Here is a 277,179-nt window from a genome sequence, read left to right as displayed (position 1 = left end):
CTCTCTCCTAATTAAAATTACTACTAGTGGGAGTCGTGGTAGGGTTTTCAAATTTCAAATCTTTATTGTGTTGCTTCTCTTCTTCTCCCTTTTTGTCGCCCCTTCCTGCAACCCTATCTACCGATTTAATCAATTTCAGTTTCCTGATTGTATTTGCTGGCTCTTTGTTTTTTGAATTTAATTTTGGGCGGTTGAGTAGGATTGGCGGGAAATGGCGGCAGCGGAGGGGGAGAATAAGGTGGTGGAGGAGGCGGTGAAGGGAGGGGAGCTGCTCTTTTGCGGAACCACGTCATGGGAGGCAATGGGCCGCCGCAGGACCACGCCGGAGGAGAATTTGGCCTCCCCGACGAGGCTGCGCCCGCTTATGGGGGTGGATATTCGATTTGTTGCCTCTGGCTGCGGTAAATACATATCTATTTAGTGCTTTGGTTGGTTCAGTTTCTGAAATTTCCAGTTTGCGGTTGTGAATTTTGTTATTGATTCATGTTTTTTTGTGTAATGTAGTATCTTGCCACTGTGTGGCGCTGGATGTGAATGGGCGCTGTTACACTTGGGGTCGCAATGAGGCATGTTTGTTGTGTTATCTCGAGTTTTAGTTTTTTGATGATTTTTTTTTATGTTTTCTCATGTGCTTCTCTGTTATGTTTTGCTAAGTGTGCAGAAAGGGCAGCTTGGTCATGGTGATTACATTCAGCGAGATAGGCCGACAATTGTTTCGCAATTGTCCAAGTCTGTTACTTTCTTTTACCTCATGGTCAATTGATTTTTTATTCCTTTGGAATTGTCTACTTATGTTCAAAATGTACCACTAAAAGAACAGATGTATTAGAGTTATTTCTTCATCAGTGCAAGAAAACAGACCGTGTTCATGTTTAGTTCAATCCCGTTTTTTTCCAGTTGTTACATAGTGACTTGTTTATCGCAAGCCAGACTATAACTGTTTAACATATGTTCACAATTTTCAGGCATAACATTGTTAGAGCAGGGGCTGGTAGGAGTCATTCCGTGGTAGTGACTGAAGATGGTCTCTCATTTGCATTTGGTTGGAATAAGCATGGACAACTTGGTTCAGGTTCCACTAAAAATGGTGAGCATAATGGATAAAAACATCCTAAATTTACTACCCTATCCTCCTATATAATTGTTAGTCAATTTTAATATTTTATTATGCTGTTTATAGTCTCTGGTGTATGTTTTTATCCATTGATTGTCACGGTATAGTTCCCAAATACTAATTAAAGCAGTTCAAATATGTTAGAAACTTAAAGTAGAATGTATTCACATATTTATCTTGCAGATCTATGTTTAATATTTTTGATCTTATTGGTGTTAACTGTGATCATGCACTACATAATTGCAAAAGAACTGTATACTACCATGGGAAAATTTTTAACTTGTGATATGATTTCCATTACCACTTGCTTTAGTTGTTAGTCAATACCCTGACCATTAACATCCTTGCTGTTTGACCTCCCTTTTGAATTCTACAAGCAAATTTGCTTTCCGCATATATTTGATAAGAGTAAGAGAGTTTTGTTGGATTGGATTTACTGCATATTGCTAATACTTATTCTTTCTTTGCAGAGTCTGAGATACTTCCGGTTCGTTGTCAAGTAACTGAAGTCAAAAGTGCTGTTTGTGGGGGTGAATTCACAGTGTGGCTCACTTCCGTTGAAGGATCTTCTATTATGTATGGTTTATGTACCTTATCTTTTTTTGCATATCTAGAATTGCTGTTCGATTTCTGTCTGTTCAACTGCTGATTTTTTATTGTTTTTGATCTACAAGGACTGTTGGTCTTCCACAATATGGACAGTTAGGGCATGGTTCAAACAATGAGGTAAGCCCAGTGGAAGAGTTGTAACGTGTTATTTATTTTTGTACTCATGTCAATTGATGTTCCATTTATCCAAGTACTAACAAGACAAGCTTTGCATTGACAGTATAATACCAAGGACAGCTCTGTGAGGCTTGCTTATGAAGCTCAACCCAGGCCTAGAGCTATAGCCTCTCTTTCTGGAGAGACTATTGTAAAAGCTGCTTGTGGAACTAATCATACAGGTATTCAAACCGTTAACTGCCTAACGTATGTATTGTTCTAGTCCACTATATTTCTTACAATGTTCTGGTATTTAAGTCCTGTTTGTTTATTTTATCTCAGTGGCCGTTACTAAGGATGGTCATGTTTACACGTAAGTTAGCATTATTGCATGGTAAAGATTATTCTAAAAACTTTAACTGATCATCATTTAATCGAGAACACTTGATTTACTTTGTGTTTCTTTGATTTTCCTATTGTGGCAAATGATTAGGTGGGGCTTTGGTGGTTATGGAAGGTAATGTAATTGTTTTGGCTCATTGGTTATGTTCTCTGCTGTTACCTTCTTCATCATTATGGGCTGAGTTTTATTCCTGCCAATGACAGACTTGGGCATAGAGAGCAGAAGGATGAATGGGCTCCACGTATTGTTGATGTTTTCACAAGGCATAATATTTTACCTCCAAATGCAATTGTTTCAGCAGGTTCTGCCAACTCTGCATGTACAGCCGGTAGGATTTACCACCTTCTAGCTGCAGCTTTCACCATTGTATTCTGGGTTTGCTGCTTATCTTTATTTGCATTCTTTTAAGTATGTTTCTGATTGATATGAATTGGGACATAATATTGTTAGTAGAGTTGGAAGGTATATTGTCTTTTTGGGGTACATATGTAAGCTTTACTTGGCTATTGGATCTTCACTTCATTGATTGGTATTGCTAATAATATCAACAATTGTTATTGAACTTTTATGCTGCTTCCCTTTATCAGTTTTGATGAGTATGTTGTGATGCTGTTAAAGTAGCAAGGGGCTAGACACTAGAGTAGCTTAGCACTTGGATAGACTGTCTGGCTGCTGGTGATGTTGAACTTGACTTGAACCTTGTACAAAGAAAACCTTTTAGCCTTAGTCTCAACTCTCAAGTGCCTTGGTTGTTAAAATATTAACACTAAGTGCCAGATGTGAGGGTCTAAATTCATGCTGGACTGTGGTATGAATATTCCAGAGTTCTCTCAAGTTTGTCTGCTGTGGATTTGTTGTCTCGTACCCGAATTAGAATTTACTCTTATTGATTTATAGCCTGTGTAAGTTGATCTTCTGAGATGTAAACTAATTTTGACAGAAGAAAGAAATTTGAGAAAAATACTATATTTGCAGGAGGTGGGCAGCTTTACATGTGGGGCAAGATCAAGAACAGTGGGGATGACTGGATGTACCCAAAGCCTCTCATGGATTTGAGGTCTATATATGATCTCTTTTCTGACTATTGAGTAAAAAACAAGGAAATAGTTTAACTAATCTCCCAAACCAAGCAAGGGACCTTGCTTGCTCATTACTGATGTTCTTGTAACTGATGCGAACATAAATGTCACAAATCCTGCACTAAACAGATTATATTCTTACTCTATATGCCAATTGATTGAGTATTGACCAGCTAACTTCTTTCTCAGTGGCTGGAACCTGCGCTGCATGGATTCAGGCAATATGCACCACTTTGTTGGGGCTGATTCTTCATGTATTAGCTGGGGTCATGCGCAATCTGGAGAACTGGGATATGGACCTAATGGCCAAAAGTACTTGGTTTTTTAAAGTTTAAAGTTTGCATACCACATTTGCACATGCACATTGATTTCAATAACTTCATAGTTCATACATATTCTTTTGAGAAACCCATAACTTCATACCTGGGTCTATGATTATGTAGACAAATACAAAATTTTGAGGATATGTGTTTCTTTTGCTCTTTGCAGATCATCAGCGATTCCAAAGAAAGTGGACATCCTAGAGGGAATGCATGTTATTAGGTTAGTAGTGCCAATATTATGAATTCAGACTTGGTATCTATCTCTGTATAGACACTGATTTTGTGCATAATTCTCTGTAGTGTTGCCTGTGGATTTGCCCTTTCTCTGGTGGTGGTTGATAGAACTAAAGATGCTGCAAGAATTGAAGAGGTATTAATTTTTGAGATACTCACCTGCTAAAGTTATTTGAACTGTTGAAGGTTATCTGATTTTTCTTTCATGTTTCTCGATAGCTTGAAGTGCATGATGGTAAAGCTGCAGAAGGTATAGTTCAAAACACTTACTAAAAATTAATTCAAAACCTATGAACCATTTTCAGAATTTCCATGAGCACCGATTCAAAAATGAGATGCGCAGTGCTCTAGCTTATGTTTTCAGTATGTTTTTTTGCCCGGCGAAAACTGTTTTGACTTGCTTTGACCATGCACAACTTTCTAAATGCTCTGCAGTAATTGAACCAACTGATAATGGAGCCGACGTGGTTGAGAAAGCTTCAAAGAAGAGTACTGCAAAAAAGCCTCCAAATTCGAAAAAGAGGAAGAATGAAAGTTCTTCTGAGGATGAGGATAACAGTGAGTACGAGAGCGATGACAGTGATTCACTAAACGGTGAAGCAGAACATGGACGTGGGAAGAGCTCAGCCAGAGGGAGGGGCAGATCTGCTTCGGCGAAGAGAGGCAGGGGTCGCGGGAGGGGCCGTGCTGCATCTGAGACTGCAAGTGCTGGAGGAAGAGGTTCGGGTAGGAGAGGGAGACCTAAGAAGTCATGAGCATGTCTTGAATTGATACATCTTTATTTATATATTTTTTTCTTAGATTTACCAAGTGTGCCTTTCTCTTACAATTATCTGGGATGCATTCAATTTTGAACATGTTCCGAGTAGAATGTCATCCTAGAACAGGTATCCAACCTCTTTTTATTTGGTAGAAGGGAAGACATTCGAGGACTCTGTATCTGACTATTTCTTCTGACCAGAGAAAAAGGAAATTATGTAACCATTTTGTTACTTTGTATCAAGTAGAACATTGTCATATAGTGGCGAAGCTAGACATTTTACGGCTTAGTGACAACTGAGACATTCTCTATGTTTTTACAAGAGTAAGGAAAAGTGTCATTGTCCAAGATATGGACTCACCATTTCACATATTTGCAGTGAACATGAGTGAGAAGAATGTTTCACAATTCACTCTGTGTTTTACAATAATTGGAAATCTTTTTTTCCATGTGAAGAAAGGCTCCCACCATTCGTCCTTCTCTTTAGAAAAAGGCTTCATTCCGATTGGACAAACGGCTCGTGCCTAATTTATACGTCACGGTCCAAATCATTGCTAAGCAAAATCGACAGGGTTCTGCACTTGGGAAGCAACGGCGACCAGAGTCCGTTAGCCCGTAACAGTCCAACAAGTGAGATGTGGCATCTAAATTGTGTTTTCTTATTTTTACTTCCTTTTTCTTGTATTATTGCAAGTTCTTTTTATCACACTTTTAATTGGCATGGCAATGTACCATAGACCTTTATGACTAAAAAGATAAAGAGGTAGTTAAAGGTAGGTTTATACTATGATGACTCATTAAGCAAAAGGAGACAAGAGTCATACAACTATAATTGATGGAATCACACTTCACCATTATATTATCTATAAGTTGTACAACCGTTATCATCATAATTTGGTTACCTAATACTGTTTGATGAAATGAAACTATCAACCACATGATGAACTCATTTTATCAACTAGATAAAACATTATGTAAAATATGCAAATAATAGCTGTATTTACCATGATATCAACTGTATAAATCGTGTAACGATTTAATTAAATATCATGTGTCTTATTTATAGCTATTAGATCTTTAAATTCAATATGGTTATTCGTTTTTTTATTGTGTATCAATCAAATACTCCATCATTATATTTTTATATATATGATGCCCGGAATGTAAATTCGTACTTTTGAATTCGAAATGTCAACAAAATTTCAAAATACGCTCAAATTCAGAAAAAAAGCAAATTAAAAGATAAAGATAAATTCAATATTGCCGGGAGATAACACACTAAATTATCCAATTCTAGTATGTCATGTAGCGGATCATGCCTGTACATTATACAATAGAAAAGTTTAATTAATGATTGTTACTTATTTAATCCCCAATCATTAAAAGAGGATTACCTGTCTTCCTATGCATTATTGGCATATGGTAATACAAAATTCTAACCACTATCGAGTCGCGTTCCGATGGACAATCAGTCTCATTGAATATTGAATGATTAAGTCACAACAATATTATTTGAACATTAGATGGTCTCATCAAAAAATTGAATCACGATAACGCCTTTTGTCAAATAAAACTGTACGCATAGCCTAGTCATGCCAACTACTGTAAGTCAGTCGGAACTGACTGAACAACAGTTCCGACTGACGTAACCTAATTGATTTTGAATGACACAAAGCGGAATCCAAAAGCAAAGTTAATTAGATCTGAGGGAGATGGTGACGTCCGCGTTCCCAAAAATAAACATAGTAATTTCCATCAAAATACATTTCGAAATTTTATAAAAAAATTAGTTGCTAAAGTTAGCATCTTCTATGTTGCTCTAGTCTAGACTGGTTCAAGTAGAGCACACCATTTCTAGTGAGAGAGAAGGAATCCGCGCTATGGGAAAATCAACGCCGGCATGTTTCAGGATCATCGGCTGCGGGGGTGATTCTGTCGAGCATGACGATCTCCAAACTCCCGAAGTATATGCAATTTTTCAATTTTTATTGTTTTGTAGCTGCTTCCAATTTCATGTCCTCTTTTGTTTGTTTATGAATTTGATTTGGAGTTTGAAGAATTTGCGGTTCTGTAGAGAAGCTTTGTTTACGGTTGTGTCCGAATCTGAAACATTTCCCTTTTGTTTTGAAACTTGTTTTTTTTCCGTATCATATAAATTATAAATTGTATCTGGTTTAGTGGCTCACATTTTGAATTCATTGGATTTGGCGTGGATTAGCGCGGTTAGTGATAAACCATGCTTTATTTTCTGTGATCTTTTGTTGATTTGCTGCTTAATATGTAACAGAGGACAAGGTGGATTTGAAATCCCTTGAAGCTGTAGTTGCTTTTTTGGGTGTTAAATTATGAAAAATGTGATCTTGAAGTAGATCTCTTTGTGATTAGGGAGTAGTTGTTTTGAGTGAACTCAGCAATATTCCTTTATACATTATTGATCAGGTCCATTTACTGGTGTATCCTTGGAAATGGAATTTTCTATGGGTGTTTTACTTATCTTTCTGTCCACTCTTGTCCCAATTGTGTAAATAATGATCAGTTCAATGCCATTGTAACATTACGCATGTGGCATGACTATCAATGGCTGTGATTTATTGCGTTGTGGTTGTTATTGTCAGTTTGATGATGCTTGTTGGTTCACTTGTTTCAAGTCATGCAAATTCAATTGTGCTGTCTTAGCCATGTGTCACTTTTTTCGACGTCTGACATTATGCTTCTGACATTTTTAAATATTCACTATTAAGATAGACAAGGATGTTTTGGTAAGCAGGGTTTAAGCTCGTGTCATGTGTTCGTAATGCTAAAGTTAATTTTTTTGTGCTTTCTATCATTCAGAGAGTTGCATAGGAATTTTCAATGAATATCTTTAAGCTCTTGTTATTTCTTGGCCTACATTCTGCTGATTTTCTTAGTCCAATCCCTGGCATTTAATGGTGAAATTCTCTTGAGGAATACTGGAAATGTTATCTTTCCATATAAATCTGAACCCTTAGGCATTTGGCATGCACATTCTGCATAATGGGAGCAGAAAATATAAATTCTAAAAGGAACCATCTCAAAATTTTGTTTTAATAGTAATTAATAAAGATACTAGAAGAAAATGTTTAAAAATGTCGTGCATGTGCCTTTAAGATATTTGATGCAGAAGCCTAAGAATAAACTAAGTTAAAGAACTATAGGATTACCTAATAGATGATCCCAAAATGGCTGCTGTCTTCTCCAATCAATCATCAAACTGAATATAACCAAACAAGACACACTCTGAGTATATATACTGTAATAATAGTGGATGTGCTTTTTTGTTTATTTAGAAACGCTTCTTCGTTCTACTCTTACTTTGTCAAGACTTGTTATGTTCTGTGATATTCGTTGAAAACTTGAAATCTATCTACTCCTTAGAGGTAGATGTAAGCTCAAGAAATCTACTCTCCCTTATTTCTTCCGTACTTAAAATATGTAATGCCGTATTGTGAAAAGACGTGCAAACCTGCAACTCAATCTTAATTTTGGCTATCGTAGGATTTTATTGTTGTTGCTTCAGTAAAAATGCAGATGCAAAATTTAACAGACACGCCAACAAGGCTAGCGACTTTGTGAAGTTTAATGATACTACCTTATCATGTTTATTCATATATTTGTTAGAAATGGAAACTATGAACTTATTAAATATGGAGAGTAAAGTAGTTACAATGGGGATACTCTACTTCATAATGCACTCATTAATCTATTAATTTATCTATTACTTCGAACTCTTCTAATGATTCCTAATATCATGAAAATTTTCATTTTGTTCGCATACATCAATCACCGAGATTAAATATGTTAGAAGCATGTGTACGGTTACTACACGCTACATCCATTAAAACTACGTAACAGGGACTTATTTCCTAAGATGCATAACCTTAACAGGATGTACAATGATATGCTTTACTTAGTTGATGCTTAGAAGCGTGTTGCTTTGTGCACCTTGCTGAATGCATAAGCTTGCTTTGCTATTTAAATAGTCTAGTAGGCTTATGAATATATCAGTGGCAAATAATTAACATTTTATGTCCCTCTTATGTAGTTTAAATGAGTGTAACGTGTAGTAACCGTAACATACTCAGGCATATTTAATCATGGTGATGTATGGTTTGGCCGTGTAGTCCTCTCTGTACAGTGTTTGTCCTCTCTGTCATCCCCACGTAGTTTTATTCTAAGACAAGTATAGGCAGATGATTTTTTAGTTGAAATGATAGAGACCGACCACCCCTACTAATAACCTCCCTCAACCGACCTGAGTCCATGTGTTATTTATGATATTGAATACCATAATTGTGCTTTCACAGCTGTGGTTAATTAATTCTTGTACATAACATTACTCAGGCATAAATGAAATGGTATTGTGTTTTTTTCTGCGGTGCTATCTTCGGTGTTGCTATCATAATTTTGCCCGAGCATTCATTATTATGGTTAATTATACGAGTTCCCTTGCTGACTAGATATGATTTTCTGAAGCTTTGACTGATTTGGGTTTGGGGGTCAAGGGCACTGACATTAAGTTTTGAGAAATTATATATTTTGTTTCATTTCTCTTAATGTTATTTTAATTTATTTACAGAGCAAGGCCTCTAGTGATCGGCGTGGGTGGAGTTTTCGGAAGAGATCTGCTAGACATCGCGTACTGAGTAACAGTGTTACTTCAGAATCACCTGCATCCGCCAGCAAGGAAAGTCTAGAATCTATTTCTGTCAACTGCCAAGTGCAGCCTGATCCGACTATTACAGAGAAGACCACGGAAGTTCTTCAGAAAGAAGAAAAAACCACGGTGGTTCAGCAGAAAGAAGAGAAGACTAAGGAAGTTCAGCAGAAAGAAGAGAAGTCCACAAAAATTTTGCAGAAAGAAGAGAAGACCATAGAAATTCCGCAGAAAGATGAGCAGGTAGAAATTCAGCAGAAAGAAAAAAAGTGTGAGTTGTCTTCTCTTCTCGACTCAAAGTTGCAGGACACTCAACCGTCCAAAGAGGATGACTTGGGAGCAGATGCACCTCCTGATGAGCAGAGTATTATTTTAATCCAGGCTGCTGCTAGAGGCCTGCTGGTATGCCACTGTTTTCTTGTATTACATTCAAAGTTAATGAGCCATAGTTAAGAACCATTCTTGTTATATCTCACCAGGCTCGACGAGTTCTGCTGAAGCAAAAAAGTGCAACGAAGTTGCAAGCTGTTGTCAGAGGACACATAGTTCGAAGCCATGCAGAGGGAACTCTCCGGTGTTTACAAGCCATCATTAAAATGCAAGCTCTTGTTCGAGCACGCCAAACCCGTCTACAGGTTAAAAAGATTGTACTCGATTGTAACAATTTATTTAGCTTTCCATAATCAAGTGCCCCCCTTGTTTCCTTTGTGATTAGCCTGCTCATCAAAGACAACCTAAAAACCCGCAACGGTTTCAATTTCAACAAATCTGTAGTTGGAATAGAGGCTGTGTACTTAATACTGCAAGTGTAGAATTGGAACATGTCTTCCTCTATCTATAGGCGGAGTCTTATGATCTATCTATATGTAGAACATGGACTGAATATTTCAATGTTCATCCCCATTCTTCGGCTACAATATTTTATTTTAACTTGAGATCATTCCTTCATTTTCAGAATAAGAAAGAAGCCAAAGCAAACCAGCCACACACTTATGTTTCCATTGAGAAGCTACTTAGCAATGCCTTTGCTCGTCAGGTGAATGAATATTGCTGATACACTGCTTGTTAAAATTGAAGTACTAGTTTTTTTGCTTTCATTACTTTGAACAGGACTAATTTATTCAGACCTTGACTTACTTCCTGAATTTTGTTTCAAGCTCATGGAAGCTTCACCAAGGACTAAACCATTGAACATCAAGTGTGACCCCTCAAAATCTGACTCAGCTTGGACATGGTTGGGGAGATGGATGGCTGTTTCATCGGTGAGCAATGAAGGGCCACATGAGACTGAAGTAGCAGTGGAGAAGCATAAGGATAATCTTGGACATTCTGGTCACAATGAAGAGGACCACCCTTCAGTTCAAACAATTTCCAAGTCAATAGATTCTGAATCTGGTTTTGATGCATCAGATGATGTTTTCAATGATAAAAATATGATAAAATATGATGCAATTGCCTCGGATGTCCATCTGCATGATACTGATCAATCAGTTAAAAAATGTGAGGTAAAAGAATCTTCTCCCACTGAGATAAAAAGTACATATTTGGTCGATGTAATGGAAGAGGAATATCTTCCTAAAAAAGAAGAATCACAAAATGCGGAAGTACTAAATGAGGTGGTGGAAGTGGAATGTTTTCTCAAAAAAGAGGAAAAAGGAAATGTTCAGGAAGCACCTGATTCGGAAAAGTTTTCCGGCGTGCAAATTGAAACAGAGGTGAAACATATTTCAAGAAAGGCAAGTAATCCTGCTTTCATTGCCGCCCAGTCAAAATTTGAAGAACTGAGCTTGGCTTCTCGATCTGCTCACGATCCTGGAGTTGAATCTAGTTTGGACAAGGTTTCTTCTGCTAATCAAGATCAATCATTCAGGTCCGAGGACAAACACAGTGGATTAGTTGGCTACCCCACTTCCAATGCTTCCGCAGTTCAACTAGGTAGCTCTGAGTGTGGGACTGAACTTTCCACGTATTCAACTCTAGATTCACCAGATAGGTCAGAAGAGGCTAGAGTCAGGGACAGTGAAGCGAAAACAAACGTTTCAGATGAGACTGATGCCTCTAGAAATGGAAAGAATTTAAAACTTGAGGCTAAATCTGTTGTGCTGGAAACTGATCCTTCATCCAATAACACTACTAAGTTGGAGAGAAATGGAAGTGTTGACTCAGTTTCTGAAGAATCTCTTAATTCTTGCGTACCAGCAAATACACCACAGCTGGAAAAGCCAGAAGATCTGAAACAATCTGAAACAAGCCACCGGGTAAACAAATTATCACCTGAAGCTTCTCCCAGAAACAATGAAGCTACCCCTGAACTTCTAGCAACTCCTTCCAGCCAAGGTTCTATTAAACGGAAGAAAAGTAAAGGTGAAAAAAGTCAGTCCAATCGCAAGAGTAAGCCTTTATCAGATGATAAAAATCCCTCAAATCATACTCCAGACTCTGCTTCTAGAAGTAGCTTGGATCAGTTGCAGGAACATAAATCTGGGAAGAGGCGAAGCTCCATTGGTTCAGCAAAACTTGATCATAAGGAGCAGGAACCAAAAGATAGTGGCAGCAGCAATTCTCTACCAAGCTACATGCAAGCGACTGAATCTGCAAGAGCCAAGACTATAGCTAATGGCTCTCCAAGATCAAGTCCTGATGTCCATGACAAGGAGATCTTCATAAAGAAGAGACATTCACTACCTGGTACAAATGAAAGGCAAGGATCTCCTCGTATTCATCGCTCACTATCTCAGGCACAACAGAACACAAAGGGAAATGCAAGCCATTCTCCTCAAGGTATTTTGTTGACTTTCTCTTGATTTTTTCCATATATATCGTCTTTTTAATATCCATGCCAGTTGCCATAGTACTAGTTTTCCTCAGGCTGGAAAGCATTCTCAGTTCTCATTAGATTGCTCATATTTTAAGTTTCTAGTTATGCCAACAACCTAGAGCCAGATCTTAATTTTGCCTTTTCTTAATTTATTGCTGATACGATCCATACACAAGTTTGGTACAATCTAGTATCCTCTTATAGATTAAAATTACTGGTTTCTCTATTCCTTGGCAGGAAAGAACGCACATTATTATTGATAAGATTCTTTAAACATTAAACATTTAATATCGGCAACGTTTCCCGCATGCAAGTTAGTGATAACTTTTCACTCGTGGATGCTGATCCCTAGTTGGTTATAATTGGAAATGATATTGGATTACTAATTGTATTGCCATACACCATTCTTTATATGGTAATGGGGTTGATTGCTGAAACACAGTACCTCACATGACTCGGTTATTACACGAGCTGGAGCTGGAGCTGGGGCCTTAGTGCACACACATATGCAGAGAAAGGTCTTGGGTAGTCATACTGTACCATAGATTAGTTTCTCGCTTCCTAGTCGCATTTTGTTACATTCTTAGCATATTTTGTGCGATATAAGATCATTTTTAGAAGTTGTTTATATCACATCTAACCAATTTTAGAATTCCATGTGCTTATAATTCTGAAACATTTTCTTTTTACCTCAGATCGGAAGTGGCGCCGGTGAATAGATATTTTGGATTATGAGGATACACCTGACCCGTCAATGAGTATCTTTAACTTGGATGGATTGCTCTGAAAGAACTGTTACTTTTACATTGTGAAGAATATATAGGTATTGGGTGTTATTCCAAATGGAGAGAGACACTGAGGTTGTGCATTGACATTTCCAGAATGCTGTTTCTCTTTCCTTGGTTTGCCTTTGTCTGATATTCTTTTTTCCCATTTTTTCTCTGTTTTTTTATCTTACCAAAAAGTGTTTGGTTTATATATTAACTTGTATTGGATTTGGGCGAATGCTATTTTCATCTTTGGCTTGAATTTCATCAATATATTTTTCATTCCGAGAAATGTCTTACCAATTAAATTGCACTTTATTGTCTTGCTTATGTTGCTATTTTACTTTTCGATGAATGGACGAACTGCAATGATTTTTATTCATTGGATTAGCATCTTCATTTGCAATGATTTTACAAATCTACTACTAAAAATTTTGCCTGAGTTCTCACTTTTTCTTATTTTTCAACCAATGAACATTTTGAATGTTAATGATGTCATTTATTTTATACTCGTAACTGAAATTATCCTGAAGTTGAAGGATTAAAATTCCAAGTTTTTTCTCAAGAGATTAAAATTATAGTACTCCACATGCCATCCCGTGTATGAAAAATAATCTCATGTTTTCATTTCACCCCGTCCCACTAAAATTAATCTCATTTCTATCTATAGAAACTTCAACGGCTATTTTTCGTTTTTTTAATTAAAATCTGTGCTATCCATAAATATGACATAGTATCAACAAAATTTAAAAATGATTTTTTAAATGAAAATGTTAGTTGGGAAAAAGCATTTATAACCTATAGATTAATATTAAAATAAAATGAGATGAGATAAATTAAAGTGATATTTGGGGTGTATTTAGTAGGCCTGAAAACTAAAAATGAAAAAGCAGAGGATCTAGGGTTCTTGAATTCTCTCGGACTTATCCTCACTGTCACTCCCTCTCCCTTCTGCTTTCCTCTTCCATTTTTCTCCCTCTTATCAGTCAAGCTCAATGAAGGGACAATCAACTAAAACTTAATTGTCAATTAGGGCTTTTATATAAGGATTGTGCGGCAAAGGAAATTGGGCGATTGGAGTTATAAGATACATCAATCTATTTATTTGGGAATAGAAACGAATCGAATCGAATCGAACTTATTTGATTTGTTAATATGAGAGGATTGCAGAAATCAAAAAGGGTTTCATGGGCTACTGAAGTTAATCTATGTCAGGTAATCTTCTATAAAAAAATCAGTTCTTGTTGTTGACTCTTTCTTAGTACGCAATCATATTGTTTGCATTTAGAGAGATCGAATTGTTGCGGTGACTGATTGATTGGAAGTGTTAAATGTGAATTTGATAATCTGAAGAATTTGAATTCAAATGAAGGCAGAAAGTAACCGGAAAACTGCACTTCATTCTCCATTCTTTTGGGATGATAAACCAACCGGAAAACGAGCAATGATTTTTCAGTGGGTGAACTTTGAATTTTTTTTTATTATTGCTTAAAATATTATACTACTACTAATAACATTTGAAAAGTTACTACTTTGGGAAGATAGGTTGTTGAATCAATTAAGTGAGACAACTTTGGAATTTCAGAGGACTTCACAAATGAAGTTTAGTTTAAGAGGATCAGAAGCAAGTAGAATTCGTTGTTACAACCTTTTTTATCTGCATCAGTAAACCAAGTTTGAGTTGTATGCACATTTTGGTTTCTGATCGTACTGAATTACGTGGTCTCGTAATGGTTGTACTCAACTATCATTCTTTTGATTTTGAGTAGTGAAAGCAATACTCAGTCAATAACATTTCCATCTTCCAATTCTTCGCTGCTTCTGACTTTCAGGATTGATTTTTTGTTCATTCACTTAATACAATTAAGTCATACCACCTCCCAATACCTAGCGATGAACCAGACCATACATCTGTAGTTTGCTTGCCGTGCATATATCATTTTGTCAATATGTTATGTTTTTGAAGTATTAGATTCTGGTAAATACTGTATGCACTGTCGACCTTGCTTTTGCAGTGGCAGTTGGGATAAACTAACTTCACACTGAATGGAGTGTGTGATTCAGGTGATTCCAGCCTCGTAATTTGTGCTCAACTGAGATGGGAGACGGAGGATGGGGCATTGGTATTGCTATCTATTAGTTCCTCACTGATAGCATGAGTTTGCACACTCCGTGAAGTGATAAACTAATTTAGCTTCCCTATTGGAGTGTTTCTTTTTGGTGGTGATGTCCTCTTTGTAATAGTTGTTGGTTCACCACTTATTTTGTGAAGTGAGGAAGTGAGGCATTCCAAATGCTACCTTTGTTTTCTTACCGAGTGACTATAGATCATGTCTTCTTTCATTGAGCATTATGTATTGTCGTGTTTTCGTTATGACAGTGATATAGAGAATATGAATGTGAGTAAAGACTTTCTTTTTGGGTATTCTCTTTCCCTAACTAATTGAATTTGATGTGTAAAAAATAGAGAAATATTTTCCTTCCTCAGAGTTATTCAAATTGGAATATAAGATAAACTGGGAGACCAAATTATGAAGGGCCTCTTAATTTACGATAAGCTCACACTCCTTTTCCCAGCCCTTGTAATTTTGGTACTCCTTTAGTCAATCACACCTAAGCCTACTTCCTTTAAGTAGAATTTGTCCTTATTCTCAGCACAGGAGAATTAAAAATCTAAGATTTGCTCTTTTCAAGTTTTTGAGTTCCATATGGCAGCTTTCCTGCCATTATATATTGATAAATTCCTAAGTATTGATTATTGAAAATTCTTTCCTGAAATATAAAGTATGTTAATCTTAATTTGGGTTATGTGTTTTGTGCATGTGAGTGCTTTTTGGTAGTAGTTGAGAGTGCTGTGTGTAGTGAGTGGTGTATTGGATGACTGTTCCGTGGTGCGCAGGGGTTGGGGGTGCTGTTAAAAAACTTAAGATGGAAACAATAGAGAATAGAACAGTAGAAAGTGCAAAATGTATGTTTTGATTGTTCAATGCTCTATAAAAAAATTTTGTATTGCACTTTTAAGTTAATTAATCTATAATGTTAACTATTAATAACTCAATTTAATAGCATTTGTCATCCCATCCTGAAGTATATAAACATGCTATGATTTTGCTGGCCCTAGAAAACCGTGTATAGCTTGGTCATTTTTTGATGATACTGTTTTATTTTGTTTAGGATAAATCGACTATACTTGGCCATGCAACTCCTATATAACTTCCCTGACGATCAGTACTCTTGAGAGTAGATGTTAAAAGTACCAGATAATATTACCATAGCTGTACCTTAATTATTACTATTTTCCCCCTTTTTTTGGGGGTGGGGGGGGGGGGGTACTTTTCTAATTTTAAGAATGGGATGATGTGACCATGAAGGTTTGGGATGTAAATGTGAGTATAATCATATACCTCACGCCTTTTTGTTTGGCTTCATTGTTTATGTTAATGACTTTAACCTTCTGTTTCTATGCATCATCCTGCTCCTACAGTTCTACTTTCAATTTGTTTAGTTTTAAAAAGAGTGATGACTCATAGGTCTTACATTTGTTAATGTGTTACTTTCTGGAGAAGCATATCTTAGCCCTGGATGAAGGAGATTGATATACAATACAATCTCCATATTTGATGGCCTTTTAAATTTTAGCCAGGCTGATATGCGGGATTTTAATAAATTTATGGATCCTTAGAGATGTTTTCTTTTCCCTCTTCGATTATTTTGGTATTTCAGTAGATCAGTAGTGAATCAAGTGATGGGTTGTATGTTTGTTAATGCCACATTTTGTTTTCCTTTATTTTCGTATTTCAGAAAGAAGTTAACTTGTTGAATTGTTGCTCCAAAGTGGACTTGGGTCACTGGTGTAATAATGGTTATTTGATGCTCTGGTTTTAATTGCATATTTTAATCTTTCCATGTCATTCTGGGCATTTAACTGCGCGTTGTAAATGTAGTCACGAGCATTATCCTGTTTGTTAATGTTAGCTGTTCCATTGCTACTTCTTGTGCTTATCAGAAACCATCATTTGGTTACTTTGGTGAATATATGATTTATTTATTCTTGTAGCACTGATTTCATATGGAATGTATCTCTGATCATGATTTATATGAATCAACTGTTGATTAACATTTCCAATGTTTAAATCTCTAGATGAAGTCTTGATTATGAATGAGTGAACCTGAATTGCTTTCTTTGTACTAATATATTTGTTTCAATAGGTAAGGATGTTTTTGTCGGAAGACGCTCCTTCACAGGTTGGAATGGGAGCCCAAGAACATCTCCAGGCAAAGGCATGGCCGTTACATGCAGGTGGCATGGGGTCCGAAAACAACTTGCCCCCAGGCTTTGAGTTAAGCCAACCTGCAAATCATTGGGCAGTGAAGCTATCTCATATATCTCTAGTGAAATGGAAGCGTCCTCCAAGGGTATGTCTGATTACATCTGATGTGTCTTTTTAAAAGTTGTCGAAGTTATGAAATAGAGGTATATTCTTGTTAGAATTAAAGTTTCACCTCGGGTTGCAAAAGGCTGGGAATCTCTTACCTGCAAATCATGGAGATCTTGTTTTTATTTTATCTATGGTCGTCTGGTATTTCATATTTTCATTGGGAGAGGATGGAAGGAATAAGGGACACTCTGATGTGGAGGGCTTGCTCTAATAATTTTCAGCATATCCTTGTGTTGCAGATTGGTGTAGATAGCTCTTGGCAGGTTGTTGCTGGGGAGGAAAGCAGAGAAATAGAAACCCAGAATCAACGAGAAATGAGAGTGCTAGAAGCAATATATCCACGCCCGTCAGCCATTCCTTTAAAGTACGATGCAAACCTCACTCACTCTTGATGTATTCTCTTTCCTGTTTATCTTTGATGGTGATTATGCTTTATGTTCCCTTGCTTGTTTCTGTTTGTCGTCCTCTCTGTATTGAATATTTTGCTTTATACTTGTGCAGCCCTTCTGCATTAGTCGGTGCAGAAGACTCAACTAACAACGACCAATGCACTCCTGTGGTTCCCATCACAACAATTGAAGACGAGGATGCTTCCGTGGATACATCGTATGACTCCATGAGATCAAACGGAACTCCCATGATCGCCCAGCAACAGCAATCGCCTCATGGGGCATTTTTATCCCAGGCCAATGCTACTTCAAAACCTCCAGATATTATCGCAGCTGCACAAGCTGCCCTGTCATCAGTCATGCCGAATAGTGATCAGGGGAACCTGATAGACCGTGAACTGCTCATGAAACTTCTCAGTGAGCCGAAAATGATCGAGCAACTGATTGCAAACCATGCTGCATCTTCCAGTGGACAAAATGTTGCATCATTTAGCGTGCAGAGCATGCCATCCTCATCCACCTACCAAGGTATGCCAACTATTGGAACCAAAAGTGTTGCATCGTGTAGTTCGCCTGGAATGCCGTCAACAAGTGCACAGTATATCCCCAATTTGGTTTCGACTCCTAAGAGTTCTTTTGATTCAGCTAATATGGCTGTCCATCGGAGAGAGCCACTCTCTGGCCGTATTACAAGACCAGAAATGGCTGTTCACTCGTCTATTTCTGCAGCATCCGGACCTTATCATCATCCAAGTAGGACAGGATCCATCCCCCATCTACGACCATCAGTACCCGATGTCGTATCCACGCCCCCTCCATCAGTAGCGGCTCCTGTAGCAAAGGATATCAACTATTATAAGAGCCTCATTCAGCAACATGGAGGGGAGAGAAGAGAGACTATGCCCCAGTTTTCTCATCAAAGCAACCAAGGGCCGGGGATGGGTCAAGAACCTCTGAGTAACACGATGATGAGACCAAGGGACACGAAGCCAAGGATAATGAAGCCTTGTCTCTATTTCAACAGTCCGAGGGGTTGCAGGAACGGGGTGAACTGCGCCTTTCAGCACGATGTAGCATCACAGCCGAAAGGCAATAGTATTCCAGATGTTCAAGGTACTAAGAGAACGAAACTGGACAGGGAAATTACTGGTGCATGATTTTGTGTAAATCTTTGTTACTGTGATGGTTAGTTTCCCAGCTCTCTGTGTTCTTTTTTGCTGAGGGCCAATTGATATTTGTGATATTTTGTCCCCAATTTTGAAGTTTTGGATAAGAAGCTGCATTTCTTTCTCCAATAGTTTTTTACCTGATTGAACTCTTTTGATGATTCAATGTGAATGTTCTTACAGTGATAGCATATAAACTGCCCCCCAATGTTAATTTAGGGTGCATTTTGTACTTATATTTTGGGTTTGATATTTTTATTTGTAGGGCTCTTAGATTTATTTCATGAACCTAAACGGTGTCTTGAATTTTGAGTTTTATATTGATCTACAAGTAATTTATTTATGCAAAAAAGAAAAGAGATAATCGATGGTATCCAATTTTTATTTACAATATTATATTACAATCACACCCTTATTTTCAGAAAATTAAAATACAAGTTGCAACTTGTAGAAACAATCATAAATGCCAATCGTTACATCCATTACTTCAATTCTTCAGTCCATAATGTTGTCTGAACAAAATAATTTCTAAACTAATGTGCATGAGTTGTTAGAGAATATTACTAAATTAAGTATTTAATTAATTATAATCGAAATTAAAAACTTGGATTTTGTTATGAGGATTGGGGCAAAACTGCACAATCAGTCAAGCTCGGTGTTAGCCGAGCTTAATCGTGCTCGGCAGGGACTGATATACTGTTAGGTGATTGATTGCAGCTCGGTGTTAGCCGAGCTTAGTCGAGTTCGGTGTTGGCCGTTGTTATTAACTGATGCATAGACAAACGTGAGCCGTCGGATGCGATTAGTTAGTTAGCTTAAATGACAGCCGTTGGATTTGTTTTGGTTGTTAGATTAGTGTTAGTCAAATAGAGTGAATAACCGAGCTGTGCAAGCGGAGTGAGAAAAAGATTTTTCATCCATCAGTTTGTAATCTTCCACAAGAAATTGAATACAAGATTTCCATTAATTCTCCGAGAGTTGTTCTTAGCTTTATTCATTTTCATATCGAGTGTTTGTTCTTCTTGTTCCGGAATCGATCTTGTTGTGATAGCAAGATTGAGTCGCGTATTTGATACCATTATAAATTGGCGCCGTCTGTGGGAAAACGAAGAAGGACGACGCATTCAACAATGTCTACCACGAAGTTCGACGTTGAGCGGTTCACCGGCGAAAATGATTTCGGCCTGTGGAGATTGAAAATGAAAGCTGTTCTTATGCAGCAAGGAGTCTGGGATTATGTCAAATCCAAGGCGGATGAGGAGGAGATTCAAGGAATGGATGCGGCGAAATCTCAAGAACTGGAATACAAGGCGTATAGCTCGATTGTCTAGTGCCTCAGCGATAGAGTCTTGAGGGAGGTTCAAAAGGAAGATGATGCCGCAGGAGTTTGGGAGAAGTTAGAGAAAATCTATATGGAGAAGTCGATCTCAAATAGATTGCATCTCAAACAAAGGTTATTCAATTTCAAGTTTTCTGACTCCAAGAACTTAGCAGATCAATTAGAAGATTTTCGCAAGTGCATAGATGATCTTGAGAGTGTGGATGATGCCATGAAAGATGAGGATAAAGCTTTGATGTTATTGAATGCTCTGCCTCAGAGTTTTGAGCAATTCAAAGACTCAATACTTCTTGGAAGGGATTCGAAGGTGACTTTAGAGGAGGTATATTCTGCATTAAAGCTGAAGGGAATGCAGAAATCTGTCAGCAAGCAAATCGATCAAGCTGCTGAAAGCCTTAATGTGAAGACTGCATCAAAGAAACAATTCAAATTCAAGAAACCCTCATCTGATAAATGGAGACCACGGGGTGCGAAGGAAGGTGATCAGAAGGAGTCAAGAAGTTGTTTTTGGTGTAAGAAACCAGGACACATCAAGCAAAATTGCTTTGCTTGGAAGAAAAGACAAGCTGAAAATCACAAAGAAGATGGTACAGCAGCTATCACTGAGGAAATTGAAGAGGCAAGAGCTCTCAATGTGTTGGAGGATAGTCCATTATCAAGGCTGTGGATCATGGATTCAGGTTGCAGTTTCCATATGTCCTCCAACCTTGACTGGTTCCAAGATTTAAAGGAATATGAAGGCTCGGTGTTGCTAGGAGATGATCATGTGTGTGATGTAAGGGGTGTTGGGAACATATGCTTGAGGATGGAAGATGGATCACTGCGAAAGCTTACTGATGTAAGGTACATCCCATCCATCAAGAGAAATTTGATCTCATTGGGACTTCTTGAGAAGATGGGTTATAGATTGACCCTTTATGGTGGAGAAATGCTTGTTACAAAGGATGGCCAGATGATTATGAGAGCTATCAGAAGTAATGTACTCTATTATCTACAAGCTGAGCCTATTGATGGTTCTGCAAATTCAACTCAACAAACCATCAATTGGCATACAAGGCTCGGGCATGTAGGAGTTGCTGGGATGATGCAGTTGGTGAAACAAGGCATAATTCAGATGTCTGAGTCTGATGTACAAAGACACATTGGATCTTGTGAGGAGTGCATACTTGGTAAGAGCAAAAAACTGCCATATGGAGTGGGCAAGCACACATCGAAAGAGCCTCTCCAATATGTTCACAGTGACATATGGGGACCTGCACCAGTGAATAGCCTTGGAGGAGGCAGGTATTTCTTATCCTTTGTTGATGATTTTTCAAGGAAGGTTTGGATAGTAATAATGAAAGACAAGTCAGAAACATTCCAGAGGTTTCAAGAATGGTGTGTAGGTGTTGAGTTGGAGAAAGGAAAGCCATTGAGGTGTCTTAGGACTGACAACGGGCTTGAGTTCTTGTCCCATGAATTTGATGGATTCTGTAAAGATAAGGGGATAAAGAGGCACAGAACAGTCCCTCACAACCCACAACAAAATGGAGTTGCTGAGAGGATCAATAGAACCATTCTTGAAAGGGTGAGGTGCATGTTAATAGCGTCTGGAATGTCTAAACCATTTTGGGGTGAAGCAGCCTCTACTGCTGTTGTTTTGATCAATAAATGTCCTTCAGCTGCCATTGAAAATCAGACCCCAGACAGCAAATGGTATAGATCTTATGGGGATTATTCAAAACTGAGGCCATTTGGGTGTAGAGCTTATGCTCACATAAAGCAAGGTAAATTGGAACCTAGAGCTCTCAGGTGTGTAATGATTGGGTATCAGATGGGAGTCAGTGGGTACAGGCTGTGGTGCTGTGAGGAAGGGAACAAGAAAGTGGTGGTTAGCAGAGATGTGATCTTCAAAGAATCTGAAATGCCTTTCCTCAACAAGGATAATCAGAAAGTTCATTTTGAGGTGGAGAACCAGAGAGTAACTACAGATGTAACTCAGACTGATCTAAATGCTACATCTGATGTCAGTGGTGGTGGAGCTTCTGGAATGCAAGCTGAAATCAGAACACCAGAGAGAGTGATTGCTAGAAACAGAGCAAAGAGGAATATTAAGCTCCCTTCTAGATTTAATGATTATGACATGATGCACTATGCACTGGCAGTGGCTGAACAGATGGATTACCATGAACCTTCATCTTATAAAGAAGCAATCAGAAGCCCTGAAAAGGATCAGTGGTTGTTAGCTATGCAAGAGGAGATTGATAGCTTGTATAAAAACCACACATGGATCTTGGTACTGAGGCCTACTGATCAGAAAACAGTAGGGTGCAAATGGATTTACAAAAAGAAGGTTGAGGCCTTCAACAACAACCATATCAGGTTCAAAGCAAGGTTGGTGGCTAAGGGGTTCACACAGAGGGAGGGTGTGGATTACAATGAAATTTTCTCACCTGTTGTCAAACACAGCTCCATCAGGCTATTACTTGCTATAGTTGCTCAAAGAGATTGGGAATTGCAACAACTTGATGTTAAAACTGCTTTTCTCCATGGTGAACTTGAAGAAAAAATATACATGGAGCAACCACCTGGTTTTGTGAAGCCAGGAGATGAAAAGAAAGTGTGTTTGCTAAAAAGAAGTCTCTATGGTCTCAAACAAAGCTCAAGGCAGTGGTACCTGAGGTTCAATGTGTTCATGCAGAAGATTGGGTTTGAAAAATCTTTGTATGATCACTGTGTGTTCATCAAGAGAAGAGGTGGAGTTGCTGTAGCATATCTACTGTTATATGTAGATGATATGCTGATCTCTGCAGAGCATAAGGAAGAGGTGGAGTTAGTGAAGGCTGATCTGAAATCTGAATTCGATATGAAAGATCTTGGTGATGCCAAGAAGATTCTTGGGATGGAAATTATCAGAGATAGAGATCACAAGCAGATATGGCTGACTCAAAGGGATTATATCAGTAGTGTGATCAAGAAATTCCAGATGGATCATAGCAAACCAGTGAGCATGCCCCTGAGTTCACAGTTCAAGCTCAGCAGCAATCAAAGCCCTAAAGATGATGAACAGAGAAGAGAAATGGATAAGGTCCCATATGCAAACATAGTGGGGAGTATCATGTACACCATGGTGTGTACAAGGCCAGATATCAGCCAGGCAATAAGTGTTGTGAGCAGGTACATGGCTGATCCGGGTATACAGCATTGGCAAGCTTTAAAATGGATATTAAGGTATCTCAATGGCACTCGGGATTATGGCATACTGTTTGATGGAAGTAAGAATTTTGATACACAGCCTCTATTGGGATATTGTGATTCTGATTTTGCAACTAACATTGACACAAGGAAGTCCCAATCCGGCTATGTTTTCTGCATGTATGGAGCTGCTGTAAGTTGGAGATCGAGTTTGCAATCTGTGGTGACACTCTCAACAACTGAGGCAGAATATATTTCCATGGCTGAGGCTGTAAAGGAGAGCATGTGGCTGAAAGGAATCTGCTCGGATTTTGGAGTCGATCAAGAAGCTGTGACTGTATTATGTGATTCAAATAGTGCCATATGTCTATCAAAACATCAGACATTCCATGAGAGGAGCAAGCATGTGGATGTTAAGCTTCATTTTGTGAGGGATGAAGTTGAAATGGGCTCAGTAAAGATTGAGAAAGTAGCTACTGAGCACAATGCTGCTGATATGCTAACAAAGGTGTTACCCGGACTTAAGTTGAAGTATTGCATGGATTTGGTGAATCTGATTCAGCTGGAGTGATTGTGGAAGATGGATATGCTCTGTGGATTGTCCAGTTGTGTCCCAAGGTGGAGATTTGTTATGAGGATTGGGGCAAAACTGCACAATCAGTCAAGCTCGGTGTTAGCCGAGCTTAATCGTGCTCGGCAGGGACTGATATACTGTTAGGTGATTGATTGCAGCTCGGTGTTAGCCGAGCTTAATCGTGCTCGGTGATTAGCCAATAATGGCGGCTGAATTAAATAAGCTAATGTACATGTCATCAACCAAATCGTATTAATAAACTGAGTGAATTATGAATTATCTATCGTTTTTTAAGAGATTGATTGAATTGAAGTAGACTTTTTTCAAAGAATAAATTAATAGAGGAAATGATTTCCTATAGATTGTACCAACCACATATGCATTTAACTTTGAATTATGATTCGAGGGTTATATTAAGAATCACACTATTATTTGCCCTATTTTCTTGCAATTATACCAAATTCAAAAATTTAAAAATCGAAAATTAGACTAACAAAGTTTCTAAAGTATTTTTAGATACAAATAAGCTCTTAATGTTGCAATTAGTGTCATGTATATCCCCTCTATTTACTTTTCCCACTCCAACATAGCTTTGTGGTCATTGTTCTTTAATTAACTTAATTTTGAAGCATGTTAAGTTCTAATTTCTCTCTACTTTTTATGTAAAGATAATATAATATATTATGAGAATGTACACATTTGAATATTTTGAGAAAAAATAATACTAGTAATTTTATATATTTTTATCTTAAATATTACTACTATTCTGACTACTAAACAGATTCTACCATTAATTTCTTACTTAATGCACATGCCCATATATAAAGTAGTACTAACATATAGTTTGAAAGATAATTTGACTAATGCCTCTAAATAATTGAATGTTGAAATTGATTTTGACATACATACAACAACACAAGTCTTGTACATATATAAGTACTTAATGAAATATAATAACCCAACATGTAGGGTTGTACTTGTACACATGCACATATGCTCTTAATGGAATGAGCTGACACCTAATTTGTAGCAATGAATGCCAAAAACTAAAGTTAATACTCACGACTTTTCTTCGAATCCTCATTTAAGAAAAAACATAAATAAATTCCAAACCTTGAGTAGACCAATCAATCCTAAATGACCTTGTATACACACTATGTGGACCCATCAGCCATATATTTTGCAATGGACCTAAAAACTAGGGCTGGCAATTTTTGACCCGACACGTTAATCCGACACGAATCCGCACGAAAATAATGGGTTTGGATCAAGTCTTACTAGGTTCGTGTTCTTATTGGGTTGACCCATTAAGAACCCGAAATTTCGGGTTGGGTTCGGGTTGGATGCGGGTAACCCATTAAGAAATAATATTATGATTTTCATTATTTTTATCATTTATAAAAAAAATAATGCTTTACAAATTTCTTGTAAATCAAGATTAAATCGTGGAAAATGGCTTTTTATCATATAAATCAAGTTTAAAATTAGGTTATATTGTGTAATATCAAGTTTTAATCGTGTAATATCGGGTTCATGTCGTTATCGTGTCGTGTCAACCCATATTATATCGTGTCGTTAATGGGTTCGTGTTGGGTTCAGATCGTGTTCGGGTTTGAGGGTAGCAGGTCGGGTTCATGTTCGGATGACAGTTTCCTTAACATGTCGGATTCGGGTTAGATCTTATTGGGTTGAGTCGTTATCAAGTTGACCCGATAACGACCCAATCCGCACGATTTGCCACCCCTACTAAAAACACATTTCATAGCGTTTCTCTATCAAAATTTCTTTAGAAATATAGTTTTAAAACAAAAGGGAGTAACATAAAGCAATTAGCCATAAGATTAAAGATTTGGCATGGTACAAATTCACTATAATCAGAATCGCTGTGCGAAATGACTCTATCATTACAATGAAACACAATAAAATTATTATCTCGAAATTTCAAACTCAAAATTTAGATCAGACTATGCTAAAACGAATACTTCCTCCATCCGTTACTACGATTCATTTTTAATATACTCCCTCCGTTTTTTAAAATTAGAAACATTTGAAACGGTATGAGTTTTAATGCACAATTTGATAAAGTAAGGGAGAGAGAGAAAAACTGGCAAAGTAATAGAGAGGGAGAGAAAAAAGTAAGTGAAATTAATGTTAGTGGATTATGTGGCCCACTTTATTGATGGTATAAGAGTGTCCACAATAGTTAAGCCCATGGCCTTAGGCCAAGCCACAAAACTTGGCCTAGGCCACAAAACTTGGTCGGGCCACTAAAAATACTTGTTCACACTATAGTGGACAAGCCCAAGCCACCAAATATTAATTTTTTTTTCATTTTTTGAGGTATTTTAATTTAACTACAATAAAAATTATCGGACTATAATAATTATAAAAATGCATAATTTAATAAAAATAAAAATTAAAACCAAACCTTTGTTGTATTATAGAAAAAGGGTAAAATTATACAACGAAAATTGTCGACATCATCTTGACAAACACGGGCCAACGAGGGTATATCCCATCGGCCAAATAGTATACCATGTTGTACTGCGTGCCGTTGGCCATGAATCTGACCGTCGGACCCTCACCCCGACACTCGTCATTGAAGAGATGAGATGATTGTAGAACGTTGATGTCGATGTTCGACCCTGCAACACCAAAATACGCATGCCAGATTCGCAAACGGTAGTCAGCAACGACTTTCAGTATCATCGTGGGATGTCTCCCTTTGAATCTAGATGTGAACTGCCCCTTCCAAGCCACCGGGCAGTTCCTGCACTCCCAGTGCATGCAATCGATACTGCCCAACATCCCGGGAAAATGGTGTCTATCAATCTGTGACATTCATCGGCATTTGGCTTCCGTAGATACTCCTGACCGAAGATATCCTGGATGCCATTACAAAACTGTTTAAGCGTCGTTAGGGAAGTTGTTTCACCCATCTGTAGGTATTCGTCGAACATGTCAGCGGGACCGGCATAGGCAAGCTGCCTAATTGCAGCGGTACACTTCTGATATGTCGACAATCCGTGTCGACCGCTAGCATCACGTCGCAGTGTGAAGCACCTGTACCACTGCGCCAATGTCGTCGCTATATGGATGAAGAGCAGTTGCGACATTCTGAATCTGCGACCGAAAATCTCTAGCGGATAACGGGGGTTATAGCCAAAGTAGTCTTCCACCAACCGTTGGTCGACCCCGACATGGTCACGGCAGATTGTCCGCCGATGATGGAACGGCCGAAGGACCGCCGCCTCCTCCTCCTCGTTAGCTTCACGTTGCACCTCTTCAACCAGTTCATCGAACTCCCTATCGACCAATTGTTGAAACTCATCGTCGGAACTCATTTTTCCAAAGTAGAATTGAGATAAATTGAAAAGAGTGGAGATTGGAATGGGGTAAAAATGAGAAAAATGGGTAGATTTATAGAATTAAGAAAATAAAAAAAATGAAAAAGAGGGGAGCCGCGGCTTCGGCCGCTGCAATAGGGGAGCCGCGGCCCCTGCCCAAGCGCCGCGGCTCTTGGGCACTCCCCCTGCCGTGGAATTTGGTGGCTCTCACTATAGGGAGCCGCGGCCTAGCCATGAGCCGCGACTCCCTCCTATAGTGGACGCTCTAAGTGGTAAATAAATTGATGTATAGAGGTGTAAAGATTTCCTAAAATAGAAAGTTTGAAAGTTGCTATTTTTAAATAACAGACTAAAATGAAAAAAGTTACTATTTTTAAAAAGTGGAGGGAGTATATGATAAATATATCTCACATTCCATTAATTTATTCTGGGTATATAAAAATGGATCTCGTGCTGTTTACCCCCACCCCACCTCGTAGCTCCGCCACCGTGTATATATATATATATATATATATATATATATATATATATATATATATATATATATATATATATATATATATATATATATATATATATATATATATATATATATATATATATGGATGTATTCATTTCCTTTTCCTATATTTCCTTCTTTTTCCTTCTTAATATCAGCCATTAGATTAGAGAAATGGGCGGTCAAGATCAACATTGGGTAATTAATCCCGTGTTGCATTTTTTGTCCTATTTTGTGCATTATGAGGGTACAATAGTAATCTAATCTAGGCTGGAAACCGCTACGAATAATGCACCACATGGTCACGAGTAATGCATATAATTGCCTATATAATGCACAATATGTGAACTGCAATGCATACGAACAAGATGTGCTGTGTTATGATGTTTGACACACGTTTCTTGTTTCCCCTAAGGGTTTAATAAGCTTAGGGGCTAGGGTATAGTACGTAGACATGTATGTAATCTTCACATGGTAACGAGTAATGCATATAATTGACACGTTTCTTGTTTCCCCTAAGGGTTTAATAAGCTTAGGGGCTAGGGTATAGTACGTACGCATTAATAACAAATTATAAAACGATACGAATAATTCACCAAATTGTCACGAGTAATGGATATTATTAACTATATAATGCACAATATGTGAACTGCAATGCATACGAATAAGATGTACCATGTTATGATGTTTGACACACGTTTCTTGTTTCCCCTAAGGGTTTAATAAGCTTAGGGGCTAGGGTATAGTACGTAGACATTACTAAATACACGTATGTAATCTTCAATCCGTTGATTAACCCATATACACAATACCTCTAATAATGCATAATATACTGAGATAATGACAATTAACAGCTACATAATGCACTACCTAAACCAAATAATGCACATACGTATATTCCAATAACAACAATTTGTTAGTAATGTCTACGTAATATACCCTAGCCCCTAAGCTTATTAAACCCTTAGGGAAACAACAAACGTGTGTCAAATATCATAACATGGTACATCTTATTCGTATGCATTGCAGTTCACATATTGTGCATTATATAGTTAATAACATCCATTACTCGTGACAATTTGGTGAATTATTCGTATCGTTTTATAATTTGTTATTAATGCGTACGTACTATACCCTAGCCCCTAAGCTTATTAAACCCTTAGGGGAAACAAGAAACGTGTGTCAAACATCATAACACAGCACATCTTGTTCGTATGCATTGCAGTTCACAAATTGTGCATTATATAGTCAATTATATCCATTACTCGTTACCATGTGAAGATTACATACGTGTCTACGTACTATACCCTAGCCCCTAAGCTTATTAAACCCTTAGGGGAAACAAGAAACGTGTGTCCAAACATCATAACATGGTACATCTTATTCGTATGCATTGCAGTTCACATATTGTGCATTATATAGTCAATTATATGCATTACTCGTGACCATGTGGTGCATTATTCGCAGATACCAAAATGTGGCAGTTACTTTTCCGTCAAATGTCAATAATAACCCTGTAATGCAGACAACCACCTTCTATAATGCAACACGGAACCAGTTTTATAGAATAAATCTGATCTGTTGATGCCTTAGATCTTACGCGTAATATTAAGAAGGAAAAAGGATCTAAGATGTGAAAAGGAGAATAACGCTCCCCTATATATATATACATATATATATATATACGGTCTTAATCTATCAAAATACGCCCTTAAGTACAAAAATACAGACCAAATCTTGAACGGAGGATCTGATTATGAACGGCCACGATTTAGTCTTGTCAACCATTTTGTTAGGTCATAATAATAACGAATTGAGGCATAAAAGGGTAATATGGGAACTAAAAAAATATAAACTGACGTTCCGTTTTTTCTTCGCGGAAATCATGAGATCATTACTCAAAAATATAAACTGACGTTCCGTTTTTACTCATGGCATAACCATACTAAAAACGCCTTTACAATTCAAGCACGACAAAAAAAATTACCCAAAAATATACATATCTTTGGGTCATACTAATTTATGTTATATGTCATAATAAAAAATATGGTAAAATAGGGTCAAAATATAATTACATTCAAGTCATAACACATGGATTATATGGCATAAACATACTAAAAACGCCTTTACAATTCAAGCACGACAAAAAAAAATTACCCAAAAATATAGACATATCTTTGGGTCATACTAATTAATGTTATGTGTCATAATAAAAAAATATGGTAAAATAGGGTCAAAATATAATTACATTCAAGTCATAACACAGGGATTATATGGCATAACCATACTAAAAACGCGTTTACAATTCAAGCACGACAAAAAAAATTACCCAAAAATATAGACATATCTTTGGGTCATACTAATTAATGTTATATGTCATAATAAAAAACATGGTAAAATAGGGTCAAAATATAATTACATTCAAGTCATAACACAGGGATTATATGGCATAACCATACTAAAAACGCCTTTACAATTCAAGCACGATAAAAAAAATTACCCAAAAATATAGACATATCTTTGGGTCATACTAATTAATGTTATGTGTCATAATAAAAAAAACATGGTAAAATAGGGTCAAAATATAATTACATTCAAGTCATAACACAGGGATTATGTTTTATACAACAAAAATTTAATTTATTCTAATATGTCATAATAGATGAAAATATAGGTCATGATCATATAAAAGGAACATTAGATGACGGAGCAAAATTATAGGAAATACTATAACTAACGACATAATGCAATTTACATAATTAACCTTTTAAGATTATAAGTAATTAAAATATTAATATCTACCCAATAAATCTAGCCGTTAATTAATGTAATCTTAAGATTAGATTGGCTAATCCAATGGACAGAAAACCGTATGCATTTCTTGGTTTAAGCCAATACTTGTTTTGATCAAATACCTAGGGTCTTAATCTATCAAAATACGCCCTTAAGTACAAAAATACAGACCAAATCTGGAACGGAGGATCTGATTATGAACGGCCACGATTTAGTCTTGTCAACTATTTTGTTAGGTCATAATAATAACGAATTGAGGCATAAAAGGGTAATATGAGAACTAAAAAAATATAAACTGACGTTCCGTTTTTACTCATGGCATAACCATACTAAAAACGCCTTTACAATTCAAGCACGACAAAAAAAAATTACCCAAAAATATAGACATATCTTTGGGTCATACTAATTTATGTTATGTGTCATAGTAAAAAATATGGTAAAATAGGGTCAAAATATAATTACATTCAAGTCATAACACATGGATTATATGGCATAATCATACTAAAAACGCCTTTACAATTCAAGCACGACAAAAAAAAATTACCCAAAAATATAGACATATCTTTGGGTCATACTAATTAATGTTATGTGTCATAATAAAAAATATGGTAAATAGGGTCAAAATATAATTACATTCAAGTCATAACACATGGATTATATAGCATAACCATACTAAAAACGCCTTTACAATTCAAGCACGACAAAAAAAATTACCCAAAAATATGGACATATCTTTGGGTCATACTAATTAATGTTATGTGTCATAATAAAAAACATAGTAAAATAGGGTCAAAATATAATTACATTCAAGTCATAACAGGGATTATGTTTTATACCACAAAAATTTAATTTATTCTAATATGTCATAATAAATGAAAATATAGGTCATGATCATATAAAAGGAACATTAGATGACGGAGCAAAATTATAGGAAATACTATAACTAACGACATAATGCAATTTACATAATTAACCTTTTAAGATTATAAGTAATTAAAATATTAATATCTACCCAATAAATCTAGCCGTTAATTAATGTAATCTTAAGATTAGATTGGCAAAATCTAGCCGTTAATTAATGCACACACTCTCATTTGCACATTTAAAAACGCATCATAAAGAAAAACCCCCGAGTCAAACTGCGTTGATTTCAGTAAAAAAACAACAAAAACATTACACTACTTTTTCCTATGGTCGGGATTTCGAACATAAGACTATTAGTAGTGAACGTAAACGAAATTGTTACGATTCCGCTAAGCCTCAGGCATGACCTCCTCCTCCTCCTCTTCCACGACCACGAGCGCAAGAAAAGCCGTAACCGCGTAAACCAAGAGACCGCACCCCACCAAGACCACGAGCACCACCACCGAGGTAACCGGCTTCCCGCCACAAGACAACGACCCCAATTTAACCCTAATAAAATCGACAATCGACAGCATCAAGAACACGCACCCGACTACCGACCCAGCCGCGGCGGCGGTGAGGCAGTACTTGAGGTGGCGGACGTTCATCCTGGCCTGGCTGGGATCCTTCATGTTGTTGCGGAGATTGATCTGAAGCTTGAGGGACTGCGCGAGGAGGGATGAGAAGAGGAAGCAGCTGAAGGAGAGGACTTCGTAGACGATGAGCTGCCTCACCGTCTCCGGCTTCGCCGTGCACACGGCGACAAGCACCGTTGTGGCTTTCTCGGGCGCGGTCATGGAGAGACCGATGAACATGGTGATGGTGAAGAGGGAGTTCATCGTTACTATGCCGTCGAGGGCGGTCACGTGGATGCTCGTCTGCTTCGCCGCCGCAGCTCTCTTCTCCTCTGCCATTTTTTTTATTATTGGAGTGAGATCAAATTTTATGGTTGGTTGTATGATGTGTATTTGTTAAGTGTATTTTTGAATGTGTATTGAGTGTGGGACAATGGATGCATATATATATATATATATATATATATATATATATATATAGGGTTTTGATCTATGCAAAACTAGATTTAAATACAGAAACGCAGAACAATATCATAATTAGGGCACTTTTAGGTCATAATTAGGTAATTTTTAGGTCATGCTAACAAAGCATGACCTAAAACGATCTTAGCATGACATTAAACCCAAATATTATAATATGACCTAAAATTGTTTAATTATGACCTTCCGTGTTTTTGGTTAATTATTGACCATTAGATCATCTAATCCTAGGGCCAAGATTTGGTCTGCATTTCTGGATTTAAACACATACTTATTTTGATCATCTCCCTATATATATATATATATATATATATATATAGGGTCATGATCTATGGAAAACACTCCTTAACCAAATAACTAGAGAACAAATCATAGCCACAAGATCAAGAAAATCAAGGGCTAGTATCAAAACATGTAATTTTCTAATTTAAGGAGAAATTAGTTCCCTCAATCATAAATTTACTCCATAATAACAAGGCGGGGGTATTATGGTAATTTTGTAAAAGCTTATCTTTTTGCTGACTTCCTTCGGCTTCAAAACCTTGTCTTCTCTCTGGTTTCCAAGGTCATTGATGCGAAATTGAAGCGAAAATCAAATGGAAAGCATGCCTCTGTATTGGAGGAGGCGAAATTGCGATTCAGAGGTGTCGGCATTAAGGAAATTGGTGAAGATGGAGCGGCGGAAAGCGGATGTGGCTCTCGCGGAGATGGAGCGAGAGAGAGGGCAGCCTCTGCCACGGCGGCGGAGAAGCGATGGCGATGATTCAGCGGCTGCAGCGCGAGAAGAACTCGATCGAGACAGCAGCCAATCAGTAGTGAAAAAGTTAACAACACTGAAGAGCGATGCGTAGCTTTCTTTAGAAGATCAATGTTATTGTGAATCTTATCGTATTGTGATAGTTGTTTAAATCATGTTTTGAATATTTGTGTATGCTCACATCATATATTTGTATGTCATTTTTCAGGAAAATAAGAGAGCAGAAGGGGTCAGAATGTTGATTTGTTGTTAGATTTTGTTGAGGATTATGAAACCATAATATTGAATTAAGGTTGTAACAAAAAACCGTTGTCACCATTCAAAATTGAAGCAAGAGTGATGTGTTTTGTAAACAAGAGTGAAGTAAAATCATGCTAAGAGTGATGTGTTTTGTAAACAAGAGTGAAGTAAAATCACAATAAGAGTGATGTGTTTTGTAAACAAGAGTGAAGTAAAGTCATGCTACGAGTGATGTGTTTTGTGAATAAGAGTGAAGTAAAATCTGAGTAAGAGTGATGTGTTTTGTAAACAAGAGTGAAGTAAAATCTGAGTAAGAGTGATGTGTTTTGTGAATAAGAGTGAAGTAAAATCTGAGTAAGAGTGATGTGTTTTGTAAACAAGAGTGAAGTAAAATCTGAGTAAGAGTGATGTGTTTTGTGAACAAGAGTGAAGTAAAATCTGAGTAAGAGTGATGTGTTTTGTGAACAAGAGTGAAGTAAAATCTGAGTAAGAGTGATGTGTTTTGTGAACAAGAGTGAAGTAAAATCTGAGTAAGAGTGAAGTAAAACCTGAGTAAGAGTGATGTGTTTTATGAACAAGAGTGAAGTAAAACCTGAGTAAGAGTGATGTGTTTTGTGAACAAGAGTGAAGTAAAACCTGAGTAAGAGTGATGTGTTTTGTGAACAAGAGTGAAGTAAAATCTGAGTAAGAGTGATGTGTTTCGTGAACAAGAGTGAAGTAAAATCTGAGTAAGAGTGATGTGTTTTGTGAACAAGAGTGAAGTAAAATCTGAGTAGATTTCTCTTCAACAGGTCCGAAAAGAAAAACTTGGGGACAGAATCACCGCCCTACAGCAGTTGGTTTCACCTTTCGGAAATGTCAATTTTTAAATAAATTTGATTCTTTTATACAAAAAAAATCAGTTCATGAATACTAAATAAGCTTTGTGATAAATTGCATTTTCAGACTGACACTGCATCCGTGCTCCACGAAGCTATCGAGTACATCAAGTTTCTCCATGATCAAGTCAATGTATGTTTCACTAGTGATTCAATTTTAAGTTCATAAGAAAATTATCAGAATTAATTATGAATCCGTGATTTAATTTTAGTCATTAAGCACGCCATACTTGAAATATGGATCTCCATCGATGCAGGTACGACTAATTAATTCGATTATGTTGTGTAAAATAATTAGTTAGTGCCAAACTTTTTTGTCATATCATGGTTTGGTGTTATTGAACAATGTAGTCCATATTTGAACGCAGGCAGGAGAGAAAGCCAAGGATGAAGAAGGGGTAACAAAGGTCCTCAAAACTCAAGGGCTGTGCCTCGTCATAATATCAATGAATGAGTGCGGCGTTGATATGGTGGAGGCGGATGATGAGCTCGGCGGCGGAGCCTACATCGTCGCCGCCTTCATCGGTGAAGAACAGCGAGTCGCCGGAGGAGAAGGCCGAGAAAGGTGGCGCTGTGGTTTCGAGCTATTGGGGAATTTCGAGACTTAAGATTACGAGGGAGATTTGGAAGGAGATTTGAAAATCTGGAAGGAAATCTGGAAGGAAATGAAACGTGATTTTGAATTTCATAATGTATTTTCCAAAAATACCCTTGGCCTATTTTGTATTATTAAAATAAATAATATTTGTTCCATTAAGATGTGTGGCTGAGATTTGTTCTCTAGTTATACACTTAAGATTAGTTATATCTTGATCACTCCCCTATATATATATATACACTTGGCCGGAAGCATAAATTCGTTTTGCGAGTGGGTACGTACGTATTCTAAATTTTAATTTTGAAAATTCGAGACAATAATTCTACTAGTTTTCGTTGCAATGGTATAACGTTTGCACAATAATACTGATTAAACAAAATATCAAAAATTCGATGATGTCATATGAATAACAAAATAATTAGTTCGGTTAGGGCTTGAGCCCCTCGTTGCTTCTATGTGCGTATACAAGTGGCATTCCCAGGTAGATTTGTAATTTTCTAGGATCACTTAGTAATTTTATGTTAAATTAGTAAAATATTAATTAGGTTAAATTTTAGAATTAGTAAATCTTTTTGTCAAAGCTTTAATTTTATAGCTAATTAATCATTTCTCTATTTTTGTTATTTCCTTTTATTTCTGTTGTATATTTGCGTGATTTGTTGATTTTATGTGAATGAATTTTTTCGATCTCAACATAGAAATGTTGGTGGGAGTGAATTTAGTGTGAAATGTCTTTAAACAACGAACGTGAAATGTTTGGCTCCGCCATTATATAATGATTATTTAGGGTTACCGTACTTAACATTTGGAATTTGTCAACTTTTCCTATTTGGGGCTTCAAAGAAAAGTTGCAAGTTGAACTCTAGTTTTTGGCACTATATTAAACATATTATATTATATTATTAGTTGCACATTTCATATAGATTAGGTACAGGTTTAGGTTCATTGCATAATTCTTACATGTTGAATGATACTAGTATATATATTACAAAACTTGAGTTGTTGTAGGTCAAAGTGGATTTCAACTTTCAAATTATAAGGGCATAATTTCCTTTCAAACTTCTATGTTAAATATATTTATGAAGTTTCCTATAGAAGAGTATAATGAGCATGTTGCATTAGTTAAGAAATTAATGTGTAATGTGTCTTTTGGAAAATAATTCTCTTTTTTATTAAACCATCTATATCCCGAAAACCTCACGTGAACTATACTTATTTCAGTAATTTCTCGATCAAAAAGCATATTTTATCAACTTATAAAAGATATATAGATATTTTATAAATTTAAACATAATTAGTATATGAATTTGTGATAGATATATAAAATAAAATAAAAAAAAATAAAATAGTTGAAGGATAACACCTGGTGTTGTGGCTCAAAATCTTCTTCCAATATCAGACCACAAATTTTGGAGAAAAACTGGCGAAACAGAGTCATTGGATTGCCCTATCCACCCTATGGAAAGCTTAATTCTTCCCTGCAAAACCATTACTCCCTCAAAAATAGCAGAAATCCCACCAAAACCTGAAATTCAATCGAGGAACACTTCGCCTAAGCTCATAAACGACGCCTACTTAAAGCGGCTATGCAAACTCGGCCGCTTGAGCGAGGCCATCTCCGCCTTGGACTCCTGCAGCTCCACGGTAAAACACAGCACCCTCTCCCACCTGATTGAGTCATGCGTCGGCTCCAATTCACTCGATTTATGCCACAAGATCCACTCCCGCGCCAAGAAATGGATGCACGAACCCGACCCCTTCCTCGAGACCAAATTAGTCGGTATGTTCGCGAAATGCGGCTCCTTGGATGGCGCATTCAAGGTGTTCGACGAAATGCGCGAGAGGAATTTGTACGCTTGGTCGGCTCTGATTGGCGCTTTCTCGAGGGAGAAGAAGTGGGGCGATGTCGTGGCACTGTTTTATTGGATGATGGCGGATGGTGACGTGGTTCCTGATGATTACATGTTGCCCAAGATTTTGCAGGCTTGTGGGAACTGTGGGGATGTGGAGACTGGGGAGTTGATTCATGGGATGGTGATCAAGCGAGGATTGAGTGGCGACCTTCGCGTGAACAACTCGATTCTCTCTGTTTATGCGAAATGTGGGCGTTTGAGCTCTGCGGAGAAGTTTTTTCATGGGATGGTGGGGAGGGACAGGGTATCTTGGAATACGCTGATTACGGGTTACTGTCATGCTGGGAATGTAGCTGAGGCGCGGAGATTGTTCGAGTCTATGCAGGAGAAAGGTCTAGAGCCGGATGTTATCACTTGGAATGTGTTGATCTCGAGCTATAGTCAGTTGGGGAAGTGTGATGTTGCAAGGAAGTTGATGACGGAGATGGAGATTCGTGGAGTGAGACCTGATGTGTGTACATGGACTAGTGCAATTTTGGGTTTCGCACAAAATAATCAGAGGTTTGAGGCATTGAGCTTGTTCCGGGAGATGTTCCTTGCTGGGGTTGAACCAAATGGTATAACGCTTATGAGCGCTATCTTGTCTTGTTCCCTCGAGAAGGATATTACGAAAGGGAGGGAAGTTCATCTGGTTGCCATAAAGCTTGGCTATGGTGAAGATGTGCTTGTGGGGAATTCACTTGTTGATATGTATTCCAAGTGTGGGAAGCTTGATGCTGCAAGACAGGTTTTTGATATGATCTCGGAGAAAGATGTCTATACTTGGAACTCGATGATTGCAGGCTATTGCCAAGCTGGATATTGTGGGATTGCAGATGACCTCTTTAAACATATGCAGGAGTCAGGTGTCTTGCCAAATGTGGTCACATGGAATGTAATGATCTCGGGGTACATTCAAAATGGAGACGAGGATCAGGCTACGGATCTTTTCTACATGATGGAGACGAATGGGGGTGTCAAGCGAGACACTGCCTCGTGGAATGCTCTCATTGCAGGGTTCTTGCATCATGGGCAGAAGGATAAAGCATTGAGGGTCTTCAGAAAAATGCAATTCTATGGTGTCAAACCGAATGCAATCACAGTCTTGAGCATCTTACCTGCGTGTGCAGATTTGATCGCTATGAGGAAGCTGAAAGAGATCCACTGCTGTGTCCTTCGCAGCAATTTGGAGTTAGAGGTTTCAGTTGCGAATTCTCTGATCGACACATATGCAAAGTGCGGGAGCATAGCGTACTCAAAATCCATTTTTGATGCAATGCCATCCATGGATATCATCACTTGGAACACATTAGCAACTAGCTATGTGTTACATGGATTTTCAAGCAAGGCGATTGAGCTTTTCGAACGGATGAGGAAACTAGGGTATAAACCAAACAAAAGCACATTTGCTAGTATAATCTCTGCCTATGGTCTAGCTAAGAATGTCGATGAAGGTAAGCGTGTTTTCTCCCTGATGATCGAAGAATACCATATCTTACCAACTGTAGACCATTATGTTGCAATGGTGAATTTGTACGGTCGTTCAGGGAAGCTTGATGAAGCATTTGAGTTCATCAGAGATCTACCCATAGATCTCGGCGTCTCTATCTGGTCTGCTGTGCTAACCGCTTGTCGTAGGCAGGGGAACATTAGGTTGGCAATCGAAGCAGGGGAAAGGCTGCTTGAACTCGAACCAGATAATGCTTCCACACAAAGGATGGTTTTACAGCTACGCGGCTTGTCATATAAGTCTTCAAAGATGAAACGGCCCCAAGCAAGAAAACTCCCTGCTGGACCTATCGGGTGTAGTTGGATCGAAGGGGAAAATGCAGTGCATGCTTTTGTCAGCGGTGACTTCTCCCAGCTTGACGGTACATGTCTGCGTTCTTGGATAGAAAGCATCGAAGCGAACACGAAGGAATCAAAGCATCAAGAAATGGTTAGCATCCAAGAGGAGGAGAACAGAGGAATCCATAGTGAAAAGCTAGCTTTAGCTTATGCTGTCATCAAATGTGGTCAGCAAAGTATTAGGGTGGTGAAGAATCTGAGAATGTGTGATGACTGCCACAGGTTTGCTAAGTTGGTTTCGAGTAAATATGGGTGTGAAATATATGTATATGATTCCATATGCTTACACCATTTCAAGAAGGGGGTGTGTTCTTGTGGTGACTATTGGTAGGAATGGCAACAGCATTGATCCATTTTGTAGAAAGTGTAGACACCATTTTTGTAGGGGAGCTAAGTGCTGTCTTTGCTCATGGAAATAATGAGATAGGAAACCACAAAGTGATCTTTGATTGATTATTTTGTATTAGTTGTGATGTCTGCAGCTTCGGAGGCAGATTGTTCAAAAGTTTTGAAATCTATTTTGTCAAATTGTATTTATTTTCCACCAATCTATTCTGTTATATTTCAGCTCTTAATTTGCTAGTAGTATTTTGAAGTTGGACTACACTCGGTATTTCCAATTTGAGAATAAAACGTTGTCACCCCTGTGAGTAGGAGTGAGCAAAATATCCGATATCTGAAAATTTGATTCGAATTAAATCAAAAGTCAAAGTTTGATTTGGATTTTCTGGATATCGATTTGGATCAGATTTTTTGAAAAATTCAGATGTTCAAATCAGATCAATTGAATATTTTAAAATTCAAAGTAATCTGAAATATATATTTACATTATATAAGTAAAAAATGTTTTATAATATAAAATCTTTGTTTTGAACAATTGTAATGGTATTTGGGTATTAGATTTTTAGAATTTGGTATTGAATTTTGAATTTTTGATATTGAGTTTTCAGATTTTTTATATAATTTCAGATTTTGGATCAGATCGGATTTCATAGTTTGGATTTATGATTTTAAGATTAGGATTTTGGAACAATCTGGATTAGATTAGTTTTTAATAAAATTTTGGACTTTTTGCATACAAAACTGATCTGAAAAAAAGTGATTAGTAAAACCTTAACCACCGACAAGTAATACACAATTTAGGACATTAGTTAAAAATTTAAATTTAATGTTTACTTTCTTTAATCCCTTCTTCTCCACTTGCTCTCACTTCACTGAACCTGCTGCCCCTCTTTCTCTCTCTACCCCCATTCCCACCTCTCCTTCACGATTTACAGCGAAGGCAGAATGGGTTCAGTTTCTCTGAAAATTGGTGATGGGACTGCAAGATTCAAGAGGGCATCCGTTTGCTCCTCCGCAGTAAATCTCCTCATGCTTTTCTCAGTCATCACCACAAATCTATTCGCTCTCTACGCTTTCACATACCACCCCACCTCTCTCCACCATCACCACTACCCCAAGAATATCTCTCTGATCTCAGAGAAAGTGAGCCTAATTCTCAGGGAGATCGAGTCCTCGCAGAAGAAGCTGGCCCAGATGGAGAAAGATCTCTTGGGCTACGAAAGCATCGATCTTTCGAAACCCAACATCGCGAAAGAGCTCAAAGAGTTCCTCACCCGCCACCAGCTGCCGCTGGGGAAAGATTCGAGAACTGGGATCACCGAGATGGTGGCATCTGTGGGCCATTCTTGCGAGAAATCCACCGATTTGCTGTCTCAATTCATGAGTTACAAAGTCAATGGGCTCTGCCCCGACGACTGGAGCCTTGGCCAGAAGTTAATTCTTCAAGGGTGTGAGCCTTTGCCGAGGAGGAGATGCTTTGCTAAGACAATCCCTAAGGTGGGTTTGCAGCCGTTTCCTATTTCCCTTTGGAATAATGTTAGTGAGAAGTCACTTAGTTGGAGTGGTATCGGTTGCAAGAATCTTACTTGTTTGAATAGTAAGAAATTGAACAGGGATTGTGCTGGTTGTTTTGATATAACTCATGGTTATGAGACACAGAGGTATGTGAAGCCTAGAAGTAAGAATGATTTCCACATTGATGATGTGTTGGCTATGAGTAGCGGTGGGGTTAGGACAAGTTTCGATCTTGGTGGTGGTTCAGGGACTTTTGCTGCTAGAATGGCTGAGAGGAATCTGACTGTGGTGACTGCCACGTTAAACGTGGATGCCCCATTTAATGAGTTCATTGCTGCTAGGGGGCTTTTCCCCTTGTATATTAGCTTGGACTCTAGGTTCCCATTTTATGACAATGTGTTTGATTTAGTTCATGTAGCTAATGGATTAGATGTGGGGAGTCGGCCGGAGAAGCTGGAGTTTCTGATGTTTGATATTGATCGTGTGGTGAGGGCAGGGGGGCTGTTCTGGTTAGACAACTATTATTGCTCCAGTGAGGATAAGAGAAAGGCTCTCACGCGGTTGATTGAACGATTTGGTTACAAGAAGTTGAAGTGGGTTGTGGGAGAGAAGGTCAATGGTGCAGGAAACTCTGAAGTTTACTTGTCAGCTGTGCTGCAGAAACCGGTGAGGTCATAGGAGTTAGTGAATGATAATTGATTTGCAGCTTCTGCAATGTACAATCAAGCCAAATACACTATTTTACGTGCTCGTGATTTCTTGAAGATGTCAAATAAGTGAATGGAGTGGCCGGCAGTTGTGGATGCTCGCAACTGGAGAAGGTACATTTTCTGCAGTAAGTTATATAGCATTTTCCTATGCAATATTTGCATCAGTTGGATAAATAGATAGCAATTTGAAGAAATTTTATGGTTCAATTTTTGTTTGATGTAGCAAGTTGAATTTGTTGGCACTGAGTTCATAAAACTATCTGCATAAGTCTTGATCTGGAACTGGAGAAATGTCTCTCATATTAATCAGATAATATATATCCCTTTGAAGACTATTCTTATGTGTACATTTTCTGTCTTTCCTATAAATTTATGTAATTTAATTGCATTGTTAAATTCTTTCGCGGAAATCAGTTTCCCAAACAAAAACTAAGTACAGTTAGGAGCATATTCCTTTTTAAGTTTTACCGAAGTTGATTCAGATACTTGTGGTAGCTTGATATGCTACGATATTCAGAACATACGATAAGAGAATTGGATGACTGCAGAAACAGGGACATGCACGAATTGAAGAGCCGAATGAGTGATTACATAGGTAGACAACTTTGTAGTATTTTAGGTGTTTCATTATTAGAAAACATAACTGTATGATCAAAATCAGTACCAGCCTGAATTTCTATTTACTCGGCTATATCTAGATTGTCGATCTTTAGAAAACATAACTGTATGGGAAAAACAGACGATGACAGAACCCAAAGTGCATATTCTTTTGGGACGGGGGGAGTAGTATTTTAGTTGATTCTCTTATTACTTCACATAATCAACATGAGACAACTTACATGTAAATATCTCCACACAACAGAGTTCACTAGTACAGAGCAAATAATGATTTACGAGAAGTTTTAAGTTACTGCGTTCATTAATGGATGCGCATCTGAGGACGAAGCAGAGGGACTCTTGTAACCGGCTCTCCATGTGTATTCAATATCTGAAAATGAAAAACTGTCTCATCCTCAAATTCTTCTTTCACAATGGAGCAAGACATTTGGGATATCCTATAACTTTCCAATTCTGTTGAAACTTCTTTCATTGTTGGTCTCCTTTTCCCTTTCAGATTCAAACACCTTTGTGCAAGCTTCGCAAATAAAAGCACCTCTTCCATCCTACCTTGCTCTAAAACTTGAGGGTCTAAAATTTTGTCTAGGCATTTTTCTTCCATGCATGTAAGAAATCGTGTTGCTAGGCTTCTGTCATCGTCTGTTTTCCCCATACATATCGCCCTTTGCCCGGTTAGGAGCTCAACAATAACTACTCCAAAACTATAAACATCACTTTTTTCAGTGAACTGATTCGACTGAAAATACTCTGGATCTAGATATCCGAACGTCCCTTTAACCAGAGTAGTCAAATGAGTCTGATCAGCATTAACTGTCCGTGAAGTTCTGAAATCCGACACCTTGACAACATATTTTTCATCTAGAAGGATGTTACTAGACTTGATATCTCGATGATAGATAGACATAGAGGATGCATAATGTAAGTAGGCCAGTGCGCCCGCTATATCTGATGCGATCTTCAAACGCATGCTCCAAGAGATAGGGAATTCATTATTTGGATCGTGAATGAGCTCAAAAAGAGTCCCATTTGGCATGAATTCGTAAACCAGCAGAGGAACCTCAGTCTCTAAGCAACATCCCAACAATTTGACCACATTTCTGTGATTGATTTGCGACAGTATCACCACCTCATTGATAAACTGTTCAAGTTGATTCTCCTCGACCAACTTTGATTTCTTGACCGCCACAATCTTTCCGTCGGATAACATTCCTTTATAGACCGTGCCTTGCCCTCCGCGTCCGAGAATCCGACTTTCATTAAAGTAATCAGTAGCAACCTCCAGCTCTTGTGAGGGGAAAACTTTTGTTTTTCCGAGTGCACCTTCATGGTTTGCTGTTGTAGGAGAAGACCACCATTTCGCTTAAAGAACTTCTCTTTAACCATTTTTTCCTTTTTCTTTTTGAGCATCTTATACAACCCAAAGCCCATAAGGAGGACTAGTAGAAATCCTAATGCAGATCCCATACCTAAATGTAAAATTTACTCTCATCAGAACATCCTTATTGAATTTTTTGTAATAAATGATGATATGCATATAATAGATTGTAATATGTATTTTAAGGTTGTAATGTTACCTGTCAAGATTATGGTCTTGGTATTGGATTGTTTGAGCTTAATACAGCCACTTCCCTCTTTCTTTCCATCACCATAACAGAACCAGGAGCATTGGTGCAACTTGAAATTGAATTGCATGGATTTGTTTTATCATCACCACATTCATCAATATCTACTAGGCCCAATAGCATCACAAGAAAATCATCATTTTGCATTACTTATCATTATCTATATAATTCTACACGGAAAGTTGCACACTTGTTTAAGTATAAATACTCTGTAAGAGTCCATTATCTTAAATAGGCTCATATTCTAACATTATTTATTATTATTATTATTATTATTATTATTATTATTATTATTATTATTATTATAAAAAAGTCGGCTAGTAATCTTAAAATATTTTTTTCAACTTCCCTGAAGTTAAGCATTAAAAGAACTCCACCATGGATTCATTAGTTCAATATGCATGCCTTGTAGTATGTTTTAGTGTATCAAGATTGGAAAATTAAGTAATCAAGTTATATGCAAACTCATTACAATTTCAGAAATAGAACGAGTTATAAAGGCTTGTCCAAATCAAATTACACGAATAAACAATTCATAATTATAATTTCAAAAAATAGAAAGTATTGATGTGATATTATTTTATTACTACTATTTTTTTCCATTTTTCTTATTTCTCATTTTATCAACCAAAGAGGAGTGACAATGAATAGCATATAGCCATATATACTAGTATATGATAAGATTAACTCCATTTGTCCCAACCTTGGAGCATCAGTTTGTTTTTACACGGGTTTTAAGAAATTGGTTGGATAACTCGAATGTGTAATGAGCGGAAACTAATCTAGTTAAAATCTTACTCCTAATAAGTTTTGAAGCAAAAGAAAGGGGAGAGTACTAACCTTGGCATCCCTGTCCGAGGTAAGCCTCCAACATTTCCATCAAAATCAACACACCTAGAGTTGGCCTTACAACCAAAAGCATCACCTCTTGTTTTTGCAACATTGCAACTCTCTTTCCCAATCCTCCAATCCAACACCAACACAGGCAGAATGAAATCTTCCTCTATGAATGGTGCAGTTGAAGTACTAAGATATCGAAACGGGTAAGAAAGATATGAAGTTTTCTCTGCGATGAAAGCGTAGCTGCAAGGGAACAGCTTCTTACGTTGCCATTTCCCACTTAAGTCTGTCAAATTTGCTTCCAGGTAAGTTATCCCTGCATGCCATGGCGAGTGAGCATCGTTTTTTTTATCCGATTAATTTATTGTTTAAAACTATTTCCCAAAACATGACCTTTTTTCAAACATTTGTATTTATGTTTTAACCCTGGTTCATCCAAATCATCTATAAATACCCTCATTCGTCTTTAATTTTTAGGATTTAAATTATGCAATTTTAAATTGGGATATTGACATCTAATATCATGGAACTTTAAAGAAGTTGGGTTTTTCCCACGAACTTTGAAATTGACAAATAATATCACGAACTTTACTCTGAGTTTGTTATTTCTCACCAATGAAAAAATTCCAACTATATTAATAGATTGAATAACAATTTTGGAGGGTGTGCTTCAAGAAAAACTATTCTCAAAGATTGAAAAACTTGAAGCTCTCAAAAAATTGTATCATGATATTATTTGCCGGAATTTTTTCATTGGTAGGAAATAACAAACTCGGGTAAAGTTCGTGATATTATTTGCCAATTTCAAAGTTCATGGGAAAACCCAACTTTTTGAAAGTTCTATGATATTAGGTATCTATATCCCTTCTAAATTATGTAAGTTTTAATTTTTTTAGGATTTGTAATGTCATTTTCAAAAATTTTAATGAAGATTTATTATTAATGAAATGTTAAGAGTAATTGTAGTTTTTATATTGAATAAGTAGAATAGTGAAATCCATAAAAAAGTTAAGAACGTGCTCTTGGGGAAGAGTATTGTAATGTGTGTTGTGTCTTAATTAGTTAAGAGCATAAAATAAAATATGGATAAAAGTGAGGCCATATCCACATGAATAGTGAAAAGCATGCTCGTGCTGTTACGAGAACATGTACTTAATAGTCGATTATGTTAGTGAGACATCCACATATATGAAATGCACTGGATATTTTTTAATCTCAGTGGAGCGGGTGCACCGTGCACAAGGCGGCGCAGCTGCCGCCTACAAAGCTCCTTGTGTTTTTGGATTTTCCGTATGCTACCGCCATGTCGTCGCAGCCGAGGGCGGTGAGCACGTTCTGCGTCGACAGTGTGAACTGAGTTGCAGACAAATCAATGATCAAGCTTCGGCTCTCTGACAAATTGTAGCAGGCGAAAGCTAATTTGGGGTACAAAACCCTAATTTGGGTTAGGTTAAGGTCGTAGATTTCAGCGTTGAGAGCGGAGAGGTACGCTTTGGGAGGATTCGTGGAGACATTGCAACTGATCTCGAACGATGGATCCATGTAGCAATTTGAGCCAATTCCGAATGGAAATGGAATCGATAAATTCCCACATTGATCCAAGCATCCAGGTTTAGCAACTGGTATGGAATATGCTGATGGATGATGAAGAAGAAAGAAGGTTAATTTTAGGGTGAACCTATCCTAATTATACATTCTTATTGTGATTAATGACTATAATTTGGAACAATTGAATTTTTTTGTGAAGAATCATGAAGTTTGGATTTATTCAACAATATCGGAAAAAAATGAAGTTTGAATCACTTCTGTATAGGTATAATTTTGATGCTTTTCATTTTCCATCTTATTTACCAACGATGGCGCCTACGTATGATTTTCCGACTGCCGTATCAAATAAAATTTCACCAAAAAACCATTGTGGGACAACTGAAAATAAATCCAAAATTCATGTTTTTCCGATAATTTGAATGAGTATAATCATGGTATGTAATAGTATACCTTGGCATCCTCCGGGGAGGTAGGCATTGCCCTTGTATCCTTGAAAGCAGCTGCAAGAGTATCCATCAACTTCATACATATCACCACAAATACTCCTATCTTACATGCATGCATAACTAGGATCATTGGGTATCTGCTGACTGCAATTCTTATTCCCAATCCGCCAATCCAGACGCACCACCGGTGCCATTGTCGTCTCCATACACTCATCGGAGAATGACTTTGAGTTATTCTCTAGAAACTCCAAGTTATACGAAAATACCGATTGATTTCTACTTCCTAATCTCATCTCCTGGATAAAGGCGTAGCTGCATGGGGAAAACCCTACCTCGTACCAATGCTCCACTTAGGTCAGTTAATTGTGCTCTTAGGAAACTGCTGCCTGCAAGAAAAAGTTCATTTAGTCTATAAATCTCGTATCATGTGTAAAAGTTACACGGCCGATGTAGAACAAGTTTTTCTACACTAGAGTCAGTAATTTCCATTTGTATGTTTTAATTAATTCACTTATATATTTATCTCGTTTATCAATTTGGGTAAAGTTGTATCTAATGTAATATTTGAAAAAATCAACTAGGGCAACAACACACGTGAATTTTATCATTTTTCTTAAAGTGTCACTTTGTAGATAACTCACCTATGTCATCAATTTTAAAACACGTGTGTGCTTCAAATCAACTACAGCATATTACAAATACGAAATCAAAATTTTGGTCATGGAAAAATTAGAAAATTGTAAAAATCCATGCTTTGTAGATTGATTTTAAAACGAACAAAATTGTATGGTTTTTCAGACAATTTGCCCAAATATAAAATTAACGATTACCTCCGGTAACGGGAGCACGGCAACAGCCATTACCGAGCACCGACCAAAACCCGTTATCCGGGCAATACCCAACGCCGCCGGTGTGATTCCTCTCGCCGCAAAGCGAGGCGCAGCTGCTCCCCACCAAGCTCCCATTCGCCGCAAAGTGATGTACGCTTTTGGAGGATCCGTGGAAGTGGAAGTTATGCAGCTAATGTTGAAAGACGGGTCGAGGGAGCAATCCGACCCGATTCCGAATGGATATGGGATGGGTAACTTCCCACACCGGTTCGGACATCCGGGTCTGGCGACTAGGCCGGTCGAAATGGATGACGGAAGAAGAAGGAAAATCGAGATGATCATGGAGATTGAAAATAGTTGGAAAGCCATAATTGGGAAAATTGAATTATGGAAGTAGAATAAGGAAATATGTATGTATATATAGAAAGTAAGAATTATTTAAAGAATATGTTTTTTTAAATCAATAGCAAAATGATGAAAGAAAATTATTTAAAGAATATGTTGTCATAAGTAACGTGTTAACAATGATTTGGAATTCGATAATATACGAAGTTTTTTTTTTTATCAAAAATAGTAAAAATTCAATGAGATATTTGATTAGTATTTACATTGAATTTTTACAATTCAATACAAGAAGCGCATTCATCAGTAAGATAAAAAAAAAAGAAGATTTTTACGATACTAAATTCTTAGGTTAACAGATATCGGTTCAAACTTGCAGTTATATACATACTCTTTAATCTTATGTCCCTTATAAAAATGCTTATTATGTCATTTTAGCATGTCCATAAATTATTCAACTTTTAAAATTAAAATATTTTACATTTAGTCATCATCATCATGAGTTTATTTATACAAAAATAAGCATGATTCACACATATTCCAACATTTACAATTAAGTGGAGTACAATATATCTACAACAATTGAATCTAACATTTACTATTATATGGAGTATTATATATACGTGGTGAAAACTATGATCAAACTGCCAAAGGGAGAATAAATTTCAAATATACTTTGATATAAGCCGAGAATGATTTTATATTCAAAATTGTGACGAAATCTACCTATTTTTTGCTTGTAATTCTTATTCTTCATGTCCAATAATTTTATACTAGCTTATTGGTTTCTTAAAAAGTCATCCACATTTCTTGAATAGTATAATGACACTTGCACTTAATTTGGTGCCTAGTAAAGAAAAAACAAATTGATTAGAATGAAATAAATATTACTCCAATATACTAATATGAATGCGTGACCACTCATCATTTCCCTCGTAGTATTGTAGAATTTTTAATACAACTAGTAAACGATTATACTAACAAAAAAAACCGACAAACCATATTTTATTTAATAGCTAGTTTGTAACTGATTCGTGATATGGATTTCTATGTTAGACCTCTTAATTCTATATTATTTTTTATTAATAAATTAATAGAAATATAAAACTTGTATCAGACTTTTCAAGTCAACTTGTTTTTCATATCATATATGTCAATGTAATTAATAATAACTTTTCTATCGCTTAGTCGATCAACAACTCAGCTCTATTAGAAGATTGGTAGAGACTGAAATTAGAAAAATAAACGAACAAAAATTATTGCAAAAGGTTTGTTTAAGAAAAAAATCGTCAAAATGGGGAATAGAAAATGGAAAAAATTAAAAACGACTTACATAACATAGTTTTAAGTTAGACTAAAAACGAGTTACACAACATCGTTACGTATTTTAATTTAGTCTATCAATGATTTGATACCAGTGAGAATCTAGTTACTTATTTTAATCATAGTTTCGTTAATAAATTCAACAGGAGACACTATATATAGATTACTTAAAAAGCTATAAAATTTAACATTATTTACAATTATTTCACGTGCTTTGATTTGGTAAAATCGTATTTAATGTAAGCTGAAATTGAATTAATATCTTCATCTAAATTTTCATATTCACACTGTTCATCAATTTAAGTATTTAACAAATAACAACGCACTTAATAACAATTAATGTTAAAATTCATAATTTTTGTTGACTTATTTTTAAATTTGAGGGGCATATACTAAGAATTACTGATTTTTTTCATTAATTTGACGAAATAGTAGCAGTAAATTTTTATTCAAATTCTCACACAAAAGTAGACTATTTTCTGTTCGACAGTATGCGTAAAAGAAAGCAATCCTCCGCCGAATCACCCAAAACAACCGTGAACAGTAGCGGCGGCGCCGGAAAGAGTCCATTTCCGGATCATTCTCGGCCGACCCATGAAGAATGCTTGTCGGTAAGAGATGAGCTCTTGTCCCTCCACGGATTCCCCCCAGAATTCTTGAAATATCGCAATCAAAGATTGGAAGCAAAATCCCAACTCAAAAAGGCCAAGCCTTTGGAAGATGAGGGAGAAAAGGATGGAATTGAGAGTGTTTTGGATGGTTTAGTGAAAACCATACTGTCTCAAAACACCACTGAGCTTAATTCTGATAGGGCTTTTGCTTCACTCAGGAAAGCTTTCCCCACTTGGCAACATGTATGTTATATTTTTGTATTCAGCTTTTGTCTCAATTTCAACAATTTGTGATGATGAAGTTTCTGGTTTGGATTCAGAAGTTTCAGTTATGTTCTTGATTTTGATTTAATTGGCTTGTGCTGCTATGATAATATGAATGAATTTATCTGCACCTTTTGATTCTAGGGGATTTATTTCATCCATTCTCTTTTTGAAGCTTTGAACTTTTATTCATGGGATTCTATTTTAATGAATTCAATAGACACACTGCTTTAAAATTTAGAATATCCATTAGCAGAAATGCAGTTTTTTTGTGGCTATGTATTAGAAGGACTTCACTAGTTAAGGCACTTTTTTAGATGTGTTTGTACCTTTTTTCCTTGTGTGTTTGTATCTGCTGGTTCGTTCCACTTATTGCTACTGTTTTTCTCAGTGCATTTTGCCTGCTTATGTTTTAGGTTCTTGAGGCGGAGTCCAAACATGTCGAGGATGCAATAAGATGTGGAGGTCTTGCTCCAACAAAGTCTTCATGTATAAAGAACTTGTTGAGTGTGTTGCTTGAGAAAAGAGGGAAATTGTGCATGGAGTATTTGCGAGAGATGTCCGTCGAGGAGGTCAAGAAAGAGCTTTCTCTTTTGAAAGGAATTGGTCCCAAAACCGTAAGTATTTCCTTTTCCATATTACATGATTTAGATGCACGTACGGAACATATGACCGCATTAGGTGTTGATTGTAGAAAGTTGTGACCATCCTTCTAGAAACAATGTCCTTCACTCCACCTTCATTTGATAATTGATATAGATCCATGATATGTGTCAAGTCTTATTGAATTATATACTTCTTGATAAGATTTGCTTATGTTAACCAAGCAACAAATGTGCCTTTGTTAACTTCATTAAAGCCACATTCAAACCTGTTCATGTATTCCCAGAATATCATTTTGCATGTTTATTTATGCTGGTACTCGACTTACTATCAAGTGGTTTGTATGTTTAAAAGACCATCATGATGCAAAAATCTATTATACAGGGAATGAATGATGTGTAATGAATAAGATATAGTCACATCACATGGTTAAATTAAGAGGGTGTGTTGGTAAGCTTAATTTAGACAACTTATAAGCTCTCATGTGGTAAAAGATGATTCAAGAGTTTATCTGTTTAGGCGTTTATAAGTTGTTGCAGCTGATTTACACAGCTCTTTAGGATCTTGTTTTTCCAAACACTTCTCACGAGCTTATAAGTTATAAACCAAACACGTTCTAAATAACATATACTACGGTACTAATTAATTGGTTATGTTGCTAATTTTACTCTTGGAATCTCAAATTGTAGATTGTAATACAATTATCTGAAATTTTTGGCAGGTGTCATGTGTCCTGCTGTTTAATTTACAACACGACGATTTCCCTGTGGACACACATGTGAGTACTTCATTTATATGCCTTTTGCTTCTTCTTTTTTAATAGCTAAGCTAAGATAACGCTAAAGAGGTGCTGCTACAGATTTTCCAAATAGCTAAGAGAATGGGTTGGGTACCTGGTGTTGCCGATGTCAAGACCACATATCTCCATCTCAATCAGCGGATTCCACCCGAACTGAAATTTGATCTTAACTGTCTTCTGTATACTCATGGTAAGGCTTGTCGGAGATGCTCTTATAGGAAAGTAGGCAAGAAAAATAAGGAAGCTGAAAACGGAGACTGTCCTTTATTAGCTTACTCTGAAGAATGTAAAATTGAAAATGAAAGTTCTAATTTGATTTAGTCCATGTTTTCTTTGTTCATCAACTGCTAGTTAACCTGAAGTTATTTTGTCAAGTAATAGTCTTTATTAACTAGTTGTCGACCTTGATTGAAGGGTTAATATCCTGCTGTTTGTTTGTATGTTGGATATGAGAATTTCATAGCAGATGCTGATAACATGCCTCTCTCTCTCTCTCTCACGCACACACACACACATTTTGGATAAGGTCAAGTGAAAAATTCTGTATTCCTACTGGTATCGTAGGATACTGGATACCTTGGCCTACTGTTTTGACACCGTATGAACAGGCCTGAGAAAACCCCTGTATGGCTTCTTCAATTTCTCGATAAAGAGAAATATGACCAACAGTGGTTCGAATGTATAGAAAAAGCATTTCTTTTTACCAAACATATGGGAGTTTCTCTCGAAGAAAGAAGGTGTTGATCTAGTCGCCACTGAAGCTGCAAATGGCTATTCTCTTACTAAACATATGCGGATCCAATCACGATCTTATAATAAGAACAAGAGAGCTTTCTCGATCAATCCACTTTGCCCTCATTCTACGAGAATCGGAAATTTTTAAGTTTGAATTTGTTCATCTGAAATCTCGGTTCTGCTTTCTTTTTCCATATGTTTGATCCTGTAGAATTTGACCATTGAATTAGAATTCGAAAACTGTAATAAAATATTTAATTAGGGAAGTGTCCTTGTTGTGAAAAGTACTTATATTCTTATCTTTTCTCAATTATTGAGAATTAGTTATCCAGTTTTACAACTAGCATTACATTTTTTAATGAAGTTGTGGGATTTCTGAAGTAACTGCTTTATGACTTTTTCTTATGCTCATTGACTCAACCAGCACTTGTTTGAAAGTCCTACAAGTCAAAATCATGTCAATTTTCATACATTTATAATGATTATGATGTTACATGTGCCAAATAACCTTTGTGATTTGAATGAGAAAATCCCAGAAAAAAAAAACAGTAAGAAATGGCTGCCTATGGAGCTCTAGTTTCTGTAATGCAAATTATTGATCAGATTCACAGTCATCCCCATCCTCCTATTCCCCTCCACCAAAGACAGGTTGAATCTCTCACTGCAACAATTCATTCCCTGCAAGATTTTCTTGAAGGCTATTCTTGCCGTGGTGGCTACACCCAAGAAGAAGACTTATGGGAGAGTCGCATAGCAGAAGCAGCTTACGCTGCTGAAGATGTGATCGAGTCCTATATCGTGGATCAAATTCTTGCTCGATCTACAAAACATAGCTCCCATGAATTCTATCAAGGTCTTGTTGAATTTTCAAACAAGAACTTTACTTTAGTGGACTATATCTCTGTCTTGTTCAACACACACACACACACAAGTTAGGCTGAACTGAAGTGACTAATTATCATCTATAGCAATCTCAGTCACTTTTGCTTGTTTCTTTTTGAATTGATAACAGGTCTGCAAAGTGTGATAGAAGAAATGGATTCGATCAAGATGGAGGTAACGGAGATTAAAAAGATGGGAGTTAAAGATCAGCTCCACTCCATAAAGTCTCCGGCTAATGTTAGCTTGCCTAGATCTACGCTGAAGGTCACCATGGTTGGTTTTGATGATGTCTTTTGTCAAATGCTGGAGAAGATCACTAGAGGACGGCTTGATCGCCAAATTATCCCGATCGCTGGGATGGGCGGGATAGACAAGACCACTCTTGCACGAAATATCTATGCAAGTCCACTTATCAAAGAACATTTTGATGTCTGTGGGTGGTCTACAATTTCTCAAGAAATTCTCAGAAAAACTCTTGATCAAGTAGATAAGGATGGCAAGGAGAATAGGGGAAATTTGAGAGAAGATGAATTAGGAGAACAATTGTACAAATATTTAATAGGAAGGAGGTATTTTGTTGTGATGGATGATATGTGGAACATTGAGGCATGGGATAGAGTTAGGAGGTTCTTCCCGGATAATCAAAATGGGAGTCGAATTGTAGTGACTACAAGGCTATCGAACTTGGCTTCTCAGCTTAACTACTCGAGTGGTCTTGATATGAAATTTTTGGATGAGGCTACTAGTTGGAACCTATTCTCCAAAATTGTGTTTGGCAAAGAAAATTGTCCACTCGAGTTGGAGAATGTTGGAAAGAAGATTGTGAGAGGTTGTAGAGGCCTTCCACTATCGATTGTTGTGATTGGGGGATTCTTATCAAAGTCTGAACGAACACAAGAAAACTGGGGTTTTATTGAAGAAAATTTAAGTTCAATTGTGAACTTGGAGGACGATGAAACTTGCTTGCAGATTTTATACACGAGTTATAATATTTGCCGGTTTATATAAAACCTTGTTTTCTTTATATGGGAGTTTTTCCTGAAGACGAGGAGATTCAAGTCAGTTTAATCATCCCATTATGGGTTGCTGAGGGATTTTTACAACCAATTCATGGGAAAAGTTTGGAAGAGGCAGCAGAAGACTATATAGAGGAACTTGTTGATCGAAATCTCCTTTTAGTTATAAATCGCAACCATTATGGAAAACTAAAATCATTCAAAATCCATGATTTGTTGAGGGACGTGTGCTTGAGAGAAGCTCGAAAAGTGAAGTTTCTATATGTGTTGGAAGAGCAAAGCATTCCACAAGGTATAAATTCTCAACGTCGTATTGGATGCTCGTTTTTGGAATATCCAACTCCACAACTTCTTCAATCTCTGGACTCTTCCACATCACGTGTTCGTTCTTGGATAGGGCAATTTCCCAAGACTTTATCGAATAATTTTCGATTGCTGAGGGTATGTCTTTCTGATGCAATCTTTGCAGAAAAGGGAAGTGAAAATGAAGATGAGTTTTTACTTCGGCTGGTTAACTTGCGTTTTTATCCTGTCGCTGGTAAGGACCATCCGTTCATAAAGATTCCTCGTTCGGTTCACTTTCTCTGGAATTTGCAGACAGTACTTTTGGTAAAAGTTGGCCATGATTTTGTTTTTGAGATTTGGAAGATGCCGCAGCTTAGGCACGTCATGAGCAATCCTAGAAAGCGTAAAGGTGCCTATTATGTTCCCGATCCTCTCAGTCGTGAAGATATGGTGTTGGAAAACCTACAGACGCTTTTGGTAGTAAGCAATCTCAAGTTCAGTGAGGGATTGCTTAGACGAATCCCCAACATTAAAGCGCTGAAGTTATATTACGACGAAAACTTGTTAAGAGGAGGAGATGACTACTGCCTCAACAATCTCTACCGTCTCCAAAAACTTGAGTCTCTTCGCCTTAATTGTTCCGAAGGACACACACTTGTCTGCTTGGTGCGATAAGTGAGCTTCCCGAATTCCCTCATGAAGTTGACATTGACAAACACCAAGCTCCCGTGGGAAGATATGAAGACGAAGATAGGTTTGTTGCCCCTTCTTCAGATTCTCAGATTGAAATATGATTCCTTCATTGGATATGAGTGGGAAACATTTGAAGACCAATTCTCTAATCTCAAGTACTTGCTGATTGAAAGTTGTGATCTAGAGTGCTGGATCACGGACAGCGCCCACTTCCCACGCCTCGTGCACCTTGTTCTCTGCGATTTATCATTGTTGAAGGAGATTCCTTCGAGCATCGGAGATATACCAGCTGCTGTGATTCAGTCGTGGATTCGGCTCGAAGAATACGAGAGGAGCAAGAGGAACTCGGCAATGAATGCCTTCAACTTCTTATCTAATAAGTATGTCAGTTAAGAGCTCAACTCCTCCTGCCTCTACTTTGTTAAGAGGGTATGCATTTAAATTCTCTATAGTTCTTGTTAAGAAAATGGCAAAATAAGAAAGATGGCGCGAAAACTACGTGGTTCGATCAAGATTGATCTACGTCTACCGAGAAAACAATGCCGGCGTTTATCATCACAGCTTTGAGGAATGCAAAACGCTCGATCCAAAACGTAATGCTAATCCCTCAACGAAAAAATCATCTCGATTTCCTTCCGCGACCAATCAAATAAAATGTGTTCAGTTCATCTCATCATAAGTGATTCATATTCCTTTTTAGGACGTATCGTGTAAAATGAGTAATATTACTTTTCTATCTACTGAATGCCTATAATTCGATCTTACAACCAATTGATAACGAAATTATCATTTTTGTTTCGGTTCGGTGTAATAAGGAGGATTCAACACGTGCACCATTTTCCATGTGCAAGAAATTATTGGAATTCAAGACAATTAAATTTGGCCTACTAATCAATGATCATTAATTCATAAGTGGTGGGTTAGATTTTCGAATTTAGAAGGACATGGCCCAGACCCAGCCCCAGTGCTATTAAATGACAATCCTAATGTAAAAAGTTTGTACTTATTTTTTTAATTTTATATGCATTTATTTACTTTTAATTTAATTTATTTCAATTTAATTGTAATTCAATTGGAATGGATGTATTCTATATATGGATGTATATGAGTGTGCCTCCCTACGCAATATGTATGTGAAGCTTTCATCTAACAATGTGTGATGATAAGTTGAGGCAACAAATAAAAGAGCAATTTTGTTTAGACTAAAAGAGATACTAGTAGCTACCACTTTAAAAATATAAAATAGTTGTAAAATACTTCCCCCGTTCCACAAGAGTATGCACTCTTTTCTTTTTAGTTCGTCCCATAAAAGTATGCATTTTCTAATTTTGGAAATTCTGTTCTTTCTAATGATGATCTATTCTCCACTAACAATATTTTAATTATTTTTTTTCTATCTTTCTTACTTTATCAATTGTACATTAAAATTTGTGCCCAACTAAAAATATATTTTTGTGGGACGGGGGAAGTAGTATTTATAAAAAGGAGTTGATTGCAAGTAAATCACAAAATTCAGTTAAATTCTATAGTTTATTTTATTAATTTGAATGACAGAACAGAAGTTTAAAAATTCTCATGTCTCACGATGATTCATTTTCCAAACAATTGAGTTAGTTCATGTATACATGTTAAATTTTTTAGATTTGGATGAATATTGATGCATGTGTATTAATATGACGATGCGTATTAATATGGCGATGTGGCTGAAAAAACAACATTGTTTTAAGCATGCAAACTAAAAAAATAACAAAATAAATAAATTTGGTGAAATGGACAATTGAAAATTTGAAACTTTATGATTTTATAAGTTTGAAAGCGGACAAACAAATCAAATAAATACAAAAACATTTCCAATAATAAATACTCCTCTCCTAACTAACTATAGAAAGATACTCAATGAATCGAATTAAGTTATAAATATAACACGTTAAATTTGAAAATACAATAAATTAGTGGCTTAGAAACAATATACAATTAAGTAGTACTAATAAATACTGGACTCTTTTAGGATGTTTGAAAATGAAAATAAACTAGTAGCATCAGCATGTACTTTAATAAGTCGAAATGAATCTATTTATTTTTATTTTTGTCTTTTTTTATTTTTAACGATATGGGAATGTAGTTGTCTGAAAGTGGAAAAATTAGGTTGGCGCACATGGGATGGCTACTGACAGTACTATCCAACATTTACAGTTCAGTTTCAATGAAGGAATACAATGAAGAATAATAGACTCATCTGCAAAATTACAAAAGTAAGAAATTTATTAAAGTGTATTAGGGTTATCGAGTTATCACAATTAGAGCACCCGGAACGCAGCCGGTTATGACAATTAGAACATCCAAAACGCAGCCTAAAAACGATATGTAGAATCCACGGCGAGCACCACAAGTATGGTCCGGCAGCAAAATGTGTGTGTCTCTGTCTCGATCACAATAGCAAGGGCTGATGCAGAAAAATAAATATTGGTAGAGACTTATTAAGACTATTTTCTTATAGTTGAATAAGTATTAACATATTATAAATAAATATCATACATAAAATTCATATCAATAATACAATATAATACATTTTACAATTAATATTTCATACAAGTGTTTATCTAACTTAAAACTATGTTTATGTATGATTTTATTTGAATTCCTATTGTACTTTCTTTTTTAAACTAATTTTTTGCAGCATATTTTTCTTTGTTTCTCTTTTCTTTCCTCTAATTTCAGCTCCTCGTAACTATCCAATCTTTGACAATTTATCTTTATCTGTGTCAATTTAGTAAGAGTTGAATGATTTAAGAAAATTTCAATAAAAATCACAATAGATGCGCATGTGCACGACCAGTAAGGTAGCTCGAATATTTTTATAGTTATTCTCTACACAATGAAAGAATAATTACGTAATTTTTTCTGATTGTCAATAATTTTCAATTTTTATTTCAAATATATAGTAATATTTAAAATTTTATTTATTTATTTCAAATTTAAAAATAACATCTGAAATTAAGAAATAAATAAAAAACAAATGATGGAAGTGCAGATAGTAAAGATTTGGCTTTACATCTGTTTGAGATAATATGCCTGACACGTAAAAGTAAAAAAAATGTTGCATTTTTGTAGGTGAATTGTGATCGGTGAATGAAGGCAAATAAGGAATAAGACGAAGTGGGTAAAACCAAAGTGCTACATTGAAAATAAATCTAGGATTCCTAGAGTGCAAAACGAGAAAGTAATAAAGACAAATTCGCCATGGGCCATGTATAAAAATTCCCTAGATTAATATTTTTAATTTATTGAATATAGTGGTGGGGGCGATATTTGTGGCAAATATTTATTTCGAGTTCGAGATAACATCTGAAAATATTAATATATATATACAGTGAGGTTTGTCCACACAAATAGAGCAATAATTTACTAGTGAATGTGTATTACTTATAATAAAACTATATAAGGGCAGATGAGGTGTAGCAATAGCATAGAAGGCTAATAATAATATACATAGAAATGTAAATTTATAGTAGTACATTTTATATGAAAATTATTTATAATAAACATTGCTATTATTTAATAACATCCTCAATTTCTTGTACTAATAAATTTAACATTTCATGATGCTAACTACTTTATTTTGTCTCATTTTGCTATATAAAGAAATGGAGAATGAAGTATTATTTCTTAATTAATAGTATTTTCTAATCGCATTTATTTATATTTTTTAAAATTTGTGTCGATCTCAAATGAGACACCGACTACTAATGTTTTTCAATTATAAAAGGAAATAGGTGTTACTATCATTTCGTATGGCGAAAGCAAAGTTAAAAGTTTCCAATGTTGAGGAGTCCATGAAATTGTTGCTAAATCTTGTTGTCATGTAGTTATCACTCATGCTTTTATGCCACTATCCTCTTTTTACACTTTTCAATTTTTTATTTTATTTTATTTTATTTTATTTTTTGTGGAGAGCCAAAGTCAATAACTTGAGTGCTATTTCTTCATAGCATATGATATGTTGATGGTTGTAAGATATAATTAAAGTAACAAAAATAATGAGAGTGTAGTTGTTTTTTTCTTCGAAAATTGGGTATTTGAAATTAATAATGAGCACTTTAGCAAATTCTCAAAGGCATTATAATAAATAGGACTCTTATGATCATACTTATAGAAAATGAAACACTGGTATTATTTTTTCTATATTATTCTTTCTCAACTTATTAAACGAAATAATATTGTATGAATTATCGTGCTGAACAAACTTTAAGTGGGATTGAGGGAGTAATAAATTCTTGATTTATGCATTCTTTAATGATGTTAGTTAGTAAGTATTTAACCTTAAAAGTTAAAACTATAGAGTATATGAATTGAGATTCTTCAAAAACTATATATAAGTGAAACTTGTTGTAGAAGCATCTCTACACATGCATATAATTATGAGACTAGGTGGAGCTAATTATATACTCCATTAGTAGTCATTATTATTCCTTTATAATTTATTTTACACATTCTTGAATTATTCACCTTCTCAAAGGTGAAATGAATGACGGTGAACAATAAGCCACGTCAAAATCGATGATTCATGAGCCATAACAAATACATTGTTCTGTTAAGTGATGTAAGAAAAAAAGATGATAACATTAATTCTATAGGTGAAAAGTGTCCAAAATTATTATTGTACTTCATTTATTGAAGGCGAATCTTCTCTCAATTGTCATAGTAGTTGGGGAAAAGATTAAAAGAGAAGAATAGGAAGAAGCTATATCATTAGAAAAAAAAAATACGACCAAATGAAACAAAGATTGATATGAAACTCATTTTTATGTCTTAGTTTCATGTTTACATAATTATTTAATACTAGTACCAATTTAAAAAAATTAAACTTCTGTAAAATTACTAAATGAATCCTTTAGATTGCATTTATAAAATATTGATTAAATTTTCAGATAAAAAATGGTCATTTGTGTGGATAAAGAAATTATAATGTATAAATTGTACTAATTGTTGAATACTATTAGGCAACCGGCAACGCGTCACGTGGGTGGCCCGTATTCCGTCACTAAGGGACGAGACTGCGGCGTGACGCGTTGCAGCGCCCCGTCTCGTCCCCAGCCCGCTCCGCGTTCCGTCCCGCCGTGACGAATGGTGAGATGTCTCGCCACGTGCCGAGGCGACGTGGCGCGATCCGGCGCCATGCGTGACGCCCACTCGCCGGCCGGCGAGTGGGCATCGTCACGCTGACGCAATAAATCATTTAAAAAAAACAAATTAAAAAATAAAAATAAAAATAAAAAATGAAAAACGGTAATATTACGGTTATATTACCGTTTTTCCTTTTTTAATTTTTTTTATGGCAAGACAACTTGGTATTCCGCCTCCAGGTGGCTTCAGTGCACCTCCACCGCCTTCGGGGGATGATTCGCCGGCGGAGTAGTTTTTTTTATTTTCTATAAAATTGTATTTTAAATTATGTAATTTCTATTTTTTTTAGGATTTTAATTATGTGTTTTTTTTTTATTTTTTTGAATTATAAGTTGTATTTTTATTTTATGTTGTAATTTTATTTTATTTTTAATGAAGTGTGTTTTATTAATTGAATTTGTTGGAAATAAAAATAAAAAATGAAATTGAATGAATAGTAATTTAAGGGGCGGATAAGAGATGGAGGGTTGCAGGTTTCGTCCCTTAGTTAAGAGATGGAATAAAAAAGTACAGTGGGGCCCATGAATAGTAATTTAAGGGACGGATAAGTAACAGCGTTGCGGATGACCTTAAAAACATAGATAGGGAAGGAAATTTAGTTTTATTATATGTATAATGCCCATCTATACTAAATATACAATCATCTTTAAATTAAGTACTATAAGAGAGAGATTGATGAAATATTACTGTTTTTTAGTCTTGAATTTTTACAAAATAGTACTCCACTCCACTTGTGTGTGTGTGTTAGAGTAATAGGAAAATGATTATATACAATCCATTATTAATAACTAAATTTATCTCGAACCATTATTTTTGTATATTTTACTCCCTATTAATGTTATAATAGAGGTTTGCGGAATTGAAATCGGATAAGGAAAATGAGGCGTGATTCCGTATTATTTTACACGAAGTCGTAGAATATAGTATTAGTAATGTGATAATACTAGTATTAACCAATGTCCAATCAAGAGTTCCTAAGCTTAAACATATGCATGATTGAACTGTCCCAATCAATTGTCACGAAAACTACTTAATTATATTAATACTATTTTCTGACATTTTAGCCGATCAACGTCGTTTGATTACTATGCCCAAAGTCCAATTCAGACAATGACTACTTCATCCAATAATGTTGCACAATAGTCTTTCACCTCTATCTTTATCCCTTTTTCTAATGGAAAAGAAATAAATATAAAGACCGTTGCTACGAAGGATTCAAACCTTAGATCTTTAGTTTCAGACATTACCTTTCTATTGGCCACTCATAAACACCCTTTTCACCTTATCCTTAATAAAAAAAAGGAGTCAAAGTACGAAATTCGTGATTTTTCAAATTGTGTGGATAAGCTTACATAAACCCGTCAATTTAAATCCAATTCGATATTTTATATTCAACATGAGGTGTTGAGGAAGAATGAGAATGGAATAAGACCAATTCACACAATATAATACTCCATTCGTTTCATAGTAGTGGAATCATATTGACATTTTAGTCCGTTCTATAGTAGTGAAGTCATTTCTCTATTTAGTAGGAGTAAAAGTCAACACATTTCTTCTCACTTACTTTATTATTTCTTACTTTATTCTCTCTTCGTCTTTCTACCTCTTTCATTCTCTACTTTATTCTTCATTTACTTAACTCACTTAATACATTTTTTTTCTTAAATAGGCCGAAAAAAACGTCTTCACTACCGTGAAACGAAGAAAATAAGTTATTTGTCCAACTAATCTCAGTCCTCAGTAGATTGACTAACTATCTAAATCAGCTTAAAACAATCAATAAAATTCCAAGATATATACTATTAAGATAAGTTTCTTCTTTGCCATCCAAATAGGCTCAAGATATTGGAAGATAGTTTTGCTCCTAATATATTTTTAATATTCTTTCTTTTTTACCACTTTGCTCTTTAATGTTGACATAATATCAAATACCCTTAAGTTAATAAATCAAAGTCAATGATCAAGTTGAACTCAGCCAACTAGCATATAATTCCATATCGAATAACATGCATGCTAAGTTTAATTTTTAAAAATGACAATTAATTTTAAACAGTCGGTTTTGCTTCAAAGAAAAGCGCAGATAAAATGTCAAAATATAACTTTTTCAAAACTTCAAATGGTGGGCCCTTCAGATGACTGCAAATCTAACACCATTTATGATTATGACTCAAATGTTATAAACATCATTAAAATATTTATTAAAATTACATAAACCAAATTAATTTATACGCCTGTTGATTTTGTTTTATGGCCTCTTCAAATGTACAGCTTTTAATTCCCTCCAAAGATACTGATTTCTTTCATTTGGGCATTTTTGTTTTATAGATTGAGGCAACTTAATTGGTTCAGTCGACCTTCGTAGAAAATCAGTGTATAAAATACTTAAGCAATTAAACAAAAAAAAACCTTACACGTGCAGTCGGGCTTTATTCTCCTTTTATTTTAAATTTATTTTTTATTAATTAAATTAAAAATAAATGCACCATATTTTCTGATGTATATAATTTTTGTCATTTTTCAAATACTAAAATACCAAATACGTTAAATTTGCGAATGTCGGCGGACTCAATCTATGCTATAAATTTCTCAAGGGTGTCATAGTCAATTATCGGAATACACTCAATTCAACATCTTTTTTAGCCAGCATTTAACAACTTCATTTTGGCTTCTTTTGACTTTTTTCTTATTTTACCCCATATTATTATTTTATTGAATGACGCCAAGCTACACATGTATTTTTTGGAAATTTTAATAAAAATAATAATTAATAATTTATTTAATTCTAAATCAAATTACACTATGATACATTTTTACTCATTCTAAAAAGAGATGATGATTTAATCCATAAAATATAGTCTACCATTCACAAAAATTACTAAGTACATTCGTTTCATATTAATTGATGCATTTCTTTCGGATGCATAATTTAAAATTTTGATATTTAAATTGGAGAAAAAATAAAATATGAAAGAGAATAAAATACTCCCCCTGTCCGTCCTAAGCTACTTGCACTTTTCTCTTTCGATCTGCCTCGAACTACTTGCAATAATTTTATTTTTAGTAAGAATTAGAGTATTTTATTGAAATATTAGAGTTAATTAAGTATTCATTTATTAAATATTTTTTATTATACTTAAAATACTAATTATTCAAATTTTATTTTACGGCTTATTTGTCTTTTTACTAGACTTGTGGGATTTACACATCAATGCAAAAACTTTAATTTTACTATTCGGCCGCTTTTTTATAGAGGAATATTTTCACTCTGCCGACAAAAACCAGTTTGTGTAAAATGAGGCTACAAACATGGGTGAAACACAATATGGTCGCCGCGACCCAACACGTGTCTGGTGCTCTACCTTGCGGCGTGCGCTTGTGGTTACAATGTACACACCCGCTCAACTGTGGGGCCCGTGCTTCGTGTGGTGACTGGTTGTAAATTAGTCGCATCCAATCATTCCTAGGTGAATCCATATTACTCTTTCCGTACGTGCTCATATTTTGACTCGATACGAGTTTTAAGAAATGTAATACTATCTCCGTCCCAGCTAAAATGACACATTTATTACTTGGTACATGATTTTAGGAGTTGTTAGTTAATTTGATTAATTGGAGAAAAAAATAGTGGATGTAAGAATTAAATAGAGAGAGAAAGAGAGTTAGGGTGTATTAACTAGAGAGAGAAAGTTACCAAAAATAGAAATATATCATCTTGGTTGGGACAAACTAAAAATGAAAATATGTAATCTTAGTTGGGACAGAGGGAGTATGTAGTACTTCATATTTTAAGAAATATAATGAAAAAATTAGTAAAATATGAGTCATACTTTTATATATTTCTTCATCTTCCATTAATTGACACATTTTGACTTGGCATGAGTTTTCAAAAATACAGTGGAAAGTGTATAGAAAAAATGAGTGAAATGTGGGTCCATCTTTTATATAAAAAAATGTGAGTGAAATTAGTTAGTGGAATGTGTAGTCCATTACTAAAAGTAGTAAGATTGTCAATTATTGAGACATGATCGAAAAAGAAAAATTGTGTCAATTAATGAGGGACGGACGGAGTATTAATTTTATAATAAATATGAGTGTGGATGACTTAGAAGAATGTGAGGTACATTAATAAAATAAGTACGAAGTACTCCATGCATCCCATATAGGAGTCACATTTGTTGTGGATACCAAATTGAAAAATGTTAAGAATAGTGAGTTGGAAAAGTTAGTGGAATATATGGTTCACTTTTTTATACTTATTGGTTTTATAATAGAATGTGATTGAAGTGAGTTAGTATAATGTAAGACTTAATTACTATTTATGGTAAAAGTAAAATGTGACTCTTACCGTGGAATAGACCGATATAACAAAATGTGACTTTTATGGTGGAAATTGGGGAGTATATTAGTAAACTAATACTATTTGTGACTAGTAACCCATTTTGAGTTGTGTTAAGTCGAGGAAAAAAAATATTCTCTCTCATTTTATATTTTCTTTCCTTGTAACTTTATTAGTACTATTTATTTAATATCGATATTATTTATCTTTGCTGGCCATCTTTAATTGGAGAAAATTTAATTTAATTAATAGCGTGTAATAAGTATGATCATCAATAAGATTCATCTATGTGTTCATTAAATATTGTGTGTCTTACTTGTTTCGAGAATTTAATAAAACAAAAACGCGACGCGTATGATGTGTTTCAGGACAAAAAAGGTGTAGTATTTTTTTCTCATATTAAGCCAAATATTTATAGTCAAATATTTCATATGTTTTCTTTTAAGATTTCAGATTCTAATAATCTCATATTGTCATCTAATTAATACTCTTTCCTTCCACTACAAGTGAACAATTTCTTTTTTATCGTTATTTTGCAAAGATGATAGTAATAAATAGTTAAAATTGAGTGAAAGTAAAGTAAGAAAGAAAATAGTACTATAAAGAGTGATGCTAAATGGCCATAATGTGGCCGGCCATAAAAAATTAACTTAGTCCATTTACATGTATAAAAAAATTAGAATTACCGATATAAACTTATATGTGTGTGAATGGACTTGTGAGTTGATACTTATCTTTGAATTCCATTACGTAAAACACATTAATATCACGAATTACTGTATACGTTGAGCAACAATCAAGAAATGACAGTAGTAATAAGTTGAGCAAAAACTACGAAAGAACAACACTAACATGTTGAGCAACATATAATGAAGATGATATAAAAGTAAAATCAAATAGTAATAAACCAAAAATTTGAAAAAAAATCAATTTTTTTTGTTATTTACTTAATTTATGACTGACCATAATGTGGCCGCATAGCATTATTCTACTATAAAAGATACTCTAATTTACAGTATTCTCTCTCTTAATTTAGTTTTCCTCCACTTTAACTATTTATTATCATTTTCGTATAAACTTTCAAAACTGCTCACATGTAATGGAATGGAGAAAGCACTAATTACCAAATAAAATTAAGTGGGTATTAAATAGTTGACTCAGTGAATTTAATTTGCAATAGAAGAATACCGTCAACTTTACGAAATCAATTGAGATACATATATTTGTACATAAGGAGAAAAAATTTATAAATATTGCATTTGTATAAAATTTTCAAAAATAGTTTTGTAATATATGCTCAAACAGAATATTAACATATATTGACCTAGGGGTGCGCTATGTTGGCAACTTCTTCAGTTGATAACTCTGCTAACTCATCAACGCAATGTATTAAAAATTTCAATATAATAACACTAAAATATATTGAAATGTCAACAAAATTATGTGTAGAAATTTTAATGTCATCGTGTTGACATTTTTAACACATTTCGTAGATGAATTAGCAGAGTTAACAACTTAAGAAAGTTAGCAATTGATCACACCCCTATTGACCTATACTATTACCTTAGAAAAAATAGTAGAACTATTAATATACTCCCCCCGTCCCATAATAGATGTCACACTTTCATTTTTAGTTTGTCCCACAAAAGATGTCACATTTTCTTTTTTGGAAAAAGCTTCATCTCACATTAATATAAATATACTATTTTCTCTCTGCACCTAACACACAAAAAAACGTTACCTAAAATCTCGTGCCAATTTCTAAATGTGCCATCTATTATGGGACGGAGAGAGTATAAAATTTAAAAAATTGGTATTTTTTATAAACTTAAATTTGGTCTCATAAATCATGAATTTACTCGAATTCGGTTCCAATTTGAGAGAAATCCATTACAAACCTAAGTTTATTATTTTTGTGACCGACAAATTAATGCATAAGAGCATCCACTATATGCGGCCTTCCCCAATAGCCTTGCCCCCTTTTTTTGTCAACAGCCCAAATTTTTTGTCCACAGTCCCAATTTTTTGTTTCCGCCACTATAGACAGACACTTCCAATAGCCCCGAAATTTTATACCCAATTTTTCATTTTAATTTTTTCATTTCGTTTTTAAATCAGCGGAATTGAAATAATTATAAAATGAGGTAATTTGGACCGAATATTCGTTGTATTGGCAAAGGTAAAATTATACAACGAACGTCTAAAAAAAATACAAATAAAAACGCCGCCACCGTCTAATCGGTGGCGGAGTCCGATTCATCCTATAAAAAATACAAATAAAAAATGGTGAAAATGGATGGTAGAGGAGTGGTATTTATAGGAGAAATTTTCGAAAAAAAAAATAAATTCGAGGGGGCTAAGGCGCGTCGGCAGTCGCCCCACTATAGACTGGCGCGCCTATAGGCGAGCCCCTATCCCCCACCGCCCCACTATAGACCGGCGCGCCTATCCCCCACCGCCCCGTCCTCGCCCCCTTCCCGCCGCTACCTCGTCCGCCCCACTCTGAATCGTCCGCCCCGGGGCGGACGTTCCAGCCACTATAGATCGCCCCCTCGTCCCCCCTCCGAGCCGTCCGCCCCCTTTCACCTATAGTGGATGCGACTCTAAGTAGGTTAAATATAAAATTTACAAAACGAGAGTGGAAGGAATTAGATACGACAGGTGCACATGGAATCAGAAGTGGAGAAGCAGTGGCGCCACGCTCTAATCATGAGCTGGACACAAAGTGACGGTGGTCCCCAATTCTCATATACAGCTCATCCTTTTTTACTCTGTCACCCACTTGTCAATAACTCACTTCCTGAGGGGCTTTTTTGTCATTTACTCCATTTTAAACCTTTTTTTAATGCTAGTATTAACTTTCTTTTTTACACCATCTGTATAAATTAACTTAATTTCTCGCAGCAGTACAAATTTATGAAAACGTACTACATCCGTCCCTTAAATATTGTCTGACCTTAACCCGATACAAGTTTTAAGAAATATAATGGAAAGTGAGTTGAAAAGGTTAATAGATCGTGGTTCGTACTTTTATATATTAATTTTATAATAAAATATGAGTAGGAATGAGTCAGTGAGTCACTACTAAAAATGATAAAAGCGAAATGGGACAAACTTTGAGAGACGGACAAAAATGAAAAAATGAGATAAACTTTCAGGGACGGAAGAAATAGTTACAAATCGATGAATATTTTATAAAAAGGTCGAAAGGTTGAGATTTATTCTCTAACTAATATTACTTGATTTAGTGGATTAGATAAAATTTAATTTTACAAATATTGTTAATTTAGGTAAATACTCCTACTACTTAATATAAGGACAACGTTACGTATATTTAGTCTTTGACTTTCATATGATAAACGTAATCCCTAACAATCTCGAAGTAACTTGATTAATACAGTAAATTATATTAATAGATGAATTAGACAAAAATAGAGGAGGTTGAATAGAAAATGCTCTGTTACAGCTGCGTTAATATTCAATTCCCATATTTTAAATTTTTCCGAAATTAAGAAATCAAATTTAATCAATTTTTAAATAAGGCTGATGTTTTGGAGCTTTGCGTCGTCATCTTGCCTTTAAACGCTTGAGACATTTTCACCACCCATCCCCACCACCACCACCACCACCACCACCACCACCACCCCGCCACCATTCGCTTTCTCTCTCTACAGAATAAAAACCTCTCTCTAAGGTCTACACCTACTGCCTTCCATTAATCAGATCTCCATTGTTCCAGTTCAATCTCGTATTCACTGCATTGCTTACTGCCGGTGAGTGCGTGAGATTCATGCTCTAAATGCTTTCGATTTTTCTTCTTCGGAATGATGAGCAGCTAATTGACGACTTTTTTTTCACCACAGTTGCTTTGTTTTCTGTGTTGCGAGAGCTCTTCCTTCTTCTGCTGTTGTTGTTTCGCAAAATCCTCACAATTTTCAAATTCCATTTTGTGCCTTTTTAGTTTCTAATCTGAGTTCATTGTTCCAATTCTCTTGCTCATTTTGCTTCGCCGTTTTCGGTTTGTTAGCAATTCGTCGTCCTGATTCAAAATTGCTTCAAAGTGTCGGTAGTTTGGTGTGGATTGATGTTTTTGTGCTTGATTTCTGCAAATTTTTGCAATGCGTTTCTGATTTAAGATTGCATCTAAAATTTGAAAGCTACTTAACTGTATTAATTGTAAGTACAGCTAATTGCTATATAAGGCCCTGCAGGTTGTTGAATTTTGTTTTTATTCTTTTTCCTATATTTATATAAGCGTTTGGTGTCGAAAACTAATTTCTGTTGAAAATCGAAAAGTTTTTAAAATTCGAGGAAATTGTGCTTGAACATTTAGATGTTAATTAGATTCAATGAGGAAGATTGCTGCTCTGTGATCAAACTCAGTTTTGGATATTAATTTAATTAAAATGTTTTTAATACTTGTGATAATGTATCACTTTCTTAAGAAATTTCCTGCAATAGAGTGCCAACTATATTTATTTTTTTGTAGTATTTTGTTACATTCTGGGAATGTCCTTTTCATGGTGGATTGGTTGCCCTATCCTTTTATATCTTCATTTGCTAGGTTTTAAACTCTACGGTAGTTGTATGCTTTTTAAAAATGATCAGCTGCTAATGTAGAATCCGTGTTGAGAATATGACTGTAGAGTAGTCATGTAGACCCTTTGATTATGCTCTTGATCATGATCTGATGGCCTATAATGATTTTTCTCTTCGGATATAAACTTTTTTCCATCTTGTTGTTCGAAAAGACAGAAAAAGAGGAAGAGAGAAATGCAGTTTCTCTTCCTCTGCGTTTCCCCTCTAGCTCATGAAGCATTTGAAGAGATACAAATTTGACGATCAAGTTGGGGGCTTTAAAAAAGTTAACTTTTGATTGACCTTTTTCAATATTCCACTTCGTAGAGTGTTGTCGGTTGATTTGGTTATAGGCTGGTTTTTCTGATATAAATTTTTTTCCCTGTAGCAATTTGTGCATGAGCTTGCTTGCATATTGATCACTTTGCTTACAAGTTTTAATCCATAGGGAGCCTTGGGCAGGTGCAGCAATTCAAGCATAGTAATAGTATGTAATATGTCTTTGTTAGTCATTTAGTGGATAGATGAATAAAATTTCCATCTACTTGGTTTATCACTTGTATTCATGAGATATTTAGTGTACAAATATATTTATGTTCTTGAGTATAGTTGCATTTATGCAATGTTACAATCGGAAACAAGTGCATGTAGCAATTTTTACCTGAAAGGCTAACAATGTATACATGTATTCTTGTGCTTTTGAAGTTATGTTTGTGCCACTTTGTCTACTTTTTAGCTTCATTTTTTCATAATTTTTCTTTGCATTAACAGCTAAGGATGGATAAAAGGAGTTGGCCATGGAAGAAGAAATCATCTGATAAGCAGGCTGCTGAGAAAACAGCTGCCGCTGCATCAGAGTCTTCTACGGCTGCTTCAGATATAAGTGCAGCTCAAATCGACAAGGTTATTTCATATTAAGATGATTGATTCTCATGTTGAATTATATGCTACAGGCATCATTTGCTATCATTCACTCATCACATTATTTACATGATCCATACTGGTTCCCATGTACAAGAAATTCTGGTTTCTGTCTATTTAGTTTCAGTTACTTTGCTAAGCCTCATTTTTGTTGATTTGGACACCAAAAACTCTAATAACTTCACTGAGTTAAGCTAATGAGATAGGTCTTCACTTCAGCATCTCAACAGTTCTAGAGATTGAAATGCTTGAAGGCCATTCCGATTAGGACTTTCTAGTCGAAAATTGCCTCAATTATTTCCAAAGTTTCCCTTTGTATTTTTTGGTTTTGCTTGTGTAAATTAGGCAACTGATAGTGCTAGTTCTTTACGGCCATCCCGATTAAGACTTTTAGTCTCAAGTCGCCTCATTGATAAAACTCTGCAATTTTGTTCATACTCGTTTATATTAGTCTTGGTTTCTTGTTATGTCCATTTCTTGAACTATTGTTCCTAATGACTTCTATCTTGGTTCTTAATTTCTTGATCTATTTTATGTAGGCAAAACAAGAAAATAAAAAGCCCAAATATGTTCAAATTTCTATGGAATCATATACACATCTAACTGGATTGGAGGATGAAGTGAAGTCCTATGCAGAACAGGTGCAGACCTTAGAGGAGGAAGTGAAAGAACTCAATGAAAAGTTATCTGAAGCAGATACTGAAATGACTGATAAGGAAAATTTGGTCAAACAACATGCCAAAGTTGCTGAAGAAGCCGTGTCAGGTTCGTAGATACTAGTATTATTAAATATCTCTATCTTAATAAAAGTTTTAAGATGGTAGAGCTTATGGCCGCCAATTTTATTGGACAGGTTGGGAGAAGGCTGAGGCTGAAGCTGCAGCACTGAAAAATCATCTGGAATCTGTCACTCTGCTAAAGCTTACTGCTGAAGATCGGGCAACTCATCTGGATGGTGCTCTCAAAGAATGTATGAGGGAGATACAGAATTTGAAGGAAGACCATGAACAAAAGTTGCAGGAACTTGCTCTTAACAAAGCAAAGCTGTTTGACAAGATGAAGTTAGAGCTTGAAGCAAAAATAGGTTATCTGGACCAAGAGTTAATGAAGGCTGCAGCTGAAAATGCTGCATTATCGAGGTCCTTGCAAGAGCGCTCTAACATGTTGATCCAGATTAATGAAGAGAAATCGCAGGCTAATGCCGAGATTGAACTTTTGAAAAGCGAAATTGAGTCTTGTGAAAGAGAAGTAAACTCACTCAAATATGAACTGCATATCGCTAGGAAAGAGGTGGAAATTCGCAATGAGGAGAAAAACATGAGTGTGCGGTCCGCCGAGGCAGCAACCAAACATCACCTTGAAGGAGTCAAGAAAATTGCTAAGCTTGAGGCGGAATGTCAAAGATTACGAGGCCTTGTTCGGAAGAAACTTCCTGGTCCAGCTGCACTAGCCCAAATGAAATTGGAAGTTGAGAGTTTGGGTCGAGACTATGGAGACTCTCGTTTAAGGAGATCTCCTGTGAAGCCTTCCACTCCTCACTTGTCTCAGCTGCCGGACTATTCACTCGACCATGCCCAGAAGTGCCTCAAAGAAAATGAGTTACTCACAGAACGGCTACTTGCAATGGAGGAAGAAACAAAAATGCTTAAAGAGGCATTGGCAAAGCGTAACAGTGAATTGCAAGCTTCTAGGAGTATCTGTGCTCAAACGGCTAGCAAGCTTCAAAATATGGAAGCACAACTAGAAGCTAATGGTGAACAGAAAAATAATCACATTTATAATCCTCAGGTTCCAATTGAAAGTCTCAGTAGTCAGAAAGCCAGTATTCCATCAAGTTTGACCACTATGTCGGAAGATGGAAATTATGATAATATAAGCTGTTCTGGTTCATGGACTGCTGGAATGATGTCTGAGCTCTCACATCTAAAGAAGGAAAAGTCCATGGACAGTCCACAGAAATCTAAAAGTGCTAATCATGCGGACCTTATGGACGACTTCTTAGAGATGGAGAAGCTGGCATATCAATCGAATGGAACAGTCTCAGGTGCAGACTTTACAGGTAATACAGTCAATGAAGGATCTAAACTTGTAAAGTGTGAAGCTTCAGTTGAAGTAGCCACCAGTGCAGACCCTCGTTCAGGCGAGCATGGTTTGGAACCTCAAGCGATTTCTAAAGAAGATGCAAATGCCGTAAATCTTCAACTTCAAGCAGACCCACAGGTCTTTGTGGAACTCCAGTCAAAAATATCTGGGGTTCTTGAATTAGTCTCTAATGAAAGGGACATGGAAAAAGTAATAGAGGAAGTTAGACAAGCTATGCAGGACATGCATGAAACTTTACATCACCACTCGGTGAATGGTTTTACTGAGGCAAATTCTCCTTGTGGCATAAGAACTGATCAAATAACTGAGGATGCCAAGATGACAGCCACAACTGAGACATTGGTGCCTCGAGATGCTAGCTCATCTGTCAATACTTTTGAAGCCATGAATGACGAAGTAGAAGTTGCCATTATGCAGATTTCTGACTTTATCACTAATCTTGGCAAAGAAGTGAAGACTGTCACGGAAGCAAGGCCTGATGGAGAAGATGGGTTGAATAAAAAAATTGATATATTTTCTGCCAAATATAATGAAGCAATGAAGAGTTATCTCAATCTGAATGCTTTTGTTCTTGACGTTTCCGAAGTATTGAACAAAGCAAGCGAGCTGCATCTGAATGCTATTGGATTTAGAAGTTCTGAAGTTGAAACTGGTAGCTCCGATTGTATAGACAAGATTGCCCTACCAGAGAACAAGGTTGTTGTGGAATCATTAGGAGAGAGGTATCCAGATGGGTGTGCACACTTCTCAGATTCTGCATCTGATCCGGATGTTCCTAATGCTGGGAATCTTGTTCCAATCTCTGAATCAACAGCCACTTCTTGGAAATGTTCACTGGAGGAGTTTGAACAATTGAAAATGGACAAGGATAGCCTGGCAGTTGATCTAGCTAGATCTTTGGAAAATATAGAAACTTCCAAGTCTCAGTTGCTGGAAACGGAACGCCTTCTGGCTGAGGTTAAATCACAATTAGCAACAGCTCATAAGTCCAACAGCCTGGCTGAGACACAGCTCAAATGCATGGCAGAATCATACAATTCGCTTGAGACGCGTTCAGAAGAATTAAAAACTGAATTAAATCTTCTCCGAGGCAAAATACAAAATTTGGAGAAAGAGCTTCTAGACGAGAAAAGAAGTCATGAGGAGGCACTTAACAGATGCAAAGATCTTCAAGACCAGCTTGACAGGTACCAACTGACACATACTAAATTTTCAAGTTCCTCACAAATGAGTTGATCTGGCCTGATATTGAGTAAGGTTTTTAAATTGGTTTGGGTTGGATAATTTCGAACAGTTTTCATTCACCTATGAGCTAAACTATGAACCAAATCTAGTGCTAAATTATTTCTACTTACATGGCTGGTTGAATTCAAATTAGTCACTTTCAATTAGTGTGCTTAGTATTTCTTTCTATGCGGGTTTCATTTATACCTAATATGCTTTGTCTATGATATTCCAATTTCAGGGCTGGTAATTGTGCGGCAGCTGAAACTGATGAGAGGTCTGGCCAGGTGAGCTTTATAATTATACTATTTCTTACTCTGCTTTGCTTATTATGTATTTTACATCCTGATTTTCTAGCCTCTTCAATACTTAGCTCGTCGTTAACATATTATTTGAAAATTGAAGATTGCAACTGAGTGTGCCCCATATTAAAAATTCTTAAAAGAAACAGTGAAAAGGAGAAACCCAGAAATGGGATGTTGGTCAGTTTGAATAGATAAATGTGAAGAAAGGAGTAGCTGATGAGACATTAGTTAATTTTTTTGACCATTTATTTGGTTAGATAGTTTTTCAAAAATTACGAGACATTTGTAATTGGTTATTTCATGAAGAAATCATGAAAATATTTTGATTAGTTGAGGTTCTGGAAAACTTATACTAGCACCTATTATCAATTTCAGGAGAAGGAGTTGGCAGCCGCAGCAGAAAAGCTGGCAGAGTGTCAAGAAACCATATTCCTTCTAGGCAAGCAAATGCAAGCGCTTCGTCCACAAACAGACGTGCGTTCCCCAAATAACACGAGGAGTCAAAAAGTTGAAGCCTCTGTCGAGGAAGAACCAACTATAAGTGGCATGAATTTGCAAGACTCTGATGCGCCTGATGTAGACACTGCTGCTTCCCCCTATTTGCTCAGAGCTGGCTCAGAATCTCCCATGGATACGTTTAATGCTTCTTTCAGTCCATCTGATTCCGAAGCTAACAACTTGTTGAGATCTCCGGTCAGCTCAAAACCACCAAGCCACCGCCCTACAAAGTCAGGTTCCTCTTCTGCTTCGACTACTCCTACACCGGAGAAACATGCTCGTGGATTTAGCAGATTCTTTTCATCGAAAGCGAAGAACGCCTCTTAGTCATGCAGCATGCTATATATATACATATATATATATATATATATCTAGCAGAAAAATATAAGCATTTGTGTATATAATGACTCGGACTCATTCCAACTTATCATACTTGTAATTTGGTGTTAGATTTGAGGGACACTTTTGGAGATGGTTGAATTTGGCTTTTGTTTGAAGAGTGTTTTTTTTTATAGATTGAATCGATGAGCATTCGTGTATACAATAAGACATGTCTCTCTACTTAATTAATTGATTCATTTTTGTTTCATTTTTCTATTTCATTTTCTACTATGTTTCAAAATTTTCAACGCAAACTTGATATTAATAAAATATTAACAATTGCTTTATATAAAATTATTACGATGGGACGACTAAGTACTTTCATATACAAAAGCACATGCACAATGTTACATTGCATGTGAATCTACCTATCACAATAAAGTGACAAATATATTCCCTATCTGCAAATAAAATTAAAACAAAAGAAAGTATTAAAATACTATAAACCAATTCTATTAAATTGAATATAATTAGACTATCATAAGTGAAGACGAATTTAATTAATTGTGATCCAATAAATATTTAATGGGCAAGTTGCATGGAGATTAAATACAGTAGCATCATAGAGAGTTGGTGCATCGTTTTCTCAACACTATTTCGAAATGTCACATGTTGAATCAACGTGACAATAAAATGAATTTGGATAGTGTTCAAAAGCAGCAAAACTAAATTGTTCAATAATTTATAGTAAAACACGAAACAGTGAAAAGACTCAAAAGCTCAATAATTCATTGATTGTTTAAATGAGTCCAAATATAACTCACAAAATACTAAACCATATTTAGTTCTTAGATTGTGAAGTCCAATTACTTTCTGTAGGATTTAAGTAGAAACCAACTTTTCACATAATTGAATTTTAATGTACCCACTTTTTAACGTGAAACTTATAAGTGAAAAAACAAAATAGGTATTATAATGCCTAGCTACGATATTTGTTAATGTTTCTTTTATGCTATTGCTTTTATAAGTAGATGTTTCAAAAAATCAATGATTAAAAAAAATCTTTAGTTAATACAGGGCGATATTTTCATTTGATCATTTCTAATATATTTATATATGGCCGTATGATAAGTAGGGCCACCTCCTCCAACTCTTCACTATTTTTAATAGTAATGAATTTGATTTTAAATTATGTGTGTGACATCTACTCAATTTGGTACTATACTACATGTGACCATTGTCTTGTTTGTAAATCTGGACTGGGTCCCTAAATTTCCTCGAGTTTTACAAATAATCTCATGCACTAAGATACTTCTTCTTCTTTTTTTAAATTTCCTTGAGTTTTATAAACATGAGCAATTTTAATAAGTGATGGTTGGATCCATTTTATTTTGTTGAGTGTGGAATAGGAAATGGAGTAGGGTTTTGAAGTAGGTGATCCGCTCCGCCACACTTCTTTCGGCATTGTCAAATTCGAACCCAAGTGCTACATTCAAGCAAAGAGAGCATCCTCCATACATTTTTCTCAATTAGAAACTGAATTAATTTTTTTTCTCTTTGACTTGATTTAACAATTTCGAATTGAATTGATATGCTTGTGTCTATAATAGAATATTTTTGTATATTGTCATTCGTAAATCAACTATTTGAAGATACTAAAGAAAAAATGGAAAAACCAATCTGATTGATAATATGGCATCAGGTAAATATACTACAAAAAATAGACACACTCACTATCTATCATTATCAGATTCCGAATAAACTCCTTTTTCATTGGTATCTTTTTCCTCCTGAATTGTTTCTTTCTAATTAATAGGTCTCAATTAGTGGTCCAAATAATCATCAATTTTCGTAGTTACCTAATCTTTAAGAACATGCTTGCTAGTTGCTACAATGAAATGAAATGAACGTTGAAAATAAATGAAGATAGGAAATGAATGAGAAACCTCAATTCATTTACTATTTGGTAAGCACAAGGAATACAAAAGAAAAATAATGAGATCGAAATTCAGATAAAGAAAGATCGAGATATTAGTATTGCGTAGGATTATATCACAACATGTACTTCTCGTCATACTTCTCCCTCTGTCACATCAATATTCCCCTCAATTTATGCGTCAGGCCATAATTCTTACAACTCATATCCCTCCTTATACGTACTCCCATGCATACCTCTCATTTAACTCTATTTTTGAAAGTAAACTTACATCTAACTAACTTATTTTACTCATATTTTGTTATAAAACCTATACTTCCTATGTCCACGAAATAATATTCACATTTGTCATTTCGGCCCGTCCACAAAATAATATCCACATTTAATTTTTTCCATTTTTGATAAATGAACAAACTTTCCAATAACTCATTACACTCACGTAAAGTGATATACACATTCCATTAACTTTTCCTTCACATATATTATAATCCGCACCAAGTCAAAGTGGGACTTTAAATCATGGACGAAGAGAGTACTATATAAGTAGGACACATTCTACTAACTTTTTTTCACATACTTTCTCTTACAAAGTTAAGTAATTTCTTAAAACTCGCACTGATATATGAGGCATTTATTCCTGGACGGATGGAGTATTAGTTTTTGATGTGGTACAAATACTTGAGCCAATTGCATACACACATGTAAGAATGAGGGCTTAAGTCCCTACCAACCCATGTGGAGGGCCCACGGGACGGGCTTAAGCCCTTAATGATTTAATTATTTTTAATATTTTCTTATATTTATATAAATTTTATGTAAAAGCCCCTATCAACCATCTAAATTACTCAAAAATATACTTTTAATTTTTTTTTGGAAAGTATAGCCTCTACACAAGTTTTTTTCGCGTCCGCCCCTGCTACTACCAAGTTATAAAAAAATTATCATCTTTTTAATACGTATATAATCGTCGGCCGCCGACTCGAACCATGAAAATAACGAGCAAAATAGCATCAAAGAAGCAGTGCAATATATTAATAGTACTCCCACAGGGTACAAATCAAGGCCACAATCATCATTAATTACAGCCAAAAAACCACTGCTAGAGGAAAAACCAAACACTTCCCATATTCCTAAATTTACATGCATATTTCCTAACCCATTTAGATTTCAACATCATGGGTGATTCTAGTCAGCCAGTCAAGAAATCTCAAGATTAAAAAATTTTAAAAAAAATCCACAAGCATGGATAATTTTTTTTTTACTATATATAGCTAGTCCAGTAATAAATAAACTGGACCACAATTTTGTGCATAATTTTTTTTTTCTATCTAATGAATGACATTAGAGACTCGAATACTTGATCATCACATGGAATAGTGAGGCCCATTTCGTGATCGAATCCGAACATGTCCTCAGCTTGTTGAAGCAGGCTCAGGAATTCGGGCATGTTGAGAACCGTGATAGGAACGATGTATCTGGTCCTATTCTCACCCACGTACACCACGAAATGCCCCTTTGGCACGTCCAACGGGAGCCCTTCCTCGTTCTCGTACCCGTGCTTCTTCCCTAGGCTCGAGCACCGCTTCATGATCTGCTTGATCATGGCCCTTTGTGTCAGCTTGTTTGATTTTCTAATGGCCATTTTGAGATTATATATGTTGATAATGAGAGAGGAGAGTTGAGAAGAAGGGTGAGAAAGAAATGAGGGTGTGTGAGGTATATATATAAAGTAGGGAGTTTGTGTTTAGGAAAATAAAAATGATTAATTAATTTAGTAATTTGGTATAGAAAGAGAGAAAAAGAAAGGAAAACAAGGGCATGTGGGGTTGTGGGGGCAAAGATGAGACCACAGGTGTTTTTGGGCTCTGTGTATTGAAGCTGAAAAAACATGATGCCAATGGGTTTACTTCTTCTTGTTGGCTTTCACCATGACAATAGGGACCCTCTTTTCTTGAATTTTACTAACTCTTTTAACCTCACGAAGTAAAAAGAAATCAACTTAAATGCACTGATTACTTTTGGAATCGAACTACATTAAGGTTTGATTAGTCTGCATTTTATGTATCAAGTGCGCTTCAATAAATGAGACTGTACGTGCGTTGCACTAATTTGCCTAATTGAAAAGGATGAGATTGAGAATCATTGGACATTTGCTATCATTGTCCAGCTAGCTCTCAAGACTACTAAAGGTAGAGTAGTTCGGTTTTCAATTAGAGTTGCCTTTACATTGAACTACAAGTGTGAGGCTAGGATCGTTTGAGGATTTGAGAGTTTGTAATAATTTTTTTTAACCTTGAAATATGAATGTTTGAAAGTCATATCAAATTACTTTGTTGACACATCCATTCGCGTGTTAAGGTAACATATGGTATGGTTTGTGGTTTGACTTATCTTGATGTTTTTGCTAAAAAGTATGGAAAATTGACGTGACACCTGAATAGTTAAGGTATGAAAAATTGACGTGACACGTGAATAGCTAAAGTATGAAAAATTTACGTGACTCGTGAATAGTTAAGGGTATGATATTGTTTGTAGTAAATTGTGGCGGATGGTCGTATGGGTCACCTTCTTATCGTGAGTCTGTGAGGCCTTCTTATTTTATTAAACTAAAAAAATAAAATAAAAGATTTGTTGGGATTCTTTAGTTTAGTAAATTATAGAGCGAATTCAGTAATTTTATACGTACAATGCAGTTTTAAAAGAGGGACATTCATGGAACTCATTTTATACGGACAATGTGTTTTATAATTATTAATTAGATCGACTTCACGAATTAGAAGGGGTTATGATTACTTTTATTAATATAATTTGCATGACACAGTGAGATGCCAATAATTATGAGATTGATAATTCAAACCATTAAAAGTGGCACATAATTGGGTTATGAATGTGGTTTGCTATTAGAGAGGAAAAAGAAAAGGAATAATGAAACAAGGATTTGGAATTTTCCTTTGTATTGAACTATAAGAAAGCAACAAGTGTAATGGGGCCATGAAATGAAGGCTTTTTGAATGCCATCCCATGTTCTGTGATTCAAATTTGCTCTGCTTGTGACATTTAAACACTGGGAAAATACATACAATATGAAGGCCCCACCATGCATTTTCCCTCACCGAAAGCCAATCGATAATACGAAGGCTCTACTTGACTTGATTGTTTCCCATCGAAAGTCAATCGATAATACGAAAGATCTATTCGAGTTGTCTCACATAAAAAATGTATCGTAAAATAGATATACTTAAATACTTAGACAGTCACTTCCCCTATCACCGATCGATTTTGGGATGAAACCTATTGAGTATTTGATTAACAAACATGGTATAATATAAATCCACGTCCCAATTTGAGAGTTCCATATTCACCTCGTAAACTATATATAATGATTACTTTTTTGTCTTAGTTTGTGGTGCACAAATTTTACTAGTCCATTTTCAAGCCGTAGACTTTGGGAAAAGATTGATTTTCAACAAATCAAAATCATCATTTTATGCGCCATATTATTGTGGTATACTATAAGACTTTGACATCATATTATTTCTTCGTACTACTTAAGTACTCCGTAGAAGTGATTCGTGATATTTGACATTATATAAATATTGTAAATGTCCATAAAAAAGCTATGGTGACCTCTCAGAACTTAGAAGAATCTTATTTTGAGATAAGAAAACATAAAATGACATTATTTTAGGATGTTTTTAGGAAAAATTGCCAAAAAAAAAGTCTCAATAAATTTGGTGTTTGCTCTGCAAGTTTAAAATTCAACTGAAAACACAACGATGTTCAGATTTGTTCGCAATTATTCACCATGAATTTTTTTTGTAAAATTGTAGAGTATCTAATATGACAGTAAAAAAAGAACATGTGAATGTCACCTCCGGCGAGTCAAACAAAGTCGTGTAATATGGAAAACGTCTTTCGGTCGAAAAATGTCAACAATATATAATACGGATTTTTTCCCCCATGGAATAGTATGAATAAGTCCAAACTACTCAAGTTGATTAAATTGCGGGTATTAACCATAATTTGACAAATTTTTGTAGTTTTATTGGCATTTTCCCTTTCTAAAAAACTTGAACTTCTTCCACATGTTTTCTCCTGAAGAGGGACGCCCAATTCAAAATAGCAAGAAAATAATAGGGCTCTACTCTATAAAATACTCTGATTACTCTTTCAGTACCTTATTAAATTGATTTGTATTACTTTTTTAGGACTACATGAGTTAAGTGGGTCATTTTATTTTATTTTTAGCAAAATTCAACATTATAACTTTTTCATCTTTATTTTATTATCTCTTTTACTTTATTCTTTTCTCACTTAACTAATAAAACTTCATTTTCTTAAATCATGTGGCGAAAAGAAGCACCTCAAACGGAGCACATATCATATAATTACATTTAATTTTGAATTATTTGATTTCGTCTCCTAAGTTATACTATTCTGGATCTGCTACGGCATAAATTATTTTAATATTCAATACTAGTATGAATTATTGGCCAAATCACATGTGAAAACTAGGAGGAAAATGTGTATTGAAGAAATAATCCAATTGGCTTGTCAACATGATCACCATGTTACTATTGCCTCCCTTTACTCTTCTTGTAAAGACAACAATCAAATGTACGAGTTGTGTCAGCCAACCTGCATGCCTGCCTTGTTCAATCCAAGAAATTTCTCTCCAAACTCAACCACCTCCCAAATTGTAGACATTAATGAAATTTTCTTTCTTTGGTGAATAGGGTAGGCATATGTTTTAGATTGTTACATCATTTTATAGCACCCTATTTATATAACAACAGGATAAGTCCTATGATTTCTAACAGATTTGCAATCTGGTAAGAAGTGGGCATCCCTCTTTAGATTAATTTATTGTTTTAAAAGGGACAATGGTACGCGTATATCACTAAATTCCGACCAATTCTTTATTTTGCACGATAAAGAGTTTGATTAGGGCCCAATTTAATGTTGACATGCTTGTCTGTCATTTTTGACCGAATTTAATTAGCAAAATCAGGTTAAATTAAAAAAGAAAAGGAAAATGAGGCAAGGACATGCAGAAGGTGAATGAAAATGGCTAGTTTCCAACTATATAAAACAACATTTAGGGAAAAGGAAAATGAGACCTCAAAAATTGAAGCATGGACTAATTAGGGTTGTTATGCCAATTGAGAAAGCAAAATGACGCATTATCACTTCTAATTGTAGTATTAATTATCATTAATTTCGCGATAAATCTTGTATTTCATTACCTATGTTAGATGCTAAATGTAATTGTAATTGATTATGTACATGAATATGTTTATTGTATAGAATATAGATAGAGAGGGTCAATTTCCGAGAGCTGGATCAATCAACATTTATTTAATCACAAATGTAAATGTATGCCTATATTGAGTGACAATGAAATGAAAGCTAATTTTTAGTTAATTAGAGATGGATATGTGTTAAAGCTTTTTGAATTGTGAAGTAGGCATTTTTGTAGTAGTATTAACTAGATAAAAGTATATCTAGATAGAACTAAGGTCTGAATGTAAAGTGTGATTCTGAATGACATAAGTGAAATATGAATGACATGTCAATATTAATATGATATATTTATTACACATATCTTAGCTTATTGATGATATTGGTGTGGTCAGCACTGAAATTAAATGAAATTCACATTGAGATAAAAAAAAATTGGTTCTTTGTCAATTGCAGAAGAGTAGATTTGGTTTTGCGAGGAGTTCTCTAAAAGGTTAATACTACAAAAATGTCTAGTTAGATTTATTCGAGTATATACAAAATTTGATATGTTCTATTATTGGAGAATATATTAATTAATTATAATTGTCGACAAGGTTAAGCTAATTAATGCACGTAATATTAATTTTATTTAGAGGAATCAAATTCTAATAGAGAGTATATAATCAAATTGGGGTTTACAGTAGATTACACTACTAATACTTACTAAAAAAACAAATAATAAAATTTGAATCCTAAGCACAATATATAATGCCAAACTTTAACTAGGTCCAATAATGATAATCATTATAGCCCAGTTTCTTAATTAAAACAGAGCCCAATATTTTAGTCCATTCTCTCTGTGTCTCTCTCTCACAAACATTATAGCCCAGTAGAGCCCAATATCCCTAAGCTAGCATTTTCATAATGCTTTTTTTATCGTAAAAGAAAGTGGCTAATATCCAAGACAAACCAACTAACGAATGCAAGAAACACCTAATCTACCGTATATACAATTTCATGATTCCATATTGGTATTTTACATGCATAGAGATAGCTTCTGTTGTAACGGTTCCTTCTATGTTCTTTTATTTTTGTTAAATGTTTCCTTGTGTTGTGTACTATTTGTAGCATAATAAAATTTCTAAACCTTTGTAATTTTGAGATCTCTCTTGTGTGTTTTTGTAGAATTAGGAATTTATTTTTGGCGATGCACTTAACTACACTAAGTCTTGAGTTTTACACCATTTTATTCTTTCATCACTAAACTCTCACAATTCTAAAATCCCTTAGCCATTATTTACCCGCCAGTGGATTATATTATTTGTACTATTCATAACTTATCGGAATACACTTTAAGCAAAATGGTCATTATTTAGTGAAATTGTAATATTCCATACTTTCATTATTGTCTACTCCCGCCAATCCGGCATTAAATATCTCTATTTGACCGGCACGAGTTTTAAGAAATTGTTTGACTTTATGAAGTAAGGCGGGTAGAAATGTTGGTGGAATGTGGGGCCTACTTTTATATATTGGTTTTATATTAAAATGCAAGTGGAATGAGTTAGTAGAATATATGGTCCACTTACCAAATATGGTAAAAGTGAAATAGAACATTTATTGGCGAACGAACGGAAAAGGAAATATAGGGAGTATTTCTATAGCTCCATAATCATTAAGTAAAAAAATGTGTGATATTACAACTTGTCGATATGTCCGAGTGGTTAAGGAGACAGACTTGAAATCTGTTGGGCTTCGCCCGCGCAGGTTCGAACCCTGCTGTCGACGTTTTAATTTTCTTTCTTTTATAAAACTGCTTAATTTGCTTTCTTTCTTTCTTTTATAAAACTGATCAACTGATACCGTCTTGACTTCAAATTCAAGAAATACAGGGAAAAAAAAACAGTTTGCACAAAAAATCTGTCATTGCCCCATCTATGTAACTCCAAGACAACGTTAATTTGGCATCAAAGAGTTCATCCGAACGCAGCCGTGTTCTCTGCAGCACTCAATCGTCGTCCTTAAATTCTCTGTTTGAGGCGAAACAGAAGAAAATCAGAAGCATTCATACTGGTAGTAGCTGTAACATGCTCTATGAATGTCAGTCAACTCACCTACGATCAAGGTATCGAGGTTGAATGCCACTGCCCTGGCATGTGGTGCATGTCAACGAGCCAGCCCCGTCACAATTGATGCACCGAGAGATTTCTTTCTCATCACCACCGAGTTCAACTGACACACTGCCGGTTCCCATGCAGAATCTACATTTTTCTGCAGTAAATTATGCGATCTGAATAATTCAGTATAGCTGTACCAAATGAATACAAATATCAGCAGAGCAATTAGTTCAATTTTACTAAACTGTGGCCTACTATGCACGAGAATGGCAAGGGCACACCGCACACTAGCAAGTGTGCTTACATATCCAGAAGGGAGGGACAGAAATTTATTTGTATATTAAGAGAGCAATACATGTCAGTTCAGAGAAGTTCAAGAATGTCAGATTCGAGAAAGCTATACGTAATTGTGTATTTTCACTCTATAATGGAAGTTGCCATCAGTTACCTTTTCCAACAATAAGGTCAACCAGCCCTACCATTTTACTGTTAACCAAAATGCAGCATATCTGCATATTTCAGCAAGAGAGGCTTCACATTACACAAACCAATTATACAGAGATTCTTCATTATTATCGTAGAAAAGAATGATGGCAAAGTCATTTTCTTTTGATAATGAATTCATCAGGACACAAAACACTCACACATGCATAGTAGTTTGAGTTTCCCACTAGTGATGGCTCATAATGTCTTCCTGTTCTTCATTCAATAGTGCTTTCTTTCTTTTACAAATCTTTCGTACAGAAAACTCTTTTTTTCCAAGTTACGGCCTTCAAAGTTCATGCAACCAAAATTTGATGGAACCATCATTGACAAGGACATATAATACATTCTCATTGTTATTGGAGCAATATCTCCACAAACCTATTCCAATTTCCACACATCATGCTCTAACTTTCTCAAAACACAATCAATCACGGCCTTCAAAATTCACACAGCTAAAATTTGATGGAACCATCATTAACAAGGACATATCCTTGGAGCAATGAACATTTGTGTGTAAAGTTAGGCTGACTTTAGCAATATGAAAATGTAACAGATTGGCAGATACAAACATCGTAATGGCATCTAAATTGCATCCTTCCCTAAATTTCTCAAGACACAAAGCATAGAATGAACCTTCAACTATTGTACATCAGTTAGAAATCTCAACCTAGCAACAATGAGCATAACAAGAATGACTTACGAGCACCGGAGCCATCACAGGGGAAGCATGGCTGAGTATTTTCTCTCTTGGCCTGAAAAAACCAATAGCAATATTCCATATCACTAACTCAACACTGAACTGGATCAATCCACCAATCCATTCAACAGCAATTTTAAGCAATTCAACATTTTAAACCACTGAAATGTAACACAAAAAACCTACAGCACTGTCAATTTGTGTCTCGTAGAAAATAGGAATCCCAATCCCGACTGCAACACTGACCACTCCAACTGCAATCGCCACTATCTGCAAACAAATTCATCACACATTTTAGCAACCGAGAACGAATTGACGAAATCTAAGGATGATATGTGATTAATTACTGTGTTCTGGTCGAGATCAGCTGCTCTGACACTGGATACGAAGCCGGAGAGCGTTGCGTTTTGAGGGATTTAGTGGAAAATGAGGATGGAGAGGAGAGCTGTAGGGGGCAGTAGACAAAAGGAGAGTTGAGGCGTGAAGCAGCTAACATTTTCCCTTTCCCCTATCAATTTCAGAAAATCCTTGAAAACTGAATCTCTTGGTTTTTCAATGGCGGAATGTGGATTATGTGGGGTCCGCTTCAACGGAAATTTAGGGAAATGGTTGGTTGGATTTTCTTCCTATTTATAGATCAAATAAATGTGTTTTTGTTCTACTCAATTTCGATTGCTCAAAATTAATTTCTTTCCAAAAAAGAATATACATGCAGTTAAATACATACTATCATAGAGAAAAATAAAAAGTGAACAAGTGACAAGAAAGCAATTAGGGAATACAGTTAATTCTTTATTCTTTTTTGTTGCTTTTGGACTGCGCTAAATGATATACTTTGCTCTAGCTTATTATCCATATATTCACTACAATCCTAATTATTATTATATACTTTCATTTCACATGTCTAAATATAATTGGCAAATGGCGGCCTCTCATTGTTTTATTTAAGATAATCATGATATGAAAATTAAATGGAACTAACGAATATAATAAATTAAAGAAAAATGTACTTAATGAAACAGATAATATTTATTCTAAAAATAAAAATTATCTTGATTATAGTAACAAAGTAACAAAGCCACGAAAAGTGATCATGTGATTATAAAGGAGATCAAAATAGAAAAAAAAACAAAAATTGAGAACGTGCCAGAATACAAAAAGTGAATATTGGGTTATGGTCACATATATGGAATTGCAATAATCATAAAATGTAATCTTATTTAATAAATCATGTGCAATTTTTATGAAATTTGATAAAATTCTAATTATTTTTTTGGGTTTTTAAAAATTTTAATGACAAATTATAAGGATTAAAATTCTCAATCAAACCAAATTCATTTTATTTTAATTTTTAATGCAAAATTTCTTATATTCAAAATGACGTTATCTAATTATGCACGTCATCATATTATAATACATATCTACATCATTATTATTGACATCACCAAAAATTTTCACTTGTGCCTCAATTTAAAGAAACTTCATAATAATTTATTGGTACATTGCTGGAAACACACGTTAAGACCGTGCACCCCTCCACATAGTAATTGGCCCCGCTCCTCCTTGAGAAACTGAAAATAAAAGCTCTGTGAAATGCGAAGGATTTCAAACGTTACTGTCAAAATCTGGTCCCCTCTCACTCTACACCAGCTAACGGAGTAACGGTTCCTCGGCGTCTCCACTCGCTCGTGCGGCGGCGATATCATCGCAAATCGTTCGATCCGACTTCTCACCTGCGCTCGGCTAACGGTCTTCTCCTCTCTTTTCGACTCTTTTCGTTGTATCGGTACTAGTGTTAGTGTTTCTTAATCTCTAGTTTCAAACTTATCTAGTTTGTTTCTTATAGCTGTTCTTTTAATTTATGGTTATTTCCGATTGCAATTTGTGGTATTTTGTGTGTTGAGAGTGTATTTGTGCGCCGTTTGCATTTTTGGATGTGGTTGAATGATATTGTGAACTGCCGCTTAGGTTTGTTTTCTGTCTCCTTCACCCGCTTTGAACGGATTTTGTGTTTTATCACAATGTAAAGGCTCTGATCCAATTCTCCTAGATATTGTTTAATTTTATTTTCCTAGCACAGTACTTCTTTTGATTCTTGGAAATTGCGGTATGGATTTCGGTCAAAGAAATATGGTGCAGTTTGAGTTTGATACTTATTATTTATGGCCGCAGATTTAGGAATACCTATTTCACGGACTAATTGGAAACAATGAAATTCAGTTTTCAGTCCCTTTTATGTCTGTGGTTTTGGTTGTGGTTGACAGATATTTGAATGGCGAGTGAGATAGATGGGTAAGAATTAACAGGATTGTGGTTTTGTTTATTTCTTGGGTTTTGGATAAGATGCGTGGAAACAAATCTGTATGCTGAAATGCTTTGGGTCATTTGGGTTTTCTATTTTGAATGATAAATATGTTTAATGTGAAATTGGGGAAAGATAAACAGTGATTGTTTATTGAGTTCTCTGTTATTTGAATAATGTTTCATTTCACTCTGATTGCAAGTAAAGTATTTTCTAGAAATTTGCTGAAATACAAATCGCAAGCAGAATCAAGGAGGCATTAGTAGATTCTTGACTTTTGAAAGCTGTGTTTAGATGTGAAAATATAGACGATGGAATAATGTTTCCCTGATTACTTGAGACTTTGTGCCAAATTTCATGCTTGCAAGTTCATTATGCTTTTTCCCCTTTCCTTTTCTTTTTCTATGTGACCTTGTTTCTAATTCACTGAAGCGCTGGACTTGACCTTATAAATACTTATTTGTGACAGGGATTCAAGATGATTGGATCTTTTCTAACTAGAGCACTTGTGTATGAACATCTGCACTCTTTTACCCCATTTATAATTTGATCACATCCATTTCCATCTGCACATGTTTCTTAGTTTCTAAACTTTTTGCAGGCTGATATTTGGCTATGTTTATCCTGCATATGAATGCTTTAAAACTGTGGAGATGAATAAGCCTGACATTATCCAACTTCGGTTTTGGTGCCAGTATTGGTATATTTATATATGTCCTAGCATTATATTAAGTTCATCTTTCAGATAATCTAGTCTCTAATTCTAAGGTGGTGCTCCATGTAAATCTTTCAGGATTTTGGTTGCTGGATTGACTGTGTGTGAAAGGATTGGTGATATTTTCATTGGCTGGTAATCTTAAAATTCTACAAGTGGCAAAGAGCTAACTGTTTTTGTTCTTATTGTACTGATCTTCTATAAATGTTTTTTTGAAGGGTTCCAATGTATGGTGAAGCTAAGTTGGCCTTCTTTATTTACTTATGGTTTCCTAAAACAAAGGCGGGCAATCTTCTTTTCTGTATCTTCTGTGTATTTCAACTTGTATCCCAATTGTGCATTCTAATTATGCTACCTTCACTAAATTGGTTTCAGGGAACTGCTTATGTTTATGACTCCTTCTTTAGACCATATGTTGCGAAGCATGAAACAGAAATTGATCGTAATTTGGTAGAGCTGAAATTAAAAGCTGGAGATATGGCTGTCTCATACTGGCAGAAGGTTGCAACCTATGGCCAGACTAGAATTTTTGATATTCTGCAGTATATTGCTTCGCAGTCACCTCCACCTCGACCAGTTCAGGTATGTAATGTAATATGCTCTATCTATGCATTTAACAAAAGTCTTGCTCTTTGTGTAGTCTGAAAACGCATAGCATGCAGCTTATATGTATCTTGAGGCCAGAATATGTAAAACAGATGCACACACTATCTAATTTCTCTGTATTTGTCTCGAAATGCTCAAGTTGCATCGTCCACTTTTGGTTTAGTAAGTAGTCAAGCCCATAATTTCATTTCAACTTGGTCATCTTTGATGGTTAAATGAACATAAAAAAAAGGCCGTGTCATGGTGGGGACTCGAACCCGAGATCTTTGGCCTCAGGCATTTCCTTTTTATTGACCTTTATGCAGTTCAGACAACTTATATTTTATGACATTACAGAGAGTTGAGAAACCCACGAATGGACAACCACAACCCACATCTCCTGCTTCTGGTGCATCTTCAAGTGAGCAGCTAGACGACACAACAGATGAAGCAGAGCGTTCTCAAGATTCAAAACCTAAAACTGTGCCCGCGGTCGTCTTGAGTGAACAGAAAACGACTCCAACCTTACCCCTCACTGAGACGGCGAAATCTTCGACTTCCAGTGAAATGCAAGTTGATTCAGTCCCTCTGGCACCAAAGGAATCCGTTCAACCTCCTACTCCACAAGAAGTAGTCATGGAAGATCCTGTCCGAGTGACACGAGCTAGGTCTCGCAGAACACGCCATCCATCGTCGGATCGCTTAGATAAGTAGTAGTTACTTCAACTTGTAATTACTCGCAAGGTGAATGGATTGCTGGGTTGTTGATGCTGATGTACATTCTGCCACTGTCGACAAATACATGTTATGGTGTCATAATTTCATAAATTCAAAAGTTATAGTATTTCTTTGACGATTACTTTGTCGCATCTCGTAATTGTCATTTATCATTAATCAATATTTACAGACCCAAAATTACTGAAAAAAAATTGATTCTATGTCTTACAAATATTAAAAAATTAAGGAAATGGGTTTATTATTTTATACTACTACTTGTTTCTGTTTTAACCAAACGGAATGAGTTTCTTTAATCCAAGATCTGACTATAGAGGACAGACTGATCAACAACAACGTACAGAATTGTCAAATAGAGTTATTTATTCAGTTAGTAGAGTATTTATGATATTAATTCAAAATATTGTTGGCTACTTCTAACGACATTGAATTGATGGATACACACAAGTAATCAACTTGAATTTGGGATAATTGAGCATCACTCTGGAGTCCCGAACTTTCGATTTTATTGATAAAGATATCGAGTTACCAAATAATAAAATATGTACTATTAAGTTGTTAATTTTGTATGATGATTTCGTAACACCACTATTTCTATTCTTACATTAAAAACTAAAGTAATTACAAGTGTGACGTGCGTTGCTTTAATTCTATAGTTATGGATTTCTTTGTTTTAGAAAAAGTGTAAATTACAGTCCCTGGATTTAAGTAATAGATTTCTTTGTTTAGAAAAAGAGTAAATTACATAGCAGTCCCTGAATTTTGAATGATGCATGCTTGCAATCCCGAAAAAAAATGTACTCCCCTCATCCGCGAAAACCTAACACAATTTTGTCATTTCGGGATGTCTTTCAAATTTTTTAAGACATTACAATTGAGATGGTTTTGGATTTGAAGCCACGAATAAAGTAATTGTATAAGAGATACCAAAGCTAGTTGTATAAGACTCATAAGAGTACCATAAAAGATGTACTAACATAGAACGAAGCCATGCTTTTAATATAGCAAGCCAATTAACTAGAAAAGAAACTTAACAACTTATCATCCAACAAAGATCAATGAATGAACATCAACACTAAGTAAACAATAGAAAAAGCAAAATACTCCTCATATTTGGGTTAAACAATGCAGATTTAATAAATCAAACTTGCTGAAGGAAGCCATGATGTCTCTCTCTGCCCTCTGTCTCAATAAACCTAACAAACGGGAAGATCCGGTGGTGGTGGCTGCAACGTTTGAAGTTCTCCGACACCATTTTCAACGAGGAAAGCCATCGCCAAACCCCACGTGATATGCACATCCAAATGGCAATGCATCAACCACACTCCTTTTGACATCCAAGAAATCACAAATCAGATAGACGAAAAGAGAAAAAAAGATAAATGAATATGTTATGTTTAGAGATGTCAACTGGGCCAGACCAACTTAGCCAAGCCAAGCCAAGCCCAGCCCACCAAGATAATTAGTTATACTAAAAATGCGTCCAGCTCAGCCCATTTGACAACTCTAGTTACGCTAACCTGGATTGTCAGCAACAAATCTGATCACGGCCCAACCACCAACCGGCACACTCGCCGTGGTCCTCATCGGCGGGTCCACCAGATTAAACTTGGCCGTGTCTTTCCTCCGGTCGAAATTCCCGAACCCCTCCGCCACGATGTAGAAATCGTAGCCATGAAGATGGATGGGATGATTCTCCGCCGTGAAGATGCTCGTCCCCTGCAAAACAACCTGCACCGTCTCCCCGTATTTCAGCCTGTACACCTTCGTACCCCGGCTCGGCTGCCACAGCGACCGGCTCACGTTCCCCGTGTAGTCGAACTGCCTAGGCGGCCTAGCCGGAAAATCTGTCGTGAAAACCCCGGGCACGCCCTGCTGGTGCGCCTGCAGGAGGGAGAAGTTTGTTGGAAGCACAAAAGAAACATTGTTCATGCTGGACGCAAAACGGGTCCCGTTCGGGCCCTGGCAGTTTCGGGCCCGGGCGCGGGCCGGGCACTTGTTGAGCCCGAGCCCGACCGTGAAGAAAAGGTCGTGGTCGATTTTTTGGGGGACATTTTCGACTCTCCTTGGGCTTCTTAAGCTGGTGGTGAAGGCGGTGGCGGTGGCGGTGGCGTTGAAGGCGGGCATTATGGCTGTGACGGGCTTCGAGGAGGTGCATTTGCCGCGGCTGCAGGAGGGGGCGGAGGAGGAGTATTGGAGGATGGCGGTGGTGGTGGTGTTGTCGAAGAGGGCGCCTTGGGCGCTGGCGTAGGCGCGTGCGGCGATGTGGTAGCGGTTTGGGGGCTGGTTGGCGGTGATGAGGACGTCGGTGGTCTGGCCCGGCCCGAGCATGATGACGGAGGTGGTGAAGGGCTTGAGGTACGAGGCGTCGGCCCCGACCACCGTCATCTTGTGGCTGGCGACTTTGAAGAAGAGTTCTTGGTTTAGAGCGGAGTTCACAACTCTTAGGAGAGTTGTTTCTCCGCTCTTGATTGGAACTATCACCGTGTCTGCGCCATATTATTTCGATTAATGAGACTCACATTCCACCCACTGACTTATTCTAGTCAAACCAACTTATTAAAAACTCAGCGTAAAAAATAAATGAGACTTTTAAACATGGCCAGAGGAATAGAACTCTGACTTGAGAGACTTGACAAAATTATCGTATTAGGTGATTTTAGATTAAAATGTTCCTTAATGGAAACCTTTTTTTTGTATTTTATAAAATGAAAACACGGCAATGCTAATGATGTGTTTAAAGAGAAGACAGAAGCTTGCACCTATTAGCATTGGCGTGTTTCCCTTTCATAGAATTTTAAAAAAAAATCCATCCAGGAATATTTTTTTTCTAAAATCAACCAAAACGAGAATTTTGACTGAGAAACGAACCTTTGGTAGAGCAGTTGTATAGATCACCGGGCTGGCCGTTGATGGTGTATGCATCGGAGACGTTAGGAGCGGCTCCGGTTCTCGTAGCTTCTCTCACAACATCAATGGGATTTGCATCCCACCATTCACCTGATCATCACCACTAGCTATTTCAGTACATCTTTAAGGCTCGCTTGGTTTGCTTGACTTGTTATGACAAGTTAAGATAGTGTATAGAATTTATAACCATGTTTTGAACTTTTAATAATTTTTTCTTGACAAAAAAATACCAAGAAGAAGGGGAGTTTCGCGGTGGGGCTTAGGGAAGGGATAGGAGTCTCCTTGTTTAGGGCGAATGATGAGAGCTCCATAGACCGTGGCTCGGAGCCACGAGCTGTGGGCGTGCCACCAAAGAGTTCCTTCTTGTCCTTGAATCGTGAACCGGTAAGTGTAACTCTGGCCGGGCCGGATGGGGCATTGGGTGATGAATTCTGGCCCATCAGCCCAAGCACTTCTCATCTGCCTCACTCCATGCCTATTCCAACCAATATTTATAACTTAAGATATATATACGTATGTATGTATGTGAAATAGTGTGCATGCATTCATGCAATTGTTGCTAATGTACTATAATAATTGTGTACCAGTGGATGGTGACGTTGTAGCGAGCTCTGTTAACGACGTTGACGACGAGGGTGTCACCGTTTTCCACCTCCAGGGTCGGCCCCGGGTACATTCCGTTGACCATGATCGTGTTGTGGGTTTTGCACAGCCTCTTCACTGGTGTTGATTGAATCTATTGACCAAAATGTATAATTAACGCGTTTGGGGTACATGATACTGATACGTAAAGGCGAGACCAGTCTTATAAGCAATTTGTTATAGGAGTTGTGGATTTTTTTTAACTTGACATTTTCGACATGGGACAACTCACACCTGAATATCTGAACGAGCAAAATTAAAAGACGAGAGAGTACTTACGACGAAATGATGACTATGCACTTTGGCAGTTGCTAGAGGTGTGGTAATGAGGAACAAGGCTAGCAATGTGAAGGCAAAGAAAGAGTAAATGTTGGTGGTGCTACTCTTGTGATTGAATACCTTCATTTTTGCTTGATTTCTTTTCAGTGAGAGCTAATGTTTAGTTGTGTAGTGAGTGTTAATTGGAGAGGAGAGGACTTCCTTTTATATACAACAAAATTAGAGAGAGAAAGAGAGGTTGTTTGAGGTTGGCGGATTAGGTTATGGGAGTGGAGGTAACTTAGTTCAACCTTGTGGTTTTGTCGGAGTAGTTGTTGCAACCACTGTCGCATTAAAACTCAATTAAAATTAATACTCTCATTTCTTAATTAACAAGTAATTTTTGTTTCAAAAAATTACGCCATTAATAACAATAATTAATGTCGTGGAAACTCATGCAGATTTCTCCTCATGCACGTAAATTATAATATATCAACATTATCTTATAATACCATATTAGCGGCATTATTACAGTTTGTAGTAGTATAGCTTTTAATTAGATTATTATAGTAATTATCAATGTACATATATTATAGGCAATGATATAGCTCTACACAGTTTAGAGCGTACAATTGGGAAATCTAATGACTATACATTAATATATAAATGGGTGGTTCAAATGAAATGACCATCCTAAGTAGAGAACTAATAATAATAATTAATCCTTAACCAAATTCTGTAAAACTAATTAAAGATTATATATTCTTTAAAACTAACGCCTTGTCAAAGGATTTACTGTCGCGGCTCCTAATCATTTTTATAAGAATGGTCACTTTCATTTTTACTTATATAAACAGTTAATACTTATTTATTTAAAATTACTGTCATATTTTATTCAAAATCATTGTAATTTATGTAAATGACGAGAGTCCAAACACACGAATTTTTGTCAACTACTTAATAAAATAAAATTACTGTTTGTGGTTTTATTAGGTTGACCACCGAATTCTGTTAGAGAAGTCCAAAACGACAAGTAATTAGATTAAACTAACTACATTTGGTTTAAGTCCAAAAACACAAGCAACTCAAATTAAAATCAATAAAAATTGGTGTCCATAATCATCCAAAATCAGCGGTGATGTTCGATTTCCTAGATTAAATATTAGTATAAGATATAATTTAAGATTGAGTTGTGAGATTATTTTAATTAGAGGAGTTGACTATAATTAATTATCACATGATTATTCATTCAGGATTAAAATATTCAATCTTATAAACCAAACATGCTAAATATTTGATGATAAGATATAGTTTTGCAAACTAGACGATTAAAATATTACTTTTGTTTACTCCACTGAAATACCGTTAGGAGTTAACAACGTTTTGAGACAACCAAATTAATAATTTTATAGTCCCTACTTAAGTAAGATTTAACAACCCACGATCATATGGAGGTTGAAGAAAATCATTACTTTTCGTTTACATCGAAAACAAGCTTTTAATAAAAGAATAAAGATAAATTTAGACAATGTTCTTAATTTTTAAATTTAATAGAAATAAAATACAAATAAAAGGTATATATTAAATACATACCCTTCATTTAATATTTCTCCAATTAGGATTTTCTATCTTTAATCATTTAATCTCTTGATTGCACAGAACTCTAACAGAAGGAGAAATGGTTAAGGTAGATGTAAAAATAACAAACTATAAGCATAATTTTTAAAGAAATGTGCTAATTTCTAGAACCTAGACGCTGACAAATTGAGTGAAATGTTAAGTCACTTTGAACTTAAGAAAAATGAGGACTCGTAACAAAGACTTAGATAGTTGAACAACAAAGGAAATATCAAAATATTTAGGGCAGGTAATTCGATCGGTTCGATTAGAACCGAACCGAAAACACGGTTAACCGAGCCCAAGCCTAACCGAGACTGAAGCACCGGAACGGAAACTGAATTGGCCTCGGTTCGGTTCGGTTCCTAACCGAATAGGGTCGGTTCGATTCCGGTAACCGGAACCGAATTTTAAAAAAAATTATGTAGTTTACAGGTATTGATCTTTGGACGTTGCACACAAAAAATTCCCACCTTGGCCACCACTTGTGCTGCATTGCGGTTTTAGTGTATAATCGGTTCTTTAATTTAATAATCGGTTAAACCGATCGGTTCTTGGTCTAATCGAGAACCGATCAAGACATGTAGAATTTGGAACCGAATATAACCGATAACCGAATGGGGCAGTTCTCGGTTAACCGAGAACCGAGGTGATCGGTTCGGTCATCGGTTAACCGACTAACCAATGACCGAATTATCAGCCCAGATCAATATGTGTTCAAGGTTTGGTAAATTTCACAATCGTGAACTTGCATGACAAAATGATTAAAAGAATCAAGTCGTTAAGCATAGTAGGAAAGCCAAACAAAAGAGGAGAGAGAATGAGAGACAATCAACACTGTCCTTTCCATTTGATAAAAGTAACAAATAAGCAAAAGTCTACTCTTAGAATATGTGACATTCTATCTCCAAACAAAATAACTTGCGACATTAACCTAAATTCTTGCTGCAATCATAATGAAGTTCTACTTTAACAAAAGTGCACGAGTGAGAGATAGTATTTCATTTTCTTTAATTACTGTGGACATTTTCCGGTCTTAATCTTATACTATTTCATTTTTTAATAATAAAGGATTTCAGTCTATGGTCGGGAAATTGACATGGAAAGTGATCTATCATTTTATTTCATGGCGATTATGCCACTTCAATTTCATGACACGAAGACTAGTCGAAATCGTTTATGGTTACAAAAATTAATAATTTAGCAATTTATTTACATATATTAATAATTTACAAGCCATCATATTTTAAATATATACTCTTTCCCACCAATATAGTCCATTATTTTTTTAGATCTTCCAAATTATAACCTACTTTCCTAATTTAATAGTAATATTAAAAGATTTGTTTGCCCAAATAGCCTTACTTAGTATTAATGGATCAGACAATAAACAAAGCAATAATTAATGGAGTATTACAACAGAAAAATTGCACTCCATGTAAATATAACACTTTTCAAAGAATATAAATTATATTTTCTAATGTGTGAAAATTGAAAGTTGGAATGTATTGATAACAGGAGAAATTGAAGTGATTCCATATATTTGCTGTGATGAAACTAATTTTGATGACTGCTACTTATCCGAGTACCACTCAACAGATAGCCTCCTGATGAACTCATCTGCATATGTGGATGTGTTCTTGAGGGAAGAACCTGCAATTTTCATTTATTTGAGTTTTAGAGTTACATAGTAGTATCATATTAGATCAGAAGAAAATTCAATGAAATTACACCATAAGTTATTACTTATTATCCAACCTGATATTCGCGTAACCAAGGTTCGGAAACATGCAAGTTGATGGCCATTTTGTTGCTCTGCAGGTTGTTCATGCATGTGGCTAGAGGCTGCAACAACAACATAAACATCAATTAATTCCGTTCATTTAACGCCAAAGTAGGAACTTGGGAGCATCATCCGAGTGTCCATCCGAAGATCAAATATCATAAATAATCATCAAAAAAAGGTCCGAGCTACATATATCTTTAACACGGTTGCATTAGTTGTTTGCCGGCGGTTGAGAAGGCCAAAAATACCAGTTTCAGCACCTAATAGGGTAAAGAGTAAAACTTATAATCTCTTAAAAGGAACTAGGGTGAACTTTTTGTTCGGTAGTAGCATGTGCCTCTTAAAAACTTATCGCAGTGAAGGATCGAAAAAAAACAAACACGAAGGAGATACTGAGTAGTAGCATAACTGAATCCTGTCTTGTGGAAAATGATTACCTGGAGGTACTGGTGATAAATCACAAATGGCGCCGAGTATGACAAAAGTGGCACCAGGTCTTTTGCAATGTCCCAGGCATCCAAGTTTGGAGCCGCGATTATCAAACTGAAAAAGAGTAAATAATAGTAAAAAAAACTAGACTTTAGACGATTTACCAAAATATTTTTCACATAAGACGGAATGAAAAGAAAATTGAAACTGCAAAAAACCTGGAAAAGCCATGTTCCTTCCAGTGTTTGATAGTCTCTGGGGGTGCCTTCTCACCAGCCTTGACAGTTTTAGCACATTTTGGAGAAGCAGCCACATTATTGTCGGTGTCCATATTCGTGGTGCTGATTTCCTCCATATTGACCAAATCTTTAGCTGAAGAGGACAGGGTATCTTTCTGCACATAAGAAATCAGTCAGTTTGAGCTCAAATCGTTGGCGAAATACATAGAGGATGGGAGACTCCTCACACACATTTTCTTTTATATTACATTCATCTACAAGCTGGTCACTGGGTATTGAAATTTCACCATTGGAGGGTTGTAACTCAGTGAGCGAAGCATGTAATATCCTGGACCAATGAAAAAGAACACAGGTCATAATTACTCACATATGCCATTCAAAAAGAATTATATAGAGGGTGATATATTAGTTTAACATTGGACAGCAATTAGCACCTTTTGCAAGTATCATCGCTGAAATTGAACATCCGGACAATACTAATGGGTAACGGAGTGGTTCCACAATGTGGATTGCATACATAACCCATTCCTGGAAAGATAACAAAATTCAGGCTTAAAAAGAGTTTGAATATGATGGAACATCTCAACAGTCTCATTTTGAAGAACTTTACCTGAATTCACATATCTATCTTTTGCATAAGTCATCTAATATGGATATACAATTTGTTAACTTTTAGCATAATTTTTCGCACAATTTTATCATAAAGACTGTATTGGCATTGAGTCGGTTTCAAATGCAACCTTAGGAGCGGAGAATAAGAAATTATAAATCAATCTTTTATCACTTATGCAGTGGGGAAGTCATTCAGAAATCTGAAGGAACAAATGAGATTGAATTGAGGAATAACAAACCTCCCATCCGCTCTGCAACAGAGCCAGTAACTATACCCTCGAGCATATCAAATACAAGTACATTAGAGTGTGCAGTGACATTAGCCAAGGAAAGCAGAAGGGACAAGGTATCCACCCGCAAAAATCTGTCAACCAAAAAATGAAATTAACATTACAAGTATGTAAAGTAAGAACCAATACTGCAGGAATTTCCAGGAAGAGAGAAAAATGAGATGTTTATTTCAGTAACTAGTTTGTAATATTACCAACAAGATAGCATCTTTGAGCAATAGACAAGAAATGGAACAATGGATTTAAATGTTGGCCTTAAGAATGAAACCAGAAGCCAAAAAATTATATGTTTGCCTAAAGTAGCATAGAGAAATAGAGATAGCTTTTATTTTTGTATTAAATGCACAATATCACCTGTAGCTATGCAGGATCTTACCATAATATGCAATATACCCATATTGCAATGAGAAATAATGATGATATCCAAAATAAAGATGCATTGAAGCTAAAGTTAACCAGGTCAGTAACTTTCAATTCATAACAACCCTCTCTACACATAGTCGCTATTTAACTATCAATTTATATGCAGTCAAGCATAAAAATTGCATTGTTATGGGAGAGATGGGTGCCAACCATTTCGAAAGTCCAACAACCATCTCTTGAAAAGCATATCACATGGATCAGAGTTGTGATAAATCTAAACCATATCTACCAAATCCGTATGTTTTCACATGATGCATGGATAGAGTGGAACTTAACTTAATGCAATAATTGGTCTTCTCACTAGAAAGAGATACTCACCCGATTTTCTCAGCATGTTTCTTGAAATATGCTTCACAGATGCTGTAAAGAAAAAAAAGAGTCGACCATAAGAATTGGATGGTCACAAAAATGGGAAGATGAAAAAGTAAAACATTCAACTGCTTGAAAAGTAGCTTTAAAACAATCAATGAATTATTCCCCTGGCATGCCAAAATGTCAAAAATATAATTTCAAGTGACATGATTAAAAGAGTCCATTTATGTCATGTCTCATAGCTTTAGCCTCTGAATGATGTTTTATTAAGATGAGCTCAAATGTCTAAAATAAATAAATTAACTAATTAAACTAACCAAATGCAAAAAGTAAGAGGTCAAAATTAGAGAATAATCTTGAGATGAAATGATAATCTTTTACCTAGGCATCCAAGCCATGGAAATTAAGTTGCAGGTTAGTAATCAAATTGTTTGTAGCACTTTCCAAAATTTATGAGCAATCAGAAAGTCCTCATTTTAAAATTATTTTCAGTGTTGACCACACAAATTATGCAATATAGTTTACATTATGATTTGCAACACTAGAAAATGTAAGGAAGCATGAAATCAACCTTCTTGCAAACGGACGTCTTAGAAGTACTCTTGGCGCATATTTTTTCTGCTTTTTAATGCGATATTTTTCCTGCAAAAAGACGGATATCAGTTTGAGTTTGAGTATCAAAGTGTTTTGAATCATTATAATCAAGCACCTGTGAAAAAGCTGTTTTCTTTTCAAATGTCGCACTGTTTGCAATAAGAGCCTGAACTATTTCATCTCCAGTAGCTCCCTTTCTGAAAATAAATGCAAATTCTCAGTCAGAAATGAGGTAATAGAGGAGTAATATAGTTTTGATTGATGAAAGCAAACCCATAGAGATCAAAAGTTGCAGTCAACTCAAAGCAAAGTTGCATTGTGGTTGAGTATGATAAATTAAACTTTCAATTCAATTAAACATATCATACTTCCACTCCCATTCATGATCAAAGAAACAAGATACAACTTTCGTTCCCCAATAACACAGTTTTGGAGAAAGAAAGAAATACAATAAGAGATCAATCTCTTCAATGAAAGTAACTAGTAAGTGGTAAGTGATGCGAAGTTTCTATTGAAGAATAAAATCATCTAAGGGTGCGTTTTCTTTTTATCCCTCTAAATTGAGGGATAATATAATGAGGTATAAATTTATCACTTAAAATAGGGACCACATCTTCTAGATCTTGTATGTTTTGAGTGATAATGTATTTATCGCACTCTTTATTATAAAATGAGATAAAGAGTGTATAAAAATATATCACCCTCCGTAAGGTATAAATTATACCTTGCCCAAGGGAAAAGGTGTCACCCAAAATTTATATGGCCTACCCAGATTTTTTATTACGTCGAAGCAAACGAGGTATAAGATGGTTAATGCAGCTTATCCCTTCCTTATACCTCAAAGCAATCACACCCTAGGTGTTTTATGCAAAAGTATGCTTATCAGAAAAGGCACCGAGAAAAAACATAAATAAACTTGTTAATGAAACAGTGGCACAATTAGAACTAGAAATTTCGGTGTGCCAAAGTTCCCATATAATTTATTCGATAATAACTAACCCAATAAAACAAACAGCATTGAATCTGAAGATTGTGAACTAGAACAATTTAAAAATGAAATAGCATGTCTTGTAGAAATATGATTACAATCATTACAGAAACATGTATACGTCAAAGCAATATAACAGTTGAAAACAGAGGACGGTCAAAACATGTAGAATGTAAAGCAGATGCCACGTCAAATGTTATAATGCGGTGTGTATAATTTAAAAATGAAAACATGACACTTTACTTGCGCATGCCATCTATGTCTTCACCCGTGAGAGACTGGGCTGTGTTATTATCAACTAATGCACGATTATCTCTGCACTCCTCCATAGTTTGATCATCCGCTTTCTCGCCGAGGCCATTACCTGATCAAAGAGCGCTGTCAATACATAACTGAATTATAAGAAGGGAGCACAAACTAAATAAATTGCACAGATAACTACACATCACCAAACTTCCACAGCAGCTTGATCTCACCTTTATGTAGTCTTAATAAATTTATTTTTCATCTAAAAATTTGTACACTTTGAACACTTCAAGAAAAACAAAGTTTCTACTATTCGGCTTGGAGCTGGACTGCTATAAAATCATTTCACAGATACGGTTTTTTAGAGAGAAAAAAAGTGTTTATGCAATGAATCATCTGAAACAATCTTCGCCAGTTCGATATTACTTTGAAAAGTACAAACTTTTTTAACACTCTAAAACTTATAAATAACGCAAATTAAAACGACACGCATACCTTCTGCATTTGGAATAAGCGGAGCTAGGAATGGTTCCTCTGCGCCAACTTCCACCTGAAACGAAGACCCAAACGGGCACCCAATCAAAGGCTGCAGAGAGCAATTCTTGTCTCCTATCTTTATTTTCCTAAAGAGCAACATGAACAAATTGGAGTGACTCATAAATCATACTACTTCATAACTAATGAACTCTTATTTCACTTGAAAGCTTACGAGCCGGCAGTGAGGCGAGCAAAAAGCACTCGATCGCCATCGTTGATGTCCAGCAACACACTGCAGCCATCCCAGGTGATTCTACGGTTCTGACTCCCGCTCAAATTTTCTTCTGAATTGTTGGGCGACATGATTTTGCTTGTGATGAACGTTCGTTAATCAGGAAAAAGGAACAATCTTGCATTGAAAATAGGATGAATCAGGTCGGATTTGAATCGCTGAGGTTTTTGGAATTTGGGCGCAAAGGCAAAAGCTTGAAATCAAAACCCTAACAAACGGGTAACTTGTCGTTTCATATTGGGCTTTAAATGTAAAGCCCAACCGTTTCACTGGATTTGGACTGACGAATTCTATCGTTTTTTCCTTCAAATTTATACTCAAATTGAAATTTATTACTACTCCATAAGGAGGCTGTTCCACATTTAAATTAATTTTTATTTATCAAAACATAATACGATATTAATTAATAAATTTGTAGGAATATTATTTAAAAAGGAGAATATAATATAAAGGGTGGTTTTATTTGTCTAGTTTCAGGTACTCTCTCTATTCCATGTTAATTTAGTCATTTTGTAAAAAAAAATTAAAAATTTCTATTTCTTCCAACATAATTTAGTCATTTCTATTTTTGGCAAAAAAGTAATCATCTCTCTTACTTTATTCACCATCCACTTAACACAGTATTCTTAATCTCCATATCGAAAAGAAACGCATCAATTAACAAGGAACAAAGGTAATATTTAGTAACATATAATGTATATCGGTATTGCCTAACAAACTTCCTCTTCTCTTTTTCTGCTTCAAACATAACCCTAATTATAACCTACTCATGTGCCGGCATTGGCCCCATTTCGTCACCGACGTCATTGCTAGCTTGTGCCCTTGGCCTAGGGGTAGTGATTTGGGTACCCACGCCCGAAAATAGTCCTGACATCCCACCTAATTGGGTATCAAACTGTAACGTCCCAAAAGTAACCCTAGACAAAAAATGATTTTCTTGTAAAAAAAACAAAACAAAAGAAATTATTGAATTAGGAATTTTATGAATATTAATGAGGAAATTAGATAAATAATTTTTTTATAATAATCATCTTCTAGAAGTAATCATGCGTGTAGTTTCAAGAAGAAATCTATACATATATAATTAAAAATGTATAATTAAAGGGCAGCTAAAATCGTATGAAGAGTGGGAGGTTTTACAATGAAGGTGTAAATGTGGGAATCAAAATTAAGTTATTGAGATCATTTGTCATATTTTAAAAAAGAAACTGTAAACTAAAATTAGTCCTGCAGTTACAAATGAAGATATTTTAAAAAGTATTTGTATAATTTATAAATACATGATTGTGTATGTGTGAGAGTTACAACGCAAAAATTCCGCTATTCTTAAGAACCATCCAATATCATTTCATTCTATATGAATCTTCTTAAGATGAATGGAGGAGGAGCATGGGGAAGTTCATTGTATTTAGTCAAGATTACTTTTGAAAAGCTCTTTTGAACACAGTATAATTATGCTGAAATTGATGCAAGCTACGAGCTTTCCTCATCTCTTTGTTTCTAATGTCTATATGTGTACACATCTTCTTTATCTCTTATCTCCTGTGGAATAATTATGTTTTATCACCCCTCTAATATTGTTCTGATTCATATCAGGGTTCCATCAAATCCGAAAGGTGCAGAGCGGTTGCCTCCTGATTTGCAGTTACGTTAAGGGTTGCGTGCATAATATCTATTATTTTAGTTTCGTTCCGTCCATTTTTATTCATTACTATGTTTTCTTTTTTAGATTGATGTTACCACCATTTTCTTTCTTTTTGTTTTTAATAATTAAATTTTTTTTTCAATAGTAACGATTAGATTTTTAGTTCATCTATGCTACTTTATAGTTGATCCATATTGGCTAAGTTTTTTTATATATATCTATAAGTAGGTTGAGTCATATGAAAGGATTATTATGTTGGTAAATTAAATGTATAATTTAATTTGTTTTAAATTTTATTGAAAACTATACAAATTGTTAGGCGAAAGTAGCTATACATATTTATTATTGATTTTGTGCATTGCAAATAGATTTTGTTCCTTAATTTATTGTAGTTTTAGGTGAGGCGGACGACTTTAAAGATGACAAACGAGTTATTTTACCTATGAGTTATGTTGAAGAGTGACGAATTGTGAAGAATTGAAGGTTTTAGTTTATAATGATGAGGTTGATTTCAATTTTAAAGTTAATGTAGTGTATTAAGAAGTTTTAAAAATGATGAGCAATTATCCATTGTGTTTAATTCTTTATTGTGATAGATTTTTATCTTCCTACTCCATGATTTAATGTTTAAACATTATATTATGTGATTTGTTTATAAGTAAATTGTTACTCATATTGTTCATTGTTAATATTTATTCTAATTTTTTTAAATTAATTTTAAATTGAAAATTAATATTTTAAAAATATACTATTAATCTGTGCTATAATTAATATACTATTAATCTGTGCATAGCATAGGTGTGATACTAGTAGGTAATAATAAGTTAGACTTAGTAATTAAAATTAGTGGAATTATCTAGAAAGATAGTATATATATATTAAAAAGAATATTCTAGAAAAAGGGAGGAGAAATAAAAAGAGATTTATCTTCTTGAGGAAAAAAGGGTGGCTTCAGGAGAGGAGTGAGGTTCTAGCTTGGCTTTCTCTTCGGATTCCAGCTGAATCATCCCAGAAAACTTTATAAATTGACGACAGTAAAAAGAGAAAAAGGATTTGGAGTGACTGGGGCGTTTGGGGATTCAAGAGCACTCTATCTCAGTCTGTACAACCAAAATTTTAAGCTAAATCTTCTACTCTGCTTCTCTGTGTATCGATGATCTAAGCGCTTAAACCATAATAAATTCGGGTGTTACACAAACACTCGATTCGAGTATTCGTATAATTAATTTTTAAATAGCTGCACCGTTGTAATTACAGTAATTTTTAAATAACTCGGTCCAATAACCCTAAATCTAATTTTACAAAAAAAAAACATCTTAAATTGTAAATCGAGTAACTGAGTATACTCAATGCCGGACATATCCAAAACATTATTACTTGATCCTGTAAAATCAGCTATCAAGTAGTAGTATATAGTATTCGGTAAATGTCGGATAGAGTACGAGTGAACCTGATCCCGACTGAGCATTTTCCCACACCTATCCGGACCCATCCCCACACGCAGCTCTGTAATTTCTCTACATGACCATATGCGTATACGCATACCGATATACGTACTGAAGTATACAGATGTTACCAAACGACAAATAAGGAGTAGTTTCAAATTCAATTACTCCCGATTTGATTCTATCAATAAATTCGAGTTGTATGTATGATATAATTGAGATGGATATATAATGAATTTTTCAGGCCACATTATATTACAACTTCCCAGAAAAAGCTGGGCACTAATAATTCCTTGCACCAGTTTTAATTAGTTTCATACTATTGCAATAATTAGTCAACATCATCACCACATTCATCTGTTCGTAACTGACGAGATTAATATATTATTACAAACAACATTATGAGTTTTAGATAAACTCAAGAAATGATAAGCTTTTCTGTTAAGAATGGTACTATAGTCCTCGTGTCAAATTCCCAGTAAAAGAATCAGTTATTTCAAAATTATTAAACCATTAATTTTAACGTTTTTGGGAATTTAACCATAATTTTCTTATGACGATAAAAATAAATACATAAATTTAAAAATCATAATTCATACAGTACATCTTAGCACAAATTGAGTTGTGAAAACCAGTCTTATCTTGTTAACTATGTGAAACAACACTTTAGTTTATAAAAATAATTATTGTAAAAACATTATTTTATTCGTAAAGTATCATAGAAATGACTAAAGAGTATATTGTTAATATTCTTCGTTTGAAAACAAATCACAACTATCTCTAGCAATCAATATGTGTGAACTAGATCGATGATTTTCCAATTAAGTGATACAGTAAATATGATTTTGATTCTGATCTCCCGACACATCATACATTTAATTAATTGGTTTATTTTTAAATTAATTATTTGAGACTTAGATATGATATTAAAATTTGTGGCCAACTCTTATTCTAGGTCCCTTTACAAGAAAAAACACACACTTTCGAGTAAAAGGGCTTTGTTCTAACCATGTTGATGTACAAGAGACAAACTCCTATTCCACTCATATAAGTAATATACTCTTTTGTAGTGTTTTCCTTATTTATTCCCATAAACTGGTAAATTATGACGGCTTCACATTAAAGTTGATCGACAAGAAACGGCTAGACTAATTTTTTTTAGAAAAAAGTTAAGAAAGTCGAATAAAATGAATGCTTGATAATATTTGTTTTTTAGAGTCATTGCATGCAATCAAAACACAAATAGATTTAATAAATTAGTATACTTGATCATATTTTATTCTATTCGAAGTCATAGGAGATGTTTATACGTAGACAGATTAAAGGTAATTAATTAGTTATGTTTTGTTTACATATTATCAAAAGTTAACTCATATGCTCGTCACTCTCAAAATAAAATGCAAGATAAAACGGAGTTGTATAATTAATGTCTCTTGATGCAAGACATTGTTACGGTTTTCAATGTCTTACATTTGTTGTATAAAGGAATTGGTGAAGATTTTATAGATTAAATGACTCTATATTGTGATAAGTTAATATTTTTAAATTAATTCTCTTGTCTGATTATAACATTGATACTTTCATTAAAAGGCCAGATTAGTTGTGACACAAGAGGATGTTTGTTACCCAACTCGTAGTGCATGGTGGTTCGTTTGGTAATTAATCAACTTGGAGTGATGGTCCATAGAGCGAGGATGTTTGGTAGCCAACGCGGAGTCGTGACACAGAGAGAGGACCTCGTTTGATAGCCAACTCGAAGTGGTGGTTTAAGAGCAAAAAATTAGCGAATAGAACCATGACAATACAAAAGTAGTTTAAAACATGAAAAAAAACAAAAATAACTAAATCAACTAATTGGCAAAAGCACATTAAAACAAATATATTGAGGTTTATATTTTCATATTTCCAATTAGTTACACCTCGTACACATCGTAAACCCGAGTTCCTAGTAATTTATTAGGGACTAAGCTTTTTATAACTGAATTGCGTTTTTCTATTGTATCTAATAACATTTCTTTTCCAGACATATTTGAATGTAAAATTGAGTAAGTATTCCCACTTTTATTTCAAAAAAATTATGTCCTTGTACTTTCGATCTATATCATGTAACGTCTCTAACAATCTAATTACAAAAATTTACATCAACTCAATAGAAAGAATTATAACTTCTTGTATTGTAAGAATCTAAATAACCTCTTTTTAATTTGATTTTGTCTTACCAATTCTAAACTCACAAGAGACTAGACAATATTAATTATTAGCCAAAAAATAGGAATGCATATTTTCATTATTAATAACGTATTCCAAAAACATACATACAAATGAACTCATTTTCCAAAAGTGAATAATTCCTCAAATTAAACCATAATAACATCAGATTTTCTTGCATCACAATCCTGCGACGATCTATTGAAGAACTCAATGCAATCGGAAATAGCCTCATTGTAGTGAGATTTGGAGTAGTAATAGGAGCTGCACGACGTCTTGGGCGTCTCCGCCGCCCAATTATCACACGATCTCCGCCTCGGCGCCGCCGCCTCCGTCGAGCCGCCTCTCGCCGGGAGGCCGCGGGGGAAGATGAACCGCATTATGATCTTGCGAAACCTCTCCAACAATTTCATGCTTGAAAAAAAATATAGATTTTTGAAATTGAAGAAAAAAACCCTAATTTGGGATGTAATGAGCATACTCACATGAACTCCTATTTATTGATGAATATTTGCAATAGTTTATTATGGGGTTTTATTTGTTTTTGCAAGATAATAATAGGGAAGTGTAGCACAATCATTTATGTCGTATGGCGGAATAAAAGGAATGGATTTGTATCTTTGTGACTCAATGATCGATGTTAGTTCAGATGTTGCCCAAGGCATGTGATCAAATCATTTGCATGCCTTTTGTCCTCTATTTGTTAATGTGTAGAAAGCTTTCTTAATGTATAAACAAAAACGTATTCTATTACCATGTATCCACGAAAAATAGTCTTGTTTTTCTCTTTATATGTTGTTCATTAATATCAGTCTCTATCTATTTATGATAAATTTATTTCTCTAATTGTATATATCTCATTTTCCACTAAAAATACCTCAATCATTTTTTTCTCTATACTTACTTTAACATTTTTGCATTAAAACACACCGAAAGTATTTTTCTTGGTAGAAGGGAGCTAGTATATTATAAGAAAATTAAAACTATAAAGTAATATAATTATATCACAAAAGATATAAATACATTAATTTTGATATAAATAAATAAAATGAGTAGAAGAGTTGGAAATATTTGAAAGAATAATTAAAACATTTGAATTTAGTTTTTTTTCTTAATTGTAAACAATATATACATAGCATTTGTATTTAGTTATATATATTAACATTGGGAGATAGATTATTTATTTTGCTGGTGTCGATCATAATGAAAATTATTTCGTTAAAAATAAATATTCTGATTATTAAAAGCAACTTTGTAAAAGTGGCTGCTATATATTAATATATATATATTATGAATAAAAATCAATGTCCTTTGCACAAAAACGATCATTCTTATAATCAAAAGTCACAATATGTCTCAAATAAAAAGTGATTTATCTGTGATTAAAATGATTTTTGTAATAATACTTATTGCTTTTATTATTTTAATTTTTTTTAGTATTAATGTTTTTAATACTATGGAGAGAGGTTCACTCAAGAATTACTTTCATTTTCTTAATCACGCATTTAATAGCTAGATTCGTTTCTTCATTGTTATTTTACCTTTCAAAAGCACATACGAAAAAGTTATGAAGAATTATTTTAATTACGTCGAGTTTCTTTAATTAATTAAATTACTTTGCATCTCCAATACTCAAACCGAGCATCTTGTCAACTTACTCCAAGACCAAGCTAGAATATAAAATACTGTTAAAAAAAAATTGGAACCAAAAAAGAATTCATAACATAACAATTAGCATCCTAGGTTCGAAGCGTAGATACGAGAAAACTGTCGTAATTTATTGAAATGGAATTAATCACTTAATTAATTATTCATGCAAAGGAAACCTCAGAGCTTCCCTTCTTCTTCGAAAATATCCCTCCAATGAAAGGGATGAGCGCCTTCTTTTTCTTCTTCTTGAGAGAGGGATGTCTCTGGAACATTCCCTGCTGCGGCGGCGGCGGCAGCGCCACTTGAGCCACCAGAGGAGGATTCGCGAAGGTGACGCATCTCCTCCTCTGGAATTCGACGTCGTTGGTTGACTCTTTCTTCAAGCTTTGGAGCTCCATTTTAGTCTGATGGAGCTCCTGTTGCAGGGAGGAGAGGTACTGAGCCATGTGCTCCCTCTCCTCCCGCGCCTTTTCCAGGCGCTGCTTCGTCTCCTCCAACTCCGAGGCCTCGCCCGCCTCTTCCTGCAGCTGCACGGCTAATAGTAACTCCTGTAGCTTTTTATTTTCCACCGGAAATTAAAATTTTGTCTGTAAATACACGAACTTTTGTTGCTTTTGATGACATTAATTTGTCGAAAATTGAAAGTTAGTGTATTTGCATGAACAAGTTTTAGTCCTTGCCGAAATCAAAATTGAATAAAAATGTGTAACTTTGGTGCAATTGATTTTTATGCATCATAGTAATATTTGAAAATGGTACAAAGATAAATCATCGAGAATCCGAGATTGGTTTTTAATTATTCATTAGTCTTTTGAATCATTTGCTCTTTCGATGTAAATATTTTGTTAATTACCTAATGAATTTCAAGTATTGGTTCCTATTAAATGAAAAGAATACACTGAAATATTGCTTAATGTCATTTTTCATAAATTGCATTTTATTTTTAAAAATTTGGTAAAGGAGAAAAGATCACACACCTCTTTGAGCTTGCTAGCATAAACTTCACTAGCAAGAACTCTCTCTCCGAACAACATCACCGCCTCTTTAACCGACCGGAACGGGGCGCTCGTGTCGATCTCCGCCTTGTTCACCGTCGCCACTCCGCCGCCCTCCATCCTAAACTCCACCACTTGATTGTAACAATTGACAAAATTAATCACAAAAATATTAAATTAAATAGAAATACTATTATTTTGGTGATTTTGTTGGAGGTGTGTGTGTGTGTGTGATTTTAATTTGTTGGTGCATGTAATGAGTGGGGAGTATTTTGTTAAGTAGGAAGAGGTTCGTTTCTTGGCGTCCACTTCACTAGAGATGTATTTTGATTGAGCATCAAGTTATATGGGGTTCCTTTTCACTACTTTTTTGTGTTATATAATTGGATATGATATGCTCAATAATTCATACATGTTTGATGTTCAACAACCCAATAAGTTAATTGTCTACCAAAATCCAAATATTCGATCCCTATCAAATTGAAATTTAAAATTTAGTTTGGATCTATTCCGACCTCGTTTCAATTCGGATTGCATTTTTGACAAAATTCATTTCTTTCGGTTCAAATATATTTAACAATATGATAAAAACGAATCTGAAATTTATTTTTAATATATAACAAGAAATATTATGCTATATATTTTATGTGAACACTTCTATCGGGTAGGTAGTCCACGTTAGCATGATTTGTTGTATTTTTTTTATACATTTGCTTCGATTACCCGAAAATCAAGGCTCCCGCGACTGGCATAAAAAGCTCGTCAAAGTGATTTCAGAATAAATTATGCATGTATGTATTCATTTACATGGTCTCAAAGTAAGAAAAGGTTATACTCCCTCCGTCCGCGAATAGGAGTCTCATTTTTTCATTTTAGTCCGTCCACGAATAGGGTCCCACATTCCACTAACTCAGTTCACTCACATTTTATTTAAAACTAGATATATATAAGTGAGACCCATATTCCACTAACTTTTTTCCATCCACTGTTCTTAAACCAGGACGTGTAAAAAGAGAAGCAAAAACCATTCTTTTGATTGATTGAAATTATGCTCCAAGACTATTTGTTACACATGGGGATTGAAGATCCAAACCCTCCAACTAGAATATGTATGAACAAGCTATGGAAGTCAGCACAGTCGTCAACAGAATCGACACGAAGTTTACTGCATTGTTGTCGAGTATGCTAAGACCCGAGATCCTCTTCACCGTTGGCCCGGCTTTGCTCACAACCTGCAATTTCAAGACCAAACAACTTTCAAAGTTTATGCAAATTTCTTCAATAGTCTTGTTTTTCCATTTTAAGTTTGTCCAAAAAAATTAGTACCTTCTTTTTTTTGTAAGTTTTTCCTAATAATATCACTTTTCACTACTATACCAATTTTGCATTAAAATTCATGTCGTCCATACTCGAATTAAGATGTAAAATATCACCTTCTTTCGGACACTGCAGTAACCACTGTATTGGAGGGTTGCTCCCAATAAAGAATCGGTAACACTTCCGCACAGTCCAGAAAGAGCAGAAACCGGTATCAACAATAACTGCTTCATGGCTACATCGAAAGTGCAGTTGGTAGTCGTAAATCCTAGGATAACCATCGTAAGTCCAAGCACAGAGCCTGCAGCTGCTGCAGCAACGAGTCCTGCCCTCGTCACACCACCATTAGTGCCCTTCTGAACCAGCTGGATTAATGAAAAAAAAACGGTAAGACAGTAGTATACACGAGAAACGAAATAATGATAGTAGTGTGCGTGCATCCACCTTGAAGTTTGTGATAAGGCGTGGCTGGTCATCACTGAGAACCCCGAGCTCGGATGACCATGTGTCTCCGTTGGAGCAACAGTAGTGACCAAGAATACCACCAGCTAGATAGGTCATAAGACGCGATTCTTTTGAATTTAGACAAAAGTCCTGCGTTCCCACCTGCGACCAAGCAATCAGGACTAAAACCGTTGCTATACCACTATTCGAGAGAACTTGTATCCTGTGAAGCGAAGACAAATTAACGTCGTTAGTCGTAATGAAATCACCTAGAAGGACCTCTTGATGAACTTTACAGAATACTATTTGCAGGAAAAAGAAATTAGATCGACATAACTTGAATCGGATTAACTAGTTGAGACAGACAAATACCAATTGCGTTGGCCACCCTCCTTAAAATCTGCATCGACTTTCTTCTTTTTGTCTTCCCCGACTTTGGTTAGCATCGATGAAGTAACAAAAAAGCCAAGTAACAGAGCACCAAACCTACAATGATGCAAATACAATAAAAACGAGAAAAATATTAGGCAAGCACAGACATGTCAAACATGTTTTGAATATAAAGGAGACGAGATGTGGATACCTGTAATTGACGGCCATATGAATTGTCATAACAGCAAAACCAGAAAGAGCGCCAGAAAAGTCGAGGGACTTCTTTCGATAGGATCTGATGGAAATTGCAGCTGAAAGAACTGCTGCAACCAATGGTTGGACTAAATTTCTTTCCATTTTCGACTTGTACAGCTTTGGACCGGCTAAGAATAAAAATGAAATTCTGAATTAGTGAAGCACCATAATTATATTCAACGGGTTGGAAGTTGGATAGACAGAACTGCCATTAGAACATTTGTTAAATACAGCAAGAAAGCAACCAAATAAGAGTGGTGGAGTTAAAGAGCAAATTGAACTCGAGAAAACTAGTTTCCATTTCATGGATTCGCAATGCCATCAACAAGGATAGTGATAGTGCTGATAAATTTAGCATTCCCCTTTAAAGCGACAATCAGAAGCCATTCTTTGCCGGCAATTATTAAAGCGAAGGGGCGTCTCACCCCATCATAAACCATTCTAACATGAAATACAGGTACTTGAATCTTATAAACACATTGATTCAATATCATAGCAATTTTCTTCAAATCATTCCGGTGAAACAAACCTCTAACCACACTGCATAATTTGCAGAGCATGAACTCATAACACATAAAACAATGAGAAACTACACAATATAGCCATATAGGGGACATTTAAACACCCCCTCCGTCCCAAAAACTATAGCAAAACTACTATATTTGGTGCCCGCGAATGTATAACACTTTCCTTTTTAGAGCACAATCCCGCATTCTACTTTATATTTCAATCTTTTAAATGCCTCTTATTCACCAAAAAATCATACTTTTTTCTATATAGTGGAACTTAGTAGTATAATACTAGGAGTCTAGGATATTATGAAAATCATCTTGTGAGTTACATCAAGAAACAGACGAGCATTCCCTCTAAAGATGGAACTACAGAAGAAATCAATTAAGTATAACATGCTATCCAACACAAAGAAACTGTACGGACATTGAAAAAAATCACAAAATGTCGAAACATTTCAGATTGAAAAAAATCACACAATGTTAAAACATTTCCACAAATTCAGCAACATTCAAGGAAATAAAAAAAAATTCTCACAAAGCCCCAATTTTAACTTGTCGTTCTAAACAAAACTACTCACGTGCTTAATCCTCTATCATTTGAGGAGGGCTTTCTTCACACAAACATTCAACAAACAAAAAAATGTAAAAAGATTGAATTTTTACCTCGGAACTCCTGAAAGTAGTGTAAATGAAATTATGAATGAAGTTTCAATTCAGTTTTCGGCGGCTTTGAATGGGGATTAAATCTCCCCTCCTAATGACGGATTGTGAAGGGGATGTCTTAGTGACGTGGCAGTGGGATGGGAAGTCCTAGTGGGAAGGGCGATGGGAAGGGCGGATTGTGAAGGAGATGTCCTAGTGACGTGGCAGTGGGATGGGAAGTCCTAGTGACGTGGCAGGAGGTGTTTTTGGGAAGTCCTAGTTGATGTCCTAGTGGACTAGGACATCCGCCCACTAGAGATGCTCTAAAGGAGTAGAGCAGTTTGCTATGTACCTGCCACTTTTGATTTTGACCAGTTGTTTGCGATTATTTATTTAGATTATAGTTTCAAAATAATATGTCATAATAAAATTAAATACTTTTTTTCAAAAAGAACCCACTATTTAAAATTTAGAGCAATTGAAAGTTTATGCACTTGAAGGAAGAGAAAAACCAGACTTTCCATGTAAATGTTATGGTTAATGAAAGTATTAGTTCCTATTTAATAACCATGTGAATGATATGCCTCATATTAGCAGTACAAATCCTATAGCAGAATGCTGCATAATAGTTCAATGACTCAAGTTCTGTTGATTTTAACCAAAATGTGAAGAAAAAAAATAAAACAAATGATGATACTTTTGACAAGTCTTTTATCCTTGTCAAAGGTGGTGGTTGCAGGCCATATGTTCAAGATGGAATAAGGTCCCGTTTCTCTCGAATTCGAAAGGTAGGTTGCGACGTCTGTTGAGAGCCAACGTCGTGTTGATGGCCTTAACCGGTGAAGACGAGGAATAACCATGCAGGGGCAGTGAACAAAGCACATTGGACAGGTTTTGTGTGTATGGCATGTGGTACTGTTTAGGAGGCTCGAGAAAACATCCTGCTCCGTTTGCTTTCTCCCCGGTGTCCAAACCACAAAGCTCCGTTCCCAAAGATAAAAAATCGTATCCCTATAAGAATTTAGTATTCGGATAAACAACAAATTCTCATTCAGATGGTATCAAGCAATGAACCAACCTGCATTGCAGAGGTTTCAGAAGCCATCTGCTTATCCTGGATAGGCCTCTTGCGCAGAAGGATACCTTTTCGGGTTTCAGATGAATCGTTTTCAGCAGCTACCAAGTCGATGGCACTAAAATACGTGTTGCTGTTTCTGCCATTTGTTCTCAGAATTTGGTTGTCTGCATTTGAAAAGATGTTGGATGAATAGGCCATCCTTCTTTCCTGTCTGATATTTGCAAGACTTTGATAAGACGACTTATGTAAACGTGCGATGAACACCTCTTCCACGACTTGTTCGATTCAGCAGCAACTCTGGCATGCTGAACCATTAAAAGGTGCTGATAAGCATGTTGGGTTCGAAACACATATTATCCTTGAGCATCATACCATTTCAGTACTAATTTTGTTCCCAACGACACGAGGCCCAGAGGAAAAAGTCGTGCCCTCAAATAAGCAGCATGATTTATACGTCTCACATCTTGTGGCTCGGGTTGCAGGCAAGTTGGGTGACTGAACCAAATCTATATTTGGAAAGCAGAACAACCCCATAAATACACAAGTCCATAAAAGATGCATTTTTGGTGATGAGAAAGTAAGCATACCCTTATAGGAGTATTTGTTTTTGCCATACTCAAATCCAGAAGCTGCAACCTGAAAGTCGAGAGCATCGTCTAAGAAACACATATTTAAACGGGCGGTACTACCTTAAATTAATATTGAGCAAACCTGATCCAAGTGAATTTCCTCTCCACCACTTTGATTCATGTCAATTATTGGTCTGCCAAATAAATGAGTCAGTATGAACAAAATAGCTAAATTCTAAAAGGCATGAAGAATTATTTTACTTCGCCGCCTGCTTGCTAGAGAAAAAGAGCTTGGGCTGTCGAGCTTCTAATGTTCGGGATATGACTTCTGCTGTTGATTTAACCACATTTGAAGGACAAACAGCTCCAAGAGTTACTTTTGAGCTGATTTTCCTAGTGTCTTCTTGTGGAGTCGGACGGATATCTGCTCAAAGAGGCATTTAAGCATGTGATGAGACGATATGGTCACACAACGATCAACAGAACAACAAAAAGCACTGCTGCAAGATACCTTCTTCGTCGTCAATTTTCTGATGATCAGCATCAGAGAACATACCAGCCAAAGTATACAAGGTTTCGGCCACTTCTTCCTCATCCTTGGTGATGCGTTGTCTCTGATTCTGAAAAGGCAAGAATGCGAAGAACGCATAATTAATTTCTCTGATTCATGTTCTTGTTTTCTATCATGCCATGTAAATGAGATAATGCAACTTAATGATTCAGAAACTGCAATGTCCAACCTTATTCAGTTTGGATTTCTTAGCAGCCTCTTTTCTGACTGTATCAACTGTAGTCGATGCACGATGCTGCTTCCTTGAAGTTACCAACGGTGAAGTATACTCACGGCCTCGCTTTTTTATGGCTACAACATAAAAAACAAGACATGTACACAAAACATTAAGCATTGATTGCTGTAAACACTTCAATGACAGAAACAAATTTCATCTGGTTGAATAAGGACTTAAAAATTGCCTTTAGCAAATTGTCTACAACAAATTACAGTAATAAGAAAAGTAAACATGACTACAAAATGAAAGAAATTCCCACAATACATCATCTAAAAGAGATAGTCCATATTCATAAACCAAATGAAAATAGTCAAAGTTACTACACCACAGCTAAAAAGAGTTACAAAAAAATTTCACATCATTTCCATTTTCCAAAGTACATTCCTCAGTAGTTCAGATAAAGCAAAATAGAGAATCTTCAACTGCCAAAAGCAAGCAAGAAAAGCCAGTAAAGAAACAAAAGGTAAGAAAAAGTTTGGTACACAAGAAAGCAACTAGAAGATGAGTAGGATCCAATCAGTCTTCCCTCAAACAAACTTCAATAAAAAATCACAATGGTAAGCTTTGAGCTTTCATAACCACGCACGAGACCGTACTTTTCGAGGAATCGAGGCATAATTAACAGCACCACATCCATCAAGAATCTGCAGAAAAGGAGAGCAATTAGCATCATAAACAAACTCTCTGATTTCTCATTACTACAATCATAATGTCATTTTTTTTCTTTTTACCATTGTTGGAAACTTGTAACTCTCATCTTCACCACCAAATGCAACAGAGCCCATTGCAGCTCAAGTATCACTCAAACACAAACTTCCAAAGCTATGAGCAGGAGAAAGAAAAGGAAGCATATGATGGGACAAAAATATAGCCCAAATGAAGACAAGACGACACCTTTTTGTTGTTTAGTACCTTTAATTTAATTCGATGATTGTAACAAGAAAAAGGAATGATGCATAAGGCAGCCGACTGCACATTGAATAGTCCCACATTTGTGCTTATCTACTAAACGATGGGAAATCGGCTGAAAGAATTAGAGATGAGATTTTGAGAAAAAAAGGGCTCAACAGAGAGGAAGAGAGAATTGATTATTTCTTGTTTGGGAAAGAGCTTTGTTCAATTTTTGTGTGCTTTAAAGCAAAGGGAGGAAGGAAAGTGATTGTTGTTGTCCTTTTTACTTGGGGATGTTGAGGGAATCAGGTTCTTCTTCTTCACGCAATTAAAACGACTCGTTTTGCTCTCTCTCTCTCTGCCTCTTTCCTTCACACACACACAAGCACACTCGCAGCTTTCACTCTCACTGTCTCAGAAAAGGAGGAGAGAGGAAAGGGGAGAAAAAGGAAAAATCTTGCGCCTTTTTTTGCTTCAACTTAGCTTGATTCAGAATGCCATTGTGGAAAATCTGAAAGGAAAATGACAACTGGGCTTAAGCAAGAACCATAAATTTTAGTAATTCTATAACACTAAAATGAAAAATTATAATGTTCGATTTTTAAAGACATCTCTTTTTTTTTCAAAACGACATGGCCGGGACGTGGCGATGAAAGAGAAAATGCTTTTTTCTCAATCGTTTGCAGAGAATAAAGACAGTCATGCTGAGTTTGTGTTGAGTGTGAGTGAGCCTGTGAGGGTGAATCAATTAAAACAACAAAATAACGACCGCAACTGTCTTCAGTGACGTCATTTTAATATCGGACGGCCATGATAAAATTGTGCAAAACTTCTTCATTTTATAATAGGAGTAGCTTTTTAAATAACTAAAATTTAGTAATTCTGGTTATTTTCGTAACATTTAAAAATTGAGTACTACTATATGATGAGGTTTAATTTTTCTCAACTGTTTGTGTGTACAAAACGACACGTTTAGTGGTGCTCAAAATAACGTCATTATACTAAAATTCAAAAAGAAAAGTGAAATGAAGTAATACTTATTTTATTGAAATAATGTAGTTTTGAGCATGGCCAAAAGATGTCATTTTATACACAAAATTGAAACTTTGTGATTTTTATAGTATTTTATTTTCAATTTTGACTAGAATTTAACTAGATTTTACTACGATTTAAATAACTATTCACATTTTATTTAAAGTCTTTGATTTTTTTGGTGCAATAATTATACAGGACGAGAGGAGTGATTTTACGACCAAAGACATTATTTCGTGGACAAATGAAATAGCAACGACGACTACGAGCTCCCAGACTGCTACGAGGGCCTAATTTTTCCTTATGATTGTCCGGAAAAGCTATTATGGTCACCCCCGATCTGCAGAATTTTTCTTTAGAAGAGACAACATCATTTCGATCAACAGAGACATTCATGTTGTTAGACATACAAGAAGTGAATACACAAAAACATTGCACTGCAGTGTTTTCTTACAACTTCCCATAACAAAAATGGACAAAAAACAAGGTTCAAGACTTAACTGATGATGATGTCCATACAAAAACATGGTATAACAGAAAATTATTGCAGTAAGAAGTAGTGGAATTTCTCTACAAATATGATGTGTGTGTCAACACATCCAAGATGCAGATCTCTTGATATGAGGCTTCATTTGCTTGTCTTCTTCAAGTGATATCATTCCCAAATGGGAAGGATCCTCCAGCATCATTTTCGCCACCAAATAGCCCGCGATCGACCACGTCTGGTACTTGCGCGCCTGCTTCCCCATGTAACGCCCCAGTTTCCCGTCATAGTACTCGGGCCAGTGATCCTTCGACAGACGGGCCTCCACAAGCTCGATGGCGCGTCTCGCTAGCTGGGGGCGCCCGGATTTGATGCACGCTGCCGTGAGGAGCCATAGAAGGACTGCACAACACATCCAACACAAAATGTGCAAATAATGTAAAGTTATTTTATATGTTCAATATATAACGAATTTTGCTTCAAAGATCAAATTTTTATTTCAATATAATGAATTTTGCTTCAAAGGTCAAATTTTTATTTCAAGCTAATGAATTTTGCTTCAAAGATCAAATTTTTATTTCAATATAATGAATTTTGCTTCAAAGATCAACACTTAATCCAAATTCAATCATAGAAAGAAAATATCATTATCAATTCAAACAACTAAATTACCTGGCCAGGAGCCTCCATTGTGGTAACTCCAGCTAGTGTTCTTCGGATCGCAGCCTGTTACGATTCTCCATTCGTGGGTTTCCATGGACGGATAGCATATCTTCAACGGCATCTCCCCAACGAGCTCGTCCCAACGTGATTCAATGAGGTCCATTATAGCTGAAGCTTGCTCGGGAGTTGCCAAGGATGACAAAATGGCCACGCAGTTGCCCAAGCAGAACCAACGGAAATCCATCCTCGCGGGGCTCACATTCCCGATGAAGTAGCCTCCACGAGTTGGCATGAAATCAAACACCCAATCAGGGAGGGAATCAGGCATCACATTGAACTTGTTCACTGCAGTGTGCGAATACTCCTCAGTCTTGTAACGGTAGATGTCGTTGAGCTGCTTGATGTCCAGCCAAAAGTAGCTTCTCATGTGATAGCTAAGCGCGTGGAGGCGCTTAACCACTCTATCGGAGAAATCTTTGCCTTCCTCGTCGTTCTTAAGAAGATTCAAAGCACACCTCAAGGCCATGAAGAATAACGCCTGTATCTCTATCGGATAACCATAAACACCCTGAAAGATGGAAAATCAGATACACGTTCGACTAAAAAATGACGAAAATCAGAAAGAGTGACGAAACTCACCATCCGACGATCAATCATACTACATCCATCAGCACACAAAAGGGTTGGGAAAGTATCATAGCCTTCAGACAGGCATAAGGCCAGAATTAACTTGATGCCTCTTTGGAATTCAGGCATCTCGGCCAAAGTGTTGTCACCGGTGGACTTTGTATACGCCCGTAGCAGAATGATCCACCAAAAACCAGAATCAACCGGAGCCACTCTACCAATAGCACATTCGCCAAAATCAGCAATGATCGTCTCGTTGTTCCTCACAGGATCATGAAGTACCTTGAAACTCGCAGGCATCACCCCAGCCCCTAGAGTGAAATTGTCCACCTTCTTCTCCCATGATTGGAGGCGCAACGTTTTCAAAAGAAAGTTTTTGACGATTTCAGGTTCGCCGTTCATCAAGAAGGCTAGAGCACTAGGAACAAAATCCCTCACAAACACCTGTTGCCACCAAGCAAAATTTAAGCCTTTACAATTACAACAAAATATTAAGAAAATACTATCAAAAGTCTCGAACACCATAGCACAAGAATGACACCTCTAAATCTTTAAAATTAAACGATATATGTGAATCTTTTATCCATCACAAGCAATTAAGCAGAAGCTCTTCAAATAGAACAAAGAAGTTTGTAAAGAAACATAATTACTAGAGCCAGCATTTCCTCTTCTCCGCCATCGAAAGAAGAAGCCTCAAATAGTTATAAGTCCCAAAATTCAGACACATATAGTTATAAGCCTCAAATCTGTGAAAATTTCCAAGACAACAAGCATTTTGAAATTCAGCCAATGATCAAACATTAAAAAAACCAATCATCCATCATAAATCATGCTAATCATAGGCCAGGGGAAAATAAACAAGCCTTTCTCATGTTGAGACATAACATAAGTAGTAATATCTAAGCATGTAAAGCTTCAACCTGATCATAATTCAGCTCTTCAGTCGAATTATCCAAGGCGGCTAAAGTCCCCACAGGCTGCTCCCGGAAGTGAACTATGGACCGCTGCAAGGCCTCCCACGCCTCAGCCACTATCGGATGCGTCTCCATACAATAGAACGACCTAGGAGTGCTCACACCAGACCTCCCCGGGGAATGGATGCTCCCAAAGTTGTCAAAGACACGAGACGAGTTCTCACTGTTCTTGTAGAATTGGCGGGGCGGGGATGAGATCGAGAGCTCACTGATGGACCTCTCATCAAACGATCTCTTCCTCTCTATGTTCACAGCCTTTGGCCTCTCCAACAATCTGGACAAATCCGACTCCCCAATCTCAAAAATCGAGGAGCTCGATTCGTTATGCTTCCCGTTCCCATTGCCATCAACAATTGGAGACATCTTGCAACAAAATCCCCAATTATCTTCTCAAAGATGTGAAAAGATCTGCAGTTGAGGAGAAATGAAAGCTTCAAAACCTCAATATTTATAAATCCCAATCCCTAATCACATAAATGTAGAGTAGAGTCAAAGCAATGCTTTTTTATTTTGAAATCTTTACAACAGCAATAAGCAACACTACTACATCACAACTCACGAGCAAAGCAACAAAGAAAAGTCAACTCTATCAGATTTTGAAACAACCAATAATTCCCCTAAAATTAATGTTAATTATCAACGCTAATGACGTGAAAAGCATGGATCACACTCTAAAAACCTTTTGAATTAAGGGTTTATTATATTCTCCACGCCTGCAGCAAAACACACGAGAATGAATGATTTAATAAAAAAGCAATCTTGCTATAGCATTTCAATTTTCAACCTAACAACTCCACCAAATTAATATTAAAAATGTCAGAAAAATTGAAAGGAGGAAGAAGAGAAGAAGCTAACCTTTGGAAATAGAAGCGAAATAAAAAAAAATACTAGGAAAATGAGAGAAAATGGTTGAAGTTGAATGAGAAGAGTGAAGGAAAAGACTGTGTTGAACGTAGGCGGGGACGACTTACCGGAATATCCGGTTGCAAATTTGGTGTGACTTGATAAGCCGGTAAAGATCCCACCTAACCGAAGGAGACAGGTGACCGCCACGTCAGATTTCATGGGAACTTCCGAACCCCTGGATTGGGCAAAATCTAGACAGCGGCTTTGTCGGTATTTTGGAAGTCAATTAATAAATTAAATTAATTGGATTATAATTAATTTAATATTTTCCACATTGGATTTAGCAAAGCTGCTCTGGATTCTGAATGGAAGCTGTCACGGTAAGATCGATGACATGTGGCTTCGGATTATTAGGTTATCCAAAACCTACACCTCATTTCTTTCATACAATCTCATATCACAATTAATTAAATTTTTATAGTACTTATTTTTTAAATTATCAAGCACTTTGGAAAATTAAAATAAATAACGTTATAAAAATGACACATTACTTTAATTGTGAAAGATATAGAGATTGTGATGGTATTATGTTGTACTTATCTTATGAGAAAATAAGTTACTACTATTAAAGAATTAAAATTTCAATTTTCGAATAAAAGGAAAGAGCGTGCAGTTCGGTCTGAAGCTCCGCAACGCAGAACATGCGTTATGCCTGGACCCTATCCAGGTCCGCTCTCCGACCCTCTACCATCCCCAAACCCCATGTCGATCCCCAACACTTGAAAACACGGAGGGTCGGATGCTCGGATTAGACCTCTCACCAAATTTTAATATGGTGAATTATATGTTGGCATTTAATGTTGTTGGTAGTTTATATTATTACACGTTTAATATACATCTGAAAATTGGCATTGATTTTGCAAAATGCAAAATGCAGAGGGTTTCACTTGTTGGGCTTGGGCCTCAAAATTTAAAATGCAATGAGATCGTTCAAACAAGTTTATCTTTATAGATACAAAACCTTCCATTTTCTACTTATCAAATTAAAAATATATATTTAGCTCGTTATCATCATTCATCCACACTAAAAATTTTATGAAAATTTTTAAAAAATAGAAAACAATCATATTATATGGAGTAGTATTAGTATATACTTCTAAATCAAACGTAGAAAGATATAACAGGAGCTACGAATAGGCCTTCATTTTTCTCTATTACATTCACATATTATTATTAATATCTTTATATTCAAATTCCGACCGTTGGGCATTAACGCTCTCGCTCTCTCTCTCTCTCTCTCTCTCTCAGCCGCGCGCTCTCTTCTGCTACTTCGCTGTGACACCCAAATTCCTGCTATTTTTTCACGATTTTTGCTGTTTCCAATCCAACCTTTGCTCTCATATAACTGCTAATTTTCTCCACCTTTGCGATGGGGAAACGCATATCCCCCAAGAAAGCTTCCGATCGCGAAAAAAAATGGGACAAGATTTTCAACGCTCTGGTCAAATTGACCCAGAATCTGTGGGGCGAGAGGCAGAGTCTTGAAGAAAGAGTTCAATTTTTGCACGAATATATTTATAAGGTAAAAAAATCTCATCGATTGGCAATAGGTTTTTTTTGTATGAATTGCCAGTGATTGGGGATTTTCAATTGCAGATGAAAATGGAGCAGAAGGTTAATTCTTTGAAGGCGGAATTCTCTCTCGGTTTGAAGGAACGGGAATCTGTCATTTTTAAGCATAGATATGGTTGGTTTTTCTTGTCCAATAAAGATTTTCCATTTGATTTCCTCTTCGCTTTGAAGATTATGTTTGTATCTCGATATTTAGCCAGGAATGTTGAAATAAATAATATTTTGCATAATTTGGAAGCTGCACTAATGAAATCCAATATTCAAGAATCAATTTTTTATGGCTCTTTTATCAATTTTGTTCTCTGTAGGATATTTTCTCTTACTTGGGAAGACTTGTAATTGATGCTAATATGAACTTTATCAAGATTCCCTTAAGAAAAGGGTTCAATTCATAATGAGCTTCCTTTGCCACAATGCCTTGGTAAATTGGGAATTGAAGCAGTTCTCTTGTTTTGGGGATTTTAGCATGTTCATCCTAACCCAATCTTTGAGCTTCTCACAGTGAGAGGGAAATTTCTGCATATAGGTTGTGATAGAATTTTAGGACTCTCCGATTGGAGCATACAATCTAAGTGAGTGTTTGCATAATGTATTTGAGAAAGCAAACTAATGTGTTTAAGAAAGACAAATTCTTCTTCAACATCATGTATGATATTCTTAGTAGAATCTGGAAGATCCTAATGAGAGGAACATTAGTATATTTATCTCATTCTATCTTATCTTAGTATTGCTTTTTGTGAAATGTAGAGAATGCTGAGAATGATGCGGCTGATTTCAAAGAATGGCTTGACTATCTTGTGCGGAAGTGTTCAGGGCCTGCTGTACGTTCTATACCTTTTGCTCGCTTGATGGTTTTCCCGAGATAATGTATGCGTATATGCTTTATGTTCAAAATTTTCTTGTAATTTTCAGGACGCATCAATTGATATTAGATGTGAAAGCTCGCGAAACAAGGCACTTCACGAAGAGGTGAGGAAGCTGAAAAATGAACTTGAGAAATCTAAAGTGGATAGAAGCTCCGAGATTTCAGCTCTCTCGGCAGAGAAGAATTTCATATGGAACCAGTACAAACAAATGGAGACCAGCCTCACTGAAAAAATAAGAAAGGAACACGAAGAAGCTAAAAATGCAAACGAAAAGGTTCAGATTCTTGTGAGCTGGGCAGATGAGTTACAAATTTCAAATGAAAGGTTAAAGGCTAATATCACTACGATGGAATCTGAATCAAATAAAAAGAATGAGGAGATTGTCAAACTTATGAAGGAAATTGAAACCTTAAAAGCCAGATCAGGGTCAGCTTCAACGTTACTGCATCCCTGTAGGGCTGGTTCTGCTTCATCTTCCGGGCGAGGCAAGAAAAGTAGCACCACTCGTGCAAGCACTATAAAAGTGAAGAAAGAATCAGATTCTTCACAAACCACCGAGAAGGTACGTCGAGGATTAACCTTTTTTCTGCAAACATATTGTGAGTCTTGCATAGCATATAACTAAATGCAAATGTTATTAGAAACTTGATTGATGATATTGCAAGCATGTCGTTCTTTTGTATCCTGAGTGAGTTCTGATGGTTTCACTATATACCATGCTGTGATGATAATCCTGGTTCCTCTAGCTGAGTATATCAAAGTGATTAAGTGAATAAGGTTTCATGCTCTTCTATATTTATAATCTAATCAAATGCCTGAAAATGACTTAATGTTTCGAAATCTATTTCCAAATCTTCTATGAGTATAATACTGGGTTTTAGTTGTCTAGTGTTGATGCCATGTGTTCTTATATGGTTTCTGAGATTCTAATTGTGAATGGAGCATGAATCTTATGGTTCTGGCTTTGGAGGAAAAGTGCCATGGCCTTCAAGTAGAGTGGTTGTGGGAAGGGACTGAACTTGCTACTCATCTCATCTATATGACTACTTGACGCAGTTATATTCCTCCGATAGTACTATGATTGTGAAATTTGAACTACAATTTATATAAAGTTCAGAGGGTAGAAGAATCATTTAAAAGGAATACTTGATTACTGAAATTATACTATTGTTCAGCCTTCATCTGCACACTTATAACCCGTTTGAACTAAGCATTAATGTTTCCATTGCATACGTGATGTTGCTGAGTTCTTGGGCTATTCATGTTGAAGGTCAATCTCCCTGTTTGATCCTCCTATCTTTTGCACTTAACGATCGGTTCATTTGAAATTAGTCAAGCAAACACCTGACCTCTAGCCTACAACGCGTCTCTCTGTTTCATAATCTGTCCGAACATGACCACAGTTTTCTACCATAGTGAAGCCTAGCAAAACGGTTTATTCATAATCATAGCATTGAAAACACACCTCTTGGATAAGTAATTGATAGTTAAAATGTGTAACTATATAATCTTTTCTAACACCATATTCTACCATAAGCTGAACAACTTTTGAAGGACTGATGTATAAATATCTCCCAAGTGAGTCGGGGTTTTTCCTGATGTACTTTTTGGTCTTTTTTAAAAGTTTGTACGGCCTGTTATCTCGCCACATTCAGCCTGGCGATTCTCTTACAGAAAATGATGTCTTGTTACATGAACTTGTTTTAATGGAGAATGCTTTGTTTCTTCATGCGGTTTGTGCAGGGCAGCAGAAATTTGAAGAGAAAAGCCATTGATGTCATCGTAATCCCGGATACTCCAAAGCTGTTTACTTCTACCTTTAAAGTCCCCAAATTGAAGAATTAACCTCCAAGTAGAGGCTGACCTCCATTGCAGCGCCTTCATTACTAGGCTGGGTGTTGCTGTGTGTTTATATACTTTTGCATGTCTATTCTTGCCAGAAAAAATTACTTTATGGTAATTATTTATTTTTCATTAGGGTGGCAGTATATTCCACTTGCTTCTAATTGTGCTAGGGGTGATAAAATTCATTTGTAATTTTCTTGTGTAAAGTTCAGTTCTTGCACTGTTGTAATATGTAGGTATTAATATACACTGAGTTTTGAATTACTCTTTGTAATGTGTTATTCTAATTTGTAATATTCATGTTTATCTTCTTAGAACTATTCAATAAGCTATACATATAAATAAATAAAATAGAGTAGGACACTTGGTAATAAATGAAAACTTGGTTTTGTATCTAGCTACCGAACTTTCTCATCAGTACTTAACTTTCAACATCTATAATGAGCAGTATTTATGAAATGGTTATTCACTTATTTTTAAAGTATATCCCGAATTTCAATTAAATGATGAATTAATTTTAGTATAAAACTTGAACTTTACTATGACACTGAAAGTATCCAATGTTAGTATGCCTTGAATCTGTATAGTTTGCAGCTAGCCGACGCTATGATATATTTATGTTTTAGGCTTAATATTTATATTGGGTCTAGCCCGTCGTTTGTGTAACTCAAATGAAATAGTGTGATGCCAATGTTTATTTTTCCATATATTCTGCAAATTATATTTTAAGGTATACCTATTAGGATTTATTTGATTTAGTTTGATTTGATTTATATTACTTGGAATATCTTTTTGTATCTCAATATATTATATAAATGGAGTATAATAGTAGTAGTAGTGGTATTTGATAAGTTCATCTTCGGCAGCTCAAGGTCTCTCTCCCTCTATTATTTTCTATTCTTAAATATTTCCTTCAATCTAAATTAGTGCTCCATTATATTTTTTGCATTCCAACAAATTTTCGTATATTACTCATTAAGCTTTTGGGGGATTATATTGCTCACTAATATGCTGGTAATTAATTGGAGCACTAATTTAGTTGGTAAAAAATGTAGTTACATTTTGTTGGAATATAAGAAATAGAGCAATAATTCAATTCCAGATTATTAAAGATTCTCAAAATGCGTAACATTCATTTTCAAAGTAATAAAACTGGACTTATTTGATGATTTTAGTTGCTGGATTCGCCCATTTTGAGAATTTTGCCTTGAGATCATAATTTTACAAAATTGATCAAACATATTCCAAACCAGAAACGTTCACTCAAATGGAAAATAAATTTCTTTAATGTCTTACTCTAATGAGAAATAAATTTTCAATTAATAATCGTGCACCCATATATATACGTACACAATATTAACACATTTATTCAATACAAACCCGAAATAGGATTAACCAGTTTTTAATATAAAAAATTATGGATTTCCAATTAGAGTTTGATTATTGATTTAGTGCCAATTATTATAGTTGTGATTATGATTGGGATTTGTAATTGAATTTGATGTTATGAAAACATCTCACATTCCTGGTGGGTGGCATGCATGCATGCCCACTTACCTTTTTTTTGTTTTTATATATGAGATTCTTTTCACTATCATTAAGTTTGCCCCTTCAATTTAATTTCCTAACAAACCTTAGGTAGTTGTCATTTTTTTAAGAATGAACTACATAAATGATACAGGATCTTTCACTTTCGCACATAAATGATATCTGATCTTTATTTTATATCGTTTTTTGTACCTATAAATCACATTTTTGGTACCTGATGCAATTTTCACCCCAAAATACCCTCTAAACAAATTCATTTTTCCATTTGTGTCATAAAGGATATTTTGGGCATTGATAAAACTAGTACCAAAAGTGATATTATAATATCTTCTCTCATTCTCCTCACTCTTTATACTATTATTATTAATCAATATTAATATTATTATTTTGATATTGATTAATAATTTATTTATTTTTTCATATCATTTAAATATATACTTAATCATAATTATAGTTATAATTATATTTAATTATTATAATAATATTATTGTTATAATAGTAAAAACTAAGTAGTAATTAATAAATAATAATTATTATTTTATATTAAATTAATAACTAATCAATATAGTCTTAATTAAAATTTAAAATTGTGAATTGTATTCATAATGATAAAGAGTTGAATATTTTTAGTTAGATGTTTCAACCCTAAAATGAGTATAAACAATTTAATTAAAAATATTCAATTGATTTAATTACTTTAAATAATTAATTTAATTAAGTGTTTTGTTATTGATTTATATTTTGAATGCAATTAGATGTATGTATAAAATACTAAAAAGAAAGAAGAAAAAGAAGTCAAAAGAAAAAAGAGGAAACATAAACTAAGAAGAAAAAAAGAAAGAAAAAAGGAAGATAAAATACTAAAAAGAAAGAAGAATAAACTAAAGAAGAAGAAAAGAAATAAGAAAGGAAGAAAAAAATCACATATTTGGTACCTAGGGTTATTTTTGTCATGGGGTACCAAAAACGATATAAAATAAAGATCAGATATCATTTATATGCGAAAGTGAAAGATGTAGTTCACTCTTTTTTAAAAGTTGTACTCATGACCTGTCAATTTGTTACCTGTTTAGGTACTTTTGTTACATGTTATATTCAAACCATTGTCATATTTGAATACATAATACTATTCCGATTTAAATTGAAATTCATATTTGAAAAAGTTCGAATTTCGTGTTAGTATGAGTTAAAATTTTCCTAACAAACCTTAGGTAGTTGTCATTTTTTTTGAAAAGTTGTACTTCATATCTCATGACCTGTTAATTTGTTACATGTTAAGGTACTTTTGTTACATGTTATATTCTAACCATTGTCATATTTGAAAATATAATACAATTAAGATTTATATTTAAATTCATAGTATTTGATAAAGTTTGAATTTCGTGTTAGTATGAGTTAAATTTATAATGTGACAGTACGCATCACAAATCAATTGTATAATCATAGAGTGATTTTTGTTACGATAGACCCGACCTAATTGAAAAGATAATACTCCTTCCATCTCATGCTACTTCCAATTTTCATTTTTTTGTCTTAAATTAAGGATTGAGTATAGTTAAATTAGTATTTTAAGTATAATAACATAACACTTACTTAACTCTAACATTTTTGTTAAATACTGCAATTCTTACTTAGAATAGAAATAGTGCAAATAGTTTGAGACGGGCCGAAAAAGAGACGGATGTAGTGTGTAATTGTACATATCATAAAAATCTTGATACTACACACCATATCTAGTTAAATTATTTTTGAATGGCTTGTTAGACGTAATATATGAAAATACTTAAATCATAATATGTTTAATTATTGCAAGACTAAATTTTATTTTATTTTATCATCCACTAAACAAAGCAGGTGATCCTTCAATGTCGATGTTGAAAGTTAAGTGCTAAGAAAGTTAGGTTCGGACAAAACCATGTTTTCCATTTATTGTCACCTTATAAAATCCTATGAAAATCTTAACAACTTGAAACAAAAAGGATTTAACTATTCCTACCAAGAAAAAAAATGGCTGAAATGAAAATTTCTCCTTGTGAGCAAGCAGAAGCTGGCTCTTTCCACCAAAACTTCATGAGAGATGAAGAGGAGAGGCCTAAGGTGGCGCACGGCCAGTTCAGCGACGAGATTCCGGTGATATCGTTCGCTGGAATCGAGAAGGGGGAGGAGGCGGATCGTGGCGGCGAGTGAGGAGTGGGGAATATTTCAGCTGGTTGATCATGGTGTGGATTTGAGTGTGGTTGAAAGGATGAGTAGTTTAGCTCTTGACTTCTTTGCTTTGCCTTCCAAAGAGAAGCTTAGGTTTGATATGTCTGGTGGCAAGAAAGGTGGCTTCATCGTCTCAAGACACCTTCAGATACTGCTTTATTTTGTTTTGAATATTATATTCGGAAAAGAAACCCTATGTATAGTTGAATTAGTAGTTAATTAATCGGGTGATGAAGCACTGTTTGGTTAGTAAGTCGTTGCTTCTCTAATACTAATACTAATACTAATACTAATACTAATACTAATACTAATACTGATGTCATTTTTAGTAAATAGTTCAGAGTTTTGAATCCATCACAATGAGGAATCATTATCAATCATTTTTTTAATGGTTAATAGACATTCAAATAACAAGGTTTAGTCAAATTTACGATCCCATGTAGTTTGTAAATATAAATATTTAAATTATGAAATTTCAAAAAAAAAATTCAATTGCCCATCAGTTTTCATAACGACATCTTTGATGATGTTAACAAATATTTATTTTAATGAAACAATGACTGCTACTTAGTATCGGCAATAGGTCTGAAAAAGTATCTAAAAATATCAAATTTAGATATTTGTACCCTGTCGAAGTAAGGAACCATGGCATATACGTTTGGAGGCCGCTTGAGATTGTTTAAGCAATTCGCGTAATCGTTGACCTCTTGCCAATTGATTCTGAGTAGCTTTATCAAGATCTGAAGCAAATTGAGGGGATTCTTATTTGTACAAATGGTACTTCGAACTTGGAAAGAGCATGAAGAAATTAACGATACTTCTTTATCTTTTGAGTTGTCTCATTTCGAGCATCACAAAAGGACATCATTTTGTATAAAGATGAGACAATTAAAAAGGATAAAAGTTCGTGATTTAATAATCCAGTTTAAAACTTCGTAAGACTGGTCAAAATACGTGAATTACATGATATTTATCCCCTTTTTAGTACTACTCCCTAGGCTTCAAGCATAATGGTCTATGATAATGTCTTGCAAAATATAACACAGACTATGTTTCTTAAAAAGATAACAGGCGCACATTGCGCGTGCGGTGGTCTGGTGGTATGGTAGTTAATATTTGAAATTAATCTTAAGTTCGTGGTCAGCCGCTCACCATAATGTTGCCTTTATAATTCTATGTATTTATCAATAAAAAAAAAGTGTGCATCAATATAATTATATAAATACGTCATTAACACTTAATTTATACTTTCACCGTTCCACGTAAATAACAAATTACTTGTTCATTTAATAACAAGTATAATATTGGTTGAAGGGAGAAGTCGTACAAGACTGGCGGGAAATGGTAACATATTTTTCGTATCCGGTGGCAGCGCGGGATTACTCAAGATGGCCGGACAAGCCGGACGGGTGGCGGGAGGCGACGGAGGAATACGGCCGGCATTATATATATAGTACTTGAGCAATGGGAGGTTCAAGAACGCGGATCACCAAGTAGCTGTGAACTCGAAAAGCAGCAGATTATTGATAGCAACATTCTTGAACCCAGCCCCAAACGCGCAGGTTTATCCATTGAAGATCGGAGAAGGTGACAAGGCAGTGATGGAAGAGCCCATCACATTCATGGAGATGGATGTACAAGAGGAAGATGAGCAACGATCTTCGCCTCGCTCGACTTAAGAAGCTCCCCAACCAGAATAATTTGCAGGAGGAGTGTTTGGTTGAGGATAATAAGGGCAAGTCCTGCAAAAGTCTTCAACAGATTCTTGCTTGACCAATTATTTTTAGTTGCTTTGGTTTGTGGTTATTGAGTTTGTAATGTATGTTACAGACATTAGTTATATGTAGTTGTGACTATGAACAATAAATTCTTAAACATTCTTAGTAAACTTTTTATGTGAAAATGAACTTGTGTTGAAAGTTCATCTAGAAAGGTAATTTTGAGAATTTTAATGAGAAAAAATTGAGATGTGGGATCATTTCAGAAATCTTTTTAAAGTGAGAACAAATAACCATACCAGTTTGCAAATTACAAAACATATCAGTTCTTTACTTAGAATATCAGTTCCTAACTCATTATCAGCAAACTAACATGATTTTCAATTCTCATGAGTATTCATTTTAACAGAGGAAACCACTCATTTCCGACAAAATACATGAAACAAGCACAATATACCTAAAACAAACTTACAATATTTTCTCCATCCCAACACAAAATCCTACTCCCTCCATCCCCTATTAATTGTCCACTTTTTGCCATTTTATCCGTCACAAATTAGTTGTCCACTTTCACTTTTTTACCATAAATGGTAAATAGACTCCGCATTCCACTAACTTATCTCACTCACATTTTATTATAAAACTAATATATAAAAGTGAGACTCATATTCCACTAACTTTTTCAATTCACTTTTCTTTACATTTCTTAAAACTTGTGCCGGAACCAAAATGGACAATTATTGGGGGACGGAGGGAGTGTCAAAACTCAATTCCAAAAACACTAAAATGACCTAAACCAAGACTGAAATGAGGACTGGTAATGAACCATGACAAGCAACAGCCCAACCACTGCCAACAAGCCCCACGGCGAGCTCCCCTCGACCGCCGCCGCCCGATGCATCGGCGGGGACCCTGCCAAGGCGTACCGCCACCAGCTGCGGCGGAGCATCATGAGATTCGCCACCACAACCGTGCCCACCACCGGTACCAAGAACAAGCCTAGCCTCATCCCCATTTTGCTTCTCTCAATTCTCTCTTTACAATCTGAGTAAGTAGCAAAACACAACAGCATAATAAACAGCCCAAGAAACACCACCAGAGGCAGCGGCGGCGCCGCCACCGAGTCTAGTGTTCGGTCTTTCCAGCTCACACTTCTTCTCTCTCTCACAAACCAACCCATTTTTTTTTCTATTAATTGGTTTTAGTGTAGTTTTTGTGGGTGTATATATATCGACTGTTGTGAGTGTTGAAGAAGATGATATAGTGCTTTGGCATATGTTCCATCTGAAAAAGATTTATTGATCTAAGTCGATATTCTCTTAGAAAAATAGATCAATTAGGAAAAGGTAATTGTCAAAAAGAGAATATATTCGTAAAACAATCTACGGCCATAATCATGCAACCTAGCATTATTCTCTCATAAACTAACTATTTTTTGGGTTATACAATCTCAATTTTCAATTTAATAAATTTCATATTCCTTTTGTCCAAGAAAAAATGTCTCATTTGTGGATGGTATAAGTTCAAAATAGGAATTGAACTAATTTCCAAAATCGAAAATTGTGAATATTTTGTGGAAAAATTAAATCAATATTAAACTGTCCGATTCATTCAAAATTCATTTTAATCAGGAATATAATTTAATCAGGACAAAAAAACTTATTGGGCCCTCGATAAAAAAGAATAAAAAAAGAGCTTATTGGGCCGTGTACCATAATATGAAAAGCCCAGTTCTTCTTCACATTCATCAAAAAACATTTATTTCATTTTAACGAAGAGAAAGCGCAGTTTCAGTATCAAATTTTATTGAAATTTACACAAAATGGGTGGAGATGATTCAAAAAAAGTGAAGAAAGAGGAAGTCGATGACGACGACGAGAGCTTAGCGTCGGCATTCGCTAACCGCAGGAAGAAATCGCTCTACAACACCAATGCCGCCGCCGCCGCCAAACTCAATAAACTGAAGAAAGAGGAAAGCGATGAAGATTTCAAAGAGCCCGCTTCCAGCAAAAGTTCCAAAAAAATTGAACCTAAGGTTAATATTCGCGGGTAATGTTCAATACGAATAATTTCAATTCAATTAGCTGAGGTTTTGGAGGTTTTGTGTGAAGGGGCAGAAGAAGAGAAAGAAGGAGGAAGAGGCGAAGAAGGGAAGCAAAAATGGGGAGAGTAATGCTAGGAAGAGAGAGAAGAAAGTGTTCGATTTTCCTGGTCAAAAGAGGGATCCACCTGAGGAAGTGAGTTTTTGCCTCTGTTTGTATGTAATGCGTGATCATATTATGTCTCTAACATGAGGTTTTTGTGATGAATTTGGATTCAGAGAGAGCCATTGAGAATTTTCTATGAGACACTGCACATGCAAGTTCCAGCCAGTGAGATGGCTGCAATTTGGTATGGCTTCAGTTTCCCCCAATTTATTGTGTGAATAAAAATGCAAGCCAATTCTATCACACTTCTTGTTTAGCTATGTAGAAATAGGGGAAATGGAGGTTTGGGCTCGAGAAGGATTTGGTGTTGCTCGTATTTTACAAGAGATGCTTACTTGTAAATCTGATCATATTAGAGTGTGTCGTGAAGTACTTGGTACTACGGTCATTAGGCCTGTAATGAATCAGCACTAAACTAATTGTAACAATCGTTTAAAGTTGTAGTCGTTGCTTGATTAATCGAATGTCTAATTGGGCATCGACATTTGGTTACGTTATCATAGCCCATTATGCTTCAACTGGTTCATCCCATCCCATATAGATAGTTAGGTTGGAATAAGGAGATGATTGTGTGGTTGAATTTGAATAGAGCTGCAGCCTCTGTTAGTTCAATCGCAATGTCCTAGTATTAGTATACGCTATATGGTTTAGGACTGACGTGTGACTGATATTTCAAGAAAATCGCAACCTATGAAATAAACTTTTTTCAACAGGTTGATGATGGCTAGGGATCGATTCCTTTTTTTCGTCTAAACTATCAATGTCTCTCAGTAATAATTGTCTCGAAATACTCTGCAAGACTATTTCTATGTTCGAGTATCTAGTTCATGAGTGTCATTCTTTGTAAAAGTTTGGGTGCCTATGGTGATGTTTTTTGTTTATGTACATTAGCCCATTTGTTTTCGTATTGCTTAAAAATACATAGAGGTGTCTTTCCCGAGATTTTTGCTTGCCCCCTGCACTTCTGATTTGGTATATGATCCCTATCATGTGAGCTTTCGAAGATACTAGCAGCAAGTAATGTAATCGTTCTTCTGCTACTTATGGCCCAACTCCACTCGAAATGGTGTTTCATTATCAACTTAATGTTAGGTAACTTTCCGCTTAACGTTTGATGTGGAACTAATAGAATCATCTGAATGGTGGACTTCCATGGCTTGATCCGGTCGTCTAATGTAGGTGTTTGCCTTTATACTACAACTAATACTAATACTAATGCCACTGCAGTTAGTTTTTTTTGTCGTTGAATCTATTTTTTGATAAAATTCTACTTATATTAACGTTGCTCTAGGATGATGGAGTGCGGTTTGCTTCCTAAGGAGCAAGCAAAGAAGGTCTTCGACAGAAAACAGAAGAAGGCACAGCAGCAGAAGCTCAGTTCACCAATGAAAACCGTTGTCACTGTCAAGAAGAAAGCTGAAGGTGTTACTGTTACCAAGAAATCATCGAGCACCCGAGTTTCAACCCAGAAGAAGACACCGGGTACGAATCCTAAGCAGCAGTCGAGGAAACCAAAGAGCAAGGAGGACTCTGATGATGAAGACTCGGATGAGTATTTTTTAAGTACTAAAATGCCAAAGAAACAAAGAGCATAGCATCATCATATGCTAGGTAGAGCCTACTGACTTCTATTTCCTCTTTGTAAGGTGTGATGTGAATGAATCTTCATTCATTTTCTACCCGATGACTTGGAACCGTAACTAGACCGCCTTCTTCTTTTCGGTTTCAGGCCAAACCTGTGTGTTCATAAAAATTTTGGCATGTCTACGATGTCTGTCTATCTACACATGCCTTGTTTACAACTTAAATATCTAAATGATCTTTAACTGAAGTGCAAGAACACCATTTAATTCAAAAGTGTCATTGTATCCAATTTAATGTTACCAACTATCATGTTCTTTATCCATTGTTAGGACGAATAAGGAAAAAAACATGAGTACAATTTATCTAAAAAACAACATATTTCTAAATGCTGAATAAAGAATAATAGTAACATTTTTAATACTCATATTTTTCTGCTTAGATTAAAACAAGATTAAGTAGGTTCTAAGTTAGTAAGTTCGGACTAAAAATTATTTTATTTGTTTTGTGATAGATAAAGTATAACGGTGCAAAACATATTATTGTCTAAAAAAAGGCAAAACACTAGTTTATTCAGTCTGAAATGCATATAAACCACTGAAATATAGGTACATAGAAAGAGTAAACTTTCCAAATTTTAATTTTAAGGTGCTACCAAACCTACCAAGGATTAATTTATACTATAAAACAGATTAAATTGGGACTATTATTTCATAACAGTTGCCGATCCAGATTCAAATGCAATGTGAATAAATGATAAAAAAAACATTAAAAAAATCATAACGGCATCTGAAACAAAACAATGATTTTGGATACCAAAGAAATGCACGTTAATGTTTTAATACGAACAAACAAAAGCCAGCAGTAAGAAGATGCTAAGTTCAAAGCAAGAAAAAATGTAGGATGAAGATAATACACGATGCAATCAACACACAAAAGCAGCAAAGTATTTCCCTCTTTTAGTCCTCGTACTCCGCTTCAGCACCGTCTTCTTCATAGTCTTCTTCTTCGTCAGCAGTCGCATCTTGATATTGCTGGTACTCAGCCACCAGGTCGTTCATGTTACTCTCTGCTTCAGTGAACTCCATCTCGTCCATCCCTTCCCCGGTGTACCAATGCAAGAAAGCCTTGCGCCTAAACATGGCAGTGAACTGCTCGCTCACCCTGCGGAACATCTCCTGGATTGATGTTGAGTTACCAACGAATGTGGACGACATCTTCAGTCCTGTGGGTGGAATGTCACACACGCTGGACTTGACATTGTTTGGGATCCACTCAACAAAGTATGATGAGTTCTTGTTCTGAACATTGAGCATCTGTTCATCCACCTCTTTGGTGCTCATTTTACCCCGGAACATGGCAGAGGCTGTTAGGTAGCGCCCGTGGCGGGGATCAGCAGCACACATCATATTCTTTGAGTCCCACATTTGTTGCGTTAGCTCAGGGACGGTTAGAGATATGTAATGCTGTGATCCACGGGAGGTGAGTGGAGCAAAGCCAACCATGAAGAAGTGGAGACGTGGGAATGGAATCAAATTCACTGCCAGTTTCCTGAGATCAGAGTTCAGCTGACCAGGGAATCTCAAACAACATGTCACACCACTCATAGTTGCAGAGATCAAATGGTTCAAATCACCAACTGCAGACATAAAACGAAAGAGAGACAATTCAATAGCTTTTACTTTGACTAGTTAGATGCTGTATTATTGTTTCATATTCGTAATACTCACAGCTTGGTGTGCTGAGCTTCAAAGTCCTGAAACAGATATCATAGAGAGCCTCGTTATCAAGGACCATGCATTCATCTGCATTCTCCACTAACTGGTGCACTGAGAGAGTAGCATTATACGGCTCAACAACAGTGTCAGAGACCTTTGGTGAAGGGAAAACAGAGAACGTAAGCATCATTCTGTCAGGATACTCCTCTCTGATCTTTGAAATCAAGAGAGTACCCATGCCAGAGCCTGTGCCTCCTCCAAGTGAGTGACAAACCTGAAATCCTGGCAAAATTGAAGGCCACAAAAGGTTTAGTCACAAGTTTTTCTAAATTGGGTAACAAAGAAAATTATTATTCCATTATATTTAATTTACTAAAAAATTATTGCATATATACATTGATACAGGTTTATTAACACTATATACAGGTTTATCTTCAACGAATGTTAACGGTAATCACCAAGCATAGAAATAATTTCTCGTGAACAATGAATGGTTCATTAAAAAAGTAGTGACAGGACATCTCTTTAATGTCTGATGATTAACCGAATATCCCAACACATAAGGTTTATAAACTAAGTCTGTTAAAAGGAAAAAGGACTTGAGACTGGTGCGCAGCAAATTCACCACAACTAGTGCAAGGGATCAACCAATTCCTAACAATCATGGTTATCCTATCATCGAGTCATCGATAATAGATCTGACTGCCTAATTCAGCATTATTCTCTGTTTTGCAGAACCATATCAGGAAATGCACAATGTGAATGATTCCAAGGCATGCTAATCAAAATAAGAATCTGAAACTTGCACTACGTTCTAGAGAAATTGTATTCTAGAACCCACACTAAATATTAGCTGAAAAAGGGCCATTACCATAGCGAATATTAGCCTACATTTTTAACAGTCTCTACGAACAAATAGACACAACTATAGAGACCTAATGTGCGAAGAAATCAACAAAACAGCAAATAGAAATAAAACGATTAAGCTAATGAAATGACTTCAAGTCATTTGGACAGATTAAACAAACCGAGCGAAAAACGAGCATATGATGTAACCGCAAGTGTTAGAGTGAAAGCAAAATTGAAGAAAACAGAACCGAATAGAAATCTCGAAAAAACCTTGCAAGCAGTCGCAGTTCTCGGCTTCCTTCCTAACAACATCGAGGACGGAGTCGATGAGCTCAGCGCCCTCAGTGTAATGCCCCTTCGCCCAATTGTTTCCGGCTCCGGACTGGCCGAAGACAAAATTGTCGGGGCGGAAGATCTGGCCGTAGGGGCCGGATCTGATGGAATCCATGGTGCCAGGCTCCAGATCCATGAGGACGGCGCGTGGAACGTACCTCCCGCCGGAAGCCTCATTGAAATAGACATTGATCCGCTCCAACTGAGTGTCGGATTCGGAGCCGTCGCCCTTGTACCTGCCGGTAGGATCGACGCCGTGCTCGTCGCAGATCACCTCCCAGAATTTGGAGCCGATCTGGTTTCCGCATTGGCCTCCCTGGATATGCAGGATTTCTCTCATAGTGTGTGTTTCTATGTGTGTGATTTTCCTCTATCACTCTCTCTCTGGCGAAGCAGTTGTCAATGGCAGGAGGTGGAGAGAAATGGGAGGGAGATATTTGAAGAGAGAGAGAGAGACTGCCGAGATTTTCTCTCCAGTGAATCAAAATCGTGGTGCGAGCAGTTGTGCGGGAAAGGCGTGATATTTTTAGAGGAGGGAACCGGAGGGATTTAGATGAATGCAGACAACTGAACCGCTGGCTGTGGGACCCACGTCCGTGAGGTGGGTTCCTCTGTTTCTCGGGCACACATTAAATGGTTCTGCCGGTGACGCGGAACTTAACACCAAGAAATAATAATTTTAGAATATTGTATTGAAATACTACTTACCTAATTATAAGGATATTTGCTACTAATATCACTAAATTTTTGAAAATTTTGTTGTTTTCCATAAACTTAGTATATAATATGATGAGTTTAAATATAGTAGTAGTTGTTTAATTCCTTTTACCGGAAATAAATTTGACTACATTTTATTTGTTACTCCACATAAGATATATTGTTATCATCGCAAATTTATAGTGGTATTATCCATCTCATTTTAAAGTAACTAGTGTTATCACTCTTGCTATGCACACAGGACATAAGATTTTTAAATAATGAAAATAAATTATAAGGTAAATAGATTAAAATAGAAAGAAAAAATAGATAAAGGGAATAAAATTATGTTTATAACATGTGATATGCATGGATTTTAATATAAAATTGGTAAAATAAAATAAAGATATAAAGAAAAGTGTGTTGTTGAAAAATGGATTTCATCTCATTAGAGAGAGAAAAAATAGAAAAGAAAAATTTTATTTTTTGAGGACGGACCAAAAATGAAAGAATTTCTATTTTAAAAGGGTAAAGGGAGTATTAAAAATTATGTCAACCTCTTCATCTACTACCTCAGTCCCATAAAAATATGTGCAATTTTCATTTTCGTCGTCCCACAAAACTATGTACATTTCATTTTTAGAAAGTTATATCAATTTAATAATATAAGTGTCATTGTCTACCAATACTATTTTAACTATCATTCACTTTCCCCTATTACTTTACCAATCTTGTCTCAATCAGACTCCACAATAAATTGTGTCTTCAAACCAAATTATAGTACTCCCTCCGTCCCGCACTACTCGCACTTATTTCCTTTTTGGGCGTCCCAAGTTACTTGCACTCTTTCCATTTTTAGTAAAAATTTTCACCTACAGCCGTCATTTTTGACTTTCCTATACACTCATTCCTTAATCTTCGTGCCGAAAAGGAAAGGGGCGAGTAGCCCGGGACGGAGGGAGTATTTGATAACATGGTATTCTCTACGTCTTAATATTAAATTAAGAACATTTCTATTTCTATTTTGAGATGTCTAATAAAAATATTTATTTATATTTTAGTAATTTTTTCTCTCTAATAAGTTGAGTCTCATTTTACTAATAATACTATAATAATATTTTCTTTCTATCTTTCTTACTTTACTAATTATGAATTAATTTCCGTATTATCCAAATGTCCCTATTTTTGTGGGACGAATGGAGTAGTACTATATACTCACTATTTCCACCATTTATTGAGCCATTTTGCAATTTTGGGTTTCCCCGATTTATAGGACCATTTATTTTATTCCTCTTTTAATATGTAGACCCCACATTCAATTAACTTTTACACTCATAATTCATTATAAAACTAATATTATTAAAAATGGGTTACACATTCCCCTCACTTTCTTACTTCACTTTTCTTTACAGAGTCAAATATTTCTTAAAATCCTTGTTGAATGAAAAGAGTTTTTTAAACCGTGGACGGAGTGAGTAATATTTATTGCGCACATATAAAACCATGTCTCATAGTTAGATACTCCTCTGTCCGTGAAATGTTGTCCAGTTTTTCCATTTTGATCAGTCCGTAAAATGTGGTCCACTTTGCTTTTTTTCTATTTTTGGTAAATGGTCCTCACTTTCCACTAACTCTTCACACTCACATTCTATTATAAAACTAATACAGTATATAAATATGGGATCCTCCTTCCACTAACATTTTCAACTCACTTTTTTTTACATTTCTTAAAACCCGTGACAAGTCAAACTTGGACAACATTTCATGGACGGAGGGAGTAGAGAATTTACAATGTCCGTTTCTATTTTTAGCTGCTTTTTAATTAATAATATGATCATATAAAAGAAATTATTCTACATTAGGATTTATTTAGTTCATTTCAATAAGTTTTACTTTACTTATTTCACTTTATTTTTATTTTCAATTTAAATTATATATCTGCATTTATTAGTAGGGCATCAATGTTACAGCATTTAGAATATTCGAAAATTAATTGTTATACAATATAACATCTTAACCTATGAACTAAGCAACTTTAGACATTTAGTTATTTAGTTAGGTCTGAAGATATATTCCCAACTTATATTTTCATCACATTTCACCATGTCTCAGGTGTTTAATAGTATTGACTTAGGAATTCATAAAAAAGAGTAGGAGTATTAGTTATTTTATTTTATTAGTTTAGTTTAGACTTGGTTAACAGCGCCTTCAATATACTATACTGTCTTTGGTCTTCATAAAAATATCTTATTTTGGCAACGTTTTTTTTTAAATAATGCAAAATAAAAGTAGATCCTAAAGACAAACCTCAAGAATTATACTCCTATATCATGCTCCTAATGATGGACGATTGATTGAATTTCAAATGATTTTGTTATAAAAAATATTTTTGATTATATTTGGGTTAATGTTTTAACATACCATTTGCAGATGACTATGTTTCTAACTACAATCTTATACTTCTAGTCTTCTTCTTGTATTCTCATCTTCTTCTTCCTCTTTACAGATTTCTGCAAAAGGTTATGAAGATGTGTGAAAGATTTGTTCATCATCTATAGGATTAGAAATACAGAGTATATAAAAGAACATGAATAACAAAGCTCATAAATTGGGATAGAAGACAATTTGATAGACATCAAAATCGGTTCACAAAAATTACTTAATGGTATTTGTAGAGTTTTGAAACTTCTCTGATAAGCCACTATATCTACGCATTGCAATATTCAATGGTTATTGCCTGAAGTTACTAATTGCCAAACACATTTTTTGTTAAACAATTACTTAAATCCGTAAAATTATAGGTCAAGTTTGTGAAAAAAGCAATTTTTTTGTAGGATTATTTAGGGATGTCAGTGTAGCTCGCAACCCGTGGGCTGGTCAGAATAGCCCGCCAACTATTTATAGCCAGATAAAATCAAAACTCGATTAGCCCGCACCCGATTAACCCGCAACACGTTAGGGACAGACCCGAACACCCGATGGGCTGGCTCGAAAACCCGATAAAATTTCTATTATTCTATTTTTACACCTAATACGACACTTCATTGATTAATTTTATATAATATAGATAACTAAAAAAATAGCATTCAATTTTATATTAAATATACAAATTATATATTTATTTATTATTTATATAATAATTGATAAATAAGTTAAAAACTTCAAATTCACTAAAAAAATTATTTAAATTTCTAAAACATGCATTAAAATTTCATGAAATATCTCAAATACTAGTATTTGATCATGTTTATGATTGAGTTTAAGCATATATCTCAAACTTATCATAATTAAATATTTTACATTTTATGAATATAACTAATTTTCATAATTATTTATTGGATTGATCGTATGTTAATATTATCGGTAGCAACCCGATTAACCAGCCGGGCTAGCCCGAAACCTGAGCTTTTAGGGTTATGATTGAACTTTTATAACACGAAATAAATCACAACCCGACTAGCCCGCACCCGATTTACCCGCAACCCGAATAGGGTTGGCCCGAAACCCGGTGGGCCGACCCGATTGACATCCATAGGATTATTATAGGAGTATTAAATTTTCTGATATTTTCAATTTTAATTTATCTCTCAAAATTTTAAATTTAGATCCAATTAAAGTTATAAAAGTTTGATTTAAAACTAGTGTGGTGCTTATTTGAAACTTCATTTTGCTTTTTATTTTGGATACATATTTTATATTTATAACTATTTTATATTTTATTAGTACTATTTAATTGATTAAATACATTTTTCCAAATCGAGATTTTAAAATTTTCTGGCAAAATATTAGTCTAAATTTATTACTAGTTAATTAGTTCTTTTATTCGTAATGATGAATATTTGAAATTAGAGAAAAATCTGATGTTATACAGTATTATTTTTCCAGATCATCTTCACGGTTTTATCGAGTAATCAACTCTATGTATGTATTGGATCCGAAAACGAATATTTTACATGTAGAGGACATATGTATCTACTTATTATCATTTCTATAATATTGCCATATGAGTCCAATAATTGTCAATCCACTTATTATCATTTCCATATTAGCCAATTGTCAACCTTTCTATATCATTAATAGTATTCCAAATTCAATCAATCTATTTTTTACTACTTATCAATTTCCAACCACAATATATAAATATAAATATTTGTAATTATTTTCGTCATAAATTTCAAATAAATCATATAGTCTAATTCTGATTTGTCCTATATTTCACAAAAACTTAATTATATACTCCCTCTGTTCCCAATTAGGAGTCACTCTTTGACCGGGCACGGGTTTTAAGGAAGTGTTTGAATATGTGGTATAATAAATGGAGTTAGGTAGTGGAATGTGGAACCTCTTTGACTTTTAGGGTATTTTTGATGTCTAAATATAGTAAGTAGGAAGAGTGACTATTAGTCGGGGAAGGAGGGAGTAATGAAGTTTGTTGTTTTCACAATTATCAATCTGTCTCTTTTCTTTCAAAATATACAGAGATTTATGGCACATGTGAAAATGTAATCTCATATTGATTAGAGCAATCCATATATTTATGTAATGGGTGACTGTTTAAAAAGGACAATCAACCCATCGTATATTTCGGAGACATGTGATATTTGCAAAAATTATAAGCTTCATGATTTATAATTCAATTTTTAAAAAACATGTGTATGAATTTAACGATCTTTCATGATTTATAACTCAAAATAACAGTAAAAATGATACAAAAATCACAAAACAATCGAAATACAAAATTGCAAATCAACACAAATGATTCATATAGGGTGTCACAAATATTTGAAGTGAATTAAAGCAATTCCATGATTATGTCTCATCTAATTGTTGAAAACATAGTAAATGTAGGTGAAAATGTCAAATTAGCAAATTATAAAAGACAGCTAAAGTTACAAAAGCAAGATCATGAGTTGCAACGTAGAGAGTCAAAACTCTTCCAATAGCGACAGTATATAATACAACTCCCCCAAGAAAAGCAGAGGGTTAAATTACAAAAAAAAAAACATTAGGGAATGGCTTAAATTTTGTAAACTGGGGTGATTCCCAGCAAATGGAAACATTTTCTCATAACAACTGCTGTTGCCTCGCACAACAGGAGTCGGCTCGTCTCCTCTGCAGATCCCACAACCTACAACGTTCTCGGATTAGACAAGTTACAGAAATTGACATCGACAATAATGTGTGGATTATCTAGAGAATAGAAGCTTCATACCTGGCAGTTGGTATAAAATCCAGTAAAGTCTTCTGATAAATTGTATAAATATTCACACAAACCATTTGGTAGCAGATTTGTGCACGAGTCTTCAACAACCTAAAAAGGCATAAACTGGTGAGATGAGATCCAAACTGGTGACTATGCAAACGGGTATGTGTATATCCATAACACAATTACCTCGGCAAACTGGAGCAAATGAAGTCCTAAAACACGTTCATCGGGATGAGCCAAGTCTATCTTTCCGACCTGTTTCAAATTTAGTGAAGGTAATAGGCCGTCAATAACATGTAACTCTTGAGGTCTACCCACTGGATATGATCCTAAAATTCCTGGATTTTTTTATGAAGAAAAAGAATGCGTGCTAGACTGCTAGTCCTTAAGGAAGAACATAAGACCGAAGATGAACATTTAGAAGTAGGGAGCTTAAAGTCTACTTTACATGATAAGAAGGGAGCTTACCTTTTTTAATTCTTCAATATCTTTCCCTGATTTTCTGATAATTGAGCATATCCGAGCATGTGCATATAACAAGTACACTGCAGTATTGCCCTGAACACGATAGAAGTACCACGCTTAAGAACACAATTTAGAGAATGCAGATAGATTTGAACATAAACAAAAGCCAACCATCAGAGACCAGCTTTCACAGATAGGGGTATGAGCAAATAGTCTAACTATGGCCTTAACTCACCTTGTCATTCAGCATCTGGTCAAAACTAAATGTATAATTGGTTGTTCGGTTATTCTTCAGATCAGCATATCTGTTTTATACACAAAAATTGAATATCTTTAGAGATCTGGTGAAAGAGTTATAACCTCTGAAACATAAAAGTAATTACTTATTTTCTGAAATATAAAAGTAAATAGAATTTGTAATAGTACAAGAAATATTCATGCGAGAAAACAGTCCAAGATGCAGGATACTCACTTAACAGCCCCATATCCAACCGCTTCAGCAGTTTTATCGAGCTCCTCTTCAGTCCATTCTTTGTCTTTGCCTGGCAAACATTTGAAGTGCTTGTAAGGTACAGTTTTTCTCAATTAAGAGCATAAGTGGAACAATAGGAATCAACTCAGGTAATAGAGCCGAGGACAAAGAATGCAGCAACTAACCTCTTTCAATTAAAGCAGTTTTGCATCTACTTTTGGCTTCAATTAGTAAATCAACCAGTTTGACAGTTTCAGTACTGCGAGTACGGAATCGTTTTCCATCTTCTCCAAGAACAAGCCCAAAACCAACATGGCTAGCTTTAGGATACGCTTTATCATCAGCTGGAAGCCAACCAGCTCGTTTAGCCGCCTGAAAGAGCATCCCAAAGCTCTCAGAATGAAGTCTGGCATGCAAGGGAGCTAATGTAAAGATGTGTAAGAGATTCAACTTACAGCAAAAAGCATTTCAAAGTGCTCTCTTTGGCCAACATCAGTAACATATATAATCCACTCAGCCTTTTCCTCGTTCAGTCGATACCTACAAATTGTAGATTTGTAGCATATCAGCACCTGGTTTAGAAATAATAGTAATAAAGGTACCAGTATGGTATATATACAGAACTTAAAAGAAACAAGTCTTTAGAAACTATCCAACCACATACCAGGGGTATACTAGTACAAACAAGTGGAATTTATGCTACGAAAAGAGAGAAAAACAAACAGAAAGAACATTTGCCAAACGCGGAAACTCACCACAGAGCAGCAAGATCTGTTGATGCGTAGTTGTACCCACCATCCCTTTTTACAACAATAAGTGGTATCTTTTTTCCTTCAATGAAGATGACACGAGCTCCTTCGCTTTCTTCAATTAATCCCTCTTTATTCAATAACTCTAGAGCATTGGGAATGTAAGGATTGTAAAAGCTCTCACCCTGGGAAAAGGAAAAGATATGATTGAAACACAAGGTACGTAGAAGCCCAAAAATTAGTTAACATAAAAGAACTTTTTAACATGTCTAAGGACCTGTAGAATTCACTTCCAGTAAAAAAGGAACATGCACTATAGAAGGGGTAACTTGGGTCAAATAATAAAAAAAAGTATGATACACTAGTGATGCTAGATATTCACCAAAAGCTTCAAATAGACCAGCTTGAGAAAGTTAAGTATAGAAGTCTCCATACCTTTTCCTCCAACTCAACTCCAAGATGCTCATACACCTTCTCATACCCAGTTCTACTAATTTTACAAATTTCAGCCCATGCCCTCCGATACTTCTCCTCACCAGCCTGTAGCATGAATACATATAAGTATATATGGCATCACACGAAGACAATATAAACAAATACATTTTTTGTATAAAGTTAAAAGACTTCTCAGGATCATTCAGGCAAGATAAGCTATTGTGTAGTCTACCTGAAGGCTGACAACTGCCCGCTGAGCCCTTTCCTTGAAATCAGGATCACTGTCAAATCTTAGCTTTGATGCCTTATAGAATGCCTGAAAAACAAGCATATTGAAAAATAGTTGAACTCCCAAGCGCTACAGGTGATAATAATTTTAATAAAATGAATACCTGTGTTTATTTTTTAAATTACAAGCATATCCCGCAAAAGCAATATCAAACTCTTACAAACTGACTGTTACACAATTTGATAAATATTTCCATGCTAAGTTGAATGCTAACTCTTAGACTTAGTTCTCAAATGCCCACATACTACTAAATTGACTAAGTTGAATCCAAGTAAGACATTCACAATGTCAAAAACTAATGGTACAACTAGAGAGTAGTAGCATATATCAACCAATCTAATTGGATGGTATATGACATCTCAATGAATATAAATGAAAGTTGCAACTATACAGTGAAGAATAAGAAGGCTTAAGATAAGAATTTTAATTATATAGATCAAAATTTTATATGTGAAACATCTGATTAGTTCATACGTATAAATATAATATATGTGCATGCGTGTGAGCGTGCACGCATTGCTATTAGAACCAAAAGACCATCTGGGTGTATCTTAATCATGCCTGATGCATAATGTGGAGGCATGTTATAAGTTCATTTGCAGTTTAATGTGTAATTTCATTATAAGAAAGAAGTCTTATATTGCATGGTGTTGTTGATGATTAACCAATCCAATGAATCTAGTGAATATGAGTGATGATTAAAACATAGTACACAAGATCTGTGAAGACCACAGGACATATAATTTTGGGTCTCACCTCCAAGTCTCCAATGGCTTGATCATTGACAACTTCCAGGCTGGGAAACTTTTCGAACAGAAACTCTATCAACATGCCAAACTAGAAGAAACCAAACAGCGTTAGTATGTATAAGATTGTACAGAGAACAATAACAGCTACCATGAATTAGCCAACTTTGTAATAAGAGAGTGATTAAAGAAAAAAAATCCCAACAATACAATCCAGAGTTTATAGAAAATGGGAGTCTCTAATATTGGGTCTAACTCTGTAAATAAACAGAAAAAAATACGTACACACCTGTGTCCCCCAGTCTCCAACATGGTTTCTCCGAAGAACCTCCACATTTGAATACTCCAACATACGTGCCAGGGTGTCTCCAATGATAGTTGATCTTAAGTGACCAACATGCATTTCTTTTGCTATATTGGGTGATGAGAAATCCACTACAGCTCTTTTGACCGAAAGCTTAGGAGCCCACGTTTCAATACCATCCATTAGCATGTTTTGAATGCTCTGCAAAAATTCTGGTAAGCTCTTTATTGGTGCACCATAAAGCAATGTTATCAATCTCGTATGGCAGCTTATGGCAGTTCGCCAAAAAACCGCCACAGGGATATGGCGCATTAGTATGACGGATATGGCGGTCAATAATTAAATAAATAAAATAATACTTATATGTTTATATATAATTCAAAAATTAGAAAAAAATAAAAATATAACATCTAAAATTCTTAAAACAATTAATAAAGTATAAAATACAACTCTAACATCCATGTTTCTTGCATAATGCCCCATTCCTAAATGCGGTACACACGCAATGTTGTCAAATGACGGATATGGCGGTGCTATGGCTTTTCCACCACTGAACGCCATGCCATAGCACCATGGCGCCGCCATATCCGCTATTTGATAACATTGCCATAAAGAATATTTAATTAAAGAATCACTGGAATTACCTTGGCTATCCATTGCCCTGACAATTTGACATTTACAAAGCCAGGTCCAGCAATTGAGCTTCCATCTAGCATTTCTGAAGAAGGGAGATTTGCTTTAATGGCCTAGAAAATAAACAAACAAATAAAGATCACATAGAAATATATAATCAGATACCAACTAATTATATGACATTTACACCATGAAAGGGCATATGTGCCATAATTATTTAAACATATTAAGCCTTCAATATGCAGGTATGCATTAATAAGTGAACATATTTATCGAACCTGTCCTATTTGTTGGGGATTTTTAAACTGGGTACTCTTTCCTTTAACTTTTGACCACAAGCCCATTGCATTGTTGCTGTAGATAAGACAAATTTAACATTTTCAATATTCAATAAAAGTTGCGGAAATACAAAATGATTACGGCAATGTATAATGCTTTCAAAATTTACTAATCTAAAAGTTTAAGAGCAGTCTATTAAAAATATGAGAAAAAAATTTATAAAGAGGAAGGATAATACCATTGGTAGTCACCAAATTTGGGGTTTTGACAAGGAGCGATGGCAGGGTCAATATCCAACTCATCAGGGATTGTTAGTCTCAAAGATTCCTCAAATAATTTTGCTAGTTGTTGCCTAGGGCTACCAGCAATCCTTTGATCCTGTTCATGATAGATTAAATAAGAATTAAATACAGGCTAACCAAATTTGTATCCTGTTTCAGCTTTCTTAACTCTAGTAATAGATAAACATTCCATGGATGTGCAAGAACCAAAACCTAAATTTAGGCTTATGTAAGGAGATAATAATATGCACTTACATTTGCCATGTTCGTCAATGATGATGCGTTGGCTCTGAAGAATATCCTTTTAGACGTTCTAAGAATACCTGTCTAATTTTATGATAAGTACAAGAAAATTAGCATATAACCAACAATCATATATTCTGGTAAAAAGTAAGTACTAGCAAAAAGAGTTTGCTTGTCCTTGATAACATCATATAAGCAGAGAAGTCTATTACAAAAGCTAAGTTAAATATATATTCCACCATGGTAACTATATAACAACATCAAGTGCCAAACAAATATACCAAAGCATATACAAATGCATCTGAGACTGAAAATACAACTGCCTCAGTCAGACAGTTTAGTTTACAACACTCCACTTAGAGAAACTGTTTAAAGGTGTGCATAAAGAAGAATCAGCCACTTCTCCCGAACCCACGGGGGCAAGTAAAAAGACATACTTCATCAACCAACTAGGCTGTTTATGAGTATATACATCTGCAACTGACATTCATAAGCAAACGTTACATTATGTACTCAGTAGACTAATTGAGACTACAACAAGAACCTATTCGCGTTTGGTATGAGATAAACTGTTTATTCTGCAAATTAGCATGCAATTACTTATGCTGCGGATTGGATTGAAAGCATCGCATTTCATAGCCCGCAATCCACGGAGAATCCTAATTAGTGGCGCAAGGAGGAAAGAGAAACCCCAATTCTCGACTACAAAATAGAACTCTCCCAATCTCATATTCATTCACCCTAGAATTGAAGTATCATTGAACCAATTCTCAAAAAGAAAAGCAAAAATAAATGTGGAATTACAGCAATAACTCGCACGGATAAGACGAAGCAAACCTAAAATCAAGCCGCAACCTATTTCCAACCAGTTAAATCAGAACTAAGCTCTGCATTTTCAATCCAATGGATATCAATGCGCCGCATTAAAGCAGGGATATCGTCCAACACATGCAATCAGTTAGCGAGAGAGAGAGAGATTCTTACCGTTAGCGGATAAGCTGGGGAGCAAGAAGGGGGGAGAGAGAGGGAAAGGCGAGAGATTTGCAGAGGAGAGAAATCCGGCGCGGAGGAGACTGAAATGCGGAGAATTCATTAGAGTGTGTATTTATACAGATATGAAATGCAGTGTGTATGTATCTAATATGACTGCGTGTGTGTGTGTCTGTGTTTTCAGTGAAGAACTGTTCCAGCTCGATTAGGGTTTAATAAAATAAAATTGTCTGCGTCGATTATATATTTGGCTGAACATCAGCCAATGGCGTCGGGCCACGTCGAGAATTGTGTTGAGCTGGGGAATATAGATTTTCTTTTATTTCAGAATTTAATTTATGGAAAAGGTTCCTAACCCTTTAAAAAGCTTTCTTGAATAGTTTCTAAATTTAATTAGATTACTAGGAACTACATAAGCTTTTAGGATTCATGTTGTAAATTATTTCACGTCATCTCTTAGATCTGTTGAGAAATATTATGAAATTTATTTGTGATGTTATTAAATTGAAAATATTTTCGCATTTATTGCATTAAATTTATATTTGTATCACGTCTTAATCCTAGTTTACAAACTTTAAGAGCATCCCTACACCGTCCCTTAAACTACTATTTGAGGGTCCCACTGTACTTTATTCCTTCATCCCTTAACTAAGGGACGGAACCTGCAACGCTCTGTCACTTAACCGTCTCTTATTCCGTCCCTGAAATTACTATTCATTAAATTTCATTTTTTTATTTTTTTTCCAACCCAATTCAATTAAAACAAACACACTTTATTAAAAAAACAAACATCATTAAAATTAAAATAACATTAAAATTCAAAAAAATAGAAAAAAGACATAATTAAAATCCTAAAAAAATAAAAATGACATAATTTAATTTTCTCCGCCAAAGTTTTCCCAAATGTGCTCAATTAAATCCTCTTGGAGTTGGGCGTGGGCGCTAGAGTCGCGTGTCCTTGCCCGAATAGACAATCGTTCTTGTATTGACGGATGCGCTCCACTTCGCGGCGGACTACTTGCGGTTGAGCTTCCGGGGGATTCGGGGTCGAACCAATTTCCCGCCTCGAGTCCTTCGTCTTGGACAATCATGATGTCGACCATGTCGGGTCCTTCGTCTTGGACAATGCATGTATACATGATGTCGACCATGCTCTCCATGAACCACGAACGAGCCGGGGCTTTGATGATGTTGAAGCGTGCTTGGAGAACCACGAACTCCCTCTCCACATCCTTGCGAGCAGCCTCTTACTTCTGCGCAAAAAGAGTCTGCTTTGGGTTCGCAGGCCTGCTGCACGTCTTCACGAAGGTCGGCCACTTCGGGTAGATGCCGTCGGCGAGATAGTACCCCATTTTATACAGCCGGCTGTTGGCGACGAAGTTGATGGCCGACGCTTTACCATCCAAAACTTCGGTAAAGAGGTCGGACTGGTGGAGCATGTTTATGTCGTTGTTCGAGCCAGGGACCCCGAAGTACGCGTGCCAGATCCAAAGCCGGTAGTCGGCAACGGCCTCGAGTACAACGGTTGGGTGGGTGCCTTTGTGGCCGCTCGTGTAGGACCCCCTCCAAGCCATCGGGCAATTCTTCCATTGCCAGTGCATGCAATCGACACTGCCAAGCATCCCGGGGAATCTGTGCACTTGTTCGTGCAGGTCGAGGAGGAACTGACAATCGGTCGTGCTTGCCCTCCGGAGAAATTCGTCGGTAAAGGTTGCCCGGACGCCTTTACAGAATTTGAGCAAGCACATGCGCCCAGTGGTGTCTCCGATGTGGAGGTATTCGTCGAACATGTCGGTCGTTTGTCCAGTCGCAAGCTGACGGATTGCTGCAGTACATTTCTACAGCGTCGTGTGGCTGGGACGACCGACCGCGTCGAACCCTTCTCGGAAGAACTCTTCTCGGACCGCCAAAGTATTCGCTATGTGGAGAAATAGCGATTTACTCATGCAGAAACGGCGACGGAAGTAGGTATCTCCCCAAATCGGGTTATCGCAGAAGTAGTCGCGTACTAACCGTGCGGCGGCTTCCTCCCGGTTCCGATTGATGTACTTCCGGGAGCGTCGTGGGGGCGGCGCGGCTTCCTCCACCTCTCGTCGTTGATCTTCTTCAGGTGATTGTTCCATTAGTTGACGCATTTGCTCAAAACGATCCATTTGTTTGAGTTGGTTTAAGATGAAATTGGAGTGGTTTATAGAGAGGATTTGAAAGGAATAGATGTGTGTTTGTGTGTGAAATGAATATGAAATAGGATTATTTATAGAGTAAATAAATAAAAAAAAATAAAAAATAAAAGAAAATAAAAAATTAACGGTAACATTACCGTTTGACATTTTTTTTAATTAAAATTCGAATTAAAAAAATGAATTATTGTGTTATCCGTGACGACGCCCACTCGCTGGCCAGCGAGTGGGCGTCACGCATGCATTGGGCGGGCGACACGTCGCCCGGGCGCGTGTCGGGACGGCGCGTCCCTTGTCTCGCGGCTACGGGCTACGGGTAGGGCTGGAGACGGGCTCGGGACGGGACGAACGTTGCAACGCATCCCGCGCGCGGGAAGCGTAGTGAATGCTCTAACTATCGTCATGCTTCTATATTTTTATCTCTAGATAGAAACCAGGCCATGTCATTTTTCCGCGTGGAAAAATACAAGCATGTGTACTTCGTAAGTATATTATTTCAACAACATAGTATCAATTTCTCAAAAAGCAAAAACAAAAAAAAACTTGCTGCTTACTGAGGCCGATCTGACAATTAGTGTTGTTCCTTCACAAAGATAGTTGTTATAGCACATAGGAAATATACTTCAGCAAAAGATGCATAACTACGAATATTACAATCGGATCACCAACTGATGCAACCAGACGAGGGAGGGACGGGTGTGTATGACCCAAGACTCGCTCACTCTTGATTCAACTGATTGCAATACTTCTTGAAATTCAAGGCCTCATCCGCCAGAAAGTCACTGCCAAAATAAATAGACAGGAACATTATCAAGAACACTCGAGGATCAGATAAAAAGTTTTTGTTTCTTTGCCTCTTCAAAACACTACTTACAAGATTCGATCAGCCTTTTCTGATGAATTCCATCTAGGACTCCATGGATATTCTGATAGAGTGGGTGACTTGACAGGTGCACCGTGTGCGTTGAAATGCTGCAGATGCACATGCTAAACTCATCACTTTATAAAGCGAATTAGAGATGGCGTAGGCAAACACTGGATTTTACCAAATGACAAATGCATTGAAGGTAGATTCCATAACTTGTGAAAATCCGCAATACAATATTAATGTAAGCCATCTAAAACTAATGAAATATAAACTGGGAAGTACTGTGATTGGAACGATTCTTGCCTGGGAACTCTGAAGTACTAAAGCTGGCTGCTGCTTTGGGAACTGAAGAGAGAGAGTGAAATGAACCTGACAAGAAAAGGTTGAAAGAATTAAAGGTCCATCACCGTAGAGTACTTCTCCCCCAAGTAGGAAGAACATCTGGTTAGCAGTATGCTAGTGTAGCGATTTTCAAGCAAACAGCAAGCTAATTGTAACAGGCTATCAGATGAACATAACTTGTGGTATTATATCCACAATCATATAAAATGTGCAGTGCAGTGCAGTGCAGTGCAGTGCAGTGAGGCCAATCCTTTTCATGTTCATTGGTGGCTTTGAAGCAAACAAGGTTTGAACTACAGGGTGGAGGAGAGAAGCCAAAACAGCAGGAAGAGTTGAAAACTACAAATCACTGGCTACTATTGCCGCCCTTGTTGCTCCAGACTCATTATGACAATTAGTATTCTCTTTGATTTATCATCAATACAGAATCAAGATTGATCGGATCCATAAAATAATTAAGGCAAATATTGCATGAGTAAAAGGCTCATTGAATGGTTACCAGAGGAACACCAAAAAACAGATAAAAAAGGAGGAAAAAGAAGAATTCTTCATCTGATGTTTCGTAGATGGTGAAGTTATATTAAAGAAGCAAGAGACAGAGAAAATTTTTGCATCAACTTCAATCAGGACTTGTCACTTCATGGACTATTCCTTCAAGGATGTGAAGTTTTCAATCCTCTTTTCTCGGTAAATATCAGGCAACAAGAGGGAGATAAAAGCCAGCAATCCCCCAATTACATCCAATGTATCCCAAACTCAAAGTAATGTGAACAAAGACTTCAATACATATAAATAATCATTAAGAATGGACATTGAATAACTTGATTGACAGCAGAAACTTAGTCTCGGAAAATTGGGCAAGGATAGTAGAAGAAGAAACATAAAACAGTATAGATCCTGTTATATATGCTACCTGAAACGTGAACAATCCAGATGAACATAGGAACGTTGCTCTCTTGCAAAAGACCTGGGATGCAAGCAGGGTTGATGAGTTTTATATCAATACAAATTCAGACACAGATACATAAAATACAATAATAACAAGTTCCATTGCTCAAGGTAGAGGAGCTAAACCGGATCAGCTTCTATAGGCCTTCCAAGATGAGGTGCCAATGACTGGATAAACTTCCTTCTTATTTCAATTGATGAGACTGCATCATTAACCTGTCAGAGAGATGGAAAATATTTCTTATTAGTATTAGCTTGCGCAGTTGCGCTAAAGCCTAAAACTATGTTATCAAACATATAAATGGACCAATTGTAGCAAACCTGTGCGTTCACCATTTGTTCCAGATTTGGAAGATATTCAGCTGTGCACCTGCAAAGGATACACAGATCATATAGAGAAAAAGGACACTACAAAGGTCATATACGTATTAAAAAGGAAAGGTGGGTGTTTCACGTTTAGTCGTTTACACAAAATAGTCTAAGAATCTAACCAAAAAAGAACATTTTCTCAACTGCAACATAAACTTACATCCCGTCCACCCAAGTAGGAAGTTTAAAATCTTCAGTAGAAAATAAGGCTTTCAGTTCCAAAGAAGAGATCAACTTTAGACGTGGAGGTGGTGGCACGCTAGAATATTTTTTCCCAACTGGAAATATAACCTATTAATTAATATTATAAAATGAATCTCGGTCAATAAGTGAAAAGGTGACTGAATATAATTAGTAACTTAGTAGTTAGTATATGAAAAACAATGATGTGAATATTGTAAGTTGCGTAGTCTACTGTGTATCCTGAAACTATGTTTGTAGCACATCATTGCGGTGGGTGGGTCTGGGATTAGAAGTATTGCTAAGGGCTCTTAAAGTTTCCACTGATTGCTGATGTCATAGCTGCTGTGTACCATAGGACAAACCATGTTTAACCATTATTCTCCCTACTCTTTCCACCAACAACAGTGGAGTGCTTATCTGGCTTCCTCTTTTCTTTGTGCCCCTATTTCTTAACATCACTAAGTAAGACAAAAATGAAGCTGTGAACATTAGGTCAATCGGTCATCGTCTGATTTTTTTATTAATCGTGTCAATATCATTTGGATTATTCCTAAACTGATATTACTTCCAAGCACTGTCTCGTTTATTCAAATTAGAAGAGGCTTAAGGGGGACCAACTTTTCCATACCAACCTGTAAGTATACTTTCTGTGGATGTCCCCAGGTGCATCCTGCAACCAATTTATTTAAATCGATATCCAATAAAGACACAGCAAACTTAACCTCCTCTGGCTACACTACAATCAAATGGCAAAAAATACCACGAGCCAAGTTAGAGGGTTATATCCATTTAAGATTCTCAAATCATACAAGAAAGGGAGCCAAAGTGCCAAACACATTTATCATCTTGAGTTACCTTGTCGGTCCCTAAACTCATGTACATCTCAATTCCCTGTGAAAGAATGGAGGTGATCAGAACTTATTGAGACATGAAACTGCTGCAAGAAACTAGAAGGAGATATCGTTCACATGTAAAACCAATTAAGAACCAGACTCTAACATAAATAGGAAAGATCAGAAAGTCGAGGAGGGCTCCATAAAATCTCATATGCCCAAATGGATGTATCAGCACATTTATTGGAAAAGAACATGATGTCATTACAAATAATATCACTTACAGACATTTCACAGGAAGTGAAAAAGAATATGATACAATGTTGGCCTTAATACTAAATTAGCTTTACACATTGAAATGTTTGACCGGCATAATTTGTAACTTCCAATCAGATACCTAATACCCTCCGACACACCAAAATTCCAGGCATTGTTTAAAGTATGCAATATGGAAGAAAGAATCAGAGACCATTGTCAGATAAAACCATGCTGTGTTTTGGTAAGAGGAAAGAGCCAAATGCTTTGTTGTAATTGCAACATATAATAAATTGTGCAGACGACGAGCGCAGAGCAATTTGTAAGACTCTTCCCCTCAGACTAATAGGTGAGGTCGGGGGTTTGAGTCAACGAATGTACGTGAATGGTAACTCCAGAGAAAAGAAATAAAAACTGTGCAAGCAAACTAAAAATGGCCTTGTTGATGTCTTCATAGAACACAAATCAGACCTTTAGGAACACAACTACACATCTAGCATTTACATAAAACAACAACTGCAGATTTATACAGCTGACAAGACATTGGAAAAGCCAAATTCCGAGAATAAAAACATGACGAAGAGTGGAGACTCTATCCCAGGATAAGACATGGATACCATAAACCAAAAAAAAAGTAAGATGTGCATACATGCATGGAAAAAATAACTAGGCATCATTATAGTCCTTACTTACAAGGTTATATGATTGCATGTGTCCTAAGATATTAGGGTAGTAACTAATAAGTCATCTCATATCAAATTCTTAACTGAGAATGCAAGGCACAAAAGCATAGCATAACTTCGAGTAGAACTAGATGAACACCGAATTGCATGCAGACGACAAGAGAAGCTAAATGCACCAGAAGGTCAGGAATTCAGAAAACCCAAACACTGAATGCAAATAGCAAACTTAACTATGGTTAAGCGATTTCTTTCAAAAACAAAATATACCAACACTAACCTCTCTTGAAAGCATAGTACTGATTTCAAATTTTACTCTATCATCATCAATCTCACCTATCCGTCTCCTTTGGTATGCCATATATGCATCCCTACAACAACAATTCATATTGGAGACAAACACCCCGTAAGGAAAACACAATAAATTATCCATCCTCCTTTTACATTGCAGTCAATGTACTAAAAAAAACCCTCACCTTAGCTCAACAATAAGAGATTGTAGCTGAGATGGATCCCTACTATTCCAATTGGCCAAACTATTTTTACTAGATTGTCCAGTGCCACCGGCATACGGCTGGAAACCTTCATCTTCAGGTCCAAATATCACATCAGGCGCCGCCAGCGGATACATAGCGTTGAATGTTATATCCCCTTATATCAACAACCATATGTCAGAATTCAACATATTAATATAACTAGGCAACAGAAAACGCAGAATTGATAAGAACGAAAATTGAAAATGTTATCACTCACATTTTATGTTGTCGAGGCAGTAAGGGATAACTAGAGTGAAGCGATCAAGTAAGTTAGGGTTTTTGCATCCCGACCACATTTGCTCAACCTACAACGTCATTTCATCATCTTGTTGAGCTGAGACTACTCTTATTCGAAGATGATTACAATTTGTGAAGTAAAACCGGTAAAGGTAGGAGCAACAGCACTACATGTGGAGAAGAGTGCGTTTACAATTGTGCTTTTCAAACAACGAGGCACGTACCTTAACAGAGAAAGGGCAGTGGCCGATGAGATAATTGATTTGGGCGGAGATGAGCGGCGGCACGGTGTCGATCGCCATGGCTCCGGTGAATGATTTAGTGATTTTATTGATTAAGAGATCATGAAGTTTTGCCTAGCCATTGTTCATTAGTCATTACTTACATTACTATTTTTCTCGATTATTTCATTTGTTTGTATTTTGAGTAATTTGTGAATGATGTAAAATATAAGATTAGGTTATTATTTTTCCTTACATTAGTTTCCCTCGAATCAAAATGGGTAGGAGAGTTGAGAAAAATGCTAAAAATTTAATGGAGTATATAATTTCTCATTTTTTAACATTACATAATTAATCAAAATTTGACTAAATTTTGTATTTTTTTACTAAAAATTGTAGATAGTAATTTTAATAATTAAACTAAAAAATTCTAATTTATTTGAATATGAGCATTAAGCTTTGTGGTTTATATTATTTAAAATTTTATTTCAAAATGTTCATTAATTTATATTAAACGATAATTAAAATTCTATTTAGCTTTTTATTTAAATTAATTTGAAAAACGACTATCACATCAGTAAGATTAAAAAAACATAATATGGGATTCTACTGCAAAATAATATGGATGATTTATAAAGATGGAGTTCGCATGAGATTGTTTTTCCAAAGCTCTTGAATTGTTGGGATTTGGGATTTTTTTTGGGTGCCAGAGAGGGTCATGACCCTTTAAATTAAATTACGAATGTCTAACAAATCTGGAAAAAGAAACATCAATAACGTCTGCTAAAAGCAGTTTAACTACCGGTGGAAATTGAAATAAAAGAAAATTTGCATGTAAACTAAGACTATTTTTAGCGAATCAATCAGCTACCTGATTCTTTTCCCTTGGTATGTATTTGATGTTGCACTCCCAGTCTAATTGCATCATCCGATGTATCGCATGGATTAAGTCTCTCAGAGGATGTTGCGCATTAACTCCCTTTCTAATCATATCAACTGAAGACATGGAGTCAGACTTAAGCTCCACTCAGCGTGGTCAAATATTTTATGATTGGAAATACATTTTGCATATGTGAGTTCCCAAACACATTGATCTAAGTTTTGGACGGTAGATATATGTTTTACATTATTCAACTATTGTCTTGGTTGAAGTTTGTCTTATTCTATTTCCTCCTTTGTATATTAATAATATTTCATTTTTATTGTCTTGTTGACAGTAGTATTTATCTAGTGTTGGACAGGGAATATATTGTATTCTCATTATCTTCACTATAGTGGAAATTTGTTCGAAGTTGGTCTTGCTGCTTTTCTCTATATTGGGATTTACCACATAAATTTTGGTGTCTTTTATTTTTTGTTGCAAATTTATCTTCTACTTGATTGACTCAAGTTGGCTGCATTAGGAAAAAGTTAATTAATCTTGAATTTATTTTTTTTTTTTTGCCACGACACTCCTCCACAACAAATATTAACATATGATTTTTTTTTTGTCTAAAAGGAATTGTTAACCGTATTTTGAATGACTTTTGTTCTTGGGCATACATCATAGTAGTATTTGTTTCTTAACCTCATCTAAATGGGCACAAGTTGTTCTTGGGCCTACATCATACTACTTCTAAAAAAGTTGAGAAGAGTACTAGCACAGGTTCTAACTTGTTTCACAGTGTGTCTAAACTGTGTTGCTCATTTGGTCTTAGCTATTGTCATATTGACCAAGGATTTTAGTTCGATATTAGACCAATTATATAGTCACAGACTATACAAAGTTAAAACTACAAAAGTTGGATTTCTTTGATGTGAATATTTATGTTATGTGCCCCATAATTCATGTTGATATTATGTTTTTCAATCTTATTTTGAATAGAGAATGATATGATAACTAATTACAGACAAACTCTTATAAATGAGAGAAAAATTATTGTTGGTCCAATGATAAGAGATCACGTTATCCTCAAAATGTGAATGTGTTAAATGGTTGTCGTGCGAAGGGTTGAAAGTCAAGTACATCTGAGCAATGGGAAGCTCCCACGTGGCATTGCAATTACCTTACGCCATATTAAACAAATCTTATGTAAAACGTACCACTTTCCTCCCTTCCTTTTTTCACACTATTTCAACTTAATTCTCTCTATCGACCTTTCTATGACCAATTCAATTCAAAGCTGGGTGGGCCCCACCCACCCATCCACACAGGGATGACTGATGCTTATTCATAATGACGCTTCTACCCTTTGAATTTGCTCCCCTCTTGTGTTTATTAGGGCACCCGCAACGCGTTACGCAGGTGTCCCGCGTTCCGTCACGAAGTGATGAGACTGCGCCCCGTCTCGTCCCCAGCCCGTTTCGATCCCGTCCCGTGCCCTGTGCCATTGCGGGTGCCCCGAGACTGCGACGCGACGCGTTGCGGCGCCCCGTCTCGTCCCCAGCCCGTTCTGATCCCGTCCCGTGCCGGCGTGACGAGTGACGGGTCGTCTCGCCACGCGCCGAGGCAACGTGGCGCGCCCAAGCGCCATGCGTGACGCCCACTCGCCGCCCCGCGAGTGGGCATCGTCGCGCTGACGCAATAAACCATTTTCTAAATTCGAATTTTGAAAAAAATTTAAAATTGTAACCGGTAATGTTACCGTTTAATTAGGCATTTTTTTAAACTTTTTTTTTAAATTTTTGTACTCTATAAATATACTTAATTCATCCTCATTTCACACACAACTACACATCTTCCCTCCCAAAATCATCTCCATTTCCTCTCCAATTTTCATCTAACATCTCATCAAAAAATGTCCGGCGATGGAAACACCGGCGGTGGCGGCTCCGGCTCGTGGGATCTCAACGCGTTCGGCGACTGGGGGAGCATGTACAACACATTGGGTGGTTCCGGTTAGTCGACATCGGGCACCCAGGGTTCGTCGACTCTCGGGGGTACCAACCTAGAGATGCCCACCGGTTCCGGTTCCGGCGGTTAACCGGCGAACCGGAACCGGCGGTTCCGGTTCCGAACCGGAACCGTGGCAATTTTTCCGAACCGGAACCGTCGCAATTCGGGTCGCGGTCCGGTTCAGGTTCATGATTTTTCGAACCGGAACCGTCACCGAACCGGCGGTTCGGGACGGTTCGGAACCGCCGGTTAACCGGTGGAACCGCCGGTTCGGGCGCGTAAATCAAGGCGACAGAGATGGGGCTGACGGCGGCAGCTTTTCAGCGGCAAAACCGGCCGGTTCCGGCGGTTTTCCGCCAAAACCGCCGGTTTTTCCGGCGGTTCCGGTTCGGAACCGGCGGTTTCGCGGTTCGGTTGTATTTTTTTTTTTAATTTGAAATTTGAATTTATACAACAAATTGGAACAAGACAATGTATAATTCAAATAGAAATACGGCGAATAAGGAAGAAATGATATCTATTTTATTGAGTTTGAGTTGTAAGTTGTAACGGACAACGATACATTACAATTTACAATATGTATACAAGTATACAACATACAATAATGTAATATAAATTTGAAATTTGGACTTATACAATAAATTGGAACAAGATAATGGATAATTTAAATTGAAATAAGACGAATATGATGAAAATGATATCAATTTTATTGAATTTGAGTTGTAACGGACAACGATACATTACAATTTACAATACATATACAAGTATACAACATACAATAATATAATATAAATTTGAAATTTGGACTTATACAATAAATTGGAACAAGAGTACAAGACAATGAATAATTTAAATTGAAATAAGACGAAGAAGGTGAAAATGATATCAATTTTATTGAATTTGAGTTGTAACGGACAACGATACATTACAATTTACAATACATATACAAGTATACAACATACAATAATGTAATATAAATTTGAAATTAAATTCTTCCATTTCCCCCCATTTTTTAATCTATAAATACCCCCCTCTATTCTCATTTACATTCACCACACTCTTATGTTAATAAGAGTTTCTCTCTTCAATCTCCCAATTCTCTCTCTTTGTCTCCAATTTCTCATTTGTGCTATTGTGCTTCCATTTAATTAGTCAAGTGCTACTCTTATTACGCACTGTTATACACTTATACTTGTTCCCGTAGTTCTTCCATTTTCCCCTCCATTTCATGTTTTTTTATTTGTAAATTATATTACATTATTGTATGTTGTATACTTGTATATGTATTGTAAATTGTAATGTATCGTTGTCCGTTACAACTCAAATTCAATAAAATTGATATCATTTTCACCTTCTTCGTCTTATTTCAATTTAAATTATCCATTGTCTTGTACTCTTGTTCCAATTTATTGTATAAGTCCAAATTTCAAATTTATATTACATTATTGTATGTTGTATACTTGTATATGTATTGTAAATTGTAATGTATCGTTGTCCGTTACAACTCAAATTCAATAAAATTGATATCATTTTCACCTTCTTCGTCTTATTTCAATTTAAATTATCCATTGTCTTGTACTCTTGTTCCAATTTATTGTATAAGTCCAAATTTCAAATTTATATTACATTATTGTATGTTGTATACTTGTATATGTATTGTAAATTGTAATGTATCGTTGTCCGTTACAACTCAAATTCAATAAAATTGATATCATTTTCACCTTCTTCGTCTTATTTCAATTTAAATTATCCATTGTCTTGTACTCTTGTTCCAATTTATTGTATAAGTCCAAATTTCAAATTTATATTACATTATTGTATGTTGTATACTTGTATATGTATTGTAAATTGTAATGTATCGTTGTCCGTTACAACTCAAATTTAATAAAATTGATATCATTTTCATCATATTCGTCTTATTTCAATTTAAATTATCCATTATCTTGTTCCAATTTATTGTATAAGTCCAAATTTCAAATTTATATTACATTATTGTATGTTGTATACTTGTATACATATTGTAAATTGTAATGTATCGTTGTCCGTTACAACTCAAACTCAATAAAATAGATATCATTTCTTCCTTATTCGCCGTATTTCTATTTGAAGTATACATTGTCTTGTTCCAATTTGTTGTATAAATCCAAATTTCAAAAAAAAAAAAAAATACAACCGAACCGCGAAACCGGCGGTTCCGAACCGGAACCGCCTAAACCGCCGGAAAAACCGGCGGTTCCGAACCGGAACCGGAACCGCCGGTTTTCGAACCGGAACCGGAACCGTGAAATAGCCTCACGGTTCGGTTCCGGTTCCGCCTTCGACCGAACCGGAACCGGCGGTTCCGAACCGGAACCGCCGGTTCGTGAACCGTGGGCAACACTATACCAACCACCCAATTTTGACGTGGATGCATACGCTCGTCCCTCTGCCCCGCGGTATTTGCAGGGATTATCCCAGGTTCGGGAGGATTATTCCGTTGAACCCACTCCAGGAGGAGGCCGAGGCGGGGGCGGAGGCCGAGGCGGGGGCGGAGGCCGAGGCGGTGGAAGCTCCAGGGCAGAGGCGGAGGCGGGCGAGGAGGAGGAAGAGCAAGAGGATCTAGGCCGACATCCGTACAGTAGGGAAAAAACGTTGGCGGTGTACAACGCCTGGATCCGTGTTTCATACGATCCCATCATCGGGAATCAACAGAGCCAGAAGTGTTTATGGGAAAAGGTCTCCGAGGCCTACCACCAGATTAAGCCGAAGGGCTCCCGCCGCCGCACATATAAGATGTTCTGCGCTCACTTTGACCGAGTCGACAGAGAGGTCAAAAGATTCTGCGGCATCTACGCGAACGAATCGGCTCAGTACCAAAGCGGATCCACGGGCACTGACATTATGAGGTCGGCTTTGCGCGTCTACCACGACGACACCGCCAAACAATTTAAATTTGTTGATGTTTGGCAGATTGTCAAGGACGAAGAAAGGTGGGCCGGCGGTGTCCGCTCCAGCTCGGGCTTAACCTCCAAGCGCACGAAGCACACAGCGAGTGACCAATACTCGTCTGGTGACGCCGGTGAGGGCATCGGTGCACAAGAGGGTGCTTCGCAGGAGGTTGAGGGCACGGCCGGGGGATCCTCCAGTGGGCGTCGTCGGCCACAAGGGACCAAGGCGGCGAAGGCGGCTAGAGCGAGGAAGGGCCGAGGCGAATCAAGTTTGGCTCGGGCTCGGGCTTGGGGGAGGCTCGAACTCCCTTATGGCCATGTACATGACCGCCACAATGGCGGACACTTCCCGCTTTACGCCCGCCAAGTACCAAGCCTGGTGGAACGAAATTGTCTTTATGGCAGCACAACTTGGCCTTCCGACTCCTACCGGGTTTAGTGCACCTCCACCGCCTTCGGGGGATGATTCGCCGGCGCAGTAGTTTTTTTATTTTCTATGAAATTGTATTTTAAATTATGCCACGTTTATTTTTTTAGGATTTTAATTGCATGTTTTTTAAATCTTTTTACTTTTAAGTTGTATTTTTTTATGTTGTAATGGTATTTTATTTTTAATGAAGTGTGTTTTTTATTAATTGATTGTGGGAAAAAAAATAAAAAAATGAAATTGAATGAATAGTAATTTAAGGGACGGTTAAGGGACAGAGGGTTGCAGGTTCCGTCCCTTAGTTAAGGGATGGAGTAAAAAAGTACAGTGGGGCCTGCAAATAGTGTTTTAAGAGACGGTTAATGGACAGTATAGTGACAGCGTTGTGGATGGCCTTATGGACTAGATGAGAACCTATTTTTGTTTGTTTGTTTATTTTTATGGCATATCCGAAAGTGAAAATGGAGAGGTAACTCATTTTCAATTTTTTTTAATATTTAAATTACCTCTATATTATTTTTCAAATTTGAATTAAAGTATGTATTAATTATATTTTATAATTTCAAAAAAGTAAAAAATTTATATACAAATTATTAATATATGATCACAATATTATGCATGTTCAATGTACTATATATGCACACATATGTTTAATTATATGCATAAATTAACCGATTTTTTCTTAAATAAACCAGTTTTTAATTATATAAAATTTGATCACGCAGATTTATAGAGTTGGAAAGTGAAAAGCAGTAAATACACAAAAGAGGGCTGGTCAAGTCAGACCCCAACCATCATTAATGGTATACTAGTATTAAAATAGTTTTTTGCCCGCATGGGCTTAACTCAGTTGGTTTCTGGGTGGTAGATTGTCCCTAAGCAGACAGGATCGAATGCTGGCAGCCGCAGTGTGGGAGTTTCACCACTGTGGTGGCTCTTTGTGTGCTGGTTACCAGTGTAAGTTCCTCCCACCTAATGGGCCGCTGAGGTACCGTGTTTGAACCCCTCCATAGCGATGTCGGGCCGGGTTATGGGGCGCCTGGGGTGAGCGAATCACCTTTTGTCCCTAAGTATTAAAATAGTTTAAATCTAAACTCGAGGGGGCAGAATAGTCAACTCAAATCCTTCGACCACCGACAGCGACAGCAACCGGCGGGGACTTGAGATTAGAAAATTTCTCCATTTTTTCACATTTATTATTTTTGTTAAAATATAAAAATAATCGTAAAAAGTCAAGAGTTCTTCACTACTTGCTGACCCCCGTGTTTCGTGTCCTTTTTTCTTTGGCATTCTTCTTTCCCATTAAATTCAATGAACTCTGCTTCGTTTAATCAATTCCGATCTCATTTCACGCGCTTTTGCTGAATCGGTATTTCAACGCTTGTTTTTCCTGATTTTCTATCTCTGTTTAACCATTTTTTTCATACAGGTTCTTTTGCAAGTTTTTTGCTCTCGGATTTCCGATATTTGTTTGTTGAGCTGCAGATTTTGAGGTCTGATTTGTGTTTTTTTGTTTGAATTGAAGTTTATGTGAATAGGTGAAGAGTCGTGTACAGTATGGGAGGGGTTTGCTCGGGAGGAACCGTTCGTAAAAATAGAAAAGCTCCGGACGTTGAGCGTGCGAAGAGTTCGGGGTTTTCGGGGAAGCTGAAATCAGTAGGGAGCTTTTCGAGGCAGAAGAAGCAGAAGAATGATGATGATGTTGGTGATGATGAATCGTTTTCGTTTTCTGCTGGAGTCGAGGAGATTAAGAAGGCGCCGCAGCGCAGATTGTTTGATTCCGGCGAGCTGTATCAGTCGGTGATGTCCGGGGAATTGAATTCATCAACGCCGGCCAGGGCACCAGCGTACAAGGTATAGGTGTGATTTGTAAATGTTCAATGTGCTTTTGATTTGTTCAGTTTGCAAAATTTGGATTTAGTTTATTGCGGAGAAGTGTAGTTTCGAATGCGGTAATCGAACTCTGTTCTGTCGAGTCGGTTGAGGAATGAGGTTGTAGTTGTGAGTTGTGATTCATGTGAAGATCTTTGCAAAGAGGTAAACAAACTGCATGTTGATTGAGCTTACTTCTGCAGTACGGGAGAAGGTAAATGGTAGAATATGCTATAAGAAAGAGGAGTTGGAAACAGACTAATCTGATCAGCTTCCAGCGTGTGTTATGGACATGTGAAATTGTAGTGCATGATGAATGTTGATCAATTCCATTATTTGCAAAACTTGCTGAGCACATGCTGGAGGAAGGGAAAAATAAAGAGAACTACACTATTGCTGCTATCCTGATTTGCTACGTTTCTTCTTGATTGAGTCAGCTGAATGTTAAGAGTTCTGATGAAATCTTGCAAAAGTTCCTTCAGTTTTATGGTTCAGCTGAGGGTATACCAAACATTGTTGGAATGTGGAGAACGCCTAAAGTCATAGGAATACAACCTCTCATAGTCATATCTAAATTTGTTTCATTTTGTGCTTGATATAGTGAGACGATTACAGCAATACCTTTTTGTCTTGTTGATCTTACTTCAGTAGATATTTCGTTCTCTTGAAAAGCATAGCAGTGGACTCTATTTGGTTTAATTTATTTCTTTAAACATGAGATGCATCTTTAAAAAATTTTGCTCTGACATTAACTCAAGTTATTTCTTATGCTAGACACCTCAAATGACATCATTTCTTGGAAAGGCGGGCATAGTAGGTCTAGAGAAAGCAGTGGAGGTTTTAGATACTCTAGGTAGTAGCATGACCAACTTGAATTCTGGTGGGTTTACAACCGGTGTGTCTTCGAGGGGAAATAGAATATGTATATTAGCATTTGAAGTTGCCAATACCATAGCCAAAGGTGCAAACCTGTTGCAGTCTTTGTCAGAAGAAAATGTCCAATTCCTGAAAAAGGAGGTTTTGAATTCAGAAGGGGTGCGACAACTGGTTTCTACTGATATCGATGAACTTCTCAGGATTGCGGCTTCTGACAAAAGGTATTATTTCTTGCTTACAAGAATCAGTGTCTCTCCCCCTCTATGCTTCTTTTCATAATTAATCATTTGTCTAAAGTTTCTTATTTGATTTCCTCTTTTCTGATAATCTCTAATGCTTGTATAGGGAAGAATTTGAAGTATTCTCTCGTGAGGTTGTCAGATTTGGAAATTTATGTAAAGACCCACAATGGCACAATTTGGATAGATTTTTTTCTAAGTAAGTGGTCCTTCAAGTTATCTTTAGTATACTCATTTGTGTCTTGCAGAATGATGTTGATGTTAAAACCTGTTGTCATCCTAGGTTGGACTCAGATACCGATATCAGTAAACAACTAAGAGAAGATGCAGAAATGACTATGCAAGAACTAACCTCTTTGGCCCAGCATACATCTGTAAGTTTAATTCTAGGTCTTGATTCTAATAATTTGTTGCTATGTACTGTGATATCTGAGATAGCCCACTTAGGGGTTTTGATCATAAAATTGTGAACCTTTATCTTTATAAAAGAAAGCAATAAGAAATGGTTGCAGGATCTTGATTATCGATTATTCAGTCAGATCAGATGCGAGTGTGCTTGATTAATTTGATTTAAAAGGTGTAGTCAATCACACGTTTAAACCTAAGTAGAGCTGAGTTGACAATTTTGTTATTGCAACGGGATTTGGTCCGGCATGGTTTCTACATGAGACGATAAGCCTCAGCACGAGCACAATGTAATAAGCATTTATTTGATGCCTTGATGACTAATAATTGTAGTAATTACTTCCAAAGTTGTCTTGCATGCGAAATGGATTTCTTTATTTCTTTAGCAAAAATAAGTGTTTCCTCCATGAGAGTAGGACATGGTTGATGTCAAAGGAGGCTTTAATCAATTAAATCAAAACCTTTATGGCTCTTTGTTAGTGTCGAGTTCAATTAATTAGAGCTAGCACTAACATATTCAAGTAGTATATTTGAAAGTTTATTTATTGTATTCTTCTGTTACTAATGAAAAGCTAATGCTGAATGCAGGAGTTGTATCACGAGTTCCATGCTTTGGACCGATTTGAGCAAGATTACCAGCGGAAGCTGGACGAAGTAGATTCGTTGCACCTTCCTCGAAAAGGTTTGTGATGTTTCTAATGTATGTTCCTATGTTTATAGATCCTAAATTGCATCAATATTTATTTGGCGCTTGGCAGCCTTTTCCACAGATATCTCATTTGCTTGTAATTTAGTGTGCTTTTGATTTCTTTTATGGGTATTTTGCCATGAGCTGACATATACTCTCTTCATGGAGTCTAACAAATTGTGCACTGTTTATAACTCTTTACTGTAACTAGAAGTGATGGTAATACATTGAATTTGTTAATATCATTTACTATTTGATAACACTGGAACCAAAATGTGTTCAAAAGGATGCTTATTTTGATGAACACATCCTTTCTAGTATTATTTACATTATGATTAAAGCATTCGCTGGTATGTTTATTCCGCTTCTTCCTGTTTTATCAGGTTATTTTACTTTGTTGCATATATTTCTGTGGTTACAGGTGAAAGTCTGGCGATGTTACAGACTGAGCTAAAACATCAAAGAAAACTTGTAAGGAGCTTGAAAAAGAAATCTCTGTGGTCTAAAAGTTTAGAGCAGGTATGCACTCAAACCGACTAGCTACTACTACATAAACTGGTTGATGAACTAAAATTTTCATAGGCAGGGGACTGTTGAATTAGGCATGTCACATACTGTTGATTGTTTTACATGATAAGGATTTGGTATCTCGATAAATACATGTCCAGGATTCCTAACAAATAGATGTCTCACAAATTCCATATAGTTTCCTTCTCAAGTGCAATTTCTTTCAAATTTCTGTAATATCTTTCTTAATATTTTTGACCTGGAATAGAAATAATTTTTTGAGAATTCAGAGGGACACAAAAATGGAAAACATTATTTGATAGGGTCTAAAAAATTGTATACTACTTCCGTCCACAAAAAATAGACAAGGTTGTAAATGATACGGGTTTTTATGCATAATTGGTAAAGTAAGAGAGAGAGAGAGGGAAAATGTGGTGGAGGTAGTGTTAGTGGATTGTAGGGACCTCATTTAGAATGATGTGTAGTGTTAGTGTTTGTTTAAAACTTTCCATATTTAAAATTGGTCTAATTTTGGTGGACGGCCCAAAATGGTAAAATTAGTCTATTTTGGTATTAAAACCAAAATTTCAAACATTTCACGTGTTGCAGGTAGAGGTCAGGGCTGCAGCCCCTCTAGCTTCATCTCTGGCAGTAACACAAGCAATAGGAATCATTACTTTTATTTTTCTAGAGATTTTATTTATAACCTTCAAGTGGATCACTTAAGAATATATATTGCGATGTTCATCATTGATTGAACTTCACATCTCTATTTTATCAATTATAGGTCGTGGAGAAGCTTGTTGACATTGTTACGTTCATTCACCAGGAAATTCCAGCAGTATTTGGAGATAATGGTAAGTTTAATATTCTGCATTTTCACCATTTTCCCTCCACTTAACCTCTTAATAGGTCATATATAAAAAAGGGGAAGATCAGAGTTTATCAGAAATAAACAAGGGCAAGTCTGATTGTTGTGTATATTATCTTTCTTTGGCTGGTGGCTACTTCATTGAATGAACTGTCATGGCATTGAGTAATGACATTACTGCTCCAAAACTTTGCAAATCCTAACCAATTGATCTAGGTATTTGCTGGTGGCTGAGTTCCATTTTGATTCTTAGGTTCCTCAGAAATTCAGGATTATTTATTTCGTGCTAAATAACTCACATTGTCTGGAGGCTGTTTATTTTGTATGTCAGCATTTAAATTCGGTGGTACACTCACACTGGTATGGGATGGTGAGAATACCATTTTGGGACAGAAAAATCCCTGCTCGATAACTCCTTGCTTACATATTTTGTTGTGTGGGGACAATTTTTATTCGCAGTATATAAATCACTGATCACTCTCTTCAAAACTTTGGATTGCGTATATATTTAATTTCTCACCCATATACTTGCACCTAATTTTCACTTTTAACTCTTTTCCTGCTTGCTTAATTCATTTGTGACTTTTCCCAATTGCTGCATAGAAGTAGTGGTAATAACATAAAACACAATTATCTCAAGGGGCATGTAATTAGGCTGATATTTGGTTCTGATAGAAATGAACTTTGTTTTTCTTTAATATATGGCAGGGTTGTCACATGCTGGAAAGGTTTCTAGCAGTAAGACAGAGAGACTAGGGGTTGCTGGTCTTGCTTTACATTATGCTAACATAATTACTCAGATTGACAACGTAGTGAGTGATCAAAGACTTTAGTTCTTTCATATATACCGCACAGCAGAATTTCTTTTAGTTCTGATATTTATCTTGAATTTGATTCATTTAAGGCATCCCGTCCTACTTCTCTCCCCCCAAACATGAGAGATACACTGTACAATGGATTGCCACCAACCATCAAGACTGCACTTCGCTCACGGCTACAGACTGATATTAAGGAAGAGGTGTGTTCTTCAGATGACTGCATCTAAATTTCCATTTCCATTCCCATTTCCAAATTTCTTTTGGCAGTATTTTTATCGTCAATTTTTGGTGAAGAGCAGTGTCTTGCATTAGTGTAATGAAATGTGAAGTGTTCTGTTGCGTCGTTGAAGGGCTTAACTTTTCTTTTTTCCAGTTAATTTCGTTCCGTAATCTAATGGTTCAACTTTTCTTGCATGTTCTTGATGTTAGAGGTTTCTTAAGGGAGCAATTAATTAAGCAAATATGGAAGATAAACCTCATTTTATAAATGTAACATATGCAGTTTGTTTCTTTGTGGTTTCTATATTGAGCTATTTCATCATGTCACATTGCAGCTGACTGTTCGTCAAATCAAAGATGAGATGGAAAAATCTCTGCAATGGCTTGTGCCAGTAGCAACAGATACTACCAAGTATGATAAATTTAGCAATGAACATCGTGTTATTTAGCGATGAAATTTACTGATGAAATAACACAATTCTTTTTCGACTTTGCCAACTGTTATCAGGGCACATCAAGGTTTCGGATGGGTTGGAGAATGGGCCAACAATGGGTCAGTAATCAACACACCACACCACACCTATTTTCTTTACCCCTGCAATACACATGTATAGTTACTGATTATTTTGAATCTCTGACTTCCTAAATCCTAATGCGTTTAAATTGTTATTTCTGACAGTAACGAATTCGGAAAGAAAACTGCCACACCCAGTAACCTGATTCGCCTCCAGACTCTGTATCACGCTGACAAACGTAAGGTGGATTCCTGCATCCTTGAGCTAGTTACTTGGCTGCATCGTCTGGTAAGTCTCGTGCGGTATAGAGATAACGGACTCAAGGCTCTGCCACAGCGCTCCCCAACTCGCAAAGGATCAAACATAAACATTGACAAACACAGCGACAAGACCAAAACCCATAAAGCTCAACTGTCTTCTGAGGATAGAAACCTATTAGAAGATGTGATGAAGAGGCGGAATTTGGTCCCTGGGCTGAGCAAAAGCCAGGAATTCGTGAAGAGTCGGAAGAACAAGGTTTGGGCACTAAGCAGGAGCACCGGGAACTCACCGCGAAGAGAAATAAAGCATCAGACTGCAGCCCATGTGTTGGATGTATTAGATGGTTTGGATACATCCTTTTCAGTTCCCAGTGGAGATCTCATCAGGTGAATATTAATAATCCCATTCTTTCATTTGATTCTGCTCAAATATATGAATCTTGGGCCGTGTTGTATATATCCATGTCGTGAGGAATATGTTATAGCGTGGTATTAATACATATATATATATATATAATACATCTACAATTTTTGTATTAAAATTTATCGGGAGAAAGTTCGAAATTCTGCTGCTTGGTGGTAGATGTATTATTCCGTTCAACGCACTAGTGCTGGAACCGTCTATGCGTTGTCGTGATACGATTGGCGTGTGACCATCACACGTACCAACCCCCAGAGCGACCTCACCTCGTCGCTCTGTCTGGCCCATGATATTATTCCGCTAGCAAATTCCATCAAATCTATTTTAACTGCTCTAAATTAAGATAAACGTTATGATAATAATACCACGCATTGACTATCAATGTAGTTATTATAGTAATTAATACATCTAGAATTTTTGTATTCAAAATTAATTAGGAGAAAGTTCTAAAATTCTTCTGCTTAGTACTAGACGCACCACATCCCCACCAGACGAAACGATTCAGTTTGAATTTTTCGGTTTCATTGACTGAATCTTTTTAAAAATTGACATTTAAATTATATACTATTAGTGTTAATTTTATTTAAATAATTAAATTCAAATTTTAATAGCATAAAATTATTCGTAATAACAAAAAATAATTTGATCTCGTTTTTCCTCTATATTCTACTCCTAGTATTCAATACTCATGGCTTGTTCGGTTTCTATTCTGATAGTTTTAATAGTTCGATTCGATTATTCTAAATCCGAATGCTTATTGGTATTGCTACGATGAATGAATTTATAATCTTACCTTAATTCATTTGTATTCGATATAAAATGACAATAATACACGTCAATAAATTAAATAACCACCTATTTATGGGTGGTCTTATCCATTCCATTTCCTGCATGGGACCACAGCCGCCACTCCAGCATGCGATGATGTTAATTGTCATAGCCACGTACAATATATTTATTTTTGGCATCGAGTTTAAGAATAGTGTATTAAGTGAATGGTGAAAAAAGTAAAAGAATAAAGTAAGAGATACGCAAAAAAATAAAGTAAAAGAGATGGTTACTTTTTATCAAAATAGAAATGACTCTATTACGTTATAATATTTTTAAATAAAAAATGGTTTTATTAATATGGAACAGATGGAGTAGCATTTTATTTTTTTATAATATAACATCCCTGTTTATATGTATATATAGTATTCCTTTTTGGCCCACTTAGAATTAACTTTTATTTTTAGTTTATCTCATTTAAGATGATTCATTACTATGCAAATTCTTTTATCTCTACTTTATTTCATCTCTCTTAATTTACTTTCTTTACCTTACACATAAAATAAAATTCCATAAAATCTCGTGCCGCCAAAAAAAGAGACCATATATCTCTTGACATGGAGGGAGTATAACATGTAAAAAGTATTTTTTTTATTTGTGTTAGTAGTTAATAAATATTATCATCAATTATATTTACATTTTTTTTATTATATCTCACATGACAAGTAATTAGTACTAATTTTAATACATTAAATGGTGAGAATTCTGACTTCATTCCTATATAGGCTATAGCTATAGCTCCATCCAAACCCTGAACATCTCTCGACAAAATTATGAAGAGATATGGAAAATCAAAAATTTAATACCAAATACCTTAAATCAATCCAAAGTCTCTCATCGTTTCAAAATTTTAGTCACAATACATGTTTAAAACAAATTGAAGCAAAGTTTGCATCGAACTATAGGAGAATGTAGGAAGTTTGAGTTTTATTTTGCAATGATCTCTATAAGATAAATACATTTTTGATCATTTGATAAAAAAAATAATGGATATAAACCCAATAAAATATAGAGTGAACTACATAAATGATACATGATCTTTCACTTTCGCACATAAATGGTACATAATATTTATTTTATATCGTTTTTGGTACCCCGTGACAAAAATAACCCTAGGTACCAAGCATGTGATTTTTTTGTTATGGAGGATATATTTGAAATTTTCAATTAAATAGAACCAAATATGTGATTTTTTTCTTCTTTAGTTTATTCTTCTTTCTTTTTTCTTCATTTTCTTCTTTCTTTTTAGTATTTTATATTCATTTCTTCTTTCTTTTTTCTCCTCGGTTTATGTTTCCTCTTTTTTCTTTTCTCTTCTTTTTCTTCTTTATTTTTAATGTTTTATACATACATCTAATTGCATTCATAAAATAAATCAATAACAAAACACCTAATTAAACTAATTATTTAAGGTAATTAAATCAATTGAATATTTTTAATTAAATTATTTATACTCATTTTAGGGTTGAAACACCTAACTAAAAATATTGAACTCTTTATTATTATGAATACCATTCGCAATTTTAAATTTTGATTAAGTCTATATTGATTAGTTATTAATTTTATATAAAATAATAATTATTTATTAATTACTACTAGTTTTTACAATTATAATAATATTATTATTATAATAATTAAATATAATTGTAACCATAATTATGATTAAGTGTATTTAAATGATATTAAAAATAAATTAATTATTAATTTATAACATCAAAATAATAATATTAATATTAATATATAATAATAGTATGAAGAGTGGGGAGAATGAGAGAAAATATTATAATATCACTTTTGGTACTAGTTTTGTCAATGCCCAAAATACCCTTTATGACATAAATGGAAAAATGAATTTGTTTAGAGAGTATTTTGGGATGAAAATTGCAGCAGGTACCAAAAATGTGATTTGTATGTATCAAAAACGATGTAAAATAAAGATCAGGTACCATTTATGTGTGAGTGCGAAAGATCAGGTACCATTTATGTGTGAATGCGAAAGATCAGGTACCATTTATATAGTTCATTCTAAAATATAAAACCGCAAACCTAGGATCTATGTAAGGCGACTTTTGCACCAATAAAAAGGGACATTGAACCATAGTAATTACTCATCTCAATCCTGTTATTCTCCAATAATTATACTAATATAAAATAATGTCACCACATATTATAAACTTCCCTCTAATTTATTCATGAATAATAGTGTAGTAAATAATAGTGCCCCACCGACCATAACCATATATAATTAAAATTATTTGACTTTTTTTTAACATAATTACGTTACAAAATTAAATATTACTTGTAACTAAGTTAGTCGCTTTGTGCGTAATGCATGCAGTTCAATATTTTGAAGAGTGTTAGTCGCTTTGTGCCTCATGCGTTTCCAGCAGTTGCCGGCAGTCTTGGGTCGCCTACTTCAAATATTCTACACATAATTTATCACTTATGGTAACAGATTCTTTTCCCAAAGTGGTATGTATCTATATATATATATTGATACAGATTTAAAGGTGACACACTTTTTCTAGTTTTCCCAAATTGACTTTCCACTTTAATTATCCAGTCAGCCATTTATCCATATCCACGACATATAGATAAGCTTTTAGCCTACTACCAATGCCAATTGATCTCGTGTGGTCCACTTCCATTTAAATATTATTACTTATATATTTAAAGCATACATAAAATAACAAAACCAATTCGATCCACTTACATTTCACTAAATCATGGTATTGGATTTTACCAAGATTATATAGTTCGCTATGTATTTTATATCAATTTTAGTTCATATTTGGTTTTACTTTTTAAGAATATGTCATATATATATATATATATCAAATTAAAAGGACCAATAATTCAAACGAAAATAAAATAACAAATCATAAAACATAACAAAAAACAAGATTGAATATGTAATCATAAAACATAACAAAAAACAACCAAACATAGATATTAAATACCTTGCACTTTTTTATTATTATTTTTTCTAGAATAAATACCTTACACTTCACTATATATACTTCCCCTTAAACCCAATCAAACCAATTCAAAATCAGAAATTCACACAATCTCACAATTTCTTCAATGGCATCCACATCCTTTACCCTCCCCAACAAGCTATTCTCCCGCCGCTTCACCGCGATTCCGCCGCCGCATTCTCCGATCAACCTTCAGAGCTCGCTCCGCGTCTTCTCCGGCTACGCCACCGCGGAGAGAGCCAGGACCGCCTCCCCGGCGGCGTCGTGCTACGACGTGCTAGGGCTCGACGCCGGCGCAACTTCCCAGGAAATCAAATCCGCCTACCGGAAGCTGGCGCGGACTCTGCACCCCGACGTCGCCGACAGGCGCCGCGGCGGCGATGCGGCGGACGAATTCATCCGAGTGCACGCGGCGTACGCTACACTCTCCGATCCGGAGAAGCGCGCGATGTACGACAACACTCTGTCCTGGCGGCCGGCGGTTGCTTCAGCCGCTGATTACTCCTCGGCGGCGCGGCGGGGGCGGTCGTGGGAGACGGATCAGTGCTGGTAATTGAAAAATCTCCCGATTGGAGATCTGTACAGATAGTGTGAGTGAAAATATTGTGAAGATTTGATTCATGGTGGGTTAATTAGTAGATCCATGAGTGAAATCAACAAGCTGTGGAGTTCGTTACTCTGCTTTTCTAATGTTAACTAAATACGGCCTATCATTATGTATCTTTGCATGTTTCAATAATGATAACATCGTATTTTATGATTATCCATCTCATCACTAATACACTTAGACTAATTTAAGAATTACCTAATAAAGTTTATTTTGCTTATCTTGTGACTAATTTAAATATTACTAAATAAAGTTTATTTTGATTTAATTTATTGCGACATACTGTATCTCAGTATTATCTTGTCTAACGAGCGTCACCCATGATATACCCATTTTGGCTTTTATTCATAAAACAGAAATTCATAATCTTGTTAATTAGCTTGTGTTGGAGTAAGGTATTTTTGAGGTAAACATCGTAGTTTTGATCATTTACTAATGACTATAGGTTTTAATAAGGTTTGATGGAAATAATGACAAGTTCTCTTGAATATACAGAAGGCCCAAATGAAAAGAAATCATTAGAAACCAAAATTGGTGAATGTTTTACACTATAAGCCCATTACATACAAATAACTGTGGCCCAGATCAAAATGACAAACTAAATGGAGTGGAGTATATTTTGTATGAAAGGAATTGTCCATTTTAATAGACAATCTTAATTTATTTAGACTCGTTTGAATTAGGACGGTGGAGTATATAATGCGGCCCAATAAAGTGATAAATATTGGAGTATATAACGATAGATAATTAAGTCGAAATCTACCAATTTTTAAGTGTGAAGTAAGAGTATCCACTATGGGATAGCCGCAGCTATAGCCCCCGTCGGGGCGGTCTCGGAGCTATTATAGTGGGGTGACTTCCGCCCCGAGGCGGACGAAAAATTTGGGGCGGACGGTCATGCGGCGTCTTCGGGGCGAGGACGCGCCGGTCCGGGGCGGACGCGGCGATTAGGCGGGGCTATCCGTAGTGGGGCGCCGGTCGGCGCGCCGGCCGCCCCCTTAATTTTTTTTTATTTTTATATTTATAATTTTCGACATTTTTTGAGAGAGGAAGGAAGAAGGAAGAAGGAGTTTTTTTCAATACACGTTTTTTGTTATAATTCCTTATAATTGGTTATAAAATTTCGGGGCTATTGGAAGTGTCCGCCTATAGTGACGGAAACCTTTTTTTTGAGCGCAGACAAAAAAACTGAGGCTGTGGACAAAAAAGGGGCGGAGCTATTAGGGACGTCCGCCCTTATAGTGGATACCCTAACATTGGTCATTGATGATTGTGGAAATCGAATACTCCCTCCGTCCCACAAAGATTGTCACATTTTTCAATTTCCGTCCGTCTCACAAAATTTGTCTCATTTCAATTTTTACCATTTTTGGTAGTGGACCTCATATTCCACTAACTTATTCCTACACACATTTTATTATAAAACTAATATATATAAGTAGGACTCACATTCCACTGACTTTTTCAACTCATTTTTCATTACATTTTTAAAACCCTTGTCCGGTCAAAGTGGGACGATCTTTGTGTGACGGAGGGAGTAGTTAATTAGATTCATGTAATGTTTTTGAAATTAAATTCACGACTCCTATTTGATTTTTAATAGCAGCAAACACCTTTACTCGCTCTCTCAACAATCAAAAAGTATATAAAATGCAATATCTTAAAGATGAAAAGAGAAAAAAAAAAAAAAAAAAGGAAAAAAAGGGAGAAGAACTGTTGCTTAATATTTCCACCGCATATTATACACATTAGTTTACACGAGAATTAAATCCCCAGAAATTCTGCTGCATATTTATAAAACGACACCGTTTTCGGACGAGTTTTTAAAATCGAGGAATTATCTGAGATGGTGGTGGTGAGGGAGGCGGAACCGGACCTCAGATGCCGGCGATTTGACGGCGACGCCGTGCCAGCAGATGCCGCCGCGGCACATCTCGTGGTGGCTATCGCGCGCCATGAGCGCCTGCGTCACCTTCCGCGAGACGTCCCAGGCGAGGCTGGCGACGAGGACGGCGGCCACCACGGCGGTGGAGAGGGCGAGGACGTAGCCGCTGCCGAAGCTCCGCCCCACGGAGAGGCCGTACGCCTTCATCGCGGCGATCACGATGAGGTAGATTGTCGTCAAATTCCCCACCACGGCGTTCGAGATCGTCATAGCTAGCGATGATTGTTCTAGAGCATTATTTGATTGGGGGAGCGTCGGTCGGTGCGATTGCGATTGCGATATTTTGAGTGTGGAATTGCAAATCAATGAGAGTTTAGATTGATTGGTGGGTGGAATTTAATGGTTGCGGGTGAGGATTTCTTCTTCTTTTTTTCTGTTTTTCTTTTCTTTTTTACTTTTTCCTTGTTTTTTGTTTTTTATTTGTAGGTGAAAAGAGAAACATTCATATTACGCCATATTAACATTCACTATACCAATTCAGTTAGTGCCACGTGGCATTATCATGCCATCAAAAATCAGATTTCTTAGTGATTATTTCTTGGTGATGTTAGCAATCAATATTAATTTTAAATTATGAGCCTAGAATTTTCCTTATAAAAAATTTAGTCTCGGATATCTAGCTCAAATTTAATTGTCGTGGGAGTACTATATTTGATTCGAAGTATAAAATTTTTGCAATTTTATAAAACAAGTATTGGAATTTTTCGTGCATGTTAGCTATAGAGCTCCAATAATTTATTTTAATAATTTCATAACTGGTCCACATTTCACAATCCAAGAATAATGCACAAGGAAAACACAAAACGATAGAATGAATAAAAAAATATACACTACACATTATCTGAATAAGCGGAGTGGTATTTTAATATTACAAACTACTCCCCTCAGTGGAGTGGTGTTTTAATATTACAAATTACTCCATTGTATGTAAATAAAAGTCTTGCTTTTCTATTTTGATCCATCCGTAAAAAAAATCGGTTCATTTTGAAGTATTGTAAATGATTATAGATTCATATTCCACTAATTCATTAACATTATGTTACATTTAAAATTAATATATATTACAAGTAAGCAAAATATACTGTCAACTTTTTTTCATCCATTTTTCTTGTATGAGAAAGATATATGACTTCTATTCATAGTACGAATAAGTTTATCTCTTCTACTGAATGAATACCAATCACTATCCCCCAAATTATACCAATAATAAATTCCTCATAAAAGAATACTACTATTCCTATAACCACAATTAAGGATGTCAATGTAGCCCGTAACCCGTGAGCTGACCCGAATAGCCCGTCAAATTTATAGGGTTATGGCTGAAATTTTCTAGTCCGATAAAAGTACAACACAATCCTGTCAAAACAAGAGTTCTGCTCGTACCTTTCAACACTAATTTACTTTTCCTCTCTTTTCATTCTATAATTTCCTTCAAGAATTTTCGTAGGCCATGGCCATGGGTGACTCATTGCTTCGTCACATGGGCCAGCCGCGAATGAGTCGGTATGATCAAGACCCGCTCCTAACCCGCAAATGGGCCCACTCGAAAAGTATTTACTACTAGTAGTAAAGATAACTCAACCGCAACATTGCCGCCACGACGGCTCCGGCTCCGGCTCCGCCCACCACGTGCCCGTATGTGGCCGGCGCAGAGCTCACTTCCACCGCGCCTTCATACACTATGTGGCCGTCGATCGGTGTATTTCTGCCACCGGCGCCCGGCGATCCCGACGAAGATTCTGTACTGTAACAACGAATTACAGAAATTCCTTTTAGAAAGAGTAGATCACAAAATTATTAATGAAATAAAAAAAAAATAATTCACAGTAATTTACAAGGTGTGAGAAAGCAACTCATAGTACTTTTTTTTCAAGGTGTGAGAAACTAAATTTATAATATTAATGCAATTATGCAATAACTATATTTATACTCCCTATCGTTTTATTTAATTAATAATTTCATGTCTCAATCGTGTACAATCATTAATATTCATATTACTCACTCGTCCAAAAAAAATATTACTACCATTTTAGGATGTTAAAAAAAATCCCATTTTAAAAATTAAAACTTTTTTCCAAATTTTATCCACTTTTATTATTTCTATCATTAACACTATATTACGTACAAAATGAAATTATTTTTTAATAGAAGGAAGGTGTGGGGTTATTTTTGTCTTTTACAATAATTGAGTTTGCAAGTGGAATTCAATAATCATCGTTGGCAGCTTTGACCCGATGATTATCCAACGTAGCTTCCGTTAATATAAGGGGTATTTTAGTAAATTTACCTAGCGTCAATCGGGGGGCAGAATGTGATGGCGTAGTTGGCGCCGGTGCAGGTGAAGGTGGTGTTGACTTCGTCAAACACGTAGCTGAACGCTTGCGGGCACGCGCGCTTGAACGCCTGTGATAACTGCGTCGGCTTGCACGCGGCCGGCGTGCCGTACGCGCCGCTGCAGCAGTACTGCTGGCTGCGGTACGCGTCACACGCGCTCCTGCACGCGACTCCCTCCCCTCCGGCGCTCGCCACGCGCAGCTCCGCCGGACAATCGCTGTTCAGATCCGTGCCGCACTCCGCCTTGCTGCAATTGGTGCCGGTGCCGCCCTGCGGCGCCACCAGAATCGGCAGGTTGTAGCCGTCGACGAGGCTCAGATCGTAGAAGTCCATCCCGTTGAAGCTGTCGAGTGCGAACTCAGCCAGAGTCGCCGGCGTCGACGAGCTGCGGCCGGCGCATTCGACCTTTCCGGATCCGCAGTCGCCGGTCAAGCAGGAGAAATTTCCGGACGGATCTTCGGAGCAGTGCGTGCGCCCCCAAAATCGGCCGCTCCAGGACGACGGCGCGGTTATGATTCTGGATTCGCCGGTCTGCAGCGCGAAGCCGGTGGTGGGGAGCTGAGAGATCCCGGGGTTAGAACGAATGCCTGGCCACACTGTGAACTGGCATTTGTTTACGATTGTGAATTTGGCTGATGAATACACTTCTGAAACAAAAAAATTAGAGTAAATCCTTAGAAATTTACTAAATCAATGTAATTGATTGGAATTAGGTGTGATTCACCTCAATCTTAATCACTTACCGGCTATAAAGGAATTAGAGAGAATAAGGAATAGAATAAGGAAGTAGAGCTTTCCCATTGCTGTAGTATATGGAAAATAATTGAGTTAAAAGTAGCTAATTAAGGAAAAAAAGTGGTGACTTTTCGGCGACGTATTTCGTGGTTTGGCAAATAGTGCACGCAGCCACATAATCTTGGATGTCACGGTGCATGCCGGGCCAATAAAATGTGGATGCAACCCTCGTGAACGTCCTTTTCTAGGCGGGGTAGCCTGCGTTTGGGCGTTACGTAGCTCCTCCAAAGTAGTCGCGTAGCTGACGTAGATACTCCAATTGAAGTAGTATAATACTATTCTGCTTGCTACGTACACGTGTGCTTGTGAAGCTCCAATAAGTCCTGAAGCGATGCATTCTCATAGCGAATAACGTACTAAAATGTAGGCAATGAGCGCGCAATGGCAGATCCCGAACCCGTAAATGGCAGGGGCGGAATTTAAATATTTAATATTAATAAATTTAATATTTAAATATTAAATATAATATTGTTTTTAATAATAAAATAAATAACATTATATTGATATTTAAGTAGTACTAGCTTCGTTAATAAAATATAAACATGTACTATAGCTTGCAAATATGTATTATTCTTTTTTAAATATCAAATTATTGTAATTATTATATACATTCAAAACCATTATAAATATTATATACAAAAGTGATATAAGTAGAGTAGTAAATATTTAGGTTTTAAAAATATTTAAAATGTTTATTTTGTTACATAGAGAATAAGATGCATGGATCACAAATTATAAGTACTTTAGGATAAAAAAAACTTTAACACAAGATTAAAAATGATTTTAACTAAATAATAAATATAACAATATAATATATGCAAATTAGTAAAAGTTTAGATTTCATAAAGTATTTAAAGGTATTATTTTGATAATAAGAAGAAATATGTATTGGTAAAATAAAAAAGTAAAGAATGGAAAACATTTGTTCTTGTTGAGGATTGAACCCTAGACCTCTAGGTTAAAAACACAACAACCATATCATTGGACTGCTACATTTTATATGATATTTATTGAAAGCAAATAGATTTCTACATTCCACGGAGGGGGCGGATATGCTATTTTTGGCTCGATTCAAGGGAAAGTTTAGGCTCTCCGAACGGTCGGGGAGGGGGGCGATCGCCCCCTCTTGCCCCCTAGATCCGCGAGTGAGCACGCGTAGACTGCCAACAACAAGGGTGCGTCATCAGCTAGGTCTTGGTCGCAGCAGAAAAGAGCATCTGCCACCTTAATTATTCGAGGCGACCGATTTATACTCAATCTTGAACTTGAATCCCATAAGCTTATGTGTATAAAATTGCTATTCCGATGTTTGTACGACTTGAGAGAATAAGTCCTTTAAATTCAGCTGATCGCTTTAAATGATGAATTCGTGGCCTAAGAGGTACTAGTGCTACTTTTGGACGTCCTCTACGATTGCGTAGAGCTCTTTATGGTAAGTGGAGGCTAGGCTTGGACCTAGCTTCTTGCTAAAATAAGCTAATGAGTGACCATCCAGTTAAGTTAAAGCACAACACCAATTCCAAAGTTAGGGGCATCAATTTCTATTGCAAAAGATATCTCCTAGTCGGGCCGATGGAGCACAGGTGTCGAGCTCATTGTTTTCTTCATATTAGACTATTAGTAGCATTAGAATAGTATACTTGATTTTTTTAGTGCATTTAGTTAAACATCACTCAGTAGGCAGCATGTTAGCTACAAAGCTCCAATAATTTATTTTGATAATTTCATAAATGTTCCACATTTCACAATCCAATAATAATGCGCAAGAAAACCACAAAACGATGAACGAATAAAAAATATGAACACTACAAATTATGTTAATAATATTTTGATTTTACACACTACCTCTCTACTCTGCCAATTGAATACCAATCACTATCCCCCCATATTCGAATAATAAATTCCTCGAAAAAGAATATTACTATAAGCCCAAGAGCTTTGCTCGTACCTTTCAACACTAAACTATTTTCCATTATTTTCTTATAAATTCCTTTCAATAATAATTTTGGCCGTCGAGTGACTCATCTCCTCGTCACATGGGCCAGCAGAAAATGGGCCGACATGATTATGACCCACTCCTAACCCGCATTGAGCAGGCCCACCCAAAAAGTGGAGTGTATTTAGTTAAGATAGCTCAACCGCCACATTGCCGCCACGACGGCAATGGCTCCGCCCACCACGTGTCCATATGTGGACGGCGCAGAGCTCACCTCCAACGCACCTTCATACACCATGTTGCCGTCAAACGGTGTATTGCTGCCACCCGCCGCCGTTGATTCCGACGAAGATTTTTGACTGCATCAAAATTATAGAAATTCATTTAGAAATGGAGTAAAGTAGTAAATCTCAAAATTATTTTTAAAAAATTATCACAGCCACGTGTTTGTCTGTTATTGGCTACTGCAAACCAAAGCTACTTATTTCAAGGTGTGAGAAAATAAATTTACAATATTATTCTACCGGCTGATTACGAAATTTGACCAAATCTTTCCACTAGCTTTACATCTTTTTGATTCATACATTTCATCTTCTCACCTATGAAAACGATATATGACTATTTAACCAATCCAAATATTCATATAGTCTCTGTCTTCTACTACAATAACTCATTCATTATAATAGGAGTAATCATTATTGCTACTTTGATCCAACTGTAATCTAACGTATATTCATTCCGTTAAATTGAAGGGGTATTTTGGTTAATTTACCTGGTGTTAGGCGAGGGGCAGAAGGTGATGATGTAGTCGGCGCCGACGCAGGTGAAGGTGCTGGTGAGGTCGTCATACGCGTAGCTGTACGCCTGCGGGCACGCGCGCTTGAACGTCTGCGCGTACTGCGACGGCTTGCACGCGGCCGGCGTGCCGTACGCGCCGCTGCAGCAGTACTGCTCGCTGCCGAACGCGTCGCACGCGCTCCTGCACGCGATTCCCTCCCCTCCGGCGCTCGCCACACGCAGCTCCGCCGGACAAGCGCTGTTCAGATCCGCGCCGCACTCCGCCTTGCTGCAATTGGTGCCGGTGCCGCCCTGCGGCGCCACCAGAATCGGCAGGTTGTAGCCGTCGACGAGGCTCAGATCGTAGAAGTCCTTCCCGGCGTCGCCGTCGAGTGTGAATTCAGCCAGCGTCGCCGGCGTCGCCGCGTTGCCGCCGGCGCATTCGAGCTTGCCGGATCCGCAATCGCCGGTCAGGCAGGTGAATTTTCCGGACGGATCTTCGGAGCAGTGCGTGCGTCCCCAAAATCGGCCGCCCCAGGACGATGGCGCGGTTATGATTTTGGATTCGCCGGTCTGCAGCGCGAAGCCGGTGGTGGGGAGCTGAGAGATCCCGGCGTTGGATAGAATGCCTGGCCACACTGTGAACTTGCATTTGTTGACGAATGTGAAAGTGGCTGATGAATACACTTCTGAATCAAAAATTTTGCAGTAATTCTTTAGAAATTAAATAAATGTATTAGATTGAAGTTTGTGTGATTCGACTCAAAGAGCTTCAAAAGCTTAATCACTTACCTGCTATGAAGGAATTTGAAAGAATTAGGAAGATAATATGTAAGTAAAGCTTTCCCATGTTATGTGTGAAAGTTTGTTGAATGAAAATAGGAAAATAATTGTGTTACAGAATGAGAAGCAGATGAGTTTTTTTGGGGGGAAAGGTGATGGAGGTATTTATAAAAGCATTCACAATGGCGGCTAGCGGACCAGCTAGCCGATTTCCGGCGTTGGCCGGTTCGCTCGCCAAACCATTACAGGCGGCGAGCGCTCGCCGATCGGCTGGCCGCCATTGCAGGCTCCCGATCGGCCAGCTTAATTTTTTTTTTCAAAATACTATATATACGCGATCTGTATGTCTATAATTCGATCTCAACTTTGAACCAGAAATCGATCATAATAAGAGGCTGAAGACGAAGAGTCGCGTCTCTTTGTTTTCAAATTATTGCAAATTAGTCCTTCAACTTTCGGAAATTACGTTTCCGAATGAATTTTCTTTCTGTACAACAACTTTAATGGAAATAAAAAATTTCAGGGGCGCTGCCCCCTAACCCCGTCTAATCACAACGAATTCAAATAAGTGTACACTCCGCGCTTCCAACTTTTTGATGTCTCATTATGATCATATTGATCAATCAAGTTAATCCAATTACACTAAAATATCCAACAATTTGCACGTCATTTTCATTCGCACCACTTGTTTTAATTGAAGAGTTGTGGGCGCAGAGGACTGCACGTCATTAGATTTTTTTGAATTAATGTAAATTTTTTAATTAATGTACTTTTTTTAATTTTAATATTATTATTGAATTTTCCCGTATTTGTGTCGTAAATTTAATTCTGTATTTTGTGTGATTGTTAATTATTTATTTTTATAATTTTGTTTATTGTGGCTAGGCTATGGCTAGGCTATTGTTTGTCCAGTTGTTTATCCTGATGATGTGGCATGAAGAGTTTTTAGTGCTGCTGATGTGGCAGGAGGAGTTTGTGGCTAGGTTATGGCTGAACTATTTCTATTGGAGATGCTCTAATACTAACGGTGCTTTGCTGATTTCACCTTTTAGATTAATAATTTATTAAATTAGTTTAGCTAAAACATAGATTGAATTAATTTCCTATACATGAGAGTGTACAAGTACAACCATAAAAATACGGGAAAATTTGTTAAAAAACGAATTAAAGTAACGTGTCTATTAATTCTTTTAGAAATAATCAGTGTTTTAAATAACGGACGATTGAACCGATTCACCATTTTTTATTTTTATGTTTATATTAAAAGTTATTGTTGGAGAATTGTTTTTAAAATAATTGTGTTTTTTTCAATACTGCACTTTTATTAAAATATGGTGCCATATTAGAGAATAAAGTACTATGCTAAAGACATGAACACGAATTTTCAATTTTTAAGTGTTACAGCTCTCTTTAGACTGTAGTTTTAAAATGTAATACAATAATGATTTGAGATTTTTATGAATAATATAAAATCAATAAGAATTTATCGTGTGGTATAATAATTGGCGCTTAAATACACAAATGATTGTCGCAATATTTAGTTAGAAGAAACGGAACTGTGGCGGCCGGAGAGTGATATTTGCGGCTGGCGGCTCTCTCAGCATTTCCAATCTCTCATTCAATTACAATTTTAAATTTAGAAGTCATAATTGACGACTATTAATGTTAATCAATAAGTTAATTAATTAAATGGAGTAATTAAGATCATCAAAGTGCACGTTTTAATTGAGTTTTCTTACTTTTATTTGGATATGAAATCATGGGATGGGATCATGTTTCTTGCTCTGTTGTTTTCAAGTCAACATGCATAGAGTTAGAGAAATTCGATTGATTTTCTTCTCTTTGTATAAAATTCTAACATTACAGATGGGAAGAATTTACAAAGGTCAACAGTCAAATGGATGCTATAATAGTCAAACATAAAAATAATACTATAATCCTGCTTTAATTTACGACGTACTAATCTCCATTACAAACAAAAAGTTGACGTCACAAAATAGACACGTACAATGTATTTCACGGAGGTAATTTTAGGATCAGTATAGTACTCTTAGCCCCTGTTCGGTTACCTGCATTGTAAATTTATACACACAATGTCATTTAAGGAATACGGAGGAGTATCAGATTAGAATATTGTACGTGTGCTTATTATACACACTAATGCAATTTGACTATTTTAATTAGACTATCCATCTAGCCTTACCCCCTCCAACTAAATCAATCCTAGATAAAGCCCATTCTAGCCTTACCCCCTCCGACTAAATCAATCCTAGATAAAACTCATTCTATCAAAAAGGCCTATCTTTGTTGTATCCTATATTGTTATCTAAGATTATTTTATATGGTTAACCGAACGGGCACTTAGTCCATAAAAATACATACATTTTCCATTTTCATTGATTCCACAAAAATATGTGCATTACATTTTTAGAAAATTATATCAATTTATTAATATAGGTCTCACTATTCACTAACACTATTTTAACTACCATTCACCCTCTCTCTTACTTTATCAATTTTGTCTTAATTCACATGTCATATTTATTGCCCATATTTTTACAGGATGGAAGAAGTATTTTTTAATTTTGTAGGGTCAAGAATTAGAGGGGTTCCTCTCTCATTTTTTAAATAGAAAGGGATAAAATTCCAATCTCTTTTGCAATATCATTACAAAAGATTGTACTACTTTTTTGTCTTATCATTTTTTTTTCATAGGCCATCCACATCTCCGTCTCAATACTCTCTCATCCCTTCATTATTCATGGGTCCCACTGCACTTTTTACTCTATCTCTTAACTATAACTAAGAGACATCACATGCATCCCTCCATCTCTTAACCATCCCATCCCTTAACTATTCATTCAATTTCATTTTTATTTTTATTTCCAACAAATTCAATTAATAAAAACATACTTCATTAAATAAAAGAAAATTACAATTTAAAATCCTAAAAAAAAGACATAATTAAAATCTTAAAAAAAAATAAAAAGACATAATTTAAAATACTAGAAATTAAAAATTGCAGAAATTGGAGAGGAAAGAGAGATGATATGATAGTGTTTGTGAGAGTGTAGTATTTGTGTGTGTAAAAAATGGTGGGGAAATTGGGTTATTTATAGATGAATGTGGGGAAAAAAAGAAAAAAATATCTGCAAAAAAAACGATAAAAAAAAGCGGCCGAAAAAAAGGTCAATTTTTTTCAGATTTAAAAAAAATAATTAAAAATAGCCTAAAATTGACGCTCACTCGCAGAGCCGACGAGTGAGCGTCACGTGCCAACTTATCTATTTAATATTTTAAAGCTATATATTTAACATTTGCTTTATAAAATATTAGAATCCTTAGCGTTATTCACTATACCATGAAACAAATTAAACATGATATACTATATTCAAATGATAATTGAGTTTAAGGCATTGATTTTAAGAATTTCATGATTTGAGTTATAATTCTTTATATTTTAATATTTAGTTTTTCGAACATTATGGTTGCATCCATAAAAGAACAATCACATATATGTTTCTAATTTATCTATTTAATACTATGTATTATAAAGCTATACATTAAAAAAATCTTTTACTTATTAAAATATTAGACTTCGTAGCTCAATTCACCGTATCACAAAACAAATTAAAATTTGATATATTAATACTAATTAAGTTTACGATTTTGATTTAAGAATTTCACATTTTTATTTTAACTCTTTACTTTCAAATTTTTAATTCTTTAAATTCTTAATTTTAGAACGATATTGTCTAACTTAGATATATAAAAAAATTATATGTTCCTAACTTATCTATTAGTAATATTTTAAAGATATATTTAATAGTTTTTCTTTTACTTTGTAAAATATAGAGTTCTTAACTAAATTTACTGTATCAAGAAAAATTAAATTATATTTCACAATATATACATCTTTAAATTAAATTGTTGACCATAATTAATATTTACTTTTCTTTATTAAATATTGAATTTTTACTGTATCGCGTAGCAACAAATTTGGAATATTCAATTTTGATTTTAAAAATATTTGAGATGCAGTTTTGATTTTAATATTAATTGAGTATGTAGTTTTGATTTTAAAATTTTTAAAATTTTAATATTAATTCTTTACATTTCATTTTTACTATTATTTCTGGAATTACAACTCAATAAAAAAAATTAATCACATGTTCTTAACTAATACTCATATATTTAACATTTTAAAGCTATATATTTAAATTCTTCTCATTTTCTTATATTAAAATTACTAACTAAAAAAAGATATTATTAATGGAGCTTATGATTCTTCATTTTCTTAATTCTTAATATAATTAGTCGATGTACGATATACTCCGTATTAAATAATCTAAAATGAGAAAAGTTGCTTCATCCAATTATTTTCGTATTAAAAAATACAATAATTTTTTATTTTTGAAACGTTATAAAGTTAATTTTCTAAGCATAATTTTATAGAGTCGAAGTCTAACTAGTAGTTGTCAATCAAAATATAAAACAAATATTACATGTGATAAAAGTTAAGAAAATTAATACAAAAATACAAAAGATAACGCAAATAAATGATTCATCATAATAACTACTATTATTATTTAATCATACAATTCAAAGTTGAATAAGAAATTTAACAAAAAAAAAAAAAACCGGCTATGAAAGTATAACATAAAAAAAGAAAATAACTCATAATTAAATTATCAACTGATTAGATAAAAATTTATTTGAAAAAATAATAATATATGAAGTTATCAAATTATTTTATTATTAAATAATAATTTAGTATGTATTTTGTTAATTAATACTATAGTAACTAATTTATAATCTAAATTCATGATTTTAAATAAATAATATAGTATAAAATTAACATGAAAAAAATGATATGTAAACATATAAAAAGTTTCGAGCATGATTGTAGTTTATCTCTAATCAAATCAATAAATATGCATCTACATAAAGATATTTAATTTGATTTAATATTCCTTAATTAGATTTGTATCCATTTAACATGATATTGGGTAAAGTAGTCATAATAAAAAATATATCTATGTCAAAATGCCATAAGGGTATTATGGCATGGAGACATTATGCCTCTAAATCACTACCCAATTAATAAATCAATCACTTGGAAGTAGGTACCGTTTTGTTTTATTTCAATAACGTTTTTTCAATACGAATAATTAGTGTTGAGAGATACTCTCATGGGAAAAAAAATCTGATTTCTTTATACTGCATTCGCATTTATATAATGATATGATATTTTTCAGTTACGAGTTATTTTTCATTTTTTTATCACGAAAAATTTGCGTTGAACATATGTATTCTTAGTGAAGAAATGCAACACTTCTGTTGTAGGGCCGAAAATAATTTTCGTTCTCATAATAAAATTAAGGGTTTTATTTAAACATTAATATTTTTGTTTGAGTTAACATAACACTATACAGTGATATTTATTCTAATTTTACTTCAATCTCATATCAAATTTCCATGATAAGCCAGCCCGACCATCACAATAATATCACTCAACATAGTGAGATCATGGCTTACGTAATTGATTCACCAATAATCCACGATATTTAATTCTCCTATTTGGTAAAGAAATAAGGCTACTTATATACAGTGCACACCAATTATAAATTGCACCAAACTAACTATTTGAACTATGTGCACACCACAAAATAAAATTACCATTTTCTGATTGGAAATAATTAGGTGGTTTTCTGCTGTCTTCCAACAATTATGGGCATTGCTACTTTGTTACTACTGACTTAGCAGGATGCAATTCACTCACGCAATTATCTGTTTGATTATTTTAGTTTCATTGAATCATATAGTCAAAAAATAGAAGAAAGCAAAAAGAAAGTGGCAATGTACGTGTTTGGATATAAATAACAGTAAATTTGGACGAATCTAATGCTTTGAAAGAAGACGATTTATGATCATGACCCCTTGAATTTGGAGTTGAATGATGACAGTTACCAAATATCATGAAAATTCAGAGATTCGCCACACATTTTTGAAAACAGAAAATATAATCCAATAACAAGCGAAAGCATATATAAATATATAGATTTTCATAAATTATTTTTGGAAATTAAAAAGAGAAAAAAGATTAACCAACTTTAAGGATAATTGGTCAAATTTCATGAATTTTAAGCATGCATGCTACTCATCTGGGAGTTGATCGGCAAGACCTCGGAGAAAACGAGTGAGGGACCTTCGTGCATTGGCGTCTGCTTCCACCCTCCCTTCTAAGCCGGCGTCCTGTGCTGTTGCAGACTGCACTTTTCTAACCAATTGTCGAAGTTCCTAAACATAATAGGACACACCATAGACCATTATTAAGAGATTGACGTTTTGAATAAAGCAATAGGTGTTGGCCAATGCTAAAATGAAAAACCATACTCACTATCAGCACAGATTATGAGAGTTAACAAACAAATCCAGCAATGGTGTCCTCCTCAGGCAAATTTAATAGAGAATAACGAGGTGGAGTTCATCGATGATACTCAAAAAAGCTATTAAGTCTCAAGTCAAGGTGCTAGATTTAGGTTGTGTTTGTAGCACTTCAAATATATCAGGACATCCTTGATGCACTTGGGTAAGTTTTCGATGTTTTTTGGGTGTTCTTGGAAAACATTACTGGAGAAGAAATTATACGAGGGACTGTGAATGTGTATGTTTGTGTTATAGGAGAAGAAATTGAGGAAGAGGGGAAACATTGTTTGATTTTATTTTCCTTTTTTTCGTATAAGTGGGTTCATTATTGATTTTCAAGTTTGCTGAAGGCGTGAGAAAAAGACACCTCGAACATACATAATTTCAATTAGGACAAGCACAGTCTTTAACCAAACTGACCTGACGATCAAAGTCAACCTCTCGAAGTGAGTAAATCTCATTGGTAATGTCAAGATCCTTATTAACTAGGCCATCGAACCATCTGTTTACTGCAGCCATATTTGTGTAATCCTGTGAAGCAAGAAAACAGTAGAATATAGTCATCCCTGATAAAAATGCGACAGAAGTATTATACTTCGTATTCAAGAAATGATAGTTGGTAAAGCATACTTGAAAATCGAGCTCATCCTGAATTTGAACTCTTTACAAGTCGAGATGAAACAGGAATATCAGGTAACACACATTTGGGTTATAAAAATATATGTAAACTAACTAAATTTTGCATAAACATATACTCTACAGAAATTGTAGCTTCTGACTAATATTCTCTAAGTTAAGGTTTCAATATATATTGATCAGAACTGACGACATGTAATATGTACTATTGCATGTGTCTTTGTCCTCTATATAATGGATGAACAATAATGAGAATCAACATCTAGCAACAGAACTCATGAGCTTAGTATCATTTTTAAATAAGATTATTACCGTGGTCAGTGAGAAGATAGAACATATGAAAACTATGACTTGTTTAGAATTGCAGCTCAATATTTTTTTTCTAGTAAACATTATAAAAATGCATGAAGGCTTCCACTGGGTATTATGAAAAAATTTAAAAGTTTTCTATGTGCTTATCTCATACTACTATGTTAAATACATTCAGATGTTGGGGGATCCTTTAACTTTCCATCTTTTCAAACAATTTCTATGAAGCTAACAGGGACCGAGTCACACCGATTCATACCTCTTCTTCCTCCTCCTCCTCTGAAATGTCTTCTTCTGACACTTCATCATCGTCAATTGCCAATTCTGCACCTGATAATTCTTGAAACTTACTCAGATCTCCATCTTTTATTGCCTGAATTAAGCCATCCATCAATTCAGGCTCAACTCCACGTAGTAGTTTTCCTGCCATTTCCATCAATCATAATATTAGCATAAGTTTACAAAAAAAATGTTTGAGATTAAGCAGGTTAAAATACGTTCTAATGACAACGGAAATCATCTTAGTTTCACCACCTTACGAGAAATTAACAATATTGAGCACAGACACAATGTGGTACATAAATAGTTTTATAAATCCATTAGACCACAAACTGAACTATTTTCCCAATTATTGTACTAAGCATTGATTAAACATTCTTCCAGGAATGCTTCAGTTTTAATAAAAAGAAGCTTATTGTATCTCTGAGAAATGAATTAAAAGAAGCTTCTTTGTATCACTGAGAAATGAATTGAAAGAAGCTTAGTGAATCACTAACAAATTTGCTTATTTATCTCGATAATCTTTAACTTCTTTCTCACCTATATAATTATATTGTCGGCGCTTTCCTTCCCGAACATCAGAACCAAGTCTCTGATACAAAAAATCAAACATCTTATCTTCATCAACCCACCAAACCAAATTAAAAGAAAATTGAGCAAAAAAAGAGTAACTCAATCAGATAAATGAAGTAACCGCCAATAATAACAGAAATAAAAACCGCTAATTTATCACCTTCACTACCATAATTGCCTCAAACACCTCTTGCTCAAGTTCAGCCACTCTGCCAAAACAGACGCGAAAAAGAACAGGATAAAATGAAAGAAAACGGAACGAAACGCTTATCTTCTCCTATGAAAACAAAATACTTCAACGAAATTCGAAAAAGAAAATGCGGATTCACCTGACAATGCGCTTGATTTGAGACGGAGAGAAGTTGGCTAGGTCCATACCCCAGCGAACGGCGCGCCTAGCCTCCCGCTTTCTCTCATTTCGGCTCTTCCTTACATCGCCGCCATCAGATAATTCGTCGCCGCTCTCATTAGCGTCGGAGAAAGGAGGAGAATCGCGCAATTTCAGAGCTCGTGCGCGGGAATGAACCTGGCGGCATGTGGAGAAGAAGAGTGTGGAGAAAGGAAGACTAGTGGTGGCGCGATCCGGAGCTGAGTGGAAGCTGAGAAGTTGCGACACGGCGGAGCGGCGGTAGCGCCACCGTGGCAAGTGAAAGAGCGGCCGCAGCAGGTGCGCCATTTTCCGGTGCGGTGGTTTCACTGAAATGAAATGGGGCTTTTGTTGTGAAATTATGAAAATTAAGGCCCAGTTATCTATGGGCCTTTTGTAGGCTTATATTCATAAAAAATATATGGGCCATTTTTGGGTTTATATTAATCAGTGATAAACCTCAGAAATTTTGGAGTCGCAATCCCTAAAACCCTTCTTCCAATTTCATCGCTGCACACTCACCTCCAATGGGGAAATTCGTGTTCGAGCCCCCCAGCGATGAGGAAATCGACCCAAGCACCGACGGCGAGTCCGAAGAAGAAGCTGAAGAGGAAGTTGAAGTTTCCGACGACGAAGATGTCGTACGGAAAAGCAAGAAAACTCAGTCGCCTTGGGATTTCTCCTCCTACACTGAATCGATTGCCGAAGAGCACGCGCGAAGGAGCACAACTTCGATAGACTACAAAATTAGTAAAGCTCTCGAGCGGCGCCCCATCGCCGCCGCAGAAGAAGCTGATTCCGAGGAGCGGTCGGATTCCGAGGAGCGGTCGGATTCCGAAATCGAGATCCAGGTAGTGCTTTCGTTTTGTTGATGTTGAGCTGGAAATGCAACCGTGACGCTGTGTTGGAGGATGTGGCGGAATTGGGAACTGACTGAGTTTTGTGGTTGGTTTTCTGGTGCAGGACGGTTATAGGTCTGAAGAGGAGGAGGGCGAAGATGCCTCTACGACAAGTGGAAATGCTGAAAAAGCATTCTTTTCGTCCGCAGAGGGTGTAACCTTCAAGGCTAACTCATTTATGGAACTTCATCTCTCGAGGCCATTGCTTCTGTCGTGTGAAGAATTGGGTTATGTAAAGCCTACTCCCATTCAGGTATACAAAAGGCAATGCCTTCAATTTTGGTTACTTGATTTTATGTCATAATCAGCCAATTCATTAATGGATTATTTCTTCTCTGTGTGGTAGGCCGCGTGTATACCTTTGGCCTTAAGTGGACGTGATATATGCGGGAGTGCAATTACTGGATCCGGGAAGGTATTTCTATTTTGTATTGCACGATAGCTACAGTTTAAATTTGATTTGTTTCTCCCTTAAATTCACTCCCTTACTGAAAAGACGGAATTCTGAACTCCTTATATCTTATTATTATCTTCTCGTTCTTTAGTTTTGTATCAATTTCACAGAACATATTCTGATAGTTGTCTTTATGATTGATGAATATATATATTTTTAATCATATTCAGACAGCTGCTTTTGCTTTACCAACCCTGGAGAGGCTTTTGTTCCGGCCAAAGAATAGACCAGCTGTTAGAGTTCTAATTCTTACCCCTACAAGGGAGTTGGCTGTTCAGTAAGTTCTGCTTCATGTGGATTTATCATTTGTTATCTTGGTCAAGGTTCTGCTTCATGCGGAGTTAATTTTAGTGCTTTGCGTGAATTTGTAAACCCCCATTCACTTATACGCTCATCAATGAGCTATCATCTCTCTGCTATTTTTTAATACGATGTAGAAGATGTTATTTTGTGCAGTTTAAACATCATCTGATCAAACTTTAATGTATATCCTGTTGTTTAAAATTTTTGAATCATTGTAGTATAATTTTTTTGTACTTTAAAGAACTAAATTTTATCAATTGATCAACAATTGCATATGTTTTAATTTCCAGCACAAATTGTATCTTACTGTACATGTCATGCTGGAAATCTGATAATGGTGGACATGATTAGCTATTATCTGCACTATGTTATGTTTTATCCAATATCCACAAGCAATCCCTTGAGTGCAACATTGACAACTATTTCTTCTTGTAAGGTCTCAGCAGACCAGTAGGAGTAACTTGCCTTATAGTAATTCTTATGACATGTCTAGAACTTGAGTCTCAGCAAAATGAATTAGGCAAAGGGCTTGTGTGATTATCATGTTGGTTTTTAAGGGTTATACTGTTTTTTTTTTCTCTCTTTGGTTGGAATTTAAATACTCAAATTATCATTTGCTTAATTCAATTGATTGTGTCGCTTGCTGAACTCATGTATTCATAATCCTTGGTGCTGCCATGATTTTTGGGACTATCACTAGCATTTACTACTATTATTTAGATATTTAATTTACATTTGATTCTCTCTTTGCTTCTTTTTCTTCTAGGTTTCATTCATTGTAGTTCTTGACTAAGTATATGACTTATTTACCAGGATTGATAGTATGATTAAGACACTTGCTAAGCATGTACCGAGCATCAGAAGTTGTGTGATTGTTGGTGGTGTTTCGACGAAGGTATGCTTACTGCACCCTCTCGTCAAGATGAAGAACTAAACCTTTTTGCCCCCCAGGAGACCTGAGATTTAACAGCGATGTGCAATTCTTATTGCATTTTTATGTGTACGACTCTTGTAGATTGCGGTGTCTGCAATATGTAGTGGATTATAACCCTTATATAATGTGGTTTGGCATTTACACATCTTCAGAATGAAAAACTAGCCTATGTATCATGCAATTAACCTCTACATAATGTTTCATAATCTGTTGGTGGGGGTTCTGACAGGTAGTTGAACACTTACAGATAGTTGAACGCCTATTCATGAGACAAAATATTTATCTTGATACTGAGAATTGAGGAAATTACTGAAAGAACCATACTCTATTTTTAATCTTTTACTCGTAAAGATCCATCCTAAACTTTTTCCTTATCCTTGCCCATGAAATAAGAATTAGATAAAAGTTATAGTTAGTCTTTGATGTAAGAACAGAAGAAATTCATTACAAATCTAGTGAATTCTCTGTAGCAAGTGGTGTCTCAGGAAAAGAACCTATCTTTGTTCCCCTGAAATTGAGGGTGATATGGTTATCACTTGATGTATATGAAATGTTTATTGTATGTGGTTGCCAGATTCTAAATTTAATTGTAATTTAAATGTAATTTCCTTTAAACTGAATGTTCTTTTGCTGCAGTTAATGTTATGCTTTATTTGTTTTTTCGCAACTTATGTTTGTTTTAACTAATAGTGAATGATATTAGGTGCAAGAAGCAGCTTTAAGAACTTTGCCAGATATAGTTGTTGCAACTCCAGGACGGATGATAGATCACTTGCGTAACTCTATGTCCGTGCATCTGGATGAGCTCGCAGTTTTGATACTTGATGAAGCTGATCGGCTTCTTGAGCTTGGATTTAGTGCTGAAATTAATGAATTGGTACAATTCCCATACTTTTTCCTTTTTGTAATAGTAATACTATACTATTTGCAGTTCTTTTCTGAACTTATGTTATAGACTACTTGATTACTTGTTGCTGCCATTCAGGTTAAATTATGTTCGAAAAGGAGACAAACCATGTTATTCTCAGCGACCATGACTGAGAAAGTTGATGAGCTTGCCAGTCTTTCCTTGAATAAACCTGTACGCTTGTCAGCTGATCCAACAGCAAAGCGACCGGCTGCATTAACTGAAGAGTGGGTCATTAGTAGTTCTACTTCAATATTTATGGTTCTTCCATTAATACCTTTGGAGGCTGATTCTGTAATCTTACCCCTGTATAAGTAATCTAACGAAACTGTATCTCCTATGCAGGGTGATTCGCATACGCCGAATGCGTGAAGGAAATCAGGAAGCAGTTCTTCTTTCTATATGCTCCAAGAGCTTTACATCTAGAGTGATTGTCTTCAGGTTTTCTTCTCAAATCCCAATTTCGTGTGGGCAATAATCATGTTTTCAGTTCACCCTTGTTGAGTTTTTATCTGCTATAGTGTCTGTGATGAAATGCCACTCAACAATGAGGGATCAATTGGCTCATATTTAAGCAAGCTAGTTGGAACATAGAGTATAATTGCAATCAATGCATTATAAGATGAAACTTTTGAAATTTTATATCCTGATTTCAGTGGTACCAAGAAGGCAGCTCATAGATTAAAAATTCTATTTGGGCTGGCTGGCTTTAAAGCAGCTGAGCTTCACGGAGACCTCACCCAAGCCCAGCGTATGGACGTAAGTATCTCTTAGAAACATTGTACTCTGTTGTGCTTGTACTCATATGTTGACGCGTATACCAATAATTATTTGTAGGCATTGGAACTTTTCAGGAAACAACAAGTTGATTTTCTAATTGCAACAGATGTTGCTGCTCGTGTAAGTATAGATTGTAACCAAATAGCTGTGTTAAAACTACTCCAGAAATTAAAAGGCTTTGATCATTGAGACTCATTATTCAATACTTGTTTGCAGGGTCTTGATATTATTGGTGTTCGTACAGTCATTAATTTTGCATGTCCACGAGACATTACAAGGTAATCATTGCTTTCTTGAGGTTGGTCTGGATATTTATGTTTTTAGTTATGTAGCTCTCGGGTTGTTATTCAGTTATATAGCTCTTGGCGCATTACTGAGTTCTGTAGCTTTCAATTTACAATTGATTTTCCAAGTATAGGTTTCTTATTTTGCTCATCTGCAGTTACGTCCATCGAGTGGGTCGCACTGCCAGGGCTGGTAAAGATGGATATGCTGTTACCTTTGTTACTGATGAGGATCGGTCTCTCCTAAATGCTATAGTAAGGACATACAAACTGGGATTTCGTCTCTTCTTACTTATTCTTGTTTGTTCAGTTTGAGAACCTTTGAAATTTTGTGCGTGTTTCAATTTTTACAAATGTATCTGGTAGGATTTTCTTAAATGGGCTTTGTTTGCAAATATTTTTTAGGACTGGTAAAAGTCCTTCATGCTGTATTGATTTACTAACACTGCAGGTATACAGACTGGATCTAACCTATTTGTATGGATTATATAATGATAAATAAAACTTGAACCTCATTTTCTTTCTTGAGGGAAGTTTAATTGATGTAATTATGGCTGAGGGCTCCAAGACATTATTTATCAAATGATCTTAACCCTCGCGGTTACATAGTAGGCATAACAATTTGTTTATTATTAACTAAAAGTATTCTACTACTTTAGGATATATTATAGTTGATATATTCTGGGAGCCTAAATTGAAAGTAATGTGAAAGAAGATTACGCATTTATGGTGCATCTGAAATGTGTAATCTTCTTTTACATTTTATCAATTTAGGATCGCGGGTATCTTAGTTTGTTAGCATAAAGTTTACTTTTAAATGTTATTGTAGAATCGTTGCCCCATTTCACTTTATCCGAATATATAATTTCATTGCCACCTAAAGCTGTTTTCCCCTATTCCTCTATTTGATGGGTATGCATTAGTAAGTACTAAGTAGTTTACATGCTCTTTACATCATATGTGTTTTCTATCTGAATAAGTTGTTTCTCATCATTCTACTTTACATTCTGAAACTGTTTCTCCGTCTGTTGTGCTATCATATTCTGTGTTTTTGGGTGCTTAGAATGTATTAGTGCATATACTTCGCCATCCCCTCTTTTGAAGTTTTGAGGATGAAGTGGGTACCAAGTGTTTACACCCTATAAAGATGCCTCATTTACCTTCCTTGTCCATGTGATTGTTTTTTATGTTTCAACTATATTGAGATTCTATCTCCTTGAAAACATTAAAGTAACGCCTCAAATCATTATGATAGGTTAAAAGAGTTGGTTCAAGAGTGAGGAACAGAACCGTTGCTGAACAGTCAATACAGAAGTGGTCTGAAATAATTGAACAAATGGAAGATCAAGTAGCATCAATACTTCGAGAAGAAAAGTAATTGAACAATCTTGTTGGCTCACCCTACTAATGAACATGGTATTCACCAAGATCTGTCCTTGTTTTTGCAGGGAGGAGATGGCACTAAGGAAAGCTGAAATGGAGGTTACAAAGGTTATTGTTTTATGGCTTTTGTTTGGTTTCCAATGGTTCTTAGTTTCTTTGGTTCTAGAATTGCTTAATCCATCTCTGCTACCAAGTTCAAAGATACAAAGCATAGCCTGGAAAAGCATTTTGTTATTTGTCAGTGAAAATACTCAACACAAATTTCACCCAGTTATGTGAGAGAAATATTTTAGAGAATATTAAAATTAAAAAAGAATTCAAATTGTTCAATTTATCAGCTTGAGAAAAAACTGGACATAGCAATGAAATTGGGCAGTGCAATATTTTCCATTCCAGCATTATAGTGAGATTTTATGATTGCTTCGACTTGCAGATGAGACAGTCAAACATGATATTATAATGTTAGCCCGCTTACATTCTTGAACAGTATTGAACATAACAACAAACAGTAGATGTTTTAAATACCTCTCTAAGTCAGTTGTAACATCTATTTCAAAATTGAAAGGCATATTCCTCTTGACTTGTAGGCCGAAAATATGATCGCTCACAGAGATGAAATTTATGCACGCCCTAAAAGAACATGGTTTGTTACTGAAAAGGAAAAGAAACTTGCTGCTAAAGCATCTAAGGTATGTTTCTGTTATTTGTGATTTATGCCCTAAGTCTCGTGAACATTGTGATCTTTAAAGTTTGTCTGACTAAATCTAGCTGGTTTATAGGCTGTTACTATTATCGAGTATCCACTTGCCTTCTTTCACTCCAACAATTTAATGACTCAAAATGGGTCTTATAAGATTGGTTCCTTTAACTGAGAAAACTATGAAGCTTTTTCTTAGTTGTTGTGTCACTTTGAAAAACTTAATGGCCGGCCGCGTGCTTTGTCCGGTCCCTCTTTTCCTTTTATTTCTATATCTACTTTCCTTTCTGTTATTTGTCTTGGATCTTTTCCATGTTTTTAATGCAGTGTTGATAATGTCTTTTCACAATTTGTGTTGGCTATACAACTAGCTAACTACTTAACTGGCATCATTAAATGATTTAATAGGAAGCTTCGGATAAGGGAAAAGGTTCTGGACGTAGCACAATTAGTGCAGAACAAGCAGAGGAGTTGAAGATGAAGGAAAAGAGAAAGCGAGAGCGCGAGGTTTGTGACATACCACCATGTTTATAGTCTGATCCTATTGTCTGAGGAAATATTCATCTCATGCAAATATTTCTGGCAGAAAAACTTGCCAAGGAAGAAGAGAAGGAAATTGGAAGCGGCTAGAGAGATGTTGGAGGACGAGGATGTTATCAAGGTGAGTTTTAAATTTATGGATTAGATTGAAATTTTGTGAAGTGGATTATCTAATCTACACTTCACAGCCTTTATTTTGTTACTCATATTTTTTCTATGACTTTGGTTATCCTTGGTATCAGTAAAATTCATACTTACAACAGTTGTCTCATATAATCAATATCTGAAATGAATCAGGGTGGAGAGAAAAAGGATAAAGAGAAAAATGGAATTTCACTTGTTGATGTTGCATATAGAAGAGCAAAAGCAGTCAAGGCTGCAAGCAAGGCTGTTCAGGCCGGCAAGATTGTGAAAAAACATGTTAAAAATCCTACGCAATCAAGAACAGACGAGATGCACGAACTTTTCCAGGATGACATGAGTGAGAAAAAGCAAACAAGAGCCCTCAAAGGTGGTTTGAAGAAGAAGTCCTCGTTCAAGAGCAAGTCACGGTAATATATAACATTTTGATATCTAGTCTACCTATGCGTTTCTGTTATTCAATAGGATTTGAGATTTGGGCTCTTGTTCATGTTCCCCGAATTCAGCATTTTGTGTAGACTTGAAACATGATTCGGATTCTTGCTACTTTGCAGGTACAAGCGGAGGTAGGTTATATAAGTGATCAGAGCCTTAAATTATCGGAATCTTGCTCCCATCTATGACAACGTCTAATTGGTTTTGCTGCTGAAGGTGTTCTTTTTATATCGAATGATAATTCTGACCTTTATTTAGGGAGGAGGATAATACAGCACTCAACTTCACTATCTTATTCTTAGTACTTCATCTGTATTTTTAGTTGTAGTAGTATAATCATATTTTGACGATTGTATTAGTGAATTTTGACTTTTGAGGTAGTATTACGCTTGGAATTATTTGTGAAAAACCGTGCCTTTATATATTTACAAATTTATCTTTGATTGACGGTAAAATGGGTGTGCCACTTATTTTCAACAGTACATAACGGTTATAACTATTATTGATATTTTTTGTGAATATTTTATTATCAGGACAAATTTAAGATTCTTAAAGCAACGTATGAAGAATGCTACTGCAACACACATATTTTATTATCAGGACAAATTTAAGATTTTGGAAAAAATCAATTTTTTTGATAAAAAACAAATTATTCATAATAACTTAAATTTATTTGTACTATTATAGGAAGAGAAAAAACAAGGTGAAGATGGATATGTGAATAAATAAAGGCGGGGTAAAAACAATTATTTACGGCTCCAGAATCTGCTACACATGACACGAATATAAGAACCTGCCATCAGATAATTCATCGCCGCTCTCCGTAGCGCGGGAGAGCGGAGGAGAATAGCACAATTTCAGAGCGCGTGCGCGGGAATGAACTTGGCGGCATGCCGAGGAGAAAGGAAGACTAGTGTTGGCGCGTGCCGGAGCTGAGAAGTGGCGCCACTGAAAGAGCGGCCGCAGCCGGTGCGCCATTTTCGGGTGCGCTCGTTTCACTCAATGAAAAAGGTAAGTTTTTTCTGTGCAATTATGGAAAACATAAGGCCCAGTCATCCACGGGCCTCTTGTGCGTTTATATTAATCACTCATAAGCCCTAACTAATTTTGGAATCGTAATTCCTAAAACCTTCTTCCAATTTCAGCGCTGCAGACTCAATTCCAATGGAGAAATTCGTGTTCGATCCCCCCAGCGATGAGGAAATCGACCACAGCACCGACGGCGACTCCGAAGAAGAAGTTGTAGTACGGAGAGGCAAGAAACCTACCCAGTCGCCTTGGGATTTCTCCTCCTACACCGAATCGATCGCCGACGAGCACGCGCGACGGAGCACAACTTCGATAGACTACAAAATTAGTAAAGCTCTCGAGCGGCGCCCCATCGCCGCCGCAGAAGAAGCTGATTCCGAGGAGCGGTCGGATTCCGAAATCGAGATCCAGGTAGTGCTTTCGCTTTATTGATGTTGAGCTGGAAATATTACAGTGACGCTTTTGTGCTGATGGATGTGGCGGAATTGGGAACTGATTGAGTGTTATGGTTGGTTCTCTGGTGCAGGACGGTTATAGGTCTGAAGAGGAAGAGGGCGAAGACGCCCCGACGACTAGTGGATATGCTGGAAAAGCGTTCTTTTCATCCGAGGATGGTGTAACCTTCGAAGCAAACTCGTTTCTGGATTTTCCTCTCTCGAGGCCATTGCTACTGGCGTGTAAAGAATTGGGTTATGTAAAGCCTACTCCCATTCAGGTATTCAAAAGGCAATGCCTTCAAATTTGTTTACTTGGTTTTATGTCATAATCGGCCAATTCGTTAATGGATTATTTCTTCTCTGTGTGGTAGGCTGCTTGTATACCTTATGCTTTACGTCAGCGTGATATATGCAGGAGTGCTATTACTGGATCTGGGAAGGTATTTCTAGTTTGTATTGCACGATAGCTACAGTTTGAATTTCATTTGTTTTCTCCCTTAAATTCACCCACTTACTGAAAAGATGGAATGCTGAACTCCTTATATCTCATTGTTCGCTTCTCTTGCTTTAGTTTTGTAGTATCAATTTTTACATAAGACCATATTTTGAAATGGAAGTGTGTAGGATGCAAAGAGGTCAGACGGTTGTCTGTAGAATTAATGACTATATTTTTTTAATCATATTCAGACAGCTGCTTTTGCTCTACCAACCCTGGAGAGGCTTTTGTTATGGCGAAAGAGTAGACCAGCTGTTAGAGCTCTAATTCTTACACCTACAAGGGAGTTGGCTATTCAGTAAGTTCTGCTTCATGCGGAGTTATCTTTTGTTATCTTGGTCAAGGTACTCATATCTTATTTAGTTGGCTCCTGATAATGATATTGATTGAAGTTGAACAAATGCATATCTTTGCATTCAATTTAGCTCAGTTTCATTTTGTCATTATTATGATAAATTAAGTTTGCTACCTATTAGCTCTCTGTGTTCTTCAATATATATGATCTTCGTGCTATTTCCTGTTTTATAAGACTGATGTAAACTGAGGAAGTAACTTCCATGTAACTTCCCCCACTTGCTTAAAAATTGTGATGATTATCAGATGTGGATGTTGTTATTAGTATTAAAAACCACTATATTAATTTTAGTGCTTTGCATGAATTTGTGAACCCCCGTTCACTTATACATTAACTAATGAGCTATCATCTCTCTGACATTTTTTAACACGATGTAGAAGATGTTATTTGTACAGTTAAACATCATATGATCGAACTTTAATATATATCCAGTTGTTTAAAATTTTCAAGTCATTATATAATTTTTTATTACTTTAAAGAACTCAGTTTTATTGGTAAATCAACATTTGCATGTTTTAATTTCCAGCACAAATTGTATCTTACTGTATGTGTCGTGTTGGATATTTGGATATTTGGTTATGGTGGGACATGATTAGCTATGCTGTGCACTATGTTATAGTATGTTTTATCCTATATCCACAGGCAATCCCTTGAGTGCAACATTGACAACTATTTCTTCTTGTACGGTCTCATCAGACCAGTAGTACGGTCTAGAACTTGAGTTTCAGCAAAATGAAGTAGGCAAAGAGCTTGTGTGATTATCATGTTGGTTTCTTAAGGGTTATACTATTTTTTTCCTCTTCGGAGTTTAAATACTAAAACTATCGTTTGCTTGAGTTCTATTGATTGTGTCGCTTGCTGAACTCATGTATTTGTAATCCTTGGTGCTGCCATGATTTTTGGGACTATCGCCAGCATTTATTCTTTAGATTTTTAATATACGTTTGATTCTCTCTTTACTTCTTTTTATCATAGCTTTCATTCATTGTAGTTTTTGAATTAGTATGACTATTTTTCAGGATTGATAGTATGATTAAGACACTTGCTAAGCATGTACCGACCATCAGAAGTTGTGTGATTGTTGGTGGAGTTTCGATGAAGGTATGCTTGCTGCACTCTTTGTTTTCTCGTCAAAATGAAGAACTAAACCTGTTTCTACTCCAGGAGACTTCAGATTTAACAGTGATGTGCAATTCTTATTGCATTTTTATGTGTATGACTCTTGTAGATTGCAGTGTCTGCAATATGTAGTGGAAGATAATCTCGTATACATTGGTTTGGCATTACCACCATCTTCAGAATGAAAAAGCGAGCCTATGTACAGTATTATGCAATTAACCTCTACATAAATAATCCATGTTTCATTAGCTGCAGTTAGGGTTCTCACAGATAGTTGAACACAAACTTAGTTAACGCCTGTGTGTGACAAAATATTTATCTTGCTACTGAGAATTATGGAAATTATTGGAAGAACCATACTTTACTTTTACCCATTGTGGAAGTATATGATGTTACGTTGTGTGCTTATATTGAGGGTTATATGGCTATCACTTGATATGTATGAGATTTTTGTCGTATGTTGTTGCTGGATTCTAAATTTATAGTCTTTTAAATGTAATCTCCTTTAAACTAAAAGTTCTTTTGCTGCAGTTAGCGTTATGCTTTATTTGTTTTTTCACTACTTATGTTTGTTTTAACAAAATAGTGAATGATATTAGGTGCAAGAAGCTGCTCTAAGAACTTTGCCAGATATAGTTGTTGCAACTCCAGGACGGATGATAGATCACTTACGCAACTCTATGTCCGTACATCTGGACGAGCTTGCAGTTTTGATACTTGATGAAGCTGATCGGCTTCTTGAGCTTGGATTTAGTGCTGAAATTAATGAATTGGTACATTTCCCTTACTTTTTCCTTTTTGTAATAGTAATACCATAGTTTTGTTCTTTTTAGGACTGTGTGGTTATGTGACGCATTCGGGGGATGGTTTCTTGATCATTTTCATCATATGTTGCATGAAATTATTACAGGAAATTACTTCCTTTCTGCGATTTAGTTGTAAACACAAGTCGTTGGATTGCTTTTACTTTCTGTCTTTGGTTCCTTCACTAGTTTTAATAATGATGTTATTGTGTATCCCCAATGAGGAAAGGATACTTATCCTTGTCTTAAATGGTCCGGCCTTCAGCCATGAGCCAACACAAATAAATAAAATTGTTTTGAATGTTTTAAAACATAATGGTTACTAGCACGCTCTTGAATTCTTATCATTAACATGTCTGCTAATGCTGTTCCTTATCTAGAGTGTTTTGGCTGAGTTTAAAAGCTCGTTTATTGCAGCTTTAAGTTGTTTTAGAGCTTATAAGTTCCTTCAAAGAACTAAACCTTCAACTGCTCCCAAAAGAAGATGCTAGTAACATATGAGGTTTTGTGAAAAAAATAAGGGCTCCAACTTTTAACGAAAACAATATCTTATTTACCAGTACCCCTTTCATGTTAGTCCCTGCAATGCAACTTGCAGTTATCAACATCTTATACTCAATCATCCTAATGTTTCAACTATAATTTTGAAATAAGATCTAAAGTCGTATAAGCTTCAAAAACACATGGCTTATGAACTACCTGGTGGTTATTCTAGTGATTAGATGAAAAGAAGGTAGATGAATGGAACTGTGACATCATTCTTCGAGTTAAAGCCAGCCAAATCAACCCCCCCCCTCCAAAAATTGTTTCATTATTAATGTACTCTGTTATTTTGTATTGCTGGGTTTTGTAAGTGGGACTGCACACAAAAATAGGGTTCTCGTGGAATACTTATTTACTTAAAAGTTATTTTCATACATGTTTCTTTAAGCTGCTCGTTTTTGTTAAACACTGGTGTTTTCTTTTATAGGGCTGGCCAATTCAATAATTTACTATTATAAGAATTTATAGTTCTGTTCTGAACTTATGATATAGACCACTTGGTTACTTGTTACTGCCATTCAGGTAAAATTATGTTCTAAAAGTAGACAAACCATGTTATTCTCAGCAACCATGACTGAGAAAGTTGATGAGCTTGCCAATCTTTCCTTGAAAAGACCTGTACGCTTGTCAGCTGATCCAAGAGCAAAGCGACCAGTTGCATTAACTGAAGAGTGGGTCATTAGTAGTTCTACTTCAATATCTATGTTTCTTCCATTAAGACCTTTGCAGGCGGATTAAGAAATCTTACCCCTTTATAGGCAATCTAACAAAATTGTATCTCCTACTCAGGGTAATTTGCATACGCCGAATGCACGAAGGAAATCAGGAAGCAGTTCTTCTTTCCATATGCTCCAAGAGCTTTACATCTAGAGTGATTGTCTTCAGGTTTTCATCTCAAATCCCAATTTCTTGTGGGCAATAATCATGTTTTTACTTTGCCCTTGTTGAGTTTTTATCTACTATAGTGTCTCCAATGAAATGCCACTCAACAATGAGGGATCAATTGGCTCATATTTAAGCGGGCTAGTTGAAATATAGAATGTATCTGCAATCAGTGCATTTTAAAATGAAACCTATAAAAATTTAATATCCTGATTTCAGTGGTACCAAGAAAGCAGCTCATAGATTAAAGATTCTATTTGGGTTGGCTGGGTTTAAAGCAGCTGAGCTTCACGGGGACCTCACCCAAGCCCAGCGTATGGACGTAAGTATCTCTGATAAACATTGAAAATTGCTGTGTTTGTGCTCATATGTTGATGCATTTACTGATATTTATTTTGTAGGCATTGGACCTTTTCAGGAAACAACAAGTAGACTTTCTAATTGCAACAGATGTTGCTGCTCGTGTAAGTATAGATTGTAACCATTTAGCTGTGTTAAAACTACTCCAGAAATTAAAAGGCTTTGATCATTGAGACTCATTATTCATTACTTGTTTGCAGGGTCTTGATATCGTTGGTGTTCGTACAGTCATAAATTTTGCATGTCCACGAGACATTACGAGGTAACTATTGCTTTCTTGTGGTTGGTTTGAGGATTTATTATATGCTCGGTTTGTTATTTAGTTATGGCTTTTGACTCATTACTGAGTTCTGTAGCTTTTTTTCAATTTACAATTGATTTTCCAAGTATAGGTTTCTTATTTTGCTCATCTGCAGTTACATCCATCGAGTGGGTCGCACTGCCAGGGCTGGTAAAGAAGGACATGCTGTTACCTTTGTTACTGATGAGGATCGATCTCTCCTAAATGCTATAGTAAGGACATACAAACTGGGATTTTGTCTCATTTTACTTGTTCTTGGCTGTTCAGTTTGAGAACCTTTGAAATTTTTGTTTCCAGTCTGAATTGTGATTTGTGTTACAGTTTTTAAACATGTATCTGTATCTGGTAATTATGGCTCCAAGACACTATATATCAAATTATCTTAACCTTGCGATCACATAGTAGACATAACAATTTGTTTTTTAGAGTTGTACTGTATTTATTCCGTGAGCCTAAATTGGAAGAAATGTGAAAGAAGATTACCCATTTGTGGTCCATCTGAAATGGATAATCTTCTTTTATCAAATGGTTTATCTTCTGTTGTCAATTTAGGATTGCGGAGTCTCTAAGTTTGCTAGCATAAAGTTTGCCTTTAATTGTTATTGTAGAATCGTTGCCCCATTTCACTTTATCCGAATATATAATTTCATTGCCACCTAAAGCAATTTCCACTATTCCTCTATGCCCTTTTTGTTTTGATGTGTTTACATTAGTAAGTAGTTTACATGCTTTTACATCATATGTGTTCTCTATCTGAATAAGTTGTTTCTGATCATTCTACTTTACATTCTGCAACTGTTTCTCCATCTGTTGTGTTATCATATTTTGTATTTGTGCCTTACATTTCCAGTCCCCTACTATATGCGTTATGTTGTTATTGCACATTTTAAACCAATGCTACTTTTTTCCAAATTGTTGTTGGATCATTTTAACTATGCTGAGATTCTATCTCCTTGAAAACATAAAAGTAACATCTCGAATCATTATGGTAGGTTAAAAGAGTTGGTTCTAGGATGAGGAAAAGAACCGTTGCTGAAAAGTCAATACTGAAGTGGTCTGAAATAATTGAGCAAATGGAAGATCAAGTATCATCAGTTCTTCGAGAAGAACGGTAATAAATCGATCTTGCTGCCTTACCCTACAAATGGAACATGGTATTCACCAAGATCTGTCCTTGATTTTTGCAGGGAGGAGATGGCACTAAGGAAAGCTGAAATGGAGGTTACAAAGGTTATTGTTTTATGGCTTTTGTTTGGTTTACAAAAGTTGTTAGCTACTTAATCCATCTATGCTATTAAGTTCAAATGTACAAAGCTTAGCCTGGAAAAGCATTATGTGTCAGTGAAGTTACTCTTAACACAAAAATTCCAGTCTATTCTGTGAGAGAAATATTCTAGAGAATATTTAATATTAAAAAGAATTCAAATTGTTCACTTTTCAGCATGAGGAAAAAGGTAAAAGCAATGAAATTGGGTAGTGCATTTATTTTCCATTCCAGCATTATAGTGAGATTTTGTGATTGCTTAGACATGCAGATGAGCCAGTCAAACATGATAATACAATGTTAGCTAGCTTATATTGTTGAACAGTTTTGAACATAAAAACAAACAGTATATGTTTTAAATACATATCTATTCCAAAATTGAAAGGCATTTTCCTTTTGACTTGTAGGCAGAAAATATGATCGCTCACAGAGATGAAATTTATTCACGCCCTAAAAGAACGTGGTTTGTTACTGAAAGGGAAAAGAAACTTGCTGCTAAAGCATTGAAGGTATATTTCCGCTATTTGTAATTTATTCCCTAAGTCTCGTGAACATTGTGATCTTCAAAGTTTATGTCTGATTAAATCTAGCTGGTTTATGGGCTGTTACTATCTAGTATCTACTTGCCTTCTTTCACTTTTAACATTTTAATGACTCAAAATGTGTCTTATAATATTGGTTCCTTTAACTGAGAAAACTGTGAAGCTCTGTATTAGTTGTTCTGTCACTGTGAAAAAACTTAATTGCCAGTCGCTTGCTTTGTCGGGTCACTCTCTTTTCCTTGTTTTTAATGCAGTCATTACAACCTAATAGATGACTTGATAGGTCAGTAATAATCTTATGATTGAAATGCACTACCATCCATGGGTGTGTGTACAGTGTTGATAATGTCTTTTTACAATTTTTGTTGCCTATACTACTAGCTAACTACTTAAGTGGCATCGTTAAATGATTTAATAGGAAGCTTCGGATAAGGGAAAAGGTTCTGGACGTAACACAATTAGTGCAGAACAAGCAGAGGAGTTGAAGATGAAGGAAAAGAGAAAGCGAGAGCATGAGGTTTGTGACATACCACCATGTTTATAGTCTGATCCTATTGTCTGAGGAAATATTCATCTCATGCAAATATTTCTGCCAGAAAAACTTGCCAAGGAAGAAGAGAAGGAAATTGGAATCGGCTAGAGAGATGTTAGAGGACGAGGCTGATGTCAAGGTGAGTTTTAAATTTTCCTTTGTTTAATTTTTGGATAAGATTGAAATTTTGTGAAGTGGAAGTATCTAATTTACACTTCACAGTCTTTATTTTGTTGCCCCATATTAACAACAATCGTCTCATATAATCAAATCTGAAATGAACCAACCAGGGTGGAGAGAAAAAGGATAAAGAGAAAAATGGAATTTCACTTGTTGATGTTGCATATCGAAGAGCAAAAGCAGTCAAGGCTGCAAGCAAGGCTGTTCAGGCCGGCAAGATTGTGAAAAAACATGTTAAAAATCCTACGCAATCAAGAACAGACGAGATGCAAGAACTTTTCCAGGATGACATGAGTGAGAAAAAGCAGAAAAGAGCCCTCCAAGGTGGTTTGAAGAAGAAGTCATCGTTCAAGAGCAAGTCACGTTAACATTTTGACCTCTTGTCTACTTATTCAGTTGCATTTGAGATTTGTTCTCTTATTCATGTTCCACGAATTCAGCATTTTGCGTAGACCTGAAACCTGATTCGGATTCTTACTACTTTGCAGGTACAAGCGGAGGTAGGTTAAGATATCGGAATCTTGCTCGATCGTTTGAATACTGGAGGGACAACGTCTAATTGGTGTTACTGCTGAAGGTATTCTTTTTATATCAAATGATAATTTTGACCCTTATTCAGTGACGATTACATTACTCAAGTTCATTGTCTTTTTTTCTTAGTACGTTACATCTATTCTTAGAATTTTATTTTGACGATTGTATTTCGTGAATTTTGGCTGTTAAAATATTAATCTTGCAATGATTTAGTGAAACCGCCCCCTCTAAATACTTACTATACTAATGTATCTTTGGGTGAACAGTAAAATGGGTGTGCGAACTGTTTTAGATAATCGATTTTAACTTTTATGTGACCATTATAACTATTACTGACGGGTGCGTTATAATGCTAATCCATCCTTAAATTGTTAACTATCACTACATGATACTCCAAGTAGGTATTAGATTTTCAAATCAAAGGCTGTGTTATAATGCTAATCCATCCTTAAATTGTTAAGTATCACTACATGATACTCGAAGTAGGTATTAGATTTTCAAATCAAAGGCTCAAGATCATTTAGCTCAAGACATACTCAAGGCATCCTTAAATATAACTATCATAATATGTCTAGCATACTGCGTGTACAATGTCGATGACATACTCAAGACATCATGTTGATATTTTTAATACTCCCTCCGTTCATGAATAAGAGTTCTGTTTTTCCGTGTTCGTCCGTCGGTGAATAGGAGTTCCGATTCACTTTTACCGTAAATGGTAATTGAGTTCCACATTCTACTAACTTATTTCAGTCACATTTCATTTAAAACAAGTGAAACCTATATTTCCGTAATTTTTTTTTATCTATTTTTCTTAACATTTCTTAGAAGTACTTCGTGTTAAGAGCAACATAACCTTTTGTGCATTTATTCCTTATTGAGAGCGTATTGTTCATCAGTATTGTTTGGGTATTTAGCTTCTTTAGATAATGAGAACATCTCAATGATCTTTATTTTATTGAATCAAACGAGTGCCATCTCCCTGTGGGACGTGGTATAAGAAATACTTCTTCCGTCCTAGATAATTTGTCTCATTTTTCTATTTCGATCCGTCCCACATAATTTGTCTCATTTCACTTTTTATCAATTTTGGTAGTGGATTCCACTAACTCATTTCTACTTACATTTTATTATAAAACTAATATATAAGAGTAAGACCCACATTCCACTAACTTTTTTAACTCACTTTTCGTTACATTTCTTAAAACTCGTGTCCGATCAAAGTGAGACGAACTATCCGGGTCGGAGGGAGTAATTACGTAATCATGTGGGACGTCATAATTAGTTCTCATCTTTACTTTGTGTAATCGCTGGGTCTAATCAACCTTGAATTTTATAGCTCAGCAATGAATAAGGGTGCGTGATTTATTGACAAAATCAAGCTGCTCTTAATTAATTAAGAAACAAGTCATAATAGTACTTTGAATTCGAGAATCAATCGACTCGATTGAGCATTTAAATTAGAATGATATTTCCCCAAAATATATTTCCATATATGTACCCCCAAAAATCATGGATTGACGCGTACATATCTTTGTTTTTTATTCCTAATATTCACCACTTGCCTTATGAGGAGAATATTTAATGTATCCAAATTAAAAATAAATAAATAAATTGCCTTTTGGGGTTTGATACCTTTCCCTTATATATACCCGTCGATGAAGACGCACACACCCCACATCGCCCTTCTTCTCCTCCCTGTTGTTCCTCCACACAGGAATGGTTGAATATGGAAAGGTGTGTTGGTGCGTACGTAGCAGGTCCTCCGAGGATGAAGGAAATCGAGGGGGATAAAAGCAGCCTCGCGTATCAGTGAACGGAATGGGAGGCTCTGAGGAAGAGCATCAATGGACTTCTGAACAAAGTGAGCGCGGCGAACATCAAGAACATCATCCCGGAGCTCTTCTCGGAAAATCTGATACGAGGCCGGGGGCTCTTCTGTCGAGCCTGCATCAAGTCTCAGATGGCGTCTCCAGGTTTCACTGATGTATTTGCCGCTCTGGCTTCTGTGGTCAACACAAAGTTCCCTGAAATAGGACGTCTTCTCGTGAGGAGGATCATACTAGTGCTGAAGAGGGCCTACAAACGCAACGACAAGCTACAGCTGCTCGCGTCCATCAAATTTATAGCTAACCTGGTAAAGCAGCAGGTGGTTGATGAGCTTATTGCCCTTGAGCTGCTCACCTTGCTGTTGGAAAACCCCACCCATGATAGTGTTGAGGTTGCTGTTGCCTTTGTTACAGAATGCGGATCTTTCCTCGTGCTGCAGGACCATCACCATGCATGCACTATTGTCTTCGACCTCTTTCGTACAATTCTTCATGAGGGACAACTAGATAAGCGTGTCCAGTTCTTGATCCAAGGCCTCTTTGCGTTGCGCAAAGCAGCAAAGTTTCAGGGCGTCCCTCCAGAACTTGACCTGGTGGACCAGGATGACCAAATCACTCATCAAGTTTCTCTGTTGGATGATATAGATGGTCACTCATCAACAGTTTAGATGTTTTCCTCCCCGATCCCCACTTCCTCCAGAATGAGAACAGGTACCAAGACATAAAAAAGCAAATACTACCTGATGATGATGATGAAGCAGAGGATGATGATGATGACGAAGAATCTGCTTCAGCATGTTCAATCATGTCCAGTCTCAATTTTGAAGAAGCAGGGCACAAGCTCTTAAAGATTATCAAACTAGAGGGGCTGCTGGTGAGGAGATGGAACTCTGCCATATGCTTTTGGAGTGTTGCAGCCAGCACACAACCTACTCCCGCTACTATGCACTTGTTGCCCAGAGGTTGTGTCTCATCAACAAAATCCATCAGGACAACTTCCACAAATGTTTTGCCCAACACTATTCTACTGTCCACCGTCTTGACACCATCAAACTATCCAACATCGCTAAGTTCTATGCACATTTGATTGCCACCGATGCCTTGCCCTGGCATGTTTTGGCCCTCATATGCCTCACCGAACAAGACACCACCTCTTCTTCTCGTATATTCATCAAAGTTCTCTTCCTTGAACTGTCCGAACAACTCGGTCTTCCCTTGCTTGATCAACGTCTCTTGCAACATTCCATTTTCCCAAAGGACGGCCATCCCAAAAACACAAGGTATGCTATTAACTTCTTCACTTCCATTGGCCTTGGTGGCCTCACACATAACCTGCGGGACTATCTCAATCTCACCAACAAGCCCAAGTCCTTATCCCGTGTTTCTGGAACCGAATCTGGCCATCCCAACAAGAGGATCAGAAGAAACTAGTGTAGTATTCATTTTTACTCATGGCTCCTCGATCTAGAAGAAACTAGTGTAGTATTCATTTTTACTCATGGCTCCTCGATCTGTTAAATGAGAGGGATTGACAATTATAAACACAGTGTTGTTTTTTTTAATCACTTTTGCAATAAAAGTTAATTTCTCATATCCTCCTCAAGACTTGCATACTCCATTGTATATTTTTATTTTCAAACCCTCGCCTGGTAACTATTCACTGCACTTCAATAACTAATATGTAAACATATTCACCATTTTATGTGGATATGAAGAAAAACAAGATAATTAAGCTCACTTTAATCAGGATTTAAGGAATTATACGCCTGTCTTTGGCTTTCCTATGGCAATTATATACCTTATGGCAACTGAGCTTAATGAGTGTGTCTATGCCATGCTAGCCTTTGACAATATGCAATTCAGATATACGAGCAACAAGAATGAGCCATGCCCATGGTGGCTGAGAGCAATAAGATACTCATGCATATACTACAAAAATTTACTATCTAAGGAATACAAAGCCAAATGAGGCTAACACGAGAAACAGATCACTTTGCTTTATGAAAACGACATTGAAATGAATTTTATCAGCGGCATAAAGGGGAGCTGGTCTCCAAGAACTATGTTTTCTTAATCATCCAGAAACACTTAATAAAATATGCACTCTAATGTTATCATAGACAAGGATCATGGCTAGAGTTCTTGTGAAAATGACTACACAAGTTTACTGCATTATCACATCACTGGTAGGTCCCTCTACGTGGGAGGGAGACTTCATAAGTTCGGAACCATTAGATGCCAATGAAAAATAAAACAAGCACGTATCCAGTGCTCTTGATTGAGAACGTCTAGGGAAAATAACACACAGGAAATGACAATCTGTCATGGCATATTGCAAAAGGTTACTAAAGAGTACATCTTAGTGAGCATTATTATAAATGCACAATCAGTAGCATTCAAGCAACTTATGGACAAGATAATCCCATGTTATGCCCCTTTATTGCCTCCATTGCAAACTTAAAATACCATATATGAAATGATAGGAACAAAAGTTTCAAGAATAAAGAAATAAACAGACATAGAAAATTGTTAATTGTCATGGACAAATCTAATATTCAAACTACTTCTATTAGATTCATAAAATCTCCAGCTCATTAGCATTCCATTTCCAGATATGTAAAAAAAATCTCACTGAAGTCCAATTTCAATGTAATTAATTCACAAATTCTTAAATGTCAAGGGTCCAATGCGATCTAACTACATCCATAAGATCTCCAGAACACAAAAATTTCATCAAGTTCTCTGCATTGTACTACTAAAAACCAGTGCATTGCACAGGAAAAGCCCCAACTTTTAGTAGATATTGCATACCTATAAGATGCGAGATTGGAAGTGGAGGAGAAACGAAAAGGAAGCCCAATCGTGCTTGGATCGAGCCTGATATTCTCTGAGGTGCTCCGCCAAACTTCGATCGTGTTATCATCCTCAAGTCTCGGAGCTCCGCCGCTAAGTACGCCGGAAATTGATCTGAATATCGTCAGCTTCCCCTCTTTCACTACAGAGTGGATGGCAACGCGACGGAGATTTTGTCATTTTGAAATACGATCGGTAAACGTGTACATGTGTTTAAATAAGTAAAAAAATATTAAAAGAGAATATAAAATCTAAATTAAAAGAATTGATGTATTCATATCATTACATTAAATATTTATAAAACAGAAAACAAATCTTCACCTTGGATCTATTAATCTGATAACTATGATTAAAACTAATGACGTACATTATTGTATCGTTTTCGTACATTAAAGGGTAAAAATGGTAAAGCACAATCGTACATGATGTAGTTATATTTGTACATCATGTTCTATTAGTACATGATGTTAATGTATGAAAATTGTATTTTAATGTACGAGTCTTACACATTAATATGCGTAGGTGACTGAATAATGTACACATTATCATGGTTATATCGTACATTACTGTCCGACTCATGCTTGTGTGGATGGAAGCAATATTATATAGCATCTACAAATTGACAAAAGCATGAGTCGAAAAGTAATGTACGATATACCCATGATAATGTACGATACTGTACCATACATTATCATGGGTATATCGTACATTACTGTCCGACTCATGCTCTTGTGAATTTGTAGATGCTATATAGTATAGCTTCCATTCTCAAAAGCATGAGTCGGACAGTAATGTACGATATACTTATGATAACGTGTACATTAACATGGGTTATCGTACATCACTTATCCATTAATGTAGCATCATATTAATTCCCTTAGGGCCGAAAGTGATCATCATTCACTAAGGGTTTAGTAGTCCATGAGGCTAGGGTGTAGTACCATCGTATTAACATAACGTTCACTAACCGGAGGAAGTAAGATTCAGTCCCCTAGGGTTAACTTATCCATATGGCTAGGGTATATTATCCACACGATTACCCTAGTGAACGTTGTGTTACTGAGTCGGTACTACACCCTAGCCTCATGGATTGCTAAACTCTTGGGGAATGGATATAACTTTCGACATTCATTCAATAAATTATAATCTACATTACGTAGAAGGGGCATATACATTAAAACACATTAATGTTACATTAATGACAAATTAATGTATACATCAAGTTAATGTATTAATCCATATAAATAATATAACAGTAATATACTCAAATTGCCCTTTAATGTACGAAAATGATATAATAATGTATGTCGATGCTTTTAATCATAGCCATTAGATTAATAGATCCAAAGGCTGATATTAGTGTTATGTTTAAGACTAAGGGGGTGTAAGGCCTTAATGCACCCCTATACATTAAAACACACTAATGTTACATTAATGACAAATTAATGTATACATTTAGTTAATGTACTAATCCATATAAATAATGTAACAGTAATATACCTAAATTGCCCTTTAATGTACGAAAATGATATAATAATATACGGCGATACTTTTAATCATAATCATTAGATTAATAGATCCAATGGCTGATATTAGTGTTATGTTTAAGACTAAGGGGGTGTAAGAACCTTAATGCACCTCTACGTATAAAAGAGATTAAATAGAGGAAAAAAATAAAATTAGAGTCATTACATATTTTATTTTATTTTATAAATAAAAATAACTTAATTTAAACATTTTTACAATTATATTAAGTTTAGATGGAGGGAGTAGTATTCTAAGAGTATCCACAGTGGTCCGCCATTTTTTGTCCTCGTCCGCGATCGTCCGCCCATTGCAGACGGACGAACGAGTGGGACGACCGAAAGTTTGATCGACCACCTTTCAGCATTCAATAAACCCAATATCAGACCAAATCTGACGATGCACCGCTAAAGCATTGATAGCACTTCATCCACTTTGTGAATACCTAAGATCACAGGCATTCTCAGTCATCCATTGTGGACAATAAATCACAATTGCCTTAACACCATAACTGTAGAACGTCTCACAGAAATCCGGTCCCACCGGAATGCACTCTAGCGCTTCACATCAAGCTCCTGAATAATCATACCCTTTTGGGAAGGTGGTGAAGCTTTCAGAAATCCATCCGTAACAAAACCCCTTCCACTCCAACTTGATCACAGTCACGTAGTCGATCAATTGTAGTATTTGGACAAGATTCCAATGATTCATCATCATACCCAAAACTGGGGTCCCATGACAGAAATAACGTGGCTGATAGAGGTGGGATAGCAACTGCGATAAGCGGCGAGTTGTTAGATGGATCGCTATGGAGATAGGGGCACGAGAGGCATCGGGAATCCATGGTGCGAGGCGGCGGACAGGCATGGGACGATGGATATATTTCCTCAAAAGGTGGAACTCGGTGGCCTTCAGAGCTTGTATCTCTATACTCCTCCACTCCATGATTATCACAAAGCTAGACAATGGGCGGATTTGATACACCAGCTGCATCCGAACCAACATCATCACGATCAAGTGCGTGATCCACTTCTATCCCAAATCGATAGTCCATTAAAAGCATACCCCTCGGATTCTCAAAATACTTCGCCTTCATCATCTCAAGCCCAGAAGAACATTGGAAATCTCTGGCATTATCACATAAAAATATAGGTTAATACTCCCTCCGTCCACGAATAGGAGTCCCATTTTTTTATTTTCGTTCGTCCGTGAATAGGAGTCTCGATTCACTTTAACCATAAATGGTAATAGGGTTCCACATTCTACTAACTCATTCCACTCACATTTCATTTAAAATTAATATATACGAGTGAAACTTATATTCCACTAACTTTTTTCCACCTATTTTTTTTTAACATTTCTTAAAACCCGTGCTACCAAGAAATGGGGCTCTTAATGTCAGATGGCGGGAGTACATTATATTGACAGTGAAATTCAATACCTTAAATTTAGTAGTTATTCTTATTTTTTTAATTGATCATATCTCCTATTCCTATATTTTTATTATCAGGATAAATTTAAAATTCTAAAAGTGTCTTTTTTGTTTTATCCAAAAGCAAGAATCTTTTGGATTCAGGACAACGTATGCAGAATGTTAGTGTAACAAATTGGATATTATTAGAAGAGAAGAAGGTGAAGATAAACATGTGATAAATAAAGCCAGACAAAAACAATTATTTACAACTCCAGAATCTGTTACATGTGACACGAATATGAGAACTAGCATAAAAATATTATATGTAAGAGTTTGTACTAAGTTCCATTGGAATGTAAAGATCAGTACTACTATTGCTATATGACAAGTTCCATAAAACGTAAAAGGCTACCAAACAAAAAAATTAAACCCAAAATTAAAATAAAAATAAAAACTTAAAACCTAGCTCCTGTATTTCTCTCCTCTAGGAAAACATCAAGAGAATTAAATTACACCTGCCATTTTCCATCATTATTTGGTTTCTAGGAGCCATTTCCCAGCTACGTCAATACGGGCTCTCTTTTTCTCGAATAAAACTAATGTCATGAAATCACTAACCTGCTCTCCTTTCCCCTAATCCCAATCCAAAGAAACGGCTACACGAATCAGCTTTATTTCCAAGGTGGTGTACAATGCCCGAAAGGAAAATGTTCCCATCCATTTTCTGGTTCTTTTCGCTTCCCACTGTAAACGGAGTTTGGCCTCGACTGCCCCTCCACCGACCTCACTTGAGCTGAATTCAAGAAGAGTCCAAATCCTGCAGGGTCTTTACTCCCACTTTCCAATAGCATACCAGAATTGACATCAACACTGCTTCGCGATGGCCCAACCCCATTTGAAGGATTTGAGGTATTCAAGTTCACCAGAAAGGGTGGTTGAGAGAAAGAAGGTGGCAAAGCTGAAGCAGAGCCCACCACCTGTGGGAAAACAGGCTGTCCTCTGGAATCCATCATGTAAGGAATGGGCCCTCCAGATCCGTATATCGTTGAGGGAAAAGGCAAAGGATGCCCAGGTGCAACACTATTAAAACCATACCCTTGTGAATTGGAATATGTAGGCGCAGATCCAATGCCTAAAAGGTTACCTGTTCTCCCCAGGTTAACCTCAAACGGAAGCTGCTCTGGGGACGGCCCATTTGCTAGATGTGGAATATGAGAAACAAAATCTTTCCTGTTGACTTCAACTCTCTTGCCCATTATGGATATTACAGAATCATCTGACTTGTTACCTCCGGAGACATTGAAAGTTTGAGATACCGGACTTAAATAGGTAATAACAGAAGAATCATTGAGGTGAGTCGGCTGATCATTCAAATTAATCTCCCTTGCAGTCTGTTTTGAAGAAATTAAGGAATGAGACTGACTATGGTGTTCGCGTTCTTGGGGAAAGAACTGCCCTGTCTGCCAATCTAATAGCGGACCTCCATCTTCACTTGAATGGTTCAGATCCAGTGCAAGATGTTCAGATTTTCTTGAGCTTGTTTCAGCAGAAGATTCACCAGAAACAACTGTAGAATACAACTGGGGATGTTTATCTGCTGTCCAGTCTCCTGTTTTGGGGTCAGTGCTTTCAGCTACATTAAGATCAAAGTCAAGAAATCCCTGCCGTTGCTTTGAGCTGCTACTGCTCCCTCCAGTTGAGAGATCCTTGTCACTTTCCCGCATCCGGCGAGGTGATGCTGGGCGAAAAGCACTTGTTACAGCCGAGCCTTTCCAGCCAAGATTCCCCTCAAATTGCAATGGAGCACCGGGCTGGCCAGGAGCTGCTGCAGCTCTTGAAGCAGAAACAAAAGAGACAGGTGCAAAAAATTGATTCTCAGGACGCTCAGGATCTTCTGGACAAACTTCTTCATTCAGGTCAAATCCACCTAAGCCTTTCTCTTCGTTGGCTTCTTCTTGAGCCACCTCTGCGACTTGAGAGGTTGCCATATCTTGTGTACCATTTGTCTGCTCAGCATCTTGGTGACCGGAGCTGGTTGCAGATTCGTCCTGCATCGGTGATGATGCATCCGATAAATTAGGCTCATCTACTACCTCCTTTGGTGAGCCCTCACTGCAATGTGGTTGTTTTTGGCTCACAGAGTCGGGGCTCTTCGGCTGCCTTATATTACCATCTGGTAATTTTTCTGATGAACCACAGCTCCGTTCTTTGTCATCTACAACTTCCCTCTCCACCTCCATGGCTACCTGCATTGCATATTCCAGAGGATCTAGAATTCCATGGTCTATATCAACATCAGATTTCTTACCAGCTCGTTCAGGTCCCCTATCCATTAACTTTCTGCCGAAAGCATAACTATTTGCTAAATCATTTTCAGTAACATGAAGGCCACTTGTGTTAATCTTTCCTTTACCTTCCGTCCCTGAAATGAATTTCACTAAATCATTAGGACTTCCCCAACTCTTCTCACTGTTCGAGGACCTTGGCAACATAAGAGGGTTACTATTAACCCCTGCTTTAGAAATTGATGCAATAGAAGCTTTATGTTGATTTAAACCATCTTCTCCGTACTTGACATCTTTTGCATCAGAGTCTATCTCCTTTGAGTCAGTACATGAGAGGCGTTCATCAAACGAGTTCTTTTGTGGACTCTCAGTTATGGTTTTCTTTTCCTGGGCAACGACAGAACTTGAAATAAAAGATCCGCCTTTTGATGTTTCAAGCAATCCCATTTTATCAGACAAACTTTCAGTAGCACCTTCCCCAGGAACAGCTACAACACTTGGCTCAGATGTAGTGTTATCTGGATGACATGGAGGCTCTGTTGAAGATGCTTGTAAGGGCGATGAGACAACTGGGTGAAATGATACATCATTTCCAATTGGGAGATTTAAACTTGTGTCCATATTGTTTGCACTTTCAACCTTTTGATGATTAAGAGCATCATTGGAACTTGTGGAGAGGACTGGATCATCTGGTTCAGGGGTCTTTGTATTAATAGGATTTTCTTGGCAGATAGGTGCATCTGTCGGGAGAGATTCTGAATGTTCAATGCCCCTCTCTATATCGCCACTTTTTTGAGGCTCATCTACAGTTGAAGCTCCTGTTTTATCCACATCAGGTAAAGATGTGGTGCTATTCATCTTTGTTTTCCAGCTTTCAAACAGTGCACGAGCTTTATCCTGAACCCTGGAACTACTGTGCATTAGGAGATTCTTAACAGTTTCCCAGACTCCAGAAGCATGCAGTTTTTCATGGTCCACGTCCAGTTTTTCAAGTGCCCGCAGCAAATGGGCAAGTGATTCTTCCACAAAGCTGCCACTTGTGTCATCATCGAGCTTCTGGGCATCCTTCAACCACTTCGAGATGAAGTTGAGGCCATCTAACTGAAGAAAAAGGTCAACACACTCCTTGTTCTCAGTGGCAACTACAGCACTTGCAACTGCAGACCACTGCCTTGTCGAATCAGCTGCATTCTTCACCACACAATTTCTTTCTTTCTCCATGACAGCCATAAGTTCCCTGACCCGAGAAGGGGCTGTAAGCCCATTGTTCATCTCAGTCAAGGTGAAGAAGTCGTCTAGTGTCATAATCTCTTCAGAGGAACAGCCACAATAGACTACTGTAATCTCATGAGGCCTCCTGGTTCTGAACCCTGCAAAAATTGTTCCACTATTTGGTCAAATCATGTAATACAACCTCTTAGATAAAGCCATCGGATTGCAAGTTCCATTCCATCAATAACTATACTAAAAGTTAATCAATTCAGTTACTAAATACAGCGTCGGGTTTTCATTGCCATATATGGCCACAAATTTATTAGGCAGTTAAGAATAATAAACACAGTAGATATCACAGAAGATACCTTGATTTTGAAGTAAAATGAATTCACATCTATAAATGGCTTCCAAAGAAACTGTTCCATACTCTTGACTCATTGTTTCTAAGAACGTCAGGTACAATATCTAAAAGACTAGCACAACTGACATGCAAATATACCTACCACAAGCAATGTCTCCCCATTCTCCAAACTCAAGATAATTGGACAAGATGAGAAGAACCCAACTTTGTTGACAGTATTCAACAATTCCATCACATTTATAATTTATCAAGAGGCAGTGAAGGCTACATCTATATGCACCAATATAGAAGCTCATACTGTTCTACACCAAGATGCAAAGTTCCCCCCATTCCGTCTAATGTCCATGTCTATCCAGCATAATCAAAACAGAAAACTAGGTTTATCCCCTGACATAGCTAGAAGTCATCAAGTAAAGTTATAAAAAATTGTATCCATCAACCATATCATCTGAACTTCTGTGTCAACACTCATCATCTTCCAAGAAGTAGCAGCATGCCAGATTATAGAAAGAATACTTAGATAAGGAATCAATCAGCATTTGCAGTTAAAATGTCAAAGAAAGAGACATCACGATATATGCAAGGTAATATATTTACTATGCCAGTAGTTGGGTAAAGTTTACACTTAAAATTTTCCATTTTGATCCAAAATAATAAATCCAAGTATCCAACTTGTTCAGAAAGAGCTAAACAGCACTGTATTTGAATCCTTAAGAGAGGAAAGAAGAAGGCACGATCAAAATCAATAATGCAAGGAGAAAATTTTCTATGGGCCACCAATAGGAAATTGAATTTAGCTAGGCCGAAAAGTACAATTTACCATGAAATAAAATTGAAAAAAAAAATTACAATCACAATATTATCGAATCTAGGGCTTCCGTAATATAAATCGAAATTTAACTACAAGAGACTGAAAATTGAAGAAACGCAAACACATACACACACAGAGACCAACAAAATGAATACAGGCCCAACCAAACCCTAGATTACAATTTTCCTTTACCTTGGCATCAGCAATTAGCGTCTTCGAAACACAGAGCTTCGCACAGACCTGCAATTATCAGGACACAAAACCTAGGGATTAGATTAAAAAACTACGGCAATTAATGCAGCGGTAAAGCAAATATTAAAAAGGCTTAAATACAGACTAAAAGTCTTCGCCCAAATAAATTAGGGCAAAAAACAGAGTTTATACCCCTTTCTCAAGAACTTGGAAACAAAAATCACGATTTGAAAAGCTCTTCAACTCCAACCAAGAGATCAATTTCACAGAGTTTGAACGCTCCCAAATTATTTTCGTCGGAATATGAAAATAAAAAAGAATAATCAGTAAATTTGAGGGATAAAAGAAATAATGGAATGAATTTGGGTGTAATTCTCAATTGTCTTTGGTCAGTTTTAGGCTTTAGCTCACATGTGGGTGTTTAACACGTGCGCCGCTTGTGACTTTTTAAATTTTATTTAAATAATTAAATCTGACCTTATGTTAGTCTTCTAAAATACTCATTTTATCGAGCGATTTGTAATTTATGTTTTTTAATTTTTTTTTTGAGATACATATTATAATTTTATTTTTGAGCTTATAATTACTGCTTAAATATTAATGCATATTATGATTCGATATGTTCAATGCTTTCGAGGTTAATAATATTTGTTCATAATGTTGAAGCATATTCTGAATATTCCATAACCAAATGGCCAGAAAGTTAGGATAATTAAGTCTAAAATTATGATGATTCCGAAATTGAATATTCACAAATGGAATAGTTTAGTAACAGTCATTTTTTATCACCTTTGACAAAAAAAGGAGTGAAAATAATTTATTACTGAGTCACGGTTTAATTTTAGACTTCACATAAAGAAAAAAAAAAGAAATGTGTTGACACATATGGAAAAATAAATTAAAATACTTCAGTAAGGTTAACATTTTATTTAATTAAATAAATATTCTCTCTGTTCTATCTATCTATACATCTATAAAAAGAGAGTTTTGGGAGTTTTTGTATAACTATTTTATGAAAAGGATTTAAACGCAATAAACAAAAATTATTAATTGGTTAATTGATTACAATCATGATCATATATATAATTGGACGGTTATATATGTTGATGAGAATTTATGACTATGCAACAGCCTATTAGACAATTTCCTTCGTCTTCCTTGAGTTTTGGAGAAATTACAAGAATGTCATTATAAAAATGTTAATAAAATTTGAAAAATAAAAAAGTTGTATTTATTGTGTGATAATTAGAGAAACAAAAAGATTTTATCTATTTAACAAGCCATTTTCACTATAGTAAAATATTACTACCCCATAAAACATATATCGTACATACATGATGCATGGAAAAAACAATCTATTTAGCAATACTATTACGAAACTATGACTTTGAATAATTTAATAGTAATTTAATTTAAATATTGTTGGATTTAATGTGTGATTGAAATAATTTAATATTATGATCCATCACTAATGTTATGTCTAAATCCAATCATGCATATCAAGTCCCATACGTTAAATTACATCTACCTAATTGTGCAAAGAAATTAAGAAAAAATAAAATAAAAAGAGAGATCTCTTACGAGAATAATGGCTTGAGTAGTGGATGATGATAGTGGAGAGACATTTATTTGGCTTTTCATTTCTTGTAACCTTCATTGCTTTAACTTTGTGGTTTAAGGATACTTAATTACATAACATCTCGTATTCGTATTTTGTACCTATAAAAAGCATTGATTTGTAGATGGATTACACATCAACAATAGCATTCTTCCTCCTTTCTAAAGTTTTCTATATTTTAGTGTGCATTTTAGGAGCATTATATTGTTTGATTCCCGAAGCTTCATCAAGTTCATCAGTATCTAACAGTTTGAGGTGTTTCTACATTTTAGGAGGAAGTTTTTTTGTCTATGGGAACAATATGTCAATCTGAGAACAAATAACTGGAAGTAATTTGTCTTGCAGGCCGGAAAGAGGGTTTTCCTCGACTCAACTTATAGTTCGATTTGTTTTATTATTTTCATTGTAATTTCAATTCTACTTATTGTTGTTCATTTTTTTAATTGTAAATTTGTACTATGGCTAGAATACTACCTACTACGATTCAGGAATTTTATTCCAGTATTTCTAATTGTGATCGTAATCTAATTTTAAATATTTAAATGAATACTCCTACAAAATTATCAATTCGATAATCTTAGTATATTATTGTAGTACAATAGACAATTGAACTATAATTTATAGTATTTTAAATTGTATATAAATGGACAATTTAAAATACTATAAATTAAATTTAATTGTCTACTCACTTTTACATGTTTATATGAATGTTATTTTTATTATAAACATTTCTAATATTTATATAAATACTTTAATTTTAATTTTAGATTTATAATCATAAATAGTAGTGTATGGTATTATTTGTGAATTTATTTAATTTTTAAATTATTTTGTACAATGCTAAAATTTTTAACTAGGACGGAGGGAGAATTTTATTGATATTTGGCTCATTTGTTGGTCATGATGGGTATATTTTAAAGTTAAGGGGTTAGGATTTAGGTTTCAAGGTTTGAGTTTTTAGTGTATAAGGTCACTATATTGCAACAAATGAGCTCGACTATGAAGTGTCTCACCAGTGCAATCTTAAATTATAGCTTTTGATAAACAATATCTTAAATCTTATAAGGAGAAGTGGTAATTATACATTCTTTAGGATTTTTTTGGTTTGTGTGATGTAAATTTGCTTTATTTTTTAGTCTCACGGTCAGAGTCATTTTTCCATTTTACAAATATAATGTACAGTATTATTTTCCACGTATTTATATTTTAGCTGAATCCTAACTTTTTTTTGTTTGTTTTTACTAAGCGGGCGATATTAAAACTTAAACTAAAAACAACCCTTTTCTGAAAAAATGGAGTATATATAGAGAGAGTTTAAATGATTCAATTTTAAATATAAAATGGTTAATTCATATTTTTCACATAATTAAATGTATCAGTTTTAAATTCGATATTGTGTATCAGTTTCAAATTGGTTATTGTTTGTGCTGTCTCTATGATGAATTAGTTGCTTAGTTTTGCTTGTATTGTGTGCATTCATCTTGGTGATAATTAAAATTGTGATTTACTAGTGAATTTGAATCTTTTACAAGAAAATAAAATGTGCACACCCATTTAGAATTCTTTTACTACAATTGATTGCATAATAATTAGAGAAAATAAGTTTTCCATTATTATGGTGCAATTGTACACAAATCGGCAGCAGCAATACAAAATCAATTGATTCAAATTCTTTTTTATTACTAATAGATTAAAACGTGAAAGGTCAAACAATTTGTAACTCATTTGTTATTAATTTAATTTATACCAAATAATATTGGATTAAATTCACTAAGTTTACAAAAAGCTACCCGTTTTCTATAAATTTGACTAGTACAAGAATAATTTACTGAAACGGAAATACGAAATTTGACTCGACTTTGTTCTACAAAATAATTGAGTTATACCAAGCAAAGAAGCTTGAAGAATTGATGGAAATTCATTCTTGCTATGGGACTCACCTCACCTCATCAAATAATATACATTTCAAAAATGAGTAAAGGACAAAATTGGTCCTGAACATATAGCCATTTTGCGATTTTGGTCCTAAACATTATCTTTTGGATTTTTTGGTCCTGCACATATGGACATTTGATCATTTTGGTCCTCCGTCAATATTTCCGTTAAAAACTAACGGTCAACATTATCTTTTGGATTTTTTGGTCCTGCACATATGGACATTTGATCATTTTGGTCCTGTACATATGGAATTTTGATCATTTTGGTCCTCCGTCAACATTTTCGTTAAAAACTAACGGTCAACGGCCGATTTTTGACTAAAACAATGGGTTGGGTCGGGTCGTGTTTGGGTCGGGTTTGGGTTATACGTTAAGAAAAAAATAATATTTTCTTAAAATCTAAGCATAATATTTTCGTTAAAATCTAAGCATAATATTCTTAAAAAAATAATTAATATTTTTTAATTAATAAAATTAAAGTATAGTATTTTTTAATTAATTTTTTCATGAATTTGAAGAAAATATTATGCTTAGATTTTATTAAAAATAATTTTTAATTATTTAATTTTATTATATAGATTTAATATTAATATACTTTAATTTTATTATTTTGATTAAAAATGATTATTTTAATTTGGTAATTTTTTATTTTATTGTGTAATATCATGTTTAAAGCGTATAATAACATCATGTTTTAGTCGTTATAATATTTTTAATCAACAAAATAACTAAAAATTAAAGTTTTATAATTTTTTAATTAATAAAAAATAATTATTTTTTTTCTTAACGTGTAACCCAAACCCGACCCAAACACGACCCGACCCAACCCATTGTTTTAGTCAAAAATCGGCCGTTGACCGTTAGTTTTTAACGAAAATATTGACGGAGGACCAAAATGATCAAAATTCCATATGTGCAGGACCAAAATGATCAAATATCCATATGTGCAGGACCAAAAAATCCAAAAGATAATGTTGACCGTTAGTTTTTAACGAAAATGTTGACGGGGGACCAAAATGATCAAATTTCCATATGTGCAGGACCAAAATGATCAAATGTCCATATGTGCAGGACCAAAAAATCCAAAAGATAATGTTTAGGACCAAAATCGTAAAATGACTATATGTTCAGGACCAATTTTGGCCTTTACTCTTAAAAAATTAATCTTATCACATTTTAAATATTCAGATCCTATCCCGAGGACTCACCTCACCTCATCTCATCACATCCCATCCCATCCCATCCCATATATTTCGTACTAATAGTATTATACTAGTAAATAAGGAGTACAAAATTAATTAAAATATATATTCAGAATGTAATCAAATAAGATATATATAATTAAATAAATATATAAGAAAAATATTCCTAAAATCTGCCAACCTTACAATTTTATATGTAATCATTCAATTCCAAAATTTAACAGATTGAGAGTATAATTAATGTTTTTAAATTTATGACTGTTTTAATTAGTTTAGTAATGTCAGTTTACGTGTTTATATACAAAGTATATTATTCAACATTTAATAATTTTCATTATAAGTTTTTAATTGTTTTTTTTTCATTTATTGGTAATAGTGTTTCATTATTGAATTATATTTATTTTTAATTATATATTGTTGATGTGTGTTTGCAGTTTAGTTTTTGTAGTATTAGATATGTAATATTTATGGATTAATTATGATAAATGATATGTCATTTAATATTCGTGCTACATAATTATTTGGAATTATATAAATTTTGGATGAAAATATAATGTGCTGTGCATAGCACGGTTGAGATAATTAAATAAATATTCTCTCTGTTCTATTTCAATAACCTTCAAGATCTGATCTAGGATGTTAAAAAACAAAATTTATAATAAAACAAGAGGCTATAAACTGATCATTACAATTTACTAATTAGATATAGACCTCATTTCTTAAAATTATTAAATGAAAATTCTTACTTTTGGTGATGAGAAAAACTATTATAAACTTCTATATGATGAAAATATAGCATAAATTGGTTGCTTTCTTCTGTTTAAGAGTTAGTACAAAACTAGTTCATTCAATTTCTATGCTGTTCCAGCAAAGTAGAAGTACATTTTTTTTATTGTCAATCATAGTAAACTGATCATTACAGAAACGTTGTAGGATGAGTTCAGAGTGTTCTAAATTTCAATATTACAATTTTCACAAAACAATATCCATTGCTAAGAGAGCAATGTCCAGAGTTCAGAAACTGAAAAGAAGAAAAAAAATGTTCTAACCAGCAGTTCTCCACTGCATCTCAATCTGCAGGCGACCATTCTTGGAGTCGATAAGGTGGTACCTCTCGTTGATCCGTTTGTTGCTCACAACGTCGGATAGATATATATCGACATAGCCCAGTGTTTCCTACATTCAAGAAAATGATCAAGCTTAGTTCGATTATCTGAATCAGAGACATGTATTGATGAAATGAGACAGACGTACCTTGGGATGTAGCAGACCCATCCTCTTCGAAGTACTAATGACCTCGACATGAACCCTGTCATTGGTCGGGGGCTCATCAAGCGTGAACTGGAACTCCTCTGCCCATCTTGGATCTCTATTTTTCTTCACAACCTGCATCAATTGGACCGATGGAATGAATCAATGATTGAAAAATAAGTTCATTTTGGCAAAGGAAGTGTGAGATGTTGAAGTGTTGGATCACCTTAGTTTTTCGTTCCTCCCCGCGGAACAGCAAACGTACGGATGGATTTGTGTGGTTCTTCCCTTCCAAATCTTGAGCTTCGTGGACTATGATGACCAGCAGACCGCCACCATCAGGAGTTCCTTCCGGAGCCTTCTGCACTGCATCATCTGCATCCTCGACATTTGTTGGCATCTGGTGATCCTTGAAAGGTTTGTAATTGACTTCAACTACCATCTGCCCTCGCGACTTTTCATTCTGAGCATCGTTTGGATTCAGATTTTTTAGAAGATCGAGTGTCAGGGTTTTTGGCTCCTCTGGGGTCAGATTTTTTAGTTCGACTATGTTCAGCCCCATTTTGTCATGTGTTCCGACCTGCGAACATATTCTAAAAGATAAGGACAGAATCCTCAATCATATTGTTGTGCAGCCAAATCAATAAGGCCAGAATGCAGTGAGATCAACTAGAACCTGTTCCCAGTCGTAGACGTCTAGCTCTAAAACTTGTGTTTCGGGGTCCTTTATCACAAATGTGAATTCCTCATTCCATTCCGGATTCAGATTTTTGTGTTTTACAGTTGTTTTCTTAGATGGAAGGTTGTCGTCTCTGAGGCGTAGCTTGACATAAGGATCGGATGCACCTAAGAGATCTTTCTTCTTTAGTTTCATCGCTTTGACAACTTTCACATTCAGAATTCCAACTGGTTTCTTCATTGCTCTGGCCAATGTGAAATCAAAGTATGATCAGAAATTGTGGACTTCCTTCAGTTGGATATTAAAATGTGTTAAAAAAAGCATCTAAACTTACTTAGAGGGGTCCATTATCTGAACTTCAAGTCGTTTCGGCCACAAATACATATTTGCAACCTGATCTTTGATAAGTTCCTGAATAAGAATAAAATCTAGAACATCAAAAACCAACGAACCGAAGAAAATCACTGAGCCAAAAACCTCATAAGCTCTTCACGTTCATTAAAAACAAATACCTGCACGAGCCTGTAGACTCCAGGTATGGACATAGCATCGGCACCTAGCAGCTTCACTCCAAAATCGACATGAGGCTACAAGAGAGAAATAAAAAAAAAAAGAAAAAGGTTGAGAATGTTACAGCCTATATTCATGATTTCCAGCCAAAAGCATATAGTTATCTCTAGCAATTTTCTGTAGTTTGAATATGAGTTCAAAAAAAAAGCAGATGCATCTATCCCAACTTTTTTCAAAAAATATACCCAAGTTCTATAAAACAACAGTTAAGCAACATAAGATGAACGAAGTGGCCAATACACACCTTCTCCATTAAAGAAACGTGTATGTTAGCAAAACAAGGAAAGGTTGGAACCAATGGCTTCAATGTGATGCGTGGGCAAGCAAATACTTGCAAGTCAACCACCTACTCCAAAAAACGAAGCATAATACTCAGACATGAAAATTGTTTAGAGAGACAGATATATCTAAAGAAGCTGAAGATGAAAAAACATGTATAGAAAAAGGAGAGACTATTCTTGATGTATCAGTTTGTGACAACCATCTAGAAAAGGTACCTGGACGGTAGCTCTCAGACCAAATGCTTTTGCAGCAACTAGGATATTGGGGTTAGCTGCCCACTTCAAGCCTAGTTCCATAATCAATTCTTTTTCCTCAGTGTTGTAGACTTTCATTCCTGGCATCATATGGTAATTACACATTAAAAAGCAAGAAACAATGTACAGGATGGAGAAAGATGACAAAGGAAGGGCAATCACTACGAAACCAAATACATATATTTATATTCTCATAAACCAATCAATTTTATTGGTATGGAATGAGTTGGCTACATGTTAGATCAAGTATTGACAAAGGGAAGATGAAAGGATGAGAACATAAAGGGCATGATAAAAAAAGGATTTATTTCTTTCAAAACTGACTATTTCCAGATGCTACAAATCGCTTCTCTAGTTTTGCGCCTCATGGGAGGGGGGAATGGCCAGGACAAAAAAACTGGTCATTGCCATCCTAGCTAGAGGATCAAGAAAATGACATCTTGGAAGAACAGCTATAACATCAATATGAGCCTTGCTCTGATATCTTCTATCAGCTACATCTGTTCTATTCGTTGATCCTTTTAAATACAAATTACCAGTAAAAATAAAAATTCCCTGGACCTTTTAGATCTAGGAAAATCATGCTCATGTAATATATGAATATGAAGATTGTTCAGAAAGAACTCAACTTATAAGTTATGCAAGGCTTTAATCATAGGTCATAATAGTTTTCATCCCAAAAAGAAGATGCTAATGTTTACGATTAATTTCCTGTACCTTCTACATCTAGGAATATTATACTCATGTAAGATATGACTATGTAGATTGTCCAGAAAGACCACAACCTATAAGTTATGTAAGGCTGTAATTATAATAGTTTTAATCCCAAAAAGAAGCAACTAATGGCAAATATTCTTTTATCTAAACATGAAAAGAGCACATTAGTTTGCTTTCGTATTGTATATATCTAACTTAGGCAAAATTTGCCAAGCATATTTGTAAAACAAACATTAATATTTAAAATTAGATGAAGACATAAGTAGAAAATAAAGATAATAGCAAAACCTTGAAATGTAGGTGGTAAGCAGCCCAAAGTTAGTGTCTCAAAGTCAACTGAATCGACTTTGTACTTGGGAATTTGCTCAGCTATGATAGGTCCTGCTATTGACTTTACCATCTTGCAGATCGCCTGAAGGACTTACAATGTCAATATTCAGAAGCAAAAATTAAAAGCTAAAGCACTTTACAAACTATCAGTTGAGCTGCCTAATTCCATGAATTTGTTAAGAAACATACCTTGTCCAAACTAGGCCACATATATTCAATGAATTTGTTCAACCAATCCATCTGCAGAGAGATGCAACTTCAAACGTTGAATGATGAGTAGGTAGAAGTTATTTATGATTTTATTCAAGTAATAAGATCTTTGCCAGACCAAAGAAATTGGAACTCACCCGCTCATAATCTGGATTTTTAATCCAGAAAGGTATCTCTGGAAGAAGCTGTTCAAGGCTTTTAGAATCTTTCTCAAGTAATGGACGCATTTCAGGATCCTGCCAATTGTGCATTTGGAAAACATGTAAATGAACTTTTTTGTATCCCTCGTTGTGTGAGATATGAATTCCACCAAATGTTGAGTTATGCACCACAAAATCAGCTAAATTCTTATTTTATCCTTCTAAAATATAAGCAATGAAAATTTAAACAATATTGAAGTCCCTTCAATGCAGAAGCTTAAAGCCGAACTATCCACAGTCTGTATCTAAAAGCTCGACATAATTCTTTAGTTTTCCTTCAAATTACAAGGTGTTTACCAGTTGAGTCCTTTTCAATTCTTACATAGTTCACCAAGTCACTTTTTGCACAAGAATTAGATTCCATTTAAGAGTATACAATAAAATACATAACAAAGAAGTCAGACTAAAGCCAAATAAGACAGATATTTACAGCAAACTTAAGCAAAGCAGCAGCTCCAAATCTGAAGTCAACAGGGTTATTTTACGCATCTTCGACTTGTGATTCCTCCATCTAAGTATGGTAGTAACTTTTAGTTATCTTTTAAAACAGCATAAATGCTTTTCTTAACTCAATGTTATTTGAATGGCCATAGATTTGTGCAAAACCTTATGCCTCAACCACATAAGCTAATTCTAATTCCAAACAATGTTAAAAAAACATTAACACGTGAGTACAGAGTCTGCTCTAGATCCAGACCAGCATACAAATATCCTACAAAAGGGGATTTTTTTCACTAAATAAATAACCAATGCAGCTAATGGAGAATTCCCTTGGTTCCTAATGAAGCAAAAAAAATCTAAAAGTGAGCTCAACAAACAAAGAATCAGAATGCAAAAGGCAACGCATTTCACAACACACAATTCCTCAAAAAACAAAATGCTGCTACAAACATACACATAATCATGTTCAAATATACAGAAAAGAAGAAGGAAACAGACCTTGACGTCAGTTGGTTGACTATAGATAAACAGAAAGTATCCAATCACAACCCCAATGCCGATTCCTATCCCGAACCCAAAAACCCCCAAAATCGTGCTTATGATACCCATAATCCAATCTCTTCCAAAAAACGGCAAATTCACCCCAACAATTCAATCACTGATCAATCAAGAGACAACACAAATCAATTGAGGAATCAAGCTCAACAAAAGAGGCGTCGACTCGACTTGAAGAACGACACACAGCAGAATGGTCCCCCGCCCCCACAGAAAAAAGGACAAAATTGAAACAGGAAGCTGAATCGACCTCCTACATCACTGATCACAGATCCAAACAAGAATGAGTGCGGAACAAAAAGATGTTGGAAAACGTGTGGGGGATGGAATCCACATAGCAAGTTGATGTGATGATACGATTATGAGGCGAGAAATGAGAGAAATTTTAATGCCGGAGAGAAATATCTGTGCATTGAATTCAACGACCCTGTTTTGGATCCACTTGTAACGGCTTTTGCATGTCGGCAGACAACGGTAACGGCCCCCACCCATGCCTTTGGCCAACAATAATGTCACACTTTCATTATTTTTGGACAAATGAAAATTTATTATTCATATTTAGAGAGGGATATAGTCAAATAAATCATATCCCATCAAATCACAAAATATAATCCAGTTCATTTTTATCCCTCACTTTTCAAAAATTGAATCATAAAGTTTACAATTTTTACAATTATCTCATACCAAGATATGCAATGAATGATATAACAACTGATTTTCACCAAGTTATCTTCCTAACATAGCAATAATATCATGAAAATGGATGAGATAATTTCGAAAATTACAAACTTCACCATCTACAGTTTAGTTTTCAGAAAATGCGGGACTTATTATAATTTGACCTCTACGGTGATTTATTTGATTATTGTCGGATCTTAAATTGGTGTTAATTTAATAAAATATATTGAATTATAATATACAATCTATTTTTTAAAATTAATAAAAAAATCAAAGCTATTGATAATTGTAGTAAAATACACAAATCATCTAAAAAACTAACAAAACTAGAGTTATGCCATGTTACGAATAACTCGATCATTTTAAATTTTTTAAGTGATATGTAATGCCATTTATTTGAAGGAGATATATGTAATGTCATTTAACAAAAAAAAAAACATAAGGATTACAATACCCCATAATAGTGTGACATAAATTGAACAATGAGTGTCTTCTACATATTGTATAGTTTCCGGTTTATAATTTTCTTTTTTTAGGGGTATTCAACGATGGATTCAATAACTATTTTTCACGCTAATTTGTAGACATTTTGATAAATAAGATAGATGGCCCAAGAATTTAAAATTATTTAATTATCAATTCCCTGACCACTCGTTTAAGGATGTACTCATAGGCTTATAGCTATAATATTGGGCCTCATGAATCAATATTTGTTATACAATAATGTTTCCCATAGGCCTTCATATATCAATTTGATTGCCTAACCAGAATTATACTAGTACGGAGTAGTTTTTATTTGAAATAGTGATGATTAAAATTAATTAAAAATAGTTAATAATTTTGGTTTTACTATCATTTATTAGTAATTTTTTTTGGTTTAATATTTTATTCAAAATATTGAAATAGTTTATTCATTAATATGATTTTAAAACTATACTATATCAAAATTATAGACAGTAAGATCTTATTTTGTTTTATTTTGTTTGAAATACTCAATGATTAAAATAAACTAATATAGTAATAGTTAATAATGTTGGGTTTATCATTTAAAGTTATATTTTATCATAGGCCATTTTAACTAATTAATTAAATTAAGTTATAATAGGGTTAATTGTTTTGATTTAGTCCAACTGTAAATTATCTTAATATATACTTAAATATTTTAATAATTTAAATGAAATACGCAATATAAATTACTACTATAAACTACTCCGAATATATGATATTCTTAAAACTACAACTTAAAAACTTTAAAGAAATTTTATGCCTATTTATATTAATTATGTGTGCACAAGATACTTTTAGAAAATATATACTCGCTCCGTATCGTTGAGATTGATTGAATAGTATATCACATTATTATTAATAATAATAATATATTATTATTATTATAATATTGCATAACTATAATAGTGGTGACATTTCTTGTACAATGTTAATAGATTATTTTATTGATATTATTAGAAGTCCAGGACATTTTTGGTACCAGCCAAATATTTTATGATTTAATTGAGGAACTGTCCTAGAAATCATCATGTCACGCCGTTTTTTCATTGTTGGAAAATTCGGAATCTAATTGATTACTTTGCTATAAATGAGAAAATAATAAAATCTTATTGAAACGCAATTTATAAGTCGTGTTGGAAAACCAAAAACCAGCCAAAAGTTTGGGAATATCTTTGCAAGTTAATCATTTTGATCAGCTATTTGTCACGTGACTAAATTTTCGACCCAAGACTATATCTTAAAATTAAATATGTATTTTGTGGGATATTTCTTTTTTTGTTCTAGATTAAAACTTAGATTCCGCAAGTGTACTGGGCTTTTTTTAAATTCCGGCTTTGGGAGAGACGCATGACCCTCATGCGTCACCCGTTAATGAAACGCATGACCGTGATGCGTTTTAGGGTAAGGCGCATGAGCGTAATGCGTGTTTCAATTTTTTTGTATTTTAATTGAAAGACGCATGAGGAACATGCGTCTTAGGCTAAAACGCATGACCCACATGCGTCTCTCTTGTAAACAGCTGTAGCTTAGTGGTAAGAATTCCATGTTGTGTCTGTGGAGACTTGGATTCGAATCCCAGCGGCCACACTACATTTTTTTATTAATTACTAATACAAAATACTATTTAAAAATTGTAATTAGTAACAATTCAAAACGGTCATCAAATAAATTATTGATTTCAGATTCTCTACGCGTTTCCCATAAACAAGAGCTGATTTTTCAGAGGATGTACCTTTCAGAGGATTTACGTTTCTTGGGAAAGACATGTGCATTTTCAGAGGATTTACGTTTCTTTGGCTGTACCGATTTCTTAATGTTTATTTTGGGAGCAGCTTCCTTCCTTGATTCCACTTTATCACCCATCTCATCACTATCGCTTCCACACTGTGAAGCATCAGAGCACTCTTCACTGCTGAACATTAGCAGTATAGCTAAGGATTTGGATCCCCTGCGGTGCACAGCACTGCTGTGCACCTCACAAAACAATAAAAAAATATTTTTTTTTATTATTAAAAAAGTATTTTGTGAGGTGCACAGCAGTGCTGTGCACCGCAGGAGATCCAAATCCGTATAGCTAAACCATAAGCACCAATTATAGCTATAACTATATTTCTTCAATATTTTTCTTTGCAGACTCTTACGTTACTATTTTTTCATTTTTTTCTCCAGGGAGATGAAATGAACAAATTCATCGGATGAAAGAATATCAATTCAATTGTTTACAAAATCAAAAATACTGACTCAGAATTAGCTTAAATAGTATTTTGTACTAGTAATTAATAAAAAAAATGTAGTGTGGCAGCTGGGATTCGAACCCAAGTCTCCACAGACACAACATGGAATTCTTATCACTAAGCTACAGTTGTTTACAAGAGAGATGCATGTGGGTCATGCGTTTTAGCCTAAAACGCATGTCCCTCATGCGTCTTTCAATTAAAATACAAAAAATTGAAAGACGCATTACGCTCATGCGTCTTACCCTAAAACGCATCACGGTCATGCGTTTCATTAACGGGTGACGCATGAGGGTCATGCGTCTCTCCCAAAGTCGGAATTTAAAAAAAGCCCAGTACACTTACGGAAAGAAATATCCCTGTATTTTGTGTTTAATTTAAGAGATTGATTTTAACAACTTAATTTTAGATGGATAATCATATACTATAATTAGTCCTAGCAACTCATTTCAACTAAAATATATCACAATTTAAGCTTAAATTGATTATCATATGATAATACTTAACGACATCTAAATAGTTTTGAATATTTGTAGTAGTATATGATTCGAGACCAGACCCTTTCAAACACAATAATAATATGGCTATGTATTATTGTGGCATTGCATCACATGTACTAGAGTAGTGGCTGTAAATTTATCCCACCACCCTCTTCTATAGGGAAAATTAATGTTCATTATTTTCAAGTCATTGTCTAAAATAAAATATTAATGGACCAACCAGTTTATACTTGGACCTTTTCCCATATCCAAAATTTCTAGTACTTGCATGCATGCAATGATGCAACGTTGATTCCCCCCCCCCTCTTATTTTGACTAGATGAATATATATTTGCACGAAATATTAACGTAATATGGTTTATTTTTAACCAATGGATTTTGTTGAATCAGTAATCATAGTCCTAAAAATGATAATCATTGTAGATTCTGCATAAAATATGATTTATAGTTAATCTTGGTAATTTCGCAATAGGGGAGTGTTATATTCCTAACTCAATACTTAATTGTTAACTATAATTAAATAATAGTCATTATATATTTAAATCAAGGGCATAGATCATTAATCTCGGAATGTCAATACAATAAAAAAACGTCAAGGTATTAAGGTCAATTTACAATAAATTAGTGATAACTAACTTTTGAAAAATATTCCATAACTTTAAAACGCATATAACTTTCTCGATTTAAATTATGTTTTCACACAACATATATCAAATTAAAGATAATTTCATAAGGATTCTAACGAGATCTCACTTGCATATGTTCTGATGTCAAAGTTTGAATTTTTTTTAAAATTATTTTAATTTTTTCGTACAACAACAAATGTCAACATAATATATAAAATATGTCAATATAATACATGTAGAATGTCAATATAAGCAATGTGTTAACATTCTCAAAACATTGTGTTGATATTTTCGAAACACTCTATTGTCATTTTCATCTAAAACCCTAATTTGGTAGTTTTTTTTTATCTTTTTCGATTTAATTAATAAAAACGAAAATTACACGTGGCAAATTTTAGACCACAAGATTTCTAAAGTCCTATCGTTTTAAATTAGGTGTAGTTAGCAATTAAATGATGAGTTAACGATTGATCACTCACCTTTCACAACATGTAACGTGCAGGCTGCAATATAAATAATATCGATAATATACATTAAACAAAATTAGAATTTACTAACTACTAGTACTATAATTAGATGTAGACTCGCATGATTTTGAATAAATATCATACAACCTCTAAATATTATCTTTTCCAATCCTGTTAGCGTTACATTGATTTATGATTTATCCAGCCAATCTTTGAAATTTTATTCCTTGATTTGACTTTCTAACTGATACACCCAAAGTTACGTAGCATGGGAAATGAAAATCAATTTACATTTATTAAAATATTCTTTGCTGCCTAACCCCAAATCCCTCCACGTGAGGGAAATCACTCTCATTTAAAACGTGTACGGCCGCGATCTCATCGCACGTCGCTTTCTAGGAGCCCGAGGAAGAAGATCAACGGCCCTCCTCGCGACAACGGCGATTGCCACAATCCCTCGGCTGCGCTGCCTTCGGCGGCTGCCGCCCATGTAAAATTAATTAATCCTCCGAAATTCAGAAATCTTGCTTCAGCCGACCTTCTGCTGCTGCTGCTGCTGCTGTCGGTTAATTACTAAATTAGAATTAAAAACATTTTTATCTATTAATTAATTATTGCCACTGCTGAATTAATAATGAAAATAAAGCAGGCGTTGGAGAAGTTCGCCTTCTATATAAGACGCAGCTGATGATCTTCAATTTTAGTTCATTTCTATTAATAAAACTCTTCATCCTTATTGTTTGATCATTTTGTTGAATTTATCCGGATAGATGTGGATGCAGCTATGATGCATCCATCGTTTGATCATAAATCAATCTCTCCATACAAATCTCATCTAAAAAATCCCCAAAAAATCTATCAGAATCCAATCATTTCAAACCCTTCCGACGCATTCCGGCTATCCCGGTTCAACTCCTCCGGCCTTCTGCGGCCTCCGCCGCCGTTTCTCCACCGCCAATCCTCACAACCACCCTTGCTACCCCTCCCCACCGCCGACAAAAAATCTAGAAACCCTAATAAATCAAAATCTCCAAAAAAGCAAGGCAAAAACTCGCCGAAGAAATCCAAGGACGCTGCGCCGTTGATCTCATTCGACGCGAGAAAGTGTGAGATCGGCGGCGGATTGAGGGCGGCGGAGGTCGGTGATCAGGCCGGCATTTTTTCTAGCTCGGCGGTGTTCACCTTCTCTCCGCCGCCGAGCAGCCTGCCTCTGCCAAGTTTCTCGCTGTGGCCGAGGCTCAGCTGCAAGGCGGCTGCCGGCCTGGATGCCGGCGCCACCGATGATCTGCGGCGCCTTCTTCGACTGCAGTGACAAATTTCGAATTTGGGGTGATTTTAGAAGGGTTCTTTGAATGATTTTTTTTTTTCACATAATAAAAAAAAATCTCATTCAAGAAATCTTTTTTTTTTCCTTCTAAAATACTCCAAATTCGATTTTTTCGAAATAGTTATATATGCTTGATTTTGGTCCACTGCTGATATTTTTTAAGAAGTTGTGGGAATTCATTAAGCTAAGCTTGATGAGTATTACGTTTGTGTTTGGGGAGTTATAGTGGAGATCCCATGTGTTTTTAATGGGTGTAACACAATGATTCTTCCCTTGTAATTTAGGGCTTCAGCTTTAGACAATTTGGTTTTTATTGCTGAAGATAAATTAATTATCTTTATGTGCTTTTTGTATTTCCAAATATGATGCAATTTCGACTAATGTTAATGGAGTAATTTGCTTTTGTCATGGTTTGTATTTAAATGGATGATGATGATATATGATGCGAACTAATTATCACTGGTTTTTGTTCTTAATGTAACGTAGCTATGACTATGGAAAGTCATAAGAGATCAATCGAGTTTTCTGAATCACGTCGGAGGTCCAATGGATTCAGACGAACCTTCTAGAAAGTCAAATTAATTATTCTACATAATTATAATCGAAGAATGGACACGTTGACGTTGTAAGATACTAATGCTACTACCAGCGGAGATGTTTCTCACTGTCATGCCAGGAATAACTAGGATTTGTAGAAGATGATACTGTCATTTGTTTGATGAGAAATAAAAATGGAGTATCGAAAATTCGAGTTTTCTTGTTGATTCGTAAAGGCAAAATATTTGAAAATAAAAATAAAATAAAATTCAAGTTGTTTATTTATAACAAAGTATCATAATTTGACTTTCTAGATAGTACAAGATGCATGTGTAAGTTTTTGTGGATACGATACCCTATATTGAAATAGCATTGTTCACTCTTAGTTTATTGTTTTTTTAAAAGTGCATTAGGTTTTAGTTGACGTTCAAACGCCTAGATGATGCGCGAATCCAACAAGTTGGACAAGTTTGACAGGATGATAACAACGGTTGCACCCTCGCCTCCAAGCTAGGCAACTAGCTAGTGAGGCAACATTAGCACGCAACTCTCTAGCAGATTGCATTTCCACACTAGTTCAAAACACGAAGCTCACTGTCATGGCGTTTGTGATCGCCTTTGTGTTGTGTTGGCGCCTTGCTGCCGCTGTGGTTGTCGTTTTCCTAAGCTTATTGTTGCAAACATTGCTAAAGTATATATATATATATATATATATATATATATGTGTGTGTGTGTGTGTGTGTGTATTACTAGTGCATAGTTTCCTTCCTTTCCTCGCACACACATTCTCTTTGCACAACTATTTCTCAAGGGGTTCGGAGGCGACAACGTGAAGGCGTTGTTGGATTTATATACTGGAATGCATGTTTCAAGTGCTATGTATATGTAAAACTAAACATCAATTTTTATCCATTAATGAGGAGAATTGTTTTATTACACTGCGTATTTTACTTATTGATATATGTCTGTTTCATAAATAAAAATGCATTTAAGCAAAACTAGTCTAAGTTTTCAGCATTGTAAACTAAGTAGTGAAACATGTCATTACAATAGGTGACATAGTCAGTTCATTACAATTGTAGAACAATTTCACAACCTAGATATGTTTTGACTACCTATCGTAAAAGGTTGCAGTATTAGTTCAAAAGTTTATCTTACATAAGGAAACTAATGACATTGGTATCATATAACACTGAATGGATGCTGGTGGTTGAAAATATTATACTGTGTGAATGAGTCCTAAGGCTTTACTTATAATTGGAAAGAGGTTGGACTTCGAAAGGTGAGAAATCTGGCAAAAAAAAAACTTTTAAGACAATTTTGTCAATACGTGAACACAACGGATCCCTGAGTGCATTTTGTTCCCTTGATGCATTTTCGATGTATTGCCCCGGCGGACCGCGCGGGTTGGAAGTGCGTAAAAGAAAAATATTAAAATTAAAAGTAAAATAGAAAATAATAAAACACAAGATTAAAAAAAATTATCTACTTGATTAGTAAAATATGTATACAAAAAAAATATATGAAAATTTCATATATAGATAACATTAAATAATTACATGGGAAAATATAAAATTAAAGTAAAATAGACTTATTTTTTGTGTTAAGAAAAGTGTAATGTATATATAATAAAAACATTTCTACTTGAATAATCTTAAACAAATGATTTACTGTTTCCTTAATCCAGATCCAAATAAACAAAACTCTACTTATTTCACTCTCAGACTAATTGGGAGAAATATTATTGGAGAAATTGCGAAGTTTAGATGAGGCTGTTGCAGCTAGCATTTTTGGTTGCTTTAACCTCTGGGATTGGAGCTCTTCTCGTTTACATCACTGGTGTTTCCAATTTCGGTAATCAACTTGTTTGTTTCAGTCCGCGTTCAAATTTTCGATCTGTTTGCAATTGAGTGTAAGAATGTGTGTGCAGATCGGCCGCCTGGTCTTTCCAGTGATGATCTGGAGGCATTGAGATCTTTACAGAGTCATTTCGGCAAGTGTGTGGTCAGTTCCGAGTTGTTTCTGCTCTTTTATTTATATCTGAAGTGAGTGAACGAGTTTGCATACTCTTTATTCTGTTTAATTCTAGGTATTTTTTTGTTGGAGAATGAATGTATACATCAAAAATTGAATCCTCTTGTTTATATCAAAACTTTGTTTGAGTTTGAAATACTAGAAAAGTTTCGAATCCAAACTAAATTTTACTGAAATTATCTGTTTTAGATTGTAATTCCAGATAGGTTGCGAGGGTGCTGTATAAACAAGGGTTAGAATGTTTTCATTTGAAAGTGGAACAAATGATGGCTAATGCCTTTCCTTGCATAATTTCCCTAGTGGTGATAGATTCCAACTAGGTACTAATTTCTGGTGATAAAAGATCCCATGGAATCACCAATATGATTGGGATTCTTCAGCTAAGATCTACATTATAGTAATTGTTTTGATAATTGTCTGGCGTGGTTGGTTATGTTATCCTGGATTATTAGATGTGTATTCCATATGAGAAATGTGTTGACCTAAATTATCGCTTCCCTCATTGAATTCCTATGACAATAATGTTTGAGCTTTTACTTGGTATATTATGTAGTTCATCTGGTGCATTTGATGCCTTGCAGAGTGCAAATGGTTTAGGTTTACAAGCTGTAAGGGGTAGAGATGATTGTGAGGTTTCGCTGCAGTTCCCCAGTGAGACTGTCCCGAAATGGGTACTCTCTTAGTGATTGCTGTATCTTGTAGTCATGTTTGCTTCGAATTACTTTTAAATTTATTGTTTCCCAACTACAAATTTTAAAAGTCTGAGAGTGAATATTTTCAGCTCCTGGATGCATTTTGTCGTGCTTCCCCAATGATGTTGTTAAATTTTTGAACAGAAAGATCCGAAATCGGGAGAACTTGAAGGCTTGACTTTTGATTTCAATCTTTGCGAAGCAGTGGCTACATGGGAGCAGGTTAGTGTTATTGGTACCGTGCAAGATTTATACTCCATTAAATACTCCTCTTCTATTCGTTAACAGAATGAAACAACTACTTGTCTCTGAATACGCAGCTTGTGTAACTTTAATATCATTCCATCATTGCGAAAATTAACCTTGTATCTGCATTCTGCAATAAACTCTGGGAACTATCTTGTACCATAGTTGATTTATGTTCAGTGAGGGACTTTGGCAGGTGCGGAATAGTACTACTGTTCTGACTCGAGAATACATTGACGCTTTGCCAAATGGATGGAGAGATTATGCTTGGCGGAGGATCAATAAGGGAGCCCTACTGTAAGTAGCTTTGATACATAAGTCCTGCATAAGAATCTCTTTTACAAGCTGCAGTCCCACGTATGAGGCCAGAGTCATTACTACTGTTGCAAGCTCATATGTGGTAGCAGTTTAATATTTTCTTAGGTATTGATTATGATGTTTGTAGTGACTGATGGCTTGGAAGACCAAATTGAACTTTGAAACCTCCAAAATGCTAAAATAAACCATCTCTGTTCTCTTTTTACAGCAAGCTTGTTTGTATGTTTTGTTTAACTTACCCCTGTTGTATATACCTTATAATCTATAATTAAAACTTCAATGTATATTATAGACATTATCAACTTATAGATCATGCAATATAGAAGGCTTTTTTGGTCTATCCTTGTATATACTTATTTAGTGAAGCTGTAAAAGTTTAATTTTGGAAAAACTTCTGGATCTTCTTTGCTACAAATAGGTATACAAATACTGATTTTTCTCAAGATAGGGCTATATGGACCAAATTTTGATTTTCTTTGCTGCAGGAATCAATGCGAGAATAAAACTCTGTGCATGGAGAAACTCTCACTGGTGCTTCCGGATAATCCTCCTTATACGCCAAGGCAATTTAGCCGATGTGCTGTCATTGGTAATTCAGGTGATCTTCTAAGAAACAAGTTTGGAAATGAAATAGATAGCTATGATGCTGTTTTCAGAGAGAACGGAGCGCCTATAGAGGTTCGTATACTGTGTAACAGTCTTATCTTACCTAGACTAGCCTTTCTCTTGCCTATAAATTTCTCTTTTGTGCAGAATTTCACAGAATATGTTGGTACGAAAAGCACCTTTCGCCTCCTCAACAGGGGTTCTGCAAAAGCTCTTGATAAAGTCGCAGAGTTGTATGGTATGTACACATTTCACATTTTGTGAACTTAATCTCATAAGCAATCATATTAATGATCTTATACCCACAGACAAGGGAAAGGAGGTCTTGATCGTCAAAACAACAATTCATGATATCATGAACAAGATGATCCGGGTGTGTACTTTTATGAGTTTTTCCTTCTAGTATGTTAAGTACGTTCTATGAGATCAGCATTTTCCTTTCTCTGACTGAAGAATAGTTTTCCCCTTCCATCATTGTTGTTTCCCTCAGATCTCTTGTCCGAGTATTTCTATACTTAGCCATTTGTGTTCCCTTCAAATAGAATTCAATTTGGAAATATAGACAGATAAACATGCAATACTCTTATTTTAAAGTTACCTTTTCCTTTTTTTGTAGGAAGTTCCCATACTAAATCCAGTTTATCTGATGCTAGGAGCATCATTTGGCTCAGCTGCAAAAGGCACCGGGCTAAAGGCTCTTGAATTTGCTCTCTCCATTTGTGACACTGTTGATATGTATGGTTTTACTGTTGATCCTGGTTATAAAGAATGGTACGTATATTGGAATATGTGCTGAACGAGTCACATTTTTATATAATGCTTTACCTAGTAATGGGCCTATTGTTCATCTCAGGACTAGGTATTTTTCAGAATCTCGACAAGGGCACACCCCTCTGCATGGTCGGGCATACTATCAAATGATGGAATGTCTTGGTGTAAGTCGTGTCAATATGTAATGAATGACTATCAGATTTATCATCTCGTAACTAAACATATTACTCATCAAAAATACATACTTTACAAATATTTCTTCACTTAGTTTCAGTACTAAATGCTATACTTCTAAGCTTTTACAGCATATCAAAATCCACTCTCCAATGCGGTCTGATCCAAATCGGATAGTGAAGTCAGTACCGAGCCGCAGCTTAATTACAGCAGCCCGCATTGCATCAGAGAAGTTGTTAAGGTATTTGCTTGTCACCTTATTATGACAATCTGAATATCTCTGGTTTCTTATGTTCATGTAAATAATCTGTGCTGTGTGCCATAACATTGTTTGTGTTATATTAGAACTATGTTTGTTTCGTAGGAGAGTTGGAGCTGGATCTTCAGATCCCTTAGCCAAATGCTCCATCATTGCAAAGCAAATTAGGGGCAAGTCGAACCAAGTATTGAGCTCAAGAAACGCTGCCGTTGAGCATCAAAAATATGTGAAAAGTACGAGAATGTATCCTCTGGAACACCATCCTAGGCACGGACAGCTCTGCACAGTTCCATCCAGGTAGTACTTAGAAGAGAAATTGCACAACACTTTTCAACTTTGTTGATTGAGATAGAAAAAAAGGTCATCCTTCTTTTAGCTTTTAGAATGATCCTTTGTTCTGTAATGGAAGAGTAATTCATGTCTGTATAATTTTGGTCAGATAGAACTCGTTGTAGAATAGTCATTTCATTCATGGCGTTGTAATTTTAATTTTGACCTTCATATTTGATTAAGGTAACGATTAAATTAAAGATTTATCAATCCCATCTACAATCTGTGAAATGGGGCCTTCTGTAAATAATGTTTCTATGCTTCCGCCAATAATTTTTTTTCTCTTCTTTTTCCACCATCAACATACAATGAATTATTTTTCTTGACCAATATTTAAATGCTTAGTTATTTTACCTGTAAGTTTATGATTCCATAAACAAGTTTATTGTTTAGAAACAAATCAATATACATTACACCATTATAATTGGCCACGTCCAACAAGATTCAAGAATCAGTCAACTATTCTAGGAACTCATTAATGCATACAAATTATGAAGAACACCAGCTAACAGAATAATACAGTGGATATGCAGGCATTTCTCGACTTCGCAGTTCGTGTCGAGATCCAAAATAACAAAGGAGAACTCTTCATGGCCCTTACAGATAATCGGTTCAGTTCCTCGATCTTTATCCTCCCAACTTAATAGAATCGTACTTTTCACCCATAGCGCCTCCTTTTTCTTTCTGGAATTGAATATAACGCAAGGTGCTTGTGAAGAATGCATCTGATACAGGATTTACAACTGCATTGTCACTCTGCATCTCAGTTTTAATTAACTCTATTAGGCCTTGAATCACAGAAGCTGTAATCTGAGGATTTCCCTTCTCAAAGAAATATAGATACCTGAAGCATATGGTGAGCAAAAAATAAAAATGAAAAGAAAAACGTCTTCAGGAAGAAACGGGCATCATATTTAACATTTATAGTGCAAGACTAAAGAGTTTGATTAACTAACTTGTTAAGTATCTCAACGAATAGAGTTACAGGTCCACTGCTACCCCTGGTAACATTTGTCATCTGCTGAGCAGCGTTGGCAATCCTTAATGAACGCTTCAAGCAGAGCAGAACCCTATCAAACAGGAAGATCAGCAAGTCATGGGGTGTGCTCGATGCATACTGCAGTAGATGGCATGGCTCGCGACTAAACAATTTTTTTTTTAACAAAATACATGATACCTTTCTCCATCTTTAATGCCATCCTGATCGTCAACCCAAAAAAGATGTGAACACGCATAAACTGCTCTGCACTGATCTGGCTTCTTTAGAAGTTTCGCTGAGTACTGAAAGTAAAAGATAATGAGCCTGGGCTTTAGCCAAAAGATTAGTAAAACATTGCACAGAAAGACAATGATATTACCCCTGTGGCTTTATGAGTCAAGGTATCCCTGTTCTCGACACCGAAGACATTCACCCTTTGTAGAGTCCCTATTATTAGGTGTATAGCTGTCACCTGGGCTTTAGAATCCTAGAAATTATAGCATAACATAACACAAGTTACTTAAAATAATCAATTGCTTGCTCTGAAGAAAGCAATGTAATGTTTTATGAGCTCAACGGATATATTGGATATATACCGCAACTTCTTCCTCGTATAAGACAAAGGACTGTGTGAAAAAATCATAAGCCACCGGCTCAAGGTCGCAATCATTAGCTGCCTGTAAATACAGATGTTCGAAGGAATGGAAAGAAAGAACTCTTATTAGCCGTAGTTGCCTCATCATCCTTAAACAAAAGATATGAAAATGGAACGCCATTCATACCCTTCCAAAAACAATGTTACTGATTCCTACATTTGTGCAAGAATGAACTTTTACAATGCCTCACCTTTTCATGAATGGAAATTGAATCTTGGGACATTTTTGTTAGTTTTGTTATAGTTAGGGTATTTTATTAGTATTATGTATAGTTCAAGACCACTTTGTTAAAATGTAACTGTACCTTGTATTGAATTGTGATTATGTATAGTTTCTGACATTTCTATTAGGAGGTCAATAGTTCGGGTGCTAAACTGTAATTTTCCCTATATGGTTAGGAGAAACTGGGGGAAAAGGATAAGATAACTGGACAAGAAAAGGATCGAGGGAGGAGTTTCTTTTTAATTAATTGATCAAAACTCAGAAAGTTACAGAACATGGATTTTCTATACCTTCAATTCAGAAACTAGGGAAGTTATTTAACCACCATAAACTTATACTCCCTCCGTCCCAGATAATTCGTCTCACTTTGACCGAGCACGGTTTTTAAGAAATGTAATGAAAAGTGAGTTGAAAAGTTAGTGGAATGTGGGTCCTACTTTTATATATTAGTTTAATAATAAAATATGAGTAAGAATGAGTTAGTGGAATATGGGGTCCACTATAAAAAATGATAAAAAGTCAAATGGGACAAATTATGTGGGACGGACCGAAATAGAAAAATTGGAAAAATTATCTGGGACGGAGGGAGTATTTTATATGGAGTTATTCATCAAATTATATAAGACAAAGTTTAAAAAAATTGATTAGTCACATGTACATATCCGTATACTCGAACCTTAATTTAAACTCATAACTAGGAGAGTTTTAATGCAATAATTAGTTAGAACTAGATATCTCCATTTCCTTGGTATGTTTTAATAGACAATTATCCAGTTTTGCGGAAGGAAAGCAAACATACTCCAATACGTAGTGTTTTCTGTTTGAACTCTAGAGAATATGCTAATACCCAGCATCACTTATCCACCATAAAGTTTTCAGCAGTGCTGTAAAAAGTTTTACCTCTGCACATTGCAAGTACAGCCTTAATGCCAGCTCAGGTGCAGGAACAACGGAAAGAGTCTCAATGATCTACAACAAACAATACAAATATACTTCTGCTCATCATCAAATATTAAACAATTGATGGGGAGTATGGCAAATAGATATTGTCAAGCACACAGCAAGAGAAGTATCAAACTTTGTTAAATACTGATTATTTTGTACTTGATTTTATGGCTGTGCAACATGGAGAATATGAATAAACAGTTTTTAACATATAATGCAGTTATTGACATCAAAGAGGGACAATTTTGTCCATGGCAATCTTTCTTAGAAATTTTATCCAGTACTGCATCAGCTATGCTATATCCACAGATGGTTGCGATATACTTGGATGAATAAACTTTACGCATTAGGAATACACAGCAAAGGCTCTTGAAAAATGTACTCATGAAATCAGGATATTAGTGTTCAGTTTCTGAACCAAGATCACTCGCATTCAAAGAGTTTGGAGGTTTGAAAGGTGAAGCTCTTTTACCTGATTAAGGAGCTGAAATATTTTCTTTGGGGTGGCTGGAACTTCCTCTCCACCTACATCTCCATCTTGGCCTTGCAGTCTCCTCACCAACTGAACCAGAAACGCACGTCAGAAGTATGAATTTTCTTCTTGTCTCTCATGGTAAAATGAGATATTGCAGCAGGTTGATGCTTAAAGTGACTGCCATGTCCATGATTACTTCTATGCAAGATAAGTATTACTGAATACTCAAAACAGGCAGTATGACCATTGTCACTATATTCCAATAAGACATGTTAGAATGACTCACACACTAACATGACTTACATGTCAGCAGTGTTCTAAAACAAATCAATCAATGTATAAAAATCAAATTGAGAGGTTTTAAGCCTAAATGTTTCACGTGGGAAGTTGGTTGGATTTTTCTGTTGAAGAACATTTTAGATGACAACATAGTACATAAGCAATAAATGATACGGAGTACCATAGAAGTAATTAGTTTCACCCAATAGACAGATAATTCCAAAACAGACTATTTGGACACAGCCACACAGGGCAATGTACTAGAAACATTGAGATATGTAACCAGAGTAAAGCATAGAAAATAGTATAGCATGTTAACTGTTAAGCTTGTAGCTGATATCTGACCACTGAATCTAATATAACTGAGAGAAAAGTGGTATACTAAGAATTTGTTCATTGTTTGCGTCAGAAGACACCAGTACTTGTTTCGTGCATTCCAACAAAACACTTTGCACCTTCCCTATACGCTGCTTTCAGGAGTCTCCAGAGAAGTACATTACAAGAATAATGTACTTATCACAGCTTTTCCCAAGGATCTATCATGTTCTAAAATATCAATGCAAATAATTTGCAATAGGAAACAAGGTACCTTGAGAGCAGAGAAAACAAGAGATGGGACTGTGAAGGGTAGGCGTTTTGGACCTCCAGACATTACATGCTTCCACACAGTACATATTATCTGATCAAAACATAAAAAATTACAACTTGCAGCATAAGTACATAATCAGGTATAGCTTGATAGAAGAAAGCTAGAAGAGGCATAAACCAAAAATTTGATGTACGCTATACACTGTTTAAAGCAAAAGTTATTTAAGATCATGAATGTCCAGCCCACATACATATACACTCAACACTTGCAGCACACCAGCTCATTGTTATGCTGGGCCAGATTTGATTTTGAGTCTTCTCCTTACTCCTTAGCCACCTTATACAGTGTACCTAGCTCTCAGGACGATTCACTACCCCCCCCCCCCCCCCCCCCCTCTCATCTCCATTGCTGGCTAGCCTTATCATTCTTTATGAAAATCTATGTAGATTCCCTAGCACCTGCACTTTACTCAGGAAACAAGATTATTTTCCTGAAGAAACAAGATGGTATCATGGAGATGAAGCAAAACTAGTCATCCTCCATTTAAGGATCAATCCCTCAAAGTTCCATTTGGATAACCAATTTTAATTGCAAAAGATTGAGGCTTTAAAAGTATGCAGTTACTTGTATAAAGATTTCTTGCATCCTCATCATGAATTACCTTTAACATCTCCTCTGGTTCATCATTATACAACATGTGCATCAGGCATGCAACAGAGTTTTGCTCCTCGTTGAAATCCTCTTCATCAAGCTATTGGTAAAAACATAAAACAGGATCATATACATGAGTGTAAAATTTGAAGAAAAATATGAAGCAAGGACTGAAAATAAAAATCAGATTTCGCAGAGACATATACGTCATAGAAAAATCATGCAATTCGAGACAGGTTTCTGATGTACCTCATCTGTAGAAATCCCTTCCAAATCCTTTATAAGCCCTTTGATAAGTTCAAATAGTACCTCAACCTGCCAAATAAATTTATTTCTGATTTACGACAAGTCGAAACAAAATTGCAACAGAAATTGAGCCGCAGTATACCTTGTCAGAAGTTGAAACCCAACTTTTGTTTTTCATAATGCTTCGGATGATAACCATCGCCATGACTTTATTTGTTCCAGCATCAAGATGATCCATCACACGAGGATAATTAGAAAGTGTGAGAGCTGTGACAATATCATCATATTTATCAAGCGGAGCACTCAGAAGGGCGACAACTTGTTTTGTTGCTTTACTGTCTTCAAGCTTTGGTTTTCCAGATAATATTTTGACACATGCTCCCTTTCAAAGATCAGAAGACAGAAAGTAGTCAAGGTGTTAGCTTTCAGATTATCCCTTTTGCTTATGGAAGTAAATGGACCATGTTCTGATTTTCATAGTGTGGTCCCCAATCTTACAAAGGGAACGAATACCACTAAGATAAAACGCTTGTGATCAATGAGAATGGACAAATTCTTACCTTTTTCCAGTTAGCAAGACATAATATTTTTCACGAATACCAAAAAATGTGGGGTTTTGGAGAAGGAATCAACAAATTACAGGCATATACAGAATTGGCTAAATGCTGACATGAATCAGTATCAGCATCAGCAGCTCAAATAAAGAAGTATACCAGCACTTGATCCACATAATCCAGCCTATCAGGATGTACACGGAGAGTGAAAGTCAGAAGAGAAACATATAAAGAAATTGCTCCAACAACAGGCATATCAACTTGTGCTTCCATGACCTGCACAAGATATCATTCAAGCAATATGAAATAAGAGAAAAGTGATATCTCAAAAACATGAGCTTGTACCCGTCCTAACCAATAATTGCATTGTTTTTCCAATTGCATCTTAAACCCAAAATCACTTTTCGATAGCTAAATTTAATTTAAGAATCATAACTTTACCTTTCCAATTGCATTGCTCAGCTTCGAAAATGCTTCAACTTGTAAAAATTCTGGTAACAACTATAAGAGGGTCAACAATATGTAAATGATATAATTTGTTTAAGTTCGACTGCAGTGTCAATAACTCACTTCAGGATTCAAGGAAGCATAGTTTGATAACCTCTCCATCAGTTGAGATAAAACTGTTTTCAGGTCAACCGTAGGCTGCAAGTGAAATCAAAGATATAAAAAATTATCAGGAAAAGTTCAATGCAGAAATTGTTACAGCAAATGATTGCAAAGTAAAATAGTACTCCCCAACATTAATAAGTAAATAGCTAGCAGATATAACAAGCCCATCAACCCCAAGCTTCAGGTGTTCAAGTCAAAACAGCAATTGGCAGTAAATGAATTTCAGCCCTATGGCCGAACACGATACCATCAAATATTCATGCTCAGAAGAAGAGCAAAGCTCAGTAACCTTTTTAACATCAATTGTACTCATGTAGGTATATCATATTCACTTTGTCAAGGTCCTTTCTTATCCTTGGTAGTTTCAAGGCTATAATCCTCTTTTACTTCAAGTTGTTGCAACTAAACAAAGTAAGCATTTTGATTTCCTTCACAAACAACAAGCCTACACTACCATCTTACTACACAGCCATCATGATGGCCACCACTTTACCACTGTAAGATCTTCTACTGGTCTGGCAAGTAAGCATCTCCATTTGATTAAAAGGGTCCTCAGAGCAATTTTCCTTTCATTGAGATTTTCAAACAAAGACTATAAGTGGGTGGTGGCCGGGAAGTGCACACAAGACTAGCTCAAGCTTCTTTCCCAAATTTAGTCTTGACAGCGAAAATTCTTACAAGCCTTGTAGATTGATGCACTTTTTCTTTGAAGTCTCTGAATCTATGGTGTTTCTTTTTCTTGTTTTTCTACTTTCTAGCATACTCTTTAAGCCCGTGGTTGGGGCAGGGACCCAAATACTCTTCTAGTTTACTATTTTATATACATTGCAAGGTTTATAACTCACTTGAAGTTGGGGGCAGGCACTCAATAATGTCTCAAGAGTCTGCAAGTGGTATTCATCTGGAAATACTTGAATTATGCAGTCCATCAAATAATATTGGGCAAGTTCATCCTTACAATTCACAATCTGCGATAAAAAAAAATTGTAAACCATTTAGCAGAGGAAAGCATATTACAAGTAAGGTCTGCATGAATAGATAAGTATGACCAACCTGCTCCAATACACTAGGAAGAACAGTGTCTCTGTACATTTCAAGGTCAATACCTTCTATCTGACTCAGGACATGTAAATTCTTGCCCACCTAAACACAGAGAGGTGGATGGAAAGACACTCAATGAATTAGAAGCTTAAGATATATGTTTAGAATTTGATAACTACTAGGCAGCATTGACTTTACAAGATCGCGCAGTTCGTTCCGTTCCTTTTCAAGTTTCTCTTTCTCCCTGTGAGGTCCCTGCAAGCCAGAAAACCCAAAAGAAGGTCTCAACTCAGGATCACCAAAAGCTGATATGTGCATCATAAAATATGCCCTTATGATATATTCACCTATTGTGCACAGAACTGCTCATATGCCATGTATGTTAAAACTACGAGCTAAACAAGAAATTTGAGAGAATTTCCACAAACCTGGTGCTGCATCCGGACCCAGAGTTTATTCATCTCTGTGAAATTCTGTAGCACAAACTCCACAGCATCCATGACAGTATCACCTTCGCTGTACATAAAATAAAAAATAAAAGTGGACGGCTTACTTCCTAGAGAAAGCAAATATCAAAACACAGAAACTGACTTATTAATATATATATATAGAAGAACAACAACTGATGACTTACTATTGCAACTTAATAGCAAATCCTTGCAAATCTACTACTCCTATCTGTGTTTTGCAGGTTTTCTAAACAAAGACTCTAGTGTATGGTTGAAAATACTGTTGCAACAATGAACTTCTCAATTGAACCACCAACTCTCAGCCACTCCAATTAATGACTATGTAAAATTCTTGAGCTTTCAATTTCTTTGCATTACTAAACTGTGCCTTGTAAATTTGGAAGAGTTATTGGTACAAAGGGATTAACTTATTGTTCATAAGCGTGCAAGCAAGCAAGAATGCAAGTTTATAATTAGCATGGATGTATACTAGCAGATACGTTAGACGAACGTTACATCCATCAAAATTCAAATAATCATGCTCCCATTGCAGAGAGCGTTATGATTATTACAAATAAACACTCTGAGTATATTCACAAGGTCAGATATCTTAGTGTGCTGTAGCACAAAATTGTTGTGTTTAAATACATGGAACTCTACTTCCACAATACCTGAAAACCAATAGCATGAGTAATTAACAACATAGCTTCTCAAGATAAATGAGTGAGCCATTGATTTTACATATAACAAAGAACAAACACAAGAGGCAGGACCAGAGGCATTTATAGCATGAAAGACAAAGAAGGTGGAACTTTAAAGATGAAAGAAGTAAGTGATGACAGGATGCAAACAGCAATATTTCAACAGATGCAGGATTGGATTTGGGAAGAGAAGTTGGATCAAAACTGTTAATGTAAATTCAAAGTCTTGCAAAAATCATAATTGTTGCAAATTTGCAAGATGAAATAGGAGATTATAGGCCTTACCCTTCATACTCTGAACCAATATCTGGTAGCTTATCTCTACTAACTTGAGCAAGATAACTTCTTAGGAAAAGCCCACGGACGGGATGCTGAACAGCACGGCACATTTCAACAAGATCCCTGAGAATATCCTTAGCCGGAGCCTCTTTTGATTTTATATAAACAGATCCAACTGTGCATAGAAGATACCTACATATTCACAAAACTAACTAGAATGCATCAACTGAGCCTATAAGATCTGGTTGTTTATCATCAGTACGCAAAAAGAAAATTCCATACAACATTTCATATAAATCACTACAGTAACTTTTTAGTTCTTGCAGTGATTTTCTTCAGCTGTGTTCGGTCCAAGATAGTAACAATATCTTAAGATAATGCTCCGTACTAAAAATATGCCAACAGAAGAATGGCACATATTTCTTTTTCAGGGGTCACAAGATATGCACGGACATGTAGGAATAAATAAAAACAAATTTGTTACAACATTTATTTTAAATTGAAACCAAAGAACATGGTTTATCCGGCTTTTGTGTGCCTTCTCATCTATTAGGCATCATATGTTGATACCAGAAAAACTATATCGATATGGAACCATGTAGCACTCATATTAGAGAAATGCATAGTATAGCAAAAACCAATTCTGACTCACATTAAATTCTTCCCTCATAATGAGACAATAGACATTACACAAAAGGACATCAAATCAGGCAGAATATCAGAAACAAACTTCTGATATAACCGAATAAGCAAACAAAGAGTTCATCACAATTTACAATGAAATCCACAGAACTTACAGTCTCGGCAAGATGTTCCCTGCATGCTGAACAAGCTCGTATAGATCAATCACTGGACAGCCATGCCGATCTTCTTCTTTGAAGAAAATCTCCAATCTCCTCAATTCGTCAAAAGCCCGCATATCTAACACCGAAATGGAAATTCCACAAGATCAAAGAGAATATCACCAAAGGAAGGGAAAACCTTAGCTTTCATACACAACAGTTAACATGTACCGATGAATTACTTATAAATGGAACGAAGAACTTTACAGAGCTCATAATATTTGTGGGGCGACAGCCTCGAAGTTCTTAGCTCAGATAACAATTGCGCAGAGTATTTGAGTGCTTCCCGGAGATTATTGGAATCCTAAAATACAAATCACAATTCAGTTGCTCCAGTTATGAGAATTTAGGGCTGTATATCCCTTTCTTCTCAGTTTTTTTTTTGTGGAATTGAAAAATTGACGATAATCATATTGAGAATTACCAAAGCTCGATGCAAGTAGAAGGCGTTGTGCTGAATTCCGGCGATGCCTTCGGCGAGCCATTTCTCTTCGTCTTCGATTCCGTTTGATATCATCATTTCGCCTCTCACCTTCTCCCTCTCTCTCCCCCCAAACAGAAATCAGATGCAATCGCCAGGCTTGAATCGATTTGAACGTCGAAATTAAAAAAATACTTTCATAATTGAAATAAATATAGTATATAATATTTCACGTCTTTTGAAACAGCGTAAATTACATGTGGCGATGGATTGTTACAATATTGCTCTAACAAAATTCAAGATTTTTTTTCTTTCAAATTACGTTCAATAAATTTCGATCAGTAATCACAATTCATTTCATCAGTTGGTTAAGAAACTGTACTTATAAATATATTTATGAATTTAATTCTGCTTGCGTGTGAAAAGTAAGGAAAAAGTTCTTGAACAAGCAATGAAACAATACGGCTATCAAAAAAATATACTGCCTCCATCCCAAGTTACTTGAGTCGTATTCCTTTTTGGGTTGTCACAAGTTACTTGAGTCATTTCCTTTTTGGCTAAAAACAAAACATCTAATCACACATATTTTTATTCTTTCTCTTACTTTACTTTCTCTCATCTCTCTTACTTTATTCTCTCTTACTTTATTTGACTTTATTTAACTCATTAAACACAACTTTCTTAAATCCTGTGCCGAAAAGAAACGCCTCAAGTAACATGGGACGGAGGGAGTATAAAGTAGTATTTTATATACAGTTGCAAATTCTCAATGTGGCAACAATACATCGTTGTCTCCAATTTGCCCAAAGAGAAACCACTACAAAAATCCTCGGGCAAAAGAAAATAATTTGATCTATTTTATCTGCATCACTAAAAATCAAAAAGGAACCGTGAACGGCAGGGCAAACAAGTCAACCTCCGGTATGTATTGTGCACATGGCCACCGCGATGAAGTGTTGGAGCACGGTATGCTATCCTCTCTGCAGACCAGTTTCTTTTCAGATACTTCCAATTTAGTCTTGCTACCAAAGAGCCAATCTTCATCCCGATTATCATCACCACTGCCGCACATTTGGGGTGGAACCCAGTTCTCCATTAGATTCTGGTAGAGTAGTCCCTCTTTATGCATTGCAGTCGAAACTGTATTTGCTACAGGCAAAGCTTTAGTTCCAAAGGGAGAATCAGCCATGATAGGATTAGAGGCTGCAGGCAGCACTTTAGATTCCACGACATTCTTGATCTGCTTAGGGGCTGCAGAAAAAGCTTTGGTTTCAAAGGGGGACGGATTCAGGGGAAGCACTGTTTTATGGTTGGAGGCAACATGAATCCGCTCTCCACCAGTCTTGAGAACAAGGCATTGCTTAACATTGCTGATTGACCCCGATGTGGAACAAAAGCCTGCACTTCTCTGTCCCAGAGAAGCATCATTTTTTTTTTGGGGAGGGGCTTGTATCCTACTAGATGTAGAGCAATGTTTCAGCTCTTCGATTGTTGAAGAATCAGATTGGGATTGCTTCTTTGTAGACAGCCTTATCCGGATAATCTTACCTGAATCAAACATCAAAAAGTGCATGAGCAAAGAGTCAACGATGTAATATAGCATCACAAAAATGTCAAATGTATGGACTTACCGTGGCCACGGCTAACATCAACAGGGGAAGGCAGCCTCTTCCTCTTGTTACTATTCTCAGTGCTATCAGAGGACGAGCTTGGACCACGCAAATAAACAGGTTCTGCATGCTCCTCAGTAAGACTGCTACGTTCCAATTGTACAGAATCATCTTTTCCTTCTTTACCATCTGTACTGAATTTTTCACCAAAATTACCATAGACACTATCAGAATTGCCCTGATTCTGACTTCTCTTGTCTTTCTTTTCTTTCTTGTCTTTTTTCTTCTCTTTCTTTTCCCTTTTCTTCTCCTTCTTCCTCTGTTCCTCAGCTTGAACCTTAGGCTTTTGGAGCTTTAGAGCACCAAAATCACACAAATTTAGAAATTGATGCCGAGAACTTTACATGGACCTCAGCATAATTTCACTTCTTATGCAATCAGTACAAACCAAACATAACACACAAGAGATGATCACACATCTCAAGCAACACCAAAGACTGCAAACCTAATATTTGATAACTACTTTCCACAACTCCCTAAAAGACATCTCTGAGTCAACCAGATATCTTACAATAAAAATGGGAAGTAACAAACAGATTCTTGGAGAATAGGCCAAGCAAGCATCAGAGCATATAACCAACATGAAATGAAAGACACGACACTTAAGAGAACATAATTTGGTCAGAGCATATCTGACAACCAATTTAAGAATATTAGTCCAAAAGGAAGAGCTAGACTGCACCAAGCATCTTGTAATTTAGTTTTCAAAAGGTCTATAAAACAAAAATAGTGTATTTTAAAGATGAATGCATAAAAATACTGCAACACTAACCACATAGCAACTCCAAAACCATGTTAATAAAATATATAGTTTGAACTTGAGAATCATGCACAATTTTGCCTTCTTAATTCTCATTGGTATACAACTTCACCGGTTTCAAGTTTTTATTTACTGATAATGCTACATATAATCAGGATATTTGATCAAGCTAGCGCATGAAAACCGTCTTACTGAATACCCAATTCCTAACCAATTGCTCTAAACCCTACAATACAATGCTTCAATGCACCCAACAGCTTCCCCAAAGAATATCTAGATACCTTAGACTCTAACACTAGAATATATCCAACTAAAACGACACTTGTTGGTTCAGAGTCCGCAAATTATGACACCACAAACATCACAATTATAAGCACCAAAATAAGCTACTAATCCAATTAAAATGCATCAGTAGCAGACCTAAACTTAAGACAAACTTGATACACACATAAATCACATAATAACATAAAGAACCAAAAGTCACTCCAGATAATTACTCCCTATATTACTAATCCGTTTAATAGTTTTCAACCCTCCTTTTGAAAATCTTGTAAAGGACAAAGGGTCCCCATACCAAATTATCAATGTAATTTTTAAAATAAAATTTCGGATAACAAAAACCATTACATGATTTCCAACAAATCTGACTGAACCTCAACACAAAACCACGGTCCACGAATAAAAACATGTTTAGAATTGGATGGGTGGTTGGAAATCAAACAACGGATCGAAACTGGGATTATTACGATTTGTGTAGAAATTTACGCGCCTGATCCGTACAGACTAAACCACCACAACTCGTTTAATTTAGATCGATGAGTACTGAAGCTCATGAATAAATTAATCAAAGACCTCGGTTCAACCAACCTTAATCGATTCAATCAAGGCATCATTTCTGGCGCTGCTCAAAGCATACCCCGGTGGTGCGTACGGAAAGCACCGAGACATAATTCGAATCTGAGATTGAATCGAAGATTTACCCGTAAAACAAAAGACGAATCCCACTAAAGGCAAGGGAAATTGGGGTTCTTATAAAGATGCGATAAAAAGTGGTGCCTGAGAATGAATCAGGACGACGGAGAGGCGCAGACCTCTGCTTAACCTAGGGTTAGGGTTTCGAGTACGAAAGAGGAAGAGAAATTCCCAAAATATGTATCGTAATCGTTTTTGTGGGTGTATGGGGTCCTTTTATAGTCGAGGCGTGACCGACTTTGACGGGTTTTTAAAAGTAGCACTTTGGCCCCTGTGCTTTTCTCTTATTATATTTTTACCCCGTGCTTGGGTTTCTTAACGCGGGAGCCAACATTGGGTTTCCGATATTTCATAAATTGATCATGATTTTTTAGTTCTCTCTCGAGTCATGTTTTCATTTTTTTAAAATTTCCTAATAATTGAATCATTTGTATATATAGGAGTAACAATTAGCATTTGTTCTCACTGCTTTATTGTTCTTACTTTAATAACTTTCCCTTTTACTCTTTTATTCTATCTACTTAACACACTAAACATTCATTTCTTAAATCATGTGCCAAAAAATTTTACCTCAAATATGACAGAACGAAGGGAGTAATATTCAACCATATTTATTACTAGTAATAGTTTTAATTATTAGATATTGTTATCGCTGAAATTTGACAATGATGTGATTATAAAGTCCCTAAAAGTAAGATATGATTATCCATCGCATTTTAATGTAGTCAGATTATGTTGTCGATGAAAAAAATTCAACAACGGTATAAATTTGTAATATTTTAAATTTTATGGATAAATATATTTTTTATGAAATTTCGTTATATTAGGCTTCAAATCTTGTTATTTATGAAGAATGGGATCTATTTTATTAAATCATTACTAAAAATAGAAAGTAATATTTCTTAAATCATGTGCCAAAAAATTTTACCTCAAATATGACAGAACGAAGGGAGTAATATTCAACCATATTTATTACTAGTAATAGTTTTAATTATTAGATATTGTTATCGCTGAAATTTGACAATGATGTGATTATAAAGTCCCTAAAAGTAAGATATGATTATCCATCGCATTTTAATGTAGTCAGATTATGTTGTCGATGAAAAAAATTCAACAACGGTATAAATTTGTAATATTTTAAATTTTATGGATAAATATATTTTTTATGAAATTTCGTTATATTAGGCTTCAAATCTTGTTATTTATGAAGAATGGGATCTATTTTATTAAATCATTACTAAAAATAGAAAGTAATATTTCTTTGTTGATAGTTGGAAATGAAAATTAAACGAAAAAACAACTGTTTATGTGAGATGAAAGGAGAGTACAAATTATTATGCTTAGTTAATGGTATATTGGTTGGACTTAAATTAAGGGTCTGGGCTTATAAATTAACAAACTACTAATATAATGGAGTATGCTTAGTTAATGGAGTATGTGAGATGAATTAAGGGAGTATGCTTAGTTAATGGTATGTTAGTTGGACTCAAATTATGGGTCTGAAATAATAAATTAACAAACTAATTTAATGGCCCAGCTAAAAAAATGCATTTAGCCCATAGCTTATTTATAAATGAGATTTGAAACATGGCAAATAATAATAAAAGATAAACCTCCAAAAGTGCTAAAGGAATTACACTTCTAAGAACTGCTATTCATTTAATTTGGCCCAATTCGTCTTTGTGTGACATTTATTTATATTTATCGTATCTTATGCAAATTCAATTCCAAGACTCAAATCAAATAATCGGTTTTAACTAGATTGTGCTAATTGCCAAGCATAAAAGTTAAATAAATACAATCTTGTTTTAAAACCTTACTAAAAAAATTCTCCTAAGGTGTGAGTCGACTAAATTCTAAGCTCAATAATTATTCTAAAATCTATTGAAAAAATTAGGGTATTATCAACACGATTTATATACGTAAATGATAATTTTTATCCTAGTATACACTCACATATAAATTATATAAATGAAACTTTCATTCAAGAAAATGACACTTTTAGTTTAAGGATTCAGTATAAATGGTAGTACTCCGTATATTGTTATGTCATATGTGCACTTTTATAGACCGACACTTTCATGGATAGTTGTATTTCAAACTTATTATTCTAGTTGTCCCATAAAATAGTGTACCCTTTGTCATTTTGGATATTCTCCTAAATAAGTGCACATTTCTTTCTTAACCATTAATTTTTTACACAATTTCTTTATCTTTTATTTATATTTTCACTTATGTACTATTTTATCACATTCGTCACATTATTTCTCCACTTAAAACACACCCCACCTTATAATGTGGGGCACATTTTTCAGTCACAATACATTATCTAATGCACAACATTTACTAAACAAATCCACGTTATCATCGACATTGGCTTTAATAAAACTTTTGGTAGTATATGAATATCGACCTCAACCCCTCTAGTCTCTACTAAAACTACTTCTTTTTGAGACAAGGACGGCTTTTGTGGGCTCAACGATAGATTAATTGAGTATCAACAATACTCATGGGTCAATGATAAAGTCAGTTGCCTCTAGGCCTGCAAATTCGTGTACCCGCGAGTATCCAAATCCGAAAAATCGGGTACCTAAACCCGAAATTTCTAAAATATCATACCCAATATCTGACCTGTATGATAATTCGGGTACCCTAATACCCGATGCGGGTAACCAAACCCGATTAATCGGATACCCGTAAACCTGAAATATTATATTTAAAATTTATTCTATTTAAATTAATTATTGCAATGAGTATATGAGTTATTAAAAATATCACAATACTACTTATTTGCTATTGTTAAAAGTTCAAACTTCAACTTAAATGTTTTAGTTTTCTTATTAATATGATTCTAAGACTATAAATATGTACTAGTACAATAGACATTACACACTACTTCATTTTAAAATAAAGAAATTTTTGGTATAAGTCAAACTCAAAAGAGATTATGATAAATGTTTTAAAATTTTATTAATAAAAATATAAATAAAATGGGGAAAAACATAATTGTGTATTGAAGACATAACAAATTAACAAGAAAGAACATTAATAATATCTTATCATAGATAAAAAATATTTATCATAAATCCATGAACGGGTATCAATCAGTACTAATCGGGTACCCGAATACGGGTTTCGGGTACCCAAAACCCGAAAAATTCTTATACCAAATACCCGAACCCGTAATTTCGGGTTTTGGGTACCCAAAACCCGCTCGGTATCGGGTCGGGATCGAGTATACCCAAAACCCGAGTACTAAATTTGCAGCCCTAGTTGCATCTACCCGATCCCACTTGAATTCGTCATCAATACTCCAAATACTATCCGCGTGAGTGTGACCTTCAACCCTTAATGCATCTCTCATTAGTTATTATTTTATGCACATATAAGACTATTAGCATTAGCATGCCAAATTTTTAATCCGATAGTTCGATTGCATTTAATTTAATTATGGCAAGACTATTAGTATTAGCATGCCAAACTTTTGAAATTACGGCCCACGAAAAAAATAGTCTAATTTTTACATTTTTGCTCGTTTATCGAAATTAGTTTCATTTTCTTTATACAAACTTTCTCACAACTTTTTTTTTTCTCACCTAATATACAATTTCCACATTAAACTCTTGCTATCCATGAGTAAACCGTACATATATTTATGTGTATATATATGTGATATATGATGGCCTTCTCCCAAATAGCATTAGCAAGGTAAACCAACAATGGCTGATAACACCACTCCAAGAGCCATAACTTGCAAAGGTGCACCTTTAAACTATGTCTGTATACATGCTTATACCAAATCTGATGAATCTTTGCTGCAGCCGCCGTTGCGTGGAAACCGTTGGAGCCGTTGAAGATTGAAGAGGTTCAAGTGGATCCACCAAACTCAACTCAAGTTAGGATCAAGATGGTGTATGCCAGCATGTGCCACACAGACTTCACATGTTTGAAGGGCAACACCCTCTTTGTAAGAAACTCTTTATTTTGTAATAATACAAAGTTTACTATTTCATGTCTTGATCATCTTGTCTATGTGTCTTATCATGTTCGTGTCGAAGCCTATGTTCCCCTGGATCCTTGGACACGAAGGGGCAGGGTAAGTACCCATCCATATTCATTTCAAGATGAGATCCAAAATATACATGAACTTAAATGAGAAAAAAAATATGCAGTGTGATTGAGAGTGTTGGGGAAGAAGTGAAAGACCTCAAGGTGGGAGACAATGTGATGATATTCTATGTTGGAGAGTGTGGGAAATGTGCAAACTGCGCGTCGGGGAAGACGAATTTATGCTCCCGGTATCCTCAAATAGTATGTGATGATGAGACATCAAAAATTTATTCTAAAGGACAGAGGATGTATCGAATGTTTAGCAGCTCGACCTGGGCAGAGTACGCGGTTGTTGAGTCCAACTACGTGGTTAAGGTAGATCCGAGGATGCCGCTGTCCCACGCCTGTCTCCTTACCTGTGGTTTCACAACAGGTTATGGTGGAGTGTGGAAAGGATTCAAATTTGAAAAGGGTTCAAGTGTTGCTGTATTAGGCCTTGGTGCTGTTGGACTTGGAGTAAGAATGATCTCTGTTTTCCTCTGTTTTTTGCTCTGTTTTCCTCTGTTTTTGCTCTGCTTTCCTCTGTTTTTTCATTCGGGCTAATTTGATGGGGGGCTGGTAAATGCAGGCTGTAAAGGCATCACAAATCTTAGGAGCCTCAAGGATATTTGGGATCGATGTCAATGATATGAAACGCGACATAGCAAGAGCGTTCGGGGTTACTGACTTTATAAATCCTAAGCACTTTGATAAACCTATATCACAAGTGATACAAGAGGCTACTGGTGGACAAGGCGTGGATTACTGCGTTGAATGCACCGGTGTTGCATCCCTCCTCAACGAAGCCATTGCAAGCACAAAAATGGTATGTCGACCTTGAACTACAACAACTACTACTACTGTTATTGTTGGCGAAACTTATTAGAAGCTAGTTTTCGACTGAGGCTTACTGTTTCTTGCAAACACCGGTATGCATTTAGGGAGTTGGGGAGACAGTGTTGATAAGCATCCCACCGGAGGAGAAGGGGGAGCTTAACTATATTCCGATGATTCTCGGGAGGACCCTTAAGGGATCAAACTTTGGTGGTGTGAAAATCCACTCTGATATTCCTAAAATCGTTGAGAAATGCGTCAACAAGGTACTCCTACATTCCATGTTAATAAAGTCATTTTTCTATTTTGGGAAGTTCTAAGTTAATTGAGTCATTTCTATTTTTGGCAGAAGGTAATTCTTCTTTTTACTTTATTTTGTCTTCATCTTTCTTACTTTACTCTCTCTTACTTTTTTCATCATCCATTTAACACACTATTTTTAAACTCCGTGCCGAAAAGAAATGTCTCTATTAATAAGGAACGGAGGGAGTAATATATAGTTTCATGTTTCTAATCATGGGTTGTGAAATAATTGTGCTTCTTTTTGAGCAGGAAATCAATCTTGGTGATCTCATAACTCATGAGATTTCACTTGCCGATATTAACAAAGGATTGTTTGAGTACATGAAGCAACCTGACTGTGTCAAGGTCATCATCAAGTTCTAAGGGAAATTTAGTAGAATTGAATCGATTTATTTGGTTTGAATGTTAATTTATGGATGGGGAATGTTGAATAAAGCCAAAAATAGTGCTCAACTTTGTAAGCAAAACATGGTAATGAAGTTGATGCCATTTTATTGGAAACATGTGTGGGTTAATTGCATGTAAAACCAAAAAGTTTGATCGAATTTTGGTTTTGGTCTTTTTAAAGTTTGAAATTCTCAATTGTCTCTTGATAAATTTTTTGTGTAAATCCGATCTAAATTAGCCAACTCGCGTAAAATTTGACAATGAATAGTGACATAAATGTGTGTCAGTGTAACAACGTAGTCGACTGAATGTTTTTTAGTCTAAAAACTAAAATTATAAAGTACTCTCTTAATTCATGATTTAAAATTTCATTTTGTTTTACGCATTTTAAAAAGTTGTTTGTGTAGAAAAGCGAGTGAAAAAATAATAAAATATCAATCACCCATATTAGAAAAGAAAAAAGGTAGTAAATGGTAATGATTTTATAAACGAAGATAACAAAGTGAGTAATTATTTTATAAACGAAGATAGTAAAAGAAAACAAATTCAATCAAATAATGAATAACTTTTATAAGAGAAATCAAATAATAAAAGATGCATGACAAATAAAAATATGATAAACTTCTAAGATAATTAACCCATTATATTTCAATACAATAGCTATGACAGTTTCAAGGCAACATACACCATTTTCTATAAAAAATAACAAAGTAAAAATTTCCTAAAAAATATGTTAAAAAAAGAAAAAGAGAAAAAAACTGCTACGTCGTGCTGTGCAAACAACAAAGAAACTCATGCTGCACCTATCAATTTATGAATAGTAAACTCAAAACTGGTCATGAACATATGTCCATTTTATGATTTTGGTTCTAGACATTATCTTTTGAATTTTTGGATCCCAAATATTTCAATCCGGATCACAATCTGTCCAAAGTTAACTATTCCGTCAAATTTTAACGGTCGACGTTTTCAATCCCGATTTTGACCAAATTAAGTTGTTAAATATGATTATTAACTCCCTAATTATATCCTTAATTATTTGAATAAGTTATCATTTAAAATACAAAACAAATAATATTAAAAAGGAAAGCACTATTGTGTTATCAACCCGGGAGATTCCCGGGTTGGGGTTGAGTGATGAATTAGTGAATAGAGAGGATAGCGAGGGAATCGCATCCCTGCAATAGCGAATTTCGGAAATTGAGGGATGAATTAGTGAATTACCGCAGAGATTGGGAGATTCCCGGTGCGGCGTAGTTAGGGTTGCGGGAGGCGAGGTCGGGGCTGGTGGAGAAGAGGAGAGGTACTCGACCCAACCGACATCGCTGTTGGGGCCGATGACCTTGCTGCTGTAGCCGAAGGGGTTTGGGCGGCCGAATTTGGCCTTCTCCTGCGGCGGCAATTGGAAGAATTTCATGGCTTCGGTTTCCAATTTGGTGAGGAAATCCATGGAGATTCTGTGGTTGATCACTTTGAAGAAACCCAACTCTTTGTAGGCGTCGACAATGAGGGTTTTGGCGCCGGATTAGGACAGGTCCACGGCGGGGATAGCAAGGAATCCCCCGCCGCCGCAGCCGGGAATCTCCCAATCTCTCAATTAGTGACGGATTTGTTCGGTCGCTAAATTTTGTTGTGTTATTTAACAGCTTAATTTGGTCAAAATCGGGATTAAAAACGTTGACCGTTAAAATTTGACGGAACAGTTAACTTTGGACCGATTGTGATCCGAGTTGAAATGTTTGAGATCCAAAAATTCAAAAGATAATGTTTAAAACTAAAATCGTAAAATGGATATATGTTCATGACCAATTTTGACCTTTACTCTTTTATGAATTGGACTCATATAAGGGTCTCATATTCTCCTTCCGTTCACTCATAGTTGAGATATTTTTTTTAGCAGGAAATTTAAAAAATAGATATTTATTGTGTTAGATAATGAAGTAGATAAAGTAAGAGAAAGAAAAAAGTGGAGTGACTAAAGTTAAAAATAAAGTAGATAAAATAAGTAAGAGAATGAATGAAGTAAAAAAGAAAATGGTGAGTTAATTATTACTACCATATTATTTTATATTTATGGAATATTTTAATCGGAACTCTTAAAATGAGATATCCAAAAATAGTAAACTAGAACTCTTAAAGTGAGGCGGATGAATTACAATATTTAAAGAATAGAGATTAATGTCTAATACAGATAATAAAATGTTTCAACTAAAGATTTATTAAATACGGCGCCCTAACTCCTATATTTAACAACACTAATTGATGCTAGTTACGGCGCATATTTGGATTCTAAGAGTGTCCACTATAGTAGGACGCGGCTATAGCCGCGTCTTGGGGGCGGTGGGCGGGCGGCTATAGTGGGGAAGGTGGGCGGACAACTTTTGGGGCTATTGGGGGGGGGGGGGGGGCGGACGCGAGATAGCCGCGTTCGCGGCGAGGACGCGGCTATTGGAGGGATGTGAAAATGTGGAATTTTGTATTTGGAATTTTGGGGCTATTGGAGGTGTCCATTATAGTGGCGGAAATAGAATTTTGGGGCTATGGACAACAAAATTGGGGCTATGGATAAAAACTGGGGCGAGGCTATTGGGCGTGTCCGCCTTATAGTGGATACTCTAAGTCCACCCATAATTTTTTCAACTTAGATAGGAGAGGCAGAATTAAATTTAAAATTCATAGACGGATATAATTCTTGACTATCTCTCGTTGTAATTATAGACTAGAAGATTCGATAACGATGTGAATAATTTACATTCGTTAATGATAATGTCGGCGCCAAAAAGTACCGTTGGTCGTAATGGACATCGAAAATGTTGAGCAATGAGAGATAAATAATTATAAGAAATTAAAGATATATACTACGACTATTGTTAGAAATTAAAGATAAATTGAGATTGATGATCACACTAGAGGCGACAAAGATATTGTCAGAAATAGAGTGCTGTAGGAACTTAGATATTCAAACCAATTATAATTCGCAAAGAGATAAAAACACGACTCAAAGTAAGTGAGAAATCACGATAGCTAAAAAAACAAAACAAATAATTTCATTTCTCCATCCGTTTGCAAAAACTAGTCTCATTTTGAACAATAAAAATTGTTTCACTGTTTTTTTTATATTTATCTGTCCATTTAATCAGCTTTCTTTTTTTTTTATCTCACATACTTTATTATTTGCGTATTAAAAATCGTACCATCCATAACCAAACTTTAACATGGACTAAGGAAGGGTTCAGTTTGTTAATAAATAGTGAATTGACTAAATTTTTTGTGGCCTGTGAGTAAACTTTATGTATGTATTATTGTATGTATGCATATTTATATCATGCCCATCTCTCAAATGGCATTAACATGGTAAACCAACAATGGCAGATACCAGCACTCCAAGAGCCATAACTTGCAAAGGTGCACCATTTTCATTTCCTTTATAGTACTATGTTTGCATACATGCTTATACTAAGTCTGACGAATCTTTGCTGCAGCCGCCGTCGTGTGGAATCCATCGGAGCCGTTGAAGGTTGAAGAGGTTCAAGTGGATCCACCAAACTCAACTCAAGTTAGGATCAAGGTGTTGTATGCCAGCATGTGCCACACAGACATCACATATTGGAATGGCTACAATATCGGTGTAAGAAACTCATTTTTTTGTAATGATACAAAGTTTTGTGCAACTTACTATTTCATGTCTTATCATGTTCGTGTTTGTGTTTGTGTTAAAGCCTCTGTTCCCCAGGATCCTTGGACACGAAGGGGCGGGGTAAGTATCCATCCATATTTATTTCAAGATAAATATACATGAACTTAATTGAGAAAAAAACATATGCAGTGTGATTGAGAGTGTTGGGGAAGAAGTGAAGGACCTCAAGGTGGGAGACAATGTGATGCTACTCTATGTTGGAGAGTGTGGGGAATGCTCGAACTGCGCATCGGAGAAGACGAATTTATGCTCCCGGTATCCTCTATTAGGAAGTGATGATGGGACATCAAGAATTTATTCTAAAGGGCAGAGGATGTATCGAATGTTTAGCAGCTCGACCTGGGCTGAGTACGCGGTTGTTGAGTCCAACTACGTGGTTAAGGTAGATCCGAGGATGCCGTTGTCCCATGCCTGTCTCCTTACCTGTGGTTTCACAACAGGTTATGGTGGAGTGTGGAAAGCACTCAAAGTTGAAAAGGGTTCAAGTGTTGCTGTATTAGGCCTTGGTGCTGTTGGACTTGGAGTAAGAAATATCTCTGCTTTCCTCTGTTTTTCTCTGTTTTCCTCTGTTTTCCTCTGTTTTTCTCTGTTTTTTAATTGACAGGTGGGCTGATGAATGCAGGCTGTAAAGGCATCACAAATCTTAGGAGCCTCGAAGATATTTGGGATCGATATCAATGATACGAAACGCGACAAGGCAATAGCGTTCGGGGTTACTGACTTTGTAAATCCTAAGCATTCTGGTAAACCTATATCACAACTGATCCAAGAGGCCACTGGTGGGCTGGGAGTGGATTACTGCTTTGAATGCACCGGTGTTGCTTCCGTCATAAACGAAGCCACTGCAAGCACAAAAATGGTACTCCATCCGTCTCTGAAAATTGTCTTATTTTCATTTTCGTCCGTCCCTAATTATTTGTCACCTTTCACTTTTATCATTTTTGGTAGTGGATCTCATATTCTATTAACTCATTTACACTTATATTTTATTATAAAAACTAATACATAAAAGTAGAACTCATATGCCACTAACTTTTTCAACCCACTTTCTATTACTCCCTCCGTCCGCCATTAAATGTCTCATACTTGACCGGCACAAGTTTTAAGAAATTGTTTAACTTTATGAAATAAAGTGGGTAGAAAAGTTGGTGGAATATAGGGTCTACTTTAAATATTGGTTTTATAATAAAATGTGAGTGGAATGTAGGATCCACTTAACAAATATGATAAAAGTGAAGTAGGTCATTTATTGGCGGACGGACGAAAATGGAAAAATGAGACATTTAATGGCGGACGGGGGGAGTACATTTCTTAAAATCCTTTCCGAGTCAAATGGTGACAAATTATTAGGGATTGAGGGAGTATGTCAGATTGGAATGTCAATAAGGCCTTCCAGTAGGTTACGGCCTAATCAGGTTAAAAACTTATAACCCTAACATAAACACGCGGGCTTTGGTTTTGGGTTAGCCCTGCAAGCTAATTGGTCCAGCCCATTGAGTTCCGGTTGAATAGGCATCCCTAATGTCAGACCTTGAACTACTACTACTATTACTATTGTTTTTGCTGCTATTGTTGAGGCCTACTGTTTTTGCACACATTGGAATGCAATCAGGGAGTCGGGGAGACATTGTTGATAGGCTTCCCACCGGAGAGGAAGGTGGAGCTTAACCTCGTTCCAATGATCTTCGGGAGGACCCTTAAAGGAACAAACTTTGGTGGTGTGAAAATCCACTCCGATCTTCCTAAAATCATTCAGAAATGCATCAACAAGGTAATATATAATTTCATGTTTCAAATCATGGGTTGTGAAATATTTGTGCTTCTTTTTGAGCAGGAAATTAATCTTGGTGATCTCATAACTCATGAGGTTTCACTTGCTGATATTAACAAAGGATTTATGGAGTACATGAAGCAGCCTAACTGTGTCAAGGTCATTATCAAGTTTTGAGGGAAATTTAGTGGAATTGAATGCTGATGTATTTGGTTTGAATGTTAATTTATGGATGTGAAATGTTGAATAAAGCCAAAATTAGTGTTCAACTTTGTAAGCAAAACATGTTAATGAAGTTGATGCCATTTTGTTGGAAACATATTTGGGTTATTTGGTCTTAGATTTTTAAAATTTTGAAAATAGCTTTTTGGTGCAAATCAGATCACGTTTAAAATTTCACAATAAATAATGACATAAATGTGTATTAGTGTAACAATAGACGATTTAACAATTTTGAGCCTAAAAACTAAAAGTATAAAAATACTCCCTCCATTCACTATTTAAAAATCCATTTTGACTTGACGCATTTTAAAAGGTTGTTTGTGAAGGAGAATGAGTGGAAAAATCTAGTAAAATATCCCACATGCCGAAAATAAAAAAAGATAATGAATATTAAAATTATGGACATCCAAAAATAACGAGGTGAGTGATTATTTTGTAGACATAAAGCAAATTCAATCAAGCAACGGAGAATTGTTTTAAGTTATTCAAACAATAAAAAGTAATATGACAAATCAAACTTCTTTGGTAATTAACCCAATAAGTTTCAATACAAGAGCTATGGCAGTTTTAAGGCAACATACACCATTTTCTATAAAAATAACAAAGTAAAAATTTCCTCAAAAAATTATTCAAAAAGAAAAAGAGAAAAAAGAAAAAAAATGTAAACGTCGCATTATGCAAAGAACAAAGAAACTCGTGCTGCATCTATCATTTCGCTTGGTAATCCTATGATATTTTTTCCCTTTTCTTCTTCAACCATTAGGATAGGGACTCGAATCATCATAGAGATAGATAAGAAATCATTATTGATCATCTTTTATTACGAAAAAAAGAGTTGTAAAAAAAATAGTTATAATATTATTCCATTTTTTTTAATAAAGTTACCAAAAATAGGAATTGATTGATTAGTTGGATGATTTAAAATGAAATATGAAATTACTTATAGGAGACGAAGGAAGGGAGTATAAAATATGCTTCGTTAGTGAAGTACTGAAGTTCACAAATTGGACTCAAATAAGAGCCTGAAATAATAAATGAATCCAAATAAATAATTAACAAACTAATATACTGGCCATACTCTACTTACTAATATGTGGCACATTTTTCATTCATAACATATTATATGATATTTACATCTAAAACAATACCATTTGCAAAACAAATCCAAATTTCGCATTCATATCTCAACTCTCTCATTATTCATTTGTATTTTATGAACCTATATGATATAAATATTAGCATGCCAAACTTTTGAAGCGATAATTGGATTGCATTTAATTTGATTATGACCTTTGTGTTCCCCAACCCTTTTTTCAACAGTGTGAGTATTTAATGAGCTTTTATTGAGAAAATGAAAGCCTCTAATTTGAGTCAAATTAGATATTAGTCAATTTTCATGAAATTGGTAAATACCCCCTCCGCCCCATAAAGTTTGTCTCATTTTACCATTTTCATCTGTCCACAAAGTTTATCCCACTTGAAATTTTACCAAAAATAGACAATAAATACACCCTCAATCTCCTCAATGTGTGACCCTTATTCCACTAAACACCTTCATTTAATACAAAGTCAAACAATTTCTTAAAATCTGCGCCGGGTCAAATTGAGACAAATTTTGGGGGACGGAGGGAGTATATCTATTTTTGAATGGAATACGGAGGGAGTATATCTATATTTGAATGGAATACCTTCAATTATTGAATAGTACTCCATCCATCTTCTTGGCGGCACGGGTTTTAAGAAATGTTAAGAAAAGTGAGTTGAAAAAAGTTAGTGAAAAATAGGTCCCACTTGTATATATTAGTTTTAAATGAAATGTGAGTGAAATGAGTTAGTGGAAGGTGAGACCCTATTACCATTTATGGTAAAATTGAAACGGGACTCCTATTAGCGGACGGACTAAAATGAAAAAATATGACTCCTATTCGCGGACAGGGGGAATACGTTGACAACTCATTTTGGTTTATTTGGCTTGATATGATAAGATAAGCTAAGATAGTGTAGATTTATCACTATATTTTAAGTTTATAATAAATATTTTGGAAATGTATAAAAATTAACTCTTGTCAAAAAGAAAAATCAACTCTAACGATAGCACAGATTGGATGTTTAAAACATGTAAAAAATGATTAAAACTAAAGGACTAATTGTTGACAGTGTCCTATATTTGACATCACTAATTGGTTTGTGCTCATATTTGGATTCAAATATTACATTTTAATATAATCCTTACAGATACAAATAAGTAGAGATATTGTGCGCATAACTAAACAATTGTAATAATACACATATGAACATAATTAGTATCCCATAATGTTTCAACAAAGATAGGTGGGCAGAATTAATTTGAAAAACTATAGGGGGATATAATTCTTTGTGATGGTCAATATTGGATAACGATGTGACTCATTTGCATTCGTTAATAACCAATGAACCATATTGCATCATGATACAAGCACAGTAACGAAGCCATGATTTTGACGATATACACATGGAAGAAACATTCATGTACAAAATGAGATCGAGTGGCAGATGACACATGTATTGTTAGAAAGAGAGGGCGGTAAGAACTTAGGTATTCGCACCAATTATAATTCGAAAGAGACTCAAAGAGGGGAAAACACAACTTAAAATAATTAAAGAAAATACTCCCCATTCACGGAAAAATAGTCTAATTTTTCTGTTTTTGCTCGTTTATCCAAATTAGTTTAATTTTTATTTTTGTAATTTTTCTCACCATTTTTTCTCTCACTTACTATACTATTTGAATATCAAAACTCTGCCATCCATAATGAGATTATTTTCATGGATGGATGAAGTACTTCCTCCGTTTCTCCATAGTTGAGTCATTTTTTCATTTTGGGAAATTTCCTCATAGTTGAGTCATTTCCCTATATATTAACTTTTTCTCTTTCTTACTTTGATCTCTCTTACTTTATTCTCTCTACTTTATTCTCTCCACTTTTTTCTCTCTTTTACTTTTTTATCTAGTCCCTCCGTCCCGGACTACTTGCACTTATTTCCTTTTTGGGCGTCCCAAGTTATTTGCACTCTTTCCATTTGTAGTAAAAATTATCACCTACAGCCGCAATTGTTGACTTTGCTGTACACTCATTCCTTAATCTTCGTGCCGAAAAGGAAATGTGCGAGTAGTCCGGGACGGAGGGAGTATTTATTTAACACATTCAACATCACTTTCTTAAACTCCGTGCCGAAAAATTTTACCTAAACTATGAAGAAACGGAGGGACTATTAAATTTGTTAATAAAATATCCCTCAAACTTTTCAATTATTGTTGGGGGCCATCAGTATACTGTTACTGTACACATGTGTGTGTATATATATATATATGATATATGATGGCCTTCTCCCAAATAGCATTATCAAGGTAAACCAATAATGGCGGATAACACCACTCCAAGAGCCATAACTTGCAAAGGTGCACCTTTTTCATTTCCTTTATACTCTGTTTGTATACATGCTTATACTAAGTCTGATGGATCTTTGCTGCAGCCGCCGTCGCATGGAAGCAATCGGAACCATTGAAGGTTGAAGAGGTTCAAGTGGATCCACCAAACTCAACTCAAGTTAGGATCAAGATGCTGTATGCCAGCATATGCCACACAGACATCACATGTTGGAATGGCTCCTTGTTTGTAAGAAACTCACTTTTTAGTACTGATACAAACTTTTGTGAAACTTACTATTTCATGCCTTGATAATCTTGTTTATGCATCTGTTCATATTTGTGTTTGTGTTTGTGTTTGTGTTTGTGTTCAAGCCTGCGTTCCCTCGGATCCTTGGACACGAAGGGGCGGGGTAAGTAGCTATCCATATTCATTTCATGATGAGATCCAACATATACATGAACTTAATTGAAAAAAAAAATGCAGTGTGATTGAGAGTGTTGGGGAAGAAGTTAATGACCTCAAGGTGGGAGACAATGTGATGCTACTCTATGTTGGAGAGTGTGGGGAATGTGCAAACTGTGCGTCGGGGAAGACGAATTTATGCTTACGGTATCCTGTGATAATGACTGATGATGGAACATCAAGAATTTATGCTAAAGGGCAGAGGATCCATCGAATGTTTAGCAGCTCGACCTGGGCTGAGTATGCCGTTGTGGAGTCCAACTACGTGGTTAAGGTAGATCCGAGGATGTCGTTGTCCCATGCCTGTCTCCTTACCTGTGGTTTCACAACAGGTTATGGTGGAGTGTGGAAAGCACTCAAAGTTGAGAAGGGTTCAAGTGTTGCTGTATTAGGCCTTGGTGCTGTTGGACTTGGAGTAAGAATGCTCTGTTTTTCTCTGTTTTCCTCTGTTTTTCTCTGTTTTCCTCTGTTTTTCTCTGTTTTTTGCTCTGTTTTCCTCTGTTTTTCATCTGTTTCTGTTTTTCACTCGGGCTAATTTAATGGGGGGATGGTAAATGCAGGCAGTAAAGGCATCACAAATCTCAGGAGCCTCAAGGATATTTGGGATCGATGTCAATGATATGAAACGCGACATAGCAAGAGCGTTCGGGGTTACTGACTTTATAAATCCTAAGCATTCTGATAAACCTATATCACAGCTGATACAAGAGGCTACTGGTGGACAAGGAGTTGATTATTGCGTTGAATGCACCGGTGTTGCATCCCTCCTCAACGAAGCCATTGCAAGCACAAAAATGGTATGTCGACCTTGAACGACTACTTCTATTATTACGGTTGCTGTTGGTAAAACTTTTTAGAAGCTAGTTTCTGATTGAGGCTTATTGTTTCTCGCTCACATTGGTATGCAATCAGGGAGTCGGGGAGACAGCGTTGATAAGCGCCCCACCGGAGGAGAAGGGGGAGCTTAACTACATTCCGGTGATCCTCGGGAGGACTATTAAGGGAACAGCCTTTGGTGATGTGAAAACCCACTCTGATATTCCTAAAATTGTTGAGAAATGCATCAACAAGGTAAGAAATAATTTCATGTTTCAAATTATTGTTGTGAAATAATTGTGATTATTTTTGAGCAGGAAATCAATCTTGGTGATCTCATAACTCATGAGATTTCACTTGCCGATATCAATAAAGGATTTCTAGAGTATATGAAGCAGCCTGACTGTGTCAAAGTCATTATCAAGTTCTGAGAATAATTCAGTGGAATTGAATGCTAATTTATTTTGGTTTGAATGTTAATTTATGGAGGCATAATGTTGAATAAAGCAAAAATAGTAGTATGATTTATTTTGTAAGCCAAAAATGTTAACGAAGTTGATGCCATATTATTGCCTATAAAATAAAGAAGTTTGCTCCAATTTTGGTTGGTCTCGTACTTTCTAAAATTAGAAAATTTCAATTCTTCCACCTTTACTTTTTGATGCAAATCCAATGTTAAATTGGTGCACGCATATAAAATTTTGGCGACGACAATAAATAGTGGCATGAGTGTGTATTAATAATGTAGCTGACAAAGACGACTTAACCACTTTGAGCCTAAGAAATAAAAAACATAAAAAAATACTCCTTCCATTCACGATTTAAAAATTCATTTTGACTTGACGCATTTAAAAAAGTTGTTTATGTAGGAAAGTGAAAGAAAAAATCTAGAATCCCATGTATCAGAAATGAAAAAAGTATTAAATGAATATTAAAATCATGAACATCCAAAAATAATAAAGTTGCTGATTGTGTAGATGAAGAGAGTAAAATAAAACAAATATAATCAAATAATGGATAACTTTTATAAGTTAATCAATTAATAAAAGATGTATGACATAACAAAAATGTTATAAACTTCTTGGATAATGAGCCCAAAAAATTTCAATACAAGAGCTATGGCAGTTTCAAGGCAACAGATTAGTTGTGAGAAAATCCAAAGGATACCAAAATAAATTACTCCCTCGGTCTCAACTCCATAGGACTTTTCTTTTTTGTTTGTCTTAGAAATAACCTACTCTCTCCTCTCTTCTCATTAAAATATTAAACTACATTTTTCTTCTTTACTTTAGTCCACCTAACAATACTTCCTAAAATTCCGTGTCACTCAAGAATATGGTCATCTTGAGTAGGACAGATGGAGTACTACTAAATGCTAAAATAAATAAAGAACCACGCTCGCCAGAAATCGCGAACACTAGACCAACCAAGACCAACCAGTAGGCAAGATGGACCGCCAACCATTTGCGCTATATATTCCTTTGTACTCCTTCAGTCCATGATTAAATCTTCTATATTTGATTGACACGAGTTCTAAGAAATTAGTTGACAATGTGAGTCATACTTTTATATATTGGTTTTATAATAAATGTGAGTGGAATAAGTCAGTTGAATATAAGGTTTATTTACTAAACATAGTAAAAGTGGAATGATATAAGTATTTAATAGCGGGCATAAGAAATAGTATGTATAGACCAAGAAACCCATGACACATGTAGGTCTGACCCTGCCATTTTCTAGTATAAAAAACAAAGTAAAATTACCTCAAAATAAGTTCAAAAAGAAAAAAAAGAGAAAAAAGAATTAAGTGCTACGTCGTGTTATGCAAACAACAAAGAAAATCGTGCTGCATCTATCATTTGATGAATTGGACTCGGATAAGGGTCTGATATAATAAATGAATCTAAATTAACAATTACTAACAATTTACAAATTAACAAACTAATATAATGGCCCAGCTCAAAAATATATTGGCCCATAACTATTAGAAGTGAAATTATGGGAAATTAGTACGAGTACTATAATTTCTCAAAAAATAAGAGAAAAAAAAAGAAAATTGACTGCTAAGCCGTGTTATGCCAACAATATATAAGAACATCTCCAATAGCGGCGAGCGCACCGGCTCGCCGATTTATGGCGCTCGCCGGTCCGCTCGCCGAACTATTGCAGCCGGCGAGCGCCAATTCGGCGAGAAAAACGGCGAGCGCACGCCGATTCCCGAGCGCTCGCCGGTGCGCTGACCGCTATTGCAGACTCCCGATCGGCGAGCGTTTTTTTTTTAATTTTCGAAACACTATATATAATCGATTTGCACGTCATTTTCATTCGCACCACTTGTTTTAACGAGTACTCTCTCTATTTTAATTTCTGTACAAGATCAACAACGCGAAATGAGTAACGCGGGTGGTAGTAGTAGTGGTAGTGGTGGGGATGCTGAGGAGTACGAACGGCGTTTGAACGAACATTTGGATGCCTATACGTCCCGAGAGATAAACCGGCTGTTACAACGGGCCTTGCAGCCGGCGGTACCTCGACCTCGACCCGTTGTCCACCGCCGAGCAGTGATTGACCGGGATCACGTAGCTGCACATCAGCGGCTATATGACGACTACTTCGCACCGGAGCCGCGGTTTAACGCCAACCTTTTCAGGCGGCGTTTTAGGATGAGCAGGGCCCTGTTTATGCCTATTGTTGACGCTTTGGAGCGTCGATATAAGTGTTTCCGCTTGAGGCACGATGCGTCTGGTAGACCCGGCCAGACACCTATTCAAAAGTGCACTGCGGCAATCAGGCAGCTGGCCTACGGAGGCGCGACAGACATGTGGAACGAGTACCTCCACATCGGCGAGACGACTGCCCTTGAATGTATGAAATATTTCTGTCAGGGCGTGGTTGAAATATTCGGTGATCAGTACCTTCGAAGCCCTACCCCTGAAGACTGCCAGGAGCTGATGCAGATGCACGAGGCGAAGCATGGGTTCCCGGGTATGTTAGGCAGCATAGATTGTATGCATTGGGAGTGGAATAACTGCCCTGCTGCCTGGAAAGGGTTTTACACGACCGGCTACAAGAGAAAGAATCCCACGATGATCCTTGAGGCCGTAGCTGATTACCGGATGTGGATTTTGGGGTAGCCGGGTCGAACAACGACCTCAACGTCCTCAACTCGTCGCCCCTTTTCAACGAGCAGTGCCAGGGCGTCGGTCCGACCATCAATTTTATCGCCAACGGGAACCAGCATGATATGAGCTACTACTTGGCGGATGAGATATACCCTAGGTGGCCCGTCTTTGTGAAGACGATCAGATGCACATCAGATTAGAGGAAGACCTACTTTGCGGAACGGCAGGAGTCGGCGCGCAAGGACGTGGAGCGCGCATTTGGTGTGCTCCAGTCTCGATGGGCGGCAATTAGGGGTCCAACGCCGACGCCGATAATGAAGCCGGTCCAAGCCACGACGTGACCACCCTCAGCGTACGAAGTGGGGTACCTCACGATGAAGTCGGCCGCCTCCAAGCACATGCCGATATGCGCTAAGTGGAAGCTCATATTCGACTCCAAAAGGATTTAATTGAAGAGTTGTGGGCACGGATGAATGCACGACGTTAGTTTTTTTTTAATTTTGT

General features: G+C 35.8%; 37 protein-coding genes, 1 non-coding gene and 5 pseudogenes across 61 annotated transcripts in view; 22 read left to right on the top strand and 21 right to left on the bottom strand.

Annotated features, from left to right (window-relative positions):
• The window catches only part of LOC121807372 (protein RCC2 homolog), a 4,861-nt gene extending 22 nt beyond the window's left edge, over positions 1-4,839 (top strand). Inside the window, exons 1-17 of one of the 2 annotated variants that reach the window (XM_042207596.1) lie at positions 1-38; positions 200-401; positions 505-566; positions 662-729; positions 966-1,087; positions 1,585-1,690; positions 1,789-1,840; positions 1,944-2,061; positions 2,162-2,192; positions 2,313-2,336; positions 2,426-2,550; positions 3,198-3,279; positions 3,491-3,613; positions 3,791-3,844; positions 3,925-3,994; positions 4,078-4,108; positions 4,294-4,839. The exon at positions 1-38 is cut by the window's left edge and continues 22 nt beyond it. In XM_042207596.1, coding sequence (XP_042063530.1) covers positions 212-401; positions 505-566; positions 662-729; positions 966-1,087; positions 1,585-1,690; positions 1,789-1,840; positions 1,944-2,061; positions 2,162-2,192; positions 2,313-2,336; positions 2,426-2,550; positions 3,198-3,279; positions 3,491-3,613; positions 3,791-3,844; positions 3,925-3,994; positions 4,078-4,108; positions 4,294-4,613 — 1,578 coding nt within the window. In that variant the 5' untranslated portion in view covers positions 1-38; positions 200-211 and the 3' untranslated portion in view covers positions 4,614-4,839. The other variant, XM_042207589.1, reaches the window with a different exon arrangement.
• Positions 4,840-6,385: 1,546 nt separating this feature from the next.
• LOC121807360 (protein IQ-DOMAIN 32-like) lies at positions 6,386-13,170 on the top strand. Its single transcript, XM_042207581.1, has 6 exons — positions 6,386-6,582; positions 9,216-9,695; positions 9,773-9,928; positions 10,249-10,329; positions 10,451-12,074; positions 12,807-13,170. Exons 1-6 carry the CDS (start codon positions 6,499-6,501, stop codon positions 12,824-12,826), a joined length of 2,445 nt encoding a protein of 814 aa, XP_042063515.1. The 5' UTR covers positions 6,386-6,498; the 3' UTR covers positions 12,827-13,170.
• A 589-nt stretch (positions 13,171-13,759) lies between these two features.
• LOC121807332 (zinc finger CCCH domain-containing protein 6-like) lies at positions 13,760-19,001 on the top strand. Of its 4 annotated transcripts, none has more exons than XM_042207561.1 (5): positions 13,760-14,093; positions 14,943-15,001; positions 17,088-17,294; positions 17,557-17,681; positions 17,819-19,001. In XM_042207561.1, exons 1-5 carry the CDS (start codon positions 14,087-14,089, stop codon positions 18,861-18,863), a joined length of 1,443 nt encoding a protein of 480 aa, XP_042063495.1. In that variant the 5' UTR covers positions 13,760-14,086; the 3' UTR covers positions 18,864-19,001. The 4 variants fall into 4 exon arrangements, with proteins under 4 accessions (XP_042063495.1, XP_042063490.1, XP_042063506.1 ...); XM_042207556.1 differs by having other exon boundaries at positions 14,931-15,001; XM_042207572.1 differs by having other exon boundaries at positions 14,894-15,001.
• A 12,850-nt stretch (positions 19,002-31,851) lies between these two features.
• On the bottom strand, positions 31,852-32,415 carry LOC121757430. Its single transcript, XM_042152980.1, has one exon. It carries the CDS (start codon positions 32,413-32,415, stop codon positions 31,852-31,854), a length of 564 nt encoding a protein of 187 aa, XP_042008914.1.
• Positions 32,416-36,400: 3,985 nt separating this feature from the next.
• LOC121807321 (pentatricopeptide repeat-containing protein At1g19720-like) lies at positions 36,401-39,313 on the top strand. Its single transcript, XM_042207547.1, has one exon. It carries the CDS (start codon positions 36,488-36,490, stop codon positions 39,098-39,100), a length of 2,613 nt encoding a protein of 870 aa, XP_042063481.1. The 5' UTR covers positions 36,401-36,487; the 3' UTR covers positions 39,101-39,313.
• Positions 39,314-39,947: 634 nt separating this feature from the next.
• Positions 39,948-41,671, top strand: LOC121793501 (probable methyltransferase At1g29790). The gene has a single exon (XM_042191519.1). It carries the CDS (start codon positions 40,057-40,059, stop codon positions 41,302-41,304), a length of 1,248 nt encoding a protein of 415 aa, XP_042047453.1. The 5' UTR covers positions 39,948-40,056; the 3' UTR covers positions 41,305-41,671.
• A 584-nt stretch (positions 41,672-42,255) lies between these two features.
• Positions 42,256-43,418, bottom strand: LOC121757422 (annotated as a pseudogene).
• Positions 43,419-49,350: 5,932 nt separating this feature from the next.
• LOC121807306 (putative DNA glycosylase At3g47830) lies at positions 49,351-51,602 on the top strand. The gene is made up of 4 exons (XM_042207528.1): positions 49,351-49,759; positions 50,197-50,397; positions 51,105-51,161; positions 51,243-51,602. The coding sequence occupies exons 1-4, from the start codon at positions 49,397-49,399 to the stop codon at positions 51,501-51,503; spliced, it is 882 nt and encodes a 293-aa protein (XP_042063462.1). The 5' UTR covers positions 49,351-49,396; the 3' UTR covers positions 51,504-51,602.
• A 240-nt stretch (positions 51,603-51,842) lies between these two features.
• On the top strand, positions 51,843-55,547 carry LOC121807311 (annotated as a pseudogene).
• A 12,359-nt stretch (positions 55,548-67,906) lies between these two features.
• Positions 67,907-74,531, top strand: LOC121807291 (filament-like plant protein 4). 2 transcript variants are annotated; one of them, XM_042207510.1, is made up of 6 exons: positions 67,907-68,086; positions 69,663-69,794; positions 70,352-70,577; positions 70,666-73,102; positions 73,381-73,426; positions 73,820-74,531. In XM_042207510.1, the coding sequence occupies exons 2-6, from the start codon at positions 69,669-69,671 to the stop codon at positions 74,267-74,269; spliced, it is 3,285 nt and encodes a 1,094-aa protein (XP_042063444.1). In that variant the 5' UTR covers positions 67,907-68,086; positions 69,663-69,668; the 3' UTR covers positions 74,270-74,531. The 2 variants fall into 2 exon arrangements, with proteins under 2 accessions (XP_042063444.1, XP_042063450.1); XM_042207516.1 differs by lacking the exon at positions 67,907-68,086 and adding an exon at positions 68,732-69,378.
• Positions 74,532-77,204: 2,673 nt separating this feature from the next.
• LOC121799581 (auxin-responsive protein SAUR50-like) lies at positions 77,205-77,876 on the bottom strand. The gene has a single exon (XM_042198990.1). It carries the CDS (start codon positions 77,839-77,841, stop codon positions 77,524-77,526), a length of 318 nt encoding a protein of 105 aa, XP_042054924.1. The 5' UTR covers positions 77,842-77,876; the 3' UTR covers positions 77,205-77,523.
• A 5,252-nt stretch (positions 77,877-83,128) lies between these two features.
• TRNAS-UGA lies at positions 83,129-83,210 on the top strand. Its single transcript has one exon. It is a non-coding gene; the product is annotated as a tRNA-Ser (tRNA).
• Positions 83,211-83,230: 20 nt separating this feature from the next.
• On the bottom strand, positions 83,231-85,304 carry LOC121802975 (annotated as a pseudogene).
• Positions 85,305-86,275: 971 nt separating this feature from the next.
• Positions 86,276-89,183, top strand: LOC121807275 (putative HVA22-like protein g). Of its 2 annotated transcripts, XM_042207500.1 has the most exons (7): positions 86,282-86,471; positions 87,494-87,534; positions 87,626-87,724; positions 87,818-87,874; positions 87,958-88,021; positions 88,115-88,321; positions 88,682-89,183. In XM_042207500.1, the coding sequence occupies exons 2-7, from the start codon at positions 87,503-87,505 to the stop codon at positions 89,036-89,038; spliced, it is 816 nt and encodes a 271-aa protein (XP_042063434.1). In that variant the 5' UTR covers positions 86,282-86,471; positions 87,494-87,502; the 3' UTR covers positions 89,039-89,183. The 2 variants fall into 2 exon arrangements, with proteins under 2 accessions (XP_042063430.1, XP_042063434.1); XM_042207496.1 differs by having other exon boundaries at positions 86,276-86,471; positions 87,958-88,321.
• An 832-nt stretch (positions 89,184-90,015) lies between these two features.
• LOC121807265 (laccase-12-like) lies at positions 90,016-93,073 on the bottom strand. The gene is made up of 6 exons (XM_042207485.1): positions 92,891-93,073; positions 92,554-92,705; positions 92,200-92,444; positions 91,931-92,059; positions 90,580-91,548; positions 90,016-90,386 (listed from the first exon to the last, which is right to left on the bottom strand). Exons 1-6 carry the CDS (start codon positions 93,014-93,016, stop codon positions 90,256-90,258), a joined length of 1,752 nt encoding a protein of 583 aa, XP_042063419.1. The 5' UTR covers positions 93,017-93,073; the 3' UTR covers positions 90,016-90,255.
• A 2,840-nt stretch (positions 93,074-95,913) lies between these two features.
• Positions 95,914-101,384, bottom strand: LOC121793493 (tRNA (adenine(58)-N(1))-methyltransferase non-catalytic subunit trm6-like). Its single transcript, XM_042191506.1, has 13 exons — positions 101,115-101,384; positions 100,901-101,028; positions 100,403-100,523; positions 99,287-99,368; positions 99,149-99,219; positions 98,584-98,625; positions 97,792-97,916; positions 97,375-97,468; positions 97,172-97,268; positions 96,920-97,095; positions 96,710-96,815; positions 96,245-96,331; positions 95,914-96,139 (listed from the first exon to the last, which is right to left on the bottom strand). The coding sequence occupies exons 1-13, from the start codon at positions 101,243-101,245 to the stop codon at positions 96,044-96,046; spliced, it is 1,356 nt and encodes a 451-aa protein (XP_042047440.1). The 5' UTR covers positions 101,246-101,384; the 3' UTR covers positions 95,914-96,043.
• Positions 101,385-108,171: 6,787 nt separating this feature from the next.
• LOC121798166 (WEB family protein At1g75720-like) lies at positions 108,172-109,389 on the bottom strand. 4 transcript variants are annotated; one of them, XM_042197034.1, is made up of 2 exons: positions 109,100-109,389; positions 108,172-108,676 (listed from the first exon to the last, which is right to left on the bottom strand). In XM_042197034.1, exons 1-2 carry the CDS (start codon positions 109,235-109,237, stop codon positions 108,284-108,286), a joined length of 531 nt encoding a protein of 176 aa, XP_042052968.1. In that variant the 5' UTR covers positions 109,238-109,389; the 3' UTR covers positions 108,172-108,283. The 4 variants fall into 4 exon arrangements, with proteins under 4 accessions (XP_042052968.1, XP_042052990.1, XP_042052976.1 ...); XM_042197056.1 differs by having other exon boundaries at positions 108,172-108,643; XM_042197042.1 differs by having other exon boundaries at positions 108,172-108,670; positions 109,100-109,388.
• A 732-nt stretch (positions 109,390-110,121) lies between these two features.
• LOC121807231 (protein PGR-like) lies at positions 110,122-113,868 on the bottom strand. 3 transcript variants are annotated; one of them, XM_042207459.1, is made up of 7 exons: positions 113,738-113,825; positions 112,681-113,640; positions 111,462-111,633; positions 111,251-111,364; positions 110,879-111,101; positions 110,551-110,799; positions 110,122-110,349 (listed from the first exon to the last, which is right to left on the bottom strand). In XM_042207459.1, exons 3-7 carry the CDS (start codon positions 111,605-111,607, stop codon positions 110,218-110,220), a joined length of 864 nt encoding a protein of 287 aa, XP_042063393.1. In that variant the 5' UTR covers positions 111,608-111,633; positions 112,681-113,640; positions 113,738-113,825; the 3' UTR covers positions 110,122-110,217. The 3 variants fall into 3 exon arrangements, with proteins under 3 accessions (XP_042063393.1, XP_042063401.1, XP_042063385.1); XM_042207467.1 differs by lacking the exon at positions 112,681-113,640 and having other exon boundaries at positions 113,738-113,868; XM_042207451.1 differs by lacking the exon at positions 113,738-113,825 and having other exon boundaries at positions 112,681-113,669.
• LOC121807252 lies at positions 113,847-116,602 on the bottom strand. 2 transcript variants are annotated; one of them, XR_006051781.1, is made up of 8 exons: positions 115,826-116,600; positions 115,047-115,738; positions 114,818-114,926; positions 114,568-114,730; positions 114,449-114,500; positions 114,325-114,373; positions 114,002-114,243; positions 113,847-113,901 (listed from the first exon to the last, which is right to left on the bottom strand). XR_006051781.1 is itself a non-coding variant. In XM_042207472.1 (8 exons), the coding sequence occupies exons 2-8, from the start codon at positions 115,209-115,211 to the stop codon at positions 114,023-114,025; spliced, it is 684 nt and encodes a 227-aa protein (XP_042063406.1). In that variant the 5' UTR covers positions 115,212-115,738; positions 115,826-116,602; the 3' UTR covers positions 113,894-114,022. The 2 variants fall into 2 exon arrangements, 1 of the variants encoding a protein (XP_042063406.1); XM_042207472.1 differs by having other exon boundaries at positions 113,894-114,034; positions 114,110-114,243; positions 115,826-116,602.
• An 815-nt stretch (positions 116,603-117,417) lies between these two features.
• On the bottom strand, positions 117,418-120,724 carry LOC121807216 (probable alkaline/neutral invertase B). 2 transcript variants are annotated; one of them, XM_042207442.1, is made up of 5 exons: positions 120,621-120,724; positions 119,712-120,173; positions 118,804-119,235; positions 118,174-118,732; positions 117,418-117,903 (listed from the first exon to the last, which is right to left on the bottom strand). In XM_042207442.1, the coding sequence occupies exons 2-5, from the start codon at positions 120,126-120,128 to the stop codon at positions 117,608-117,610; spliced, it is 1,704 nt and encodes a 567-aa protein (XP_042063376.1). In that variant the 5' UTR covers positions 120,129-120,173; positions 120,621-120,724; the 3' UTR covers positions 117,418-117,607. The 2 variants fall into 2 exon arrangements, with proteins under 2 accessions (XP_042063376.1, XP_042063371.1); XM_042207437.1 differs by lacking the exon at positions 120,621-120,724 and adding an exon at positions 120,445-120,579.
• Positions 120,725-121,865: 1,141 nt separating this feature from the next.
• LOC121793483 lies at positions 121,866-125,218 on the top strand. The gene is made up of 5 exons (XM_042191496.1): positions 121,866-122,193; positions 122,268-122,358; positions 122,991-123,064; positions 123,156-123,671; positions 124,853-125,218. Exons 1-5 carry the CDS (start codon positions 122,041-122,043, stop codon positions 124,952-124,954), a joined length of 936 nt encoding a protein of 311 aa, XP_042047430.1. The 5' UTR covers positions 121,866-122,040; the 3' UTR covers positions 124,955-125,218.
• Positions 125,219-128,461: 3,243 nt separating this feature from the next.
• LOC121807208 lies at positions 128,462-128,960 on the top strand (annotated as a pseudogene).
• Positions 128,961-132,208: 3,248 nt separating this feature from the next.
• LOC121793464 (eukaryotic translation initiation factor 5B-like) lies at positions 132,209-134,474 on the top strand. 2 transcript variants are annotated; one of them, XM_042191486.1, is made up of 4 exons: positions 132,209-132,460; positions 132,543-132,662; positions 132,746-132,816; positions 133,924-134,474. In XM_042191486.1, exons 1-4 carry the CDS (start codon positions 132,248-132,250, stop codon positions 134,225-134,227), a joined length of 708 nt encoding a protein of 235 aa, XP_042047420.1. In that variant the 5' UTR covers positions 132,209-132,247; the 3' UTR covers positions 134,228-134,474. The 2 variants fall into 2 exon arrangements, with proteins under 2 accessions (XP_042047420.1, XP_042047413.1); XM_042191479.1 differs by having other exon boundaries at positions 132,537-132,662.
• A 529-nt stretch (positions 134,475-135,003) lies between these two features.
• Positions 135,004-137,634, bottom strand: LOC121807197 (tubulin beta chain-like). The gene is made up of 3 exons (XM_042207417.1): positions 137,051-137,634; positions 135,944-136,213; positions 135,004-135,852 (listed from the first exon to the last, which is right to left on the bottom strand). The coding sequence occupies exons 1-3, from the start codon at positions 137,451-137,453 to the stop codon at positions 135,173-135,175; spliced, it is 1,353 nt and encodes a 450-aa protein (XP_042063351.1). The 5' UTR covers positions 137,454-137,634; the 3' UTR covers positions 135,004-135,172.
• A 5,020-nt stretch (positions 137,635-142,654) lies between these two features.
• On the bottom strand, positions 142,655-149,111 carry LOC121807165 (arginine--tRNA ligase, chloroplastic/mitochondrial-like). 2 transcript variants are annotated; one of them, XM_042207371.1, is made up of 18 exons: positions 148,896-149,111; positions 147,924-147,991; positions 147,626-147,765; positions 147,387-147,462; positions 147,120-147,221; positions 146,461-146,676; positions 146,182-146,262; positions 145,369-145,452; positions 145,137-145,241; positions 144,708-144,886; positions 144,408-144,492; positions 144,138-144,324; positions 143,953-144,022; positions 143,716-143,785; positions 143,484-143,573; positions 143,202-143,270; positions 143,022-143,120; positions 142,655-142,937 (listed from the first exon to the last, which is right to left on the bottom strand). In XM_042207371.1, exons 1-18 carry the CDS (start codon positions 149,002-149,004, stop codon positions 142,827-142,829), a joined length of 1,941 nt encoding a protein of 646 aa, XP_042063305.1. In that variant the 5' UTR covers positions 149,005-149,111; the 3' UTR covers positions 142,655-142,826. The 2 variants fall into 2 exon arrangements, with proteins under 2 accessions (XP_042063305.1, XP_042063314.1); XM_042207380.1 differs by having other exon boundaries at positions 147,924-147,995; positions 148,896-149,037.
• A 2,416-nt stretch (positions 149,112-151,527) lies between these two features.
• Positions 151,528-156,717, bottom strand: LOC121807179 (BRISC and BRCA1-A complex member 2-like). 3 transcript variants are annotated; one of them, XM_042207389.1, is made up of 13 exons: positions 156,557-156,717; positions 156,313-156,400; positions 156,036-156,210; positions 155,840-155,930; positions 154,647-154,682; positions 154,424-154,522; positions 153,769-153,899; positions 153,561-153,609; positions 153,366-153,455; positions 153,205-153,258; positions 152,253-152,318; positions 151,956-152,068; positions 151,528-151,863 (listed from the first exon to the last, which is right to left on the bottom strand). In XM_042207389.1, exons 1-13 carry the CDS (start codon positions 156,632-156,634, stop codon positions 151,800-151,802), a joined length of 1,134 nt encoding a protein of 377 aa, XP_042063323.1. In that variant the 5' UTR covers positions 156,635-156,717; the 3' UTR covers positions 151,528-151,799. The 3 variants fall into 3 exon arrangements, with proteins under 3 accessions (XP_042063323.1, XP_042063332.1, XP_042063338.1); XM_042207398.1 differs by having other exon boundaries at positions 151,956-152,053; XM_042207404.1 differs by lacking the exon at positions 156,313-156,400 and having other exon boundaries at positions 156,557-156,648.
• A 7,280-nt stretch (positions 156,718-163,997) lies between these two features.
• On the top strand, positions 163,998-170,594 carry LOC121807149 (protein PSK SIMULATOR 2-like). Of its 2 annotated transcripts, none has more exons than XM_042207356.1 (13): positions 163,998-164,151; positions 164,308-164,636; positions 165,429-165,751; positions 165,876-165,968; positions 166,053-166,143; positions 166,763-166,856; positions 167,284-167,381; positions 168,157-168,226; positions 168,949-169,052; positions 169,145-169,258; positions 169,613-169,689; positions 169,786-169,830; positions 169,957-170,594. In XM_042207356.1, exons 2-13 carry the CDS (start codon positions 164,340-164,342, stop codon positions 170,441-170,443), a joined length of 1,893 nt encoding a protein of 630 aa, XP_042063290.1. In that variant the 5' UTR covers positions 163,998-164,151; positions 164,308-164,339; the 3' UTR covers positions 170,444-170,594. The 2 variants fall into 2 exon arrangements, with proteins under 2 accessions (XP_042063290.1, XP_042063298.1); XM_042207364.1 differs by having other exon boundaries at positions 164,061-164,211.
• A 3,737-nt stretch (positions 170,595-174,331) lies between these two features.
• LOC121803886 (chaperone protein dnaJ 11, chloroplastic-like) lies at positions 174,332-175,001 on the top strand. The gene has a single exon (XM_042203468.1). The coding sequence runs from the start codon at positions 174,386-174,388 to the stop codon at positions 174,830-174,832; it is 447 nt and encodes a 148-aa protein (XP_042059402.1). The 5' UTR covers positions 174,332-174,385; the 3' UTR covers positions 174,833-175,001.
• Positions 175,002-176,590: 1,589 nt separating this feature from the next.
• On the bottom strand, positions 176,591-177,420 carry LOC121798933. The gene has a single exon (XM_042198208.1). It carries the CDS (start codon positions 177,039-177,041, stop codon positions 176,724-176,726), a length of 318 nt encoding a protein of 105 aa, XP_042054142.1. The 5' UTR covers positions 177,042-177,420; the 3' UTR covers positions 176,591-176,723.
• A 622-nt stretch (positions 177,421-178,042) lies between these two features.
• On the bottom strand, positions 178,043-180,117 carry LOC121793450 (thaumatin-like protein 1b). 2 transcript variants are annotated; one of them, XM_042191465.1, is made up of 3 exons: positions 179,909-180,117; positions 179,119-179,809; positions 178,043-178,575 (listed from the first exon to the last, which is right to left on the bottom strand). In XM_042191465.1, exons 1-3 carry the CDS (start codon positions 179,964-179,966, stop codon positions 178,392-178,394), a joined length of 933 nt encoding a protein of 310 aa, XP_042047399.1. In that variant the 5' UTR covers positions 179,967-180,117; the 3' UTR covers positions 178,043-178,391. The 2 variants fall into 2 exon arrangements, with proteins under 2 accessions (XP_042047399.1, XP_042047392.1); XM_042191458.1 differs by having other exon boundaries at positions 179,119-179,812; positions 179,909-180,116.
• Positions 180,118-181,742: 1,625 nt separating this feature from the next.
• LOC121807139 (thaumatin-like protein 1b) lies at positions 181,743-183,616 on the bottom strand. Of its 2 annotated transcripts, none has more exons than XM_042207337.1 (3): positions 183,466-183,616; positions 182,669-183,362; positions 181,743-182,255 (listed from the first exon to the last, which is right to left on the bottom strand). In XM_042207337.1, the coding sequence occupies exons 1-3, from the start codon at positions 183,521-183,523 to the stop codon at positions 182,081-182,083; spliced, it is 927 nt and encodes a 308-aa protein (XP_042063271.1). In that variant the 5' UTR covers positions 183,524-183,616; the 3' UTR covers positions 181,743-182,080. The 2 variants fall into 2 exon arrangements, with proteins under 2 accessions (XP_042063271.1, XP_042063278.1); XM_042207344.1 differs by having other exon boundaries at positions 182,669-183,359; positions 183,466-183,599.
• A 5,745-nt stretch (positions 183,617-189,361) lies between these two features.
• On the bottom strand, positions 189,362-192,393 carry LOC121793441 (UPF0307 protein Tbd_2147-like). The gene is made up of 6 exons (XM_042191447.1): positions 192,012-192,393; positions 191,843-191,891; positions 191,650-191,701; positions 191,090-191,253; positions 190,306-190,416; positions 189,362-189,756 (listed from the first exon to the last, which is right to left on the bottom strand). Exons 1-6 carry the CDS (start codon positions 192,356-192,358, stop codon positions 189,613-189,615), a joined length of 867 nt encoding a protein of 288 aa, XP_042047381.1. The 5' UTR covers positions 192,359-192,393; the 3' UTR covers positions 189,362-189,612.
• A 123-nt stretch (positions 192,394-192,516) lies between these two features.
• On the top strand, positions 192,517-200,261 carry LOC121807118 (DEAD-box ATP-dependent RNA helicase 28-like). Its single transcript, XM_042207318.1, has 19 exons — positions 192,517-192,900; positions 193,013-193,201; positions 193,295-193,363; positions 193,573-193,679; positions 194,519-194,600; positions 195,343-195,516; positions 195,625-195,773; positions 195,892-195,987; positions 196,203-196,305; positions 196,384-196,446; positions 196,543-196,604; positions 196,769-196,865; positions 197,866-197,984; positions 198,059-198,101; positions 198,581-198,682; positions 199,099-199,197; positions 199,277-199,351; positions 199,528-199,781; positions 199,926-200,261. Exons 1-19 carry the CDS (start codon positions 192,577-192,579, stop codon positions 199,939-199,941), a joined length of 2,223 nt encoding a protein of 740 aa, XP_042063252.1. The 5' UTR covers positions 192,517-192,576; the 3' UTR covers positions 199,942-200,261.
• Positions 200,262-200,594: 333 nt separating this feature from the next.
• Positions 200,595-209,401, top strand: LOC121807109 (DEAD-box ATP-dependent RNA helicase 28-like). The gene is made up of 20 exons (XM_042207309.1): positions 200,595-200,817; positions 200,952-201,246; positions 201,362-201,550; positions 201,644-201,712; positions 201,960-202,066; positions 203,143-203,224; positions 203,842-204,015; positions 205,111-205,259; positions 205,378-205,473; positions 205,690-205,792; positions 205,872-205,934; positions 206,031-206,092; positions 206,247-206,343; positions 207,124-207,242; positions 207,319-207,361; positions 207,803-207,904; positions 208,356-208,454; positions 208,534-208,608; positions 208,760-209,012; positions 209,138-209,401. Exons 2-20 carry the CDS (start codon positions 200,971-200,973, stop codon positions 209,206-209,208), a joined length of 2,229 nt encoding a protein of 742 aa, XP_042063243.1. The 5' UTR covers positions 200,595-200,817; positions 200,952-200,970; the 3' UTR covers positions 209,209-209,401.
• A 143-nt stretch (positions 209,402-209,544) lies between these two features.
• On the top strand, positions 209,545-212,605 carry LOC121807129 (annotated as a pseudogene).
• Positions 212,606-217,022: 4,417 nt separating this feature from the next.
• LOC121807100 lies at positions 217,023-222,028 on the bottom strand. The gene is made up of 3 exons (XM_042207298.1): positions 221,860-222,028; positions 221,668-221,715; positions 217,023-220,458 (listed from the first exon to the last, which is right to left on the bottom strand). Exon 3 carries the CDS (start codon positions 220,391-220,393, stop codon positions 217,475-217,477), a length of 2,919 nt encoding a protein of 972 aa, XP_042063232.1. The 5' UTR covers positions 220,394-220,458; positions 221,668-221,715; positions 221,860-222,028; the 3' UTR covers positions 217,023-217,474.
• A 5,269-nt stretch (positions 222,029-227,297) lies between these two features.
• Positions 227,298-232,325, bottom strand: LOC121807088 (synaptotagmin-2-like). Its single transcript, XM_042207288.1, has 12 exons — positions 231,857-232,325; positions 230,855-230,953; positions 230,697-230,747; positions 230,466-230,589; positions 229,422-229,540; positions 229,169-229,270; positions 228,867-228,941; positions 228,689-228,765; positions 228,352-228,598; positions 227,902-228,255; positions 227,679-227,810; positions 227,298-227,600 (listed from the first exon to the last, which is right to left on the bottom strand). The coding sequence occupies exons 1-12, from the start codon at positions 231,965-231,967 to the stop codon at positions 227,469-227,471; spliced, it is 1,623 nt and encodes a 540-aa protein (XP_042063222.1). The 5' UTR covers positions 231,968-232,325; the 3' UTR covers positions 227,298-227,468.
• Positions 232,326-240,477: 8,152 nt separating this feature from the next.
• LOC121793430 (sialyltransferase-like protein 2) lies at positions 240,478-244,429 on the top strand. The gene is made up of 12 exons (XM_042191437.1): positions 240,478-240,643; positions 240,720-240,793; positions 241,405-241,494; positions 241,660-241,737; positions 241,958-242,058; positions 242,565-242,757; positions 242,833-242,923; positions 242,994-243,058; positions 243,302-243,456; positions 243,539-243,620; positions 243,762-243,871; positions 243,995-244,429. The coding sequence occupies exons 1-12, from the start codon at positions 240,556-240,558 to the stop codon at positions 244,188-244,190; spliced, it is 1,323 nt and encodes a 440-aa protein (XP_042047371.1). The 5' UTR covers positions 240,478-240,555; the 3' UTR covers positions 244,191-244,429.
• Positions 244,430-244,587: 158 nt separating this feature from the next.
• Positions 244,588-254,475, bottom strand: LOC121807069 (vacuolar protein sorting-associated protein 35B-like). 3 transcript variants are annotated; one of them, XM_042207262.1, is made up of 22 exons: positions 254,164-254,475; positions 253,947-254,043; positions 253,695-253,818; positions 252,904-253,089; positions 251,897-251,984; positions 251,667-251,723; positions 251,481-251,570; positions 251,273-251,395; positions 250,386-250,460; positions 250,257-250,316; positions 249,975-250,091; positions 249,404-249,643; positions 249,265-249,330; positions 249,026-249,115; positions 248,365-248,454; positions 247,494-247,583; positions 246,977-247,045; positions 245,795-245,875; positions 245,578-245,685; positions 245,397-245,500; positions 245,176-245,289; positions 244,588-245,063 (listed from the first exon to the last, which is right to left on the bottom strand). In XM_042207262.1, exons 1-22 carry the CDS (start codon positions 254,257-254,259, stop codon positions 244,847-244,849), a joined length of 2,382 nt encoding a protein of 793 aa, XP_042063196.1. In that variant the 5' UTR covers positions 254,260-254,475; the 3' UTR covers positions 244,588-244,846. The 3 variants fall into 3 exon arrangements, with proteins under 3 accessions (XP_042063196.1, XP_042063204.1, XP_042063213.1); XM_042207270.1 differs by having other exon boundaries at positions 253,922-254,043; positions 254,164-254,215; XM_042207279.1 differs by lacking the exon at positions 254,164-254,475 and having other exon boundaries at positions 253,911-254,043.
• A 417-nt stretch (positions 254,476-254,892) lies between these two features.
• LOC121807061 lies at positions 254,893-257,738 on the bottom strand. Its single transcript, XM_042207250.1, has 3 exons — positions 257,458-257,738; positions 255,792-256,122; positions 254,893-255,708 (listed from the first exon to the last, which is right to left on the bottom strand). Exons 1-3 carry the CDS (start codon positions 257,536-257,538, stop codon positions 255,038-255,040), a joined length of 1,083 nt encoding a protein of 360 aa, XP_042063184.1. The 5' UTR covers positions 257,539-257,738; the 3' UTR covers positions 254,893-255,037.
• Positions 257,739-261,213: 3,475 nt separating this feature from the next.
• LOC121793419 (8-hydroxygeraniol oxidoreductase-like) lies at positions 261,214-263,363 on the top strand. Its single transcript, XM_042191429.1, has 7 exons — positions 261,214-261,321; positions 261,384-261,529; positions 261,621-261,658; positions 261,735-262,128; positions 262,241-262,477; positions 262,593-262,751; positions 263,038-263,363. The coding sequence occupies exons 1-7, from the start codon at positions 261,282-261,284 to the stop codon at positions 263,149-263,151; spliced, it is 1,128 nt and encodes a 375-aa protein (XP_042047363.1). The 5' UTR covers positions 261,214-261,281; the 3' UTR covers positions 263,152-263,363.
• Positions 263,364-266,437: 3,074 nt separating this feature from the next.
• On the top strand, positions 266,438-268,962 carry LOC121793403 (8-hydroxygeraniol oxidoreductase-like). 2 transcript variants are annotated; one of them, XM_042191421.1, is made up of 7 exons: positions 266,439-266,580; positions 266,658-266,803; positions 266,895-266,932; positions 267,002-267,395; positions 267,495-267,731; positions 268,485-268,643; positions 268,707-268,962. In XM_042191421.1, exons 1-7 carry the CDS (start codon positions 266,541-266,543, stop codon positions 268,818-268,820), a joined length of 1,128 nt encoding a protein of 375 aa, XP_042047355.1. In that variant the 5' UTR covers positions 266,439-266,540; the 3' UTR covers positions 268,821-268,962. The 2 variants fall into 2 exon arrangements, with proteins under 2 accessions (XP_042047346.1, XP_042047355.1); XM_042191412.1 differs by having other exon boundaries at positions 266,438-266,580; positions 268,485-268,962.
• Positions 268,963-272,178: 3,216 nt separating this feature from the next.
• Positions 272,179-274,152, top strand: LOC121793395 (8-hydroxygeraniol oxidoreductase-like). The gene is made up of 7 exons (XM_042191399.1): positions 272,179-272,304; positions 272,379-272,521; positions 272,647-272,684; positions 272,759-273,152; positions 273,298-273,534; positions 273,650-273,808; positions 273,871-274,152. The coding sequence occupies exons 1-7, from the start codon at positions 272,265-272,267 to the stop codon at positions 273,982-273,984; spliced, it is 1,125 nt and encodes a 374-aa protein (XP_042047333.1). The 5' UTR covers positions 272,179-272,264; the 3' UTR covers positions 273,985-274,152.
• Positions 274,153-277,179: the final 3,027 nt, after the last annotated feature.

This window comes from Salvia splendens, chromosome 1 (genome assembly GCF_004379255.2).
Source record: "Salvia splendens isolate huo1 chromosome 1, SspV2, whole genome shotgun sequence".
Lineage (NCBI taxonomy): Eukaryota > Viridiplantae > Streptophyta > Magnoliopsida > Lamiales > Lamiaceae > Salvia > Salvia splendens.
The sequence above is the reverse complement of the archived record's forward strand: the minus strand, read 5'-3'. Positions and strand labels throughout refer to the sequence as shown.

Excerpts from the sequence above, each read along its gene's own strand:
- LOC121798166 (XM_042197034.1), bottom strand. The coding sequence starts at position 109,237 with ATGGAGGGCGGCGGAGTGGCGACGGTGAACAAGGCGGAGATCGACACG. Across the intron at positions 108,677-109,099 it reads ATGCTAGCAAGCTCAAAGAG|CTACAGGAGTTACTATTAGC; the intron begins GTGTGTGATCTT and ends GAAAATAAAAAG.
- LOC121807252 (XM_042207472.1), bottom strand. The coding sequence starts at position 115,211 with ATGCTTAATGTTTTGTGTACATGTCTTGTTTTTTATGTTGTAGCCATA. Across the intron at positions 114,374-114,448 it reads AGGAAATTCACTTGGATCAG|GTTGCAGCTTCTGGATTTGA; the intron begins GTTTGCTCAATA and ends CTCGACTTTCAG. Across the intron at positions 114,244-114,324 it reads AAACAAATACTCCTATAAGG|ATTTGGTTCAGTCACCCAAC; the intron begins GTATGCTTACTT and ends TTCCAAATATAG.
- LOC121807139 (XM_042207337.1), bottom strand. The coding sequence starts at position 183,523 with ATGGGAAAGCTTTACTTACATATTATCTTCCTAATTCTTTCAAATTCC. Across the intron at positions 183,363-183,465 it reads TTCAAATTCCTTCATAGCAG|AAGTGTATTCATCAGCCACT; the intron begins GTAAGTGATTAA and ends TTTTTGATTCAG. Across the intron at positions 182,256-182,668 it reads TGCCCCTCGCCTAACACCAG|TCAAAAATCTTCGTCGGAAT; the intron begins GTAAATTAACCA and ends ATTTTGATGCAG.
- LOC121799581 (XM_042198990.1), bottom strand. The coding sequence starts at position 77,841 with ATGGCCATTAGAAAATCAAACAAGCTGACACAAAGGGCCATGATCAAG.
- LOC121807265 (XM_042207485.1), bottom strand. The coding sequence starts at position 93,016 with ATGAAGGTATTCAATCACAAGAGTAGCACCACCAACATTTACTCTTTC. Across the intron at positions 92,445-92,553 it reads TACAACGTCACCATCCACTG|GCATGGAGTGAGGCAGATGA; the intron begins GTACACAATTAT and ends TGGTTGGAATAG. Across the intron at positions 91,549-91,930 it reads ATACAACTGCTCTACCAAAG|ACACGGTGATAGTTCCAATC; the intron begins GTTCGTTTCTCA and ends AATATGGCGCAG.
- LOC121807109 (XM_042207309.1), top strand. The coding sequence starts at position 200,971 with ATGGAGAAATTCGTGTTCGATCCCCCCAGCGATGAGGAAATCGACCAC. Across the intron at positions 205,474-205,689 it reads TCTAGAGTGATTGTCTTCAG|TGGTACCAAGAAAGCAGCTC; the intron begins GTTTTCATCTCA and ends TCCTGATTTCAG. Across the intron at positions 207,905-208,355 it reads TTGCTGCTAAAGCATTGAAG|GAAGCTTCGGATAAGGGAAA; the intron begins GTATATTTCCGC and ends ATGATTTAATAG.
- LOC121793493 (XM_042191506.1), bottom strand. The coding sequence starts at position 101,245 with ATGTCGCCCAACAATTCAGAAGAAAATTTGAGCGGGAGTCAGAACCGT. Across the intron at positions 99,369-100,402 it reads GACATAGATGGCATGCGCAA|AAAGGGAGCTACTGGAGATG; the intron begins GTAAAGTGTCAT and ends ATTTATTTTCAG. Across the intron at positions 97,096-97,171 it reads AATGTAATATAAAAGAAAAT|AAAGATACCCTGTCCTCTTC; the intron begins GTGTGTGAGGAG and ends TCTTATGTGCAG.
- LOC121793450 (XM_042191458.1), bottom strand. The coding sequence starts at position 179,966 with ATGGGAAAGCTCTACTTCCTTATTCTATTCCTTATTCTCTCTAATTCC. Across the intron at positions 179,813-179,908 it reads CTCTAATTCCTTTATAGCCG|AAGTGTATTCATCAGCCAAA; the intron begins GTAAGTGATTAA and ends TTTTTGTTTCAG. Across the intron at positions 178,576-179,118 it reads TGCCCCCCGATTGACGCTAG|TACAGAATCTTCGTCGGGAT; the intron begins GTAAATTTACTA and ends TCGTTGTTACAG.
- LOC121807069 (XM_042207262.1), bottom strand. The coding sequence starts at position 254,259 with ATGATGATATCAAACGGAATCGAAGACGAAGAGAAATGGCTCGCCGAA. Across the intron at positions 251,985-252,903 it reads ATTGGTTCAGAGTATGAAGG|CGAAGGTGATACTGTCATGG; the intron begins GTAAGGCCTATA and ends TTTTATGTACAG. Across the intron at positions 245,290-245,396 it reads GGCATTAAAGATGGAGAAAG|GGTTCTGCTCTGCTTGAAGC; the intron begins GTATCATGTATT and ends CCTGTTTGATAG.
- LOC121807306 (XM_042207528.1), top strand. The coding sequence starts at position 49,397 with ATGCGTAAAAGAAAGCAATCCTCCGCCGAATCACCCAAAACAACCGTG. Across the intron at positions 49,760-50,196 it reads CTTTCCCCACTTGGCAACAT|GTTCTTGAGGCGGAGTCCAA; the intron begins GTATGTTATATT and ends CTTATGTTTTAG. Across the intron at positions 51,162-51,242 it reads ATTTCCCTGTGGACACACAT|ATTTTCCAAATAGCTAAGAG; the intron begins GTGAGTACTTCA and ends GTGCTGCTACAG.
- LOC121807360 (XM_042207581.1), top strand. The coding sequence starts at position 6,499 with ATGGGAAAATCAACGCCGGCATGTTTCAGGATCATCGGCTGCGGGGGT. Across the intron at positions 9,929-10,248 it reads CACGCCAAACCCGTCTACAG|AATAAGAAAGAAGCCAAAGC; the intron begins GTTAAAAAGATT and ends CTTCATTTTCAG. Across the intron at positions 10,330-10,450 it reads GCAATGCCTTTGCTCGTCAG|CTCATGGAAGCTTCACCAAG; the intron begins GTGAATGAATAT and ends TTTTGTTTCAAG.
- LOC121793430 (XM_042191437.1), top strand. The coding sequence starts at position 240,556 with ATGAGGCTGTTGCAGCTAGCATTTTTGGTTGCTTTAACCTCTGGGATT. Across the intron at positions 240,644-240,719 it reads CACTGGTGTTTCCAATTTCG|ATCGGCCGCCTGGTCTTTCC; the intron begins GTAATCAACTTG and ends ATGTGTGTGCAG. Across the intron at positions 243,059-243,301 it reads TCATGAACAAGATGATCCGG|GAAGTTCCCATACTAAATCC; the intron begins GTGTGTACTTTT and ends CTTTTTTTGTAG.
- LOC121793501 (XM_042191519.1), top strand. The coding sequence starts at position 40,057 with ATGGGTTCAGTTTCTCTGAAAATTGGTGATGGGACTGCAAGATTCAAG.
- LOC121807197 (XM_042207417.1), bottom strand. The coding sequence starts at position 137,453 with ATGAGAGAAATCCTGCATATCCAGGGAGGCCAATGCGGAAACCAGATC. Across the intron at positions 136,214-137,050 it reads GAACTGCGACTGCTTGCAAG|GATTTCAGGTTTGTCACTCA; the intron begins GTTTTTTCGAGA and ends CAATTTTGCCAG. Across the intron at positions 135,853-135,943 it reads GAAGCTCAGCACACCAAGCT|TTGGTGATTTGAACCATTTG; the intron begins GTGAGTATTACG and ends TTATGTCTGCAG.
- LOC121793403 (XM_042191412.1), top strand. The coding sequence starts at position 266,541 with ATGGCAGATACCAGCACTCCAAGAGCCATAACTTGCAAAG. Across the intron at positions 266,933-267,001 it reads CTTGGACACGAAGGGGCGGG|TGTGATTGAGAGTGTTGGGG; the intron begins GTAAGTATCCAT and ends AAACATATGCAG. Across the intron at positions 267,732-268,484 it reads CCACTGCAAGCACAAAAATG|GGAGTCGGGGAGACATTGTT; the intron begins GTACTCCATCCG and ends GAATGCAATCAG.
- LOC121807100 (XM_042207298.1), bottom strand. The coding sequence starts at position 220,393 with ATGACACTAGACGACTTCTTCACCTTGACTGAGATGAACAATGGGCTT.
- LOC121807179 (XM_042207389.1), bottom strand. The coding sequence starts at position 156,634 with ATGGCGATCGACACCGTGCCGCCGCTCATCTCCGCCCAAATCAATTAT. Across the intron at positions 156,211-156,312 it reads CTGCCTCGACAACATAAAAT|GGGATATAACATTCAACGCT; the intron begins GTGAGTGATAAC and ends TGTTGATATAAG. Across the intron at positions 151,864-151,955 it reads GAAAAGGCTGATCGAATCTT|TGACTTTCTGGCGGATGAGG; the intron begins GTAAGTAGTGTT and ends TTATTTTGGCAG.
- LOC121793464 (XM_042191479.1), top strand. The coding sequence starts at position 132,248 with ATGGGTGGAGATGATTCAAAAAAAGTGAAGAAAGAGGAAGTCGATGAC. Across the intron at positions 132,461-132,536 it reads CCAAAAAAATTGAACCTAAG|GGGCAGAAGAAGAGAAAGAA; the intron begins GTTAATATTCGC and ends TTTTGTGTGAAG. Across the intron at positions 132,663-132,745 it reads AGAGGGATCCACCTGAGGAA|AGAGAGCCATTGAGAATTTT; the intron begins GTGAGTTTTTGC and ends ATTTGGATTCAG.
- LOC121807291 (XM_042207510.1), top strand. The coding sequence starts at position 69,669 with ATGGATAAAAGGAGTTGGCCATGGAAGAAGAAATCATCTGATAAGCAG. Across the intron at positions 69,795-70,351 it reads GTGCAGCTCAAATCGACAAG|GCAAAACAAGAAAATAAAAA; the intron begins GTTATTTCATAT and ends TATTTTATGTAG. Across the intron at positions 73,427-73,819 it reads CTGATGAGAGGTCTGGCCAG|GAGAAGGAGTTGGCAGCCGC; the intron begins GTGAGCTTTATA and ends TATCAATTTCAG.
- LOC121807275 (XM_042207496.1), top strand. The coding sequence starts at position 87,503 with ATGATTGGATCTTTTCTAACTAGAGCACTTGT. Across the intron at positions 87,725-87,817 it reads CGGTTTTGGTGCCAGTATTG|GATTTTGGTTGCTGGATTGA; the intron begins GTATATTTATAT and ends TAAATCTTTCAG. Across the intron at positions 87,875-87,957 it reads GGTGATATTTTCATTGGCTG|GGTTCCAATGTATGGTGAAG; the intron begins GTAATCTTAAAA and ends GTTTTTTTGAAG.
- LOC121807149 (XM_042207356.1), top strand. The coding sequence starts at position 164,340 with ATGGGAGGGGTTTGCTCGGGAGGAACCGTTCGTAAAAATAGAAAAGCT. Across the intron at positions 166,857-167,283 it reads GTTGCACCTTCCTCGAAAAG|GTGAAAGTCTGGCGATGTTA; the intron begins GTTTGTGATGTT and ends CTGTGGTTACAG. Across the intron at positions 169,259-169,612 it reads AGACTGATATTAAGGAAGAG|CTGACTGTTCGTCAAATCAA; the intron begins GTGTGTTCTTCA and ends GTCACATTGCAG.
- LOC121798933 (XM_042198208.1), bottom strand. The coding sequence starts at position 177,041 with ATGACGATCTCGAACGCCGTGGTGGGGAATTTGACGACAATCTACCTC.
- LOC121807118 (XM_042207318.1), top strand. The coding sequence starts at position 192,577 with ATGGGGAAATTCGTGTTCGAGCCCCCCAGCGATGAGGAAATCGACCCA. Across the intron at positions 193,680-194,518 it reads ACAAGGGAGTTGGCTGTTCA|GATTGATAGTATGATTAAGA; the intron begins GTAAGTTCTGCT and ends CTTATTTACCAG. Across the intron at positions 195,774-195,891 it reads CCGGCTGCATTAACTGAAGA|GGTGATTCGCATACGCCGAA; the intron begins GTGGGTCATTAG and ends TCTCCTATGCAG.
- LOC121807216 (XM_042207442.1), bottom strand. The coding sequence starts at position 120,128 with ATGTCTCCAATTGTTGATGGCAATGGGAACGGGAAGCATAACGAATCG. Across the intron at positions 119,236-119,711 it reads AAGAGCTGAATTATGATCAG|GTGTTTGTGAGGGATTTTGT; the intron begins GTTGAAGCTTTA and ends TGGTGGCAACAG. Across the intron at positions 117,904-118,173 it reads CAATGGAGGCTCCTGGCCAG|TCCTTCTATGGCTCCTCACG; the intron begins GTAATTTAGTTG and ends TGTGTTGTGCAG.
- LOC121793441 (XM_042191447.1), bottom strand. The coding sequence starts at position 192,358 with ATGGCGCACCTGCTGCGGCCGCTCTTTCACTTGCCACGGTGGCGCTAC. Across the intron at positions 191,254-191,649 it reads CCGACAATATAATTATATAG|GAAAACTACTACGTGGAGTT; the intron begins GTGAGAAAGAAG and ends TGGAAATGGCAG. Across the intron at positions 190,417-191,089 it reads AGGAGGAGGAGGAAGAAGAG|GATTACACAAATATGGCTGC; the intron begins GTATGAATCGGT and ends CTTGCTTCACAG.
- LOC121757430 (XM_042152980.1), bottom strand. The coding sequence starts at position 32,415 with ATGGCAGAGGAGAAGAGAGCTGCGGCGGCGAAGCAGACGAGCATCCAC.
- LOC121793395 (XM_042191399.1), top strand. The coding sequence starts at position 272,265 with ATGGCGGATAACACCACTCCAAGAGCCATAACTTGCAAAG. Across the intron at positions 273,535-273,649 it reads CCATTGCAAGCACAAAAATG|GGAGTCGGGGAGACAGCGTT; the intron begins GTATGTCGACCT and ends GTATGCAATCAG. Across the intron at positions 273,809-273,870 it reads TTGAGAAATGCATCAACAAG|GAAATCAATCTTGGTGATCT; the intron begins GTAAGAAATAAT and ends ATTTTTGAGCAG.
- LOC121803886 (XM_042203468.1), top strand. The coding sequence starts at position 174,386 with ATGGCATCCACATCCTTTACCCTCCCCAACAAGCTATTCTCCCGCCGC.
- LOC121807231 (XM_042207467.1), bottom strand. The coding sequence starts at position 111,607 with ATGGAAAGAAATTTAGTCCAACCATTGGTTGCAGCAGTTCTTTCAGCT. Across the intron at positions 111,102-111,250 it reads GAGGGTGGCCAACGCAATTG|GATACAAGTTCTCTCGAATA; the intron begins GTATTTGTCTGT and ends TTCGCTTCACAG. Across the intron at positions 110,350-110,550 it reads ACTGCAGTGTCCGAAAGAAG|GTTGTGAGCAAAGCCGGGCC; the intron begins GTGATATTTTAC and ends TTGAAATTGCAG.
- LOC121807088 (XM_042207288.1), bottom strand. The coding sequence starts at position 231,967 with ATGGGTATCATAAGCACGATTTTGGGGGTTTTTGGGTTCGGGATAGGA. Across the intron at positions 228,942-229,168 it reads ACGTTTCTTTAATGGAGAAG|CCTCATGTCGATTTTGGAGT; the intron begins GTGTGTATTGGC and ends TCTCTCTTGTAG. Across the intron at positions 227,601-227,678 it reads TGGGTCTGCTACATCCCAAG|GAAACACTGGGCTATGTCGA; the intron begins GTACGTCTGTCT and ends TCTTGAATGTAG.
- LOC121807321 (XM_042207547.1), top strand. The coding sequence starts at position 36,488 with ATGGAAAGCTTAATTCTTCCCTGCAAAACCATTACTCCCTCAAAAATA.
- LOC121793419 (XM_042191429.1), top strand. The coding sequence starts at position 261,282 with ATGGCTGATAACACCACTCCAAGAGCCATAACTTGCAAAG. Across the intron at positions 261,530-261,620 it reads TGAAGGGCAACACCCTCTTT|CCTATGTTCCCCTGGATCCT; the intron begins GTAAGAAACTCT and ends TTCGTGTCGAAG. Across the intron at positions 262,129-262,240 it reads TTGGTGCTGTTGGACTTGGA|GCTGTAAAGGCATCACAAAT; the intron begins GTAAGAATGATC and ends TGGTAAATGCAG.
- LOC121807332 (XM_042207556.1), top strand. Across the intron at positions 17,295-17,556 it reads AATGGAAGCGTCCTCCAAGG|ATTGGTGTAGATAGCTCTTG; the intron begins GTATGTCTGATT and ends CTTGTGTTGCAG. Across the intron at positions 17,682-17,818 it reads CCGTCAGCCATTCCTTTAAA|CCCTTCTGCATTAGTCGGTG; the intron begins GTACGATGCAAA and ends ATACTTGTGCAG.
- LOC121807165 (XM_042207371.1), bottom strand. The coding sequence starts at position 149,004 with ATGAATTCTCCGCATTTCAGTCTCCTCCGCGCCGGATTTCTCTCCTCT. Across the intron at positions 147,992-148,895 it reads CCCCAGCTTATCCGCTAACG|GTATTCTTAGAACGTCTAAA; the intron begins GTAAGAATCTCT and ends AAAATTAGACAG. Across the intron at positions 143,574-143,715 it reads ACCAGATGCTGAATGACAAG|GGCAATACTGCAGTGTACTT; the intron begins GTGAGTTAAGGC and ends TATCGTGTTCAG.
- LOC121807061 (XM_042207250.1), bottom strand. The coding sequence starts at position 257,538 with ATGTCTCGGTGCTTTCCGTACGCACCACCGGGGTATGCTTTGAGCAGC. Across the intron at positions 256,123-257,457 it reads CCTTGATTGAATCGATTAAG|CTCCAAAAGCCTAAGGTTCA; the intron begins GTTGGTTGAACC and ends GGTGCTCTAAAG. Across the intron at positions 255,709-255,791 it reads TGATGTTAGCCGTGGCCACG|GTAAGATTATCCGGATAAGG; the intron begins GTAAGTCCATAC and ends TGTTTGATTCAG.
- LOC121793483 (XM_042191496.1), top strand. The coding sequence starts at position 122,041 with ATGGGGAAACGCATATCCCCCAAGAAAGCTTCCGATCGCGAAAAAAAA. Across the intron at positions 122,194-122,267 it reads TGCACGAATATATTTATAAG|ATGAAAATGGAGCAGAAGGT; the intron begins GTAAAAAAATCT and ends TTTCAATTGCAG. Across the intron at positions 123,065-123,155 it reads GGAAGTGTTCAGGGCCTGCT|GACGCATCAATTGATATTAG; the intron begins GTACGTTCTATA and ends TGTAATTTTCAG.